This window comes from Ursus americanus, chromosome 13 (assembly GCF_024610735.1).
Source record: "Ursus americanus isolate L20-20 chromosome 13, mUrsAme1.1.p, whole genome shotgun sequence".
NCBI classification, from domain to species: domain Eukaryota; kingdom Metazoa; phylum Chordata; class Mammalia; order Carnivora; family Ursidae; genus Ursus; species Ursus americanus.
In genome coordinates this window covers 50106001-50349793 of record NC_142139.1, presented here as the reverse complement: position 1 = coordinate 50349793, position 243793 = coordinate 50106001, and the positions used below count along the sequence as shown (strand labels likewise).

Here is a 243793-nt window from a genome sequence, read left to right as displayed (position 1 = left end):
TAAATTCATTCATTCAGCAAGTATTTACCTATTCTAGTTCAAGCAGTGTGCTTGTTATCTTTTCTGCTTTGACGGTATAGGGAAAACCAGGAACAAATGTCTGAGGGGGAGGATGACCTGCCATTTTCATAAGTTATTTATCTAACAGTATGCCTTTTTAAATATCAGACGGGATAAACCAGTTTCTATTCTCTTTACTGTAATTTAAAGTTCAGTTTTTATAGCCATTTTGAAACAAAAAAAGGACACTTTCAAATGACTAAAGAGAAACTTCTTTAACCATAAAGCCATATTTTTATGAAGATTACTAAAGAAAAGCAAAACAGCACCAGTTAAAACACTGAAAATGAAATAATTACAACTTAAAGAAGTAAAATTATGAAAATAAATTTTATTTTTAATTTTCAATAATAAAAAAGCTGTAACATTTTAAATAAATAGTTATGATTTAGTTGATATCTAGTTAACCTCTTATAGCATTAATGTTTTGTTATTTCTTTTCTTGAAAATACTCAAATACCTTTGCATTGTATCCTTTAGAAAATAGCCTAAAAGATAACTGCATTTAACAAGTTCTACGAAGAACATTCTAACACATCCATGTCTTTCATGATACTTGGAATACTGAGTTACATGTCATTTAGCCTATCTCTTAGAAGAATAAGTAACACAAATAAGTAACACAATTGCAATAACCGATTCTCTAATCATTAACTGTATCCACAAATAAAACCTATTTTTAATGAGAAAACAAATATACAGAGTTAATCTGAAATCATTTATCCCCTTTATCAAAAGGTAACAGATTGAGTGTGGGAGGCCAACATCATGAAAACAGTCACTACTTTTTTACTTTACCATTTAACTCTGGCTTAAAGATAATAAAAATAATGTACAATCTATCACTGTATATTTATTCCCTATCACATTTTCCTTATTTTACAAGGAAAGAAAATAGGTGTGATGTTTAAGAGGAAGATTAGTGAACACTACTACTGAAAGCCAATTCTGCTATCCTCACTGCTCAAGAAGCAGCCATAGGACCCTTTCAGCAAACACGTTGCTATACGAGCCCCAGAATGTGAGATCAGGTGATCCACGGTAAACACGAGGAAAAAAAAAATCAAAACATTTTTGTCCTTATTCACATCACTCCCCCTGCCCGGGAAATTAAGATTAAATGGATCTTAGATTGTGCTTTTATTTCACTGTATCTATTTTAGCAACTTACATAAATGAAAAGCAACATTCATTTTTAAATGAAAATCATAACACTGTTTTTGAAACTGCAAATGGGATTCTCATCATGAAAGAAGCTACAGAGCAAATTCTTGTATCTAGACAGTTATTTACCATAATCAGGTCAAACAGAACTTGAAGCTCTCAAATTATTTACTTTCACTTCAAACAAAGGACAATTAGGCCACTGCTGTCATTTCCTCATCTGAATCACTTGATTCATCTTTTAGTGCCAGTTCCCCTAAATCTTTGTCTACAGCCGTAACAGTTTTCTTCTTAGACTTCTTGGGGACTGCATCATTAGCACAAATTTTTCTCATTTTAATGTTTGGCAATTTCTTCAGATCGAAATCCCATTCCCTAAATAAACAAAAGAGAGAGTACATAGAGAGGGATGCTGGGGTGCAAGATGGCGAAGCAGTCATAAAACTCTGAAAGCAGCAGAACAAAGCTTATGAATTTATTGCAGATTCAAATGCCCTAGAAACAAACAATATATGCACTAGGGAAAAAAAGCCCCAAGAAGTAAAGCTTGCTTTGTCCATACATTGCGCATCTTCTCATTAACCTACCACAGCAATAACTGCACAGAGATTCCCACACACCCCAAACTTCTAATGCAATATAAATGCAATACAGAAAAATACCAGGCAGAAGTGACAAGGAGGCGCTATGCCATTCGTTTATTCCCCCTAACCTGAATACTCCATCGGGCCATACAGTATCAAGAACCTCAAACTATATCATACCCGCAAATCTCCAAAGTGCAGTCAGAAACAATTTTTCTTTTCACGCTTGGTGGGAAGTCAAAGTTTCAGTAACCAAAAATATGTTATTGTTACAGAAGAAATCATCTTTCAACCACTGAACTAACTAGTTCTTGATGACTCTTCTCTAGTATCACTTCCCAGGAACCATCTTTTCCAAAAGAGGGTGCTGTGAACAGTTTAGGGATAGAACTCTGAGCCACTGAACCTATTGCTGTTTATCTTTTTAAAAAATACGAAATTGGGGAGGAATAGTGAGACCAAGTTCTTTTAAGTATTATATCAAGGTATTTTTAAAAGCACCATGTCACTATCATTTCAGTGCACATCAGGTGTTTCAAATAAACACAAATTAGGAGAAGTCTTACTTTGATAAAAAAGGTTAAAAGAAACCTCTGAGGTTTTTTTAGCTCTAATGTCTAAGTTCAAAAGGGAAGCAAGTTTATGTCTCATGTATCTTATATGCAGCCTCAAGGAATACTAGAGAGAGACAGACTTACCTAAAAGTTCTCAGATTACCTGCATTTACAATGTCTGGAATCTCTGGGAAAGAAAAAAATTATATCCATTAAGCAGTGTTCTTTAAATCACAACATTTTACAGTTTCCTTGTTTATTATCTCAGATACAATGAATAAGTGACAGACAGTAAGAAAATCCAAAGCAAAACAAAATTTTAAAGCACTGCTATAATGCTACATGAAAAGTAAGTTTTACAAGTATAAAGGGCTTAGTTTAAGAAGGTGATTTAAGAAGAATGCTATTAAATAATAAATTCTAGCATGGAATCTATAAAATGAAATAAAACTATTAATGAGATAAGCCCTGTCCTGTTAATCTATGAAAGGTACCTGGAAATTTCTAATGATCAACTCCCTAAAATAATATGCTAGATTTTTAAATATATTTTCTTGGTGAAAAGCACAAATTTTTTTTCAAGCATATACTTTACCCTGGTAAGGTAGAGTTTATCTGAGAAATTTAAGTATTCCTTAATATTTTTAAAAATCACATTATTCTAAATGTGAAAAAAAATTTAAACAAACTATAATCAGTAGATGCTCAAAGCAACTCAATAAAACTTAAATCCATTTTTAATAAAAAACTTAGGTATTTAACAGTTCCTCACCATGATTAAAAAATTTACCATAAACCAATATGCATGATCATAGTTATCAGTAAAACACAAATGGAATGTATAAAAAAGTGGAACATTGCTGCAAAAAATCTGGCCAATGCAATAAAGTATTAATTAAAATCCAGAATCTATGAATGAAAAAGATAAAATAAAAATGCTTGACACAACTGTATGCTGATTATGACAATAGTTTCAGAAATATGAATATGAAGAGGTCAAGTGTATAAAAGCTGTAAATTAAACACCATTTTTAAAAAGAGAAATCCTAATAAAACGAGTCAGAAATAGTTATACCACCATGAGGTGAGGAAGGCCAGATATCAGAATCCAGTTTTCACCGAACCTACAGAATTCGGTAACAATTTGTCTATGTTAAGAGGCACTTGCGAAGTTGTCAGAGATCACAACCCTTCCACCAGTCACACTCCCTGACTCTGGAAGAAGCACGGTGGCACAGCCGGAAGAACGCTGGATCTGAGTTTCTCTGCTGCCTCAATCACCAATACAAGCTTGACCTTGGCCATGTTCTGTTAATTCATCTGCCAGCTACATGGTGAACAGACTCTAGGAGAAAAGAGCAGTAGCACAGAGACCAACTGGGAGGCTGTTACAATGGTACAGGTGAAACAATGGTGGCTTGGACTAGGGAGGTGGTGGTAGTAGCAGTACAAGTTATCAGATGCAAAATACATTTTCTGATGAGCTAGATGGAACATGAAAGTGACTACGGGTTTCCAGCCTGAGCAACTGGGCAGGTGGTGACGCTGATGTCTGACGCACAGATCGCGTGGGAGCAAGTTTTATGAGAAAAGCTGGACTTTGCTTTGGGACAAGTCAGGTTTGAGATGCCTAGAAGACGTTCGAGTAGAGATTTTGAGAAACTCCAGTTTGATAATTCAAGTCTGGAGTTCTAGGGACAAGTCAGGGTCGAGAGATACAAATTTCAAAGTTATCACCATGTAAATGGTATTTAAAATCACAGACGGAATGAAATGAACTAGGAACTGGTGTAAGTAGAAAACAAGAAGCAGCCCAAGGATGGGAACCTTGGTCAATATTTAGTTTGTGAAGATGAGGAGGATTCAACTTAAGAAACTGAACTAAAACTAGGGAAGGGCTGGGTCTTCTTTACCAAATGAAAGTGTGACAAGAAAATGAAGTGATCGTCTGTATCAAATGCTGCAGAAAAGGTGACTGAGAACCAACGCCCAGTATAGCAACTGTTTACCTTAGCAACTTAAGAGGTCATCAGTGACCAGTACTTGTGGTTGGGTGATGGAGACAACAGCGAATTAAAGTGGGTTCCAGAGAGAACGCCACAGAGGAGATGGGAGATCTATGAGCATAAACAAATGTTACGTTCTTACAAGGTGCCTACTCAGTGAAAGCGACACAGAGAGCAGTGCTTGAAGCTTACCCCGAACCTCCTGTATTAGGTTGTGTCAGGCACCCTGATAAATGGAACCTCATGTAACTTTTAAACAACTGGGGAAGTAGCTATACCATTAATTTCAATTTTTAGATTGAAGAAAACAAAACCCGGTAGGGAAAGGGTTAAATAACTTGTCCTGTCATGCAGAAGTTCTAAGGGTTTGAATCACATCTATCCAGTGCTACAGCTATTTTCTGTTATTTTTTCAGTGAAGCAGCTCACTTCTTAGAAATGATGAAGAGGAACTGCCGACTACTTCAGGGTTGCTAGTGTTACTACAGTGTAAGTGCCTGACACAAAGCTTTTGATTGTCTAGACATCTGTATCAAAGACACCCTTCTCAAATAAAAATATTGCCAGCTCTATGACAAACTACTAGCAAAACAACTAGATAAGAAACCAGGCCACCCCCACCCATGAAAGTCCCCTTTTAGAAAGCTCTGGTAACCTAGTAAATCACCACTCAAGTGACCCCACTTTTCCCTTTTCATGCCCTAACTCTCAGTTATGTTTTTAATTCACCAATAGAGAGTGAACCTATGAAATCCCAGGCACCTCACCTTTAGATCCTAGTAACGGTAGAGCCCCAAATCCACACTCCCTTCCTCTCTCTACCCTCCACCTCCTTGTATGGCCCTGGGCATGCTATGGACCTTCTAGGCTTTGTGAGTGATACATTTTGTCTTTTTTTTTTCAAATTGCCCTGATGGTTGTTACTAGGCACATCCTGCAATCATAGTAAGAACCACAGGGCTGTGCCAGCCACAACACTGGCTCTGTTGGGAAAATACCTATGGGGGCTCAACGCAAGTACTAGTGGCCCAGGTGAGTGCCTCAGGCGTTTCTAGCTGATAGAACCACTACCAATAGGCTGGGACCAACACAACAGCTACCCACGAGATAGTTCCTTTAGGGTCCTATACTTCAGCGTTGTTATTATCAGAATTTAAAAACTCAATTTGCTATTAAATATTTCATTTATACTGTACTTGTCGGGCAAATCCATACACTATAAATGCCATAACATGGACCAAAAATGGAATGTGAATGAAGTAATATTCAGGACCATGGCAAACTTGAGAATATATGATCAAGTCTAAAAGGGACAGCTGTTATTCCACTGTAGCAGATTATGTTGCCAGACCATTTGAATTTCTTTTTAAAAAGCCAGAAATCTACATTTTTCATGTGAAATCACCAAGTTTTTCCCTAGACTGACAATTAACAAGCCAATCAAGTACCATTTGCAGGCCATGTTGCTTCTGGGTCCTCACCTGTTTGTGGGCTTTGCAAGCCTTAAGTACTCTAAGTGCTTTTTTTTTTCAGATAATGTTGGGAAACTAACAACATACTTGTCTTTCAAAATGGTAAGAAATGCTACAGTGCTAAGAATGAATGTTCGATTTCTAGTTTTTCAAGAATGACTGCAACAACTATAGCTTGGTCTACAAGAATTAGAACAATAAGAAGGGCACAGAACCTACTCTAAAGAAACACAGATGTAGTTAGAGATGGGCAAGTAACAACTCCACAATAAAGCAAGTCAGGAATGTTCCAGAAGGAAGAAGAAAACTTTACTATCAGGGTAGGAAGATATGATGTCACTATCACAAGTAACAGTTTGCAGAATGTAAGAAAAAAAAATGAATTAAAAAAATTATTTGATATACTCACAAAAGAAAGGAAATCAAAAGAAATTCAAACTAAATAAATAGAATAAATAAAAGTAAACCTTTGAAATGAATTACAAATCTGAAATGGCTATGTTATTTTAGAAATAAAAAAAGAAAATCACAGAGAACATACCAAGGCCGTATCCTTCATACAGTTGTCGTTCACGCTCCATTGTCTGCTTGATGACTGTCTCCCGGGAAGAATGTCGCCTTCCCTGCCTGTCTTTGATGCTGTTATGTAATTCAATCTGCTCTAGTTCACTGCTGAATCGATTTAAATACCTGAGAAATAAGAAAGCAACCTGAATTACAGGTCTATACACCTGGTTTACATTACTTCATTTAAAACAAACCCCAGGGGCGCCTGGGTGGCACAGCGGTTAAGCGTCTGCCTTTGGCTCAGGGCGTGATCCCGGCGTTCTGGGATCGAGCCCCACATCAGGCTCCTCCGCTATGAGCCTGCTTCTTCCTCTCCCACTCCCCCTGCTTGTGTTCTCTCTCTCGCTGGCTGTCTCTATCTCTGTTGAATAAATAAAATCTTAAAAAAAAAAAAACCCAAAAACCCAGTCTTTGCCTATCCTTGAAATTTTTATTCTTCTGAGTTCCTTGTGTCCTCAGACTTCAGACTGTCCCTGTATAACCCAACCATGTCCAAAATTTCAGAAACCAGATTGCCGCCTACTATTCAAGTATCTGTTAAACTCCAGATCCTCATATTCAACCACCTCCTGGACATCTCCCTTTGGATGTCCCATGGAGGCTTAACCCCTCAAAAGTGAACTTGTGCTCACACTGTCCCCACCCATCCCCCACCAAACCTGTTCCATCTCTTTGGCTCTCTACCTCAGGAAACAGTACAATCATCTACCCACTTGCTCAAGTGAACAATGTACATGTCCTCCTTGACTCCACTTTCTCCCTTTTATCTAAGTTTTCACTAAAGATTGAGACTTTCTACCTTCTTATATTTCTGCAATCTTCATTTCTCTTCACCATACTGCCACTAACCATGCAGAGGTCAGCATCATCTCTTACCTAGATTGCTTCATCAGCCTCTCAACAGTGTCCTGGCCAAAGCCATGCACCCTTAGGTCATCATCATCATTCTTACCACTGTGACATTTCTAGGGTTTAAATATGATCTCAGGTGCCTGTTGTAAAAAACTTCTTGTGGCTCTTAATGTCCTTTGAAAAGGTGCAAACTCTTACAGTGATGCTTGAGGTCTTTTGTGAGCTGTACCTGTCACAATGCCCTCCTTGAACCTATTATTTTGATTATATTTAATGTCTGAATGATCACTAAATATGTCACTCTTACCTCTGATACTGTTCTCTCTGCCTAAAGACTCTTCAACTAACTTACTTCAATCTGCTAACTTTTACTCTTCAGAAGTCAATTTAGATGATATTTCCATAGGAAGCTTCTCCTGATCCCAAGAAACTGGGTTAAGTAACACTCTGAGGCTCAGAAACATTACAAACCTACTAGAGGGGCTAAACCAGGGTGTGAATCTAAAGCCTTTTTGATAACAAAGCCTGTTTACTCCTCTATAAATGCAGAACAGAACTCTGTTTCTTGAAGAACCAGGTTGGAGAATTCCCTTTTCTGACCCTTTGCTTATAACAAGCCCAGTGTTTACCTTTCAATTAATTCACAAGCATCTTTCTTTGAATATACTACTTTTTGGGCATCCAGATGACTTTGAAACCACTGCAGTTTTTCACCTATAATGACAAATACAAAGAGAGGTTAACATCATAAATCATCACTTAAGCAATGAGTATTCATTATAATTTTCAACATCAATGTGTTTAAAATAGTATCAAAATTTATCTCAATGTTAAATATAAAGGCTTGCGTGGGCTCCAAGCTAATTAAACCAGTCTGTCAGAAATCAAGCTGTCACATTTTAATTTGGGGAAGAAACGGGTGGGAGAGATGCCTTTCACTATATATTTTTTTTTTTTTAAAGATTTTATTTATTTATTTGACAGAGAGAGAGACAGCCAGTGAGAAAGGGAACACAAGAAGGGGGAGTGGGAGAGGAAGAAGCAGGCTCCCAGCGGAGGAGCCTGATGTGGGGCTGAGCCGAAGGCAGACGCTTAACGACTGAGCCACCCAGGTGCCCCTCAATATATATTTCTTATCCGATAAGAATGCATAAATAAAAAAAAAAGAAAGAAAGAATACATTAATAGAACATGAAGTTCTAAGTATTTAAAAAGCAAAAGATAGAACACTTGTCTAAAATAATAAAATGAAAACTTGATTAGATTAATGGTGAAGATGGTCATTGCTGAACATTTATTTATTTATTTTTTTAAAAGATTTTATTTATTTATTCAACAGAGATAGAGACAGCCAGTGAGAGAGGGAACACAAGCAGGGGGAGTGGGAGAGAAAGAAGCAGGCTCATAACGAAAGAGCCTGATGTGGGGCTCGATCCCATAACGCCGGGATCATGCCCTGAGCCGAAGGCAGACGCTTAACCGCTGTGCCACCCAGGCGCCCCATTGCTGAACATTTAATAAGCAGCAGACTGTATGTTAAGAGTCTTACAATCCTATGAGGATTACTACATTATTATCCCTATTCACACATGAGAAGGGCTAAGTGGCCTGTCCAGGGCCTCACATCAGTAAATATATTAACCATGCAAGATCTGCCAGATACTGTGCAAAGAGTAAATCTGACCATCAGGGTCACTTTCAGTTAGATTTCTCCATATTACAGATCAAGAAATGGCCCTAACTCAGATATGGATAACCTACTTAGAAATACTATTCTATTATCTAAGAAAGCATCAGAGATCAGTGTTCAAGTAAAGCCTAAGATTAAAACAAAACAAAAAACAAACAACAAAAACAAAACAAAAACAAAAACAAAGCCTAAGAATCACTATTTTTTTTTTTTAAGATTTTATTTATTTATTTGAGAGAGGGCGAGAGAGACTGCATCAAGGGAGAGGGAAAAGCAGACTTCCCCGAGCAGAGAGCTTGACATGGAGCTTGGTCCAAGGACCTACGCCGAAGGCAGACACTTAACTGACTGAGCCACCCAGGCGCCCCTAAGAGTCACTATTTTGAAGTCAGGCTTATAAGTAAAAATTTACTAACAATAAATCTGCCCCCCCATAAGATCGTGACATTGAGATACAGACTGAGGATGCCATGTATCCACATCACTAAATATAAACTGCTGTTCCAAAATACTTAGGCCATAATCCTTCCTAATTCTAATGGTTAGGGAGCTAGAATTAAACTTCAGAGATAGACAGACAGACAGACAGATAGATATAGGTAGGTAAGGTATAAACTAGTTTCTAAAAAACTGAGCTAGATATTATTAACACTTTCTAAGAGTTAATGACTGATTTTACTTTGTTTTAATTAATTCTAGTAAAGAAAATGACCTAGAAGAATCAAAAGAAAAATAGGCACAGAGCAGAACTTCACTATAGTTTAGCCCGAGTGTCAAATGAGTAAATCTACTTACCAATAAGGTTGAGACGCAATGCCTTTTCATTCTTCAATCTTGGAAGAAAAGGTGCATTGACGTGTTAGAAAATTACAAAAACGAATTTTAAAAATCTGTCAAAAACAAACAAAAAAAACTGCCCACAGAACCTTAATTCAAGAATCATTCTTTTATACATATGAAATTAATTTTGTTAGTGCAGAAACACTGAACACCATGCTTTTCTTTTAAATTCCTGGAACAAAATGTTACTAGAAACTTTTCTTCAGCTCTTCAGTGACTAATGACTAAAGGACACCAATAGAACAAATCAGTTTTGAAAACACAAAAAAAGTCTGATTGGATTATGAATGTTCAGATGGGTGATACTTGTGCACAAAAGAGTAATGATACCTTCTAGAAGATGGAGTCGGCCACCAAGATCAAAATGCCTTAGTGTCACCTTTTAAACGTCAACAAGAATAAAACAGAATGTTTACTTTTCATAATTTGAAAAGAATTATAACAAAGAAAAAGAACTCATTTATTCTCAGAAGAGTCTAGGTAATATACGATTCCTATTATTGAATCATAGGATTATGATTATATGATTATGATAACAGAACCTATTCCCTTCTAAATATTAATTCAGAAGACACCTTCGGACAGCTAGTTTTTGCCACACTTTATGCTACTCACTAGAGATACGGCAATGAACAAAAAATCTACTGTCCCTGACTAACAAAGCAGACCAGATTTACCCTCTCACTTTAAACAACCAGAAAACTGGAGAAATAAAATGAAGCCTTTTTTAATAAAAAATTTCAGGCACAGAATGGGGGAAGATCTTCACAGTACAAATAACTAATAGAGGACTTGCATTCAGAATATACAGACACTTCTTACTACTTAAGAGACAACTTAATACCAAAAAGGGCAAAAGATTTTAACAGATTTCTCATCATATCAAAGACACAAAAATGACCAATAAGCACATAAAAAGATACTTAAACATCATTAGTTATCAAGATGTAAAAATAAAATTGAACTAAGATACTATTACACAACTAACAGAATGGCTAAAAACTTTTTCAAAAATTGATAATACAGCAAATTTGAGATGATATGGAAAGAATATAACTCTTATACACTGGTGGTAAAAATATAAAATGATGCTATCACTTTGGATAAAGCAATTTCTTACATACTTAAACGTGACACCTATCATATGACCAGCAATTCTTATAAACTTAATTTCATATAAACTCAATTTTCTTATATACTTTAACATAAAATCACCATATGACCCAAAAATTCCAGTTCTAGGAACTGAAAGAAAAATGAAAACAAATGTCCGAACAAATATTGTACATGAATGTTCATGACAGATTTATTCATAATAGCAGAGGCTGGCAATTTTTTTAGTAAATGGCCAGGGAGTAACGTGGTCAGTCTCTGTCACAACTACTCATTTCAACCATTGTAGCCTGAAAGCAGCCACAAACAATACAAAAGGAATGGGCATAGCTATCTGCTTCCCAATAAAACTTTTTAATAAAAACAGGGGGCTGGACTCTTCCTTGGCAGACCCCAATAATAGCCCAGTAGTGTAAAATAATCCAAAGGAACACCACAGGTAAATGAATGAACAAAGTGCATATCCATACGATGGAACACTACTCAGTAATAAGAAAGACAACTAATATAAGTTATAACATGGGCAAATTTCATAACCATTACGCTAAGTGAAAGAAGCTGGAACAAAAAATTATATATAATCATTTCATTTATATGAAACATTAGGAAAGACAAATCTCATCTATCAAATGAAGAGCAAATCAGGGGTTACCTGAGGCTAGGGGTGGAGGGTAAGGAATGACTGAGAAGATGCATGCACAAGGGAATCCTCTGCAAGGATAAAGATGGTACTACACACTAACTGTGGTGAGTAGACCAACATATTGTCAAAACCCCAAATCTGTACACTGAAAATACAGCTATTTTACTGAATGCTATTTATTCCTCAAAGTTGATTTTAAAAAATAGAGAATACCCATAACAAGGTAGAAAAACATTCCTTTCAATTAAGCTTAAAGAAAAGAATCTAGTTAGAAGTCAGGTTGCAATTATTTTGAATGAATTCAATGGGGTCCAAATGAGAATGGTTATCAGTTGGGACACAGAAAAGTAGAGAAACGAGATGAATTCTCTAAAGTAGTTATTTCCTAGATTTTTACCCATTATGCTTAGTTTCTTTCTGTTAATTTTCCATACTAAGTCATTTTCTTTTGGTATCTCGAGTTCCTTGTTGTATATCCTGCAGGACATACTGTACGTATGACAGTACATACCAACAAAATATTGCTATGCTGAGAAAACATAAAATAAAGCTAAACTAACACACAATGGCCATTTGCTGGGGCGTCTGGGTGGCTCAGATGATTGAGCGTCAGACTCTTGATTTTGGCTCAGGTCATGATATCAGAGTCATGGGATAGAGCCCCTCGAAGGGCTCTGTGTTTAGCAAGGAGCTTGCCTCCCCTATACTTCTCGCTCTGCTCCTCCTCCTGCTTGCGCGCACGTGCTCTCTCTCTCTCTCTCAAATAAATAAATCTTAAAAAAAAAATAGCCATTTGCTCTCTGTAAAAAGTGCATCCCTTGAAATGTACTTGTCTTCAAAACATACTAGTTTCTTTTAATATGAACAGAAGCAATAGTCCATGTAGTCCTAAATCAGAGCATTCAAATACTGAAGAAAAACATGTTTAATCTCTTATTCTGTTGCTATTCACTTCTGCAGTATCTTTAAGTAATCAGTCTATCAATAAGAGTCAACTTGATTAACCTAGCAGGTCTGGTTTTGTATTCCTGACCACTAGTCAAAGACACTACAACATAACAGATATCCGCTCCCTATCTCCCCACTACTTGCGTCTCTCCCTAATAAGGAACCTTAGGAAGTGGTACAAAGAATCCTCAGTTCTATGTGAAAGCACAGAAACTGGCTACCTTTGTTCCTTAAGAAACCACGTATCTTTGGTAGGCAGAGAGTTCACAAAAGGTGATAGTATCTAAAATGGTCCCCACTGATTCTTGTGTCTTGATCGTCATGACCCTGTGATCCTTGAGTGTGGCTGGCTAGATCTGGAGACTTCTAACAAGTAAAATAGCACAATAGCGATGGATGTCATTCTGAAATTAAGTTTCAAAGACTTTCTGTCCTGGCCACCCTCTCTTGTTCTATCTCGGAGCCTTTGTTCTGTCGGAACCAAGCTACCATGTCATGAGTAGCCTATGGAGAGGGTCATGTGGCAAGGAATTGATGCTTCCAGCCACAGGCAGCCATGACTTGAGCTCTGCCAACAGCCACGTGAGTAAGCTCGGAAGCAAAATCTCTCCCTATCAAGCGCTGAGATGAATGCAGGCCCAGTCAACATTTTAACTGTAGCTTTGTGAGAGACTCTGAGCCAGAACCATTCAGTTAAGTGGTGCTGGAATTCTTGACCAAAAAACTTTGTTTCAAACTGCTATGATGCCACAGAATTTCTTATGCAGCAGCAGGTAATTAGAGCAGTATTTGATAACTGCTATTCATTATTAAGAAGCCAAAGGCACCTGAAGTTCAAGTTAAGTACCGCTGGTACCTTTTCTATCACCTTGCACACAGCTGTTCCAAAAGTCTGAGTATCTTGTCATCAACCATCCCTCCAAAATATGCAACTCAGCATTTCTGTCTTGCTGGAAGTACTACTCTAGTGGAGGAAGATCAGCAGCATTTTAAGATGCTATTTGTGTTTGTGCCATTTAAATTAAATATGACTCATGGTCAAAGATGCTGCTACTCAAAAAACTGACATCTATGACAGACGTAAGCCTATTTCATAAAATACATAAGACACTACTAAAACTGCATACTTGTTTGCTTCTGGAGCCATAATGGTTACAACGACGACTTCTTTAAAATAAATGAGAAAAATCTGTTCAGAACACTGTCCAAGTAGAAAAAATTAAGTAATAACTTTCAACTCCGTACTATAAAAATGGAGCCTTGGCCAATAATGGGACCTCCTTAAAATAAGTTACACAGGAATTACCATGTTATTCAGTTTTATCCTTCCATAATTCTTTTGTAATGTTGATTCTGTAAAACAGTGCGTAAAATCCTGAAGATACCTGAAAACATACAAAGATTCTAGGTTCACTGGCACAAGTCCTTACGGTGAACCAAAGAATTTAGCCAAATTCTAAAGCGGTATTTCCTAAGATATTGCCATGTAATCCACTACTACTAGATGAGCTGATTTTTGAGTATCTCATAGACACAGAATTAAATTATCTTTAAACAAGCTACTCCCCCCCCCCATTTTCTTTTGACCCTCTCTAATTAGATTAAGAAGAAAACTTAGTTTAATGTTTACTTTACAAGTCTTCCAACCTTTGCCAAATCTTTTCACCAAGGATAAAGCAAGCATGCCTCAAGCTCAGACCATACAGGGAAGGCAACAGTATTTACAGATCAAATGTCTCCTTAAAAAAAAAAAGATATGTAAGGGAAATAGATGCTTAAAAAATATTAGGTAAATAACACCTAATAGGTCAGTGTTTGTCATAGTGTGGTCCCTGAACCAGTGGCAACAGCACCAACATTACCTGAAACTTGTTAGAAATGCAAAATTTTGACACTGCCCCAGACGTTCTGATGGAAAATTCTAGGGGAAGGAACAAACCATTTTCATATGCCCTACAGGTGTATCTCGTGTACACCAAAGTTTGTGAAATACTAGTAAAGACAGTAATAAAAACTGCAAAATTATAGAATAACCATGTCAAGACATAGCAAAATTCATGAAAGTGATACATAAATTACTTAAAGTTTGAAAATTACTGTTTTAAAGCAGTATTATCATCCTAATAACCTTTATGGAAAAAAAAAAGAAAGAAAGTTTGACTATACTATCATAGCACTCGTCTATTCTCTTCCAGAAAACTTCTAGCCAAATCATTGTGGAACAGCTAATCTTTACTAAATATGCCTTTAGGTCTTGGGTAAGGAATTAATATATAACAATGAACAGGCTGGTTTCTACCAGCTAGTATGGAAATGTAACTTCCATTTATTAAAATGGTAAGGCTATTTTAAAATAGCTAAAATGATGATTTTTGTCTTTATAACTTCATTTTATTTGTCTCTACAGCAGCTCCTGGGGACTCTCACAGGCCGAAGATGGAGGGGAGAATTGGCAAATTACAGTGTGGGCTGCAGACCAGAGAGGGGAGACTAAGGGACAAGAAGTGGAAAAGAAGAGGCATTATATACACATTTTGTATTCCTACGAAGAAAATTTTGCTACGAGTTCTTCACATCAAGAATACAAACCAACTTCCAAAATGGCATAAGGACCTACGAAATCCATAAAAACAAAGACAATACTAACAAAACTTGTCAAAATCAACTTTATCGGAAGTATGAAAATTAAACAAAGGCTTGCAATAATCCAAGGAGATTCTCAAGAAAAAAAGCCCAATCTCAATAAGAACAACAAACCTGTGATGCTGTAATGTGCCTGATCCATCATCCTCCTGTCAGCTCTGCAACAGTGCTGAAAACCAATGGACTAGCAACTCATGGTAGTTGTAAAAGCCATCTTCCTAACGGCCGCTAGAGAGATCAAATTTGGAGTTCCCCAAAACCTCCATCCCCAGAGAATTGCTACCATTTGACCTGACAGGCAGCATGCTAAGAAGCTTGAAGTTACTTTGTGTTTATATGATCTGACTCAGAGATCTCTCTATCGCAACAGTTCTATCCCCAAGTTGTTTCTTGAAAATAATTAGCAGCAATTATCTAACAGAGCAGCTGTCTCAGTGATATTACCAGTTGGGGGCTAACAAAAGGTGGACCAAAAAATTTTAAAGGAAAACTGGTGAATAGAAGGTCCACAGAGGACTTGAAAGCTAGTCCCAACACATTCCTGGGAATCTGGGATGCCATTTGCATATTCACTATGTTCATGCTAAGGAAAGCCCTGAGCAGGTCCTAATCTCTCACCTCTGGATAACCTTGAGGCTCTATGCAAACAAGAAATGAAGTCTAAGTAAACTGCATCCTAGTGTGTCGAAGGCATGCCGAATAGATTCACAGAGCCCCTCAGCAAAGGCTGAGAGAATCATTAGCTAAAGACTTTTAAAGAACTCTGTTGAAACATTAGCTGATTACCAACTGAGCAGAAACATCAATGGTCACACCGTCTAGGAAAGTCACAAAGCAAACAACGAGAGCAAACCTAACTGGGTACAGGGGCTGGAGGTGTCTATTTAACAGAGTTGTCACACTGTTTTATTGAAAATGTCCAGTTTTCAACCAAAAATGGTGAGACACACAATGAAAAAGGCAAGTATGGCCCATACTCGGGGATTAAAAATAGCATCCAATACCAACTTCCTAAGGAAGCCCAGACAGTTGGACCTACTCGGCAAGGACTGGAATTCACCCATAATAAACATACACAAAGAACTAAAGAAAACCGTATCTAAAAAATTCAAGGAAATTATGAGAAGAGTGTTTCACCAAATAAATAATATCAATAAAGACAGAAATTACAATGATGAGCCAACTAGAAATTCTAGAGTTGAAAGAAATAATAATAAAAATGAAAAATTTACTAAAGAGATTCAACAGCAGTTTTTTGCTGGCAGAAAAAAGAATCTACAACGTAAGCGCGAGTTTGTTGAAATGATCCAGTCTGAGCAACAAAAAGTGGAAAGGAAAGAAAGAAAAATGAAGAGTCTCAGACACCTGTGGGGCACTACTAAGAACACCAGCATAGGTATAATGGGAGTCACAGAAGGAGAGGAAAGGACAGAAAAGATAGATATTTGGAAAAATAATGGCTAAAAACGTCTCAATTTGATGAAAAACATTGAACTACACACACAAGAAGCTTAACAAACTCCATGCTGGATGAAATCCATGTAGGATAAACTCAGAGATGCACATCTACTAGACATACCAGTCAAACTATTCAAAGACAAAGAGCAACTTTAAGGTATCAAGAGAAAAGTGACTCATTGCGTTCAATTAGATAAACAGCTGAATTCTCATTAGAAGCCATGCAGGCCAGAAGGCTGAGGGATGACATATTTAAAGTGATGAAAGACAGACTCAACCAAGTATTATTCATGAATAGACAGACTGAACCAAGAATTCTATATTGTAAAGTTTCCCTCAAAAATGAAGGAGAAGGGGCGCCTGGGTGGCTCAGTTGTTAAGCGTCTGCCTTCGGCTCAGGGTGTGATCCCAGCATTGTGGGATCAAGCCCCGCATCAGGCTCCTCCGCTGGGAGCCTGCTTCTTCCTCTCTCACTCCCCCTGCTTGTGTTCCCTCTCTCACTGGCTGTCTCTCTCTCTGTCAAATAAATAAATAAAATCTTTAAAAAAAAAAAATGAAGGAGAAATTAAGACATTCTCAGATAAACAAAACTTAAGAGACTCTCTCACTTTCAGACCTGCCTTATAAGAAATACTAAACAGAGTCCTACAGGCTGAAATGAAAGGGCAGTAAATAGCATTTGAATCCACATGAAGAAATAAGGGGCACCAATAAAAAAAGATAATTACATAACCAAATTTAAAAACAGTATAAACGTTATTTTTGTGTGTATTCTCATAAGACAACTGCATAAAAACAATCATTGTAAAACTGTGTTTATGGGATTATAATGTGTAAAGATGTAATTTCCAGCAATGATAGTACAAAGGAGGGAGAATGGAGCCACAATGGAACAAATTTTTTGTATACTATTTAAATTAACTTGACATTAATCTGAAACAAGATTAAGATTTAGTTGTAATTTTCAGAGCAACAACAAAGAAAATAAAAAATATATAGTGATCTCTACTAAATGATTTCCACATTATTAAATCAAATTACTATATCAATTCTCAGTTCTCATATTGGGTATTAATCAATATTAATCAAGAGCAAATGACATAGCTTGATCACCACCTTCTCTTTGAGACACAATCTTCTTTTTTCCTCTTTCTCAGTCTCACTTGTTGGATCCTTTTTCCAACTTCTAAATGATGGAGGCCTCTGGGATCAATCCCTGGTTCCCTTCTCTTTTCTAGCTACATTTACTCATTAGATGATCTTATATAGTCTCATGACTTACAGTCCCATCTAGAAGCTGATGACTCCCAAATTTGTGTTGCATCCCTAATTGATCCTCTGGACACCAGACCCAACATATCCAACTACCCATTTTGTATCTCCTTTGATATATCTAATAGACTAATAAGTACTTTAACCTGTATGTCCAGTATATATCTACGTAGCTCCTTCCCTCACATGTTTTAGCTCTCTGCTCCAATATGAACTTCTTCAGATAAGCTACACATGACTATTCTATGTAAAATAAAACCACTCTATCACTCTCTATTCTATAATTCTTTTTCCTTTTTCTTCACTGCATTCATCACAACCTATTTAAGTGTATGCTTCTGCTTCAGGTAAGCTCTAGAAGAGCTGAATCCTTGTTCACTGTTTTACCTTCAGTGCATAGAACATACTTAACATTTATTAAAGAGAGAAGGGAATATTGATGAACGATAAATGTATTAATGGGCTTTACACCAATGCATAATACAAATGATAAAAAGATACTTACTTTTCCTTTTTTTCTTGTTTGTGGGCCTCTCTTGTAATTTGAGCTGCTTTTCTACTATATGGATGGATGACTTTTTTTTCCCGTCCTACAGTTTTTCCCTTTAGAGCTTTAGGCTAAAATGCAGGAAAATACATGGCATACATAATCAGATATGTAAGTGATTTCTGTTTAAAAAAACTTTCTTTAGAAATAAATTTAAAAAACAGTAATATAAGAAATACCACAAGCCAGAAACACTACTCTAAATCAGGACATAAGCCAGACCTGTTAAATGACTGGAACAGCATTTGTTTCCATTGTCATAATAGAAATGATATATTCGAGACTACCCTTCAGTGATATAAGAAAATAAAGAAAGGCATAGAAGGGGTCAATAAACCCAGCTCTTCAACTATTCCATCTTCAAAGTAGGTAAGAGAATGCAGGTAGTGAGAAGACAAAGTTAAAAAATTTGTGTTACAGTTAAAAAAGTTGGGGAGGTAGAAGTAAACATAGGATGCTCCTGGGAGCTTGACTGTAGAAGTTGCACATCGAATAGATGGGGCACTGAATCAAGCAAAATCAAAGTTGGGTTCAAAAAAAAATAGGAATAGAGGAAATAATACAAGCCATCTCAAAATTAGCACACCCAAAAAAGAAATTACTTTCCCATTCAAACCTTACGCCAGTTAACAGGTCACAATTCATTCAGTCCACTGAACTAGACATTTCAGTTAGTTCTTTATTCCTACATAATTCTGTATTTTATCATACCTGTTTTTATTTTGGAATTAGGTTTGGCTTCCTATAAGAGAAATCCAAAATAATAATGGTGTAACCTGATAAAATTCAGTTCTCTCATGTAAAAAGTAGGAGCTGGAGGCTCCGCTTCACAAAGTTCTTAGAGATCCAGGCTCCTTCCATCCACTGTCCTGAGGCTATAACCTCCAATATATATCTATATAGTTCAAGATGACTTAATACAAGTCTAAACTCCAGCCAGTGAGAAGTAGAAAAGAAAATCAAAAGGCATACCCCTTTCCTTTAAGAGTAAGATCTCAGAAGCTGGAGTCTTCTGTTTACATCCCATTGATCAAAATTCAATCAGCAGGTAATGTAAGGGAGAGTAGTAAATATAATTGTTATTCTCAGAAAAAAATACATTACAGAAGAAAAAGAGTCTATTTGGGGACAGCTGGCGGTCTTTACCTAATCCTCAAAAAGGCTCTCAGAATCTTCTCTTCCGAACTACTGTCATTGCCCTCATCCAGCATCATGAGTTTTCATGATTAGGATGGCCTTTAGATTCTCACTATTTCTTTTTTCATGGAAGTCGCAGAGCTTATTTTTCTACATTTATCTAGTAAAGTCCTTCTCCCCTGCTAACGAGCTCACAGTTAGGTCCCAAGTCCTTAATGTGGAAAACAATCTACCCCCAACCTACTTCTCCAGCATTATTTCTCATTCTTCAAAACATCCTTCATCCCATTCTTAGCAAACTTCTCCCTCATTTCCAGAACACACCATGCTGTTTCCTAACTTCTAGAGACTGCATTTGTTACCTCTGCCTGCAAAACTTTTTCCTTCCTTGTCTTTCATAAAATACAACTCAAAGTCACTTCCTGTGTAAAACTTTGGGCAGAATTAATTAAAATGACCACCAATTCCTCATTCACACATGTATTCATTCCTTCAACAAATATTTACTGCTCACTTCTTGATACACCTGGCCAAGATAACTGCCACCCTGAAACCCAGAATGGCACTGGAAGGTGGTTACAGGTACAGAAGAATAATGTGAAACCATCATACAACAGTACAGGCATGCTTTGTTTTACTGTGCGTCGCAGATATTGTGGGGGTCCTGTTTTGTTTGTTTACAAAGAAGGTTTGTGGCAACCCTGCATTGAGCAAGTCTATCGGCACCACTTTTCCATCAACATTTGCTGTAATTCTTGCAATATTTCAAACTTTATTATTATTACTATATTTGTTATGGCAGTCTGTGATCAGTGATATTTAATGTTACTCTTGTAATTGTTTGGGGGCACCATGAACTGTGCCTATATAAGCAAACTTCATCAATAAATGCTGTGCGTGTCCCTACTATTCTCACTGACCAGCCACTCTCCCATCTATCTCCCCCTCCTCAGCTCTATTTCCTGCGACAAAACAGTATATAAATTACACCAATTACTAACCTTACACTGGCTTCTAAGTGTTCAAGTGAAAGGAAGAGTCGTACATCTCCCACTTTAAATCAAAACCTAGAAACGATTAAGCCTGTTGAGGATGGCATGTCCAAAGCTGGGACAGGCCAAAAACTAGGCCTCTCTCTTGTGCCAGTTAGCCAAGCTGTGAAGGTAAAGGAAAAGTTCTTGAAGAAAATTTTAAGTGCTATTCCAGTGAACACAAGAATTTTAAGAAAGCAAAACATCCTAATGCTGATAAAGAGAAAGTTTTGAGTGGTCTGGATAGATTAAACCAACCACAACATACCCCTTAGCCAAAGCCTAATCCAGAGAAAGGCCCACCTCTCTTCAATTCTATGAAGGCCAAGAGAGGTGAGGAAGCTGCAGAAGAAATGTGAAGCTAGCAGAGGTTGGTTCATGAGGTTTAAGGAAAAAGGCAGTCTACACAACATAAAAGTGCAAAGTAAAGCACCAAAAGGATGCAGAAGTTGCAGCAAGTTATCCAGAAAAATCTAGCTAAGATAATTAATGAAGGTGACTACACTAACCAAGATTTTCAATGTACGCCAAGACACCCTCCTGCTGGAAGATGCCATCTAGGACTTTCACAGCTAGAAAGAAGTCAATGCCTGGCTTCAAAACCTCAAAAGACTTACTGACTCTCTTGTTAGGGGCTAATGCAGCTGGTAACTTTAAGCTGAAACCAGTGTTCAGTTACCATTCTCAAAATCCTAAGGCCGTTAAGAATTATGGGAGATCTACTCTTTTGTGCTCTATAAATGGAACCACAAAGTCTGGTTGATAGAACATCTGTTTATAACATGGTTTACTGAATATCTTAAGCCCAATGTTGAGACCTACTGTTAAGGAAAAAAAAGATTCACTTTAAAATATGACTGTTCATTGACAATGCACCTGGTCACCGAAGAGCTCTGACGGAGATAAACAATGAGACTAATGTTTTCATGCCTGTTAACACAACATCCATTTTGTAGCTCATGGATCAAGGAGATTTTGACATTCAAGTTTTATTAAAGAAATACATTTTATAAGGCTATAACTGCCATATAGAGCGATTCTTCTAATGAATGTGGGCAAAATAAATTCTTGAAAGCCTTCAGAAAAGGATTCACCATTCTAGATGCCATGAACAACATTCATGATTCATGGGAAGAGCCCAAAATACAATATGAATGGGAGTTTGGAAGAAGTTCATTCCAACCTTCATAAATGACTTCAAGGGTTTCAAGACTTCAATAGGAAGGAGCAAGGAACTGCAGATGTGGTAGACATAGGAAGAGAATAAAACCGGAAGTAGAGCCTCAAAATATGACTGAATTTTGCTACAATCTCATGATAAAACTTGAATGGATAAGGAGCTGCTTCTTACACATGAACAAAGAAAGTGGTTTCTTGAGATGGAATCTACTGTTGATGAAGATGCTGTAAAGACTGTTCAAATGATAGCAAAGGATTCATAATATGACATCAACATAGTTGATAAAGCAATGGCACAGCTTGGGATGACTGACTCCAACTCTGAAAGAAGTTCTACCGTGGGTAAAATGATATCAAACAGCATTGCATGTACAGAGAACTCGTTTGTGAAAGGAAGAGTCAACTGATGTGGGAAACCTCATTATTGTCTCATTTTAAGAAACTGTCACAGCCACCACAACCTTCAGCAACTTCTATCCTCATCAGTCAGCAGCATGATTGAGGCAAAAGCCTCCACCAGCAAAGAGTACACAACTTGCTGAAAACTCAGATTTTTAGCAATAAACTATTTTTTAAATTAAGATATCTACATTTACATTTTAAATTTACACTTTATTTTTTTTTAAGATTTCATTTATTTATTTGACAGAGAGAGAGAGACAGCCAGCGAGAGAGGGAACACAAGCAGGGCAAGTGGGAGAGGAAGAAGCAGGCTCCCAGCAGAGCATGGAGCCCGATGTGGGGCTCGATCCCAGGAGCCTGGGATCATGCCCTGAGCCGAAGGCAGAAGCTTAATCACTGAGCCACCCAGGCGCCCCTTAAATTTACACTTTAAATTAACATATTTACATATGTTTTTTAGACATATGCTATTGCACACTTAATGGTCTACATTATAGTGTAAATATAACTTTTCAAAATACTGGCAAACAAAACAGTCATTTGACTTGCTTTATTTTAATATTCGCTTTACTGGGGAAGTCTGGAACTAAACCCACAATATCTCTAAGATATGTCTGTATGTGCATTCCTTTGTGTTATTCTCTGCACATGTGGGGTGGGGGGGTACAAGAAAGAAAAGCATGATAAGGATTTTTTGTACATGAAGCTTACCTAGCAAACATGAATCAATGAAAACATTTCAGAACCCATGGTAGGCTGCCTCTAAGATGTCTCACAATGAATTCCACCTCTGGATATTCATGTCTAAGTGTAATCTCCTCCCCTAGAGTGTGGACCTAGTGACTGACTTTTAATGAATAACATTTGGCAAATGGAGGAACTACCAATTCTGAGATTAGGTTTTGTAAGGACTCTGGCTTCCATCTTGCCTACTCTCTTTTGCTCTCTCACTAGGCTCGCTCTGATAGAACCCAACAGTCATGTAGTAAGCTGTCCCATGGAGAGGCCTACCTAACAAACAAATGAGATAGGCCTCCAGCCTACAGCAGTGAAGAACTGAGGCCCTGAGTCCAGTCGTCTGTTAGGAGCTAAATCCTACAAAGAACCATGCGAGTGAGCTAGAAAGTGCATGCTTCCCATCTGTGCCTTGAGATGAAACCACAGCCTCAGATTATACCTCGATTGCAACCTTGTGAGAAATCTTAAAGCAGAGGATCCAGGTCGAGGTAAGCCACGCCTCATTTCTGACTCACAGAAACTGTGAGATAATTAATGCTGTTGTTTTAAGCCACTAAGCTTTGGGACAGGTTGTTACACAGAAAGAGAGAACTAACAAAGACAAAAATAAAAAAAAAATAATAAAGCAAAGTTGTACTCTTTGGAAAGATATCTTTATTCCACATACCGTAACAAATAAAATGCTTAAGAAACAAAAAAAAGGTCAAAGAACCCCAAGAAAATGAGATGCTTTCTGAGGCTGCTAAAACTTAACAGCTGAAGTTACAGAGGTGTAACACCTCTGTATTACATACATACACCTCTGTATATTCAGCAATATGTCCAAGTCTATAAAAAATTTCCTTTAAAGACTTAATAAAAACTTTCTTTAGAACAAGAAATAGTTTGATATCCTTGGAGTATGAAAATGTCCTCATAGCTTTAGAAGTCTCAGGTAAAGAACCTCCAAGACTTAGTACAAAGAAAAAGCAAAGAAACTGAACTTATATTCTGACTCAGCTGTAGTTATTCCTTATATTTTTTTATGAAAAGGTTGCCTCAAGGCAGGATATGAATATATAATAAGGCACAGAAAAATGCACAATATAACTTGCTAAATTTTAAAACATGTTTGTATTTTCAACATATTAAAATAAAAAAGAAATGCTTCAACAGGGAAAACTACAGTAAAACCCTATCAATTAAATGTTAATGTATTAAACAGTCTATTCAAGCTAAATATCTCTTAACTGAAAAGCAGTTAATTTCTATCAGCCAGGGTTTCTCCAAATTTATTTGTAGAGCATCTGATGATTCATGGAATAGTACAGAATGCAAACATAAAACAAAACTGGGGATGGGAGAAAGAGTTTCGGGTGTATGTGCTATAGAAGATTAATAGTTATGTTTTAACTTTGAAGATACAACAAAAATAGCATTTCTTTTCATAAACATAACTAAGGCACTGCTTTGAATAACTATGCTTACTTTGAAAAGTTTCTGGCACCACAAAAATATTCCAGTCAGAAGTTAGTTTTAAAAGTATCTCCTTCCTACAATCTTTAGCAATTACTTCAGAAAATTCATTCTAAACTATTCTTTGGATTTGTAATTGAGTAACAGAAGCAAACACATAAATAGTTTATTCAAATAACACAGAAACAAAAAGAGATATTTCAGGGGCAGTATGCTTCAAATATTCCTGCTAACATCATAAATAACAAAAAGGAACTTTTCTTAAAAGACCATCACGGTCATCATAGAATCCAGGGTCAACTAGAGAGAAAAAGGCCATTTAGAATACCCAGTGTAACTAGAAATCTAGAAAAAAAATCATTCCACCAAACACACTTAGGGTACATAAAGGTACACAAATACTTAAAAAAAAAATTATAAAACTAAAGCCATCCCTTTAATTGAGAAAACCTATAGTGTAATATTTTAAATGCCAAAATAATTTCAAAATATGATATACTAAGTCACTCAACACTAATAACATGACGAAAATGAGATGGATTAATTAAGAGAAGCTGCTTTTTTCTTTTTTTTGGCAGTGAATCTACCATGAAGAAATCCAGTGCATTTTCCTTGCTTTACAGATAAATACGACACCAATGACCAATCATTAGCTAGGGCTTCCAGTAGGAACTTAAGGGTTCTGCACTCCTATCTAAACCCCGCCCAATTCTCAACGACCATTTCAAATTCAACTTTACCTCCTCCTTGAAGCTATCCAAGAATAACCTTTTTGGACCTTAGAAACTTTCTCTTTTGGTAGCATTTGCCACGTAGCGCCTAATATTATGCTGCACTGACGAGTCATTTAACATTTACAAAGTCATTTACACTTGTGTTTTATCTTCTCAACAGCGGCTCCTTAAAGATTTTAAAATATGTCCCATCAGACTGAAAACAATACTCTGAAAGAAGTAAAAAAAAAAAAAAAAAAAAAAATGCCCCAAGTAAACATTTGCTGAACGCCCACTGTACATTAAACTACTGTGAATTAAAAATATTAAAAATGGCCTTTAAAAGCGTGAATTTGGGGCGCCTGGGTGGCTCAGTCATTAAGCATCTGCCTTGGGCTCAGGGCGTGATCCCGGTGTTCTGGGATTGAGCCCCACATCAGGCTCCTCCGCTGGGAGCCTGCTTCTCCCTCTCCCACTCCCCCTGCTTGTGTTCCCTCTCTCGCTGTCTCTCTCAAATAAATAAATAAAATCTTTATAAAAAAATAAATAAAAGCGTGAATTATCTAACAAAATAGCTCATATACACTGCTCTCCTTAAGAATATCTTAATAATTCTCTAATGTAGACTTCAATTTTATCTTTCATACAAAAATCTAACAAGCTCTTGGTTGTTATCAAAAAGACAGGTAATAAGTGGTAGAAAGGATGTGGAGAAAAAGAACACTTGTGCACTGTTGGTGGGAATGAAAATTGATACAGCCACTATGGAAAACAGCAGAGAGGTTCCTCAAGAAATTAAAAAAAGAACTACCATATGACCCAGCAGTCCCACTTCTGGAAACAAACTCACTATTTTGAAGAGGTATCTGCATCCCTGTTCACTGAAGACTTATTTATCATAGCCAGGACATGGAAACAACCTGAAGTGTCTTTCGACAAACGAATAAAGAAAATGTGTTATATATATACAATGGAATATCAATCAGCCATAAAAAAGGAAATCCCACCATTTGCAACAATATGGATGAAACCTGAAAGCGATTATGCTGAGAGGTAAGTCACACAGAAAAAGACAAATACTGCATGATCTTACATATATGTGGAATCTTAAAAAAAAAAATTATAGAAACAGGAAGTAGACTGGTGGTTGCCAGGGGCTGGGGTTGAGAAATGTTTCAAGGTGGTCAATGGGTACAAACTTCCAGTTATAAAATGAGTAAAGTTCTTGAGATCATACAAACAGCATGGTTACTATAGCTAACAATACCATATTGTACACTTGAAAGGTACTAGAAGAGTAAATCTTAAAATTGGTATCTATGTGATGTGACCTATTAACTAAGCTTATTGTGGTAGTCATTTCACAATATATATGTATATCAAATTATAACACTGTACATCTTAATAGTATTCTAAGTTAATTATATCTCAATGCAGCTGGGAAAAAAACAACCACCAAGATTTAGTAAGTTGATTTGTTTTAACAGCCTACATTTATAGGTGAGTCCAATAGCACAAAATTCTTGTCATTAAGGAATATGTAGGTAGTAACAGTTAATGCACACAGTAATATGTAAAGATAAATCGAGGAAGGATGATGGCACACTTTTAAATGTCTTACAATCTAACTAGGGAGAAAAATAAGCATGCTTAAACTTTATAATAGGTGTCTATAAAAAGGAATAGTGTCTTATGTTATAGTACACACCAAACTAAAAACTTTTAGTACACTAAAAAGGTTTCACAATGCAGAATAAAGAAGTGTTGGGTGGGATGAATTAGTTTGAAAAGACTGTTCATGTTAGTTGAATTAAGTTTGGATATAAGAAAAAGGTATGAATTTGTAGAGCTCCGGGAGAGGTTCGAAATAAGGAAAAAATAAATGAAGAAAGTAACAAAAATGGACAACTACAAGCTCTAAGCTCTACTGTTACCATTTACTACTATTGCTAAAGTTAATTACAACAACTAAACTACATTTACCGGGTGCCAGACATTGGGCTGAGTGGCTTACATTTAATTTTCACAACAATTCTATGAGACTTACAGGGATTAATTTCACCAAGATCAAAACTTAGCAAAGACAGTTGTCAAACTCAGTCCTCTGTAACTCCGTAACCCACATTCTAAACTGTACTGAAAGAAGTTCAGAGTAACTGATACAAAAAACTGGAAAACCTCCAGTGCCAAGTTGAGCTTAAGCTCAAGAAAGGGCACAGCACAGCCACAGGTGATGTACCAGAAAACTGAAAAGGGCAGCAAATGTGCCAGTGAAAACAGATTTTTATGCTACTTCTTTGATTGTTATGACAAGGCAATATCTTCCTACCATACAGCCTGATAAAGTGATATTCTGATAGTTAAGGACAACTACATTCAAACACCAACCAACCCCCAATCATATCTAACGTTTCAATGTTCCACTCTGAAATGGAAAGGCTATGAAAATTATCTTATAAAGGTTTGGAAATAGCACAAGTGCGGTGATAAGCGAACTAAATCTATACACATACAAACGTGTATGATCTAAAGCAAAAAGACCATATAGATGTGAAAGACAAAAATGACAGGCATACAACAAAAAGAAAAAGAAAAAACAGAGAGGACAAAAGACCTTGTGGCCCGAGTATCACAACTTTTTACCAGATTATAAACTTTTTACGTTGTTGTTTTTATTAAAAACTGGTTCAAAGTGAATATTTATAAAACATTGTCCTATTAATAATTATTCTAATAAACATCATAAAATTCTTTTAAAAAGCAGGAAGAAATAAACGTTTTGGAATACAACGTAAGTGGCAACTATAAAGAAAAGCAAGGGAATTATAAATACAAAATTCAAATACTGTTTACCTGAGCAGGGCTCCTGAAAGTTATACGTCCAAGGAAGGAAACACAGATCTTTCAAAAGTTTTATTTGTTAAACTGGATAATGGATAAACGAGAGTTCCTTACACAACTAATCATTATACCTCACTATGTTATGTAAACACTCTTTTGCGTCTAGTCAATTTTTAATAAAAACAACAGAATAGTTTGGGCGTCGTGGAGGGAATGCGGGGGGCGTGGAGGCGGGATTTGGGGAGCTAGTACGTCACTGGAGTGCGGCTATAGGACACAAGAAAGAAGAGACTGAGCCTAAGCAGTCTAGACCGGCAAGAGGTGGCACACCAGTATAGAGGCAACACTTTCCCAAGTTTTGCCGACCTCCTCCGCCCCATCCTCCCGCCCCCCACATACTTGGGAGTAGCAAGAAAACGTAAACGTTGAGTCCCCCCCCCCCCCCCCAGGGGCAGGGCGCTCTGTGAACACTTCAGAACCCCAAAGCTGAACTTTAAGGTCCGCACGCTGTACCCCCACCTGGGGGCTGCCCTGCCCTGCACCCCGCACCCGGGTGTACGGACCAGTAGAATCACTTAGCCCGGTCCCCTCTCCCAGTATCCCAAGACCGCCCCCTTTCCTCCAGCCTGCCGAGGGGAGACTTCCAGAGAACCAAGTGGGTTCAGGGGAGCGGGAGGGGGCCCACCATGGTGACGTCCTCACGGCCCTGCAGGACCTCAGCAGCCCAGACCCAGGAAACACCAACAACCGCAACAACTCAGAGGAAGAGTCCAGCCTAAACCCACGTGGTTGCCGGAGGAAACCGGGCGGACCCGACCGGAAAGGGAGGGGCGAGTACGCCTTTCTAAAATGTCCCCGGAAATCGACACCAAGTCTTTTTATCCCGTATTGGACTTTTTAGCCCTAGACCAGCCAGCAGCCTACCCTCTGGCTTGCTAAACACGGCGGGAGGGAGCCTGGGGCCGGAGGGTGAGCTTGGCCCAGCGCCCAGCGTGAGGCCTGGCATTTGAGCGGGGCTTGCCGATGCTAGACGCTCCTGGCTAGTGGCGTCCCAGGCCCGGGCACGGAGCTCCTGCATCATCTGTCCGATGCACAGCCACCAGCTGAACAGCATCTTCCGACGAGGCTCTCCTTTTGGAGGTTCCCGCCTCGCCGAGGCTGGCTACCTCCCCGTTAGACTGTTAGGTGATGGCCCATGTCCTAATATGGCAAAAGGCCCTCCGCTCACCTCGGTTGCCTTGAGCAAGGCTTTTCCCCCACTGAGTCTCAGTTTCTTCACCCATTAAGGGCCCTTCTACATATCCAAGGCCCCTTCCAACCTAGTTTTTCTGTTTTCTTCTCAGAATGCTTAAGAGTCTGTGTTTTACCTGTTATTTGTTAGGATTCCACAGACCTTATTTGCGTACAGTTAATTGTCTACTGTATGCCAGGCTTTAGGGATACTCCGAGTGTAAGTAAATAAGTAAATAAATACAATTATTATTATTATTATTATTTCAAATAGTGTACTCTGGAGAAAATAAAGATGGTGGGATAGGCAGAAAAGTTGTTTTACACGTGGTTGTCTCTGAGATCCTCTTGAAAATGAGAGTTGAGCAGAGACTGATACTAAAAAAAAAAAAATATTCAAGAAGCTTGTTAGAGCATGGTAAGGCAGACTTTATTCCCGGTGAGGGGGGCTTTGCCATGTGTATAAGGATCACTGCAAAGGGGTGTTGCAATGGGAGATACAGCTTGGGCAGGTGGGAATTTACAGCCAAGGAGCAGGGTGAGGGGTGGTGGATGGAAAATTACTGAGAGGAAACATGAGGAGGAGTAAGGACATTCTGGCTAACCCAACCTAACAAGATTCTTGGGATAGTCAGTCCACTGTGGTCAGACATCACCAGGAAGATGGTGGAGGATCAGGCACCTGATCAGATAAAGATTTCAAGGTTGACCAGATAACGGAGGACTGGAGACTCTACCTAGACTGTCTTTCTTCCTAAAATTGAACACTGCAAAGAACGGGAAATCCAAAATTCCAGGCCTAGATGAAAAAGAGTTTGGGGAGCCTGAGTAAAGTGTGGTCAAGGAGAAAATCTTGTCACTTGAATGAAAAGAGAAAAGTAGGTATGGGAAGAAGCCACAGGCAGGGTGAAGTTGAGTGTGCCCGGATAGGTATGTGCAGGTACATGTATTTAAGCAAATAGATCCATTAAAAAAAAATAGATGAAATGGTAACCAAGAATTTGTGACCAGAAGATCCATGAATCTAGGGGCAAGTCATTTTCATACAGTTTTTAAATGTGTGGAAGTGCATTCTGTGTGAATATACACGATGAAGATCACCCTTGCAATCTATGCTGTGGAGACATTAATCTATTGAGGACTGCAATTAATCCAAAACATTTACACTTTACTTCTATGCTCTAACCATTTCCTATGATACAACTTATACCCCACCTACCCCATTCCCCGAGTCAAGCCCAGTGCCAGTCAGCTTCCTGAGGGCTATGTTACTGCCAATCCAGTGAGCATTTAATTCTTATTCTGGCTGTTTCAGCTGTTGCTAATTGTTTCATTAATCACAAAATCTATACCTGCTCCTACCCCATTCCTAAATTTCAAATTGCCAACAACTCAACAAACCACATATCCTGAGATTTTTTTTCATTTTAATTTGGGTTTTGAAAATAAAAGACTTAATTTTTCCCCATTCAGACTTAATCCCTAAATAATATTGACTATGAGCAAGACATCTTGCTCAAAATACTCTGTAGCAGATGCTAAAGTGAGTTATACAAAGAAAGCTTACCAATAACAATGATGACTAACATTTGGTCATGATTTGATGTGATATACACCACTCTGATAAGCAGGATGAATCTCCCCCCTCTCCCCTCCAATACAACGCCCCCATGACCCAATAACCACTGTGGATAGTTTAGAGACATTTTTAAAGAAAATTTCCTGTGCTTTAACAAATACACTGAGAGATGTGTGTGTGTGTGTGTGTGTGTGTGTGTGTGTGTGTGTAGGGGTTAAGTAATGATTAATACTAGATATTGATAAAATAAGAACACTTGTACAATTTCTAGGGCAGTCACTAAAATAATAGAAACAAGATATGTAACTTTGAATAGGATAGAAACAAGTAGAGAAAATAAATGGAATGATTAAAAAAATACTCAGACAACTCAAAGCAAGGAAATAAGGGGAAAAAAAAGAAACATAAGATGATAGGAAAAGTAGAAAACAAAAATATGATGGTAGATTTAAATCCATATAACAATAATTATGTACTAGCTGTTCCCAATTAAAAAATAAATATTTCATATTGGATTTAAAACATACAACTGTGTCCTGTTTTTGAGAGATATATCTAAAATATAAGGAAACAGAACAATTAAAAATAAAAAATGGAAAGACATATACTAAGCAAATACTAACTGAAAGAGTGCTAATATAAATACATGAATGTTATGCAGAATAGAAAAAGTAGTTAGATGTCACTTCTTAATGATAAAATTTTCCATTTTAAATTTATATTTACCTAATACCGTAGCCCCAAGTATATAATGGAAAACCTGATAAAAATTCAAGGAGTAGTAGAAAAACAAATTGCCTTGTTGGGAAATTACCGTTCTTCAAAAATTAATTGAACAAGCTGATAAAATACGATTTGAAAAACTTGACCACGACATAATTTGAACTAATGGATTTGTTCAGAATACTGCTTCCAGTGCTTGTAAGGACACATATGTTTTCAAACATATATTAAATAGTTCTCAAAATGATCATATATTGGGCCAGAAAGGAAGTCTAAACAAATTCGAAAGGATTGAAATCCTACAGAATGCGTTCTCTCACAGTCATGCAATTAAACTAGAAATCAACAAGAAGATAGCTAGACAATTCCCATATATTTAGAAATTAAGGGTTATACTTCCAAATAAGTCATATGTTAAAGAAGAAATCATAATGGATATTAGAAAATATCTGGGGCTGAGAAAATAACAAAATACTGCATATCCGAGTTTGTGAGATACATCTGAAGCAGTAATTAGTTCTTTTAGTATATGTACTGGAGCCTAAGTATAAATACTAGAGAAGAAGAAAGGCTGAAAACTAAGAAGCGAGAAAAGGAACAAAGAAAGAAATTCAAAGCAGAAGTTAAAATAAAATAATGAGCAGAAATTATTGAAATAGAAAAAAATATATATGTAATTGAGATCAGGAAGATCAAAATTTGTTTCCTTTTAAAGAACAATAAAGTTGATACACTCCTGCAGGACCACTTTAAAAAATTAGAAAAGATACAATTAACCATATCAGAATTAAAGCAAGGTGACATTATCTCATATTATGTAAGCATAAAGGGAATTATGACCAAATAAACCTATTTTTTCTTAGGAAAAAATATAACCTATCAAAATGGATGCAGAGGAATAGAACACTTGAATAGTCCCATTATCATTTTAAAAAACAGTTACTCAAATATCTTCCCACATTAAAATTAGAGGCTCATTTTTTAGATTTTATAAATATTTACAAATAGGGATAGAACAGCACTTCTCTAATATGATAAAAATGTGCATGAGTAGTGGTGATAGTGGGCATCATTGTCTTATTGCTGACCTCCAGAGAAGGCTTTTGTTTGGATTTTGGAAAACCACTTCGACAATCTCTAAAAGGTTGAGATGTGTACATTGTCTAACCCAGCATTGTCATTCCCAAACATATACCTTAGGAACCCTGGCACATGTATCTCAGTATATATAAAGTATTTAAAGCAGTATTGGTCATAATAGCCCAAACTAGATTAAAAACCTAATTGTTCCTTAACAAAACCATAGAAAACTAATCTGTGGTGAATTCCACAAAGCAGTGAAAAAAGCAAACTATAGCTATGGTTAAACATGGATAGGGCACCTGGGCAGCTCAGTCATTAAGCGTCTGCCTTCGGCTCAGCGTGTAATCACGGCGTTCTGGGGTCGAGCCCCACATCGGGCTCCTCCGCTGGGAGCCTGCTTCTTCCTCTCCCACTCCCCCTGCTTGTGTTCCCTCTCTTGCTGGCTGTCTTTCTCTCTGTCAAATAAATAAAATAAAATCTCAAAAAAAAAAATAAACATGGATAAATTTCTAATCATAGTGTAAAAAATAGAAACGAAATGATGCATACAGTAAAATTCCATTTATAAAAAGTTCAAAAACAGACAAAATAAGCTACAGTACATTTTTCACAGATATTTTCATAAGTGGCCAGTGATGGTGGTGGTTATCTTGGTGTTTGCTTTATAATTTTTCTTTATGTGCTACATATGTTTTATGCACATTTATGTTTGTATGCTATACTTTCACTACAAGAGGTGTTAAAATTTTTTTAAATGCAAATGTATTACTCCATTGTCTCTTGAATCCAGTATTACTGATAAGAAGTCTCATGTTGATCTAATTTTTGTTCCTTGGTGAGTAGCTTACTTTTCTGTATGGAATCTTCTAATAATTTCTATTGCCTTTGTTCTTCAATTTCATTATAGTGTGTCAAAGTATTGATCTTTTCTTATATATATTGGGACTCTGTGGATCTTTCAATTTCCTTTTGGGATTTGTATTATACGGATTGATAATTCTATTCTCCAGATACTTTAACCCTTCTTTTATATTTTCTATCTCTTTAATTTCTGCTGCCCCTGGGTGAGTTCCTAATTTGATCTTCCAGCTTACTACTTTGTTCTTTGATATAATCATCCTGCTATATATTCCATCTATTGTCCTTTTCATTTCAACTCTTATTTTTAACATATATCATATATATTTATCTCATATATATCTCATTTGTTTTTAAAGTAATTTCTTATCCTTTTGCTTTGTTACCATATTCTTCCTCGACTCTATATATATTGTGTTCATTTAAAATTATTGGTTCATCAGTTCCAATAAGTGTGCTTTATTTGTCATGTGTTGTTCAATTTAATTATTTTTTTAACATTCTTTTCAAGCAGTCGTACTCCTCCGGTATGTCTTTTTCTTGAACTGTGACATCACATTTCACTGATGGAATCAGCTTTCTTGTCCTATAATTTGTATTGGGGAAGTGCTGAAAGTCATACTCTCACCTGTGTCCTCCTTGGAAAATTTGAAAACAAGGAGGGTCAAGTCTCAGAGGAGAGAGCTCCAGGGACAGCAGAACCTTTGCTACCAAGGAGCACAGGAAGCGCAAAGGTCCCAGGGCATCAACTCCACATTCCTGCACCTGTTTTCATCAGCGCCTGACTTTAGCTGGGCTCTGTCTTCTCTGCTACTGCCTCACGATACTGGGAGGCCAGTGATGTTCCACATTACTAAGGTGAAGTAAGAGAGACAGGAGCTAAAATTACACCCTCTCCAGATCCTCCCCCAGCTGCCACAGATGTCTTCCTCCCAGGCGACTGCTGTGTTCTCTGCCTGCCTCCCACCCCATCATTTGCTAGTTCCCATCCTCCTAGGGGTTTCTCACAGTTGTGATTTTACTTCCAACTGCCAATCCCTTCCTGTTTCTATCATTTTTCAGGGTTGATTTTGGAATAGCCTGTGCTACTTTATCATTTTATCCTCCTTATTTTTAGAAGTACTGATTATAGTTGTAAAATTAGCCTTTTGTTATACGTGATATAATTTTTCTCTTGACCTGTTTGTGACAATGTTTGCTGGGGAGAGATTATAAAATGTCTTTCAGTAGGGAGTTGTTATGTAAATGGTTTAAAGATGGCCCCTGTATACGGGCCTTTTTTGTTTTCCCCTTCATAGCAGGCTGGGACCTGGTAACTCAAAAGCCTGGTGGTACCAAACTCAAATTTTTATGCATCCAATTGTTTGAAATACAGTTCAAAAAAGGAGATTTTTTAAACCATTTGTAGCCTCCTTGCTTGGCATATGCAACCATCACCCAAAATCTGTTAGCCATAGGTAAGATAAACCCTGGGGCTGTACAGACCCCAAGCTACTCCTGCCTTTCAGAATTCTTGGACTTTGGGGTGCCTGGGTGGCGCAGTCGTTAAACGTCTGCCTTTGGCTCAGGGCGTGATCCCAGCGTTCTGGGATCGAGCTCCACATCAGGCTTCTCCTCTGGAAGCCTGCTTCTTCCTCTCCCACTACCCCTGTTTGTGTTCCCTCTCTCGCTGGCTGTCTCTCTCTGTCAAATTAATAAATAAAATCTTTAAAAAAAAAAAAAAGAATTCTTGGACTCCCCATAAGCTGGTGATTGACATCACCTAGACACATAGCCCTTTCTCCAAAACCTCTCCCTAATCCCCCTCTTCCCACACTGGGTAGTGACCTTCACCATTGCCTTTAGAAGATGTCATGAGCTGAAGGACTCCCCTCCCAGTGTGAATCTGTCAAGGCTCCTGCCAGATAAAGCTCTTTGTGTGCTACTATCATCTGGTCATATCCGTGAACTTGCTACAGCAGTTAAATATGTAATAAACATTTATTGCTGCTGTTTTAAAAAATGATTTAAATCTATATGTACTTATGTGGGAAAATGTTGTGTATATTATTCATGCATAGAAAATATCTGGAAGGATACACAATAAACTGTTAGTAGTTAATGAGATTAAGATTGAGGTTCGGGTTGCTCAGAAAATTTTTACTCTATTCTACTCTGTTTGAATTTTGAAAACAGTGTATTTTATAACTTTTTTCCAATTAAAAAAAGATCGAGAAAAGCTGAATTTGATGATTAAAGTGATCAAAGATGGTAGTGTCATTAGAGATGTGTTAATGCAAATGAAATAAAAGGGCTAGTCATCAAGTTTAGGCTACAAGTATGAGAATCCTAACCCCTAGTACCTCAGAATGTGACCATATTGGGAAATAGAGCCATTGAAGATGTAATTAGGTAAGATGAGGTCACTCCTGGAGAAGGGTGGGTCCCTAATTCAATATGACTCACCCCTGACAAAAAGATTAATTTGCACATGACGTGCACACAGGGAGGATGCCATGAGACTATGGGAATTATGCTGCTCCAATGCAATATGGGCCGAATTGTGCCCCCACCAAAAGGTATGTTAGAGTGCTAACTCCTACCTCAGAGTGTGATCTTATTTGGAGATAGTCTTTCCAGAAGTAATCAAGTTAAAACAAGATCATTAAGATGGGTCCTAGTCCAATACAACAGTATCTTTATAAAAAGGAGAAATTTGGACAGACATGTATAGAAGGAAGAGGATGTGAAGAGCCATAGGAAGGAGACAGCCATCTATCTACAAGCCAAGGAGAGAAGTCTGGAGTAGATCCTTCCCTCACTGCCCTCAGGGGAATCAACCCTACTCACACATTGATTTTGGACTTCTAGCCTCCGGAACTGCAAGATAGTAAATTTTTTGTTTAAGCCGTTCTGTTACAGTAGACCCATCAAACACTCATCAAAGCAGATCCACCGGCTTTTTCCACTTCTTGTTCTCAGTCTTGTCAAATAATTTCACTTCCTTACATTAAATTTAATGTTCAGTACCATATATATATATATATATATATATATATATATATATATATATATATATATATATATATATATATATATTATGGAGCTAACAATACAAAAAACTCCCTACTTAAGCCCTTTATCAACTGACTGATGCACCATTGCGATAGCCATATGTTCCCTACATTTATTTTTTCTCCAAGTCTATCTTTCCTAACACTATCAAAGCAGTTTTCTAAAGCACTACAATGATCAAGACATTCAGATGATGAAAATCTTTCCATTGTACCAGCCTTGACCCAAAAGCAAGAAAACAAAAGAAGACTAAGAAACAATCTGCTGGCTCTGTTTCAAGGTCTTTTCAAGAGCAGGCTTCTTGCTTTCTCCCTCACTGTTTCTCAGCATGAGTCTTTTCTTCCTGTCAGATTAGAAATTCTCTTTTCTGCTTTCATAAGTTTGTTCATTTCCTCTCTTCTTTACACTAACCAAAATTCTACCCATTCTACAAAGTATAGATTGAAGATTACCTCTTCGGTGACACCTTCCCTGGTTATTAGCTGAGAGTATTCTTTTGCCCTGTTTTATACTTGTCACCCATAAGCATCTACTATAAGTATGTGTGTGCCTACCTGTCTATTAGATTTAAGTCCGGTATCTGGAGGACAAGAACCATCTTTGATTCACCTATAGAACATTATTACATAAGCTTGTTATCTATCAGGTATGCAATAAAAAATGAATACATTGTTACTATATAGTGAACAAAATCTGTTTTGGTTCTTAAGCATAAAAAATACTGCTTCGAAGATGAACTGTTTTGAACTTGAAAACACTGTAAAGAAACATTATTACAAGATTGTGTACACAGCACAGCCAAAGTTAAATATTAATACCAGGTAGACATCGTGAATTGTCTACCAGTATTGGTTCTTCCATTTGTCTTAGTATTATAACCTCCTACCCTACGTTTTGACAGAGCAATGGCTATAAAGCTACATTTCCCAATATCCCTTAAAGTTGGGTAAGGCTAGCAAGTAAGTTTGCACCAATGGAATATGAGAAGCGAAATTTTTAATTTCTGGGTCACTTCCTATAAAATAAATTGATTGCTTTTCTTCTATCTTTTGTTGTTGTTGTTGTTGTTCTTTCCTATGGGGAGAGGAAGTGGACAGGACAATTTCCATCTTCAACTTTGCAGATGAGGCAATACCTGAAAGAATGACTGGATGAGACAGAAAGAAAGAACGTGGGACTCTATAAGACCCATTGATCAGAGCTGCCTGACAAGGTTAGACCTTCCACTTTCTTCTGAGCATTTATATGGTGGAGAAATGAACTTAAATCTTGCTTGAGCTGCTTCCTTTTTTGTGCAGTTATTTTGTAACCACAGCCATATAACTTGAAAAATATACTACAGTACAGTAATAAAAATTGAACATTTATTCTAAACAAAGATACTGAAATAACCTTCCTCAGACATCATTCTCAATAGTTATTTTGATTTATTTGATTGAATTTCAATAATGTATAATAGCCAGCGTTTATAATGATGACCATTAGTCATCAAAGAAAAGGTTAATACTTCATGTACCCTTTATAAGAAGAAAGGTAGATATATTTGATGTGTTTTAGAGAGTTTAATTTAAAGCCATTCAAATGCAAACTTTTTTTGTGGGTTTAACAGAGCAGTTCTAAGTCTCTCTGGAAAATTCCACTGACTATAACAAAGGGATTTTTTTGTAATAGTTCTTAACAATGAAGATTTTATTAGACTGAGCTTTGAGGGACGTATTTTTTAAATGACACCAAAATGGTTGGCAATAATTGGTATAGATAGGAATTTCAAACTCCAAAGTCTTTGGGGTCAGAGTGGTAATGTCACTATGTGAAAGACAATAGAGAACGGTGTAGTTTGGGTTGTAGTTATCTGGAGAGTATCTGCCCCATGTAAGGTATTAACAATCAAAACACATTCAAATACCTGTCAAGGCTATGATAGAGTAACTAGAATGAGACCCTCTAGCTGTAAACAACTAGAACACTAGACAAAACATACAAGGCAAACTATACAAGTTTTCATAGATTGGAAAACAGACAGCTAATAGGCTTAGCAGAGAAGAACTTCATTTTTTCCCCAGCTTTATTGAGATATAATTGACAAATAAAATTGGGTAAGTTTAAGTTAAGTGTAAATTATACAATGTAATAATTTAATACACTGTATATAATGTGAAATTATTAGCACAGTAAGATTAGTTAACCTATCTTTCACTGCACCTATATTTTTCTGTGTGGTGAAAACTTTTAAAATCTACTCTCTTGGGACACCTGGGTGTCTCAGATCATTAAGCGTCTGCCTTTGGCTCAGGTCATGATCCCAGGGTCCTGGGATCAAGCCCCTCGTTGCTTCTCCCTCTCCCCCTCCCTCTCCCTCTCCCTCTGCTGTTCCCTCTTCTTGTGCTCTCTCGCTCTCTCTGTCAAATAAATAAATGAATAAATAAAATATTTAAATAAAAATAAATAAATAAATAAAATCTACTCTCTTAGCAAGTTTCAATATAAAATGCAGTGTTTTGTTTTTAAGATTCTATTTATTTGCCAGAAAGAGAACAAAAGTACAAGCAAGCAAGGGGAGCTGCAGGCAGAGGGAGAAGCAGTCTTCCCGCTGAGCAAGGATCCCAGTGAGGGACTCAATCCCAGGACCCTGGGATCATGACCTGAGCGGAAGGCAGTTGTTTAACCGACTGAGCCACCCAGGTGCACCAAAACACAGTGTTGTTAACTATAATCACTATGCTGTATGATAAAGTCCCAAAATTTATTCATCTAAGAAGCACTTCATATTTACTTTCCTAAATGTTACTGCCTGCCCCCCCCCATAAGAACTCTTTAAACTATGGGAAAAGTATGATAGGCAAAAATAGTATCTGTCATAATTTTCAAAGCAATAATTCAAGAAAGTAGAGCACCAAGAATCTTTCCTGCCTTAACACAAGAATCTTACTCTCACTTGCTCCAGAGCCAACCTACTACACTAACCAAATTCAAACAACGGAAGAAAAAAGATGCAGTCAGCATGTTTGTCTTTCTTTTATATAATTCCATTTTAACAAAATTCAACAGTTCTGGTAGGATATAAGTGAAACTTCAATGTTTCTAACCTCTAAATAATAACTCACTCTCATGTAGCAAAAATGTGTGTTTTCACAAATCAGTGTAGCCCTCTTAAGTGATCAGTAATCTGTATGTGTGTCTTATTTTTCTCTACTATAGTCCAGTAGAAGTTGCACCAGTTTCTGCATTTACATTTTACTTCCACGGCTATTTTTATGAGCGATCCTGCTAGGTTTTATTTTCACTGGAAGTACACACTACCACAAATACTTTTCCATGCCCTGAGAGAAAAGTTGTGGTGGAAAATTTAAACAAAGACAAAACAATACATTTAATTTATTTTTAACAGACTTTAAATCCGGGGTCAAAATCAGCAGCCTGAAGATAGGTTTTTTGGTTTCTGTGGTATTTTTGTCCAACAAAATGTTCACAATTTTTTCAATTTTCGATGTCTTCAGGTGGGCTTATATTCTCCAGTTTGTCATAAACCACTCCAGTCCTCTTATTTTACACTTGACGTTCGTGTACTATTTCTGGTACCTCCTGGCCCATTAGGCACTTGAGTTTGCCAATCCCTACTTTGTGTGAATAAGCCAAAATTAATACATAATTTCTTCCTATTTTGCAGAAAACTTCCAAAATGACCTCTAAAATGAGCGATGGAACTTTTCCAAGATGACTAAATTTTTAACACATTGGCTTAAAATTTTTTGGCAGGCCTTTTGTCAGTAAGTAATAGCCTCTTCTCACTGGAGAAAATAGAATGTGGTATCATTTCTTTGATTTATTTGACTAAATTGTGTTCACAACCACATCGGGTGATTTTGCATAATCAAATTATGTATATTTTATATTTATATGGTTATTTTCAATTGAATATTTTAGAATATATTCAAAGGATTACATGCTTAAAGAAAATACTAATGATTTATATGTAACTTTCCAGACTTCCCTTTAAAAAAAAATCTCAGAACATTTTTAAATGTTTTACAGATAAATTTATAAAATATTATTTTTTTCTACATTGTATAAAAAATCCACACAGTCTCACTGAATGACAAGGGGAAATCCACTATTTAGGGTATTAAATCTCCAAGATGACAGTCTTTTCTTAACAAAATTGACCTACACTAATAACTTTCTATTTAATACTTTGGGAAATAGTTGTGCAATACTTTAAAAGAATGGAAAAATAGGGGAACTTGAAATGTTAAGTAGTTCCTAAATCTCCCATGCTTTTTTTCATGTGAACGCTGCCCCATAGATCATTTTTATGCTATGTTGTTTACCAATTATTTGGATTTATTAGAGCTCTCCACAGCCAAAATAATGGTGAGCTACCTTTGTTTATATTAACTGCTTTTCTGTCAGCCCCTAGCAGCATGCTATCATGATGCTGTGAATACTTTTTTCTCTACTTCCCATATTTACTCTCAGTCCTAATCAAATGTTTTTATTTTCTCTTCCTTTATTTGTCTAAAAAAGATAAACAAACATTAATTTGCAAAGAGCATGGGGAGCAATGAATCCAAGATGACCCTAAGGACTTTTCCAACTCCAACATTCCTTCAGCAAATCTTAAGATCTAGTTAATGTCATACCATGATGGTTTACTCTAATATGTATCCTTAAAAATTAAAATGGTAGAATTAGTTCAAATGGCAAATAATATTTAAAATATTTTTCTGAGATGGAATGTAAGAGAATATGAAAGGTAGCAAGAGCACACTGAGTTAGTTGTGTACAGCCTGATTGAATATTGAAATGATTTAGGAAGCTTTTAAAATTGGTGATAACTCTACCCATCACCCAGAAACTCTGATTTAATTTGTTCGAAATGCAGCCTGGACATGAGATTTTTAAAAAAATCCCCAGATGATTCTAAACTACAACCAATATTAAGAACCACCAGTCTTAAGTCTATCTGCAATTTATGTGTTCTTAACTTCGACTAAATATTAGAATCAACAGGTGCATTGAAAAACATGCAGCTTCCCTGACTCTACTCCCATAATTCAAATTACTCATTTTAGGGTGGAACCCACACATTATTTTGTTATCGTTGTTGTTCCCTATGTCATGATTTTGATGACAAGTCAGTGTTTAGTACTCTTGCTTAAAAATCAAGATGCTTACCATCGCAACATGAAAAAGAATATACTGTCGATTTTTTTTCTGATGACACGCAATGACCCTTATCTTCTAGAAGAGGTCGATGTCACACATTTAGTTTTATAACCAATGTAAGTAAATTAGTTTTGTATTAAAAATTACTCATAGTAACAGTTATAGTATTTCAGGGTCTACTGGGAAAATTGCAGTACTTACTAGATACTCTACCATTGAGTGGGTTTAGGTTTGTTCTTCCTGCAAGTTTTGGTCAAGTAAGGCATTTACTTCTGTCTGTGAGCCAGAGCCAGAATTCTCAGTTGCTCTGAGAAAGTCTTTGTTGGCATAGTGGTACCATATTGGTTAGATCGAAAGCGACTTTGGGTCATTTCTATTAACATTCAGCTCTAAAGCAGGGAAGAAGTCTTGGATATATGCTGACTGCATTAAAAGAAAAGTGCAACCTCATAAATAGCTTCCTATAATACATGGAACTAAGAATGACCCCTTTGGGATTTATAACATGAGGGAAGGTGTAAAGAAATTTAATTATTTTTAATTACGTTGAACATGCAAGTGACAAAATTGATATAAAAAAATCCATTCTATTGGGTGCGGAAGGACACGGCGGTGCGCGGCAGGAGAAGAGGCGCGCGGCAGGAGAAGAGGCGCGCGGCAGGAGAAGAGGCGCGCGGCAGGAGAAGAGGCGCGCGGCAGGAGAAGAGGCGCGCGGCAGGAGAAGAGGCGCGCGGCAGGAGAAGAGGCGCGCGGCAGGAGAAGAGGCGCGCGGCAGGAGAAGAGGCGCGCTGCGACCTCCGAGTCTCGCACTGGGTCCCGAGTGCCACAACGAAGCCTCTCGAGGCGCACCGGCCGTTGGCAGCGCTCGTTTCTTGGAGGAGGCTGGACCAGGGTGTGGTGGTCACACAACGGAACCGCGAAGGGGTGCCTCGGCGGGTTCTGCTCCGAGGAAACCAGCGAGAGAGCAATCATGGCAGACGACTCCAAGCCCGACGCGAACACCGTGCAGGTGCTGCGGGACGTGGCCAACCGCCTGCGAATCCATTCCATCAGGGCCACGTGTGCATCCAGCTCCGGCCACCCCACTTCGTGCTGCAGCGCCGCTGAGATCATGTCCGTGCTCTTCTTCCACACCATGAGGTATAAACGGACGGACCCGGAACACCCCGACAATGACCGATTCATCCTCTCCAAGGGCCATGCTGCTCCAGTCCTCTATGCTGCCTGGGCAGAGGTGGGCAACATCGGCGAATCCGACTTGCTGAGCTTGAGGAAAATTCACTGTGACTTGGAGGGACATCCCACCCCAAGGCTGCCATTTGTTGACGTGGCAACAGGATCACTTGGGCAAGGATTAGGTGCCGCGTGTGGAATGGCGTACACTGGCAAGTATTTTGACAAGGCCAGCTACCGGGTGTTCTGCCTCCTGGGGGATGGCGAATCCTCAGAAGGCTCTGTTTGGGAGGCTCTGGCCTTCGCTTCTCACTACAGTTTGGACAATCTGGTGGCCGTCTTCGACGTGAACCGCTTGGGACAAAGTGGAGTCACGCCTCTTGAGCACTGCACAGACATCTATCAGAATCGCTGTGAAGCCTTTGGGTGGAATACCTACTTGGTGGATGGCCATGATGTGGAGGCATTATGCCAAGCGTTTTGGCAAGCAGCTCAAGTGAAGAACAAGCCCACTGCCATCATTGCGAAGACCTTCAAGGGTCGAGGTATTCCAAATATTGAGAATGCAGAACATTGGCATGGAAAGCCGATGCCAAAAGACAGAGTGGATGCAATCATCAAATTAATTGAGAGTCAGATACAGGGCAACAGGAATCTCACACCAAAACCTCCCATTGAAGATTCACCTCAAATCAGCATCAGGAATATGAAAATGACCTGTCTGCCTGATTATGTAGTTGGAGACAGGATAGCTACTAGGAAAGCATATGGTTTGGCTTTGGCTAAACTGGGCCACGCAAATGAAAGAGTTATTGTCTTGGCTGGTGACACAAAGAACTCCACCTTTTCTGAGATATTCAATGAAGAACACCCTGACCGTTTTATTGAGTGTTTTATTGCTGAGCAAAACATGGTGAGTGTGGCACTAGGCTGTGCCACACGTGGTCGAACCATTGCTTTTGTTAGCACCTTCGCTGCCTTTTTGACCCGAGCATTCGATCAGATACGGATGGGAGCCATATCTCAAACCAATATCAATTTTATTGGTTCCCACTGTGGGGTATCCACTGGTGAAGATGGACCCTCCCAGGTGGCCCTGGAGGACCTAGCCATGTTCCGAAGCATTCCCAATTGTACTGTTTTCTATCCAAGTGATGCTATCTCAACAGAGTATGCTGTTTATCTGGCTGCCGATACCAAAGGAATGTGTTTCATTCGGACCAGCCAACCAGAAACTGCAGTTATTTATACCCCACAAGAAAATTTTGAGATTGGACAGGCCAAGGTCATCCGCCAGAGTGTCAATGACAAAGTCACAGTTATTGGAGCTGGAGTTACACTGCATGAAGCCTTAGCAGCTGCTGACAGTCTTTCTCAACAAGGTATTTCTATCCGTGTCATTGACCCATTTACCATTAAACCCCTGGATGCTGCCAACATCATCTCCAGTGCAAAAGCTACAGGTGGCCAGGTTATCACAGTGGAGGATCACTACCGGGAAGGTGGCATTGGCGAAGCTGTATGTGCGGCCGTCTCTGGGGAGCCTGACATCATTGTTCATCAGCTAGCAGTGTCAGAAGTGCCTCTGTGTGGGAAACCTAGTGAATTGCTGGATAAATCTGGAATCAGTGCCAGACACATCATAGCAGCTGTGAAAAATACTTTAATGAGCTAAAATAGCTGATTTCTTAGAGTTAGTCTGTTGTCTGGCTTTGATCTTAAAACACTGGCATCTTTCTATTATTACATTCATGGTTGTTACTAAACCAGCATTTATATCTATAGCATAGTGCTTTTTTTTTTTAAGCAACACCTTTCTTCATTCCTAATTCAAAATTTCAAGTTGACTACCTTTCCGTTAAACTGTCACTGTATATACAGATGTCACTCCCATTGTTTATTGAAAGTAAATTATAACATTTTCAGTCACAAAATAACAAACCAAACAACCACCTAATACAAAGTTTTCTGTAAGACTACAAATAACTGGATTGGGAATCAACATAGAGATAACAGTTTCTTAAATGTGCATAATTTCCTTTTAAGTTAAAAAAACGTGAATTTAATTGTATACTTCAATAGGCCAGGTTTTGAAGCAAGTTCGAGCTTTCATGTAATGGTGTCCTACCTGCAGCTTCCTGGATAATGTTTGACTGCAATTGCCTTGAAATTTCCTCTGATGTCTGCCTCATCTCTCCTCTGCAGTTTAGAAGCTGTAACGCAGCAGTAAATGCTCTTATGATGTACTGTACTGCTTGCGATGACTGTTCCATAAAGAGATGAAAGCATAACTAGTTCTAGTCCGCATGCTACACTGTTCTGTGAGTTTTCAGAAATCTTTCATTTTCTCAGTGACCAAAACATTGCTAATCTGATTATATTCATCTAAGGATACTAACATCGATGTAATAAAACGTTTAAAAACCAGCAGCTTTATTTAGTTTGTTCCATGGATGTGTGATTTCGTTTCTCCTTGATATTCTATCTAGACCATAAGCAGAAAGAGGCATGTCCCCCAACAGAAATCCTAGAAAAAGGTCTAGGCTGGAGGTAAATTAAATAGAAAAATGTGAGGGCTGAAAAGCCATCTCTTAATCAGACTCCTTCCTTTTAGCTGTGAGAGCATAAATTATTTGGCCGGAATACAAGGAAAAAAGTAACAGGCAAATTAAAGGTAGACCTGAGGTCCAAAACTAAATTTAAAATTACTCTGGTATATTAGGGGTACCTGGGTGGCTCAGTCAGTTAAGCATCCTACTCTTGATTTTGGATCAGGTCCAGATCTCAGGGTTGTGAGATCCAGCCCGGCCTCAGGGCTCCGCACTCAGCAGGAAGTCTGCTTGAGATCCTTTCCATCTCCCTCTGCACCCCACTCCCTCACACTTTCTCTCTCTCTAAAATAAGTAAATCTTTAAAATTACTCTGGTATATCAGGTAATTAGTTCTGTATTTCTATTTTCATTAAGTATCCTCATTAAGTTCTTTGGAGGCATAACCAATTTGTCTCCGGAATTGTTCTAGAAGGTATGGTAGAGACCCAAAAAAAAAACCACTAACCTGGGAATCAGAGAAACCAGGGCCTGCTCATTCTACTAGTACCTTTGTTCTTTGAGCTGCTTCTGGTTTCTTCTTTTGAAAACTGATCATGGTAATTGCTCTGTTTATTGCATAAGATATAAAAATTATTTTGTAAAAATAAAAACAGTTGCTATAGGATCACTGTAGAAATTTAAAAACTAGAAATAAGAGAAGAATTACCTCACTTATCTCACCGAAAAAAAAAAAAATCCGTTTAATTGTACATCTAGCACACGATCTATAACTGCAGGTCTTCCATACAGTCATTCCCATCTAGTAACATCCATCAAATATCACATCTATCTATGAGCAGGGTGCTACTGAGTAATAGTCTCCATCCTTAAATTTTTCAAAGCTTAGAGTTAATACTGATTCAGACACACAGTAAAACAAATTTACTAATACAAAATTACTTGTCCTAATTTGCACATACAGGGGAAGAGCTTCAGCTTTTGTGACTTAGACGTGACTGTCGGGTGCAAAATTATCTGTTTTCAACCATACATGCATAAATACACCTTTAGTAATGACAAGAGATCTTTTTTCTTTTTATGTTTTTTTTTTTTTATAATGACTAATGGGATCTCAGAGACCACCAGAAATATTTTTTGTAGGAAGGCAGGGAAGCCTTTATGAACTTTTCCTGTAAAGGTTCTGTCCCACGAAGCATCAATCAGTGGCTATCAGCTCTAGAGAGAAGATACAGGAGATGAAACTCCTTATCTCATGTCTACAGCTTTTCAGATAAGATGGAATCAAATCCAGTTTTGTTATTGAATGTTTTCTAGCTTTGGATTTGTCCAGAGATCTTTTAAATCTCCGTGGAAATCTTAGTAGACAATCATCCTAAATGATGCTCACCTTACTGACAAAGCTTGTGAAGATGGCAGTGTTGATTTGGACAAACACCATGATCATTGCTTTAACTCTGGTCTTCTACCCCTTGATTTGCCTCGAAAAAGGTCTTTTAGATTATCAAGAGAGCCCAATAACGCTCCAGGGACAGTTGGGACTGCCAGCAGCTGTGTTGTTTATGGGTGTGCCAGCAAACCTGGCCGGCAGCTATCCGAGAGTGACACTGTTCATTCAGATGGCTTTCAGGTCGTTCTCTGACCTCTATGACTCTTACAGATAGTAAAAGAAGAAATCGGGAGGTTAAATTTTTATTTTATTTTATTTAAATATATCAATGGCTCTTAAGCACCTGGGAGTTCAATTGAGGGTACTGTTTGGGGGAAAAAAATATTTTTTAAAGAAAAAGTGAAAGACTTAATGTTTCTGATTTTTAAGGTGTAATACGATAATATGAGAGGTACTGACTGATATTTAGTTATCCCCAAGTTTACTGATCTGTACCAGAATTACTACATTCTCCAGGGCCCAATCAGAGATGGTCCGGTTTGGGGGGCTGAGAAATATTGGTGGCCATTACTACCACGATATATAAAGGAGGTCCTGGAACATTATCATGATAGGAGGGAAGCTGTTTTAACAGTTGAAAATGAAGGACACCTGGGTGGCTCAGTCGGTTAAGCGTCTGACTCTTGGTTTTGGCTGAGGTCATGATCTCGGGGGTCATGAGATGGAGTTCCACATTGGGCACTCAGTGGGGAGTCTGCTTCTCCTCTCTCTCTTCCTCTACCCCTCCCCCCATTTGTGCACTCTCTCTCTCGAATAAATTTTTAAAAATAACTGAAAATGACTGAAAGTGTTATGAAATTAGTTAGAGACAACATTAAAGTTGCTTATATATAGTGGAAAGAGATAAAGGGAGTTTCAAAAGAATACAGATGATAGTTAATGAAAAAATAAAACCATTTTATGATTATATACACGAGTCAAGTCACCTCAATCAAACCAGTTATGAGAAGAAGAAACATAATTCTTAATATTTTTATATAAATTTAATATAATATCGAAATATTTTTGTATCAAACACATTAAATAAAAAGGATTTATAAGGAAATTAAAACAAAATTTTATTTTTGTTTTCCTCTATCCCTTTAAAAAATATTGAGTGCAGGTAAATTTACTGTCTCTCTGAGTGGAAAGTTGGGCAGATCCCATGACATCCCGGTTCACACTTAAGTAATAATCCTATAATTATTTTCTTTTCTTTTTAAAATTTAAATTCAATTTAATTAGCACATAGTATATTATTAGTTTCAAGAGTAGAATTTAGTGAGTCATCAGTTGCATGCAATACCCAGTACTCATTACATCACATGCCCTCCTTAATGCCCGTCACCCAATTACCCCATCCCCTCACCCATCTCCCCTCCAGCAACCCTCAGTTTGTCTCCTACAGTTAAGAGTCTCTTATGGTTTGTGTCCCTCTCTGTTTTCATCTGATTTTATTTTTTCTTACCTTACTATAGTTATTTTCAATCATAAAAATCCAATCCGGATTTAATGGATTAAAATATATTCATCTTAATTCAGTTTTTTTTTTTTTTTTTGCTTCACTTCACCCAAGGCTGTAGTTAGCAGATGCCCACCTTCAGGGAAGGGTGTGTTGTCTTTGGTTGGTTTCCTATACACTTTCCTCTCTCCCCACCTCTTCAACTTGCTAGCTAGAGTTTTAGTCCAGAAAAGAGGTGAGAGGAGATGTGGCTCTTACTTGGCTAGAAGGCTGTGTTTCCAGAGTTTGGAAAGTGGTTAAAGCTGATGCAGTTTTGTACATGTATCTTTATTTCACATGCGCAAGTATTCTGAAATTTAGACAACCTTATCACTATGTCATAAATTGAGATAAATGCAAGCTGTTAAGCCAAAATCTAACAAATACACATTTATTTGTAAGAAGGCAAAAAAGCGGTCATGCAATGTGTTATTATAAGTTTAATGAAGTCTCCCTCTTTATTGTTAAGCAGTTTTACAAGCCCTGTGGATAAATGTTTGCTCCAAGCTGGGCATGGGTAAGAGTGAAGTTCTAAATATTTAACAGCCAGCATGGCCTGGGCGCCTGCTGCTAAGAATGAATGCTGATCTAATCAGAAGATATCCTGCCAGGAGGACTATACTGAAAGTATACTGATTATCAGCTCTAGAACCGATTATACTCCAAAGGGAGAAATAGCCAGTCATTTACTTGGGTCAGAAGTACTCTGTGGAGTTGAAGACACAGGACCACATAGAGCTCTAGACCTGGAGTCTTATTCCTCCAAAAGATAGACTGCTAAGTTTTCCAGATTCTCATATCTCGCACCTTCAAAGGGAGAGCAATATGCATAAATTATCTAGTCAAACCCATTGTCATAAATATGATGTATTTCAGCAGTGAAAAATTATGTTTACAACCACATGTTATTAACAAACTCATTGTGGCATAGGTTACGGATTAGTGTGCCTCAAAAGCAAACTAAGCATCCCATGCATGCAGGTGAAAATAAATGGACACACATATGTGCAGACATATACATTCACATGTGTGTACAGCATACTATTGATACTAATACGTTTAAAAGAAAATTACTACATGAATGATAAACATTACTATATTCTTATTTCATGGATGAGAAAGCTAAAGAGCAGAGAGATTATGGGTCCATAACCTGCCCAAGGTCACATAGCTAGTATGTCACGGAGTCTGACTTTAAAGTTATGTATTTCATATAATTCTCACGATAATCTTGAAATATGTATTTTATTATTATCCCCATTCTCTCAGATGAGGAAACTTACTCTCCAGAAAGAGAATGTCACTGGTTTTGTTTCTAAAACTCGTTTCTAAACCTGATTATACCTCTTTATCTCATTTATGTTTGATTTTCCTCTCTGAATTATGTTTCTGATTTAAGTAGATATTTTATTCAATATAAATACTAATTTTATAAAAAATAAAATATAACAAATAGCAACTGTGTGATCGCATCTTTACCAGTGTGACCCATTTCTGGGGAGATATGAAAGAGATGGAAGGAAGCACAAATTTATTCTGCCAGCAAGGCCCGGGTCAAGCCAATACATGTATACCAGAGCTTTCCCATCGGTTCAGGAGACTGGATCATCTGTACATCTAAGAAACACTAACGTAAACTTCCCTTGGTACCTAGATGTTGCTAAGCTGATGTCTTTTTGTCTCTTGGCCTTATGGATATCTGACTCTTCAGAACTGGGGCTGCTGCTCTATTCTTATGGCATCACTGAAGTGTTAAAGCTCCATTTCTTTTTTAATTTTTTTAAATTCATATTTATTTTTTTATTATGTTCAGTTAGCCAGCATATAGTACATCATTAGTTTTTGATGCAGTGTTCAATGATTCGTTAGTTGTGTATAACACCTGTGCTCATCACAACACGTGCCCTCCTTAATACTCATCACCCAGTTACCCCATCCCCCCACCCCCCTCCCTTGTGCAACCCTCAATTTGTTTCCTGGAGTCCAGAGTCTCAAATGGTTTGTCTCCCTCTCTGATTTCTTCCCATTCAGTTTTCTCTCCCTTCCCCTGCGGTCCTCTGCGCTATTCCTTATGTTCCACATATGAGAGAAACGGTATGATAATTGTCTTTCTCGGCTTGATTATTTACTTAAAAGCTCCATTTCTGTACAAAGGTCTGACAGCAGAATAGAAAAATTCCCCTTGGCCCAAGTTAGGTATCCTTTGGAAATTACTGAGATATATAGTAATCTACTCCTAAAACTCTAAAAAGTATACTTTTATGTCAAATTTTCACCTGGGCTAAATACAACTCCCTGAACTATTCTGATAGCCTCTACTCTTTAGGTAAGAGATGGAAGCCAAATATGTAATAGAGATGAATTACATTACCTCAACCAGCTATACAAGTCAATTGGAAATACAGGGGTTTGGTTAATTGGTAGTTTTCCTTTCTGGACAATGCAAGGATGTTAGAATATTTCAACCCAGTCTCACATAAATGGTATTATTTTCATGTACTTTAAATCCTTTCATATGCGCTTTTATTTTAAAAACTAACAAACTGTTTTGATGTATATTAGCCAATCACAAAAGTGCACAATTCCTAGGCACACAGCTCAGTGAATTTCTACAAAGTGAAAACACTCGTCTAACTCATTCTTGCGTGAAGAATTATAGCAGAGCACTACCAAAGCCGCTTTCTTGCCCCCTCCCATGCATGGTTTCCTCCTTCCTCCTCCAAGTAACCACTATTTTAACTCCTAACTCCATAGATTACCTCCAGCTGTTGTTGCACTTTACATAAATGGAATATTACTGTGTGCACTATTTTGTATCTGCTTTCATTTACTGAACATTGTGCTTATGGAACTTTCCATGTTGTTACCTGTACTTGGCATTCATTAAATTTCTCTGCTGGATAGCATTCCAAATCATGACTATGACACGGTATATTTATCTATTTAAATTATTGATGAACACTGGGTTCGTTTTTAGTTTGGGGCTATTACAAATAGTGCCCCATGAACATTATTATACAGTATTTTGGTAAACACATGAATTTAATTTAGTTTTTAATTTCTTAGGACATTTATCAATTGCATGTTATAATGGCATCTCATACTTAAAGAAATAAAAGATAACTGGGCTTTAAACAATACACTATTTTTTTATAGCAGACAAAAGGAGTGTCCCTCCTTATTAAACTCCTATTTTAGGGCATATCAATTTGTACTCCTCACAAGAGGCATGCCATTAAAAAAACAAAAAAGATGAGTTTTTTTCCTTTTGCTTCCAAATTCTTATTCCTACATGATCACAGGCAAAGGTAAAGGTAAAAAATTAACATGTACAACACATCAGCACAACATACAGTTGAATTTTTTCCAAATGGCAAATTAAAATTACTGCCAGATGATGAGGAATTTAAAATTTAAACAACAATATATTTAATCTGGGAACTTTACTTTGTAACTCAAACCTAGTAAAATAGCTTTGAGGTGAAAAATCCTAATAATTTAAATTTATGATGTGATGTGGGAGTGTATACATATGCCCACACTATAAATTTGTGGGGTTTTTTCTCCTTCTCCTCTTCCAAGATCAATCACAAGAAAAACAGTAATTCATTTAAAAATTAGGAAATGAGCTAAGCTTTTTAGAAATTTTGACAGTATGTTTCCTTCATATGGTATTATAATAAATGCTCTATAAAACTATTAACTTAGGTAAGAATAAGTCTGTTTTGAGAACAGCATTTATCATTGCCCAAAATGGTTCAGAAAATGTTGTAGATAATAGGATATTTAGTTTGGACTATAGTGGATAATTTTGAAATATGTCCCCCTAATTTTATTTTATTTTTTTTTAAAGATTTTATTTATTTATTTGACAGAGATAGAGATAGCCAGCGAGAGAGGGAACACAAGCAGGGGGAGTGGGAGAGGAAGAAGCAGGCTCATAGCAGAGGAGCCTGACGTGGGGCTCGATCCCACAACGTGGGGATCACGCCCTGAGCCGAAGGCAGACGCTCAACCGCTGTGCCACCCAGGTGCCCCTGTTCCTAATTTTAAAAAGGCAAAGTAAAGGTTTCTCAACTTACTAAATTATTGGACTTTTTGCATAAGAATGTTATTCAAGTTTTCTACAGTGAGAACTTTGGGTTTACATTAAACATCTTTAAAGTACGTATTTTTTTTTTAACAGTACTGTCATGAGATGCATTTGTGAAATTATCCAGATTTAGAATAAACGAGAAACTTGAAAAGGTCTTGAACATTATTAATCCTTTCCCACATGAAAAGTACAGATATAAGCAGAATATTTACTAAGTAAAATGAAAATATTACCTGGTTTCCAAGGCGCACCATTAGTTATATCATCCCAAGTGGGATTTATTTGATGAATATCATTCAGCTCTCAGAACATTAGCTGTAACTCAGATAGAAAGAGGCAAATATTCACATAAGATGTTAGCCTGTGGTCAAGAAAGATATTTCAACTGAAATATGCCAGTCCTTGCATTTGAAATCACATAGACATCGCTCATGTGATATTTGGAAGATTTCTGTGTAGGTTTTTTAGACTGACACACAGTGCTTAATCCTTTAGAGGGTTAGGTAAACTCAGTTCTCTTTGGTTCAACAATGCTTCCTTTACACTGCATAAGCTTAATCTCCAGTTTCACTACCCAATGCCTGTCTTCCATTAAGACTTACTTTGTTGGTACCACATAAAGTAATTGTTATAAAAGGCCTCTAGATCACTAGGTTCAAATGTAATAGCTGCTTTCATTAATGTTCCAGGAGCAGGGGAATCCTCTCCAATAATTCTCAGGTTGATAAATTTAATTTTCTATCTATTCTCCACAAAAGGGCAGAAGATGAGTCCGAACGTTTGTTCAAAAATGCCCAAACATGTGTTCCACCAATGGGCAATTCTAGCAACTCCAACCATAAGTAGACCATGGGGAGAAGCAGCACATTGCAGTCCACAGGAATCTAGACGGGGACTGAGAAAAAAATATTCTTTCACTAGCAACAGGAGGCAAAGGCTCACAATTTCTGCTCCATGATGGTCTCACATTTTGTTCAGATGTGTTGTAATAAAACCTAAGCTTGACATCATGTCAGAAGTTCTGTGGCTCCATTCATCTCGAGAGGGTCCTAGAAAAAAAGGATTCACATTAATTTATTTTTATTGATTATATAAATCAGGGGTAACTGTTTTGTCATCTGGCTGTATATATATGTTCACCTTTATCACATACTGCCAAATATTTTTCCATAAACACTATTCTGTTTTTTTGTTTGCTAAATCTTGCAACCCTCTCCACAGTGATTATACTAATTTATACTCTCACATCAGAATATGAAAGTTCAGGTTACTTCCTGTTGTCTTCAACATTTGGTTTTGTTTATATTCTTTATTTTAGTCCTCTGGGAGTTTGTTGTTTAAGTGGTATTACATGATGGTTTTAATTTGCATCTCCTGAATGATGAATGAAGTTGACCGTCTTCATATGTTTATTGGTCCTGTGAAAGTACTTGTTCAAGATCTTTGCCTTTAGGTTGTTTGCGTTTAGCTTGTTGACTTTTATGCGTACTTTGTGTATTTTGTATACACACATTTATTGGTTATATGTATTTCATATATCTTCTCTCACTTTTTGGACTGCGATTTCACTCTATCAAGAGTTTCTTTGAATGAACAGAAGTGTTCATTTTAATGTAGTCCTATTTATCATTGTTTTCCCTCTCTAGTTAGTACTTTCTGTGTTATGTTTTAAAAATCTTTGCCTTCCCCAAGGTTATTGAAGATATTCTCTGTGTTTTCTTTTGCAAACTTTATATTTTTATCTTCCACATACAGATCCACAATTCATCTAGAAATGATTATTGTGTGTGTGAGGTTGGGGTCAAGATACAAGTTTTGACACGATTGTACAGCACTGTGAAAAAAAAAAAAGCCCTAAAATATCCTCCCCTCACTGCACTAGAGTGTTACCTTTCTCATATATCAGGTGACTATACACGCACAGGTTTGTTTCTGTTCCATTGGTCTGTTTATTCTTGTGCCCATGCTACATTGTCTTAATTATCATTGCTTTTTCATAAGTCCTAATATTTAGTAGTTAAATCCTTCATTTCCTTCGCTTTTTATTTTCAAGATCGCCTTGACTATTGTTGATCCTTTGGATTTCCATATACATTTTAGAAATAGATGGTCAATTTCCCAAAAATTCCATTGCATGTTGATGCACTTACATCCGGATTACATTTGCTTTTAATATTTCATTTAAAAATATGACATTATTAAAAGTCTTTTAGGAAGTTAAAAAAGATCTCAGTAATTTTAGCAATTTAGGTTCATAGGCTTCAAACTGAGGTAGATGGACCTTGCAGGGGTGGGTCTTGAAGACTTTGCAAGTGACAGGTAAGCCTGGGAAGATTTTAAGTGAATCTATTTCCAAATCCTAAAATCCATGTTTTTGTTCCTAACATTGATCTGCCTGAGAATACCTGTGTGATTTTTTTTCTAGTATCTTCTTTCATAATTGCCCCTCTTACCGTTTTTCAAAAGAAAGCCATACTTTCACCTAACATACTGTTGGATGTTAATGGGTGATAATCCATTGCCAGTTGTGAAATCTTCAGAATGCCAATATTTTGAACACTTCAAAATATTGGTTCTGGTAAAGTCTTCTTTAATGCAGTCATCATGAACCAGCAGTAGATCATTACGTGTTTCTTTGCCTTCCTGCTAGTTTTGGTAAGGGTAAAGCCTGGAATTAGAAAGTATGTTCTAATGTGTGTTTGTCTATGTTTAACCCATATGAGTATGTTCTGAATTCAAAATATAATTTGGATAGGAGTGGTGGTGATGATGACATTTTTGTTTAGCAAGTTCTTTCCTCCTGTCCCTCACCTATTGTAAAAGCATTGTTGCTTAGAGTTTCAGGAGAATAAAGCAAAGAACAACAGTAAGAAATACTGAAGACGGTAGCACTTTATTTCATTCAGTTCACCAGTCCTCATAAATCTCTATGCCTTATCCATCTATGAATTTTAGAAATGGAATATTTAAGATTTATGAAAAGCATTTGCAGTACCCTCACTAAAAAGAAAGACTCTCATTCATTTGTTTCTATAGCATGAAATTATACTTTGCATGATTTCAAGGCAAAGGAAGCTAAAGTTCCATGTTTGTTTCTGATAGACCAATAGATTATTTAATTTTTGTGCTATTTGTTTAGATTCATAAGAAACATGTTTTCCTTTACATGTAACCAGATTCCTGGGTAATGCACAACCATACATCACCACACATACATGATTTCATTTGGGTGGAAGACTTCTGCTTGTTGTCACTGATAGACTGTTTCTCTGCTTTTTTATCTTTGATGTTCCTGGTTATCTCTGATGGTGTATATTGCTACCTTAAACTTACTAGATTTAGATTAACCTAACTTTAGTATATTGTGCAGTTAACTGCATAAATGGTAAATTTAAAGACAATCATTAATATACCTGTTGTACCTTCCATTTACTTTTGGTCCAATACCTTCTCTTATTTTTGATGGTGATTTCCACAAATTACATACAAACCACTCTCTTAATGGCAGAACGTAGAAACGCAGGTCCAGGGCAAAATATTCCCCCTACTGCAATCTAGGACAATCTGGGGCATGGTGCCCTGAACTTCAGAGAACTCGCTTCATTAGTTAGAATTCATTTATTCCTTTCAGATTTGATATATCATTTCTAATTCCACTGGATATACTAACAATGTGATAGCAATTTTATTTTAAAAGGCAATATTAGTAATATGACACATTACATCTTTAAAATAATAAGAAAAAATTTTGATGTAACCTTAGATTTTCTGGGAGTATGTAAGGAAAAAATTTCAAGACTGCTGGTTTGGTTAATGGGGGCCCATTTGTGCCAGGAAGACATAACAAACTGCTTGCCTGAGGGATAAATGCAGTCCACAAAGATCATTTTTTTCCAGCTCCAGGTTGGAATAAATCTAAAATTTATTTTCTTAAAAATACTAACTCAGAAATGCTTTAAAATTCCAGGTTAACATACTTAAGATAACTCTATTGCAAAGAGGACCGGTTTAATAATTTTAGTTTAGTAATGAAAAAGACCCCTGTATCTTCTGATTCATCAATGTTAAATATTTAAAAAGCTTATATTTTGTTCTATTTGAGTTTGTTTTTTCTAAACTTAAATAAGTTTACTGAACAAAGAGGCTAACTTTACTCTTATGTAATGTTAACCATATCCAAAAACTAAATTTTATTCATCTTAATTGAATCATTATTGTGATAAGCTTTGTTTCAAGACTAATCATGTTTTGAGGTATGTCAGCTTGAAGATAATTTCCAAGATCTTTAGGAAACTTAAAACTTTGGACGAATATTGACAATCAGAGAGTAGACTCTGTGGACAGGCTTCTGAGCAGACATCATTTAGACAACATTCAGACTGTATCAGTGGACTGCATCAGGATATCTAGAAGTCAATTTTAGTTGAGAAGGATCCAGCAGGAAATAGTTAATGACCAAATGAACTGATGAAGGAAAAGTTATTGTGGTTACCTGTTTGGAATATTTTTTATTTTGTTTTTACATTCTATTTTTCTGGATATATAGGGAAGTGGTCCCTTAAGCTATCTAAACAATTTTATATATTCTACTTTCATAAATGAAAGTGAAACATTTAAAAAGAATATCTGATTCTTGTGGTCCCTTTTCTCCCAGAATTGAACAACTTTTACTAAATCTCTGTATTTTTCATGGTAAGTCATTTTGTGGTAATTATTTCATTAAGGAAACTGTCTTCCTTCTTACCAAGTTATAATTGGTTATATTGTGCAGCCAAAGCTCTGCCCTGAGGTGTCTTATTGGAGAATGGTAGCCATCAAATCAGTTGTGACAAGCCATTTCAAGAAGCAAATATTGAGGCACTTGTGGGGTTCATGCCTACAAAGTCCTCCCAGGAAAACTGGCCTGGTGTAGGTGGTAAGGAAGTTAAGGAAACTTAATAAACTCAGAGTCCTTGAGAAAAGGAGAATTCATCCCAGTTTCTAGATACCATGGTGAAAACTAGCAAAGAGTGTTTTTTAGACTTGGATTCCCGGCCCCAGGAAAACAAATATTAGAGGTCTCTTAAACACGTGGAACCTTCAGACTGTTGTCTCTCATCCAGTTTGCATGTAGCTCTTATCCTGATCTCTTTTCTACTTTCCTCTGCACATGCCACTACCCAAATACCTGAAATTATACAGTAAAGGCATGGTCTCTATAGTATGCATACTTTATTATGCAGGCATCACACTTTTAATTCCTGTGATAATGACTTCTCTTTGTTGACCACGAAAGTAGTTCACGGGTTTCCAGTCAAGACTGACTCTACAGGTTTTCTTTTGCTGGGTCTCACAAAGATCAGACCTTTCTACAGCACTGTTTCCCAATACAGTGTCATTACAGATTGACTAGCAGTACTCTTTTTTTTAAAAAAGATGTTATTTATTTATTTATTTATTTATTTATTTATTTGACAGAGAGAGAGAGAGACAGGCAGCGAGAGAGGGAACACAAGCAGGGGGGAGTGGGAGAGGAAGAAGCAGGCTCCCAGTGGAGCACGGAGCCCGATGTGGGGCTCAGTCCCAGGACCCTGGGATCACGCCCTGAGCCGAAGGAAGACGCTTAACGACTGAGCCACCCAGGTGCCCCTGACTGGCAGTGCTCTTGACCAAGCCTTTCTCTCCATTCTGCTTTCCAGGCATTTTCCCATAATTTTGACATTGTTTCCCCTTGTCAAGACTTTCTTGTAACCTTGTTTCTTTGCTTCCATCACTTCTCAAGATCTCTGGGACTCTCCTCCATTAACTATCCTTTCTTTTTCCTGAAATTTAAGAGAGCTGATGCACTGAGTAATGAGAGGAAGGTGGAGGCCAAATTATAGTAGGTAAGGAAGGAATTAATGGTGAGAAATTTAAGCCAGTGATATAAGACTTTTGAGAATTTTTACCACTAATATTACAGTGCTTTAAAAGATAACAGGTTTATGGGGTGCCTGGATGGTGCAGTCGGTGAAGCATCCAACTCTTGATCTCAGCTCAGGTCTTGATCTCAGGGTGGTAAGTCCAAACCCCATGTTGGGTTCCACGCTTGGTATGAAACTTACTTAAAACAAACAAGCAAATAAATAAATATATAAATAAATAAATAAACCAGATTTATGAGGTTTTTTTTTAAAGATTTTTTTTGTTTGAGAAAGAGAGAGAGAGAGAGAGAATGGGCGGGGGTAGGGGGCAGTTGCACAGAGGTAAAAGCAGACTCCCTGCACGGAGCTCAACTAGGGTCTCCATCCCAGGACCCAGAGATCATGACCTGAGCCAAAGGCAGACATTCAACTGACTGGCCCACCCAGGCACCCCCAGGTTTATGAGTTTTTAAGATAAGTGGAAACAGAAGTATAGGTCAGGCTTAGAAATCAATGGAAAAGGAACGCTATGAATTTTTAAGGATGAAGGCAGAAATATAGTAAGCCCAGATCACTGAGGGAAAGAGTGGCTTTGAATTAAGAGGAAAGAAAGGATGAAATTCATAGAAGATTTGAGGTAGTGAGGAGAGAAGTGATAATGACATTTGAATTTAAAGAAGAAAGCATAAGAGGGTAGGAGGTGGTATTCATCTCAGGTATTTAAGAGGCCAGGTTATTCACTCAAAGTCTGTGATATACTATATAGATTTGTTCATGAACTATAGAATTTACAAATCATAATTCTAAGAACTAAAAATGTCACCTATTCCCATAATATCAGTCATCTTCATTCAAGCCCTTTCTAGATTTACCCCTATTAGTATACCTTGAAATTCATTTCTTTCTTCATAAAACAAATGGATTATAGTTGTTGGTGCTGGCTTGCATTTACATTTCTCTTTAAAACTTCTATTTAGTTTATCCACATCCAATATTTGTAAAGGCTATTTTGTTACCATCCATGTATTCTGTGGAAGGGGGGACACTGCTCTAAGTACTGTCTTCATCCTGAAAACCTTCCACTGAAAGCTTTCCTTTCACTATCATCTTTTTGATCTTAAGTGCACTTTCCAAGCATTCATAAGACTGACTCACGTCATTTTCCATTTTTAAAAGAATTACTTGAATTAGATTTTATAATATATTTCCCAATCATTTAGAATTTCTGCTTCTTCTAGATCTGTGTCCTTCAACCTGGCTATATATTGTGGAATTGAAATATGAAATACATCAATTAATCAATAGACTTAGAAGTGTCTTTAACCCTGAGAGTACAATAGAAAGAGGCATTTTATGAACAGTGTTGATGCCTATTCTTAAGAATTTGGCTAAATGATACACTGATTTTTGTGCCCTCAATTCTCATGCTCTTCAGAGACTTTTGCTTTCCATTACTCTATATCCCTACTTAAGAATTTTTCTTTATCTTCATTTATGTCTGCATTCTGTAATCATTTAATGAATGTAGACTATGCAGAAGATACTCTGATAGGCTTTGGAGAAACAAATTTTTAAAAAGGGTTGGGACAATGATGGAGATTCCTCTTTTGTGGGAAAGATCGATCTATAAGTAATATTCACAAACACGGGCACATTTTACATTGAAACATATGAAATTGCCACTTTTGTGTGTCAAAATTATTCAAATATTAGCAGTTTCATGTCATTTAATCTAATACTATAACATGTTCTTACAACATGGCCGTAAGTATTGTGAAAAATGGCAGATGTTGGGTGTTAGGTTGTGAAGAGACTGGAAAAGGAAATACTAATACTGGATGAGGAGAAAAGAATATTCCATACAAAGGGAAAACCTTTTAGACTTGAAAGGTATCAAGTAACATGACATATTCTAGGAAGTTTAAGAAACCTGTTGTTGAGAGATCTTAAGTAGCCAGACTACCTGGGTTCAAATTCCACTCCATCACTGACTTGCTGTGAGCCCATAGACTATTAACTCCTCTGTGTCTCGGTTATTTCACCTGGACCAACTTCCTCTGCTTGTTGAAGAATTAAATGAGTTGAATGGATAAGGCTCTCAGAACAGTGTCCATCAAAAGGTAAACATTATGTCAGTGCCAGCTCTTATTGCTGAAGGATAAAGATTGAAGAGTCCTGAATTTTTTTAAAAAAATATTTTATTTATGTATTTGACAGAGAGAAAGCTCAAGCAGGGGGAACAGCAGAGGGAGAAGCAAGCCCCCTCACCTGAGCAGGGAGCCTGATGTGGGGGCTTGATCCCAACACCCTGGAATCATGACCTGAGCAGACATTTAACCGACTGAACCACCCAGGTGCCCCTGAAAGAGTCCTGAACTCCTAGACTTGCGTTTCTGAATAAGATGTGTCCCTCCCCTTTCTAGACCGTCCTCTCAGGAAGGGTCTAATGGCATCATCTCCTGACTCAACCTGCCGCAACTTTGCTCCATTGATTTTCTCTCTTTCCAGTGCCTTCAGTTCCTCCCTAAGTGTATCAAAACTCTCTTCTTCATGGAGGAGACCTCATACTGAATTCAGCCGGAGGTGAGCCAACACAATGTTCCACAATTTTCAAATCTCAGTGCTTTGCAGTGGCCACAGGCCCACCCACAGTGCAGAATTGCAAGCCCCCTGGAGCCATGTGTGTGACTCACTCTGTAGCCACAACATTTTACTCACCACACTGGCTTCAGATCATGTTGGGAATTTTTCAACATTGAAATTGGCCTTACATCATCATACAGCTTCAGTTTTTTAAAGTCTTTCTATTTTAGATTTTAAAATTACAAAAGATCACGCAAACTTATTTTAATGAGAAAAATGACATAGAGCTTTATCAGTAAAAAATTAATGATCTCTTACTTTCCAACCCATCTCCTATCTTATCCCCTGTATTAATGAAGGTTAACAGTTCCATCTGTGTATGTATATGTATATCCTACTATTCCTTTCAGCCTCTTCTCTTGGCCCAGACAAATGGCCTTTCCAGGATATTCCTTTTTTTGAAAGACAGGGCTCGATCTCACAACCCTGAGGTCATGACCTGGGCCAAAATCAAAGTCTGATGCTGAACTGACTGAGCCACCCAGGTCCTCCCCCACCCCCAAATATTCTTATTTGGGTATATAGCACATATAAATTTTTAAATTTTGTTTTGTTTAAAATGGAACCATTTTTTACCTACCTATTACACTCAAAAAAAAATTTTTTTCACTTACAGCATACTTTAAAATCTCTTCAGGTCAATGGATACAGACGTATTTTTTACATCTTCAAGGCATGGGTATAACATAAATTATTCAGTATTTCCCAGTCGGTAGACAGTCTGGTGCTACTATGCTATAAAAAGCAACAACAACACAGCTTTGTATATATACTTTTTTATGTAAGGATATTGTTTTATTTATTTCTGGAGATGAGATTAAAAAAAACCAATGGGGCTTTTGAGTCAAAGGTTGTATGTTTTTGTATAGCAATAGTTATTGACAGATTACTTTCCAAAACAATTTTAGCAAATTACCCTCTTGTTTTTCTGAAACACTGTCAGCAGGGAATGTTTTCACTCTTTTAATTTTTGCCAATCTGATGAGTTAAAGATAGCATCTTGCTAATGGTTTTATTTTGTGTTTTCCTTAGTACTAGAGACATTGAAGATCGTTTTATATGCTTGTTAATGTTTGAATTTCATCTTTTGTGAGTCATCTATTTATGTTTTTTGCTTCTCACTTCCTTCAACTATTTGTTTTATTAATTGAGAGTTCTTTGTATATTGGAAATATTAAACATATAAATAATTTTAAAAGACAATAGTGTCAAAAAATTCACAATGAATACAATAGTTAAAGTATTAGTAGCACCGGGCAATGACTATTGTTGAATGTGATAATGCAATAAAATATGTCTATTTGTTTCTTCGATGGCTTCTGGATGTGCCGTCTTATTTAAGAAGGTCTACCTTTCTCCACATTACCAAATCTATGGTTGTACAAATATTCTCCAAGATTATCTCCACTAATTTGATGGTTTCATTTTCATATCAGACCATAATTTAGATTTTTAGAAATGTTTAAGGTGGAATTTGAGCTTTGTTGCTTCCAACGTGTTAGAAAAATTATTGGCACTTGATTTTTCAAAGATTCCATATTTGCAGATTACACTCCTAAAGAGAGAGATCTGTCAAAACTGAGTTAAAGTCAGTAGCAGAAATTTGAGAACTGAGTTTTCTTTAATTCAATATATTTTTATTTCTGTAGTTCCTAAATTTGGGGATCCTTTACTTCACTCTTTGTGTCTAAACTTATTTCAAAAAAATTTTCTGTTATTTTGACTCGTATATGGGATCTGAAGTGAGACAAAGCAAATCTCACTTGTGACAGGTATTTATTTGACTTTAGTAATTCTTAGTTCCCTCGTTTTTACAATTACCTTAATGAAATCTGTAACACGGGGTTATTATAAGAATTAAATACAATAATGCATTTAAAGAAAAAATGATAAACTTTTAATAAATGTAGCTATGTAGCTATTATTAAAATCTATTAAAAGATGTTTTTCTTATTATCTGAGCTATACCTGTATGCCTGATTTAGGACCAAACAAAAGGAATTATTACAAGGATGACATATAATGAACTGAAGACTATTATTGTGCTTTAATATTAAAATGTCGCCTAATTTGTCTTTTGTCTTTGAAAATTTATTCCGAAAATAACACCATTGATTATATTTATTCATTTTATTTTAGTTCTGAAAGTTGTGGATTTTATACTACGGTTGACTGACTCCTTTGATGCTGAACATCATACCTAATTCTCATTTTGAACATGTCTTTATGACAGATGGGAGATACAACCATTACATGCTTTTAAGAAATATTTTCTTGATGATCATTCCCTCTTAAATTTCTGAGTAGTCTCTATAGCAGTCATCTGTAGATATTCTCAAACTTCCATAGAATTAGATTTTTCTAAATCCTGCAATGTCATTTGACTAGCGGCAAGAAGAACCTGGTTATGCTTTGATTTTTCTGCCTGAAAGTAACACATACCACCATATTCCTGTTTATTCTCCATCCCAATCACTTTAGCTAATGGATTTTTATTTCTTGTGGCTCTGCTGTTTCCTTCGTAGTTTGATCAAGTGGTCACATTCATTTTAACTACTGATTTTTCTTCCCAGAAGTGAAGCAACAGCTTAAAATTGGTATAGCAGATTAGAGTATATATCTTTTTAGAAGAAGCTTTTTGAAATCTTTAAGCAGGAAAAAATGTATGTCCCCCAAGTCTTGCATAAAAAGAATATAGTACGCAGATGGAATCTCACATGTATTCTAGATTGATTTTGTTTACTGGCAAAGAAAAAATTGAATGTGGCTTATTTCTGTTTCAATCAAGACTTTCCTAGGTGCAAATAAAAAAAAAATAGAATTCAAACTGGCTTGAGGTAAGGGGTAATTTATTGCTTCTCCTAATTGACAAATTCAGAGTTACAGCAAGCTCATGAATTGCTGGATTCAGCACCAAATGATCTGTCTTTCTGTCTCTTGGCTCCATGTAATTCTGTGATCGTTTTCTTTTCATGGAGGTTCTGCTGGGGTGGCGATCACAACGACCACCATGTTTATAGTCCACCAGTTTAGGTGCCAACACAAAAAGAAACATTTCTTTCTCAAGAATTAAAAGATCGAGGGCTGACTTTACTGACTAATTGGCCAGCTTGGATCAGGTAACAATTCTTTCCTTTATTTATTTTTTTTAAATTATGTTCAATTAGCCAACATACAGTAATTACTTCTGTGATTCTATGTGGCCAGGTTCCAATCCTCTGTGAAGTCTACAGGCAGGTTCCACTCCACCTCAAACATGTGGCCTGAGAGCACAGGGAAAGAGCTCTCCACGGACGTCCAAGGTGTCCTCACGATTTGTTCCGTATCTTTACCAACAGGCAGTGGGGCTAGTCCTTTTCATTTTAGCCGTTCTACTGGGTGTGAAATGCTATCTCATTCATGGCTTTATTTCGCACCCTTTTGTGTGTTTGTCAAGCAGTACGACATCTCTTGTGCTAAAGGGTCCAAATTTTTGGCTCTTGAAAATAAATTAGAATGTTCATCATTTTACTATTGATCTGTAGGCTTCTTTACATATTATGGGTACAAATCCCTTGTCACGTGTGTTATAAATATTTTCCCCCAGCCTGTGGCTTGTTTATTTATTTTATTAATGGTGTCTTTTGAGAAGCATATATTTTAAATTTTTTGGAATTTAATTAATTTTCAAGTTTTTGGTTAGCGCAATTTGTGAATTGTCCAAGAAATGTTCCTGATTTCAAGTTCTTAAGGATAGTCTGTTTGCTTCTAGAAGATTTGTGCTTCTTGGTTAAATGCTTATAGGTATATGGTCTATATCAAAATTACTTTTGTGTTTGGTGTGAGATAGGAGACAACTTTTTTTTTCTGCTTTGTTTTCTCCATGCAGATGTTTAACTGTAATATAGCAACCTTTGTTAAAAAGGCTTTCCTTTGTTCACTGAATGGGCTTGGCACTTTAGTTGCCAATCAATTGGCTGTATATGTGTGGGTCTATTTCTAGACTGTTCTGTTCGAGTGATCCCTTGTCTATTCATATGCCTGTACTACACTTCAGTCTTGAAATCAGGTAATGTAAGGACTCTGTGTTGTTCTCTTTTTTTCAAGACTGTTTCAGCATTTTAGATCCTTCAGGATTTTATAACATTTTTAAAAATGAACTTATCTGTTTCATTCAAAAATACTTGATGAAGTTTTAATAGGAATTATATTGAATCTATAAAATAACCTAGAGAGAAATACTTTTCATAGCAATCCATGAACTATTACAACTTTCAACTTACTGAGATCTTTTTAAGTTTCTCTCAAATGGGTCTTCTAGCATTTTTGTGTAGAGATCTTTTTATACGTTATATCAGATCAAGGATTTCCACCTTGGCATTATTGAAATTTTAGACCAGAGAAATCTTTGTTGTGGGGTGCTCTCCATGCACTGTAGAACGTTTAACAGCTTCCTGGACTCTATCCACTAGATGCCAGAAGTACCTTCGGTTGTGAAAACTGAAAATGTTTCCAAACATTTGCCAAATGTCCCCATAGGGACAAGACCTGTTCCAGTTGCAAACTATATGCTAGATTTAGTCTTAGGCATTTGATGTTTTTTGGATGCTATTGTAATTTATATAGATCTTTAAAATTTTTATTTGCAATTATTAATTGTACTATGTTTACCTTGTATTATGTATTGTTACTGTATTTACCTTGCTAAATTTACTAACAAGTTCTGATAAGATTTTTTTTTTTTTTTTTTTTTTTTTGGTAGGGGTGCCTGGGTGGCTTAGTCAGTTGAGCGTCTGCCTTTGGCTTTGGTCCTGATCTCAGGGTCCTGGGATCAAGCCCCGCTTCGGGCTCCCTGCTCAGCTGAGAGTCTGCTTCTCCCTCTTCCTCTGCCTCTCCCTCCATTTGTGCTCTCTCTCTCAAAAAAAAAATAAATAAAATCTTAAAAAAAGATATTTTTGGTAGATTCCAAAGGGTTTTCTATGTACACAATCATATTATTTTAGGACAAATGGGGTTTTCCTTCTTTTTCTAATATTTATATATTTTATTTGTTTTTCTAATCTGATTGCACAGGCTACAAACTCCAATATAGTGTTGAATAAAAGTGGTGAGAATGGGCAGCTAAGCATTTGTTCTGAATTATACCAGGCAAAGAAAGATCCAATGTTTTACCATTGCGTATGATGTTAGCAGCAGGTTTTTTTGCAGATGGCCTTTATCATATTAAAGATGTTCTTTTCATTTTAACATACTAAGACTTTTTGGTTTTTTTTTTAGTAACCTCTACACCTAATGTGGGGCTCAAACTCACAACCCCAAGATCAAGAGTTCCATGCTCTAACAACTGAGCCAGCCAGCTGCCCCTAAAGACATTCTTTCCAATTCCCAGTTCAATGACAGTTTTTTTAATGAACGGATGTGTAATTTTATCAAAATTCTTCTCCTGAGTCTATAGAGATTATCATTTTAAAATCTTCTGTTGTGTTAATGTGGATAGTTATATAGACTGATTTTCTAAGGCTAAACCAATCTTGTATTTTTGAGATAAACCCAACTTGGTGATGATGTCTTACACTTTTTCCATATTTCTGGATCCAATTTGCAAATACTTTTGAAGTTTTGCATCTATCTTCATTAGGGATATTATACTCTAATTTTTTAATAACATATGTGTCAGATTTTCATCATTATGTTTACATTGGCCTTACAAAACAAGTGGGGAAATATTTCCTCAACCACTGTTTACTGAAATGGTTTTTATAAGACTGATATTATTTATTCTCTCTGATAGTCATCGGTGAGGTTGTCTGGGCCTGAATTTTTTTGTAGGAAGGTTTTTAATTATGAATTCTATATCTTTAAATGGCAAAGGACTATTTTCTTATAATTGACATAGGACTATTTTCTAGGTTTTCCACTTTTTCTTGTGTTAATTGTGTTATTTTTTTGAAGGATTTGTCCATTTCATCAGACTTTTCAAATTTATTGACATTAAACTGTTCCCTTTCTATAATATATCCTTATCATCCTTTTAATGACTTTCAGATCCATAATTAGATCTCTTCTTTCATTTTTTTATATTCGTATGATCTCTTTTTTATTAATCAATCTTGCTAAAAGTATATAAATTTTATTAATATTTTTAAAGAACTAACTTTTAATTTGATTTTCCTATACTTTGTATTTTCCATTGCTCTCTTGCTCATCTTCTTTATTTTTTCTTATGTTTTATTTTTAACTTGCTCTTACTTTGTAGCTTCTTAAGGTGAAAGCTTAAATCATTGATTTTTTAGGTCATTTGCATTTTAAATGCAATGTTTTATAATCTTTTTAAAGTAAGTAAACTACATTATAGGAAATTTTGATAGCTTGTATTTTTAAATTTCCAAATTTTTGGTTTTTCAAATATGTCCTATTATTTATTTTAAACTTTTACATATTAGTAAAAAATATGTTTGGTTTTAATTCTTTACTCTTATGATATTTGAGATACTTTTAATAACCTACCATGTGATCTAACCAGCAGAACGTTGGATGTGCCCTTGGGAAGAATGTATTTTCTATCATCAGTGGGTGTAGCATTCTATAAATGTCAATTAGTTCAAATCTGTTGATAGTGTTATTCATATCTTCTATATCTTCATTGCCACAGTAGTCCACTTCCAGTTGATGACAGCATGTCATACAGAATCATTTTTAAACCATATTCCAATTATTTCCTCTCCAACAAAAATTTGTCATAGAAACTTCTCTGTGAAGGCTTACATGTGGGTTGAGGGAGGAGCAGGACCAGCAGAAGAGTGAGCATATTGTTTACGTAACTTCCTTGGGGTTTTAGGAGATACTCCAAATAAATATATTCAAGTTGAACATGGAACACTACTATGCATCATCTACATTTTATTTATTTATGTATTTTTTTGAAGATTTTATTTATTTATTCGACAGAGAGAGAGACAGCCAGCGAGAGAGGGAACACAAGCAGCGGGGGTGGGAGAGGAAAAAGCAGGCTCCTAGCGGAGGAGCCTGATGTGGGGCTCGATCCCATAACGCCGGGATCACGCCCTGAGCCGAAGGCAGACACTTAACTGCTGTGCCACCCAGGAGCCCCCATAATCTACATTTTAAACTGATACTCATAATTGCATCAAAAACTGGGGATGTACTGTATGGTGACTAATATAACAAAATAAAAATTATTAAAAAATAATAAAAATAAATAAATAAGCTGATCTCATAAAGCTCAGTTCATAATAAGTTTCTCAGTTCCTAATTTCTCTCAGTGTCCAGTGATCAGATGTTCAAACCAAGAATTGTGTCTCAAAAGGAGGACTGCTTTCCAAAATATGGCTTGTATTTGCTCCAGAAATCTGAGGTTTTGTTGTGATTTTCCTGTCAAAGCAGCCACAGTCTTCATAGAGCATTTAAACTTCATTGTGGCTGCTTGATTGTGGAGATAAAAATGGAAAAACTCCTTAAACTTCAGTCTCTATTTCCAGGAGAGTCTCTTCTCTTCTAGGTTTCGCCAAAAGCTGACACATCTTTAGATTATCAAGAAATATGATAAACATTGCATCCAAATACTGTAGTCTTTCCATAAAGATTACAAGATGCAGAAACATGTACCTCATCTGAAGTGAAATCATGATATGTGGAAGACCATTTTACCACCCCCTGCCTCAGGCACTTCAATGAAGTGACAGACCCCTGTATTTTCCAGGGATTTATGTTTCATCCTCTATCTCACCAAAGCATCTGGAATTTTTACATCTCTTCCTTTTCCAATTCAATTAGTATGATGTCAGCATTTAGTAAGATGTCCTGTGGACTGGTGAGATGATGCAAGTTCCTGTTTATTAAATGACAGTGATGAGTCAGAGTTGACAAAGTTCTGATGTAAAATTCTACAAGGTCCTGCTGTTCCTTCCAGGTAAGAGCAAATTGCTTCTAGAGTTCTCTCTTTCTTAGTTAAGAGAAAAAAATCATTTGTGAAGGTGTGATGGCCTCAGATGATATGCGCCAGTAAAGATAGCAACAGCAATTAGAGTATGACCTTTTTTCCAAAGATTTTATTTATTTATTTTAAAGAGAGATAAAGAGCATGAGTCGGGGTAGGGGCAGAGAGAGAGGGAGAGAGAATCCCAAATGGATTCCAGGGCCCGAAGGTAGGGAGGCCTGGGAACAAGGACAAATTAGAAATAGTCACCCAGACCTTCATACTAGTCTCGTGTCTCTATTCATCATTCAATCATTGTTCCATAATGGGTTAGCTTAATATCCTTTTGTGATAAAAATTCTTAGTAAGAAAAGAAATCAATTTCCTTAACTTTGTTAAAAGCATCTATGAAAAATTAGAGCAAACGTCATACTTTGTGTTAAAGCATTAAGTATTCCTATTAAGGGAGAAAAAAAATTAATGAAGATGTCTACTGAGAAAGCAAAGAGGCAGTCCTGAGAGCTCCCAGATGGTTGCTGACCTGGCACTCATGGCAGGGCTTTGCTGTTTTTTCCTTACTATCAACAATTTCACAGAACATCCACAACAGCCAAAGTCACTGTGAATGACTGTGATGGAGTGAGCAAAACCAAGACTATCCCTTAATCATTTCTGAGCACAGAAAAATGGAAGAACACTGAGCAAATCACAAAAATACGCAAGCACCTATCTCTGCACGCTCCATGAGCAACTGCTATTTTTTTAAATTGCAGCTTTAGTCCCACTTCATTCCACCTACCTCCTGGATAAAAATTGAGATAATCATAGAATTGTTCTCACTTTCTGACAACATCTAATCCAGAACAAAATGCACTTCCCTGGTTCCTCTCCAAAATCACTTAACACAAGTCCAAATCCTACAATAATCCCCTCATAATATCCAGACCTCAAGGGAGGTGCAGTCTTCTCTAGAACACCTGTATCTGTGGCTCTTCCTCCAAACTCCAGAGCACCCACTTAATTCCTGCCCGTTGAGTCACAGAGGTCAGGGGAAGGGCACACCTACTTGGTGTATATGAAGTTCCTGGTTTCCCTCTGTAATTTCTACTTTTGAAGTGTGGTGGCCAGGGAAGGTCACAGAAAAGGATGTGCTCTTTCTTGCTTTTACTCATGTTCTTTCTCTTTCTCTCTGATCGGAATACTCTCCCATTTGGTTTGACAAACAACTGACCTCCCCTCAAACTCAGTTCAGGAATTAACTCTTCAGTGAAAACTTCACTGATTCCTGCACTGACCTTACTTGGTCCCTCTTAGAATGCCCGCTGTTTTTATTAGGCATCCATCGACCTCAGATTAATACATCTATTTATTTACATATTTCTTCCTCCATAAGAGTACATAGAATCTTTTATTCTTTTGTCTCCATCACTCGACGTAATACCTGACACATAACGGAGTTTGCTTATACCAAGTCAAATACATTGGACTGAATTAATTTGAAGATAAACTGAGTGATCTAATAGAATAGACTTGGGATCAGAAGGCAGAAAACCCAGTTTTCTAGTTTCACCTATGCTAACCACATTCATTCGTACAGTCTCTTAATCTCTGTGCATTTTTGTTTCATAATGTGTAAAAATGAAGGTGTTGGTTTATTTCCAACATCACTTTCAGCATCAATACTCAATGATTCAGACTAATGTGCTTCATGCTCAACCTTTGTAGCCGAGTTTTGTCCTTTGTATAAAGGGCAATAATGCATTCCTAGAGACAGAAGATCAAAGTGATAATTGATAATAAGACTTTTACTCAAGCGCTAAGGGCTAACTAGGAAATGTGGCTATGAACACTCAAACATTTCCAAAGGCTATCAGATCTCTTACACCGAGTTAAAAACAAACAGAAGTATAATTTATCAAGCTTTTATCTAAGTAGAATTCGTACAGTGAACTTGGGATTTATTGAATTATCTTGAAAACAAAAAGGTTTACATCGATAGGCCAATTTGAAACCTACGATTTATTGAAATCGTTTCAAAGCCTATGCAAGATACAATTAACCTGTGTCATTAAAGGATAATTCTCCTCCCATATTTTGTATAAAAAAAAATCTTTAGTTGTCAGGAACCAGTTATCACAACAGTGTGATTTCAAATGAATTAAATAGCAACAATAGCTTTAACATTACGAAGATGATGTTTATAAATGATTGAATTGCCTTTGAATGATTTCAACAATGAGCTATGCTAACTCATAAAACAGGACCTTCTCATCACCAAAATTATGCTATTTTCTCAAGCTACTTTTATAAGACAAGTGATTTTACAGGTAGATGGGTAGAACACTATATTTTATCCAAAATAATCTAAAAATACAAATAATATGCAATTTTATCAGCCAATATAGATTTATAATATGTATATTGTAGTGATGAGGGCAAGGAATATGTCATTCCAAGGTGGTGTCTATGGCTTATATTAATTGTATAGCCTTATATGTATTGGTCAATGTACTCTGAAGAGTGACCAGGGCAATACAGGTCATGGACTTTGCCTTTAATAAGTTATTATTGCAATTCTGTGTGAACACAAATAAAGCATCAAAACACTGTGGAATTTTTCCAGCTAAAAAAATTGCTATAATTATATTCAAATGACTATCAAGGCCTTTAAAATTACTTTCTGTAAAAAAAATAAATAAATTGCCTTTGAGTAAAGAATGTTATTTGCGTAAATACAAGGTCTTAGATATATTCAGATTGAGATTTGAAAACAGATTATGATTCCCCAAATAACAGAAAACACGTCTACTCTTTTATTTTTTGGTAAGACATTAGAAATGTGCTGAAACCTTAAAAATGTGTACCAAAATATTTCCAGGAAAACAAAGCACTTGTTCTTAGTACTAGTCTATTTAACCAAGAACATGTTCCTATCTGAAAACATTGAAATCTCTTCTTCTAAGTCATAGGAAAATTGGAATGACTAGTGGAACAAGGGATCAACACCACCCTCAGGGGTTCATAATTTTTGATGCCATGATGTATTAGTTTCCTACTGCTGCTGTAACAAATTCCCACAAATGTAGTGACTTAAAACGACATATTTATCATCTTACATTTATGGTCAGAAGTCCACAATGAGGGGCCCCTGAGTGGATCAGTCAGTTAAGCATCTGCCTTCAGCTCAGGTCATGATCTCAGGGTCCTAGGATCCAGTCCTGGGTGGGGATCCCCTCAAGCAGGCAGTCTGTTTGAGGAGCCTCCCTCCCTCTCCCTTTGCCCCTCCCCCCACCCCTTGTGCATGTGTGCTCTCTCTCTTTCTCTCAAATAAATAATCTTAAAAAAAAAAAAAAGTCTACCATGAGTCTCTGAGCCAAAATCGAGGTGTCATGAGGCTACATTCCTTCTGAAGATCCAGAGAAGAACTGGTTTCCTTTGCCTGAAAGACTTCCTAAAGCTGCCTGGATTGCTGGATTCATGGTCCCTTCTCCCCATTCCAACCTTGGCTGCCATAATCACTTCTCTTTTTCCTGATTTCCACACTCTTGCGTTGCCTTTATAAGAACCCAGTGATTACATGAGGCTCACTTAGATGATTAATCCACGACAATCTCCCCATCTCAATACCCTTAATTTAATCATATCTGCAAAGGCCCTTTTGCCATATGAGGTAACATATTAACAGGTTCTGAAGATTAGGACATGGACATCTTTGAAGGGCTACGTTTTCTATCTTCTATACATAGACACTTTTGCAGTCTGGTGAAGTCTGTGGTTTCCTTCTTAGCATAATGTTTTTATTTTTTAAATTTTTTAAAAAAGATTTTATTTACTTATTTGTCAGAGAGCCAGAGAGAGCACAAGTATGGGGAGTGGCAGGCAGAGGGAAAAGCAGGCTCCCTGCTGAGCGAGGAGCCTGATGAGGAACTCAATTCTAGGACCCTGGGATCATGAGCTGAGCCGAAGGCAGACACATAACTGACTGAGCCACCCAGGCATCCCTAGAATAATGTTTCTAAATGCATAAAATAAAATACAGAAGATTACAGTGGAAAAATTATATTAAAATACAATAATTGAAATATTTAAAAATAAATGTGTGCTATAAAAATATGTGCACTTTTAAAATTTGACATTAAATCATAAATTGCAATGGCTAATAATAACCATAATAATTTCAAAATAGTGAACAATTGTTCAGTGCAACCACTGTTATGTGATATAAAAATATCTATGATTTCTGCGTACTGCTAACCGTGTGCTGGGTTTTTTAAATTTTATTTTGTTTTTCTATAATTAATAATTGAAGGAAGTGCTTCAATTAGAAGTTGAGGCAAAAATTATAATTTTTATTTCCACCTACAATCTTGGACTACAGGTTAAGAACCCTTGCTCTACACATATAGTGAAAAAGATTTATGACTTGTCAGTGTGTGTGTGTATGTGTGTGTGTGTGTGTCTGTGTGTGTGTGTGTGAGAGAGAGAGAGAGAGAGAAATTTCCATTGGCCAGTGTGAGCCAAAAAACTTGCTGTTATTCTATAATTCTTCAACTGTATTTTTTTCCGATTAATTGATTACTAACTGAAAAATAAAATAAACTAGATTATAGACATTCTTTAGCAGAAATCTATATTATAAGACTCATTCCACTCAGCATTTATATTTATAGACACATGACAAATTCTGTGTATTCAATTTTGTTGTATCATCTTGATTACTTTTAATATTTATTAAGCAATGGGCTTTCTATAGCCCATTGACTTGTATAGGAGCTCATGCTCAATTTATCATAATAAGAGGTGCATATCCAAGAACATGAAAACAAAATGCAGTTTGAATATGTTGTGGTTCCATCATTTGTGGGTTTTGTTAGTTAAATTTTTCTCTACATGTTCATATAATCAGTAAGCTCATACTTTTGCAGTCCAAAACAGAAGTCTTATGCTATAAAGAATATGGATGGCTGAAAGTTTACCTTCCAAAACAAATGTTTTATCCCCAAAGGACTGACCCGATAAAGTAGAAGTCTTTCATTTTTCACTTGACTTTATTATTCCTTAATAATCAATCTTCTATCAGCCCTAATAAGCAGCCATAATATATGTATGTATTAATTATACAGTTCCATACATGTACTGTACGTACACATCTAACAAATGAAAAATTGAAATAAGTCTTAATACTTCCAGTACCTGGAAACTCAAATATTTAGGCCAAAATAGTCTACTTTGATGCTCAAGTTACGGCTTAATATAGGGACACTGGAGGGTTGGATTTGTAGAGCTTTTAAAAGATTTTCATAGCCACACTATAAAAATAATCTGTGTGTTAATCTGTGTTCCACTTAGTCATGGAGCCTGCTTATATTTTGCTTATATTTATACTTTCTTATATTTACTTGCTTATCTATATACTTTCTAATCACTGATTCTGCTTATATTTTGATTATCTTTCTGGTTAACGGGATATTGGAGGCTAAGAGCAACTGTTCAACCAAGGAAGTAGATTCACAAGCATAACTGTCACATGGGAATGGATTTTGCATATCAAAGCCCTTCAACACTGTTAGAGCTTTACTGCATTTGTGGACATGGTGAGTAACTTGCAAAAAGAGAAATGTTCTGCAATAGTGATAGGAATACTGAGATGCAGCCCAGACAGAGTTCATATTGACTTGTTCTTACTGGAGCACCTGGATGGCTCAGTCTGTTAAGCGTCTGCCTTCTGCTCAGGTCATGATCCCGGATCCTGGGAGCTCCACACAGGGCTCTGCTCAGCAGGGAGTCTGCTTCCTCCTCTTCCTCTGCCCCTCCCCCCCACCTTGCGTGCTCTCTCTGGTGCTCTCTCTCTCTCAAATAAATAAACCAATCTTTAAAAAACATCACTTCACTCTCCTCTTTTCCTGTATTAGTCAGGGAGTCTGCATTCTCCCATTGTTAGTTGTTTCAAATTCCACAATTTGGGGGGTATCGGTGTTTGTGTGTGTGTGTGTGTGTGTGTGTGTGTGTGCCTGTACAATTTACATAAAAAAGAAAGCTGCCATAAGAACAAGTTCGAGAATATTTGAAAATGCTAATAAGACCTGCTGTGTGAGTGCTCTATTTTTACTTCACTGAAGATATTTCCTATAAAGAAAGGAATCTACATGTTTATTTTTATCTCTTTATTTTTGAGGAGACACACAACCTTCGTTAAATTATGTTAACATAGCTAAGGAATTCAAGATCTTAACAGTTGGGAAGATATGCTAGTTGGACACTAGATAATACGTTCCTTTGATGCAGTAATGAGATAAAGCCGAGTTACTCTGGGAGTTAAGTGACGTTTGCTAAGTGGAATGTTATGGTTATATTGGAGGAAGTAAGTACAACTTGAGAAATGTCTTTTTTAATTTGCCACTAAATATTAAAATTTTTGGCAACGATTTGCCAATGATATGCTCAAATGTAATTGCATATAATATAAAAATTGAGTAATATGATAAAGAGTTAGAAAATTACAAATCTGATAGTATATTTATTATTATTTGCTGCATTTAGTTTTCATTTATCAAATATCTATCAGAAAACCACTGCCGAACTGTCATTGTGCCGGCACGGGTAAGACAAAGACAAATGCTCCACACTTCTGCTCTGAAATCAAAGATTACTCAGAAGACCGCAAAAGAACCAAACAAAACCACGATCCCTCTGTAAAGTGGCAGAATGGATACGTGTATAAAGTGCTCTGGGATCAGAAAGTGAAACAGAGTTTTAATTTAAAAATATTTAGAAACTTTTCAAGACAGAATTGTATTTTATTTAAGCATATCGTTTTGGAAAAGCAAGATTGGAATTCTCTTTCACTGACTGAGCCTGTGCAAGATTTTTGCCTTTTTGAACCTCACTTGAAACACTGAGAATAGTAATAGCTCATACCTGTGAAGCACTTATTTTGTATCACGTATTACTTGTAGGTTAAAATTGTAATAATAATGTAATATATATTATGATATTAATCACATTACTTACATATTATCTTATTTAATCCATACAACAGTGCTATGAACTAAGTACTATTAATATTGTTCCCATTTTACAATGAAAGAGTAGCCTGGCCAAGTTCACAGTCAATATGTAGCAGAACGAGGATTCAGATCTAGTCCGTCTAAGGCTAAGCTCATAGCTGTGTACTCTGTAGTCTCTAGTGACCACGAGGATAATGTATCTATCTTAATTCAATGTTTGGACTTCACGAGCCATGCATGAATAAGTATTTTTCTAGGTGCCTATTTATATAGTTCCTTTCAATCTTTTCTCACCTCTTTCTACTGCCTTTTTCTCTCTCACAATTAGAGGAGTGCCACTTGGAGATCATCTATCTTACAAAATTTCTACATGCAAATCATCATAAAAGAGCTGTTCAGGAATTAGTAAGTTTCTCCTGAGACACTCTGAAGCAAGAAGGAGCTTGCGTGAAGACAGGCTTAAGTCAATAAAAGGTGAGCTCTGGAACATTGAGTTGACTTCCTACGTGCTTGCTCTCCACATCAGACACATACTGTCTGACTCCTAACAATGGATGAGCTTTCAAAGTAAGCTATTGGGGGTTTACAACACACGGCGCATTTTTATATTCTAGTGTATGTGACATTTTCCACAGAGATGTGCCTATAATGCCCTCGAATTGGGTTTTATTTACTACGCATTGCACTTAACCAGGCACATCCTGTTAAAAACATCCTGTAGATAAATATCTCCCTCCTGGCAAATGTTACCAGTCTGTTTACTCAGAGGTTCAGCTACCATGTTGACAAGGAGATTACACTGGGTCATTCACCTTTTTACATTTCCCCAGAGGTGTTCCCAGTTAATTAGGGGAGAAACAGAAAGGATCGCAGGCTAAGGCTCTAACTTCTTGCATCTCATAACACATAGAAATCTTCCAGTGTTACTGTTGAGACTGAATGAGATAATGCATATAATACGCTGACACATATAACGCACAATATTAGTCAGGGTTTTCCAGAGAGAGAGAGGCAGAGAGAGAAAGCTGATGAAGAATTAGCGACACAATTATGATGATGAGACATCCCACAATATGCTGTCTGCAAGCTGGAGACCCAGGGAAGATGGTGTAATTCGGTCCAAGTCCGAACACCTGAGAACCAGGAGAACCAGTGGTATAAGAACTTAGTCCAAGGGCAGGAGAAAGCCAGTGTGCCAGCCCGGGAGCCAGACAGAAGAGGTGAGTTCTCCTTTCCTCCACCTTTTGTTCTGTTCTGTTCCTCGACGATTGGTTGCTGCTCACCCACGCTGGAGAGGACAGTCTGCTTTACTGAGTCCACGGATTCAAATCCTGATGTCATCAGGAAACACCCTCACAGACACACTCAGAAATAATGTTTAATCTAATGTTTGGGCACTCTCAGTTCAGTGAAGTTGACACATAAAATTAACCATTACAGGGGTGCCTGGGTGGCTCAGGAAGTTGAGTGTCTGACTTTTGGTCTCAACTCAGTTCTTGATCTCTCGGTAGTGAATTTGAGCGCTGTGTTGGGCTCCGTGCTGGGCATGAAGCCTACCTAAAAAAAAAAATTCACTATTTCACGTCCACCCCTTGTCAACTTGGCACTCATATGCATCTTCTTAGTTCATTACACACATTTTCTTTCTCTATCCATTTTAATGTGTCTATCTTAGTGAAGAACTACTTAAGAAAATTGCTCACATACCACAAAATTTAAAAGACATAAAATGAGTATACGGCAAACATAAATTCCTCTCTTACCTCTCTCTACTCCAGCCAATAAATTCCCTTCTCTAGAGGCAACCGCTGCTACCAGTTTCATATTGTCTACGTGGTTTCGGGGGCTACTTCAAACATTTAAAAATATCTGGTTTTTAAAAAAATGGCGTTTAGTCTTTTTTTGGGGGGGTGGGGGGACGATTTACCAGAGAAGAGGAGGCTCAAACAGAGGGTGTATTCCTTTTGTCTCGGGAGTTATGAATAGGGATGGAAAGATGAGCACAGTCAGGAAGCCTGAGTTCTAGTCTTGTCTCTTTAATTTAGCTCTGGTTGGCTTTGGCCCGGTTATTGAAGCTCTCTGACTTAAAGTATACAACAAAAAGTTTAACTAAGTGATTATGTGTTTGGTGCTTCTTAACTGTACCATTTTATGATTCCTCATGTAACTCAACACATGTTAGTAATAGTGCCTGGGGTCTGCTCCAACAAGAAATTAACTTTAAGCAATTCAGATCAGTCATCATATTTTCTCTCTACCTAGTTGCTGAGGTTACAACCAAAAGGTTTTCACACCGGGAAAATCATGAGAACCTTGGAAAATGTGACCAGGTCTGATGAAATAGCGTTTCTTTTACTTTAGACGGGAGTGTTACCCTAAAGTCAGCTGTTCTGCTAAGACCCATACTTTTGGTGGAAATTAGGGTATTCTACATTGCGATATGTGTAAGAACTAGATGATTTAAGGCTATTGGACTGATAACTGCTGGAATAATTCCTTCCTGGACTTATTAGGCAATCTATTAAAAAATCCTTAACCTGATGTAGAGGGAGAAAGGGAAGTTTGATTTGATTTAATTTAATTTAGAAGTGTTGGCAATGCTTCATACCATACCCAGTAATACACAGAGAGGGAAATACTCTTTTATGTTCTGGAGGTGATAAAATTAAATTTAACCACAGGCTTACCAAGAATGTTTCTCAGCTTCCCACGGAGTTTGATCAAAAAAGATATGTGACTTCCAGGTAAGATGGCAAAGTAGTGTATGTTTGTTTAGCTCCCCTACCTGAACTTTAAGTAGAAGAAAAAAAGAACAAAACAAAACAACTGGAGAAGAAATTGTTTCCATACTGAAATTAGGGAACAGCCACATTTTCATACAAACATCTTAAATAATGTCTGCCTTCTACAAAAGAATTAGGACCAAATTGAGGAAAGAACTTTGAGATATACAAATCCCTAATTCCGAGTCCAGAGCAAAGTGCCAGGAATGAGGAAGCTTGGAAAGAAAAGACTGGTAAGCCAGCTATGAAGGCAGGAGGGTTGTGGGTATGACTTGGCCATGAACAAGACAGAGAACCTCTGCTTGGAATCTGTTTCTTCACTGAAGAACAGGTGCCATTGCCACGCTTGCCACGATACAGTCTAACTCCCCTTTCCAGCCTAGTCCCCACGACATTCGTGGCCCTCCTCAATCTCCAGTCAGCCTGACCATTCATCATCAGTGTGGACAATGCACAATCTGTGTAGCTTCATCTTTCTCATGCTGACCCCGCTGCTGGTATGAATTTCTTCCAGTAATAAGTACCCATTGCAGTCCTACCCAAACTTCACAGTCTACTATAAGCAACTTCCTTTATAACCCTTTCTTGATCCACTGACATTTTGTAGGACCCAAAACACTTTGCCTCTTAAGTGCTTCATGCTTTATTCTTTTATGGTATGTCATGTTCTTCCTCATAGCATAGTTTCTTTTGCTCATGATATGAATTTCTTAAGGTGAAAATCATGTGTTTTTGTATTGATTTATTCTTCGTATCTCCTAGCACGTTTTTTTTGCATAAAATAATCATTCTGTAATTGCTGGTGAATCTATATTTTCATTTTTAAAATTTGAGAATCTCATGAACAATAAAAGCCTTTAACTCCTGAAAGATATTTTTCTCTGGGCAGTGCAAATCTCGACATAATAAAGCATACCTTTCAAGGTCTTGGATTTCATCATTGTGAAGCAAATGAGTTCCTCAGTTCCCTTAGACTTCGCCTGCCCTCTAATATGGTAAATACAATCCTTAACCTTGAAAGTCTTATTACAGCTCAAATAGCTTGAAAATTCTCTCTCCAATATTCAATTATCTTACATAAATTGCTTTGCCTTTTCTAAGTCAATTGCTTATATATTATTGTATCATTTGGGCAATATTGCAGGCACAATGATTTCTCGTTCAAATATGTTTTTACAGTGTTATTTTTTCCTTTATTATCTTCTTTAATGTATTCTTTTACACATACAAGAGTATCTATAACATATATGCAGTTTGAAAGCATAGTAATTAGAGGAACAGACATGAATCTGTCACAGGGAACATTAACATCTCATTCTTCCTCAATCTGATTCCTCTGTCTCTCTCACATGAACTGGATTTTGTATTTATCATTTCCCTGCTTTTTTCTCTTAAACATTTTATTTAGAAATAATTTCAAATTACATAAAAGCTGCAAGGATAGTACAAAGAATACCCATATACTTATATATACTTACACTTATGTATGTACTTACACACACAAGTACGGTGGTCCCACCTTATCCACTGCATTGGTTTTTGAAGTTTCAGTTGCCTTGACTCAATAGTGGTCCAGAAGCAGAGGACCCTCTTTGAATGTATAGTCAGAAGGACAGTAGTAGTCTCCCACTATGTCACAGTGCCTATATCATTCACCTCATTTCATCTTATCACACGGGCATTTTATCATAGCACATCATCACAAGAAGAAGGTGAGTGGAGTACAATAAGGTATTTGGAGAAAGAGACCACATTCACATAACTTTTATTACAGTATAGTTATAATTACTCTATTTTATTATTAGCTATTATTGTTAATCTCTTACTGTGCCTAATTTATAAATTAAACTTTATCATTGTTATGTACTATTGGAAAAAAATATAGTATATATGGAGTTCGGTACTATCCACAGTTTCAGGCATCCACTGGGGGTCTTGGAATCTATCCCCATGGATAAGAGGGGACCATATATATAAGGGGGAAGGGAGGGAGAGGGAGAGAGAGAATATCTATTCTTTTCTCAGAATCTTTTGAGAGTAAGTTGCGCATATCATTGGTTTCCTTCACCTTTAAAGATTTCAGTGTGTTTTTTTTTCTTTCCTTTAAAGAATGTATTTATTTATTTGAGAGAGAGAGTGAGAAAGAGAGCACTAGCAAGGGGGAGGAGGGGCAGAGAGAGAGGGAGAAGCAGACTCCCCACTGAGCAGGGAGCCTGATGCAGGGCTTGATCCCAGGTCCCCCAGCTCATGACCTGAGTGGATTTGATTTGTGATTTTGATTTGTGATTCTTTATGTATGTTATTAATAATATATAATGATAGTATAAAATAATATATAATACAAATGCTTAGCTATTTTTACATAATTTCCTACTAGTTCAGTGATTTCCATGTGTATTTGCAATTTTGCACAATTGGCAAAATAAATGTGACTTAATGGAAGGAACACAGGGCCGAGAGTAAAAGAGCTACTGGCAACCACTCAGCTTTAAGAATTTCATCGAAGTCATCTGCTCTCTTGATTTTCAAGTTTCCTTTGTGGCATGAGGCATACCATTTAAACTTTTTGCCTCTTGGCTTCCTTCTTTTCTTTTTTTTCTCTTTTAGGTGGGGGTGTGAGATAGGAGAGTGGGAAGGCAGAGGGAAAGAGAGAGAGAGAATCTTAAGCAGACTCCGTGCCCAACACAGAACTAGACATAGGGCTCAATCTCACAATCCTGAGATCATGACCTGAGCCAAAATCAAGAGTCAGTCACTTAACTGACTGAATCACCCAGTTGTCCCCCTTGGCTTCCCTTTAAGAACTTTTTTCGTGGGGCACCTGGGTGGCACAGCGGTTAGTGTCTGCCTTCAGCTCAGGGCGTGATCCCGGCGTTATGGGATCGAGCCCCAGATCAGGCTCCTCCACTATGAGCCTGCTTCTTCCTCTCCCACTCCCCCTGCTTGTGTTCCCTCTCTCACTGGCTGTCTCTCTCTCTGTCGAATAAATAAATAAAATCTTTAAAAAAAAAAAAAAAAGAACTTTTTTTGTGAACCACAATCTTCTGGGAACTCTAGTGGCACTGTACGTACAACAATGCTCTGACTTAAGAATTATTTCCCACAGATGACAGAATGAAGAAACAAGATCAGAGAGGTCTGTCTGCATTCCAGAAGTCACAGTCCAAGAGATGTCAGAGCAGCATCTGAACTCAGATCTGATTGCAAAACAATGTTGTTTCGACCTGCTTATCAGATCTGAACCAGGCATGTCATTTTAGTGCTGAAGCATTCCACCATCTTGTCCCACCACGACTGTTAATTCTGGCCCTGATTGTCTCCACTCACCCTCTCCCTCCTATCTTCAGTCTTCTCACCTTCCCTACACCTACAATGCTTCTTCCTGCCACACGATTTTCCTCATGGCTTTCCTTTCCTCACCCTTCTTATCCATGTCCACATCGCCACATCTCGCCTGCCTTCATGGCCCATCTCCTCCCACCTCTTTTTCTGACTGTTCAGTGGTTTTTGGTTTTCCTGAATTCCTTGCACATCCACTACCTTTATCATCATTTTGGCTTTTTATTATATTTCCCCCTTAGACTTTACAAGGTCTCCATTTCTAAAAAAACTTCTCCATTGGGGCAACCTGGGTGGCTCAGTTGGTTAAGCAGCTGACTCCTGATTCTGGCTCAGGTCATGACCTTGGGTGGTGAGATGGTGCCCCAAGTCTGGCTCCGTGGTCAGCAGGCAGTCTGCTGGAGAAGTACACTCTCTCTCTTTAAAATAAATAAATAAATCTTGAACAAATAAATAAATACTTAAGTCTCCATTTTTCCCTATCTGTGAGTAACTTAATGGTACAAATTATATGATATGTCTTTTTACCATACTCCATCATTGTTTTTAGGCTGGGCACAAATAAAATAAAACCGTAATTCCTCCTGACTAAATTCCTTTTCAAAATTGATTTGCAAATTATTGGAAAAGTTAGAGACATGATACAAGCATATGTTAATATTATTTCCAAATTTTGGTTTTCATTTCTTTTTATCCAATAAGATTTTATGCAATAATTTGTCAGCTTTCAATTATCTTTCCAAAAGCACGGTCTTCATTGTTGACTATAGACCAATGAGAGTCTACCTATGCCCATTCAGAGTAAGCTTCTCAGTATTAATGACCAATACTGCCCATTCAGTAACCAAAATGTGCTAAACATTATAAATAATGTAATCTCATCAAACCCCAAAGAAATGGAAATTACTTCATCATTTTATACACACCATCTACAATCCCAAACAATTTATCAAGATAGCCACTACCTATAGTTACAGAAGCCAAATACCAAGGATATCAAGGATGTGTCCAAGTCTACTTCAATAAAGGCAGAAGTTATTATTGCAAACCATTACAGTCTGATTTCAAAACTGATGCCATACTTCCTTTACATTTTTACCATGCAATTTAAAAACTATAGACAAGGAACTTTAAACTTTAGACAAGGAAGCGTAGTCAATAAGTACTTTTTTCCGTATATAGTATACAGGAAGTCAGTAGCTGAGGTCAAATAATTTGCTTTTTTTGTTTACTTTTTGTAATATTTCTATTAAAGTTTTGTTTTTGTTTTAAAGATTTTATTTACTTGACACAGTGAGAGACAGAGAGAGAGAACAAGCAGGGGGAGCGAAAGGCCAAGGGAGAGGGAGAAGTAGGCTCCCCACAGAGCAGGGAGCCCGGTGTTGGGCTCAATCCCAGGACCCTGGCATCATGACCTGAGCCGCAGGCAGATACTTAACCGACTGAGCCACCCACGCACCCATCTGTTAAAGTTTTTGATGATGTTTTAAGTTAGGAGAAGTGACATAGGAAGGAAGACATTTAAAAAAAAAAGTGTTCATTCTTTTTTTTTTCCCCATGTTCATCCTTCATCAAACACTACTGGCATGCCCAAATTATTTTATTGCTAAGTATGATTATTTCATCTAACACAATAGAAAAATCTTGGCCTTTTTCTTATATTAGATCCTAATGCCAAATTCCTAAAATATGGATCACAGAATGGTTATTTCAAACTACACATTCATATTAGTCAATGTAGCCTATTTTGTAGGGTCCAAAGTATTGGTTAAACACACAGATGGAGGCTGAAGTAAATGGATAACAGTTGAGAAAATACGTTTTAATTTCAGTAAAAGGAACCTGAACTAAAAAATACAGATAGATTTAATTATTTTTAGAGAACTTCCCAGAAATAACTCATCCTGGGCAATGCTTGTGAGATAGTTCACTGATTAAATTAACAAGCCAGGAAGCCACAGATCCTGGAAACTAGAGAAGATAAAATATAATCTTGGAAACTCTAACCTGTTCACAAGATAGTGTTGTAGTGACAGAAATGTTAATAACTGATAAAGAATATTAAAAGGCAGTGTGGGAGTGGAAATTGATGTGTGACGAAGGAGAGGTGCTGTGATTCTAGACAGCTGGTCCAAGTTGTTCAGATATAACTATCTCTAAAATACAGAAAATCAATTTATGAGAGTACTAAGCTTGGCAGATGTGCCTTAGGAATATTTCACCTTGCAGGGTATAAAAATAAGCTCAATAAGCAACACTTCTCTATAAAATTTACCTCACAGAATCATCAGAAAGGATTAGCCTGTTAAGATAATTGACTCCAATTATTAGGCCAGAATAATATTAGCATCTCCTCCATTCACAATAAATAAATTGAAGTTCAGTTTATAAATCATAGTAATGTGATTCAGAATCTTGGAGTGAGTGCTTAAAATTGAGTTTTAGAAAATGAAAACATAGAGACCAGAGCCTGATCCATGGTGTCTTACCTGAAGCAGTCCCTACTATCACCCTCACACCAGAGGGTAGGCCCTAGTTAAAGAACTGAGTAATGAAGAGTGGGTTTTGATTATGTTTATCATGTCTGGGACCTGGAAAATGGTGTGTCTCTAAAGGAAAAAAAATCATAGGTATTGTTAAATCTCTTCCCTTTATGAGGAGAATGGAAAACAGAGCCCTAAAATTGTATAATTTTATGCCTGAAGGAAAAGAAGCAATGATGCTATGTTGATTTTGATTAAATGTTGTCTAACAGCATCTGCTATAATTGGTTTAAATCAGATTATACAGGGTGAATATATATGTGTGTGTGTGTATTGTGTGTGTGTGTGTATATATACATATACACATACATAAAATATTATTTGAATTTTGATTAATGGATATTAAAACACAGACACTTTTGTTCAGACTGCCACAGGACTCACTACAGAAAATTCTAAATTGTATGTCCCCTAAAAGAGTCTTCACTGACAAAGGAATATTTTAATGATGCATATTCTTAATCTTCTTTCATGGTTGTATTTCTTAAGTTACTCACATATGTCATGTTTTCTACACAGCTTCGTGGAAACCCAGCTACATATAGCCAACGGACTTTTGAGTTTCAATTGTTTTGAAGTGTACTTGACTTATAACATTGGCATTAAGACCTGCTGGTTTCATAATGACGATATTATATTTGGGTGTAAACTAGCATCGAAGGTAATGTTGACCTCAGCCAAAAATAGATGAAGGTGTAGGAGAATTTGCTTGCTAGTTGTAATGGTTTTGAATACAGCTGAATTGCCTTTGCCCATCAAAAACAAAGCAAAGCAAAGCAAAACAAAACATTTGATTAGGGAGTCTCCTCTTTACGGGACTTTTTGGGAAATTATAAATGCCTTGGGCTTCCCTTTATTCATATTTAAGCTTGCTGCCTCTTTTTGTTCCTTGTTTTACTCTGATCACTGATCTTATAACCTTTGTGAAATGAGCTATTCTGGTTTGATATCTACATCAATCAACCTCAGTTGAGAAACCATCTAGAGTAGGAGAAATCCATACAGTGTAATTCAGTTTCATGTGGTTCTTAGCTTAGGAATCCCCAGAAATTCAGGTTTATGCTAGAGTATGATAGATTCAAAACTTCTAAAGTAGACTCTGGAATACACTTAGCCTCAAGGAAAATACTAGAATAGAGCTAGGTTTTACACTAAGTCAAACCCAGAAACAGATGTCTTGACTCTATTCAAAACGAATGGGATCCTCTTGATTTGTTTTCAAAAGTATGTGGAAAGAAGACAAGACCATAATTATGGCAGCTGTTACAGCTCCTTAAAACTGTGCCATTTGTGTTTAAAATCAGATGGGCATTTGCTGTTTTATCAGAGGCAGTATCAGTCTACTAACCACAGGACATATTAATATTTTGAATGAAAACTTAATTTGAAGAACTATGTTCCTAACTATAACCATCCAATTAAATCCATGTAAACAAGAGCTAAATGGGATCAAATCTTTTAAGAACATATTCCTCTTAAGAACCTTTAAGCTTTCCCTTGGAATTTCCTCATCACAGTAAAGATGTGGTCTGCCGGAAAAAATCTTGACTGTAGGGGTAATAGACTTGTATAATAACACAGTCTTTTCTAATCATAATTTTTTTTAAGCCAACAAATGACATTGTTGTATTTATTCATTTTCTGTGTGGGGTAAGTAGAAACCAGAGAGATTAAGTGACTTGTCCAAGATTACAAAGTTTCTTGTGACAAAATCAGGATTTCACGTAAATTCTGACTCTACCTATTGCAACAAGCTGCCTCTTTGCATACTCGTAAATTGATTACAATGGAAACTGAGGATGGTAATGCTTCCAGTGATCTTAATCCTCCAATCTAAAAGCTACAATACCTAAGTCTCAGCATTAGTTCCTGATGAATGAATGAAAGATATGAGAAGATAGAACAAAAGGATATGAGTAATTTTACTTGCTGGACTCTGGAGACTGCTCTTGTTTCTCTGTAGAGAATATTTTTCTAAAAGTGACTTGAGTACTCATGTCTGTCAAATAAGGAAGAATGTCTGCTATCTGCATACTTCTGGATGAATACTGGCAAATACTTACTCAGTTGTTCTCAATCTCACGATTCTTTATTAATCTCTAAAAACCCCTGTCATTACAAAATATCATGTTTGTAATATGCTACAATTTCCAAGATGACAACTTTTTATATGTTAGCTATATTTTTGTCGGATGCTTATTCATCACCTTAATATTATAAGTAAAAATTTCTCCAAATCATAATCTAAAATGGATCTCACCTACTCCCTGCCTACTGGGCATTGATTCATGTGCACTTTAGTTTCATATAATTCTCCTTTCTTTTTTCAGAACTTACCTTATCAACTAGTACTAAAGTTCTTTATTAAGGTACTTATGTGTAATTTGTTGCTTAACAGATATTTGTCATGATCCAGTTAAAATCAGGGCAGTGCACCTGACCGTTTTAGAAGCATAAAGATGAATATGAAGCTATGGCTCCTACCTAGTTCAGAGGGTACCTGCTCTTACAATAGATATGTGGTTAAATAAATATATCACGGAACTTTGATTTGTCAAAGTCAATGTCTTCCAAACAAATGATACATGCATAAAATAGCATGTATCACAAGCAGTTAGAGGAGGTAGATCGTGTACAAAGGTAGTTAGAATTCATGAATTTGATAAGCAGTGCTCATACAGCATAAACTAAGTAACATGATGGCACAGAACAGTGGCAAATTAATTTCTTCATTAGGGACGTAAATGGGAATGTCTGGATGGGTAACCAAGTTCTGAGGGAAATTGGGTGTCTTATTTAAAGAGCTGTTGAGGTAAAGTTTTCAATATAAAGACCAGGTGGAATTGTCTTGGAAATATTTGAATTATGTTATGAAACCTAAGTTAGAAGTAGGAGTTGAAGTTAAAATTTCAGAGTGTTGTTGTACAAACAAAAATGAATGTGATATTAGATGTGGTTTCCATTGTAGATACTTGAAGAACCAAAGGTGTTATTTTACAATTCTAACATTACAATTCTAACATTTACAATTCTAAAAATGTAATTATTTTAGGTTTGAAGACAATTTTCCCATCATTTTTAAATTATGTTATTCTATTCTTCATTCAGAAGAGATGCTCTAAACAGCTAAGGGCTTAATGGTCCATTTTTGGCTTAGCAATACAGAGTTATCTTGGTGTCTTGCTAGTACATGTAATTGTCTGTAAAACAGTAACACCCAAGGAAAATTGGCGAAGTGATTGTGCTGAGTATTCTGCTTTCTGACAGTGGTATAGTGGGGAATTTAAAGGACAAACATTGAAGCGAAAGCCAAGTCCAAATCTGGGTTTCTGCAACTTGTGTTTTTAGAGTCTTGGACAGGTTATGTAACTTTCTCTGAGCCTCAGCTTCTCATCAGTAACACATGGATAATATCAACCTCAAATTTGGTGTGAAGATTAAATTAAATTGATATTGTAGTGAGTAACCAGTACTATGACCCTCACTCTTACTATTAATATTACTTAAGGAAAATTTGCCCATTTGGAATTGTTAGAATATCAAAATGGTGTTACTTGAGCCTTGTAAGGTGATCAGCAAATATTGGCCAGTAACTATATTTTGATGGGTGCGCATTAGAAAAATGGAGAACTCCAAATAGACAAAACTCCTAAATTTCACGGAAAATATATGGATACAGTTTAGAGAACTTATGGTTAAATTCCTTAAAGCTCTTAATTTGTTAAGTTGGTTTCTACTAAGCAAAAAATACAAGTATTATACACGCTTTTTGTTACCCCTAATTTGATTCAAAGCCAGGTAATTTGTGAAGATGTAGCATCTCCTTTTATAATTTAAGCTCCTAACAATTAGATTTCTTCTCAATGTATGATTATGACTATATGAGACATGCATGCACACACATGTCCCACACCAAGTCTGAGGTCAAAATTAGGACAGGTAAAGTTGCAATAACAAATAGACTCTTAGAACTCATTGGTTTAAGAAACAAGAAGATAATTTCTTTCTTCTAGAATAGTACAAAGCAGGTATCAAACGTCGGCAGGGTAGCTTTCCTTTATGCAGTTATTCATTGACCAGGTCGACAACTTCTCTGCCATTTTTGATATATTGCATCCAAGGTCATGATCGTTGCCATCCTAATCAGTCAAAAGGGGAAAGGAACATGGAGGAACATATGTTGGAGACATTATGAGTCATCTCTGAATGTGGCACAGGTGACCTTCAGTTATATTGCATCGGGTAGAACTCAACTCACATACCCAAACCTGACTACGGGAAGATGGAGCCTTGCTCTGTCCCAAGAAAAAGGATGCTGGATTTTAATGAACCACTAGCAACCTTTGCCACATTTTTCAATGTCAGAACAAATGTGTTTAGTCGAATAGCGTCTGTATTCACTAGTTACTTCTGGGAGATTTGTCAAAGGCATACAATTTGTTCTGCTTCAGTTTCTTGGACATGTCACCTCCTAGTTAAAAAAAGAGACACTATATCCATCTTGAAACTTGATGTAAGACCATTGGTAAATGGTAACAAGAGTAAGGACAAAAAGGCACACACGTCTATTAGTTTGAAAATTGGCCCCTAAGTGAAACCATTAATCCATGGCAATTTCATGTTCTGCTGGATCACCATGGTAATAGAAATGAATCAGCTTTTCATGGGACAAAATATGTACTTCAAAAATGTGATTCATATTGAGAATAATTTTCTTTAGTTTTCGTATTCATTTTTATAAAATGAATGCTCTCCTGATTTTAACCCCTTTTCTACAGTGTTGGTACTGTGTCTTTAGTAAATGGTGTTGCAATTATATCCAATAGATAGTGGATCAGCTCATTCCACTATTTATACTTGTGTTTGCTGAAAATCCATACAAAAGCTCCCCCGCCCCTTTTTAACCTGGATAAATTCAGATGTAGAAGCAAAAAAACTGATACATAAGAGAAAAACGTGAATTAATTTAGACCAAAATTTTCTAACAAATTCAGTGACTGTGGGGTTTGGACCTTGAATGTCACAAAAAATAACCTGACTTCTCTATTTTTAAGTGAAGTTTCAGATAAAAGTACTGATATTTTGTCAATTTGCTTTCTTGCTACTTTCTAAACTCCATCTGGGACTACACTTTGTTCTAAATCAGTTTTGCATGGTTAGTATGGATTAACCTGATATCCTTGACATTTAGTGATAAAATGTCTACAGAACATAGAGGGAGGCAGGTAGCAATAACTCTCTCAAGGTAACTCTACAGTGACATCACAATCTTTCTTTTTTTAAAGTAACAGTACAAAAGCATATTGCCAGTCCTTTAGCAACACATTTCAGCTTACTGAATTAATTACTTATACTTTTGTAAAATTTACTTTTGGACAGAAAGCAAATACTTTTATACAATTAATTACTTATACTTTTCTCAGTGTTAAAATTTCTGTGAGAGTAAAGACACCAAGACTACAATACTATCTATTTTAGATATGCAGTCAGTTTATTTAATTTTCTAATTTCTGTACCTTGAACTATGGATAAAGAGCCGATTTTGAGGTGTGTGTGTGTGTGTGTGTGTGTGTGTGTGTGTACACATATAAAGTCTAGAATTGGAGTATACAGGGCAGGAGTACAGAGTTTTATGGTTGAAATAGATGCAGTGTTCTACAGGCCAAAATAAAAAAAAAAATGGAATGATTGCGGCACTATTCATAACAGCCAAGCTGTGGAAACCACCATGAATGTCCACTGACAGATGAATGGATAAAGAAAATGTGGTAGATACACACAATGGAATATCATTTAGCCTTTTAAAAAGGAGGAAATTCTACACTATGTAAAACATGAATAAACCCTATGGACATTATGCTAAGTTCAAGAAGCCAGGCACAGAAGGACAAATATTAAGTGATTCCAGTTATTTAAGGTGTCAAACTCATAGAAACAAAGGATAGTATGGTGGTTGCCAAGGGCTGGGGAGAGGGAGAAATGGGGAGTTTCTAATAAACATGTATAAAATTGCAGTTATGCAAAATAAGTTCTAGAGATCTGAAGTACAGCACTATACTTAGAGCTAACATACTGTATGGTACACTTAAAAATCCATTAAGAGCATAGATCTCACATTAACTGTTCTTATCAAAGTACAAATTTGAATTTGAATCTGAGTACTATGGGACTGGAGGGTTTTAACCAAAGAGTGACATGATCTGATTGAGATTTTTAGAAGGTCCCTGTGGCTGCAGTATACAGTGTACTTCAGAGGGCAAAAGGGAGCAGGTTGATCAGTTAGGATACACTTACAGAACTCCTAATGAGACTTAATGGAGATGCCAGGGACTTAGGTCTTATCAATGGAGACACTAGGAAGCAGATGGATACGTGTGTTTCCTGAAAGATGACCAGAGATATTCAGGCAAATGGTAGTAAAGTAAAGCAGCATCTCTTCCTACCAGGAATAGAATATTTTACTATTTTTTTACTTGAAGTATAATTGACATCCAACATAATATTAGTTTTGGGTGTACAACATAATGATTTGATATTTGTATATATTGTGAAATGATCACTGCAGCAAGTCTAGTTAACATCCATCATCACACATAGTTATAGGCTTTTTTTTTTCTTGTGATGAGAATTTTATCACAGCAACTTTCAAATATGCAATACGGTATTATTAATTGTAGTTGTCATGCTGTACATCACATCTCCTAGACTGATTTATTTTATAACTGAAAGTTGGTATCTTTGACTCCCTTCACCCATTTCACCCATTCACTTTCCCCCAGCAATCACCAATCTGTTCCCTATATCTACGAGGTTATTTTTTCTTTTTTAGATTCCACATGTAAGTGAGATCGTACAGTATTTGTCTTTCTTAGCCTAACTTCTTTTGCTTAGCATAATGTCCTCAAGGTCCATCCAAATCATTGTAAATGGCAAGATTTCATTCTTTTTTATGGCTGAATAGTATTCTATTGTACATATATACAACACATATTCTTAATCCATTTATCTACCTATGGACACTTAGATTATTTCCAGATCTTGGCTACTGTTAATGCTTCAGTGAACATGGGGGTGATATATCTTTTTGAGTTAGTGTTTTTGTTTTCTTCAGATAAATACCCAGAAATGGAATTACTGGATCATATGGCAGTGCTATTTTTAATTTTTGAGGAACCTCCACACTGGTTTCCATCCTGGCTGCACCAATTTACATTCCCACCAGCAGTGTACAAGGGTTCCCTTTTCTCCACATCCTCTCCAACACTTGTTATTTCCTGTCTTTTTGATAATAGCCAAGGAATTGATCGTTTTAACTTCATATTTTAATCAAGAAACAATTTTCTTTTTAAATGTTCAGTGATTTCTCAAGTGCTAGAGGATATAAGCATGTCCATTTTGATTCCTGCCAAGAAGCACGGTCCTAAGTAATTAAAATGGCATTCCAAGCATCTAAAAACAAACCCAATGGCATAATGTGACAGAGGCTATTATTCTTTAGCTATATCCAGTTCTCTCCTTGAACACATGGGAGAAAACCATTTCCTAGTCACTTCAGTCACTCAGACCGTGGACTAATTCTAGCCAATGAAATCTGAGAGAAACGAAAGTGAGTTACTTTCAAGCTGAGCATGCAATTGTGGTCTTCAACCTTTACCCTCTCTCTTTTTCTGCAGAAGAGCCTTGGATGGCATGTCTTAAGATACCAGAGTTATCACAAGATGGAAAGATCCTGGATCCCCCAAAGTCTTTGTGCATGACTGAAAAAGAAACAGTATTGTTTTAAGCTACTGTAGCATAACCAAACATTAATTATATTGACTAATACGTATAGTCAGAAAAAAACAAACATAAAGATAATACGACATATTGACTTTTCAGGGTAAAACGGTGCCCTAGAATCTTTTCAACCATATTTGTTTTCTGCCTCCTCTGAAATAGGACCTTCATATACATAAAGACCTATGCTCACAACAAACCTTGAGTTGGGTATTACTAACCTCATTTTTTTATAGATGGGAACACTGTGACTTAGAGAGGTGCTGACTGACTCGTGTTTACACAGAGGCCAGAATCCAGCTTTCAAACTAAGCCCACTATCTTCACTTAGTCCACTTAGCTTGTTCTGAGAAAAAGAATTGAAGATTCTATCTACCTTTTATTACTTTTATGATTTTTCAGACAGGTAATTTGGTATCCAATTTCACATGAGAGACTATGAATTAATGTGTTGCTAGTTTTGATAATCCTTTATCTAAGAATTCAGATCACCTTTTGCAGGAGTATTTTCATTTAATAGCTTATTTTATCTGCCAATATTTTTCCAGGCTTAAGAATTTTCATCATTTTTCATACAGCAGTTATTGAGCTGGTTTGGTTTTTTGCTTTTCTTTTCTTTTCTTTCTTTCTTTTTTTTTTTTTCCTACCACATGTTCATTTCACGCCCTTCCAATATTTTGTGAAATCTATCTCCCTAAGTTGCATCATTCGGCTTCTTCCAGCATAACAGTACACAGCATTAAACTACAGGATTTTTCCTTCATGGTTTTTCAGCACTTGCTATACATCTCATGAAGCAGACAGTAGGGCTAAATATGACCTTTAAAGAAAACCAGCTTCAATGAGGTAGAATTGACATACAACAAGCTGTACATTTAAGTGCACCATTTGATAACTTTGACACACATATATACCCATGAAACCATCATCATATTGGATAAAAAACAATATATGGGTGGGGAAAGGAAAATGAAGAAATGTTGGCTAAAGGGTACAAGGCTTCAGCTATGCAAGATGAATAAGTTTTGGAGATCTAACATAAGGAATGTGACTATAGTTAGCAATACATTTGAGATCTGTATACTTGAGATTTGCCAAGAGGGTATATCTTAAGTATTCTTGCCACACACACACACACACACACACACACACACACACACACACACACAAATTGAAAGAAAAAGGTACTATGTGAAGTGATGGATATGCCAATTATTTTGATTGTGGTGATTATTTCATAATGTACATGTCTATCAAAACATCAAGTTGTACACCTTAAATATATACAATTTTTATTTGTCAATTATATCTCAATAAAGATGGAAAACAAACAAGCAAAAAACCAAATATCTCTGAAAAAACTTCCCGTGTCCCTTTGTAATTCCACTACCCTAGCTGCTTCTCAATAGTCAACCAAAACCAAATCTGTTTTCTATGACTATAAATTCATTTTAGTTTTCTAAAGTTTTATATAAATGGAATATGTATGTAGACTTCCTTCTTTCAGTTAGCATAATTAATTTAATATTACTTCATGTTATTATGTATATTGATAACTAATTGCTTTTAATGCTGAGTAGTAGTCCATTTTATGGCTATACCATAATTTGCTTAACCATTTATATGGTCATTGATATTTGGGTTATTTCAAGCTTTTGGCTGTAAGAAATAAAAATGCTATGAATACACATGTAAGTGTTTATACAGACATATTTTCCCTTTGCCTTAAATAGGTACATAGAGTGAAATGGTTAGATTACATGCTAGGTGTATGTTCAACCTTTTAAGAAGCTGACAAACTGTTTTCCAAAGTGTTTGTAGTATTTTACATTTCCATCCGGAAGATATGCAAGTCTAGTTCCTCCAAATCCTCACCAACACTTGGTATGGTCACTCATTCTGAGTTTAACCATTTTAGTAAATGTGCAGTGATACATGTCATGAGAGTTTTATTTCCCCAGTGCTAATGATGTCTAACATTTTTATGTGCTTATTTGCCCTCCGTATATCTCTCATGAAATGCCTGTTCAAATCTTCTGCCCATTTTTTAGTTGTGTCCTTTGTTTTCTTATTATTGAGTTTCAGAGTTATTGTGCACAATCTAGATACATATACTCAGATATACACTTTGCGAAAAATTATTTTCCAGTCTGGGCTTGTTATTTCATTTTCTACAGTATCTTTTGAAGAGAAGAAATTTTAAAATTTAATGAAGCCCTATTTATTAATTTGCTTTTTATGCATTGCACTTTTTTGGTGTTGTACCTAAGAAATATTTACCTAACTTGTGATCACAGATATTTTCTTCTAAAAGTTTTAGAACTTTAGATTTTAAATTTAGGTCTACAATCCATTTTCAATTATAAATATGGCATTTTCAATGTTTAAAATTATTAGCCATTCAAAGGCATGATATTTGGAAAATTTCACAGACATGATGAGACCTGTCTTAGGTCAGGTGTTCCAGGAAACAGACGACAATTCATATGTAGCAGATTTATTGGGGAGTGCTCTCAGAAACAACACCACAGAGGGTGGGACCGAGGCCAAAGAAATTAAACTGCAGTGCAGTGTCCATAAGGTCTTAATAAATCCCATAGGAAGTAATGATCCTTTAGATTTGTCTCTAGTTGAGGAAAGGGGGTGGGGATTTTGCACACTACATTACCTGACATTGAATGAGGGCTATCCTTGGGAAAGGGCATAAGCTTGGATAAGGCAAGGGTAATTTCTGAGGAGGGACTCGGCTGTGAGCCCTCAGCAGTTAATACCCCCAGGGGCTGGGGACTGAGTGCCTTGGACCTGAGGAGGGGATATCTGGGGAGAAGGTGTATCAAAAAGTCTACTACAATGTCAAATTCTTCTGTCCTCAATATGACAGTGCATAAAATGAACCAAATAGCTTTAGTAAGTTGCTTAGAGTTACTCTTGCTTGTGATAGAGATGAAGGCAGAGCTTATTTTTGAAAAGTTTGTTAAGAGGAAACTTATTATAAATTGAGAGAGGCTTTCGCATTAGTATAATGAAAATCCATCAAGGTAAGTTTTTAAAATTACTCTTCACTCCTAAGACAGTGATTTATGCTTGACAGAACCAATTTATTTAATTTTTAAGTGAAAATCTGTGCTACTGAAAATTATTAAGCTGTGTATCTTAGTGGGAAAATATGTATTCATAGCCTTTTAAGAGAATCTTTATTCAAGCCAAAGTGAGTTTGATTAAGGTTACAGAGAGACTCTCAGGTTGACAGTGATGGTTTCTAGAAGGAAGAAATCAGTGAGATAGACAAATTTAAAGAATGGCTAAATTAATCCAGCTAATTAAGGGTAGGATGGGGAAACAAATCCCTGTTGGTGAATATATTCAAAGCTGATGGTTGAACCTTGGAGACCCAATAAGCTACTTCCTGAGAGCAGATTTCAAAACTGGAAATAATACTCGTGTCTTTATCTAAGCTGAGCAAATGTTTGTATTAAATCGACTGTTAACAATTTGGCTATAAGAAATAGTCCTTATTTTCTGGGTTTAAAAATGATTTAAAAGTTAAATTTCCCCTACATAATTACTATTTGTGTTAAAACCTCAGAGACTAATTCTCAAAATTTTAAGTAGCATTAACTTGTGGCACTTTTAAAAAACACATATTTTTTATTCTTCCTCTATCCCCAATCCCCCAGCTTGTGGAGTGGGACCCAAGAATATACATTTTTAAAATAACTATTTCTTGAAGTTTCTGAGAAAGGCATTGTAAGTGAAGAAATACTGTCAAAAGACTATTGTTCTCAGAATTACAAGCTAATCATTAACTACAAATAACCATCATCTGCTTAGAGTTGAAATTAATAAAGCTTAGAGCTTAGGTAAAACACTTAACTTGAATCTTGAAAGTGTGCTTTAGAGTTACTTCAACTGCCAATCACAATAATTACCAAATCCAGTGTTTTGGTTGTGACAACATAAAATTAACATTTTTTTTTAAAGGTTTTTTTTTTTTTAATATTTTATTTTATTAATTTGACAGAGATAGAGACAGCCAGCGAGAGAGGGAACACAAGCAGGGGGAGTGGGAGAGGAAGAAGCAGGCTCATAGCAGAGGAGCCTGATGTGGGGCTCGATCCCATAACGCCGGGATCACGCCCTGAGCCAAAGGCAGACGCTTAACCGCTGTGCCACCCAGGCGCCCCAAAATTAACATTTTTTAAAAGAGAAATTCTTTCCTTGAAAAAATAATCCTCTCTCTCTCTCTCTCTCTCCATATATATGTATCTGTACATATACATTACCACCCCCTCCCAACCCAGGTATATTGTTCCTTCAGCCTCATTCTAGACTGTGCCTGAAGTTGGAGGAAATTTCACAGTGAGAACCTTATTTTCAGAGCATTAAAAGTGATCTATTTTTCCCTTCTCAAGACTGATTCTTCAGCTCCCTGCTGATGGTAAGACTGAGATCTTCTAAACTCCAGGTTACTGGCCAGATTAGTAAGAAGAAAACTGGAAAACTGACAAGAAAGGTTTCTACCAACGGAATCAAATTTGAATGGCTGTGAGAAAATGTGCTTTGATTCTATAAAACTCTCCTCTGTTCTCAGCTAGCAGCATTACGACTCACTGTGTAAAGTTGAGAGCAATCAAGTGTGCTACAAAATCTCACTCTTGAGCCCTAGCAAGGCCATTTCTCGTACTTAAAGTTGTTTTCATAATACCTCATACATGTTTTATGGAGGGGGGAGGGTATAAAAAGCAAATTTAACATTTGATAAAAATGTATTAGCATTGTTTGAAGCTTCACTTTGTTTTTGTTTTTTGTGTTTTTTGAAGCTTTACTCTGTTAGAAAATGATGATGTTTGCATTCTTTAGTATTTAGCAAGTGGCACAGAATGCCCTATCAGACTCATTAGTAAAAATTATATAAGGATGAAAATAATACAAGTGGCCAGATACACAGAGAGAGCAAATGAAATTATACAAATGGAATTCCAATAAAAGGAAATATCAGAGAGCTTACTCAAGATGTGAACACTCCAGAGCAGTATTTATAACTGAAGTAGAATAATATCATATAACAATGTCAAGTTAAAAATGAGTCATTCTTTCTTTATATAATGTGATATGAAGGAGGATTACTTTACTATATGGAATGGAAAACAGGCTTTTTTTCCTTTCAAAGGCTAAAACCCATAAAATTAGTTAACCAAGGGTCCAGCTGAATGTAAAAGAAATTGTTGCTAATGTTAAGTTTTAATTTTTTTCTTTTTTTAAAAGATTTATTTATTTTATTTTAGAGAGAGAGTGTGAACAGGAGGAGGGGCAAGGAGAGAGGGAGAGGGAGAAAGAAGCAGGCTCCCCACTGAGTAGGGAGCCCAAAGATGGGGCTCGATACCACAACTCTGAGATCATGACCTGAGCTAAAATCAAGAGTTGGCCGGCACTTAACTGACTCAGCCACCCAGGCACCCCTTGATTAAGTTTTTTAAAGAGAAATATCAAATATCAAAACTGTTGATTTAGAAATATAGAACATAAATGTTTATCAGTGATGTAATAAAAATATACTTAAAAATTTCCCAAGATGTACATGATATTAAATAGACTACCTTTTTTAATTTGTTTCATGCACAGTTGAAGATAATCAGAGATGACCCATATATTATAGGGAAAGGAGTGGTTCAGGCCAAGTTGCAAAAGAGTAGCTATAGAAAAATCTGGTGTTTAGACAAGGACAAGTATGTATGTATAATGTCTACAATGGGAACTACATTATGGCATTATAGGAAGTTGTCCACAATAACACTGTTAAGGTATATTAAAGAAAAAATATAGCAAACTAGAAAAACTATGTTTGACCAAATAAAAGCATTTCTATTTCAGAATTACTTCTATATAGCACAATAATATTATATATGTGTGTGTGTAAAGTATTTACTTTGCAAATGAATTTTTAAAATTAGATTGCAAACATTAAGATGTCCATCTATGCACAATTTTCATAATTAAGTCCTAACGGTTAACAACTCATGTAATGTCATTAGCTGCAATCAACCTTAAAATAGTGATTTTTGTGCTTCTTTTGTTTATCATGTGGTGAATAAGAAAGAGCAAAAAAAGAAGGGGATAAAGAGTTGAGAATTGATGGGAAAGCAGGACAGAAAGATGTCCTACTTCCTTTGACAGTTGGAATGAGTAAGGCATAAAACACAATGGCTCCCATTGTAACAATGGAAGACATCAGACAAGGACAAAAATCATAGTTAAAAAAAAATCTATGAGAGAATTTAGCTTCTGGAAATGTGGAGTAGCAGTGACTGGATTTACCTTCCCATCTGAAATGACTAAAAAAAATCATACAAATTATATGAAATGATGATATTCATGATCAGGGACATCAGTCAAAGGAGGATAGTGTCCCAGAGAGACAGAAACAAATGAGACGAGTCCAATACTTGTGCCAGCTTGCTGTCTTGAGAGAGTATCTGGGCTGAGTCCCAGTGAAAGTGAAGCCAGGTGGAATATGTAAGACTCCCTGAGTTGAGAAGACAGAGTTGGGAATTCATGGACCCCAAGGAGGCTAGAGTTTGTAGGACAGAGTATGGGGGAGGAGACAACTGCACAGGGAGTGAAGTATAGCACTGTGCAGATTCCCCTCTCCTTGACTATTCAGCACAGTACTGATCACTGCCTGTATACGAGGAAATCAGCCATGACTGGGGAAAAGGACATCAGAAGACTGGAGGATGTATAACACTCAGCATTCACATAGAGGTGGAAATGGCATCACCAGTCAGTTTAGTATCCTTCTAATTCATGGAACAGTGAGTAGATTATTCAGGAAGGTCTTGCCTCAATAGTGGGGAATAATTATCCCTCGATTAAATACTGCTCTGGGTCTCCCTAGTAGATAATAAAAGCAAGACCAAAACATGAAGAAAACTTCATCAGGACCCATTGTAAGTTACCCAAACATGGTGTAAAGAGAAAATGTTAAAGGCAGCCAGAGAAAAACAACATGCTACCTACAGAGAAACAAAGACAGGGATGAAAGCAGATTTGTCATCAGAAATTATGCCAGCAAGAAGACAATGGAGCAGCATTCTAAAGAACTAAAAGAAAAAAAATCCTGTCAATTTAGAATATTACACTCAAATATCTTTCAAAAATGAAAGTACAATTAAGATCTTTTCAGACATACAAAAATTAAAACAATCACCAGCAATAAGAAATGTTAAAGAAAATCTTTCAGGCAGAAAGAAAATGATATTAAGTGGAAATATGGATTTCCTGAAATGAATAAAGAACATAAAAAATGGTAACTTATAGAGATTTATCCTAAAAAAGCAATCAGAAATATTCAAACAGATTCACATATAAGGAGCACCACCATGGCATCATATTTTGAATATTAAAAAAAGGAAGAAACAATAAAATAACCTAAATGTCCAATGATAGATTAATCAGATAAATTAGGGAACTGTCATACAAAGTAATGTGTATGGCCATTAAAGATTTTGGGGGAAGTTTATTTCATGTTACAGAAAAATGTTCAGATTTATAAATGAAAAAGTTCATAAAGTAATTCTGCAGTACAATTCAAGTTCTTTTAAATTACAAATGTAAATTTATATACACTCAGAAAAAATTCTTATTTGTGATTTGTTTTACTGCATTTCAGTTATCACAATCTATTTTTATATAATAAATTGGGGTTTAAATAATTAAATCATTAAAAAATATATTTTTTAATTTAAAAATTGAGCTACTCTATGATTCAGCAATTGCACTACTGGGTATTTACTCCGGAGATACAGAGTCCAAGAAGTTTAGCTAACCCCATTCTTCTTGTCATATATCAAGCGCCCCCTGCCGTTCTAGTTTGCTATTACTCTGTCCCAGAGCACAACCCCCTGTGTGGTCCTGACTAGTAGTCTTTTTTCATTTTGAGGTGTAACAAAACATTCTGCCTTTTATCTATCCGAGTGTCATTGCGTCGTGTCACACCATCAGAAGAAACTTTAATTTTATAAAACAGAAATATTACAATTACAGGGAATACAGTGCATGCCTTTTCTAGATCCCCCTTTTACCTTTGTTCACTTTGCTTAGTACCTAAGACACTGACTGATATGGATAGCATCAAGGGAATCTCTTGCCTTCTGGCTTCTAGTTGAATTCAGCCAATGGCACACACTGCAAAAGACTAGATTTGAAGCAATTAAAGTCTGTTCCTTGAGGCTCTTTCCCTGTAGGGCTGCTGCAGGTTGGTAGTGTTCTTCCACTGAAGGCTCCTTTTGGGTAGCTCTGTTCGTAATGGCATGCTCCCATTTCTACTCCCTCTCCTTGCATCTTTAAGCCTATAGTTGATAACAGCTCTTTGTTATTGCTAACTGTGGGATGTGGTATTATCCCTAACTGATTCCTTTAAATCTTTTTCATGTCTTTGTAAAAACTCTACTTATTAAAATATCTTCATGTACCTTGTTTTAATCCACCATTCCTTTCCTTCCAAGAGTCTGTTACAATGATGCAGCAGGTGTGTAATTTAAATATGTATTAAGTGATTGAATATTTTTGTAATACTTGGCAAATAGAATTCCAGGTATTCTAAATTAAGTTTTCTGAAACTGTTTTTCTTGTTATTCTAACATTTCCATTGCTAAAAAGTGTTGCTTTTCAAATGGGGATTTTCTGGTGCACCTGGGTGGCTCAGTCGGTTGAGCATCTGACTCTTGGTTTTAGCTCAAGATATGATCTCAGAGTCATGATCTTAGGGTCGTGAGATTGAGCCCCCGCATTGGGCTCCGCACTTAGTAGAGAGTCTCCTTGAGTCCTTTCTCTCTCCCTCTGCCCCTTCCCGCCTGCACTTGCACTTTCATGCGCTCTCTCTCTTTCTCAAATAAATAAATACATACATACATATATACATACTTTTTAAAAATGAGGAATTTCTTTTGGAGATATACCTATTAATATTTCATAAAATGCTGTTAGCACACCTAACCAAAGAATTTGCACAAAAGGGCTCTAATTAATTTTCTGATGAGAGGTATACAATACTCCTCCCTCTTTGGCTTATTTTTTAATTTTTTTGGAGTTTAGTTGTTTTAAAAATACCTAAAGCTTTCTCTCTATTAAAATACAGAAACATAATAGCTACCACATATGGTAGCAGCTAGCTTTAGAATGATGATATTAAGTAATTTTCTCCATATTAATCCACCCAACAATGAAATAAGGTATTAGCATCTCCTTTTGCAAATGAGATTCATTGAAAAGAAATAAATGTATAAATTTCCAGTGATTAAGTAGTGGAAAACGATGCAAATATATTTCCATTTGATTCTAAAGCCTATGCTGTCGGTTTCAATTTTAAGAAAAATCTTTTGAATTTCCTTTCTGAATATGAAATTAACCCCTATTTCAAATATTGAAGTTCTTGGTAGATTTGTATCATCCCTAAGGTCTCTCCTTTTCACTAATTTCTTTTTTTTAATTGAAAATAAAAAAGAGAATGATATATTTAATAGAAAATATAAAAAAAAAACAATGAAATGTCCAAATTTGAACAACTGATTTTTATCAAATTGGTTCCCCAAGACTCATTGTTCAGGCTTCATTCTTTAGATAATTTAATTTTGGATGAAACTACCTATGATAAACAACTGTTTTAGTTTGTGATACTCATTTATTAATTGTTGATATTAGAGGCAGAAAAATTATTTTAAAAAGAATAATTTTAAAACACTAGTCTCAAACCAAATTTGTTAAAATTTACAATAGTCTATTTATCAAAATCAGGAAACGTGAAACTTTTTGCAGGTTCATCTGTTGGGGCAGTTGCTGATTCTGAAAGAGTTAAATGTCAGACAAGAGTCTGTCTTGCTTATGACTACTTAAGGTCCATAAATGTTTTGATTTACTTCCATATCCTTTTGTCCTCTTGTAAGGTCATGGATAGCTTGCCATCACCTACTCCTATGAATGGAAAAGAACCAATGATCAAATTCACCACTACAGCTCTTCCAGACACCAGTGGTTGATTTATTTTCCCCCAGAAGTAATGTCCCAGCTTAAGCTCCTTACCTGCTACATCGGATATAACTCTCTCAGAAAATGTATTGTTTCTACTTTTCATTAAAGTTTATATTGAATCAATCCTAGCCTCATACATGCTCTTACCTACTTCTGTCTGTTTAAGGACCCTTTTCTACTACATTTGAGACAGAAGCCTACGATGCAACCCATTTCCAACACTCTTAATTAATTAACTTCCAGTTGACCTTCTCACTAAGCAGAAAAGATAAATTAAGATAAATTCAGTCTCCTGAGTGACCTGAATAAAGCATGTAGTCATGCTAATTCAATATTCTCCTGAATTAGGCTGCATTTGTCTTCAGTAAAATTTGATGTAAGAGCAGTTCATGTCTAGAAGCATTGCTATAGTCACCATACACATACTGTATAATAGTTTTTGGAGTCGATGACAAAGTTTAGTATTTTTGCCAGCTTTATTGAAGAGATGAAGTAAGCTACTTAAAAATCGGTTGTGGATTTTAATTTCTGGATTTCACCATGTCCATATTTCCATTCGAGTTTTTAATAAGCTTAATTTGAAAATCGCCAAATCTGATTTCTCTTCTTTTTTATTAAAGATTAGCGATTTTTTCCTCACCAGATGATTATTATACTGTCAAGGAATAAAAATTAAGAAAAAATTTCGTTGCTGATCATGCGATGTCATAAATGCTGGATTTAGAAGAGCACATTTAGAAGAACAATCCAAGATTGATCATTTTATTAAATTAAAGTGGAGATTCCATTAGAATTTTCCCAAGATTGTATTCAGAGATATAAATATGCCAAGAAAGGGTAGAACTCATTAATATATGCTTTCCACATGTTAGGATAAACCTACATGCATAGTGTTTTCATTCATTTATTCATTCATAAAGATTCTATTATATGCCTGGCATTTTTTTCACAAAATATTTATTATATACCCAAATGTTTGGGTATGATGTGTATGTTGTCACCTTTTTTTCTTGCCAAGTATTCACTTGTGCATTTTAGGTTCTGAAATACCAGAATGTGAGAAAAATTTAATGGGTAAAGGTAATTTCCATCTTACTATATTGGTAGACTTTTCACCTTTCTAATTATATTAACCTAGACTATCTCATTCTCCTTATTCTATTCTTATCTTGTTTAAAGCAAGAAACAAACCTAGGGATTTGGGGGGGAAATGATAAAGCCACATTTTGAAGAGGCTTAAGCTGGATATATAGGCCAGGGTAGAGTACTGTTGAGCCTCATCTGCAAAGTTTCATCCCTTCGTCTCTTGACTTGGGCTCCTCCTGCAACCAGACTCTCGTCTACTGTAAGAGAATCAATCTTTAAGGGGTCACTCTGATTCTGAACCTAGTTATGGGCTTTCACGTCATGAAATCATCAGGGAATTTTTTTATCATCAGGAGATACTATTTATCCACATTAAAAATTGTTAAACATGTTTTTGAAATAATCTTAAAAGCTCCCTGTGATATAAACCTAAAAGTATCCCATGTGCTGAAATACTGAGAAAAATGGAGAAACCAAAACTTATTACCTAAGAGAGTAATCTATTAAAAAATACTATTTTATACTAACCCTGTGTGGGCTCCACTTACAGCAGAATTTGTCATAGAATATGAAAACATTTTTCTTAAACATCCCAGAGTAGACCTTCATCATTTTCCTTTAAAGTATGCTTGTGAAGACACTGTTTTACATAATATTTTCTCAGAATCTTTTTTATTTGCATATAATTTTAGTCTTTTAAATGAAACCACCAACTCTTTCATTTTAAAATGTACAACTCTGCAGCTCAAGCAGAAAAGAATTTCAAGAAACCATCCTTGGTTCACCTGATGTAAAGTTATAAGTGGTCAGGATGATGCATTCCTAGTTGTACGCTCCCTAGTAAACCTCTTTGCAACAAAACTAAGCTGAGTATTAAGTAAATGATATTAGAGTCAATCTATCTTCTGGGGCTGGGAAGAGGCGCGTCAGCAGTATTTTGCAAACTAATTTTATTGACTACACATTCATCACAGTTCAGGTATATTGCCCCTTGTTTTTCTAATGTTGCCCCCTTTCAACAGGCCCAGTTGCCTGGGCCTCACCCACCCAAACTAATGCTTGGTACCCTCCAAAGACCTCAGGGTCATTTCTGTGCCAGCCTGCCCCTCATGCTCTGCTTTGTGACTTGTGGATTCAGTCATGGGGGTTAGGGGCCACTGTTCAAGGCCCTGGTTGGCCAGTTTTTTCCCTATCTTTATTGAGGTCTAATTAACACATAACAGTGTGTAAGTTTAAGATGTACAACATGATTGATATACGTACCTATTGTACATACACACAACATGTATATTATGAAATATGCATATTGTGAAATAATCACCACGATAAAGTTAGTTAACACGTCCATCATTTTATATAGTTACCATTTGGTGTGTGTAGTGGGAGGGGCCTGTCAGACTTAGGAGGGATGGTGGTCACATATATTACAGGGGCCAAGAGCAGAGGGTAGGGTTGAACACTGTGTGCAAGAGGAAAGTCTGTGTGCAGATGGGGTCATTCAGCAGCTTTCTGCCAAATGGAGCAGGAATAATTCCAACAAGTAGGTGTAGAGTGGAGGGGAGAGGACTACATAGACTCAAGTTCTGGGGCTGAGTGTGGGCTGCAGAAAGACCAGGAATAAAGTGGACGAAAAAAATTGTAATAATATAATTCATAACATCTGAGTCAAAAGCTCTTGGATTTGAGGATGACTCAGTCTACAAGAACCAGGAGTGACAACTGTGACTGGCTATTACTGAATGCTAGCACCTTGAATATAACTAGTACAACCTGTTGATAAGACAAGACTAAATTTATTGCTGCTGCTAGAAAGAACACCAGCTCTACCAAGCATTGGAAGTATTTTGGAGTGAGGAAAAGCATATTAGTTTTCTAGGGTAACAAAGTACCACAAACTGGGAGACTTAACAACAGAAATGTATTGTCTCACAGTTCTGGAGATGAAGTCCGAGATCAAGGTGTCAGCAGGTGTCAAGCCTCCTCCCTGCTAGCTTCTGGTGGTTTGCTGGCAATCTCTGGAGTTTGTTGGTTGTAGACATAGCTCTCTAATCTTTGTTTTCTTGTTCATGTGGCATTCTCCTTGTGTGTATCTGTTTCTAAATTTCATCTTTTAAGAAGGGTACCCATCATCTTGGAGGAGAGCCTACCCTAATGACCTCATTTTAACTCGACTACCTCTGTAGTCGAGACCCATCTCCACATACAGTTAAATTCCAAGGTACTAGAGGTTACAAACTCAACATATGAATTTGGGTGCTGGGGACACACATTTCAACCCATAACAAAAAGTAATGTCAAAATTAATTCAGAATTTGGAGGTTTTACTTAAGTTGAATATTTCAAAGCAGAAGACTAGATTAGAATTGGGTAGGGTCATGATACATCAGTTCAGGATTGAAAGAAAGATTGAAACAAAGACCCTGAGGTGTGAGTGTTGATGCTTTCCATTGAAGAGTGGATGGATCTTTCAGGGTCTTTCTTGTATAAACAATCGAGCTCTTTAGTTGTGCAAGAAACTCCAGGAAAACTAAAGAAATACTAAGGAAGACAGTGAAGTAGCAAAGTTCTGTCATTGTAGGTGCTTGTGGGCCAGTAGTTTCAGTCCTCAGGTTCCATATCGGGGTAGGTGGTTTCATTTCTTATTCCAAAGACTAAACTTCTAGGGAAACAACTACCTCAGCACAAAGGGATTTTTTTTTTCTTTACTACTTAGCTTGGTAAAATGCTTGCATAACAGTAGATCTGATTAAAAATAACTCATTTAATTATAGAAGAGGATTATGTCAATTTTACTCCTCAAGAATTAATATGAAATCCATTAGGGTAGGCACAATCCGAAAACTCAAGCAAGGCCTTTTAAAGCTACTTCTACAGATTACTCTTTCTGAATGATTAATAGAGGTTTCCAGCTGTGTTTGTTAATCCTCATTAACCAAAAACCTTGAATTGCAGCTGTTGCCATATGCTAAACTCTGAAGCAAACTGCTTTATTGCATCACTTCGTGATTGATCAAATGCGTGCCTTTTTTCTCTGCTCAAATAATTAAATGGGAATGGGAAATCTGAATTTTCAGTGCTGGCCTTAAAGCAGCACTTCCCAAAATGTGTTCCACTAGTGTAGTCAGTTTCAGTATCTAAAAAAAAAAATCCTCCGTGACTCCTCACAGGCTCGAGCTTTGGTCTGTGGAGCGGTAGCATTAATGGTGATATTAAGTAGTTTATAAATTTTTCTGAAAGGTCAAGTAAATTGAGAGAAAATTAGATCAAAGAAAATGAGACAAACTTCTTGGTTGCAAGATATCTCAGACTTTTGAATACGCTAATGGGCTGTTGTGAACCTATAAAATATAGTATGCAGTCTCTAAAACTTTCCTTCCTCCCTGTTTTTTAAACAGAACACCCTATGAGCTGGGATTCAAGAGAATGAACGTTGGTGAACACTGTCACTTTTCTATCCTGTTTTGCATTTAAATATGTAACTCCTCATATTCTCCTAACCAAGACATCCATTAATGCAATTCAGATCTTTTGTAGAAAAATTAGACCAACTGGTATTCTTCTGAATGGGCACAAAGCACACCTCTTCAATACCAAAAAGAATAATTCATTATAGATTTTTCTTACCAGTCACGTACATTCTTCAAATGTCCGCTGATGTAATGTTCATTGCTTATTGTCCTTGTGTTTTTCATTTTCTGACTGTGCTCGAGACTCAAGTTTATAAGGTCTTCTGATTCTCTGAAGACATAGTTTCCATTGTTAGGAGTAATAATGAAAATAAAAATCTCCTTCCACTGCCCCCTCCCCCAATTCAGGAAACCTCTCCATAAAGGTAGAAGAGAAAGAAAATAATTTTATTATTGGATAAGCGTTAAACAAAAATGTGACACATATCATAGACAATCAGCTAAGAGATTACAAAGATGGAAAGTAGTACCACCCTTTTGTAGAGCCAAGCAGATACTAGACATTATATCCGTATTCTCAAAGTAAATAATAACTAGTCTTCAAGTAAGGGGACTGGACGGCACTATTTGTCATACATAGTTCATCCTAAATTCACTTTGTAATTGGGGTGACCATCTATGCTAGCTAATTGGCTTTATCCAAAGAAAAAGTCTCCTATCTTTATGATGGGAGGTAGTTTTAAAACTCAGAGCAAGGAGCTGAACTTTAGCAGCCTTGCATCCCATGGAAAGGAAGAGAGGGGGCTCTCTCTTCCTTGATGATTACATTTCAAGATGTTTCCTAGGTCCTTAAGAAAGATATTTCTGGGTCATAAACTGGAAGAGGCTTAGTTAGCTTTTTTTTTTTTTAAGATTTTATTTATTTATTTGTCAGAGAGAGAGAGAGAACACAAGCAGGGGGAGCAGCAAGCAGAGGGAGAAGCAGGCTCCCCACTGAGCAAGGAGCCTGATTGCAGGACTCAATTCCAGGACCCTGGGATCATGACCAGAGCCAAAGGCAGATGCTTAAACGACTGAGCCACCCAGGCGTCCCAAGGCTTATTTAGCTTTTAAAAGATTTACATCTTTTACAGAGAAAGAACTCACAGTTACCGATATTCTAAAGTAAATGCTTGAAGAAGGGGGAGGTCTTTTTCTGTATTTTCAACTGGGAACATTAAGCCTCTTATTTTTCATTTGTATTTACCCTTACACTCAGGAGATGACCTCATGTTTCTTACCATATAAATACGGTCTTTTAAATAGTATTTCTTGGCATTGAACAAAGGATACGGCTACACGCTTTTCTGAAGTATTTTTAAATTTGGAAAGCAAATTTTTTGTTGTTCTGTTATTGAAACAATCATGACCTTAGTTTGTCTACTACCTTGAAATTTGTGAAACACTTTTATGCTGATTATTTCAACTGACCTGACTACTCAGAGGCAGATATTGAGATATGCTTTTTTACTTAGGGTAAAAAGAAAACTACAAAATACAACGATTTTAATGTAACTAAGGTCACAAATGTAGGTGGCAACATGATGCCATGGAGGGAGCCCCAGCGAGAATCAGAGGCAGCTTTAAGGCCCAAAGACAAGCTCTGGGTTTGTTTGAAATTGACATGACAGGAAAAAGGAATCCTTCATATTTTGGATTATTTGAGAAGAAATGAGACTTAACCTATTGAGAAGAGCATGGGGCTTTTAGAGTGCAATGAATCTGAGTGCTCGTTCTGGTGTTTGGCCCTCATGAGCTCCTGCACGCTTTGGGAAGCCCCGCATTCCTCCTTGACTGTTGTAATGTGAACACAAAGATACTCTTTCTGGATTATTGTGAGAACTGAACGAAGTGTATGAATGAAGGGTCTGACTGCCTGACACAGAGTAAGTCCTCAATGAAGGATATTCTCTTTCTTTTTCTTTTCACAAATTCTAAGCAGTGGCACCGGCAGGACTAGACTTTGGATCTTCCCATCGCTCTCTTGTTCCAAAGGTACCTTCCTCTGTACATTGGTGCTAATCAAGAGAGTTCCAAAATTTAATACATTTGGCTAAACAAAGGCTTTCACTTATTTTAGTTTAACTTAATTTTTATTTTCAAAAATGAGCACACTATTCAGTGTATCTATTGCCTCCAAATTTTAGATTTTTCTGTTGCTGCTTCATGTGTATGCGCTTCGGCTGATATTTAACAGTTTAATCCAAGATGCCTTTTATTCTTCAGTTCTGGGAAAATATAAGCATTAAAAGGATTATCTAAGTAGAGCTCACTTATTTGGGTTCATGTTTTATTACGTGTGATGCAGGGTAAGGATATTTACTATGAAAAAGGACTTTACTCTGTATTAAATGAGTGAACCTGAGGTCTTGTGCTTTTTCTAGTTGCTGAGTAGTAGCTGGATGGTTGAGGCTGTTTTTATTATCCTTTCACTGGTGATTTGGTGCTTTGCTGCACTGATCCAGCCTTGTTTATCCATTTACGCAACCATCAACTGGCACAACTCATTTCCAGGCCTCTCAAACTATAGCACTGAGCCACAAAACTCATTAGGTGAAATATGTGACCTCCATCATCAAATCGCAATTGGAAATTGTTTTGTATGTAATCTTTTCCAAGGCTGCACATCCAAATACACATTCAAAATCAAGCAAAATAGACGTGACTGTTTCAGTAAAACCATGACAAGTGGTGTATCTCTGTAAATGTCAGAAGTCGAATTATGTGAATATATTTTAGCTAGAGAAAAAAAAAACATTGCTTTTGCTCCATTTTATGAAAGGTAAACAAAAAAAGTAAACAAAAAGAAATTATAGTTTCTCTCTCTCTCTGGAGTTTATTTATAGTCCTTTGACAGCAGGAAATGAGAAATAAACCGCATTCGAGCGGTGACCATGAAGATGAAAAATATTCACAGTGTGATACAAATGTGTGTTCGACTCCTAAGAAAGTATGAATAGAATATTATTTTCTAATAGACAATATTGTCTATTTAATTATATAATATTAAAAAATCAAGATCATTTTTCTCTACGTCATAGAAATAAATACATTTTTCTACTGTTCTCTAAATAAATATTAGTGGAACACTTGTGCAATGATAGCTGGGATTCTAACACATTTTTATGTTATTTAAATACTTTCTTCTTTTATATTATCTTTCTTATGGAACAAGGGTCTCAGCTGGGGCAGTGTTTACCACTGTGAATATAGTCATGACTTGAAATGTTTAGAGAGCTGTTGAAATCAGTCCTATCAGAATTGATTCTATGTACACAGGAGCTGAAGTGTTGCCTGGAAAAATAATTTAAATGATATGTCCTTCCACATTTCAGGCATATTCCGTTATGCCCACCAAAACAGTGGAATCGCCCAATGAAACTATTTTTTGCAGAAGGGCTGAGAAGCATTACTGGTGCTTAGTCACTAAAGAGGAATGTGAGTTCTGAGTTTGATGGCCAATATGTAAACCATGCCGGGACCATCCTCCCATGCATGATGAGTCCTATGAAGAGACTAGGCTATAATCTATACCAGCAGTCATAGTGCAAGACCATAAAACAAACAAACACTTCAAGCTGACACCATGCAAGGAATTCTTAAAAATTAATAGTAAAAACTACAATTGTTCTGTCATCTGTAAAAAATTTTTGTTAAAACATTAACCAGATTTTTTTCATCATTTGCTCTAAATGTGTTGGGAAATGAAAAATAGTAAAACTAATATTTATTTATTTATTTGATGCACCTTAATGTAAAACATCAGAAACATTGAGATTTAATGTATTTTATTTCTTTGGAAAAAACTTACCAAGAGTAGTTTGCTAGAAAGGAGGTGGGTGGGGGGATGAATGAAATAAATAGAAGGAATTAAGAGGTACAAACTTAGAGCTATAAAATCAATTAAATTAGAGATATGAAAAGTACAGCATAGGGAACATAGTCAATAATATTGTAATAACATTGTATGGTGACAGATGGTGACCACACTTATCGTGTTGAGTACTAAGTGATGCATAAAATTGTCAAGTCAATATGTTGTACACCTAAAACTAATATAACATTGTATGTTAATTAGACTTTAATAAGAAATTGTTTTAAATACATGGAAAAAAGTCATAAAAATAGTGGTTTGGAAAGTGCTTGCTGTCTTATTGGAAAACTTACTGTGTAATGACACAAAGTGTACATCTTTTCTATGCCTTTGTAAGTCTTCATACTTCCTTCCAAATTTGGATCAGCTCCCAAAATTTTATCCTTAGTGCTTCCAGTGTCATGAAATATCTCTGAGAGTTTCCTTAATGTGAAGTTTATTGCTAGTGTCACTTCCTCCGGGAATATTCCTCACAACCACTTTCCTCATTTATGTTGATGAGTTCACCTTGATAAGTCCAGCTGGCTACATATCTAGAGTCTCTCAAACAGCAGGAGTGTTAACATTCCCATAATTAGCTATTTCTTTTCTAAGTCCATTTAGGATTGGTTTGAACTTCACTTCCAGTGTTATCATTTTTTCCTTTCTTTGCTGTACTTGCATTTTCATTGGCCAATTTCCTCTTTCAGTTATCCACTTCTGTAAAATGTCAGGTGGGTTTGTCACTGGGAGACAGAGAGGCAATGCAGCTACATGCTCTGATGTCGGGGGCACGAAGCGAAAAACAAGGGTACAGTGACCAATCACAAGCAGACTTTGAAAGATGTGATGTGATCAGTAATCATGAGGCACCTCTGTTATTTACATAGTGATTTGCGGACTAAAGAACTAGCAATGACGTTTGGATTTTATACAATAACTCAAAGTTAATACACCGTGGTAATTAAAATTTGAACTGTGCTGTTGGAGAATTAGTATTACTTAACTAATCCATGATAAGTGCAAGAGAAGATTATCTGTACTGAAATATTTGCTTAACTTGCATAATCCTTTGGGGCCCGAGTGACACTACTTGGGGAACCATGTAGCAAAGAGAAATGCAAAGAACAGAACAGAGATTGTTCTTTATGCCTTGTGGTTAAGATTTAGCATCTCAAGTGCTCAGGGCAGTTTCTAGAAGAGAGACTCACCATGGTCAGCAAAGCAAGAGTTGTTTCATGTCTATAATTCATTAGGAAAAAAAAAGCTCCAGGAAAGCAGGAATCAGGTCAGTCTTATACTTTGTATCCCTAATGCCTACCAGAGTGTTTTCTATGTAGTAGACATTAAATAAATGTTTGTTGATAGAATGCAAGAATAAATTCATTAATAAATATCAATATGGCTAAATTTTGATAAAAAGACTGAAGCATTATAAGATTTTGAATTTAATAAAATGATACATCGTAGATTGTAAAATGATATATCATAGATTGGAAATGACATTTTTAGAAAGATTTGAGACAAAGATCTAAGGTTAAACTAAATGGTCAAGTAGCTTCAAAGCATCCCGCTGATTTAAGAAAGGAAATGATACGGTTCTTTCAAGATTTCATATTTAGAGTTTATTGCAAGACTTGTTTCTCTTTCCTCCTTACATCAAAGGAAGGAACTCTCAGCTCTAGAAAGCTGCTTGCATGTGCCTAGGCCATAGTAACATATGCCATGTCTTTAAATCAGGAGTTTCCCAATCCCTTTTCAGAATGGTCAAAAGAGTAAACTCAGAAAGGAGGAGGCTGGCAAAATGGAGGACAATACATAGAAGATGAAGCTAGGCCAGAATGGAAGCCATTATATCTGTCTAAGAATTTTCACCATCTCCTTAGTATGGAGAGCGTTAAACCAATGTCCACCCCACTGTGTATTGTTCAACATCCGATTGTGTTTTGTGAATTATATTATACATAGCATAGGATTCTCATTTCACAAGTACAGAGAGGGGGAGAAGTCCAAATAAATGGCTAGTGTAGTCAATACTGAATTGTGTCAACTGGGCCGAGTGATTAAATATCACCCTTTACAGAATGCTGCATTGGTGAGATTTATTTCTGCCTGGAAAAATGATATACTACCTTAGTAAAGATTGGTAATATTGACAAAAATATTTAATTTGAAATCGTTTTTGCTTAGAAACTTCCATATCTTAGTATTAATTTATGAAAAATGATATACATGGCTATTTTTAAATGTTCTATGGTTTTGTTTATCAGCATTGTTGAGTGGGAAGCATGTAAAATTTTTACGGGAAGTGCCGTCAGCCAATTATAGGGAAGGCACAGCCTGAGTCCTCCTGGTGGCAGCGTGTCTTCATTACAGGCAAAGCTAAGTGCTTGTTTTTGCAAACCCTAATTCATAAAGTAAAATCAATATCATGGTAAAACCCCTGTCAAAGGAAACTATGAAGTTTCATTATTTATTTTCTTTTGAAATTACACTGTAGAAAGGAAAAAGACATTCTTTTTTTAATTTATTTATTTGACAGAGAGAAAGACAGCCAGTGAGAGAGGGAACATAGCAGGGGGAGTGGGAGAGGAAGAAGCAGGCTCCCAGCGGAGGAGTCCGATGTGGAGCTCAATCCCAGGACTCTGGGATCACGCCCTGAGCCGAAGGCAGATGCTTAATGACTGAGCCACCCAGGCGCCCCAAGACATATTCTTTTAAAGACTCAAACAGTATCTTTATGCAATATTTATCTTTCAAATTTGCGTTCCTCAGGTCTGTTCATATTTAATAACACTTAAATGTTGTTTCATCACTTTTAAAATTCCTGGCCTTAAATGAAAACTTTTGGGAAAAGATTCATGTCAATAGGAAAAAAACAAAACAAAGATATTCTTTGGTTGTGATAAACATTGAACATTTCCAAAAAGCATCCTTTTCATATTTAAATTCTGTGAAAGAGTAGTGAAACACACAGTATTTTAAATTCGAATGAATCTTCCATGTTAAAAAAATAAGTATGTCTAGTCTTTTAGGCCATTTTTGTAAAATATCATAAACTCGTTTGTTGAGAAAAACATATGTAAGGATAAAATGCTAAAATTATGTTTGTTCATATAAAAAGAGTGATTAGGGAATACAAGTCGATGAATTGTTATAAATTTATTTTTTTCAGATTTATTTATTTGTGTAAGGGTAAAATGCTAAAATTATTTCTTCTCTGTCCCTGGGGAAAGGGACAGAGAGACAGAGGGAGAGAGCCTCTTCAAGCAGACTCCCTGCTGAGCACAGAGTCTGACATGGACCTGGATCCCAAGACCCTGAGATCATGACCTGAGCCAAAACCAAGTGTTGGGTGTTTTACCAACTGAGCCATCCAGGCGCCCCAATTGTTATAAATTTCTAATAGCCTCAAATAAAACTGAAATCATGTATTGTCCTATGTAATTTGTTATTTTGAACCAAAGTAAGGTAATCAGAGGAAGACATGAGGACAACAGCAAAGTATGGAAAATATGTGTGGCCTTCTGAGAAAAGACAGCGATTATGTAGATTACTAGTGATTGAGCGGCAATCAGAATAGTTCATGGTTGAGAAAAGCAAGAATCAACTGTCTATCAAAATAAGCAAATATAAGTTTTGTAAATTATTTTATTGTCCCCAAATAGAAAAACACAGTTGATTGTACCTCATTCTTTTTAGTTGTACAGACTGTTACTGCTTTGATCATTGTCAGTAGCGTCATTTTATAATAAAATGGAAATGCTGAAGGTTTACAAAAATGATTTACGTCTTAGTGATTTGCATTAAGCAAAACATGCCACTTGCTAAACAACCACATTTATGCTCTTTCACACATCACCCACTTATCATTCAGACAAAATACAGTATACTGAACAACAGCAGGTCTCTATCCAAATGCCAATTCTATCAAAGCTATTGAGCTATTATTCAGGAACCTTTGTATCATTTTTTTCCCTATCATTTCAATTTTTTGAAAAGATGAATACTAACAGGTAGACGTATGAAATTTGCCTCAAAGCTATTATCATGTCTAAGTGTAAAAGAACACTATTATTTGATGATTCCTCATTACTTGGATCTCAGTGTATCTGGCAAAAGCTTGAAAACCTCAGCTGTACTTTTTTCTCTGTGATTCTGCATTCTGTGTATTTCTATGCCAAGGCGAAATGCACAGCTGCTTATCTTTAAGAGCATCAATACAAGCCAACTGTCCATCTCTTTCCTGCTCAAGCTTTCTTGTCCAGTCCAGCAATCTGACCCACTAGTGGTGAGACAACTGCCCTTCTGCAGTGACTGGAAATGAATTCATTCAAATGCATCTAATGTGTGGCATTTTCAAAAAAAAAATAGAAAAAGTAATATATGTGCAATTATGAAAAGTAGTACATGCATATGGTTAATTAAAAAAAAAAAAAGATTTCAATAGCACCAGAGGATAAAAGATAAAGGAAAATGTTCTTTCCTAAGGTTCTTCCAAGTCTTACCAACCAATTGGGAGTCCTTGCAGAAATGATTCCAGGCATAAACAGAATTATCTCTGTATGTATGATAAGAGATTTCTTCCCATTGTTTCAAGTCTTGTAAAATCTGTATTGGTTTCCTATTGTTGTTGCAACAAATTACTGAAGACATAGTGGATTAAAGCAATGCATATTTATTATCCTATAGTTCTTGAGGTCATAAATCCAAAATGGATCGGCAAGGCTGTGTTCCTTGTGAAAGTTTAGAAGAGAAACCATTTCCTTGCCCTTTCCATCCCTTGCTTCTGGTCCCACATCGCTCTGATCTCTGCTTCTGTCAGCACATCTCCTTCTGTCTCTGACCCTTCTGCCTCCATCTCATAAGAATCCTGTGACTACATTGGGCCCACCTGCATAATCCAGGATAATCTGCCCATCTCAAGATTCTTGACATAATCATTTCGGCAAAGTCCCTCTTACCATGTAAAAGAATTTGTTCACAGGCTTCCGGAATAGGACAGAGACATCTTTGGACGGCCCTTATTCTCCTGCTATAATATCTCTCAGTAAAGTTTTTAAGCTGTTTTCAATCAGGTCCTGTACTGTTCTTGTTTAATTTATTTCTAATTATGTTATCTTTTGTTGTTGTTGTCGTTAATTATTATTTATAGTTAGATTCTCATTTAAGATGTGTTTTTTTGCTAACTGGAAAAATATGACTTTCTTCAACAGCAGGGCTCTCTAAAGAGCCTCAATTAAATGCAGGAAATGAGTTGTCCCCACTAAAAATTCCTCAAATCCAAAGACATATTTCCTGGAAATGTCTGTTACTACATCTTCATATTGCTCTATCAGCATTAATTGATCATTTCCTCCTGCTTGAAAAGTTTCTTTTTTTTTTTCCTGCTAAAAATCCCGTTCTCTCTTGGTTTTCCTATTTCACTAACTACTTTTTCTCAGTCTTTTATTATCTTACCACATCCCTTCTATATGTGTATCTATGGTTCTTACATTGCTGTATCTTCATCTTTAGTCTCATGGCTTTTTAGCACCGATGAGCAGAAAAGTCCTAAATTTACAGCTTCAACCCCTGTCTTTAATTTCAGATTTGAAAATTCAGCTGCTTTCTTAACACCTCTACATGAATGGCTAATTGGCATTTCAAAACTAAATGTCCAAATCAAAACTTCTGAATTTGTATACAACACCCCTACCAAACAATCCTCCCCTTCCCCACCCTTTCCCATCTCGATAAATGACATTGTCTTTTGCCCAGCTAATTGTGGAGACACACACACATACACACACACACACACACACACACACACACCTTGGAGAAATATTTGACTCCTCTTAAATCCCATCCAATTCAAAATCTGTACTGACGGCTCTGCTTTTGAAAAATATTCAGCGTCTTGTCACTTTCATCACCTCTATCATTAACATTCTAGTCCGAGACACTGTTGTCAATCAATTGAATCATTGCAATGTATTCTTGCTCCCTTACAACATCCAGCATGTTCTTTCCCAAATGTTTAACAGATCATATCACTTCTCTGTCCAAAAACTCTGGCTTCCAATTTTACTCAGACTAAAAATTTCCCACTCCTTGGAATTGGGGTATATTTGGTGTATTAACTCTGAAAGGATGAACAGCCTCCATCTGACACGGTTACAGAAGAAGTGGTGTTCTTGAAGAGGGCCATTTTCTTTCTTTTCTTGTTTTTTAAAGATTTTATTTATTTGAAAGAGAGAGTGAGAGAGAGAGAGCACAAGCATGGGGGGGGCGCTGCAGAGGGAGAGGGAGATGCAGATGCAGGCTCTGTTCTCTGATGAGCAGAGAGCCTGATGCGGGGCTCGATCCCAGGACCCTGAGATCATGACCTGAGCCGAAAGCAGATACTTAGCCAACTGAGCTACCCCGGCGCCCTGGAGAGGGACATATTCTAGATAGTAAAAGAAGCATTCTGTGTCGAGATTTAGGATGTAAATGAATATCTGTCAGGCAGAGTAGAAATGATAGGTCAAGGAAGACATTGGGAGCTTGTCCTTAGATTGTGACTAAGGATGTCAAGAATGCGAAATGTGGTAGAAGTAGCTATTAGGAGAGTCCATATTTAATTCAAGTGTAAGTTTAGACCAAAGGCCCACAGATTTAGATTCAGGCTGAAAGAATCAAGGCAAGGCTGTTTGCATGCCAAAAGAAAGTCCCGGGAACCGGCATATTCATGGTCATAGGACTGTAAAGAACCCAAGAAAGAAGGCAAAAATCAAGGGAACAGAACTGCTGCCACTTGATTCAACTGCCCTTTTCTATCTGCTGATTCTTTAGTCAATGCCAGCTGCTGGAAGGTCTGGGTTTCATTTTATTTGAAGGGGTCATTTCACTTCTAAGATCAACTATTTATTTTCTTTAACTTGTCATATCCATGACATTCTAAATTTCTTTCTTCCCATCAATTTTTCATTGTAGTTTTTTACATTTTAGAAGTAATTTTAGAAATTTAGAAGTTAAAGAGGACGCCAATAAATGGGGAAAAGAGACAACAGGACTTTCTTCCAGTTTGATGGTTTTTCAAGATAGCTATGGCCTCAGGAGGTTACAAGGCTGTAATGTTCTTTCCCATGGGAAAGTGTGTATTTTGGTCAATCCATAAGTTTTTAAGCCATTAGTACATTTGGGCAGTTGCATTTCTTGTAACTCACAGTCACAAAAAGATCAATTCCTGTGAATATCTTCAACCCTGACCCCTAGACAGGAAGTTTTCCAGGGCAAAATATTTTTTTCTGATGTGTGACACTGTTACATTTAAATATTCTGTAATACTATCTTCATACAGAGATTTCACTTCACTTGAACCCTTTTCTGACCTATCTTATTATAATCTTAAATGTATTGTAAAGAATCAACCAGTAAAACTTTCTATATAATAAATAATGCCTTAGGTCTATCAAGTGTTTTTCTGATGTACAAATCATTTTTACATATTCTCTCTTTGCTGTTCAGAAGAGCCTATAAACTACACCCAGATCACCACTGCCTGTTTACAAAGAAGAACTAAGGATCAGCAATGTTTCATAGCTTGCTAATAAGTACCAGTGATAGAACTAGCACCCAGATATTCTGATTCTTATTATTTTTTACACTATGTGATACAATGGCCATTAAATGGTTAGCCAGAAAAATCCATGAGAAGGTATAATTTAGGGTATAGACTATATTACATCGCAATTGTTACAGCCTTCATGTTTTTATCCAATGGGGATTCCTTTTCAATTCATACCCAATCAGAAAATTATTCTTTATGCCAAACTTTGATATAATGTAATGGAGAATAAAATGACTTCTCATGGCAGAAGTCACAGAGTCATAGCAGCTTGTAAACGGAGAGCTCACAGGTAAAACTATCCTACAGAGCAGAGTGAAGGAAATGAAAGCTTCGCAGACCAGACAATAGGTAATGACTCTCTATGTGAACTTTGTGGAGTTGTAGAAGGATCAGTCATTTTCTACAGAGAATTACACCTGATTTCTCCAGTGTTCTCTAGATCAAAGATTCTCAATAGAATAGTTTATATTGGCTGTCTCCAGTTCTCCCCTTAGTCTAGAATTAACTGACTGGCATTGTTGTTTTTTTGTTTGTTTGTTTTGTTCTTGTTTTTGTTTTTGTTTTTGTTTTTTAAGCTATTCTGCTGGTCTCCAAAGTATTAGAAGGGTCCTATAGCAACTCTCACTCCACCCAGTGCCGGTGATAATCCCTTGAACTTGCCTGCTGACTCTGCACATGCAGCCAGGGGCGGCAAGTAAAAACAGAGGGCATACCACGACACTGAATGTTTCTATAAATACCAACTGTATAGGGAGCACATTGACGGGCAGGTAACAGATATGATCCCTAGCCACGCTTGCAGCATGCATTATCTACATATCTTATAGGGGGATCTGGCAACTTCTCTGAAGTAGTCAAGAACGTCAAATCTTCATTTTCTTTATTTCCTGAGGCAAAGGAGAAATAAGTGTGTTATTTCTATAGCCGTAATGAATAGCAACTACCAGAGTCTCTGTTCAACTGGTATTTCGGGGCTTTCTAAAAAGAATAGCCTGTTAAATGAATTTGTCTTTCCATTGAGGCAAATACAGGGAGCAGTAGCAAATATTCTCCTACCAGAAAAACTAATATTTGCACTTTTGTCTCTAAAGATAATGTAGTTTTTCTTTCTTTTTTTTCCCCCTCTGTGTGTTTGGTGACCTAAAACCGTAATTGATTTTAGACCGAAGGTTTTTTAATGAGTGTTTTACAATGAGGCATTTATTGTGGAGAGCCATAGGCCCCAAATCTTCATGTCTCAGAATTAGTATTTACCATTTCTTTTATACTGGAGAATAGAGACAACAAAAGTACAAAGAAGTCAGACAAGTCAAGCTAAAAGCAGAATGAATACATGGAAAACTACAAGAGAGCATGAAAGAAGATGAGGAGATGAGCAAGAGGTGATTCAGCAACATAAAATCCACTGACCACAATAAAGCACATGACCTCACAGGGCAACTAAGTATTTGATAACAATCAGTTGTGAAAACATCCATCTTTTAGGGAAAAATTCCTGCTCCTTTCTTTCTTCCCAATCTCTCTGTATCTAAAGCCTTTCCCTCTTTCTGATTATGTTGTTTTCTTTCAATTTGATGACTTAACATTTTATTCTCAACATTTTATAACACTATATTTATAACTACATGCAATATATATTTTATTTTATATATATACATATATATTATTTTTATATATGTATATACACATATATACATGTATATATATACATATATATGTATATACACATATATAAAATATATATACACACATATATTCCCTTTTAAAGAGAATTTATCTCATTAATAGATTTTCATACGTTAAAGCATCTTTGCATCCTGGGGATAAAACTCATATGGTTATGGTGTATAATCCTTTTAATGTGTTGTTAAATTCAATTTTCTAGTATTTTGTTGAGAATTTTTACATTTTTATACACCAAGGATATTACCCTATAGTTTTCTTTTCTTGTAGTGTCCTTGTCTGGCTTTGGTATCAGGGTAATGCTGGGCTCATAAAATCAATTTGGAAGAAATTCTGAATTTTTTAAAGAGTTTGAGAAGGCTTGGTATTAATTCTTCAAATTCACCAGTGATGTCATCTAATCTTGGTTTTTTCTTTGTTGGTATGTTTTTGATTACTGATTCAATCTCCTTACTAGTTAACTACTAACTAGTTCTATTTCTGCATGATTTGGTCTAGTTAGGTCATATGTTTCTAGGAATTTATGCATCATTTCTAAGGTTGTGCAAGTTGTTGATGTATAATTGTTTATAGTAGTCCTTATGGTCCTTTTTATATTTGTGGCATCAGTTGTAATGTCTCTTCCTTCATTTCTGATTTTATTTGAGTCTACTCTCTTTGTTTCTAAGTCTAGTTAAAGGTTTTTACATTTTTTTCAATTTTTTCAAGAAATCAGCTTTGTTTTCTTGATTTTAAAAATTGTTTTTCTATTCTCAATTTTATCAAAATTTTGTCAAATGCCTGATCTGTATCTGTTAAGAAGATCATAAGATTTTTATCCCTCATTTTGTTACGGTCTTATATCACATTTATTGATTTGTAAATGATGAACCATTTTTGCAGGTGATAAATTCTACTTGTTCATGGTGGATGGTCCTTTTACTATGCTGTTGAATTCAGTTTGCTAGTGTTTTGTTGAGAATTGTTGCAATCTATGTTGCAACGGATATTGGCCTCTAGTTTTCTTTTCTTGTAGTGTCCTTGTCTGGTTTTGCTATCAGAATAAAGCTGGCCTCATAAAACGAGTTTGAAAGTGTTCCTTCCTCTTCAAATTTTTGAAACGTTTGAGAACAATTGGCATTAATTCTTTGAATGTTTGGCAGAATTCACCAGTGAAACCATCTGGTCCTGGGTTTTCCTTTGTTGGGATGTTTTTAATTACTGAATCAATGTTCAGATTTTCTATTTCTTCATGTTTCAGTCTTGGTAGGTTGTATGTTTCTAGGAATTTTCCCCTTTCTTCTAAGTTATTTAATTTGTTGGCATATAATTGTTCATAGTAGTTTTTAGGATTCTTACTATTTTTGTGTCATCATGTCATAATGCCTCCTCTTTCATTTCTGATATTTATTTGAATCTTCTCTCTTTTTTCCTTAGGGATTTTTTCAGTTCAGTTATTGTGTTATTCAGTTTCAACATTTCTATTTGATCCTTTGCATGTTTCTTATCTGTTGAAATTCTTACATTCTTCACCTTTTTTTCCTCCTGAATATTGAGTATCTTTATAGTGGTTATTTTGAATTCTCTGTAAAGCAATTGATATATCATTGTTTCATTAGGGTTAGTTACTGGAACTTTTTATCTTATTCCTTTGTTCAGGGCATGTTTCCCTGTTTCTTTCTTCATTTTCTTTCCTTCGTTTTCCTCTGTGTTAGTATCTGTGCAGTAGAAAAAACAGACACCTCTCCCAGTATTCACAGACTGGTCTTATTCAGGATATAGCTGTCTCTGATCAGTCTGGCAAGAGATTCAGGATGCCTCTCAAATCTTTTCTGTGTGTATGTCATCTCTGGACTGGTGCATATAAATTCCCAATTAGAGGGATTTTCTGGTTCCTCCCCCCTTCTCCCCCAAGAGTTTGTAATCTCTTACTTCCTTCTGTGTCTATCTGCTATATTCTGGGTCATCTAGATCAGCAGCACTCAGAAGTTCTTTTTCTGTTCTTACATGCCCCAGACATCTAGAGTATGCTGGGGACTGGAAAGGCTGAAGCCATTGCCTTGGGTTTTCACCCCAAAAATTTGAACATTGAGCATATGCTTCAGTCTCCTCTTTTCTTCCCCAGAGATAATTCAGAAGCTTGGAGTCTTGCTTAGGGAGGGGCTCCAATAGATGACTGCATGCTAGTCCAACCCACCTTTGTTCTCAGTGGTCCCCAGTCATCTAGAGTGTGCCTTGTTCCATCTGTGCTCTGAGACATGCAAGACACAAGAAGGTCCCTTGGGTAGCCCCTGGAAAAGATGGATGTTGAACATATGGCCCCACTCTCCTTTTCCAAGGAGAAGCTGGGACCTGGGGTCTTTAGAAACTTGCTGTGTGCTGAGCCAGGGAGAGGGGTGATGGTGAATGCTTGCTTGCTGGTCCAAACTGTCATCTTTGTTTTCGGTAGCTCTCAGGCATCTAGAGTGAACTGGATCCTGGCAATGATCTGAAACAGGCAAGACAGAAGCCGGTCCCTTGGGCAGAACTTGGAAAAGGAAGTTTTGATGCCTAGTCTAACACTTTTTCTCTCCATGGTGAAGCCAGGATTTAAGGCTTATCATCTGCTCATTCTACACTGAGCTGTGGGGAGGACCTATGGTAAGTGCTTGCACACTAGTCCAGATCACCATCTTTGTTCTCAGCAGCTCCCAGCCTTAGAGCTCCTGAGACTGAGATTCAGGTGAGATAGAAATGAGTTCCTTGGGAAGCCACCTGAGAAATCCAAATGTTGAATGTAATGTGCAGTCCTTTCCTTCTCTCTCCAGGGAGAAGATAGGAGCTGGGTGTTTCTTATGGCTTATGTGCCTGAGTGAAATTATGGTGAGAAGGTGTCTCAAGGTTTTGTTTGTTTCTTTGTTTTTACCAGCTCTGGTGTGGCTGGTTTCACACTTACCTGATGTTCAGGAGTCTCTGAACTGGTTTCTAGATTTCTCACAAAGGGAATTGGTGCAAGTATTGTTGAATTGGTGTGTCTGTGGAGGGGAAGAAAAGTCTAAGGCTTTCTATCCTGCCATCTTGCTAATGTCTTCTCCTCAAAATTAATTTTAAAATCCCTTCTTAATGGACATTTTGATTATTTATATTTTTTTATTACATACAAATTTTCATGAGTATCCTATAACTAATTTTGTGTAAATTCCTGATTATTGTCTACTAGAAAATTTATTGAATACAATTTCTGGGTCAAAAAGTACATTTTTAAGTGTTTTGAAATGTATTTTTAAATTACACTCCGGAAAGGGTGCATGAATTTATAGACCTTTGAGAAGTACATGAGAGTTATTAGACACTGTTTAAACCATCACTGTCTTTAAGGGATTAATAGGGTTAGACACAGAAGAGACACTAACGTATGAGAGAGGAAAAAAAACAACCTGAGTTGGAGGGAAGATGGGCAGTGAGTACCAAGTCGTACACTAATAAGACATGTAATTAGTCTCCACTATAGAGAACACAGGCCAGGGATACTCTTTATGAATTTATTGTGTTCTTGAATTCCTGTGAAAATCTTTTTCTCTTAACATTCCTACCTTGTAACATCATAATAATCAAAATGTAATTATCCAGGAAGCAAGGACATGAGCACTCACTCTTAATTTTTACTCTTAATAAATCAAACTCAGTATCTCTTTTATTCCTCTTTTTCTGATCTATTTCATCAGTACTGAAGCTATTTAGATAAGATGGTGGTTAAGAGTCCATTTAGCTTTTGGCCAAAAGTAATTTGCTGTTGGAATTTGGTGGAGATTTTGCTATAACATAATCCTTTCCTTAGTGTAGGGAAAATTGGACAATTATCACTTCGGGATGATTTATATGGAAAGCTACCAGAGAGCTGGTGCCTGCTAGCTTTGCAATAATACAGCTGTCACAAGGCCCAAAATGTCCCTTTCATCTAGTTGGAATTTTCTTTGTTTGTTTATCTTTTTCTTTCTCTTGGAAAGGTTGAAATCTTATGATAAAGAGAAAAAGAAAGGACTGGAAAGGAATGATATACAACATTGAGAAACGTTTCTGCCTTTTCATTAATAGCTCTTTTTAGTTTTTCTGATTTTTGGATACATGCTTGGTGCAGACGTGTGTATACATTTTTGGCTCCAGCCTTAATCTGGAAATTGCAGAACATCAAATAAAGGGAAAAAGTATTAATCCATGATTGGAAACCCTTCGCTGATGGAAAAACTCGTACATGTCTGGGACATAGTATCACATATGAAGCGCAGGAGTGAGGAGAACGTGATGTCTTTGTATTATTTGTGAGTGGGCCTGTGTGTAGCCCCTTATACGAGCTTCTGCTTTCTTTAATGATAATGAACAAAAGGAGGCAACGTGTAAACTGAGATTGCAACACCATCCTTTAATTTAAACTTCTTACTGGGTAGCATCTATAGTTTTATGAGTCCTCAGGCTATTTCTAATCATACTCAGCCTAAATATTTTGACAATTAATTTTTTTTTTTGTAAAAAGATAGCTCAAGCTAACCTGGTAGTTTCTTGCCAATCTACTCTTCCGAGAATAATTAGCTGCTCTTGCCACGGCACCATAGTACCTTTAGGAAGTACTTCTCACACCTTTATTTAAGACCTGGCGTTGTTTACTTTTCACCAGAAAACATAACATCGGCGAAGTGGCTAGGAATAATAAATCTTCCAGATGTTGGTTTTGCCTTATTACATTGCAAGATTCATCAATTCCCTCAAACCAGGTTGCTAGGGGACATGAGACCTCTTTCTTTAGAAACTCCCCTTAAGCTGGAAAGTCGAAGAAGTGAACTAAAGCCAGCAGGACTGTTTTTAGAAGCGTGAACACACAACAACAATTTGAAATGAAAGATGAAAGAACAACAAGAAAACTCTAATAGAGTAATAGGTGATGCTTTCTTTTTCCAAATAGACAAAAGCTTCCACACTGAACAAGAAGCCTTGTGGCAAACAACTGATTTATGTCCTGAACTTTTGAACTACATAGTTAATTTTCAGCTAATATATATTTAATTGAAATGTTAGACATATTAGTCATTTGTGGGTATGCACATTCCAAACCCTACCAATTTCCTCAAAAGAAAAATATTGAAAGCAATGTAATAAGGGTGAAAAACATTTATTTTATGAAACACTAAAATGAAGTTGATTTCTGGGAAAGTCATCTGTTAATAGTAAAGGAACTAAGAAACTATTTTTTTTAATGAAAAGTGCACATTTTCCAAGTCTAGTTTTTGTAAAAGTAATAGAATTCAATACATCTGTATCCTCTATGTTTCTTACAGAGAGAACCATCTATTAAGATGAATATGTTTATTCTACTATAAATAAACAAATAAACATGACATTGTCCATGTGAACATGAAAATTGGACTCTAAGTCAAAAATTTCCACATGACCATCTGTATTTAGAAATCATTGGAGAGAAAAAATCATGACTCTACAGAAACAAGCATTCAAAGTACTTACTTCTAGAAAGACCAGGAAGTAAATAATTTATATCTGTTTATTCACTTCCATTTTCAATGGACATTGGGGAAGCCTTGTTCTGGTATCTCTGTGCTCATATGGGATTAGCCAGCATGTTTTGATAGTGTAGTGCTTTTAAAGTCTCAGGTGATAATCACTGACATCCCCAGTCACCTCCAGGCTGCTGTCCTTCTCTTTAAAGCTGATAGGGCTCCTTGGTCTTTGAACCAGTCAGTGTGGCAGCAAACTATGAGCAATAATTAGAGTGATAGAAGGGCAGCTGATAAATGCTCTCAACTATGAGAGGAACAGAGAAATTTCAGAGCCCCTGGAATTGGTCAAAAATTCTAATAAAGGAAATGACTCTCTTGATGAAGAACTGTCAGCATCATCACATTGTAGCAAAGCAGAGGAATAAATAAGAAGATCCGAAGGAAACCAGTATAGCAATATTTCCTAGTTATCCACTCCAACCATGTCACCATTTCTCTTCTAAATAAGGGCTATTGCTAATACCACAAAAGTACTTTTACTGTTACTGAATTTCAAATTGAATATGAGCTTGGAGTCCACAAGACTCGGGTTTGGCACTGAGTAAGCTTCAAAGACACATCGTCCAGAAATCCAGAGGTAATAAGAAGGAAATACTAGCATTTACTGAAGTTCTTTAAAGAACAGTAAAGGCAATTAATCAATACCAACAATACCTTTCAGATTAATTTGTTTCTGGTCTGGGTGTATGTGTGTACATAGTGTATACTATATCTATTATAAATTATATATTATGTAAATTATATAAGTAATATATTGCATTTTATATACACACATACACACACACACGTATATGGTACTTTGGAACTTCTCAGATATTAAACTCCCTAAATGTTCATCTAAACACACGTACATGTTTTGTTTTGTTTTGTTTTTTAAGATTTTATTTATTTATTGAGAGGGAGAGAGAGAGCGTGGGGGAGGGACAGAGGGAGAGAGAGAGAGAATCTCAAGCAGACTCTGTGCTGAGGGCAGAGCCCCACACAGGGCTCAGCCTCACGACCCTGAGATCACGACCTGAGCCAAAATCAAGACTTAGAGGCTTAACTGAGCCACCCAAGTGTATGCCCCCCCGCCCCCACATGGTTTTGTCTCTCATTCTCCTTCTCCCTCTTTGTTGTGTAGGTCAGCTTAGCCTATTTGACTTTCATCTTCACTATTTCTTAGCTCTATTTATTCTATGGCTTCTACGCCACACACAAGAAATGGGCAAATACATAATATTACTTGAGGTAGAGATTAGGGCACACATTGTGAGTTACCAAAGATATGCTCTTTTGGGTGGGGAGTCTCTAAATTAAATTAACATGTATCATTTATCCTAGTTATGTAAAAATTATTATTTTAGCATATTAAATACAGTGCAACAGCTCAGTAGCATACTTGCCGTAATGCAAGTTTGGGTATTATGTGACTATGATTTGGCTCACATCATTTACCCAGTACCCATGGTCGAATGGAGAAGGGCTACCTGTGATCATTTGGGATGAGACGTCCTCCATTCAATGTGAGGTCATCTGTGTACACTAGACCTGTGTAGACTAGACCTTTTACCATTTTTACGTTTGTACGTTTGTACAATGTAGTCTACATGAAAAATAGCACTTTTTACTTCTCATTTCAGTAACATGACACACATTTTAAGAAATTGAATTTTGTGGAACACTTTTATATCGTTACCATAGGAGTTACCTTTATAATGGTTATGTAAATAATACATGCTTGTAATAAAGAAATCAAGTAGTACAGAAAGGCAATAGAAGAGAGTAAAAACTTCACCCTAGATCTTATCACCCAGATACATCTGGTATGGACACTGAACACTATTGCCTACTTCTCTCTATCAAATACATACGGCTTTGTATTTCAAATAATAAAAAGATTTTTTTAAAAGATTTTATTTATTTATGTGACAGAGAGACAGCCAGCGAGAGAGGGAACACAGCAGGGGGAGTGGGAGAGGAAGAAGCAGGCTCCTAGCGGAGAAGCCCGATGTGGGACTCGATCCCGGGACACCGGGATCACGCCCTGAGCCGAAGGCAGCCGCTTAACGACTGCGCTACCCAGGCGCCCCTCAAATAATAAAAAGATTTCTTAAGGAGCACTCTCACATATAAAAAAGAGTTACCTGAAACAGACATATCCTAGTGAGTCTCACTAGCCCACAATGTGATAAACTTCCATCACAGACCGTCATCCTAAGAAAGGCCATTCTTTCTGTGTGAGCATCCTGCAAAACATCTACAGTCACAGTCTGCTGCCCAGTTCGAGAAATCTTTTATGTTGTTAGTATAAAACTTAAAGAGCCCTTCCAGGTTTAATACCTTCTTACAAGAACTTCTTTTTTTTAAAGATTTTATTTTACTTATTTGAGAGAGAGAGAGTGCGGGCATGAGTGCGGAGGGTCAGGTGAGGGGGTAGTGGGAGAGGGAGAAGCAAGCTCTCCCCTGATCAGGGAACCCAAAGATGTAGGGCTCAATGCCAGGACCCTGAGATCATGACCCAAGCCAAAATCAAATGCTTAACCGACGGAGACACCCAGGTGCCCCAAAAGTACTTATACTTTTAACAGGCCTCAACTGAGCAATAATAGCAATCAAAATTCTCATTCCCAGGAATCACCATCCTGATGTTAAACTACAGCCCTTACAAAGCAGAGCTTGAGTTGGGCATCTTTGGCCTGGGCAGTAAACTCCCCAAATGTTCATCTAAACACACATGTAGAGGCACCTGAGTGGCTCAGTCAGTTCAGCATCTGCCTTCGGCTCAGGTCATGATCCCAGGGTTCTGGGATTGAGCCCTGAGTCAGGCTCTCCGCTCAGCGGGGAGCCTACTTCTCCCACTGCCTCTGCCTACAGCCCCCTCTGCTTGTGCTCTCTCTCTGTGTCAAATAAATAAATAAAATCTTTAAAAAATAAAATAAATAAAATAAACACACCTGTATGGTTTTCTCTCCATTTGTTCCAGCATATTCTTCCTGGCATGTGGAGTGGAGTTGAGTGGGATAGGGTAATCATAGATTATTCACCTCCTGCGTATAATCCTTAAAGAATTAATTATCACCTGTAGAGGCAATGGTGGATAAAGTCAGTTGTTTATTTAGACAAGGAGATGCCAGGTTTAAAAAAAGAAAGACAAGGGGCACCTGGGTGGCTCAGTGGGTTAAGCACCTGCCTGCCTTCGGCTCAGGTCATGATCCCAGGGTCCTGGGATGGAGGCCCATGTCTGCTTGTACTCTCTCTGTCAAATAAATAAATAAAAATCTTAAAAAAAAATAAAAAGGAAAAGAAAAAAAGAAAGGCAATATAGGATGGAACCAAGAGATAACAGTGACCTTGAACTCAGCCAACTAAGTCTTAAATCCTGGTTCCGCTACTTTCCAGCTGTTGACATGTGTAAATAATTGTTTTAACCTCAGTTTCTTCAGCTCTAAAATGAAGATAACACCACATAAAGTTGTAGTAATGATTAATAAGAGCAACGGCTGTTAAAATTTTTATAAATGTTAAACAATGTTAAACATGTTTAACAAATGTCAAAATTCCTAGTTCATCTTAATCTGCTTCTTAATCTCTGTCCCTTTCTTCAGATTTCCAGTTAATCCCATTATACTAGTAAGAAAATAATATGACATATCACCAGTGGGAAACTTAATCAGATTACCCAGATGATCAGGTAGGATCCAAAAAATTAAATTGTATCTCTGACCTCCCAGTCCATTTCTGGGCCCACAGCACATGTTTCCTTTAAGGACCAGTGATTCTCCTTTAGTCGCTCTTAAGAGTAAGCCCTCTTCTAATTCACTGGTTAAAAAAAAAAAAAAAAAAAAAAAAGTCTGCATTTAGTTTCACAGCATGAAAGACAAAGAAATCTTTTGTGGTTCTCTCCAATACTGAACCTAGCTGTTTCCTAGGACAATAATTCAATGTGTCTTAATGGGCAAAATTCATTCATGTGTGCCTATTCCTGTCCAGGTAATGAAGGTCCTAGATCATTAAGTAAGAGGCAGGGAAGCTTACTGGAGTCCAGAAAATAGGATTACCAGCAGGTTAAAGATGCTGAAGAGAAGAAAACGCAGGGGCTTTCCAATTTCCAACAAGTAACAGTCATTGTCTTGCTGGGTTTTGGTGAGTACACCTAGGTAGCCAGTTTTGAACAGGTTTTGTAGAAAGCCCAAGTAGTATTTTTGAGATGACAAACACATGAGATCTTGTTTCTATATAAGGGCTTAAAGACAAAAACAAAGGCAAAAGAAATGCATTTTGAGAAGATAAGTTTATCAATGAAAACTCAATCCACAGGCTAAAGAGTTTTGCAGAGACTCTGAAAAATTTCAGAAATTTTTTTATCCCATTCACAGCCCCCACTCATTATACTCATATATTCAGTTCTGACCTTTAGAAGTTTGGAATTGCGGAGTCGATCTTTAGCGGCAGTGGTGGTGGAGGTAGGAATGGTGGAGGAGGTAGGAATGGTGGTAATTGCAGTGGGGAGTAATTTTAACACTTCCTAGCTCAGGCACCCTGTTAGGGGCTTTCCATACCTTGGCTTAATCCTCACGGTGTTTAGCAGCACTGATAATTCAACAGCTGCCTTGGATTCCAGGCTTCTCATGTACAAAAGCTGTGCTGTTTCTTTTTCTTTCTTTCTTTCCTCTTTTTTTAGAGAGGGAGAGAAGTTGGGGAAGGGGCAGAGGAAGAGGGAGAGAGAGAGATTCTCAAGCAGGTTCCACCCCAACCCTTAACCCATCACAGGGCTCAATCTTAGGGCCCTGAGATCATGACCTGAGCTGAAATCAAGATCCTGAAGTTTAACTGACTGAGCCGCCCAGGTTCCCCTGTGCTGTTTCTTATATACACAATCTCCTTTAATGTTCAACTTTAATCCTATAGAGTTAGTATTATTTTTTACTGTGGGAACTTATTTTCAGAGGCGTTAACTCAAGTAACTTACCAGAGGTGTGAATGTTTTCTGTGTATTTATGTAGATAATAATTGGTGCAGCTGGTTTTTATCATATTATATTGCATTAATTCTGACATATTAATTAATTGCCATTAATAATAAATAGTTTTTATTTGGGACCTAGTCATTGTCTCAAACATTATACTAGATGCTTTATTTTCTTATCTTGATTAACACTGACATTTACCTGTATGATTACTCTTCTCCCTATTTAATAGATGAAGATATTGAGGTTTAGAGAAGTGGGTCCCTCAAGCTAAGGCTACACATGAATGAGTATGGTGAGATACTGATCCAGGCCTGTATTGGTCCAAAGTCTATGGTTTCCACTAACTTGGCTACTGAATCGACCCAGGGAAAAATAAGCAAACTAAAATAATAGTGACCGCATCATTTTTAGGTGTACTGATATCTAGTACCATAGTTAAAATAAGTGTGAGATTAATCTCTAAGACTGATTGAGATCAGTAAGCTGCACTGACATACAAAGAAAAAGAAAATACCAAAATGCTGACACTAACACTTTAACCTGGTTAGTAGTCTGAGTATGTTTGATATACCCCTCAAATTTCATCTCATAATTTAGGTGAAGGGAATAGGACATGAGTTGTATTTTATCAGAATGATACCTAGGACACTAGGATGTAACAACAGAAGTATCATGGCAAATTTTCACTTTTTCATCCAATTTTAAGTTTTGTACACCCAGCATAGAGTTTGCCATGTGCATAGAAATTAATTATGAATTCTTTCCCCCTGAGATTGGCAGCAAGATGAGGGTACTTGCAAACACTAGATCTATTAATATTATAGTGGAGGACTTAGTTAATAAGTGAAGGACAATTGGGGCGCCTGGGTGGCTCAGTCGTTAAGCGTCTGCCTTCGGCTCAGGGCGTGATCCCGGCGTTCTGGGATTGAGCCCCACATCAGGCTCCTCCGCTGGGAGCCTGCTTCTTCCTCTCCCACTCCCCCTGCTTGTGTTCCCTCTCTCGCTGGCTGTCTCTCTCTGTCAAATAAATAAATAAAAATCTTTAAAAAAAATAAGTGAAGGACAATAAACAAGATGTATGAAGATGGGAAAGAAAGAAAGAAAACTATCAATATTTGCAGATCACATAATGGTATCTGTAGGAAATCCAAAATAATTCACATATAAATCATTAGAATTTATACACAAAATTGAATGCTTACTGGTAAGAAAGTCAATATAAAAAGAAAATCTTTGTATACTAGCAATGAACACTTCAAAAATGAAATGTTCACAATGTTATAATTAACATTTAAAATCACATTGAAAAGCACCAAATACTTAGAAATAAATCTAAAAGATGTGCAAAACTGCTATTCTTTATTTATTTATTTATTTATTTATTTATTTATTTATTTATTTGACAGAGAGAGACAGCCAGCAAGAGAGGGAACACAGCAGAGGGAGTGGGAGAGGAAGAAGCAGGCTCCCAGCAGAGAAGCCCAATGTGGGGCTCGATCCCAGGACTCCTGGATCACGCCCTGAGCCAAAGGCAGACGCTTAACGACTGAGCCACCCATGCGCCCCAAAACTGCTATTCTGAAAACTATAGCATATAGCTGAGAAAATACAAAAATTACTCAAGTAAATATTTATGAATTTGAAAATTTAATACTGTAATGGTGTCAATTCTGACTAAAACTGATTTATAGATTGATTGCAATCCTATTCATTATTCAAAATGGCAAAATAAAATGTTATTATTGAATTCTAGTGTGGAAATTCTAAAATGTATTATAGAAGTGCAAAGGGGAGGGTCACCTGGGTGGCTCAGTCAGTTAAGCATCTACCTTTGGCTCAAGTCATGATCCCAGTGTCCTGCGATCAAGCCCTGCATCAGGCAACCTGCTCAGCGGGGAGCCTGTTTCTCCCTCTGCCCCTCCCTCCCGCTCATGGTCTCTCTCTCTCTCAAAAATAAATAAATAAAATCTTTAAAAAAAATGCAAAGGGGAAAGACTAATCAAGGAAAAGAACAAATCTGAAGAACTTATGTTCTAAACATCAATTCTTATCAGAGCTATGGGGAAAGCGTATAAGATCTTTGTGACCTTAAGGAAAAATTTCTCAGATTTTTCTCACAAAAAGTGATTTAACATAAAGGTGATTAATTGATTCAAATTAAGTAAATTAGGAACCTCTATTAAATAAAAGAGTGAAAAGACAAGCCAAAGTGAGAGAACAAAAAAGGTATATATTAATATAAGGAATATATAAAAAACAACCAATCAATAAATAAAGATAAGACAGCCACTATAAAAATGGAAAAAACTTGGGCAAGCTTTCACAAAGAAGCATATCCAAATAACTAATAAATATATTTTAAAATGTGCTACTTTATTAATCATCGGAGAAAGGTCAATTAAAAACCATAATGTGATATCACTATCCTTAGGAATAACTAAAATTTTTTTATTTTTATTTTTTAGATTATGGGTTTTTTTAAAGATTTATTTATTGATTTTTTGAAAGTGAGAGAGTGAACATGAGCGGGAAGGGCAGAGGAAGAGAGAGAGGAAGAATCTCAAACAGACTCTGTGCTGAGTGAGGAGCCCAATGCAGGCTCAGTGTCACTACCCTGAGATCATGACCTGAGCCAAAACCGAGAGTTGGGCGCTTAACCAACTGAGCCACCCAGGTGCCCCAGGAATGGCTAAAATTAAAAAATAAAAACATAAAAATAAAAAGCTTGACAATATCCCATGCAGACAAGGATCTGGAGCAAATAGAATGCTCCTACACCTCTGGGCTGATGGGAATGTACACGTGTATAATCACGTCTCTTCAGCAGTATCAGCTAAAGCTTATCATGTGTACAGCGTATGATCCAGCGACTCTATCCCTAGGTATACACTCAACCAAAATGTGTACAATATGTTCATCAGAAAACAAGTGTAAAAATGTTCATAGCAGCACTATTTGGAATAACTCAAACCAGAAACAACCCACATGTCCATCAATTCTAGAATGAATAAAGAAATTCCTCTATACTCATCGAATGGAATACAATGGTGATGAAAATAAATTATGTACACAGTGAAGTAAATGAATCTTACATATATAATGTGAGATGATGGAGGTAGACACACAAGAGTCATAGTATATGATTCTATTTATATAAAGATAAAAAACTGCTAAAATAAATTTATAATATTAGGAGCCAGAATAGTAATGACCTTACAAGACAGGACAGGTGTAGTGACTAGAACAAGGTAAGCTTCTGCACTCTGGAAACTTACTCCACCTTGATCTGAGCGGTGATTATGCGGATGTGCTCCTCTAGTGAAAATTAACTAAACACCCATGATTTGTGTATGAATGTTAGACTTCAGCAACAAAGAAGTCTATTTAAATAAACAGAATGAAGAGTTTAGTCCTTTAAGATGGAAAATCCCCTGGAACGTTCAACATAGAATAAACTAGATAAGATACATATACAACATTAGGTAAGGAGACGGTATAACCAGATACAGAAAAATTTTTATTGTAAGAAAAGAATACATTAACTCATTTGAATCTGTTTTTAAAAAATTGACATTTTTATAAAATGCTTTTGGGTGGTGCCTGGGTGGCTCAGTCAGTTGAGCATCTGCCTTCAGCTCAGGTCATGATCCCGGGGTCCTGGGATTGAGCCTCCGCATTATTGCATCATATCATCATCATCATCATCATCATCATCATCATCATCATCATCATCATCATTATCATCTGCTCCCTGCTCAGCAGGGAGTCTGCTTCTCCCTCTTCCGCTGCCTCTCCTCCCGCAGGTGCTCTCTATTTTGCACTCTCTCTCACTAATAAATCAATAAAATCCTTAAAAAAATGTTTTGGGGACAAAATCTGAATCATATGAGACCAGAAAAAAATATGAAAGTTTGTAAAAAAACCAGCCTCTTTAAGGATGCTTATTCTAGATGCATGTATGGTTGTATACAACCGAAAGGAGCACATTGTAGAAAATTATGGAAAGTATAATAACTAATTGATCAATACATTAATAATATAGTTTATATTACCATACAAATATTTTTATCTTCTAAATATTTTTCACAGTTCTTTTTGTCGAACATCATGTTTATTGAAACTAAAATAAAATTAAAATGAAACTAACATAAATGTGACAAGTCTAATGAAATGTTAGCAATCACGTTCGGCAATATTAGTATACCATGGTAATGCTGGGCTTGTCTTATGAGGAAATTAGGAAGTGGCCACAACTTTATACAGCTGTAAAGATTTTTTTCCAGATAATGTGAAATTTGGATCCTGCCACTGGGACTTTCTCACATGCCAGCTTTTTCTCTGGACTTAGTTTGGACCCCGGGGCAGGATGCACAGAGATCTGTGGAGCCTAAATTCCTGCTTTTGAGGAAAACTTTTTCATTTCACTGATAGAGTATAGTTCAACAACTACGCTGCGCTTTGAACAATTAAATTAGTGAATTCTCCTCAATCTAGGGGGAACAAGGGAGAATGGGAAGGAACTGGGGTGCAGGGTGCTTGGTGTGAGAAAAAGCGAAAACAAGCGCTCACTCTTTGTATTTATTTTACATACCCCGAGAGCTCAGAAGTGAATTCTTATTTCCAGTTGTCATACAATAAGCTGTAGAGGTGGGCTGGAGTCAGCCTGTACCGTCTCAGGAAAGCTTATTGTCTATTTGCCTGGGAATCTGCAGGTCAGTTGTTAAAAGACATCCATTAGTAAGAAATACATGAACATAATTAAATAAATCACATTAAAAACAAAGGTGTTAGATATTCCAAATTTATCGCTTTCTAACAACTTTACTATTTGTTCTTGAGGTTATTTACGTCTTTTGTGTTTGTACAGTGAAAACACCACGTAGTGGTGCGCCCTGTGCCTTCCTCCCGAGTCCACATTTAGTGAGGTCATGTTGACAGTCTGACACTGACCCGGTTCGTGGTGTTTACACTACCCAAATCACAGGCACTACAAACCAGGGCACTCCTACTCCCTTGCAGGGAGTCAACTGTTACATATTTACCAGCATATTCTGAAAGACTCTGTCAATGATTCAAGTGTTCTGAGCATAATTCTTGACAGTCCAATCATTGGCAACCAGTTTATAGACAACGTGACTATAAGTCATACATATATATACACGTAGACACCATGTATATACGTATCTGCTGTCCCAGCCTCATTATTAATGATGCCATCTTCTCATTACAAAGCGCTGCAGTGTAAAGAATAAAGTATGTGGTTACTCTCCTTACGGGAGAGCAGGGTTGCCCAACCTCAGCACTACTGATGTACTGGGCCGGATACTTCCTTGCTGTGGGGACTGTCCTGTGCTCTAAGGATGTTCAGCAGCACCCCTGGCCTTCATGCCCTAGAGGCCTACCCTTGTTATGACAACCAAAATGCCTCCAGGTATTTTTAAATAACCCAGGGGGGTGGGGGAGATTTCCCTCTTCTGAGAACCACTGTCATACATTGTAAGGGTTAAAACAATTCTAAAAAAACCCTGAATTTTCTCTGATGCCCAAAAAAAGAGATCTCCTTTTCTTTTCTTAGATCTTTTTCTTTAAAAATGTTGTTGCAAATTCTTTCTCTGTCACTTTAATTTGTAATGCTTAAAAAAAAAAAAAAACTAAGAAAGAAAACCCCTCTTGCCAATTTTACCACCCAGGAAAGTTTTCCAGAAAGGCCTCAGAGCCCACTCTTTGAATTGAAACCATCAAGGAGGATAGCGTCCTGTCTCCCGTCTCTGCCAGAGCTTACGCTGGGTTCGTGGCTCCAAGTACAGTGCCTGCTTGTAGAGGTACATGGCATTCTCTTTTCTGTTGGTTAAAGACAACTAGCCGACGCAGATGTCACACCAATATCGACTGAATTTAAGAACTATGCAGAGCAAAATGGTTCTGTCGAGTCCTCTCAGCTATGGGCAAGTTGTCATTTATCTTGAGATTGTGAAGGTAATGGCTTGCATCTGCCTGCCTGTTTTTATAAAAGGATGAGATTTCCTTTCATCTTCATCATCTGTAGCAAATTGCCTGTGATGGACATCGAATCTAGTTTAATGCTTATTCAGTAATAAAACCGCTAAATTCTTTTCTGCCTCGTAGAAAGGATTCGGTGGGTTGGCAAGAGATTCTATCTTTATTTTGCCCAATAAGAACAACATCGAGACTGAAGCAGAACGGAGAAACCTGAAGCAAACTAGGACAAAAGAGTGACGAAAATTGTGTCAACCACCAGAAAGAAACACAAGAAGCATATGGTCGTACGCATAACCTTTTCAAGAGCCAACTTCGTCTAATATTTTGGGAGGAAATGTTTTCTTTCCCTCACTCATATCTGCTCCCCAGTTAATACGTGCTGAAGATTGCTTCCCCTTATTATTTGTCTTCTCACCAGTGTTCTTTGTTCACGTAGCTTCTACTTTCTTTCTACAGGTGGAACTCCCCTGACATGGAGTATCATTTCACTTCATTTATTCCCTCTGTGAGCTCTTAAGCAAGACTATTGTTTTGTAGATTTTCCTCAGGAAATGAGGTGATAATGAGGAGGTGATAATGAGTGCAGCTGGCAATAAGAGACTGAGCATGGTGATCATTAGCCTCCAGAACCTCATTACCCTTGCCACAGGGACTGTCCCACTGGCCAATTTTTTCACTCATCATCTCTGGACTTACCACTTTGGACTTCCCATTTCTAGTGCAAGGGTAATAAAGGATGTCCCAAATACTGTTTTTTGTGGGTAAAGTTGGTCCCCAGAGTGTCTAAAAATACCATGTAGGTAGGCAGGTAGGAAACCTGGCCCCAATTATGAAAAAAATAAAGCAATTAGCAACATTACTAAGTAATGTTAACAGAGTGCAATTGAGAGATGCTAGATATCGCATTTGAGATTATCAGGTGAAATTGGGGTTGAGAAGAGGGGAGAGTCATAGCAAGTTGAATTTGGAGAAAGCAGGAAGGGAATAGAAGAGAATGATATATGGAGACTGAATGCACAAAGAACTTATAGTTATACAGAAAGAAGCAGACACATGGAAAATAGTTGAATCACCTCGGTTGGCAGAACCCTAGATTTAAGATTCATAGTGTCTTGTGATGAGACCCTCCTTCCCCCACCCCAGGGCTTCATGGAACTCTAAACTCCCAAAATATATTTAATTATTTGGGAAAACTTGCAATATGTCTGTTCATAGATTTGGTCTTACAACACTTATTTATCACCTGTTCTATGTCAGGCACTGTTAATAGACCGTGGATATACTGATGAATAATTTATACTGATATAATTTAGACAAATCTCTACCTTCATGGAGCTTATACTCTAAGGGAATGTTCTCAAGATTCCATAGCTCCAGGGGCGCCTGGGTGGCTCAGTCAGTTAAGTGTCTGCCTCTTGATTTCGGCTCAGGTCATGATCTCAGTGTCTTGAGATCAATCCCTGTGATGGACTCCATGATCAGTGGGGAGTCTTCTGGAAATTCTCTCTTTCCTTCTCCCTCTGCTTCTCCCACTGCTCACTCTCTCTCTCTAAAGTAAATAAAATCTAAAAAAAAAAAAAAAAAAAAGATTCCCTAGCTCCCTCTTGTTATATGTATCTTTACACCCAACCCCATATAGCTTAACATAACTGAGATTTTTTATAGCTAATAAACCTAATTAAAACATCAAACAAAAAAAGAAGTTGAAGAAAATAAATCTCCTTTTTGAAGATTTGGTCTCAAATCTCTATACCTTGCTGATGTTGGATGTCTTCTGGGTTTTACTTATAAGTTAAATCTTATGGTATCCATTTTTTATAGATCAAAATAGCTGCTGGTAATTTCATATGGTTAACCAATATATTTTTCTTTATACCTGAAGTTACTATAAGAAGAAACTTCCTCTTTAAAATTTTGTTAACATTGAAGTTGACTTTATATATATGTGTTTCCAGCTAAACAGTGAAATACTTGAATGAAAGTCAAAATTATCTGAGATAAAATAATTGTGAAAAGAAAGAGTATTCCTAGCATTGAAGAATAAGATGATGTGAATAAAAATTCACACTATGACATATAAATAAATTCAAATAACACTTTAAAATATAAATTTGATCTTAGGTTCCCAACAAAAAAATTACAAGGACAGTGAAAACTTAGAGCAGTGTAATAATCCAGTGGTTTCTATATATTAATGAAAACAAACATCTGGCTCTTTGGATATATGGTTTCCTCACACTTATAAGAAAATCAACTGGCATTAGACATTCTACTGCTCCCTATATTTAATGGCATTAATTATAAACTGTGGCTTTATAAATCCAAATGTGAGCAACTGAAATAGGTGGCACTGTTAAAAGTAAATCCAAGCATGTTTTTCCAGGTCCTGGAGAATTCTTCCTTCTCTTGGGCTTTCTGGTTGGTTCAAGGAAGTTCCAGCAACTATACCTGTTCATGATGTAGTTGACACTGATGCTTGGCGGGAACTGTGGTGTGGAAAAAGGCAGGGGCTTATTCTCGTGTTACTCTAGCCAGATAGCTAGGGTGGGGAGTCTGTTATTTAGCTTGCTCTTCCTGCCCTTGTCATCACACCAGAAAGGTGGGCTTACTGAGCGGAAAATGATCGTGAAAATTATTTGCGATAGGGGCGCCTGGGTGGCTCAGTCATTAAGCTTTTGCCTTCGGCTCAGGGTGTGATCCCAGGGTCCTGGGATCGAGCCCCCCTTGGGCTCCCTGCTCAGCGGGAAGCCTGCTTCTTCCTCTCCCACTCCCCCTGCTTGTGTTCCCTCTCTCACTGGCTATCTCTCTGTCAAATAAATAAATAAAATCTTAAAAAAATTATTTGCAATAACCAGAAAAGAGAAAATGATATGCTTCTGCAACACCTACTTTATCGAAAGCATAAATCAAAGGAAATACACAAAAGATTTTAAAAAGTAACAATACTTAAAAGCGTTAAGAATTAATCAATAATTATGTTTCATAATAAAATGAAATAAAAAGTGCCCAGGGGCCCCTGAGTGGCACAGTTGCTTAGGCACCTGCCTTCTGCTCAGGTCATGATCAGAGGGTCCTGGGATCGAGCCCCGTGTGTGGCTCCCTGCTCAGCGGGGATTCCGTTTCTCTCTCTGCCCCTCCCCCCACTCTTGCTCTCTTTCTCTCTCTCTTTCTCAAATAAAGACATAAAGTCTTTAATAGAAAAACATGTCTTAATCTTGTTATTGGAAACGGAGTAGAATGAGTATACTGCAGGTGAGTTGACTTTTTTCTTAGGTAGTTAAAATTTTCTGTAGCTACCTGAAAATGACATGGTGGAAATATCAGTGTCTGGTATTAACCACTGCAAACCTTTCATCATCCACCTAAGTAGTAAGAGGGCTTTTCTCTACCACTCCTTACTGTTACCTGGCATAGCGTACTCAAGTTAATAAACATTCCTACTTTATCAAGAGTCTAAGTAAGTGTGTTTTTAAAAACAGTAAGTTTTCCAAAGTGAAAAAGGGATAACGAAGTCAGGTGGACATTATCTTTGGATGACCTGTGTCTCTATGTCACCCTTCCCCCATCTCTATTACTTTTGATTACACATCAAATTACTGCAGCTTTTAAAATATTTGCAAATAGAATGAGAACATTCTAGCTATTTATGCATGCCTGAAGTGATCTGTCTTGTTGGAGGACAGGAAGCAAAGACACTTCGGTTTGGTAAAGTATAGACAGAGTAGACATATATTCCTTTAAGCATTTAGAAATGGAAGGGAGAGTCTAAATTCAAGCATCAGCTGTCTAAACCCTGAGATCATCAGTATGGTGTTACTGTTTCTGACAAAATCTCTTAGGAAAACAGAGTTAGATTCCATTTAAACCAAATCTTTTCATTATCATGTTCTAATAAGTCAAAGAAGGAAACGCTTTCTGGTAAGAATCCTATTCTTTAAGGAAAATCATCAAAATGAGGGCAGGGAGCAATCTGTCACAGCTTTAATCAGGGTGCACAATAGAACAGGAGAAAAAGGTGTAGGAAAAGTGTAACAGAAAACAATGAAACAAAAGATGCTTGGTTAACTCTAGGAGAAAAGAGGTGAGACGGATCAATTGGAGGAAGAGGACTTCAAATCAGTTATTATTGAGTGTGGGAAGCCTGAGTCAGTGGATTTGAATGGAGAAAAAAGCAAATAATCAAAAAGCACAAGATTATAGTGAGCAGCTTTGCCCCTTTCTCTCCTAACGCCTTGAATTGCCACCAAAACTCTTAGCTCAGCACTCTGTACATATACACAACAGAAGTATTTATAGATCTGCCAAAGCTACTGCTCAATGTGACATTTTATTTTATTTTATTTTATTTTATTCTATTTTATTTTATTTTATTTTATTTTATGGGAAAGAGGAGTATTATTTTTAATGAGCTTTAACAATATTCACTGTATCTCTAGAGAGATTTAGATTTTTTTTTTTACATCTAACACATATCTTAACTTACTTTAAAATAAGTTAGAGTAACTTTACAAATTCACAAATGAAAATTATACTTTTAATGGTAGGTAAATATTAACCTATAGATTAAGATGCAACTAAATATTTGTGAAGTCAATCATATACCAAAAAACAAAAACAAACAAACAAACAAACAAACAAAAACCCTGCTTTCATAACCTGATGTTTCAGATTATTTCAGTTTGCGCTTCATATGTTAAACTTTTTAATAAATATTTTTGCATTTTGATTCTAGAGATTCTATTTAGAGCACTTCACTCCAACGGTTTTTTCATGGATTTAGATAATCTTTATTTCCAATAAACCAAACACCAAATAAGCCCAACTATTTTCCATTTTAACAATGTTTTTGTTAGTTGTAGAGACATCTTAATTGGCTATATAAAATTTTAAATTAGATAATGCAACTTTTAAAGCTGTTAAATAGCATCTTGAGACAAATTTGCAGAACTTATGTTCATCCTTCTCACTAACTTCTGGTTTAATACAGTGTTCCTTATGCTTCTATGAAACAATAGCCCATGTGAAACAACTTGAGCAAAAGACTAAAAACAGTTACAAACTTTATAATGGTAAAAAGTACCACTGTGGTTTCGAGTTTTCAGCTGACTTACTGTGTTACCAGCATGCTCTTCTGGCTTACACCCCTACCATGATCTTTGACTCAGTATGCATGTAGGCTCTTTCAAAACTGTGCTGTTAAAAGAAAAGAGATTGATTACATAATAAATATTATTTTAATAAACACTTGAACAGCACCTGTTAGTATCTTTAATGATTTCAATGTCCCAAAACCCTTCCATGAATTCCATGAATGTCTATAGACCACAATAAGGATACACTGGGTCAAAGCAGTACCAGACAACCCTGTCTTTGAAGGTGAGGTTGCAAAGGAAACCATTCACGTAAAGTGCCTTCTGTGTGTTGTTGATGATGACGAAGATGATGATCAATGACTACTCTATCATGCTAAATACTAGCTTTGTGCTGTTAAGTGCTGTTTCAATTCAGTTTGTTTGAAGACATACTAGAGAGTGTGCCTCGTTTAGAGAATCAACTGGAGCGTGATCAACAATAATGCTGCTCTGTTCTGCCTTCTCGTCCTCCAGGGAAGACGCTGATCACCAGTCATTGCACCCCTCCCTCCAGAGACCAGAGGAGCCTTTACAAACCCTCCTACGTGGGGTCCAAGCAGCCAAGACTAATTTTGACTATGCCTGACAAAAGTGATTGCCATTCTTGAGGTCTTATCTAAGGATTAGGGAGTTTAAATGACAGTTTATTCACTGAACTAAAATCCAAGAAAAGGATGTGAAGTTTAGAGCTAGGAGAGAATTAGGACATTTAGAAGTGCGTGACACACCTACTATGACTCTTTTTAAATACATACATGTATACACAAGGGATAAAGAGATTATTCAAAGAAATTATTTACTAAGATATGGTTGATGGGGAGTAAGTAAGTAGTAGGTATATAGATTATATAACTTCAAGCCTTTATTCAAAACTCTGAAGTCAGGTGTGTTTAGAAAAAAATTAATATCAGGATATCATACCTTCTATTATTTACTACTTTCAGTATGGCCTGGAATAGCATTCTATAATAAAAAATATTAATATTTCTGCAACAAAATGCATTAATATATCTACGAAGGGTTATAAATAAATCTTACACGTAGCTTTGTGTAAGTTTAGATCCTATCAGGTCAGTAATTGTAGGTAAGAATTTGTTGACATGTATTTAGGATGGAATACTATGAATAAGAAGATTTTAATGTATGATGTGTAAGAAGAGTACAGTCATAATATGTTGGCATTCTTTTATCACAGATAAGATGAAATATGTTTTTGGTCTCTGCCCCTGTTCCTGACACAAAGCTACTAAAACCCTTGTAGTTTCCTGAGTGATCGCGTTGTTAAGAGGTTCTTACACGGAGCTCCTAAATCCCTTGGAATTACCTGGATGAGAGAAATGTCTTATGTTCTAATGAGGCAACTCTTGGTAGGCTCCTGGATAGCTTCAGGATAGGGGCTAGTCACCAGAAACAACACGCCATGATTATTAGAAGCTTGGAACTTTCAGAGGCCCCTGGGTGGCTCAATTGATTAAGTGGCAGACTCTTGATTTCGCTTAGGTGATGATCTCCCGGTTATGAGAACTTTGGGCTCCACAGGCTCCAGCCTCAGCACCTAGCCTGCCTGAGATTCTCTCTCTTCCTCTAACTGTGCTGCTCCCCCCCCACCACCACGCATACTCCCTCCCTCTTTTTAAAAAAAGAAAAAAGAAGCTTGGAATGTTCAGACTCACCTCCCATCCTCAGGGGAGGTGAGAGGGGCTAGGAATTGAGGGAATAATTGGTCATGCATGCATGAGGAAACCTCCATAAAAATCTCTCTTGGTTTGCAGAGTTTCTGCATTGGTGAATGCATTCACCTGTCGGGAGAGTGGCACACCCCAACTCCATGGGACAGAAGCTCCTAGGCTTGGGACCCTTCTAGACCTCTTCTCATGTACATCTTCATCTGGGTGTTTATCTGTATACTATATAATATCCTTTATAATAAACCAATAAATGTAAATAAAGAATTTCCCTGAGTTCTGTGAGCCATTATAGCAAATTATCAAACTTGAAGAGGGATTGTGGGAACCCCAAGTTTATAGTCAATTGGTTGACAGCATGAGATTTACAAGTGTCTGAAGTGGGAGCAGTTTTGTGGGATTGAGCCCTTGCCTGTGAGATCTGTGCTAATTCCAGGTAGTTAGTCAGAATTGAAATAAATTGTAGAACACCCAACTAATATCCCAAGAGTTGGAGAATTGGTGGTTGGTGTGAGGGAAAACCCCACACATTTGGTGTCAAAATGTTCTGTGGGTAGAGAAACAGTTTTCCTTAAATCACTATCCTCAAAAGCATTTCTGTGGTAAATTTAAGAGTCGTGCAGGACTCTGGCCACCTTACTCCATGAAAAAGTTACTTCTTAAATTATTTAGGTTCTATATTATACTATTTAGCTCTTGAAATTCAATGCCTAGTATACCTTCTGAGGGAAAGGAAGAGAGATTTGAAATCTATAGTTGAGAAACTCTCATTCTCTCAAATTTTCTCTTTATCATTTATGATTTAGAATGTGCATAATGGAGTTCCACATCTGATGTAGGTAAGTAGCTTCTATTGGACCTGATCTCCCCACAGATAACAATCATAAATACTAGGCTAGGAAAAAAATAATAATGACCCAGAACCAACTTGCAGAAGCTTCCACTGGCCAAAGATGAAACTATTTGAGCTTCTTTAATAATGACAATAAAGACAATGGATCCAAACCCTACAAATGTGTTTAAATCCATGAGCTGGTCACTTTCTGACGTCCAGAAAATACACAGATGATATTAAGCATTCATCTTCTCTTTCCTGAAAGAACTACTCGATTGAATAGCCAAATAATGGATAAAGGAGAGTATCTTTTCATTTATGTAGTTAATGTAAGAAATGTAAAAGAAATTATGGAATTAAAACGTACATACACACACATATGTGTGCTTCATGTTTTATTTGTGGATCTAGATAGATAGACAGATAGATGATGTATATTAAGCACTCGTGTTTGCTGGCATCATAGAAAAAGACAGAGGAACATAGTCTCTTCTCATAGCTAGAGTGATCCTTTTAAATGGAAGTCATATTTTATCCTATCTCTGGTCAAAATCCACAATAGCTCTCAATTTTCTGAAGAGTAAAAATCAACGTCCTTCCGAATGCCTGAAAGAACCTATGAGAGCTGTCCTTGAATTAGCTCCTTATCTAATTTCTCTCTCTTGACTGTATTCCTGCTACAGTGATTTCATTCCTGTTCTTTAACACTTGAAGTATGCTCCAACTTCAAGCCCTCTGCATTGGCTGTATTTTCTGCTTGGAGTGCTCCTTTTCCTTACTGCCACAGAGCTAACTCCTTGCCTTTTTCAAATCTTTGCACAAAAGTTATCTTCTCAATGAAGATTATGCATGCATCTCGTTAGAAATTACCTCCAACTCTCCTGCTTCTCCTGCCAAATGCTAACCCTTTCTGACTCTCCTCTTTATTATCCTAAGGCTCTTATCATTACTCATATTCAGTACTATATTGTTATGAGTTGAACTGCGCCCCCCATCTCCCACAAAAGACATGCTGAAATCCTAACCCCAGGACCTCAGAATGTGACCTTACTTGGAAATAGGGTCTTGCAAATGTTATTAGTTAAATTAGGATGAGGTCTTACTGGAATAGAGACAAGGGTGGGGGCTACTCCAACATGATTGGTGTCCTTATAAGGAAGAGGAAAACGTGAACATAGAGACACAGGGAAAACGATGAAGGCAAAGATGAGTTATGCACCTGCAAAAACCACCAAAGATCACTGGTTAACCCTGAAGCTAGGAAGGCAAGGAAGGATTCCTCTGTGAGTTTTCACTGGAGTGTTGCCCTGTGGACACATTGATTTCAGATTTTTAGCCTTCAGAACTGTCAGACAATAATTTCTGTTGTTTTAAGCCACCCAGCTTGTGGCACTTTGTTAAGGCTGCCTTAGGAAATGAATACATCTATCTGTATACTATGTAGTTACTGCCTAATTCAGTTTTTATTGTTCTTATTGCTTATTGCTTGTCCACCTCCTGCCACTGACTCCCCTCTTCCCATAAGGCAAACATAAAATAGCAGGGATCCTTCTCATTGCTATTTCGAAAGCACCTACAAGAGTTCCTGGCCCACAGCAGGCACTCGATACTATCCAAATGAAGTAATCCTTGTATACATTTCTTCATCATTTAATCATTTTAGTTGCTCTTTGTGCATTTCCCAGTTGTTGTTTTCATTTAGTGTTTTATTGCCCACAGTAACGGGCGACATAGCCAGCAGGAATAATTTAAATAAGCACCAAAACTCAATTTAACATCTCTTCTGAAATAAATATTTTACAATAATTGTTAAAAATAATGAGGTTGACTGCTTATAATTTCATCTCTATTTATTTCCCCTAGCCATGCTTTGTGAAGGAGCTATGGAACAATAATCAAGTCAGATACCAGAAGAGAATAGGGGAGTTAAGATAATCAGCTCTTGGACAATGGAGAGTTGATTGAGCATACATTGTTCAACTCCCTAACCAAGTCTCCATAGAAATGATCATTCATAACAAACTTCCAAAACCATTATCCCCCCGTCCCTCCTCCCACCACCCTTAATGACTTCTATCCTCCAATCTGTTTAGACTTCTCAACTTTCAATTATTAAGAACACCTAGCCCCTTCTGATTAGGGTAGAGAAATTGCTTCCTTTGAGTTCAATAGTTGAAAAGCTCCAAATTAGTTTATCCATTTTAAGTAAACTCATCTCTCAGCAAGCATAAAATCTGTGAAGTTTGACAGGTATTTTACATTAACTAATGTAAGTTACTGTACCAGGATAAACTACCCCTCTACATGTTTATATTTGCACTTACCAGGGAGTTCACTTCCACAGACACTAAAATTAAACCTTGAAAACTGACTGCCCCAGTGAAAGTGAAAATACCTATTGCTTTTAAAAATAAGAGGTCCTTCTTCAACTTAGACTTTTTTGGTCTTGGTCTGGAGTACAACAACAGTCTTGAAGCTAAGCACTGTGAGGGGCAAAGGTTTTAAATCACAAAAGCTTCCTCTTCCAAAAGCAAACCTTGATGTCCTGAACATAGTTCTACTGCAAGCCACAGTGAAGAAAAAAACGAAGATCTAGGGGACATTCTTGGTAGGGAGTACAGGCCCTTAGAATAAAAAGGAGAGAAAGAGAAAGAGAAAAGTAAAAGAGAAAAACAAGAGTGAACCAGTTCTTTCACTTTTTCTACCTGTTGTCCCAAAAACTTGGAGTGGACACTCATATAGACCAGACAGATCGGAGAAGCCGAAAGTAGAGGGGAATGTACTGAGTTCCATATTTAAAAATCTAGAAAGAGACTGAAAAACAGAACACTTTTGTAGCAATATAGGGTGAACACAACAGCAGATATGTCAGCATATAGTGTTTGGGCAGAGAAGGCCTCAGTACTCCCATGCTGCCTGCCTCAGATCTTAGTGATCGATGTGAGGAGTAGAATTTCATAAGCTCCTGCAGAGTTCTTGGTTGTGAATTTAAAGTTTCTCAATAGTTGCCAGACTTGGCAGGTACAAAACCAATAGAGCAGACAGTTTAGGCTCGGAATAAAATGGAGGACATGGCTGAGTCTCCATGCAACCACACAGTCAATGAAATGTCAGCAGGGGTGGACTGGGGCTGGACTCTCAGCTCCTGACCTTGCTGAGAACCGGCCATACATTATACAGGCAGACATAACATGGAGACCATGTTAGCAAGAGAATTACTCCTCAGCTGGGGTTCAGTGGGGCCAGCATAGGGCACCATGTTGACCAGCACCATTTCAGGTTTCCCCATGGTAGACAACATCAAGGAAAGGAGGAGGGTGTGTGAAGGAAAGCCCCCATAGAGATTCTGGATTTTCAATAGATTAGATAAGTACCAGAATTATCTATTTGCAAACCTAAAATGTTCCTTGTTTTGTTTTGTTTTGTTTTATTGCTTTTCTTTGTGGACAGGAAATAATACAAGGGAGGGTTAAACCAGTTATAGGAACTGAAGACAGCAATGCTGTTTTGTACATATGAGCCGTTTGTGAAAATATTAAACGGTTTTCAGGGACTCAGTTTTTCAAAAAGCTGTCTGAAATGAAAAAAATTTTAATTGAAAGATTTAGTAAGATAGCATATGAGACCTTGGTACTGAAATAGCACAAAGTCTATCAATAATTCTATATCTTGACCAAAAAAATTAACCTTTCTTTCCCCCTGTGGACACTTGAAGTATTTTTAAATTATTTAATATTTGAAAATACAGATACTTATTTATACTTCACATTTTAGATTATAAAAGATGCATATGAAAACAATTTTTCTTTGATAGTGTTAATGTGGTATAAGACTAGAAAAGATTTAAAACCTACTTTTATTTGGTAAATTAATTGTGTGTTACTATATAGTGGGGGCAAATGAACAATTTCACCAATTATCAATAACAGGAAATCAGCATTTTCCTGCCAAAACTGTACCCAATGCTTACAATTATAATCATGACTTGGGCGTACATCTGTCACTTGTTATGATTTGCTAAGCATACTGAATGTTTTCTGTATTTTCACAAGCTAACTATTAAGAAGCCTGTGAAGTAGAAATGAAGATAAATAGGTAATATATATTCCTCATATTTGAAATGAAATGATCCTCAGGAAAAATATTTTTGTTTATAATTTTGAACAAAAAAATACCGAGCTGGTTAGATACAACTTTTATTTTAAACAAAAATTACAATTCATTTGTTTAAGAGACAAGATGAAGTGAAAGTTAATATAACTACTTCTTCAAGTGAAATTACAGATTGCGTTGACACAGTCTTTATACAACTAAATGAATTCATCATACTATATATAATCACACATTGAAGTTATCTTCCACATATTATGAACTGACATTCAAATTCAGAACTCTGATACATAAATGAAATTTTACGTTACTAAAATTTGTTTATTATACATACAGAGTTATTGTGACTGTGTTTTAGATGATCCCAACATTTGTTCTTTCCTTGGTAAACATTCAGAATTATGACATGTGAAGACACTGTATAAGGGAAATTAAATCAGCTTTGATCCCATTATTAAGAAAACCATACAGAATAGGATTAAGGCAACAGGACATCATGCCTAACAAATGACAAATGCAATACACCAACTTGAAATGCCTGTTTGAAATAAGGTTATCATTAAAATCAGTTACCACATGGAAAAGGTGCAGCGGCATCCAGCTAACAGCAAACACTAATATCAATATGGTCAGTCTATAGAAAACGCTTCGAGATCTCTTTTTGATTCTCATGATAGAACGGTTTACTCTCATTTCATGAACATCTGAGTTTTCTTCAGGTTTCATCTCAAAGCAGGTGGGGACCCTTGGTATGAACTTACTGGATGAAGAGGGTTGACTTTTTACAGAACCAAAGTTTTCTGGAAGCATTCTTGAATGGTTCTCTTGAGGAGGTCTTGCTGGAGCAGGTAACACACATGCTGTCTTCTTGCTGTATCTTCTTCTGTGTTTTCTGATGAATGAATAGCTCCATTTATGGCTGCTGGAAAGTTTCACCTGAGGCCCACTCTTTTTGAATGGATGAAGAGTTAAGTTGATCATCTCATTTTCTTCTAGTTTGTTTTCTTTGTTGGACAACCCACAGCTTATACTCCTGCAGACACTGGTATGACTTACAGTGAGACACACCAAGGGCAGAATATACTGAACTAGCAATAAAGAGATAGTAAAAGCAATTCTGTATGAATCAGATGGCCACGACTCCACACATAAATACCTGCTGCTCAGCAATGCTGAGCCAAATGTTTCCTGAAGTTCCACCAGACTGTGAAACACTGGAAGGGGAGAGCAAATTGCAAAACCTAGTGTCCACACGGTAGCAATCAGGAAGTAGCCATGGTTTGCTGTTAAATTATTAGATATAGGATGTTTTATCATATGATACCTGACAATGGCAATTGATATTAGAATTAAAGTTGAAACCAGAACAGACACACATTGAAGAAAAGGCATAATATGACACATGACTTTGCCAAACATCCACTGATCCAGTAAGACAGAGGTCAGTGTGAAAGGGGAGCAAAAGAGCACAACCAAAATATCAGAGAAGGCCAAATTTCCTATAAGGAAGTTGACTGTCGTTTTCTGATTACGCTTTCTCATGAGAGCCATTAAAATAAGTAGATTGCCCATAAAACCAAGAAGACTTACAAATGTGTAAAGTCCAATCAGAAAATACTGCAAGTCATCCACACTGCTTTTATAGTCATCCCAGACTGGAAAATCAGAATTTCGAGTGGCAGCAGTATTGTTCTCAGTGGCAAGGGTTTTGTTGTAAAAATCCTGGAGTTCTAAATCCATATTAAAGCCCTGCTTGGAATAAAAAGACATTAGTTAACAACTTAAAAAAAATTACATGACTACTATAAATTAATCCACTGAGAGGGAAACTAAATTTAAAAATTTGTTCCCATACCTTATTAATCTCCTAAACAAAGTTCCACAAGGTCTTTAATTGGTTCCAAGTGCAGAGCAAATACCAGCCAATAACAATTACAGTAAGTCTAAGTCTATCATCATTTCTATGGTGTGTTAACTTGTGTTAAAACAGCAGACTTTGTTTTTTAGATTTACATAGACATAATGAAAGGGAAGGAAAAGGCAAATGTATATAAGAACTTTAAGATATCTAATTTACAATAGCGCATTACTATTAATTGTCTAGTCAATGTACTTATTCATGGTGTGGTCACATAATCCTATCTTAAACATTCATTCTTTTCCAACTTCAATCAAGGTCAAACTTAAAAGTCACCTATCCTGAAGTATTCCTTGGTCTAGACACTCAATTGGAATCGATGTCCTCTTTGGAGCCCCCATACTGCTCTGTTTATAGCCGTGTGATGCTATATGTCGCAATTTGCTTTGCAATATAATTAAAATACATAGCAGCCTACCTCATCTATTTGTAAGCAATGGAAAAACAGAAAACTGTCCTTTATTCTTCGTGGTATCTACCACAATACATGGCCCAGTAACTTCACCACTGTAGGTGCTAAATAAATATTTATGGAAAAATGAAAAATTCAAACAAATGTCTAGTATCTTAAATATTATCTAGCTCATGCATGTTCAAATGTAAGCTTTCAAGCATAGAAACACTATCCCAGGACTTAGGTCTATACAGTAGGCACTTACTATGTGTTTATCAAGCTGTACTGTTGACTATGTGTGCACAATACTAGATGGCAAAATCATTCCATAATCAATTCTTAGTCCTTTGAGATGTGCCAGATTATCATGAATCAAGATAGCCACTGACCAGCAGTCTGACAGTGTTTTTAAAACCAAAATTTACCTGTTTATTTTTTAATTTAAAAACTGAAAATAACTTTCAGCTTTAAAAGGAATGAATAAATTCATATTGTCTGAGGAAATCTTACATCTAAAGTTAAATGTAGAAGTAATACTAATATCATACCCCATAATAAGTTTTTTTTTCATTTCAAACAAAATTAACAATGCAATATTATTAATAGCACAATGGTATTTCTCATTTACTGCTACATATTGAGATTTGACAGGATTACAAAAAAGTAAGCACTACTATTTTTTAAACAAGAGTTTCCTATAGAATACTCAGGATAGCAATAGTTAATTAATTCTGATGAATATAGATGTTGTAATAGAGATCCTTATATAATGCAACTTTAAAAAGCATTTACACTACATATCAATTTATATTTATGTATGTATTTCTAGATCTACAGTTGGATAACTATGGTTAAAATTATAAAAATACATATATATTTAATTAATAGTGAATACTACTATCTTTAATTTATAAGAGACTTTTAGGTCCTGATCCAAAATATTTCAAAATAGAAAATCCTTTGTGTACATACATTCATTATCAGTAATTTTAACTTCAGGTTTATATACAGTAGGTCTCAGTAGGATGATACAGGCATCATTGTTCTATGAGAAAATTTGAAAGTTTAAGTTTTTCACAACTTCTACAACTGATTCTATGTTGATTAAATTACTTTCCAGGAACAAATTACATCCCTTTAAAGATAAACTAATTCATGAGCTCAGGGTCTTATTCATTCATTCTCAGACACTAGCCAACAATTTATATTGATATTGCCCCACGTTAAAAGGGGTAAGAGGTGCAAAAGTTACTCACATAATCTACTGAACCATCTTATTTTTCATATTACCAGTTAGTTAATGGCATCCCAGTAACTGCTCTGTATAGGTTCGTAAGCGTCTAATCAAAGTAGCTTTGGCTGGTTTTCCTGCCTAATTTCCTGGGTTCCATCTCCCTTGTTGAAATCCTATGTATACCGATAATGTGTACAGGTTATTTCTTACTGTGATCCTGCTCAGTTATTCTTCTTCTGACTCACTTTCTAGAGACAATCGGGTTTTTTTTTTTGCTGTAGATCAGTGGCTATTGAGTACCTTTTCTACGACCAAGGTTAAGGAAGGACAAAAGAGAAATTGGGTAGTTGATTCTACAGTGGCTTTGTGCTTTCTTGGGACACATGACTAGAGGATGACACTCTTTTAAAGTAAAATATTACTGTCCAAAATTTTCTGAAGGAAGAGGAAATGCAGTATAATTTGTGGTAAGAGAAACAATGTGGTTTTGAATCTAAAATTCAGATTGACTCCAATGTAGTGGTTGGTCTTCTCAATTAGACTCTAATGGACACAAAGGAAAATGTCTTAATTCTTTTCATGCTGGAAATGGTGCTTAATAGAGTTATGTTGTACATAGTGGATGCTAAGTAAACACTTGTGACTCATCATTTTAAAAGTTAATTTTTCCCAGCTTTAAAATAACAGAAATGAATCATCCGGAGAATATAAGAAAGTTCAGAATAGTGTATGACTGTGTGTATATTAGGTATATATTGTATATGTCTGTTTATGTACACATGTATATTGGAACCACTGAAATTAGACAGGTTTTCAAATGGCCCTAAAATGGAATAAGGTGATAAATCCATAGACAATGGGGATTGCTTAGCATTTTAAAATTTTAAATGAGATATTTTCAGTGATAAAGCAACATGAAACTAAAATAGCAAAAAATACTGACAACATTTGTTTTTAATTAAGTGTAAAAGAAGTACATCAGATTGTGGTGTGTCACTAAAAATTTTCTATGATAATACATGCACAGAAAATACTGAATTTATTAAATTATAAAAACCACCACCTTGTTACTAAGCAGATCAAGGAAATGTCATCCTGAGTATTCACTGGACACTGGAAAAACTGAGGCCAACACTTCTTTGCCTCCCTAAAAAAACACTACTTAAATACAATTTTAAAGGGGAGGCTCCTTTTATTAATGAATAGCCAAGACAGATTAGTTGTTCCCTCCTTTGCTCATTCAACTAGCATTTATTGAACAATTAATGTGTGAGGTGCTCTGGTAGGCTCTGGCATAAAGATAACAAATACAAGATACTATGTGAGTAATGTTCTGAGGAGTTAATTCAAGGTTACACAATGAGTAATTACAAGTGCCTGAGGTATAAAAGGCCCTAAATGGATGATGAATGAATGAATGAGTGAGTGAATGAATGAATGAATGTATGACATTCTCCTGATTGCCAGCGATGGATTTTTTTCACCACAGCGTGAACACTTAACATTGTTGCTGAATATCATAGATGTTTATTTGCACCCATTGATAGATTGATAAATTATCATTTTTTCTTATGTTTTTTCCCCTCTTCTAACATTCATTCACTCATTCAACATTCATTTATTCATTTTATTTTGGTGTGACTGTAATCAACCTTGTGCTGCTCTCCCTCTAGCCCCAGGCCAACACATCCCATCTACACGCAAACATACACATAATACCTAATGTACTCCGCACTACATGAACATTTTGTGAATCTTTGCTCCAATAACTTCTTACAACTGGAGATATTGCAAATGGGGCGGGAGGGAAGGAATGGAATGCTTAGCTGTTTCTTTAACATGCCATCTTGTAGTGTGGGGGCCAAAGGCAGGATACCCAAAGTGGGCCACACAATAGCAGGTAGATTATTTTGAGCTGAAAATAATCAAGACCCAAAAAACTCAGGTAGAAACTTTGACCTCCCCACTAACTGCCTAAAAAAATTTTAGATAGTGGACCTGTACCAGGAAAAGAGCTATTTATAGGGATTCCTCTTTGCCTAAGAAACATCTGCACAACAGGGTAACCTTCATTTTCCAAACATCTCGTCTCACCTTCCTGCTAATGGTTTTCCTCCCTTACCCCTCTCCTTAGCTCAGGATGACATATATACCTCATTTTGCCTGTCTTTGGAATTTCCATGTCTGTGTAGATTCCCTGTAGGTAGGAACTAAATTTGATTTTCTTCTGTTAATCTGTCTCATGGAAATTTAATTCTTAGTCCAACTAGAAGAACTTTGGACAAAGAAAAATGCCCTCCTTCCTGACAGTAGCCAGGGGATATTTCAAGCAGTAGGAAATGTTGTCCAATAAGATTTGTCTTTTTTTTTTAAATTGAAAATCAAAGGTAGAGAAACTACTTTAAAATGAAAGGGAAAAAAGCACAAAGGATTTCTTTTCTTAAATTTACCCCTTCACTTCCCTGAAAAGCATAATAAGCAAACCTATAATGAAATGTAGATCTGTTTAATAATTATCTGCTTTTCAACAAGTGTTATAATGAATACCGTACAATTTTATAAAACATGAATATTTTATACATAAGAGTAATGTAATATGTGTACTTTTCTTCATTTCAGAGTGCTAGAGAAATTATGAACTATAACCAGAAAGAATGTCTCAAAAATGAAATATTGTTTTAGAAGAAATTTGATATTGACTATGTGAAACCTTTGTTCTGTTTACTTATGACATTTTCTTCTTTTATATCTAGTTTTAGCTCCCACCATCAGAATTCCCAGGCTGCAACATCAAACTTTAATCCTCAGAGTAAAAAGTGAAAAAAGTAAAAGTTTTTTGTCAAACTGTGGTGACTTTTAAAAAGCAATGTCTTTGTAGACTTACTGTAATTTTCTGATATTGTAATTTTCTTATAAAAATTGATCTATAGCTGACACCAAGACAAATGAAATCTTCTGAATAGATCTTAGGTATGTTAAGTAGATAGTTTTAAAAAAGAATAATAAGAGGAACTACAGGGAACTCAAAGGATACTAAGAGACAGCTAATATAGTTAAAATAACTGTCCTTTGTTAGGATAATTTCCTGTCTTATGAAAATGCACATCTTTTCACAAAGAATGCCAATCACACACAAAAGAACAAAATACATGAATTTTTTCCCCTCTAGCTATGATAAAATATCAACTATTGCCTATTTTGCTATGATCCTGGAACAACGGCGAGGTTCCATGCTCTCAAATATTCCCATGATTTATTTTTAAAGCTAGAATCTGGCAAAATTTGAGTTGGAAAGATAAATACAGCTTTGCTCAGCTGACAAACACGCAGGCACGCGCCACCCTCTCTTAATTCTAACAGCAGAGTTTCTTTTCCCTTGAGAAATCTGAAATCTAAAATTGCATTCCGGCTCAAAATTCTGCTGAGAGCCTCAGGCTATTCCATGGTCTCGGCAAAGTCTTTCGACTTTAATCCAACACGCTGGTTCAGTTCCTTTAAAAGCTAAACTAAAGGTCTGTGAACTTGGGGATAAAAAAATTCCTTGTTTCTGGAATTCAAGGTGTATGGATGTATGGTACTGCTCGCATTTGTCCTAGGAGGCCACCTTGCAAACAGGAGCGCAAATCCGGGCGCGCGGCTGCCTCCGGGTCTGCGGCCAGCTGCGGGACTGCGCGGCAGGTGGACTGACCGAGTGGCGCCCGGTGGACCGCGCCCCGGGACCGCGCCAGAGCCCGCCTACGGGTGTGCACTAGCTGAGCACCCCGTGGGCTGCGGTTCCCCTGCCTTGGATGCCAGCCGGGCTGCCCCGGGGCTCGTCCCCCGGGGAAGCGCTAGGTCCCCGCAGAAACCCCTCCCGCTCGCTCCGGATCCAGCTCCAGCTCCAGCGCGGATTCCGGACACTCCTCCTAGATTCAGCCAGTGCCTGCCCCACCCCGGGTGAGTACTTGCCCCGCACGAAAGAATTCAGCTTCGTCCCTTCCCAGCTCTCCCTTCACGCCTAACAATTGCCTGTTCCTCCATCCCAAACCCCCCAGTTTTCCAGCCGCTCTACCTTTGGCTTCCCCACTCGCCCTCTCGCGAGTCCCGACTACCCCCGGGACCGGGGACCGGGGACAGGGGTGCGGCTCCCCGGCCCCGCGCGGACTCTCTGCCCCAGCCAGGAACGGCCTCGGCCCCTCCCTGCAGGCCCACCCTCGCGCGGAAGGGAGCGGCGGGGAGAGGCTGAATCCGGTACCTCGGGGCGCCCGGGCCGGTGCTGGTGCCTCGGCTCCCGGGAACTCGGTCGCTTCTGCGCCCGGGCGGCGGCGACTGCAGGGGGAGGACCTGGAGGTGGCGGTGGGGAAGAGGCGGGGGTAGGGAGGAAGGAGCGGGGAGCAGCGGGGGTTTTAGAGGCGCCTCGGGAACACGTGACTGCTCCCGGGACCCCGGAGACCCTGCTCTAGGGCGCCTGCTCCGCGACAGCCTCTCCCCAAGCCCGGGTTCGGGGCATCCCAGCCCCTACCTTGCTGTTTGGGGCCCCGGGGAGAAGCTGCAGCCCTCGAGATGGCACCCCGTCACTCTGGCCTCTGGTTCCCGGCCGAGGCCAAGTTAACTTGCCGAGCAGGAAGATTTTTGCCAGTTCTGTCCCCAGCCTGGTGAAGGGAACTCGGAGTCTTGAGCTGATGTGGGAGCGAGCGCAGGCGGACCTCTAAGAGCTTAGGCTACATGAGAAAAAGCTTCAAGGCCCAGGTTTTCTCTTTGTTTGAAAAAATAAAAACCAAAACAGAGCGCTGCTCTTTTCGCACCTTTTTGGAATGAGGAAGGGAGAAGTCTAAGCAGGGAGGTTGATCCGAGGGAGCGGGGGACACAAAGGGTCAGAGATTTGATGCACCTCGAAGAACAGGAAAAAGGATTTATTCCCATTGCTAAAGAGAAGTAGTTGTGGGCGTGGGCAAGCGGCGTGGAGCTGAGGAGAAGGTTGAAATGGAATTCACGTTTCCCAGGACTGTTGAGTAACAAACATAAAGAAGATTGGGGGGTAAAAAGAGTTGTCATAGGTTAAAAAAAAAAAAAAAAGACAACAATCAAAAAAGCACTACAAAATTTGGCCCTCTCTTTCTCCTGAACGTGATTTCTATCCCCAGTGTTTCCAAATCTGAATTGCAGGTTTGCCTTATTTTTGTTAGGTAGGTATTTTGTTAGGCAGGTATTTTAGGTTTCTCTGTGCTCTGTGTCTGTGTATATGTGTGTGTGTGTGTGTGTGTGTGTGTGTGTGTGTGTAGGAGGCAGGGAGTGGGGAGAGACAGAGAGAGAAAGAGACTGGAGAGATTGGGTAGAGGTCCAGATGTTTTTGACCATGGCCTTGCAGGCAAAAGATTGTATTTGTTGTGTATTTCAAAGCTGAAAACAATCATGGGACAATCATAGCATCAAGTGTTCAGTGATGAGTGTAATCCAATGGGACTGGCACTCTGAACTGGAGAGGACTGTATCCCTTGGTAGCAATGCAACTTGCAAATCTAGTTTCTGGGGGCAGCAAACCCTACCTGTTACCTCAGAAATGGACAAAATTTCTTGTGTCTCCTCTCTGCTGAATTTTAATATTTGATACTCAGGGAATCTGTAGAGACTGTCATTGTATTGGCTAAAGAGTCATCCAAGAGCTTTTAAATACCTCAAGTAAGTCCAGTTCCTACTTCATGTTTTTCTGTCTTATTTCTGGAATATTAGTACATTCTCCCCCAAATGCTTGACAGAAAAGGCAGTCTGAGCAGGCCCATTGGATCGTGCAGTCGGTGAGCTGAAGGATAATATGTCAAGAAGGGGTGACTGATAAGAAAACAAAGTTTGGTTCTTAGACTTTCTTCACTCCAACATCAGCATGATCAATCCACTCCACATTGCCACATAAATTTCTATTCTTCCATCCCTTGCACAGTTATAATATATACTTACTTCAAATACGCTTTGTTGTTAAAACAGCTTCCAAATGAACCCCATGTGACTATCTTCCAAAATACTCATCTATGCTACAAGCTTTTGTATGTTAAAAATACAAGATGGATTTTATTTCTTTTCCACAAATTTGTTTTTTCTTTTGATGATATCGACCCTTAGATTTAAGTGACTGTTATTATTAGAGTATTAAAAATAAAAGGCCAACATGTCATTGAGATGAAGATTTCGATTAACCCACCATTTTCTTCCACTGCACACACAAACATGCAAGCCTCAGAAAGCATTCTTTAAATACACACTTAATATACATGGAGTAAACGACTTATTTTTAAAAATCCTTCTTTTGAAGATTTGGTCCACTTGAAAATTCCAACAATATGCTACATAAAGAGGAAGATATGAAGATCAGTGTGCTTTTATCTTCAAATTTCCCGGGAGAGATTCAAGACTAATCATCATCACTCTTTGTAGAATATAATAAATGATTTTGTTCCTATTTTATGGAGTAAATTCAAGCACGTGGAGTACTACCTTTGGGAACACGAATAGTAATGTCCACCTCTGCTCTGTGTATTTCTCCTACTCACTATTTATAAAATGCTCATTTGGGAAATTAAGCTGGATTTTATGTGTGCTACAAAATTAAACCGGCTATTTTCCAGTTCTCATGGCTCTTCATCAGTTATGAAAGAAAGCATTTCTATAAAGGTGAAAGTTAAAACCACTCGGGACTCCTAAGACGAATTATTGAATAATAGGACATTCCAAACAATGCCTGGGGTAACATTTCTCTGAGGAACATGTCTGTTGTCTTTGACAAAGTTATTCCTGCATTTTAATAACAGTTTAACCATTTGTGAAGGACAGTTACTAAAGGGCATTGACATAATCTCAAATGATATGTGATATCGATATATTAGTTATAGGAATAGTGGTGATAAAGTAGAAAAAATAGTATTATCTTATTTGACGCATTTTTTTCAGTGAGGTTATTTGTTATATTCATTAAGAGTAAACATTTCTTTATCCACTGTTTCTATCATGGTAAATTTAAATCCTTAATTCTTAAAAGACGTGGTGAGGGCCATTTCCACGTATTATCAAAATATTTTTAGGATGTGCATTGCTGCATTGATTTCTTTGGAACTGTAATAGTTTGTGATATAATCAATATTTAGGACTTAAAACAAGGAACTAACATAATTGTGAAATACATGCAGTTTTTTTAAGAAACAAAGGCAATTAAAAAAAAGCTGACCCAAAGACTTGGGTGCATAGAGCCATTTTCCCAGAGAATTCAAAGATAATTTTGAGGTCCTAAGGGGGCAGGATAAACATATAATTGTCTTCTTCTGACAAGCACTTTGCTACTTTCTTTTTTATAATTTTTATTTTGTTATATTAGTCACCATGCAGTACATCCCCAGTTAGCACTTTGCTACTTAAGCAATACTTTATCTTTCCTTTTGATTCCCTAATAATTAAATCATTAACTATAACTCAGTGACTAATTGCCAGACAGATTGTACAGTTCTTTTTTCTTTCAATAAATTTTCCATGTTGAAAATACATGCACACATACGTGTTGTATGCATCTATATAGTTATGCAATCACATATCACAGATGTATTTGTATAATGGATACTTGTCCGAAGACCCGGATTTCATTCGGGTTTTATTCCAGATTAATGGTGTGGCTTTAGACAAAACACTTGACCTTTGTAGTTTTCACTTTCTTTGTAAAATGAAATGTTTTGACTGGTAGATATGGAACGTCCTTTAAGCTCTGACTACCTATGACTTTATGCCATTAACAAGCATGCATCATAGATATATGTGTAGAAAGAGAAACTTTCTGGATCTTGAGAAAAATTTGATGGTCGTAGAAATTGTTTCTCTCCATATTAGAAAAAAAGAAATACTGTTGATAGCTTTCCATTTTTATTGGCACATTCTCTTCCCTGCAGCTATAATAACTACATAATGATACTTGATTCATTCTTTTAAAAAGTTGTGGATGTCTTACATATCAACAGATGATTCTTCATCTAATTATATTATTTTAAAAATCACAGCACAAAAAATATAGAAGAAGAGAACGTAGATTCTTTTGGAGATATAATATTGCTATCATGTAAATCCATAGGTAGGCCATACATTCTTCCCTTTTGTAAATCAAAACAAAAAGTGGTGTTGTTGATAAGTATCCCCCAATATGCTTTTTAAAAATAAATTTTCATTTCTTAGCTAAGTTTTCATGGTTAGTATTTTAAATCTACTTATAAGTCTAAATATAGCTTTACTATATTTAAGTGGAAGTGAAAGAGAAATAGTTTATTTGTTTTTGATATGTTGGTTTGTTTTGAATAGTCTTTAAAAAGAATGTTTAGAGAACTGTTCAAAGCATAAGCCCAGAATAAAAAGTTGATGTGGTTAAATGATAGGCTCTTCAAAAAGGAATCTGTTACCGTATTCTTACTCTTTTCGTGCTCACAGGTAATTCAGCTTTTAAAAGTGGGTAGGTAGAAAAACTTATAAGACATTTTTCTGCTGGACATTATATGCATTTTTAAAGGCAGTAGGATTCATTTTTCAAGTTTATACTTACCAGGGAAAGCAGAATTAACACATAAAGAAAATTTTAAAAATGAGAAGAATCATCAAGAGAAGAATATAATAAGCATATATATGTATAAAGTATATGTAGAATTTACATATATGTAAATGCACACACACACACGTATTATGTGCATGTATAAAAGAGCAGTAATCCACCATAACTAAAATGCCCAAGACAGTTTTAAATGTTTCAGATGAACAAATGGGCTTGATTTATGATGTTCATAATTTATGTTATCCTACCTTATTCTTTGTTCTTCAATCCTTCAACAGAACTTTTTTCAATATCATGTGGTATAACAGATAGAATTCTAAGCTGTGAGTTCAAAGAAGTGAAAAAAGTAGTCACTGCCTTCCAGAGACCACAGTGTGGTTCTGTGCAAATAAACAATTAATTATATCTAGTGTATTAATTCTATGTTGGAAATAAACTTAGAGTGCTTCAGGAACATGAATAAGGCACATTCAGCCTATGGGGGCATTTGGAGAGATGGAGAGAATAAAAGAGGGCTTCATAGTTGAGAAGCTACTTGAATTGAGGTTTGAGGAATTGGTGAGAGTTGAATCCCCAGATGGCAGGGAAGGGTAAGTAAGAAGTGGGGAAATAGCATGAAGGTGAGAGTGGATGTAACAGAGAAGCGCAGATAGTTTGGTATGACTGAGTGTGTGGGAAGTGGAGAGGAAGACACTGAAAATATTGGTTAAAAGGACATTGTACTTGAAGGGTCTGGAAAGCAACTAGACTAAGCTGGGGAGGGATATACCTGGACCATTGTGAAAACCACTGAGGCAGAAGGTCCATTTAGCAGAGAAATAAGTAGAGTTCGATGGTGTGAAAAAACACATTTGAGAGATGTTTAAGGGGTAAAATCAATGGGAATGTGTGAGCAATTGCATTTGAGAGTGTGAGAGACAAACACAGGATAGTTTTTAGATTCTGGTTTGAGGGATGGAGATGATGACAAGACTGAGATTCCTGTCCACCAGCTGGGAAGCACATTTGCCAAGGAAGCCTGAGAGGGATCTGTCCTTTAGATAGAAATATAGGGTTGTGAGCATATAGGCATATAATTGGTGACAGAGGGTATGATTATGCATTAAGGTTTAAAAAAAAGGAGAAGATTAAGAATGAGATCTATGGTAAATTTGGGGATTTCAGGTCAATCAAGGAAATGAAAGGACCACGAAAGGCAGTAACACACAAGCTTTTTGGGAGTGGTCTTGGACAGTGTCGCGCGACAGGGGTAGGTTCTCCAGGCAAGAGATTTTCCAAAGACAACAGCATGGTGCTACCATCCAGAAGGGGAGATAGGACAGAGGACTCTTGGGGAGAGGGAGAAAATAGAGAGTAGGCTCACTTGTCTAGGTGATATCACTCAGTAGCTAAGTGGAGAGACTTGGTTCACAGAGCTCTAAAGGGCAACAGCAGTTTGGTGTCTTTCATGGCTACAGGATTTCTTTTATCTATGGTTGACAGATGATGGGTGCAGTTTGTCAGGGTATGAAAAGTAAATGGGCTCTAACTGGTTAAAAATATATTTATTTGGATTACATTTAAAGCAATTAGATGTGTGAGAATTTGAGTTTGGGGCTGTCTGGCTTTGGGCCACTTGTCCTAGCCTGCTGTGTGAAGGAGAAAACAATATGGGGGGGGCATTTAGGCTAATACACAGGTGCCATCTCGGGCCCATTTATATAGCATGAGCCACTTAAGAAGTAGAGGGAGACAGCTGATCTTGAGAGAGAAAACTGAGGAACATGCGGTAAGGAATGAGAAAAGCCTGAAGTGTGGAGTTCATGAAGTCAAAGGAAAAGAAAATTCCAAGAGCATAGGAAGGTCAAGAGAGTCAAACCAACATAAAGAATAAATATAATAATGTCTGAATTGTTTCCACTGGCTTTGATCATTGGTGTTATGGGCAGAGGTGGATTCAGGTGGGCCATATCTAAAGAGCAAATAAGGGGACAGTAAATGTTCAGTTTTGGAAAAGTTACCAGGAAAGAGAAGACAGCTACAGAAGCTTTGACGTGGGTGAGGGAGTTACAATGCAAGAGTGAGCAATTTTATTTTTGTTTTCATTTTAGTGTTGCGCCAAGAAAACTGAATTGTTGAATAAAAGGTGTTACAGTTATATTATTGTGTAACACGCTTCCCAAATTTAGTGGAGTAAAACAACAACTCGCTCATGGATTTTATGCTCATGGATTGAGTGGGAGAGCACAGTGGTGGTGGCTTGTCTCTGTCACACGGTGTTTGGGGCGTCAGCTGGGAAATCTGGACTAGGCTGACTCAAAGCCTGGGGGCTGAAACAGCTGGGGCAGAGGAGTCACTGCTGAAATGAGGAATGCAGAAGTGAGGGAGTAAATGTCCTATGGTTTTTACTTAATTCAGATGGAAGGAGGAGTCTAGAAACTGAGAGTTTCTCAGTAGAAGGTAGAAGACTGGGGGAGAAGGGTGACAATTTGAAAAACCTTCTCAAAGAAGAGAAACTGGAAGTCACTCAAGCCCAAGAATTTCTGGATAATATTTATGTCTCAGCTAAGGTTTTTTTGGTGTTTTTTTTTTAAGATTTTATTTATTAATTTGTCTGAGAGAGAGAGAGAGAGAGAACATAAGCAGGGGGAGTGGCAGGCAGAAGGAGAGGGAGAAGCAAGCTCCCTGCCAGGCAGGGAGCCCGATGTAGGGCTCGATCCCAGGACCCTGGGATGATGACCTGAGCTGAAGGCAGACACTTAACGGATTGAACCACCTAGGTGTCCCTCAGCTAAAGTTTTGGATAATCTGTGCCGTTCGGTTATTTTTACCTTTATGCTGCTATTCTAGTAGAGAATGGTAGCCAAGCAATTTCCTGGGTTCAGAAGAGTCCAATTGTACCCCAGCCCATCCTTGGATATTTATTCTCTTTCTAAGTTTATATGTATCTGGAGAAAGAAAAGCAATAGCTAGACTTTAAACAAAGGAATGAAGATGGGATACTTACCTAAGCAAAGTGATGCCTGGGAACACTTCATACCACCTTTGTGCCAGTTTGTGAAGTTGTTTATGTGGACATAAGGAGTCTTTTTTTTTTTTTTTCCTTTAGGAAAAATTGCCCTATCTCAGGGATGTGAAGTAGCTTTACATCATGGAACCAAGTCTGATCTACTGATGTTGGCTGCCTGTAGTGTTGTGTTGTGTTGTGTTGTGTTGTGTTGTGTTGTGTTGTGTTGTGAAAGGGTTTAATATTAAGGCTGAGATTTCGGGGTGGGGGTCATGGGAGGTGGAAGTGGGGCAAGATGAACTGTTGGAGGTATTTGTCATAGATGATGGCAGGTTTAGAGGTGCGTTCAAACTTGCCCTTCTCACCCGCTATTCCTACTCCATACCTTTGGAAAGAGATATGAAGGGAATAGTAATAATTCTAATCAAAAGCAATAATAGTAACAATGGCAAAGCTCTGTTCATTATACCATGTAATAAATACACAATGTGACACTTTTGTAAGATAACATTACACTTTGGTTGAATGTATAAAGGGTGTTGGACAAGGTGAGATCTGCAGGAGAATGTTTGGATATTTACTAAATAGTTTTAAGACCCTAGTCTTCTAGAGTCTTATTCTGAGAATTTTAAAACAAATGCTCTGAATTTGTAGTCTATGTAACGAAATGAGAACTTTCTTGAAGTGCATTCCCAGTTCAAATCAAGAACAAATCCATAAATATTACTTAGCTTCTCTGCACAAAGAAGGTAATTGAATTGTTTGCCTACATACTTGTGTACTAACATTTACACTAAATTGTTACTTCTTTCTGAGAGTTAATTCTCAAAGACAATTGAATTAAGTGATTGTATTGACCATTTGATTGTACTAACCAATTTAGTCAAAACTCTTTGCCTCCTATATTTCATTGGTTCTAAGATGAGGATTTTAAAAAATATTTTAGTACTCTAACTTTGAGATTCATTTACAATTGCTTGTGTGTCTTTGCATTACTGGAAGCATTTTCTTCCTTCGTGGTCCGTAAAATAATGTTGCAATCTATATTCTATGACATCATCAATTCAAATAAATGTAATAGGTAAGTTACAGAAAGTGGAAAAACTGGCACCTAATTAATGAACAGAATATGAACTTACTCACCAACGTGGTTCATACAAGTTTCACCCTGATGGAATTTTCTCCTACAATGTCATCCACTTTCTAGTTTTCACATGTAGTGTTAATGCCTATCAAGATTTTTCTGAGTCATAATTTATGACAACTTTCCTGTATCAAGACCTAATAGCATTTTAGAATCTTTAACCCTTGCAGCAGAAATTCATCAGGAGACCAATAAATTAGTTACAATGGATAAATTCCATCAGCAAGTATAGTGATACACTTTTATCTATGCAGTCATTGAATCATGCAATTTAAAGGGCCAGACCATTTTTTAGATGATAAAACTAAGGTCTGCAGAGATTTAATGAGTAGAGCCTATTCTTCTGTTTAAATGACAGAACAAAAGACTTACCCAAGAGAACATGAAAACATGTCATTAATTTAATTCTCCTATTCATGGTTTATAGGTCAGATGGCTAGGAAATACACAAAATGGAAAAAGTTCTCTCTCCCTAGCAAAGGTGAGGTTTTATCTAGTTTGAATCCCAGATAAGAAAGTATGCAACTGGCTGTTCATTTAAGAGTAGAAAAAGAAGTTATCTTTATTTCACACATATAGTCTCTTTAATACATCTTTTGAGGAATTCAGATTACTCTTTAACACATGTCTTCTTAGGAACTCGGATTACTTTATGTCAAACCTTCCATAAGATTACATTATAAGAGGATCTTATGTTGTATTTGGTTATTATACAATGCTGATTTTTTTTATTTTACACTTTTAAAAATGTTATTTATATTTTACACTTTGGAAGAGTACTTAATAAATGATATTCCTAGAGAATTATGTAACTTGCTACGTTGTTGAGCATTTCAAAACTTCTTTTTGTACCACAAAATTTGACATAGAAAAGTCTTTGAGACCAATGATCTTTCAAAGATTGGTATTTATATTAATATTTCAAGAATGCAGCTTTATAAATTTGCCTTATGGGGGACACTTTATAACAATTCAATTAATAAAGTGATAAAATACACTGGCCATAGTAGTTTGAGCATTATTATAGCATTCTTGGGAAATACAGAAAGTGTCTAACGAGTCCAGGTTATATTTTCAACTCCAAAAATCCTGTTGACATAGCAAAAATGCTTACATAAAAATGTATTCTTCAAAGAAAATTAGATGATTTCATTTGTAATTCTTGCAGCAGACTGAAAACAGCCAAACTGATATCAGAACGTTGGGGTAAACTTGCTTCTCGGAATGTGACTTGAGGGAATAGAGTAGACAAAAGGCGACAAGAAACCTAAAGAGTTATTGCTCTTTAAAAGAACTGAAATTCCTAAGTTAGGCTTTATATGTTCATCCTTGGTTAAAAAAAGAGAAAAGAATAAAAAAAGAAAATATATATGCCATTTTACTCTGTTTAGCCTGTAGTAGGATTTTGTAAAATGTATGCTCACATCTATTATTGTAGCTCATTATTAGATGACCATGATATTTTAATTCTTGATCACACACCCTTTTCAACTGTACAAAAATATGTCTAATGACAAATATTTTAGAAAGATTTCTGGGGGGAAAAAACAGAGATGTTTACATCACTATATAAATAAACCAGCTATGACTTATACTGAACTTTAAATAGTGTTTATTTTGCCTAATAGAGAAAGAAAGCATTTTTTAACAGTGTAAAGTTCAGGGCATTCCATTTTTCTTGGAATTTTGTTTTGTTTTTAGTTTGAAGACAGAATGCATTCATAGTTGTTATGTAATAAAACTTTTATGTGTATCCTAGGCAGTGTCCTATACCTTTATTAGGAACACTTTTTATTTTCTGGCAGCTTGATTTGGAAGAAGTTGTATTCATCCTCACCTGTAAATAATTTTTGCGTACATGTGTTTGTGAAATACACAACTTTGGTTTTTCAAAGTAGAACACAACTAAGTAAAACATCTAAGATCAGTGCATCAGTAATTATCCAGAATCACCGAGCACCATGATGGTTTTGCCACCGTCAATGTACTCTTCTGTACATTCCGTTCTTTTCTTCACAACGTTCAGTACAGCAGTAGACTAAGCACCGAGGAAATGGCACTGACTCTTTTTGACCACCAGGGAGATGTTCAGTTCATCGTGCTCCCCTAAAAAAAGCAGCGAGGCACTGGGAACAAACCTGACAGCATTTTCTCAGTGGAAAGAAAGAAGGAATACAGGGCCAGGCTTTCTCATCAGAGATTTGCTACTTTTTTTTTTTTTTTTTTGGTAAGGTTTTCTCTTTGTTCGCTTTTAAAATGGTGAAAAACCTTCTCGGCACTGGTGTGAGAAATATGCAAACGGAAATATACAAAAGAAAGCGAGAAACTTATTAGTGGCATTGTTGCGGTGAATTTCACATTTCCTATTCTTCTGCATTACAATCCCTTTCATTCTAGAGTTCGGCTGACGCTCCAACATTTCAGCCGGTTATAACTTCGGCCACAAGATGGCACTGACCTGCAAACAAAGGAAAACCGTGGCTCTGACTTTGTAAAAGCCTCGTAAAATTTTCTTGCCTTCCCGGGAGTTAAGGAGTGTGGGGATGAGTGCTTACTTTCCTCTGCACCGCGCGTATGTGTCTAACAATGTATGGATATGTTTAATTGCTTTTCTTTCCAGAATTCCTAGGCAACGCACCCCCGAGGTGTATATCAAGCTGAGGTGTCTGCGGGGGGAGCATCAGGCGCTACTCGCGGGGCGCCGTCACGTGATCCGGGGATGAGGTGGAGTTCGGCTTTAAGGGGGCGTCTCTTCCTATCTTCATCAATCTTTAGGATTTGAGCAGGAGAAATACCAACGGATCTTTTCTCCCCTCTCTGCTCCCTTCCATTACCATTCTTCCCGCTTTAATAAACGGGCGAGAAAGATGAATCCAACAGAGGGTAAGTTTCGAGTTTACACCTTTTAAGGGACTTTTTGGAAATCTCTCATTGACGGCGTGAGGGATGAGAGAGGAAGAAAAAACGTGCGAGTGCCCGAAATTGACTCTGCGAAACTGAGGTGGGGCATAGTCAAGCCTTTCAGTTGGGCTCCCGGTGCAGGCAGGTCGCAAGGTGCAGCAGAAGATCGGACAACTCCGGGACTCCTGCCTGTGGGTGTCGGCCGACGTTAGTAACCGGGAGTTGGTGGCATCCGCACACCCTGCTCCACCAGGGTTTCTGCACCGCGATATGAGTTCTCCCCTCCTGGGGTTCTCGTAAGGCCGTCTTCCCTTGACCTCGCTTATCTTTTGCGTTTTTCTGGAGCTGGCTGCCGGGGCGGCCGCGCTGGAGTTGGCGCGGAGGAAAGGGTCGCTGGGATGGTCTGGGCAACGGTGGGTTTGGTGGGTTTGACCAGTGGTCCACCTTAGTGCTCTTCGCGCCGCACGTGTCCCGCGGGAAGCCGGCGGAGGCTCGGGCTCGCCCGCGCGGCAGCGGACCCGGACGCACGCACGGTCCCCCGGACACTTGACGGTTCCCCGCGTCTGGGCTGGAATGGAGCCCCTCTCCCTCGGTGCTGACCCTTCCAGTCTGTCATTGCGCCCTGGTAGACACCCCGAGCCCTATTCTTTTATTTCCGAGTTTCATCGAGTTCTTCAGCTCCTTTTAGAACAGCGATGATGGACCCTGGCTGGATTAGGAGATTGGGCATAGACTGGAGGTACAGGTGGTTTAAGAGTGTTCCGTTGGTCTCCAGGTAGACTAGAGAGAGGCGAATGTTTTAAGAACTGGTGTTAGTCCACAGAGAACAGACTGAGTTTCGGCTCTGCTTCTTTTTTAATTTTGGTTGGTTTGGATGTTTTGTTTGCCAGTCTCATCATCACGGGTAGAGATGTTCCTTGATAGATGGGTGGCAAACGGGTGGGGGGGGGGCGGGAGAAGGTGGGCAGGCTAGGGATGAGGAAGATTTAGGACAATTCACCTAGTTACACAATATGAAAAGGTGGGTACATAACAATAGGAATTTTGATTTAACCATGCCATTTCATTCTTTGGTAACTGCAGGAGCACAGGAAAAACCTAGGGGAAGGCAAGAGGGAGTGTGTTTTGACATTTCTTTTCACTCCCCCCCCCCCCTCGAGCGCTCAGGTTTGCCATGCGTACCTGGATCCTGTGCAAAAGCCTAAGTCGCTAGGTGGCACCCAGGCAGGGTGGGCGTGCGGAGCTTGGGGCTCTTTCCCTGGACAGAAACCGAGGAGGAGTATCTGGCAGCCCCAAGACTCTAGAATGCTTCACTGGTAAAGAGAGCTGAAAGCTATCCAGCCCAGTTGCCCACCTATGACTAAATCGTGAGTGCTTTTTGGTGGGTGACTACAGCATTCCGAGTCTTCCCTTATCGTTTTAAGGCAGCTGTCTGTTGTACCAGGAGAGGAAAGAACAGGGAATTACGTAACTCACGTAGATAAACTAGCAGTAACTTTGGGAGGCTGTATGTAACAAGGCTGGCATTTCTTTTCCAAAACAAGTAAGGGTGAACAGCCAGTTCTGAGAATATGAAAAAATTTATCTGCTGCAGACTATGACCAGGAACGTGTATTTTCAGGTAGTAACATCACTCAGAACGGCAAGCAGTGAAAGGCCAGCATTCTCATTGGAAAGGAGAAGGAAATTTCCCTTTGGAAAGGGGCCAAGTTTCCAACTGGTGATGTATATAGTATCTCTATTTTGTCTCTAATTGCTCGTAACAGTTGTATTGAGGTTTAACAACCTTTAATTTTTGCAATGTCTGTAGCTTCATATCTTATTTTAAATATTGGGATAGTAAATATCAAATTATTTTCTTTTGCAAATATAATATATGCAAATTCTTTCCTGGTATTATTTTCTGACAACTATTCTTTCATGAAGTTATACTAAGATAGCCTGAAAATACACATTTTATCCAATGCAGAACTGTTTTACCAAACTAGAATGACTACCAAACATGCACTTAGAAAAGGAGGCTTTGCAAACAATTAAAAAGATAGTTTACATTCCCTGTATAGCTAAGTTAACATCTACTTAGTAGAAAGACTACTATTCCTTACCAGAGCATGTCCATCAAATATAATTTCAAAGGTATCAGAGTTGAATTTCAGTATTCACCTAAAACCATCTGTAAGAAACTGCCTTTGTAGCCCACACACTGTATTATGTATTGAATTTTGTCAAAATAAGTGAATGGATTTAAAATTTCTATTTTTCTCCCTTTCCATTGTAAACACCCCAGTCAGTGCCTCTGTTACCTCTAATCTGGATTATTGTATTAGCCTCTTAATGAATCTCCCTACTTCCCTTTCCTATCTTAAGTCTGTTGAAAACAACAGCTAGAATAATAATTTAAAACAAGCCAGCTAACTTCATGCCTTTACCAGAGACTCTCCAGGGATTCCTCATCTTTCTCAGAGAAAAAGTCAAACTGACCCGTGGAATAAGGTCTTATATAATCCGTTCCTCTTCTGCTTACCCTTTCTAATTAATTTTCTACTAGTCTGTCTCCTATTTTTTGCACTTCTCATTGCTGTTTAATACACCAGGTACAGTCCAGCCTTAAGGATTTTACATTTGTTCTTTCCACATGGGATGCCATCCCTGGCATATCTACATGGCTTCCTCACTCACCAGTTTCAAGTCTTAGTTCATATGCCATCCTTTCAGGCAAGCTGAGGCCTTCCTTAGCACCCAGTAATAAAGTGCAACTCCCAACAACCCCAGTTGCCCTTCTTTGCTTTATTTTTCTGTATAATACCTATCATCTGGCATACTGTCCCTTTTACCAATTTATTTTTTCTTGGCTTTCTTTGTCCACAAGACTAGAAACTCAATGAGAAGGTCACTATTATCTCCCCTAAAACCATGCCTGACACAAACTAAGTGTTCAGTAAATATTTATTGCATGAATGAATTTTCTTTCAGAAACAGTTCCTTTGTTTAAACACAAAAATGGAACATTTTCTCCTATATACCTGACCTATTAAAATGATTATTGTAATTAGCCTCCATCTTGCATGTAAAGGGACTATGACAGAATTCAGTTATTGATGTTAGGATTAATTCACATAAGAACCTACTATTCCAACCATGTGCCTACTATGTCAGTCAACACATTTTTGTTCTAAATCCAGTAAATGCAAGGCGCCATGAGGTATATACACTACCTACCTGAAAGAGATTTTATCGTAATTGGGAGGAGCCAGTTAAGGATTCAGGGGCGCTAAATGGTGCTTTGAAAGATGGGTAGCATTTGGATTGGTGATGAGCCAGAGCACCCAGCAAGAGCAATGGCGGAGACGGAGGTGAATGCAAAGCTCCAACAGGCTGGAGGGCACTCGGGGGCTGTGAAGAGACTGGCCCACCTGGAACAGAGCATTCACCATGGGGCTATTGGAGCAGGAAGTGAAAGGCAAAGGGAAGCAAAATGTAGAGGTCTTCAAGTGTCGGGCTGAGGAACGTACAGTGTCTTATCATCTGGTGGTGTGTAGTGGCAGGGAGCCATGAGAAGTCATAGGATAAAGAGGGCGCACTTTCCTCTCATGCTCGTTTTACTTTAAATAATGAAGAGAAACTCACAATTAACTAGTAAGTCATGTTGAATATCTTGAGAGCAATGTGAATATGAAGTATGATGAAAACATTTTCTTGAATTCTTCAGTGAGGAATTTGCAAAGAAATGTTAGATTATTCCTTACTTCTTCAAGGTTTGTTCTCAGACACTAAGAGACAGAAATTATTCTCTGCCCTTTGGCATTCTTGAGAGAGAAAGGGTGATGGCTACAGGAGTTGAGGAGCCATTATGTATTGGTTGTTGCGGGGGTGGGGGGGGGGGAGGGCCATGCTTCTAAAAATGTATACACTTGAAATCATTCCTAGTCTTAATTCCTCCATTCTCCCTAAATGTTAGAAACCTTTATTTTTATTCTTAAGTTTTATAAAGCCAAGTTGTGGTTTTATAATAAAAAACACCTCATATTCTAGAAAGCAAAAACACTCAAGGAAGGGTTCATTAGAGGTGCCACTTAAAAGGCAAATGTTCATTAAATTTCTTATCTCCTTTGAAATGGAAGTACATTTGCATGATTTTCTTTATTCTCACATAAAAAAGAAATAAATGCAATTCCCTTTCTTAACACAGGCACAATGGCCTGTTAATTAGCATAAGAAACCCTGAATCTCATATATTTATTTAGCAATCTGGAGGAAATCACATTTTTTTAAAAGGAGCTTTTAATCTCTAAAAAACCACTGTCTGTAATTTCTCTTGTTGGTAAGAAAAGAGTCTTCATTCGCAAAATGCTGTGAAAGATCAAAATTACCACAAAATGTAGGTCCCTGCATTGTATCAGTATACAGTCTAGGGGGGAGGGAGGATATTTGCATGTATAAAACCTTAGAAATCCTTTGAAAGCTTCTGACGTATTAATAAAATCCTAGCACTTTAAAGTTAGAAGGAGCTTCAGTTATATCCAGTTAAATCTCCTGCACAATGCAAGAACTCCCCAAAAGTCTTTCATGTAGCAGCTGCAAACTCTTGTGTATGGAGCACCCCATAGTTTTGCAGGCAGTTGATCTCATTCGATTAAACTTTTGTTCCTCATAATGATGTGAAATTTGTTTTGTTTTGTTTTTAATATACACTGTACTACACTTCCCTTGGTCCTATTTCTAACTTGTATAGTTAAGATATAATATTTTAAGCCCAGTTCCCTACGGCACATGCTACCCATTCAAATATGAGAAGACGTCTATACCATTCCTAGTCTTTTCTGGATTAAACGTCTTCTGTCCCTTCCATAGCCCTTCATATGACAAAGGTTTTTGATGTTTCACTGTATTGATCATCCCCTTTTGAACACAATTGTTCTAAATATCAGCTTTGAAGAGCAGTTCAGTATATGGTGGAGCTATTCGTACAACTTAATGAATTAGTTCATTTCTATAGTAGGAGGAAGAATTAGGGAAATTTTTGTAGTTGTTTTCCTTTGTTTCATAGCTTATGTGTTAATCTGTGCATTAAATTTTTTGTTACACACTCATATTTTTACAATGTTTCGGAATCTGTTGGCAGTGGTTTATGTAAGACTTTGGGCATGAGATTTACAGACACCTTACTAATTTACAGACTACTACATTTTGCTGGATCAAAATGTAGTAATTGCAAGTCCAATAAAAAATATTAGAAGAGTTTTTTTCAAAATGTTTGCACTGTTTCTGCTATTTTAAAAAGATGTTTATACAGATTACATTTTGTTTATTTATTTCAATGTCTTCACTTAAAACAGTACTGTGAGTCAGAATTCATTTTGACTGCCCTCAATAAAATTAGTAATGCCATTGGTCATTTTCTCTTTACAGATTGTTCAGTTCAAGGGAATGAAGAATTGAGAATAATTTTGATAAGTGGATTGCAATATGGAGAATTAAGAATAAGCTGAACATTTGATCTGCTTTGAAGAAACATATTTTCCATTTGTCTAGAGTAATCTATAACAACCCAACCAATCAAAATGAATTCAACATTATTTTCCCAAGTTGAAAATCATTCAATCTTCTGTAATTTTTCAGAGAATTCCCAGTTTTTGGCTTTTGAAAGTGATGATTGTCATCTGCCCTTGGCCATGATATTTACATTAGCTCTTGCTTATGGAGCTGTAATAATTCTCGGGGTCTCTGGAAACCTGGCCTTGATTATAATCATCTTGAAACAAAAGGAGATGAGAAATGTTACCAATATCCTGATCGTGAACCTTTCCTTCTCAGACTTGCTAGTTGCCATCATGTGTCTCCCCTTCACATTTGTCTACACATTAATGGACCACTGGGTTTTTGGTGAGGCAATGTGCAAATTGAATCCTTTTGTGCAATGTGTTTCAATCACCGTGTCCATTTTCTCTCTGGTTCTCATTGCTGTGGAGCGCCATCAGCTGATTATCAACCCACGAGGGTGGAGACCAAATAACAGACATGCTTACGTAGGTATTGGTGTCATTTGGGTTCTTGCTGTGGTTTCTTCTCTACCTTTCCTCATCTATCAAGTATTGACCGATGAGCCGTTCCAGAATGTAACACTTGACGCGTTCAAGGACAAATACGTGTGCTTTGATAAATTTCCATCGGACTCCCATAGGTTGTCTTACACAACTCTCCTCTTGATGCTGCAGTATTTTGGCCCACTCTGTTTCATATTTATTTGCTACTTCAAGGTAAGAGAACGTTTCCCCCTACCATTTCCATTTTAACCCGCTTTCCACAGAATTCCACATTAAATTAGTGGTTCTATTTGAACTTTTTTTGTGTGTCTCTCCGTAGATATATATACGCTTAAAAAGGAGAAACAGCATGATGGACAAGATGAGAGACAATAAATACAGGTCCAGTGAAACCAAAAGGATCAATGTCATGCTGTTGTCCATCGTGGTAGCGTTTGCAGTCTGCTGGCTGCCCCTTACCATCTTTAACACTGTGTTTGATTGGAATCACCAGATCATTGCGACGTGCAACCACAATCTCCTATTCCTGCTGTGCCACCTGACGGCAATGATATCCACTTGTGTCAACCCCATATTCTATGGATTCCTGAACAAAAATTTCCAGAGAGACTTGCAGTTCTTCTTTAACTTTTGTGATTTCCGGTCTCGGGATGATGACTACGAGACGATAGCCATGTCTACCATGCACACAGATGTTTCTAAGACTTCTTTGAAACAAGCAAGCCCAGTCGCATTTAAGAAAATCAACAATGATGATAATGAAAAAATCTGAAACTCCTGTAGCTTATGGTCCCAGATGACATCTGTCTAAACACAAGCACAACTTGCAACATCCTTTCAGTACCTGTTCCCCCAGGGAATGAGGTTGTAATCATGTAAGAAAGACCAAGATTTGCTTGTCTTGCTTTTTACTGCTTTTATTGTAGCTGTCATAATTACACTGGGACAAAATGTGTGGGCTTTGGAATCTTCTGGCCATAGGTTTTGACCAGAAATCCTTGAAGTGCTTTTTGTGAACTTCTGCATATAATACAAAGATTTTATATTCAATTTGTTGGAATGAAGTTTCTTTAAAGTATTACTATTGACTGACTTTAGAAGCACTACATCTGAAACTCATTAGGTCAGGCCATCCTGAGTTGATTGGATTAGATGGTCATTAGGTTGGGCAATCCTGATGTAATAATAGACATATTTCAGTCTGTTACAGAGGTGACAGCATGCAAAAGCAGCATTCAGGAAGTGGAGCTAAGCCTATGTCTTGCAGACCTAACAGTCTGAAGGCACCGAGGAGTGGTTTGCATTTTTTTTTAAATTTAAGACAGGATTTAATTTGCTCCTGATTATCACTTGAGATAAAAATGCATAAAAAATACTTCTCAGCTGTGAATATCATGGGGAATTGGGCCACCCACAAGAATTAAGTGGGAAAGCAGTTCTCTAACTTCAAAATTATTTTGGTACCTGACAACCAAAGGATTTCAGAGTAATTCATTTAATAAGCAAATTAATATTGCAGCAAATGGTTGAATTATATTCATCTGAATTGTTGGTCAAGATGTTTTCTATTCTTCACAGACTGTTCAGTGTTTGTCAGGCTTTCTAGCATAAATCTGTATGTGACTCAAAAGGCATTTCCAGCTTACAATATATAAAAACACAAAGTGTATTTTCCATACATCAGTGCCTACATAGTAACTCATTTTTAACTTTTTCAATGTCCATTCTTCAAAGAAGGACACCAAAGTATACTGTTAAAAGAATGTTCACCCTGGCTAGCAGGGCTAAGTACCTGAAAACTGAGGACACTTCATATAGCCCATATTAACTTGTATAAACTGTGTGCCTTGTGGAGTCATAAATAATGTACTTTATAGAGTACTAAGTCGTTGTGTCATGTTAATATATTTAATTTTATGTATTCTGTAATTGTGATTGAGCCTCAGAATCATTTGGAGGAAAGATATTTTAAAGAACAAGATATAACTTCAGTGTACTATAAAAGTATTAAATGTGTTTGATTTCAGAGGGCAGACATTTTCTTTATTAAAATCGTTTTTGCTTTTTCTGAGTAGTCTCTTTTATGTCTCTCTTCGGTTTCTTTCTTTCTTTCCTTCTTTCTTCCTTTCTTTCTTTCTTTCTTTCTTTCTTTCTTTCTTTCTTTCTTTCTCTTTCTCTCTCTTTCTTTCTTTTTCTTTCTTTCTCCTTCCTTCCTTCCTTCCTTCCTTCCTTCCTTCCTTCCTTCCTCCCTCCCTCCCTCCCTCCCTTCCTTCCTTCCTTCCTTCCTTCCTTCCTTCCTTCCTTCCTTCCTTCCTTTCTCTCTTTCTCTCTTTCTCTCTTTCTCTCTTTCTTTCTTTCTCTTATGGTTTCCCTCCCATGATGTTCCCACAACATCCTATTTCTGCTTATTAATGAAACATTTTCTACCCTGTGGTCTTCCTCCTCTGCTTCTTGAAGCTTCTTGGCTGCAGGGGCTATTTTACAGGACTCCATGCCCAGTGCATTTACCACAGTGCCAGGTACTTACAAGTTACTCAAAAAACATTTCTTAAACAAACAAATGAATAAACAATAACTAAATTTCCTGTTCTCATTTGTGATCATACAGACTTTGCTTCTTGAAATTTTGGGGGGCTCCTCCTCCTAAGTTCGTATTTACCAAGGAGATGTTTGCCCTTTTCATTATGTTATTTTCCCTTCTAAACTAAGCAAAAATGACATTTTTGATTTTAGAAACCTGCATGTTTAGTCCAGTAATTCAAACAAATATCAAACTTTTTACATGGTGAATGTTCATATGAATTCAAATCCTACCTAATAATGACTTTTTGTTAACTGAACAAAGAAAAAAAATTCTAAAACCAACTTTTAACATACATTGGAAAATATCATCATTGTTCCTTACCAAATCCTGGAATTTTAAACATTTTTCTGCTTCGGGGGACTAATGGGAAATTTTGTCTTTCTCCACTTAGGTGCTATGGAAACAAATTGCTACGTGAGAGCAGCCTTAATACGTAGGTGCTTCCTTGTCCGCACATCTGTTGAGATGGCCATTTCTAAGATTCTCATTCAGCTACGTAGGCCACTGATTCCTTAGATTTACATAAATAATGAACTGAATATAAAATTCTTTTTTATCAATAGATGTCAAAGAACTAATAGTGAAGCCTGTCAACAACAGATCCAGAGTTATTCAAGAAGAAGTAAATGTGCACACTAAATACCAACTAGGGAACTTCTGGGTTTTCTTAAACCCAAGAACAAAAACCAATCAACTGTTTTAGTCCAAGAGCATAATGATGATGTAGAGTAAAATGACAATAGCTAGAAGTTTTAAACACTTTGCATGTGCCAAGCACTACGTCAAATATTTCAATACCCATGAGAATGCGTGACTAATATGACCAACCTCACATAAGAGTAAACCGAAGCTCAAGTTACAAAATTTGAGCCCCACACTGAGTAACAGGGGGATTAAGCATCAAGCCAAGGTCTGTCCAGTGCTACTAAACTAAGCAGTGAGCTGAACCTAGGATAGAGTTTTAGAAATACTTTATTCCTCTCTCTTTCCAAGTTAAAATATTAGGGCATGATATCACCATTCAGCTTCTTTCTGATTTTGGCTGTAGAAAGAAATGAAGTGAAGAAAAGTTGAGAGAAAATGGCCATTAGGATTATATGTAACTGTAATTTCCTTCTGGACTAGAGAATTCTACTTGAAAATAGAATCTGACTATTCATATGAGTTTTATTTCTTTGCTGTTAGCTGCATATTTTCACCCCTTTTCTATTCCACAAAATTCTGCCTTTTGCAGAATGTCATAAAGAAGCATCCCTTGTTTTATTGCACTTTATTGTGTTTCGCAGACATGGTGTTTTTTTCATAAATCGAAGTTTTGTGGCAACCTTGTGTTGAGCAAGTCTGTTGGTACCATTTTCCCTACAGCGTTTGCTCATTTCATGTCTCTGGGTTGCATTTTGGTAATTCTCCCAATATTTCACACTGTGTCATTCTTATTAGATCTGTGCAGTGCTCCAACTTCTTCCAGGGAAAGCTGCTGTATTAGTGCTCATATGGATTCACTGGATATGCACAAAATATCCCCCAGAGACAAAGTCACCGATCTACAGACCTGTATTGATGTCAGGCTTTTCATTTACATCTTACACTTCTAAGGGAGATAGAAGAGAAAGGCTTGTTGATGAAATTGCCTCTTGGGAATGTTGCATTAAAATATATGTCTGACTCAAGGTCTGTTACCAGACGCTTTTATTTCTACATTAACTCATGATATTACGAATGAGTAAACTGATGCCCATAGGAATCTAAACCTAGAGTTATGTGATTGCAAAATCCATGGATTGTTCTTTTATACGTCTACACCAGCAAGCATTGGAATGAAACCATAAAGTTTAATTATTTTGTTTATTTTTCATGCAATCCATATTACTGGTTGAAAAGCGAGGAAAAGTAATCAAGCAAAATATTGTGATTTTCCCAAATGACAAAAAAAAAAAAAAGAGTGTGACTTCTTTTTCTTTCTTTCTTTTTTTAAAAATAAATTTTGCTAGTAGTTTTGGTCCCTTCTTTTTAATTTTCTTTTTTATCTTGAGCCTTAGTATTTTATGGCTTTTAAAAAAATTAGTGAAATGAATAAGCACCCATATCAAGCATTTTCTCTCATTCCATTAGTTGTGCTTTATTTATTTCCTTTTGAAACAATACTATTCACGCATTCCTTCTAGGTAATCTTAATAGACTTGCATGCAATGCTTATAATGATCTCCCTGGGCCTCAGCACTCTAATTTGCAAAATAAGGAAATTAGGCTAAATATCTGTATCTTATATAGATATATCTACACCTTATATATATACCTATATCTAGACTAAATAATTTATATCATATCTAAGATAGACATAAGCTCCAAAATTATGTGATTCCATTTAAGTAAATCTAGGAAAGAGTTAATAGAAAGGGGATACCTGGTTAGGGACTGTTTGTAGGTAAAATGTTCTACCTGTAGCAGATCTTCCCAGAGGAGGTATCCTGAAAAATTAGGAGAGACATGGTATAGCAAAGTAAGAGAGAAGCGTGTGCCATACATAAGGACAGACTGGGGGAAGATGCAGACGCTAAAACACATGACCAAAGGGAAACAAGTTGGGCTGGAACAGAATGTAAGACTGAGGGAGACTGGGGGAGTCGGGGGTATGGAGGAGCCAATGAGGAGCATGCACCTGAGTTTCCAAATGGACAGTATTTTTAAAGGTCATATAAAAGACATTTTGAAACTGGGAACAGAGCAAGATATTTAGAAATATATTTGGGTGGAATGAAGTTGGGGAGAAGAAAGCAAATTGTCCCCAACTACCAGACTGTATGCAAAGTGGAATTCAGATGCAATATGGCCTATGCCAAGCAGAGGAGCACAGAGGCCAGGAGATTGTGCGGAGGTTCAAGGAAATAGTGAAAATCAGTAGTTAGTAAGTATTAAAAGGAAGACAGTGATCTGTCTGTCCAATAAAAGGTTTGAAATTGCAAAACATTTAATTAGAAAATACTAATTCAAAATGACAAACAACAATAACAAAAGCAATAAAACGATCTCATTCTGAGTGCAGGAAAGGGGCCGTGGGGAAAGAAATGCTTTGTCATCAATGACTAGTAGTACACATTATTTCACAGAGGTTATTAGTCACCAAGTGAGAACTTAGAACCCCGCAACAAGCCGTAAGTTAAATAGTGCTGTTCTTTCACATAAGGAAGCTGCAGCTCGCAAAGATTACAACACCCCCCAAATCACAGTCATTTGCAAAAGCTGAATTTAATCCCACATCTGGGTGACTCCAAAAAGTGTCTGCTTAAACACTGCATGATTAAACTTCCCACTAGCAAGCAAATGGAAGTTTTAAAAGTTGTATACATGGCTTTCAGCTTGAGCACATCCATACAACTAGCCTTTTTTTTTCAAGGACATGTTATTTTCCTGTTTAAGTACTTTTTAAAAAATTATTTTAGAGAAAGAGACGGAGAGAGCAAGAGCAAGAGCAGGCAGAGGAGTGGAGGGAGAGGGACAAGCAGACTCCATTGCTAAGTGCAGAGCCCAACACAGGGCTTGATCCCATGACCCTGAGATCATGACCTGAACCGAAACCAAGAGTTAGACACTTAACCATCTGAGTCACCCAGGTAACTCTTAAGTACCTTTTTAAGGGAAAGATTGTACCTGAATATAAGTAAACAATGTATTAAAAATGTAAAAATCACATCTTGCATGAAATTATAATTTATAATTAAATAGCCACGATAATACTCTAAGTGCCTCAACATTACTAGAGTGCCTTCAAAGAAGTCACTCAAATGAGAAAAACAGGGTGAAAATAAAGTAAGCTAATATACTAGAAACTGTGGCTCTCAGCAAACGGTAGAATCAGTTCAGTTCTGTTCAACTAACGCATAATGAGTAATATATATAGTGCCCAGTTCTGTGGAAGATGCTGGCAATAAAACAGGATTGCCCTTACTCTTGACAGACATTAACCTCATGGAAGAGATGTACAGAAATGTGTCATTTTAACATGTAGCAGGTGGTGAAGGTAATCCAAAGTGTATATTTATACTTTTCTGGGAGGTACTTAACTCAGTTGGATTGAAGGAAGCTTCTTGAAGACATCTAAACCAAGCCTTCGAAGTGACTAAGAGCATTAGCTTCAGTTAAGGCCTGCTATCACATGACAGGAAGAATTGCAGAGACTCTTAGTCTGGCCAAGTCAAATAGCATACAACAAAATTATTAGAATTTTTTGCTTTTATCTTTGCCTATGTTATACATAATTCATACATTCAAAGCAAAAGTCATTTTTAAACGTTTAATAAGAACAAATGTTTTAGCTGAGAAAGGAGCTAGCATTAACCAAACATAAGTGTTAGTAAAATTTCAGCTCATGTTCATGTTGCTGGAATGATAATTAACATATTCAAGAATTATTCTTTTTAACTTGTTGGTTCCAAGTCCAATTGTTATAGGATGTTTCTTCCTTGAATACAGGTGTTGGCACATAAGCAGCACCTAGGACAGGTCAGGAGACTCAGAAGTTTGTTAAATTTATTTAGGTTGCTTAAGAAGATGTGGTTTTATTGTGGATATCTATGGTGTAAGTTAGAAATTTGAAAGTGACAGGTACATGTGACACACAAGTGTACTTTCATTTGCTTTAAGCAGAAATCTGTGTTTATTCAAACAATCAGCTTTAGGAACAAGAGCCATTTTATTAGGATGAAGAGGCTCTTGGGTACCTCTCTGGGTAGGTAAGCAGCTTATTATTTTTAACTATGCTGACTTCCTCCTAACTTTTGTTTGACAAGGCTACTCCATTCCAGTTTGCTGTTCAAGTCACTTTGGCTACTAAATAATAACCAAGTAAACTAAGTGGAGATCAAGTGGGCATAATCTACAAGTGAGTTGCACCAGGGAGACCCAGTAGCATGGTTGACTTGATACTAAGGCTGAAGACATATCCTTGCCTACTCCTTCCATTGCTATTTATGTTACCTGCCAAATGACCACACACACAAGAAGATGGTACACCAACAGGAGCACAAAAGACCATTTTCAGTGTCACTTAAAGCCTGCCACTAAATCTCCTAAAGTTTACATTCACACCTTGTATTAAGTAAATTCACTACCCCTTGTTGCATAGCCCTTCCTTAACCTGACAGCTCTTTAGCTGAAAATACCTCTATTTAAACAATGTTTTTCAGGTCATAAACCAGTTCTATATAATTTGCTTCTTTTAGATACTTTCAACAACTTTTTTTTTTTAAGATTTTATTTATTCATTTGAGAGAGAGAGAGAGCACAAGCAGGGGGAGAAGCAGAGGGAGAGGGAAAAGCAGACTCCCTGCTGAGCTAGGAGCCCGGCATGGGGCTCGATCCCAAGACTTGGATAATGACCTGAGCCGAAGGCAGACAGACACCCAACCATCTGAGCCACCTAGGCCCCTACAACTCTTGTACTAAATAATTATTAGCTCCACTTTACAGATCAGAAAACCAAGATTAAAAGAGAAAGAGAAATAAAATTTATTGATGCCTACAGGTCTTTAAAAACCCTTTTAGGTAGGTGTCTTCATTTTACGTTTGAGGAAACAGAAAGTTTATGTAACATTTTCAAGGTCATAAAGCCAGTAAGTGGTGGATCTGGAACTTGAAATCACCTTACCGACTCTTTGGAGTAATTATCAACATGAATGATGATTCGAATCACATATTTTTTCATCAAAGTATACATGCCTACCCTTTACCTCAGACTTCCTGGGACTAAGCAACCATAGGTAAATTTTGTAGGCTTCCATAAGTTACTCTGATGTGCACCCCTGGTTAAGATCCACTGCTTCCCCATTTGATTCTTTATTATACATTTTCTTCTCAAACTAGACTCAGATCAACAGAATCATTCATCATCTCTTAAAAATGACTTCTTGACTTCACTATGCTTAAACATCTTACATGGATTCCGACCATGCAGACCATTAATAATTGACCATTAATAATTATGAAACTTGACTAAGAAATACCTAGTTTTTACTATCCTGTAATATCCTCAATATGTTTTTATATTATAATTACCTAAACATTTTAACATACAAAATTATAACAATTCAGATAATATTGGTACAGAAATAGATAAACACATAAACAATGGTACAAAAGAGTCTGGGAACAGATATCCACATTTTATTAAATGAGGATATACCAATTCTTTATCAGTATCATTATTGTTGTTGCTATTGTTGTTGTTATTGAAGTTATAGAAGTTGTTATAGAAGTTTTTCTAAAGAGCAATGAGTGAGTCATGATCTCTCCATATAGTTACCTGTATGAAAAATGGCACCCTCCCCCCAAAAAAGAAATTGCACCCCTACCTCAGACCATACAACGAGCCACAGCTCCAGGTAGATTATAGACTTTTATGTAAAAGACAAAATTTTTCTTCTAAAGCTTTTAGAAGATACTATAGGGAACTACCTTCATAACCTTAGAGTTAAGGAAAGATTTCCTTCTTAAATGAGACCAAAAAAAAAAAGCATATTCAAGAAACAAATTAGTAAATTTGACTACATTAAAATAAGAACTTTTGTCCATTAAAAGACATAATTATAGTAGGGTGAAAATACAAGTCACAGAATAGAAAAAAATGTAAGTTTATACCAAAGTACTGGTATACAATTTGGAAAACCGGAAAAGAATAAAACTGAACCCCTATCTATGCCATACACAAAAAATCAACTGAAAATAGGTTAAAGACTTGACTATAAGACCTGAAATTGTAAAACTCCTAAAAGAAAATAAAGCGGTTATGATCCTTGACATTGGTCTTGACAATGATTTTTTGGATTTGACACCAAAAGCAAAGGTAACAAAAGCAAAGATAACGTGATGTGATGAGCACAGAGTGTTATATGCAACTGATAAATTATTGAAAACTACATCTGCAACTAATGACGTACTATATGTTGGCTAATTGAATTTAAATTAAAAAAAGCAAAGATAAACTAGTGGCACTGCATCAAACTAAAAAGCTTCTGCAGTTTCTGCATACAACAAAACGAAAAGGCAACCCATGGAATGGGAGGAAATATTTGCACACTATATACCTGATAAGGGGTAAAGGTTCAAAATACATAAGGAACTCATACAACTCAATACCATAAAAATAGTAACAAAAACCAAATAACCCAACTTAAAACTGGGCAAAGGACTTAAATACACATTTTTCCAAAGAAGGCATTCAGATGGCCAACAGGTACATGAGAAGGTGCTCAGTGTCACTAATCCTCAGAGAAATGTAAGTCAAAACCCCAATGAGCTATCACCTCACATTTATTAAAATGGTTGTTGTCAAAAAGCCAAGAGCAAACAATGAATCATGGAACACTACATCAAAAACTAATGATGTACTGTATGGTGACTAACATAACATAATAATAATAAAAAAAAAGACAAGAGATAACAAGCATTGGTGAAGATGTGGAGAAAAGGGAACCCTTGTTGTTAAGAATGAAAATTGGTGCAGCTACTGTGGAAAATAGTATGGATGTTCCTCAAAAAATTAAAAATAGAACTACCATCTGATCCAGCAATTCCACTTCTGAGTATACATCCAAAGGAAATGAGATAAGTATCTTGTACCTGCACTCCCATGTTCATTGAAGCATTATTCACAATAGCCAAAGTATGGAAACAACTTAAGCATTCACCCACAGATAAATGAATTTTTAAAATATGGTACACACACATACACACATATACACACGCAGGAATATTATTCAACCTTGAAAAAGAAGGAAATCCTGTCATTTGAAACTACATGGCTAAACCAGGAGGGCATTATATGCTAAGTGAAATAAGCCAGAGAAAGATAAATTCCTCATGGTATCACTCACATGGGGAATCTAAAAAAGAAAGTAGAATTCATAAAAGCAGAGAGTAGAAAAGTAATTGTTAGGAGTTTGGGGGGGTGGGGGAAATTCAGGAAGTGGTTAGTAAAAGGGCACACACTTTCAGTTATAAGATGAATTAAGTCTGAACAGCTAATGTGTAACATGGTGACTACAATTGATAACACTGTATCATATAATTAAAATTTGCTAAAAAGTAGAACTTACATGTTTTGACCGACCGACCTCCCCCATAAAAAGTGTAGGGAGGCCTGGGTGGCTCAATCGGTTAAAGTGGCTGACTTCATCTCAGCTCATGATCTCAGGGTCCTGGGATCGAGCTCTGAGTCAGGCTCACACTCAGCACACTCGGCAGGGAGTCTGCCTCTCCCTCTCCCTCTCCCTCTGCCCCTCCCCCTGCTCATGCTCTTTTTCTTCTCCCAAATGAATGAATAAAATATTTTTTAAAAAATATTTTTAAAAATCTTTTAAAATAAATATGTGAAGTGATGGATGTGTTAATTAATTCAATGGGGGAGTCTTTTCACAATGTATAATGTATCAAATCATCACATTGCACACTTTAAATATTAGGTATATTTATTTCTCAATTATAACTCAATAAAACTGGGGAGAACTCCAAAGTACTGGTACCCAGACTTTATAAAAAAAAATGCTATTAAGAAAAAAGGAAAAAAAAACTCAACAAAAAAATGGGCAAAATATTTGAACTTCACAAAAAAGGAAATTCAGATTGTTGCTAAATATATAAGAGGGGTTCAATGTCATTAGTAACCAGGAAAAGGTGAATTAAAACCACAATAAAATACCATTACTCACCCCTAAAATTGGCCAAAATACGAACAGTATGAGTTGCATACACTGCCGGTACAACCACTTTAGAAAACAATTTGGAATTATCTAGTAAAATTGAAAAAAATCATACTTTATCATCCTACAGCTTCAACCTTAGGATAGAGCTCATAAACTCTCTTGCCCATGTGGACCAGAATACTATATATGTAGAAGAATGTCTATAGCATCATTGCCCTTACTTATCCTGAAGTAGAAAGAAGCCAAATGTCCAAACAGAGTAGAAAGGATAATCATGGTATATTCATATCCTGCAAATATTTTACAACAACAAAACTAAGTAAACTCTGGTTCAATTCCAAATTTTTCACAGACAATATTAAATAAATGAAACGACTAAAATAATACATTTTGTATGATACCATTCATATGAAGTTCCAATAACCCCCAAATAAACACGTATTTGGGGAAACCATAGAGAAAACGTTACTGTAAAATCAGGGACATGGTCACCTCCAGCAGGACGGGAAAGAAATGGCATCTGGAGGAGACACACTGAGGTAGAGAACTCAAAAGGCAGCGGTTTTATTTCTCATTCTGGGCGTTCTCTTTATAATTACTCATTATGCTCTCCAATTAAGCTTTATGCAATTTTCTGTATGTGTGTCATATTTCACAATTTCAAAAAGCTCTAAAAAGCTTGCTTAAGCAGAAAACCTTGCATAAATACCATCAAATTTGAGCAGCACGAGAGTATGGGGTTAGGAATTAAAACAGGTAAATCGTATGAGTTTGGTTTACTGATGAAATGGTGTAAACATGTCTGATTGTTGGAACCCACCAAATGTGGGGGTCTTTTTTATTGTCATGTGGTAGGGAATAGCTGGTGATTCTGGAGCTGCTTTTTTCAATCACAATAAAACATTTCAGACAATAATCTCTAGAAATCAGAGAATGACAATACAGCTTGGCTGCTGGTGAAACTAACAATGAAGTGCCTGCAAGCAAAGCATGGTGAGTGAAATTTTAATTAATCAGCATGTTTATTTTAGTATGAATGTCACTCCCACCACTTCCTGTGTCCAGAGTCTATTATCCATATTTCTATGGGTGACACATCTTCCTGCCAAGGCCCTGCTCCCTTCTTTCTTTATTGTCTTGGGTATTCAGCAAAGCGTTGCTATTTAGCTCTGGCTGATTCTCACAAGAATCTGATAAAAGGGATAAACCAATGGATTCTTATTAAAATATAAAAAATAAAACCATGGGCAGCATAGCAACAGATTTGGTCATAAAACCAGGAGCACACTATGTCAGGACTAAAACATATTTACACTTTAAATGAGAACATTATGAACAAGCACAGAGAAAATATAGCTATCACAACAATGTAAATGGAAACCAGTCCTTATCTAATTTGACACTCACAGAATCCTTCACCCTTCACTATCCAGGGAAATTGAACTAAATCACAAATAGAGGTGTTCCATTTATCATTTAACATCTGTCAATTGCCTTACATATATTATCTTCTTTAATTCTCACAAAAATTCATAAAATAAGTGATATTATGCTCCCCATTCTATAGGGGAAAACACTGAGGCTAACGCAAACAGAGTATTTTGCACACAGCAAACCAGGGCTCATAAAAGAGTCAATCCCAGGAGCCTGATTCCAGAGGCCACACTGAAACCATTATGTGATATAAGATTACATATTCTCTCCCATCAGTGAAGGATCCCAAGAGACCCCATAGAACTTCCTGACACTTCTGGAAAGGCCTTGAATGCTCTTGTTTAATGATAATCACTAGAATAGTGCCCGGACAGCATCCTTAACAGCCTAAAGAAACGACGGCAGATTTTAGACGCACATAACTTTACTCCTAGAAACCTTACGCATGGAGAGTCTGGCATAACTGATAAAGGATCAAGAGCCATTTCTAGAAGTTTACGTCAATGAAAAGACTTTCAGTGATAAAGCCATCTAATAGCGTAATGTCTTATCTGAGATGTCTGCCTTGACCCTTCTAGACTATGTTCCCTCGTTTCTGGGTCACTGCGCTATTCACATTATACTGCCACTTGTTTTTATCTCTCTCCTCTCTACTGGATTTTGAGAACCAGTAAGGAAAGAACTTCAAATTCTTATATCCTCAGTACGTTGCACAGGATCTGGAATACAGCAAATGCAATAAATATTTCTAAAATCCAGGGTTAAGCAATAATGTAATAGGGCTTATATTTACTAAGCACCGCTATGAGTTAGGGGCTATAGGATGTGAATTTGTGTGTTATCTCACTATCCATCACAAGGATCTAATGAGCCAAAATACTGTGCTGGCCTTATCTTTAAGCATATAATTATAGGCTTAGGTTTAACTACAAATAACTTGATAACGGTGAAGCTAGAATCCAAATTCATGACTGCCTGATTCTGGAGACTTCCCTCTCAACACTGCTCTGTTCTCATGCCTCAAAATCAGTAACTTCTATTAGAAAGTCATATTTAATTAGTAGAATCTCTCTTGTTTTTGTCACTTCATGGTAATCTTCTCTGTTAATGTTAGTTGTATCAATATTCCCCTTAGAGTATCTTTATTTCCTAGATGGATGATTCCTTGAGAGTTAACCCCTTCGACTTCATTGAAACGCTCTCTTATGCTTGCATATGTGGAGAAATTCATTATGTTTGGTTTTTTCTGGAGTGCAGTCTGAAGAGCTGAGTAGTACAGCAAGTTTCTGCTAACTATGTATTAGATATTAAAATATAATGGCAGTGCGGTTGCAGAAAACACAAATTATTCCTCCGAAACAAAGTCCCTTCATTTTTAATGGTTCTGGTTGTCCTCATATATAATCCCTATCTATTTACGCATAGAAGGATACAAAGGAACCCTCTATTTCGAGGAAAGAAAAAAAAATGATTCCTTTTAACAATTTGGGAGGCTACAAGTATGAAACAGCCATTGTAGCTCGGGTTCCATCTAAGATTGGTTATTTTTGTTAAAGTTAGTTTTTTTATACAGTATGCTTTTGTCCTTTGTTTTTAATGAGAAATTTAAGGAGCATTACCAGAGCTATGGGAACAATTTTGCAGTTCAAGCAAGAGCTTGGGGAAAACATCAAACCATGTAGTTGAAATAGATATAAAAAAAGAAACCATTCTGGAATTTTTCCAAAACTTGGTCACAATATGGTAAAATTTTGAGAAATATAAACTGGTTCTCTCTAAAGTGATAAAATTCAAAATAAGCCTAAAGGCAATGCTCACCAAAAATTGCTTATCCATAGCAATTCATGGACTCTGAGGTTAAGTTATTCCTGTGAATAAAACCAATGAAATTACTGTCAAATGTTTAGGCCAAGGTTCAGTAACAGCTGCTGCTGTTTTTTTCTTCCATATTCCTTTTTACTTCCTGTTCAGTACATTGCATAAGAAAAATATAAGAAAATTAAGGACAGTTCTTAATTAGGAAGGACTGAATTGAGAAGGCAATTAAGAAGGCAGAAAATTAAACTGTTTACTCTGGGAGGGGGTAAATTACCCACAGTTGGGGATATTGAAGCAGAGAGTCAACAGCCACTGGGCAGGGTATAGTAGGATATTGACTAGGCCATTAGAACTCGTTTTCCAAATCTAAAGGTCTATAGTTGTTCATTTGTGTTACTGGCTTGTACTTACCTGTTGTGAGGTCATCCTACCTTGTCTTGACTTCATTTTTTAAGGGCAGGATTTACTCTCCATCCTTTGACTTCTGCTTGGCTGGAAATCATACCTCTGGGTCCAGGCGCATCTATGCCAGAAGGCAGTTTGAAATGAAGGAGGGGATAAAACTATTTCTGTGCTTGTTCTTAGAATTTGGTCCAGATTTCACCCACCCTGGTCCTCCCTCAGTCCTGACCCACCTATATAGCTATAAATATAGCTAGCAAGAAGTGGGTTGGGATTCAAACCAAGGACTGGCTCCAAATCTCCTGTTCTTGGTACACCACACATCATCCATTATCCTAGATTTTTGGCAACTGAGCAGGGGAAATTCAATTTGTTGCTGCTCATATCCTGGCACAGCTCACAGCCTGGCAGAGGCTTCCTAGCCTGGAGTGTGCGATGGTCAAGGCTGTGGCCAAGCCAGACTGTCACGGTGGAAAAGATTCATTGACCCATCACCCAAGTTATCATTGATGTCTCAAGTATATGAACTGTATCCTTTCAAAGAATGAAAACTATGTTCCTGCTGATAACATTCTATACTAGGGACTGTTGGCTACAGAATTGAATTTGCATGGCCTAGCTGAATTGGAGAAATCACAGAATTATTGAATTAAACATAGAAAGTGGTTTGTTAGGGGCACCTGGGTGGCATAGTCAGTTAAGCCTCCAACTCTTGGTTTCGGTTCAGATCATGATCTCAGGGTTATAGGATCGAGCCCAGTGATCGGCTCCCCCCCACCCCTCCCCACCCCCACCAGTGATCAGCTCTGCGAAGAGCTTGGAGTCTGCTTGAGTTTCTTTCTGCGACCACCCCACTCCTGCCCCTACGCATTCTCTCTCTAAACTAAACAAATCTGAAAAAGAAAAAGAAAAACAAAGTGTCTCAGAAGTCCTCGAATTTATAATTTGCATTGTAGAGATGGGGAAATGGAGGCTCAGCAAAGTCTACGTAAGCATAATCCAGCTGATGCTACTGTCAGGTTTAGAGCTCCAACCTGCCCTTCCTGCAACATAGTCCTTCCATATCACCTAGTGGAGGCAGCTGAGGGTCAGTAACCCTCTCTGTGTGTTGGAGGGAACTCAGGCACCGCTTTTTCCACCAGACTCAAGGACCAACAATGATAAATTGAGCTGATATTACACTTGTCAGAAGATCAGGGTGTACAGAGAAAATTACTCCAAACAATCCTAAAGCAGATAAGATGACAGCGCCGCTAGAAGAAAAGAAAATTGTAAAATTTAGAGTATGTAGAATTTGAAACACCAGTTCTGACTTCCGGCAGAAACATTCTCCATGACTAATTCGACCATTAAAAAAACGTTTTAACAGACTTTTCACATACTTCTTTTCTTGAAGCAACTTTACCTATAAAGATAGGATAAAATCTGGCTTTTGGACAAATAAGGATCTACTGTAGCTAATGCTGAGAATATCTTTAGCAGTGCTAAATATGGCAAGAAGAGCACACAGTAAGCCCCTTGTTCGAGAATAGGCTTTATCCTGTTAAACTGTCGACCCCAAGTGACAATTCCAGCCACAAGTATAGTTGGAAAGGCACATTAATTATGAAGAAATGAAGGATTTTTTCCTAAGGTTTAAAACAAACTCATGACATAGAACAATACACACACATTGTACTGATGTCAAATTTCTAATTTTGATATAGTATAATAATTATACAAGATGTAACCATTGGAGAAAACTTGATGAAAGGCATCTTCCAATGAATCTATAATTATTTCCAAATAAAAAGTTTTTTAAAAACACTAACTTTGGGGGGTGCCTGGGTAGTGCAGTAGTTAAGCATCTGCCTTCAGCTCAGGGCGTGATCCCAGCATTCTGGGTTCAAGCCCCACATCAGGCTCCTCCACTAAGAGCCTGCTTCTTCCTCTCCCACTCCCCCTGCTTGGGTTCCCTCTCTTGCTGGCTGTCTCTCTCTGTCAAATAAATAAATAAAATCTTTAGGAAAACAAAACAAAACAAAACACTAACTTTGGGGAAGTTAACTAATAAAAAATGCACACTCATCATTTCATGACCTATTAATATCGTAATCCATTGTCTTTTGCTTCTGTTGTTACGAGCTTATTTTTTGTTTCGCCTGTCAGGCACTATCAAAAATCCGAGGTAGACTCATTGCCAATATCAGCATTACAAGCAATTCACTAAACACCAAACGTATTTTTCCATTAATTCAGGACTTATTTGTAAATTTAGCTACCTAAACCTTCACATTGGCCCATCTTTTACTGTGCCTGATACTATTTATTGAAAAAAACTACAATAATCTCAAATTATAGAAAAAAAGTCTCTGTATTGGTTCACTTAAAGATTGTCAGTGCTTATATAATGCTTTTCGGTGCTATATGTTGTAACTAAATCTTGTTTCCATTGAGAGGGCAAAAGCCTGATTTAAGAAAATTTTAATATTATTAAATCTAAGTCCAAATAGATCATGATTCTGATGTCAAATCCATAATGTTCATTTATTTAAGGACATTGATTTGTGCTTCTCATGGAGCCTTGGAGTTGGAAAAGACCACAAGTGTCATCTGACCCCCACACCACACTTTATAGATGATGAACTGCAGGCTCAATAAGTTGAAATGATTTGCTTTCTATGGCCTCCAAACTTGGGGCATCTTTATCACTGGAAACCATTTGTGGCCAGATTTTGTTTGCCTGAATTAAAAATCACCTCCGCCACTTGGTCGCTATGTGACTTTGGACAAGTGATTTACTCTCTGAATGCCTTAGTTTCTCTATATGTAACATGAGGATACTGACAGTGTAGTGGTTGAGGTCTTTCTGAAGTGGCTTAATACTTTTAATTCTATATATGCTAGGTCTTAGCTGAGGTGATTTTATACTTGTAATTCTAGATATTCTTTTCTATTTAAAAAACCATTTATATCATATGGTACATTATGAATTCAAAATGGAATGTGTATATTACAAGATTCATTACCATAGCTGACATTGCTGTTTCCATATCTAAATCCACTCCTCTCCATCCAGACTCGAAGGCAAAGAGGATTCTGCTCCTCTCTGTTGAGGTCAGGTAGACCCTCAGGTCTTCTCAGAAACAATCTTCCCCTTGTTTCGGAGACAGTTTATAGCTTTTCCTGAGCATTTTGTCTTCTCCAAGAACTTTCAATCTCAAGGTTCTTGCCCAACCCAGAAGGCACAGGCTATACCAGCAGGAACTACGATGGCCTGGACGTGGCTCTCACTCGGACCTGTAGTCAGGCCCCAGCTGCTTCTCTCAGGTTTCATGTTAGTATTTGGACCAGAGTTGGGAGGAGGTCAGCAGAATCATCTTCAAGCCATCCTCTTCCTAGAATCTTTAGTGATTTTTGATGACGTCAGAAACTAAATTACTAATTGCTCAAATCCATTTCTCCTCAAGAAGACTGGAATTAATTGTTAATCATCCAGTTGTGTGGAAATTATCCTTAGTTCTTCTCTTTCTCTCATCTTCACTTCAAATCCATTTCTAAGGTCCGTTAATTTTACCTTCATAGATCAAGTCAACACTATGCACTTTCTCCATTGTTCCCACCGTATCTCTCTACTACTTCATTAGAGAGGTAGCCTTCTAATTAGTTTTCCTGATTCTTTGTTATTCCTGCACCTTCAGTTCACTCTCCACACAAGAGCCTACAAGGGCTTTTACATACAAATTGAATTATGCCTCACCTCTGCTCCCCACATGTAGCATAAAATTTAAAATTCTTATCATGGATTATGAAGCCCTAATTAATTGGTCCCTGCTTTTCTCTACAATCATATCTCGTGCAAGCCCTCCTCTCACTCACTATGCTTCAGTCACATAGACCTTAATTCAGTTTCTAGAACATTCAAGAGGTTTTCCTTTTCTCATCTGCAGGCTTTTGCTCATGCTTTTCCTTCGATCTAGAGTATTCTTCCCTAGGCTCTTCCTACAGCAGCTTTCCTCTCAATCTGAAGTTCTCAGTTCAGTGTCTCCTACTTGGGGTTCCTGATCATTGTCAATGCGTTTCCTTTCTGTTACTTTTTGACTAAACTCTTTGTTTATTTCTTTCATTGAATTTTACATTTTATAATTATTTATTTCATTGCCAATTTATTGTCTGTGTTTTGTCTGCCTATCTATACGTTCCATGATAGCCAGGACCATGTGTGCTTTGCTAATGATTTTATGCCAGGTACGAAGAACATGATTGATATCAATAAAAATTTATTAAATAGATAAATGTGGGTTAAAAAGGTATACAAGACATATCACAAACCCAAAGCACTGACTGCCTTAAAAGGAGATAAATTATATATATAAATGATTACAGTATAAATAAATATATACCAAACTCCATATGAAAGACAAACGTAATGTCATGGGGATATAGAGAACATGGAAAGGCCTAAGGGCCACATTAAAGAGTAGCTGATGTTTGAACTGAATCTTAAGCTTGATTGGCAGAGACCAGAAAGAAGGCATTAAAAGCAAAACAACTTGGATGGGGATGGAAAAGTTCTACTAGGTATACGCAAGAAATAAAGCAGGAAGGACAGTAGAATTTATAGGGAGAAAAGATGAACTGTGATCAAATCATAGAGAGATTTGAATAGTGGGTTGAGGGGTTTGTGCTTTGATCAGTAGTAGAGAGAAAACTATTTCAAATTTTAAACTGGTTAGTGACATATAACAGGAAGTGTTAATTCAATAGGAGAGGTTGGGAGAGGATAACATAGAGCAGGAGTGTTATAAAATTGCCTGGAAGGATGGTGATACCGGGAATGAAAAATAAAAGAAAGCAGAGGTCCCATTCTGGCCTCTTGAAATGGTAGAGTCCACGGAAGATCCTGTAAGGATGCCGAAGCCCTCAGCACATTATAGGTAAATATTTTAGTGCAGTAGTATTTTTCAAGAGAGAGAGAGTACTAAAAAAGAGAGAAGGAGACAGAGTCCTCAGCTTTTATCAGAAATCTCAATGGAGTCTCTAATCTCAAAATTTTAAGGAGGCTAGTTTTCTTGACCCTAGTTTTCTTTGCTGCGGCTACTCGGAAATGCTCATCCATGGCTTTACTCTTTCCTGCTTTGTCTGAATCATTTGATAGAGTGAAACACTCAACTAAAATTCGTTAGAGTTAAAAAAAACAAACAAACCAGCCTCATTGAACACACTTCTAGTGTATTTCAATTATATTCATTATTTTCTATTCAGAAGAGAGTATTTCTCTCCTCTCACTGATCTTAGCTTTTGAATCTAAGGCTAAGTATTCACATTCAGTGGATTAAATATATCTACTCACCCTTTTAACTAACCTCCGTCTGACCTTATTGAGATTTATAAATGTTGTTTCATACCTCTAACACTGTAGCAGGGCATATACAAATACTCCAGCCATACGCCAAGGTTATTTTTCTAATGCCAAGATCAATGGATCCAAATAGACCTATAAACAAAGAAGTGAAACACTTTGAATGTCTATCCTGGAGCTCTTAACTCTTTTTTTTTTTTAAGATTTTATTTATTTATTTGAGATAGAGATTGAAAGAGAGAGAGAGCATGAGCAGGGGGCAGAGGGAGAGGGAGAAACAGACTCCCCTCTGAGCGGGGAGCCCAACACAGGACTCCATCCCAGGACCCCGGGATCATGACCTGAGCTGAAGGCAGATGCTTCACTGACTGAGCCACCCAGGTGCCCCTGCAACTCTTAACTCATGTAGATTTTCAGGAATTCTCTATTTTCCACTAAAGGGATTGAATTAGTAATGGTATCTTGCCATGCTTTTTCTAGTTGTGAATATTAGCTACGAAACCCGTGACTGAAGAGATATTTCAGAAATGTTGGTATTGATCTGACCTTGTAGTACGTGCTCTGGAATGCCAGTCCGATGATTTATCCAGTAGGACGAAAGTACTCATTCCATTCAGCTGCTAGTGGCTGGTCGCTGACAGGTTTTGCCCCCACTAACGAGAACTTTTTCAGCCATGCCCTACCCATAGTACAAGGAGTCCAAAGGCCAAAGAACATGCCCACATGGAGTCCATGCTCCTCTTTCTATCCCACTCTCTGGATACTCAGGACCCTGGAAATCCCTGCCCAAACAGACTCAAGTTTGCTTCCTTAGTAGAAAGTGGTATAATTTCATAATTATTCCATCCATTTCTGTACTTTTGATGGAAAAGGTATGAAAGTCTCTAGCACTAAAAATATTTGGATTGTCATTGAGTATGCATTAGATAAAAGCCATCAGTTTTTAGGAGAAACTCATTTATTATACTGAGACCAGTGAGAAATTTCTCCTAAGGTCCTCTTAAAAAGGATATTGCATATTATAAGAAACAATAATTGCAATAGCATCCTTATAATAAGTTCAGCAATGAGCTCCATAAGATAGGTTCTCGCAGTGTTCCTCATTGTAGAACATAGCTGTAATACAAAGCACAAGTAGATAAGGGCGGTTTCCCAAACACTTTTAATCTTGTGGTACAGGTACATCTCTTTATTAGTCTGGTGCAAGGAAAAAGATTACCTAGAGTAATAAAGAAAATGTACATGCTTCAAGAATATTTCACAAATACTACTTTTAGGAATGATCTTCTAAAGGACTGCCTATTTTAAATGTCCTTAAAATTAAGCCAAATGTCCCACGTAAGTACAATTTTATAAAAAGTAGGAACAAACTAAGTCTGCAAAAATCTTGGAAGAAGTGAAAGGAAGGCTTTGTTTCTATTTGAGTCTTAACCACAAAGACTTAGATTTGCAAATAGAGTTGTTAAGTTTCATTACTTCTGAATGTCTCTAAATTCTTAAAAACCTAAAAACAGAAGTCCAGCTCCCTTTATTCCTGTCTCATTTCTTTCCTTAGGCCTACTGCAAAAGTCTCTACATGTACTCTTGGATTTCTTTCATTCATTGTCTAAGCTTCAGGCAGAGTGATCTCTTCAAAATCCGTATCTAACAGCATCAAAGCCCCGCCCAAAGCCTTCCAGTAGAACAACCCCTGCTCTGGTGTAAATTCGTGCTCTCCAGAACCCCGTCCTTTGCTACCTCACTCCTGTCACTGGCCATCCACGCCAGTTTTGCACACACAATTCCTTGGGTGCTCATTCCCATGGTTTCCTAAGTTTCTAATGCAGAATAATTAAATGAATGAATTTCTACCTTGAAACTTGAAATCTCCATTTCTTTTTCTTGATTCGCTTCTGAACCAAGAAACTGGAAATTTTAAGAAAAGATTTCTCTCCCTCTAGTCTAGAATAAAATAATTTTCTAATAATTAAGAAGTTTTGAGAGATGCACCAGCTTACAAGATTCATAGTGAAATGTTCCAGGCCTTAGAAGAACAAACAAAAATCACAAACCACCTAGTCTATACCCTGTTAGTACCCGGGCATGCGAAGAAGCAGGCACATTCATGAAGAAATAATCCTTTTTTTAAAGTATTTTATTTATTTATTAGAGAGAGGAGGAGGAGGAGGAGGAGGAGGAGGAGGAGGAGGAGCAGAGGGAGAAGGACAAGCAGACTCCATGCTGAGCATGGAGGCCGATGAGGAACTCTGTCCCATGACCCTGAGATCATGACCTGAGCTGAAATCAAAAGTCGGTTGCTTAACCAACTGAGCCACCCAAGTGCCCCATGAAGAGGTGCCTTCTCTTACCCAGTGTGAGGTTCTGAAACTCTGTGAGTGACTATCAGTAACCAGAATATCTATCCATTTATTGTGCAAAGAACAAGTGGTAATGATGAATGGTGGAAAGAGATGGAAATCAGTGTTTGGTCAGAAAGGTTACTGAATGAAAATGAAACTTAAGCATCTCCAAAGATACAATTATCTTTTACTTTAGTTTCGGACCCCCAGTTTATAAATTCATAATTGAGTTTCGTGTAAATGTGCCTTGAACATGTCTGCGTTCTTCTGCTGGAATGTTGCTACAGATATCCCCTCTAAGGAAACAGGTTTTATCTTTTTTTTTTAACATATTTTGAGATAATTGAGATTCACGTATAAAAAATAATACAGAGATGTCCCCCATAACCTTTATTCAATATCCCCCATCATAGTATCTGTCATAACTATTGCACAGCATCATAACCAGAAAATTGGAATTGCAAGAATCCATTGACTTTTTTCAGATTTTTACATGCAGTAAAAGTTTTACATGCATTTGTGTGTGTGTGTGCGTGTTTAGCTCTATATATCATTTCATTGTGTGTGTCGATTGGTGTGATGACCACCACAGCCAAGATACAGAATAGTTCCATCACACAGTACCTTTTATAACTTCACTTACTTGCTCCCACTCTCCCCTATCCCACCCATACCCCCTGGCAGCCACAATCTGTTCTCCATTTCTGTACATTTTTTTTTAATTTCAGGAATATTACATAAATGGAAGCCTACAGTATGTAACCATTTGAGATTAGGTTTTTTCACTCAGTATAATTTCCTGGAGATTCATCCAGGGAGTTTTGTGTACTAAATAGTTTATTCTTTTTTATTATAGAGTAGTATTTGCTAGAACGATGTATCACAGTTTCTTTAACCATTCACCTACTATAGGATGAATTGTTTCCTATTTTTGGTTAGTATAAATAAAGCTGCAGAACATTTGTATATAGGTTTTCCATGTAAACATAAATTTCTATTTCTTTGGAGTAAATGCCCAACAGTGCAATTGGTAGATTGCATGATAATTACACGTTTAGTTTTATATGAAATTGCCACACTGTTTTCCAGATCGGCTATGCCATATTACACTCATACCAGCATTGTATGAATGATCTAGTCTCTCTGAATCCTGACCCGCACTTGGTGTTGTCATTATTTTTTAGTATGGCTTTAATTTGCATTTTCCTAATGGCTAAAGAAGATGAACACATTTTCACATGCTTATTTGCCACTTGGATATCCTTAACTGTGAAATGTCTTTTCATGTCTTCACCCATTTTCTACTTGGATCATTTGTTTTTTATTATTGACTTTTGAGAGCTTGTTATGTATTTTAGATATTGGCCCTTTGTCAGATATGTGATCTGCAAATATTTTTTCCCAGTCTTAGCTTGTCTTTTCATCCTCTTAAGAAGGTATTTTGCACGAAGTTTTCAATTTTGTTGAGGTCCAATTTTTCTTTTATGGATTGTGCTTTTAATGACAAGTCTAAGAATGTTTCCCCTAGCATTTGAAGATTTTCTCCTTTTATTATCTAAAAAATTCATACTTTCATGTTTTAAATTTATGTCTGTGGTCTATTTTGAGTTAGTTTTTGTATAAAGTGTGAGGTTTCAGTCAATATCTTTTTCTTTTCTTATGAATGTATAATTGTTCCAGCACTGTTTTTCAAAAAGACTATTCTTCCTCCACTGAATTGCTTCATACCTTTTTCAAAAATTAGCGGAGCATATTAGTGTGGGTCCATTTATGGATTCTTTATTCTATCTTGTTGATTTAGATGTCTATCCCTTTTTTTTTTTAAAGATTTTATTTATTTATTTGACAGAGATAGAGACAGCCAGCGAGAGAGGGAACACAAGCAGGGGGAGTGGGAGAGGAAGAAGCAGGCTCATAGCGGAGGAGCCTGATGTGGGGCTCTATCCCGTAACACCAGGATCACGCCCTGAGCCGAAGGCAGACGCTTAACCGCTGTGCCACCCAGGCGCCCCTTAGATGTCTATTCCTTCACCAATACCACAATCTTGATTACCGTTGCTTTATAGTAAGCCTTAACATAAGGTATCGAGGTTCCTCCTACTTTATTCTTCTTTTTCAAGATTGAATTAGCTATGCTAGGCATGTACCGTTCAATGTAAGTTTGAGAATAAGCTCACCTATATTATTATAGATTTTCACTTGCTGAGGATATTTAAAAGTAATGGTTAAGTAAAATATCCCCTTTCTTCCTTTGTATAGTGTTTATTGTCAAATAGAAGATTATTGCAACTAAGTATAGCAATCATCTTCATTAAAACAAAACTTGTGCTAATATTACTATAGATCTGCCATTAAGAATAAAACATTCAGGACCATGTAAAATTTTGGTAGTGTCATATATATTTATGGTGCCGCTTGTCTGAGAAAAATTGGATACAGAAAAGACTTATCATGGAATCTTGTTTTGGCCCCATGTGCATACATCATCTTAGAAAAGCACAGAGAAACTTGGTAGAAGAACACGGTTCTCAAAATAAGTGGCTTTGTGACAGGAATGGTGTGGTCTGAGCTATCCTGCCTTTCTTCGACCTTGGATAAAGAACAAGCTCTCCAGTCCGTAGCTGAGATGAGATACTTTAGGTTTCCTGTTTTGTCATTGCCACAATACTGCTGTGTCCTCCACCCTGGAGAACAACTTGACAACTCTTTTTTTTTTTTTTTTTTTTTTAAGTCACATCACAAGTATATCTTTTTCAAACAATTTCTTTCCCTGGTTGCTTTTAATCCTGGTAGTGGATAAACCCTACTTAAAGCCTGTAGTAGATAATTTTCATGGTTTCCCCTCAGCCCATGGCCACACTTCCCTGAAAGCTGCCATGTTTTTATGTGACCCTCGTCTTCCCAAGCCTGGCCAGAGATGGATGGACCAGACCTGGATGCGTGACCCTAGCTCTTCCTAATCTTTCTTCCCCAGGAGTTTGGAATCTGATTCAGAGCATGTTAGTCACTCCGAGGGCATAACAACCCAGCAGCCAAGGCTGTCACCATGTGAAAGTCATCCTTAGCCAACACTCCTGGAATCCATTTAGACCAATTTTCTGTGAGCCTAAAGATGAATACTAACTTTGTATTTTACCAATGGAAAAATGCACTAGAACATAGGCGAAGCTAGGGGTATGTCTCTTATGTATCAATTTGCCTCTAAAGTAGAGGGATAAAAGAAAAAGATATCTGAACATGTGAACATGGAGAAGAATAAATTATTTCTGGCAAAAATACCCTAAGGATATATTTCCAAATCCATAAGTATGGGTGGTTTCCTGGAAGCAAAGTGTACTACATGGTTGGGTTTTCTTTTTTTTTTTTTTTTTGCTTTGCTTTTATGCTGTTTTCTCCAAAAGCTGTATCTAATTATTGTGCATCATTTAGGAAGTTGCGTTAGATAGACTGAAATACGTTTTAGTGTCCCCATGTTCTTACCCTTCCATATCCTCCACATTGTACCTTGCCATATTTACCTTTCTTATTTTCTTTAGTAAAACTTCAACCAGGAACGACTGCATCAAATGCATACTAGAAATGTATGCAGAAAAGAAACTGGTGTGAGAGGCTGCTTTGGTGCATTTTAATATACGTAATTTTCAACACAGTGCTTATTTTGAGAAAACTGTAAGACATAAAGCTTTAAAAAAGAACCGTTGACTGTTCAGAGGAAGGCATATAAATATCTAGAAAGTTAGAAGAAAGAATGAGGTCATTTTTATGGTCCAGATGCTGGATTGAGCATCACGTAGCAGGGCGTGATGCTTTTCCTGTTACCTCCTCACAGCTCTTCCTTCTTTCATTGAACACGAGATACACGGGGAGAGGTTCTTTCCCAGGGAAGGGGCCAGGCTTCTCTTGTTTTCGATTTGACACTTGTGACTCGGCGCCCTTTATTGTTTAAACCTCTCGTTCCCTGAAATTCCCCTTCCCTCTGATGCTGCAGGATCCTGCCCACATCCTCTCGTCTACGTGGGCAATTCACTCTCCAAGCTAATTTGCTCTGCTTCCGAATGCATCACAGGAAAGCCCAAGAACAAATATTGCCCTCAGTTTTTTCCAATTAAGACTTATTCATTGTGTTCGTTTCCATTTCCAGCTTTTACAAGCTCTCCCTCTTGTCCTTCACACAGTTGGTTTACTAAGACTTGGATTGCATCTTCATTCGTAGGAAAAACTGAAACTATTAGCTAGTTGATTACTGGAAACAATGCCAAACACCTAAATTTCTCCCAAACTAAATGTATTTTTAAAATACTGAATGTGCTTTTATTTTCCTTAGTGCTGGAAAAGATCTCCATTTCCCTAGAATTCAAATGTACGTAGCAAACCCCTTTGACCTTGTATCAAACCCCTTCTGAAATGAGCGCAATTTCTACGTACTTTGTGTACCAATAATGGGTTCAGTTGATACAGATATAAAACGAAACTTGAGACCACTCTTCCCCATTCTGGGTAAGCTTATGCCAGCAGAATAACAAAAACTATTGTTCATTTAAGATAATGAGAGATAATGTGTGTTGAACACTTTCTATATGCCAGGCTCTCTTTTAAAAGCTTAACCTGTAACATCTCATTTAATTCTAATGAGAATCCTGTGCTGTATGCTGTCCCCACGTTAGCCTCAATTCACAAGAGATCACTGAAACACAGAGAACTTATGTGAGTTGTTCAAGATTACACAGCTCAGGGCAGGCAGAACTGGGAGCAAAAAACAGTCTATCCAGAAAATATGCCTTTAAACTTTATCCCACACTGCCTTTTGGCAATGTAAGAAATGCATAGAATAATTGAAAGTCTCTCTTTTAATGAAATATTATGTTTAAATACAGCCAGTAGAGGATTCATTCTCAGCCACTGCCTTTGCATTTTTTACTTTAAAACTGTCTCTCATTGTGATCCCATTTACTTGGTTCTTACTCGTATTATAAAATGATAGTAAGGTGTTTCCTACTCAGTGGAACAGGAGTAGAGAAATGTTACGTCTTGATAACAGATGATTAAATACAGTGTATAAGATGATGTGTGTAAGATGCAAAAAGATCAATTACGGTTGACCCTTGAACGACACAAGTTTGAACTGTGTAGATTCATTTACATACGGAATTTTTACAGTACAGTAATATAAACGTATTTTCCTTTTGATTATCTTAATAACATTTTCCTTTTTCTGTCTGACTTTATTATAAGAACACAGTATGTAATACATATAACATACAAAGTAACTGTTAATCTACAGTTTACGTTATCGACAAGGTTTCCCGCAGTAGGCTATTACTAGTTAAGTTTTTGGAGAATCCAAAGTTATACACAGATTTTCAACTTCATGGGGGGGGAGTGGCCCCCCTTACCCCTACGTTGTTCAAGGTTCAATTGTATATGTCTCTTTCCATCCTAGACTTCTTTTCTTTAAATCTCCATTTCCAAATGCGTCTTTGATATCTCCACATGGATCTCTCACAAGCATTACAAATCTACTTTCTGTAACTCCTACCACCACACTCCACCTTGCTTACAAACGCAAATCTGCTTTTTCTTTTAGTTTTCGTTGTTTCAGTTCGTGAATCAGCCACTTACAAGAAAAAGCAAGAATTATCTTAATTTTCTTGCTCCTTTTCCCCAACATTATTTCTGAAATACTTTCTCTTCTTCTACCTCGGTGGAAAGCCTTACTTGAAACCCTGTCGTTCCCCAATTAGTCTTCTCAAATAGTGCCTTAGTTATCATTTCCATTCTACTTTCCAAACAGCTGGCAGATGAATTTCCTAACATGCAAATCCCATCATGCTCCTCATTCGCTTCCTTTCTCAGCAATTCCTCATACCTCTAGGACTAAGTAGGTTTTTCCTACCCTCCTTGGCTTCCCTCCTCAAATGTCCATACACACTTTTCAATTCAATTACATCAAAGCATACTCAGTTTCTCACTAAGCCAGATGTTCTATGACTTTGTTAAGTGTTCAATGACTGCATATATTGGTGCTTCCCAACCCCTACTTAATCACCTGGCCAACTTCTATTCTTCCTCCAGGAGAGATCAATCACTACCCCCTTTTGAAGTGTTTTCTCATTGAAATCCCACATCCACCAACTAAATTAGGTATTCTTTCCATGTGCTGCTATGTTACTGATGCTTTTCCATTTACTAGGTTTATAAATGATGGAATTTAATCATACTTGTTTCTAATCTTTTGTGTGTGTGTGTATCTCTTCAATGTGAAGCTTTTGAGGACAGAGACTATGTGTTCATCATCCTCCATATTTGAGCACCTTAAATTGTGCCTGATACGTGGTAAGTGCTCAATAAATGTTTGTTGAATTGAATTGAAATTTTGATACATGTCCTAAAATGGTGATTAACAAAGAGCAGAAATAGTGTTGGCTGCCCTGAACAATAACAAAAGTGAAACAACAGAACATTGAATAGAACAGAAAATAACTTTCAGAGCATGTTATGGCACTTTGCACAATAATCCAATTGCCTCCATATTTTTTATATATCTATGTTATTTTATAATACAAGCAATGCTCAAAGATTTCTGGTAATGGTACTTCAAGATTTTGAATCACCAAGATTCAATTATTTATGATATAGTTGATCTTTTATCACAAAAAATAGCCATATCACATCAACCTAAAAGTAAAAAATGGAATCATACTTATTATAAACTAGTTTCCTCTATTTTCTAAACTGCCCTGCAAAAACTCTAGACTTTTCACAAATTCCTCCTGAATAGTTCTTGGAGACCTTAGGCAGGTACCCAAGTATGCTAGGTAAACGAGTACCATTGACTATGTGTGGTACCTGCCATGCTTCTCCTCTGCTGATCCTGCTTGCCCAGGCTGTCTCTTCTATCTCTGCTAAGGTTGTTTGTTAATAGGTGTCTTTGTGTTAAGTAAGATGATATCTGTGCCAAGAGTCCTAATGGCCAAACCTCTCCTCTCCAAAGAGACTGCTTTTAAAGCCAGCTTGGATTACCCAATAGACAGGTTAAGTACATGCTTAGAGCACTAACAAAATATAGGCATCAGAAAAACTTGCCTAAAAAATTTATTGACTATTCAAAAATATTCATTGATTTAGTTTTATAGCAAAATCTTAACTTATTCAAATGTTCTTATATTTATTTAGCAGCTTAGAATTATTATTATTTTTGAACGTCCATGTGAGAGAAGTAGCGTAATCTTTTCAGTCTCAAAGCCTCTAGACATCTCATGGCAGCCCTCACTGACACGAATGTCTCCTGCTGGCCAGGCACTGCAGATGCCCACTGTGAAGGGTGCTTATGTCTGTGCCGCCAGCCCCATCTCATATTTGAAAATCAAATATATGCTTGACATTTTCCAGATTTTTTTTTCCTTTTTGGCCTATTTTTATTACAACTCCCTTCTCTAGTGCTCAGTGGTGAATTCATGGAGACTGAACTAAAGGACATTCTCACAACTGTATTCAGAAATACTCTTCTTTTCAGACTTTGGCCTATGCTCATAATGGTCTTTTCCTCTTGGAATAAGTTGCTTACGGTGGAGACTCTTGGTGCTTTCTATAGGTAGACTCTGGGTAGAACCCTGCCCCCGGCCCACTACCAACAGCACAGATAGGTTTAAAGCAAGGGTCACTAGAACTAGGTTCTATATAGGAAACCTGGTTCACTAAGATCTTTTTAATAATTTTTCAGTCACAGTTGAAAATAATATGTTTAATTTTCTCAAACTCTAGTAAACAGGACTATCCCTTATCCACACCATCTGATTAATTGAGATGTTACTGTATCATTTTGATCTCAGAATTTTAAAATAAACATTCAAGGACTTCTAACAGAATCAAAGAACACAAACCCTTCCAAAAAAATAAACATAACTTGTGTTAAAAATGATTAAAGAAGACAGTTTGGGTGATATAAAAAAATCTTTATTTAACACTTCATGAAGCAGGCAACCTCCATTCCAAGGGCCCCAAGAACTGCATAATAGGGCAGACAGCAGGGAGCTTTTACAGGATCAAGAAAAAAGAACAGGGAAAAGTAGAAAGTAGAAAATGAATAAGGAACAATGAAACAAGCATAGAGCCCCAAGGTTGGCTTGGCATTTCGGTATTGGCTTGGGGATTGGGGATTGGTTGACATACTGCATTTTTTATTGAGTGGAGCATTTACAGGGATGTGAAAGTTACCTAAGTTTCCATTTGCTCTCATGACACCCTGGGCAAGAGTGGCTCCATCTTGGGCCTAGAAACTTATTTCAACACTTGCTACATGTTTCCCCTGTCTGAAACATCCCTAAATAGTTCAGGGTTAAGTAGAACCTCAGGAAGTCCGTAGGTGAACACATAGTTTTCACCTAATCATTCCACATGCAATATTCAGGTGGCCTCACATCAGTTGTTTGGACAAGGAGTGGGCAAGGGGGAGAGGATTTCCTTCTAATCTGATCGCAGAACATCCCTGGGTTTCACTGAGTCTGTAGGAAAATCTCCCAAAATGAACTGTAATGATTTTTCTCAGTTAAAAGCAAAAGAGTGGCAATGACAGTAACAATGAGTGCCAAATTTGCTTTGATTCTGTTTTGCAGGCCATCTGCTCTTCCCTTTGTGCTCTGTATTGTAGCGTCTGTTGAGAGTGTTGAGTGAGACAACTGGAAATAAGCAAAATAGACTCTACTTTACTGAATCCTCAATTGCTACAACGCATAGTTTTGTTGTTTAAGAAGTCATCTTTAAATATAAAACTGAAATAAATACAGGAAATTCAAGTGATTTTGAGATATATGCTATATTAGCTCGACAGAAACAAACAAAAAATACAGTGAATTAAAAAAAAAGATAGTTTATTTCTCTATCATGTAATAGCCAGAGGTTATTTGTCCAGAACCAGCTGGGAGGCTCTGCAGGGACACATTTTGTTTGGTTCTTGTTTGATGTCTGCCAGGCCAAGGAGAAGTCATACCCAGATCTGACGGAGAAGACTAAATATCACCCAGAAATCCTAACTGCATACTGCATGGAAAAAACACAAGGGATTTTGAGTTGTCTTTTTTGGGGAAGTGGAAGAATTGTATTAATAGAAAGAAGAGAATGTGTGGGATTTGGAGGAGGAGGGAAGTACAGAGGGGCAGACTAAAGCCCTCTGTCTCCCTGTATTCTTTCTTTCCTTCTTACACTAGCAATAGAATTCCTCAACCTTGACCTGGGCACATGCATCCCTTCACATAGCTACACGCTATTCTCCCAGGCTCTCTTGCCAATGTCAGGCCAATGAGGTATGGAAGAACCTGAGGTATGCCATTTCCAGGTTATCTCTTCATGGATGCTTACTTTGCACTCTTCCTTTTCTTTTGCCTAGAAAATGGTGACAGCTGGAGAAATCTTGGAAAGTGTAGGTTGAAGACAAGAGGCATCCCCAGCCCTGGAATGCTCACCTTTGGAGTGTTCATTTATTTAAGCACCTGTGACAGCTTCTAAAACCTGGCATAAAGAAGTAGAGTCTATGTCTCCTCCCTTTGAAGGACTTGTGACTTCTGCTCCCAATGAATTATGGCAAAAGTGACACTATGTGACTTCCAAGGCTTGGCCAGAAGAGGCCATGTGATTTCCACTCAGTTTTTCTTAGAACTCCAGGCTCAGGATGTCTGTTGGAACCCAGCCGCCTTGCTGTATCAGGCCCAGGACTCGTGGAGAGGTCACATATAAGGGCCTGGTTGACAGTCGCAGCTAAGCCCAGCCTTCAAGTCCTTCCAGCCAACGTACAGAAATGTCAGTAAAGAACCCTGCAGACAATTCCTGCCCCTTGTCATTTGGATCACCCCCAGAACTTCCCGTCTTCCTGGCTGGGGCCCAGACATGTTAGAACAAAGCAAGCCATCCCTGCTCTGTCTTAGCTCAATCCCTAACTCATAGTATCTATGAGTGTAATTAAGTGCTCTAAATATTTTGGGATGTCCTTATTGAAGCCACTTAGCCTATACATTAAATTAAAGAATTCCAGATCAAAAATTATTTAAATAGTGTGTTAAATAAATTTTAAAAAAGACTATTTTAAGCACCTAACAAAATCCAGAATGCTAATTAGCTATGTCAGATAGAACCATTTACCTATACTTAAGCAACCACCAGATTAGGGGATTCTGACAAAAGCTGTTCAGATCTCTGGAGGAAAAATGGAGACTGCTCTGAAATTTGACCCTCTCATGTTATATCCTGGGCATTTGTCTGATTTGCTGGATTGATGTCATTCATACCTCTGTCTCCTTTTCCTAATAACTCGCTGCTCAGTGGTCTGAGGGTAGAATAGGTTTAAGTCTAGTTTATGATGTATTCCTACCTAATAAACTTCTGATTGAAAACTTTCCTGTTAACCTTTATATCTGGGCTGGTACATGTTTCTACAGTCATTAAATAATTAACCACTTGCCTCTGAATTTGCCTTTGAGTCTGAGGATACACACATACACACACACACACACACACACACACACTGATAGCCCTTGCTGTGACAAGGTCCACAACACCTATGTGTTCCAACTCCATAACTCAATAGTCTGTTTTTAGAGGGGGTGACTCTCATCTCTATTATTTTTCTACCTTTATCCCTAGTAGGATGAAAACATACACTACAAGTGATAGAGATAGATATAGACATAAATTACAATACTTTGTTGGGCCAAAGGCCACCACATTTGAGAGAAAGAAAAAGAGATTGTGGTTGATGAAACTAACCCCCAAGAGACCATGTACATCAAAAACCTTTTGTTGTCTTATATAGTTGAAATCCTAGTAAGTGATGGATCAAGGATGAACGATGCAACAGCCATACCTCTTCATAGTTGGAAATATAGCAAGGAATCAAAAACCAGCTTTAATTCTGTTCACTTCTACTTTTCTCTACTCACTTCTGCTTTATCAGCTCTTTTCTTCTGATGTTGCAGATGATAGGAAATTTCTGCAGGACAGGTTGAATTTATTTTAGCAGCTTATATAAACTATCTAAACCACATAAAATACTTTTCTCAAAATAAAGATTCTTGTGTTCGCTTTCTTGAAAGTACTCAGGGAGTCCAGGGCAGAGTGAGGTTCGAGGTGTGGATGCAAAGGCCAGAGACCCAGCTCTTCCTCCCGAATCCATCACTTGGCAACCCCAACCAAATCTCTGATTGGGAAGCCCAGGTTCCTCAAATGTAAAAGATGGGTTGTATTAAACTCTTTCTAAAGTGTCTTCCATTTTTAAGATTTTGCAAACATATTGATTTAAAGAATAGTAGTTAAGAGTGTGGGCTCTCAAGCCCTTAGCCTGGGCTTGAATCCCAATTCTCCCACTTACCATCTGTGTAACCTTGAGTGACTGAATTAACTTTTATGTATCTCAGCTATGTCATCTAAAACATGTGCAATTGATGGTCCCTACCTCATTCGGTTATGTGAGGATTAAATGAGGCAACATGTGTATAGTGAATTACATAGTTCCTGAGACATGGAGGGCTCAATGAGCATTTAAATCGTTGTGCATAAAAAATCCACCCATTATTTCATGTTCATGAGAGAGCTCAGAGACCCAAGACCACAAGACCAATAAGTTGTGGAGCAACATCCCAACCATGGCTATGGTTGACCACAAATACCCAGAAAGTGTGGCTTATTGAAAATTCTAGGAAATGGCTACATATAACATCTCCGAATCTTCAGAATATGTCATAGAGTTATTTGAAGACAGTATGTTTGAACTCCTGAGTTTGTTATTATTATGTTTGTCTACTTTTTTAGTGTCCCTTTCTGGCAAGCTTTATATTTTTCATTTTTCTTTGGCAGTGAAAGCCACTTGTTTTGTTTTGGGTTCCATTTCTATGAAACAGTCTGAATTTCCTAGTCCAACACTTTCTTCCAGGATTTTCCCAGGGGCACATAGAGGAGAAAAATACAATATGGGTCCTTATATTAGCCAGGCATCAGACATTAGAAATTTCCAAGTTAACCTTTTCTTTACTAGCAGGATAATATCTTTACCCTTTACTCATTTATTTTTACAACCTGGACAGGGGAGATACGCAGAAAGACAAGAACGCAAGTGATCCTGAGTCAGATGAAAGAGAAAGAAGAGAAGGCAGACTGAAGCCAAACCAGGGTAGCAAAGGTAAGTAAAACCCTATGGGTTCAAATAATACTCATCACCTGCCATTTCTGAGCTCCAAGTCCTGCAAGCAGGATCTATGCTCCTTACTAAGAGCAGTACACGCAAAAACAACCAGATCACGGTTGAAATTTTCAGCCCTATTTTCCCCTCTAAGAAACTGGGAGAGATACTAAGAATGTTCATTGCCTTCAGATATTATTTCAAATAACGGTGAAATGATCCCTTGCCCTTATCACTTTCTTTTATTTAAGAAATAGCGACTAAAAGCTAATGCTATGCCAAGTACTCAGCCTGACTTTTGGTAGGGGTTGCGGGAGCGCTAAGACACAGAATGTCCGGGTTGTGATGACAGACTCCTGGTGTGGTGGTGTCTGATGAAGACGCCGGGCATGTAATACTAGTAATAACAATAATGGGAATAGAACGCAGTGATCCCAGGAGTGGAAGAAAAGAGCTGTTTGCGCTGACCTGATTATAGAACAGCTCCTGATTGGTACGCTGCTGTGGGTGACTGACACCCCGTGAGTGGGTAAGAGAGCATTTTCTCTGTGTGGCATCTTCCGAATCAGTCAATGTTACAAAGACCTAACGAGGCTTCATAGCAGGGGTGGTGCTTTAAATCCATTCTCAGAAGTTTATCAGATGCTAAAGGACTTTTGATTGATAAACATAAAATCAAGTTACACTTCTTGAATATACACAGGCTGGGAGACGGGACCAATCTGCTCAGCCTAGGAATGAAGCCTGATAATTTGAATGCGACTAATAAGAATTTTGCCAAGAATCATAAAAAGTAAATGAAATAGGCTAATGGGACAGGCCTCGTGCACAAAGCCAAATATAAGCTCACGCAGCTGGGTTAGCCCTCGCTGAAATGCTTGAAGTAGGCACAATCTGACTTTGAAACCCTATAGTATGCTTCCAGCTCTTTCTGTTCCTGGCCTGGCAACCAAGGTGCCCTCTAGACCCCTATTCTCTCGCCACCCTTTTATCCTGTTGACAGCTAATTGCACAGAAATCCCCCTCTAAAGCATGAACCAAAAAGTGATTATACCTCACTCCACATTTCCAAAGGGCCCCTGAAGAGTACAGACCCCTGGAGCTTTAAGATGGGGGTATCTAACAGCCGGACTTCAGTTTGTGGTGGAGGCGTTATCTGGAGGCCACGGGATTTTCTGCCTGTTACTGCCCAGCACATCGGGAACAACTTATTCTGTCATCTCTGTCAGGTAGCCTCAGTGCGAACTGCTTTTGGGGACAGGGCTGTACAGTTGGAATCTCTTCAGCCTTCAACAGCGTTTCTCAAGATAAAGTCTTTTTTGATCTTTCTTAAAATGATGACAATCAAATTCTCGCCTTCTTTTGGATGAAGAGACCGAGAAGTAAATGTCAAGAACAAAATATCCTCACAGAGCCACATAGCAACAATATCAGTGTCTTTTCAAACTGGCCAAATCATTGAGCTGCAAAATAACTCATCATTGCTGTTGACTTTAGACTAGCTCGCTCTCCTTCTGGGTCCTCACCTTCTCTTCACTCCACTTCATTTTGGAAAGAACAAACAATTTTAAGATGCACTTCAAAGTGGACCTTTTAAATATTTATTGAAAGCATTGTCTCAGTCCTCTCAAAAGATAGTTCAAATTCTTAGCCAACTGCTTTCCATGTTTTTTTTTCCTCCCTGCACCAGGATGTATATTTAAAATAACTTTTATTTACAAAACCGTATCTTAGCAACAGTGGCACAGCACAAGAGTGTGTTATCTAAAGCAAACCAATTCTGGCCATAAACTATATAAGCGAAGCAGCTAAATGTGATTGGTATAGCTCTCCCGAGATACCATGAGCCTGAGGTGTTACATGAGATTAAAGGCATATTTTTCAGAGACCTGGGATGATCTATTATCCATGTTTAACTCAAGGGATGGACCGCACTTTTTATTCCTAGTTACAGAATCATAAAATTTTGGAGGGGAAAGGGGTATTGGAGGCTTCCTAGTCCAGTCCTGTGATGCTATAATGGGGTGAGGGGAAACAAGGGAAAAAAAGATAACTGACCTTCTTCAGAGCACACGGGTGGTTAGTAGCAGCACGGGGCCAAGAAATCAAGTTTCCTAACTTTTCATCTGGTAACTCCAGTAACTTGTGTGAGAACAGTGGTCTTGTCTTTATTGCACCTGAATCCATTTAAATGTTCTCTTTGAAAATGAACTTCTGAATGAATTGTTCCAACATGTATGTAGATTTGAAGAAGCTTCGTTTTTTGTGCAAAAAATAAAGAGATGATATTTTCATTTTACATAATTCACAGCCCACGGCTATTACCTTGGCAGAGATCTAAGCGATTGCTTGTGATCGATGACAAACTCTATTTGTTTGTGCGCATCCAAATTAAGAGAGACTCATCCAGTTCAGTGAGATGCTGTGACAAGGGCTGGTTCTGGAGTTGGACTCCCTCAGTATGAACACCAGCTCTACTTTCTAACTGCTAGTGTTACCTTAGGAAAGAGGCTGACACCCCTGTGCATCCGTGTCCCCCACTAAAAAATTGTAGATATGTTCATATTTGTAGGGGTCTTGAAATAATTAAATGAGGTCATTTATTCAAAATGCTTTAACAGCTCCTGGCAAATAGCACATAAATATCTCTTAGCTATTTGAATTTGTAATGGTAGGGAAGTTATTAGGAGGATGCCAATGGTAAGTTCTGACCATGTCTTTCTTCTTTTGGTCTGAGAACCTCTATTTAAATTCTAAGCAGTTAGCCTCATTATGAAGGATACTCTCAGTGGCTGTTCCAAAGCAAAGGGCAAAGTGTTTTCATTCATTTCCCCATATTTTGTTTTTTTGTTGTTTTGTTTTTTTAGTTCATCTGATATGCAATAGATGTATTTGCAAGATGGCTAGCCAGTTGTAATCTATGGCCTTGAAGCAAAGAGGAAAAAAAAAAAGACAAAATGCCTTTTCGTATGATTTAAGAACCTATGACTTCAATTCCATTAAGATGATGTTCAAAAAACTAAGTTGGCAGGTTTAAAAAAATTTTTGGACATTTACTTAATTGAAAATAAGTGAAAAAAGGAACTGAGGCCCTGAAAGGTTAAATCACTTATTTTACATTAAACAAACAGACAAACCCAGTTGTCAATTTTGCTGCATCAGTGTATTAAGAGGAATTTAAGAAAAGTCTGAATTTTCTGCTTTTTATTCAGGCGTGAAAGAAGCAGCCTCTTGAGATTTTCATATGGATTCGCAAGGCTGAAAATCAAATTCGCTCTACAAACTACTAGGCAATCTATAAGATGAACAAAAAGTTCAGAAAAGATAAGCAATCTTGATAATAGCATGAAGATATTCTTAGTACACCAAAGCATTATTGATAAATCATTAAAAGCTGTTGCATGAAAACTATTGGAGTATTTAAAAACTATCATAAATAATTAAAATGAATTTTTTACAGCTGTAATTGTAACACAGCTAATAAAACCAACGAGGAAAAAGTTTGCCTTGATTTTTGACTAGAACCAGCAGTTATGCACTCCTTAAAGTCTACATTGGTATTTAAGAGTAAAAGGAAAGACAATGTTTTCAAAAACATAAACTTAAGTGTTAGCTGGTGTCCATTAATACTGATAATTTGGGTCATATCCTTGATCTAATCAGTCCGTGATATTTGCATAGTTCATAACCATAAAACTTACATTAAAGTTGCATAAAGCATAAACATTTTTAAAGCGTTTTTAGCTTTATTTTTTATCTACTTACAAGGCAGTTTTGCCATATTACTCTTTAACAAAAGATGTAAATCAGAGTCAGATAAATTAGATTAACCACTCTGAAGAAACACAGCTGGTTAGTAAGGGAGCTGAACTCAGATTCCAGGTCTCCTGAATCCCAGACCGAGGGTTTTACTGATCAGCTCAAATCAAGGACATCGGATTTCCTTCTTTTTCTGCCCCAAGTTATCCTGAGGAATTTTGTGCTCCTGGTTAGAATGCCTAAACCTCTTCCAATTACTATAGCTCTTTCCTCAAGGGATGAACAAAAACTACCTTCAAAAATGTCACTGAGGATTTTTGCTAAAAACATTTTTCTGCCTCTGACGCTAGACTTTCTGAATCAGGAGTGGGACAGTTTAACAAGCTCCCCAGGTGATTCTTATACGCACTAACGAGAGCCACTAGCCAACAGGATAAAGTCCAATTTCAAAACAAGGCCCTCTTGCCTACATCTTTGAACTTCTAATTGCAATTCTGTCCATTGAGCTTTGTGATTCAGCAAAATCTTTCTACTTAGATCTCTCTGACCATACCTATCCACTCACACCTCTGGGCCTTTGTACTCATTCCCTCTGTCTGGAAAATTTTTTTCCCCACCCATCTCCACCTATTTAGCAAACTAATCATTCCCGAAACTAGGTCAGGCTGCTCCTTTTCTCAGTCTTTCCTTTATACCTAGAATCAAAAGCAATCACTTCTGCTACTCTTTCTAGGAGCATGTGTATTTGTTTGCTTGCATATTTGCAAACTGCTGCCCTTAGTTCCTAGCTATAAAGGAAATGAAAGTGTTCAGAACAAGTCTCCCCTGAATGTGCTATTTTGGCAGGTGGATGACTTGGAGCTGGAGACAATCAAGGCTCTGCAGGCTCAAGAGAAACTTTTGTTCCTCCCTTAACTACCTAGAAGAATCTAAACTGGGTGTCCTTCTCAGAATAAGAGCTATTATCAGAGAGATAAATTTTATCTGAATGACCCATCCGTATGGCAGGGCAAACATCTACTTACCAAACAGCTGCTCTTTTTCTAATTGCCCTGTGAATTGCCCTCCTCCTCTATGAAGCCCCAGGCTCCTATCCCATTGCTTAGCTCAGGCTGGCACAAACACCTTACTCAACCATTCTGTCTTTGAACATCTCATATATGTAGGGTTTGTAAATGTACAAAATTAAACTTTATTTTCTCCCATCAATCTGTTTTATGTCAATTTAATTATTAGACCAGTCAGAAGAACCTTTGAAGGACAGAGGAAAATTCCCCCCCAACAGAAACCGTAAATGTTTGATGAAAGAATAACAAAGTGCGTAGTGTTGTTTTAACTGTCACCATAATACTTCTCCAGATTGTTTGAGTTGTAACCACATACAGACTATTCAACTATGGAGTGCCAACAATTCCAGATGATACCATTGGTGTCCAAATGTAAACCATTACCTATGATATTCATCGTGCTAGATAGAATAAAAACATATTTCAAAATTCCCTTTAGGCAATGCTTATGCCAATTGGAATAATGTTCTAGATCTTCTTTCTTTCTTTTTTTCATCTTTTTAGGTCAAGTGCCTCTCAGAGTTAGAGACCGTTGCTTATAATACCAAAAAGCGGCTTCTATAGTTTCACTAACATTATACACAGATGAAAACATTTGGAAGTGCTGACTTCCTTCAAAGCCTTCATTTTTCTTTCTTCCTTTTGCTCTTACAGACCAAATAACTGTTTGCTGACCAGTATTATTTGTTTACAATTTAGTTCCTGTGGAATCTGATGTTGATTTACAGTTGCTGCTCTTTTAGGAAACCATGAAATTCCAGTAGACATTGGGTGCTTTATTTTGTATATTCCTCTTTTAGCCAGGGGCAATTCTACACCTCAAGACTCCTAATTTTGAATTTTGAATGTGATATATATATATACATAGATAATGGTCCCCAGAACCATTTATTACAAATAATCATTTTTTGGATACTGTAATCAGATAAATTAGATGGAGAGCAGAGAAAATTACAATAAAAAATATCAAGCAAAGTGATAAATAGGCTAAAGTCCTGAGAAAATATCCTTGAGTTAGATAAGCTTGAAGATGGCCTTGGGTATTATCAAAGATAAGTCAATGGTTCCTTTTGTAAGAGTATATTTTTTAAAATATGGTAGAGTTAAGACAGAACTAAATAAATATCATAATAAAAATGTAAACTAAGTGTCATAGGAACACTGGGGGGAGAGGAATAATGCTGACTTGGGGAATTAAGGAAGACTACAAGGAGTAAGAACCATTTCAGTTGATTTTTTTTAAATAGGAATATAAAAATATGGAAGAACAGAGAAGAGCAAAGTTAAAGAATTTTATTTTGGGGGCCATGTTTTGCCAATATTGTTCTATTTTGTTAAATGCTGGAGTTCAGTTTGTAGGATGAATTGCCTTAGAGTGGCCTGCAATGTTTGCAAAGCCCGTTGCTCTATTTATAACTTTACACAGAGTAGCAGCGGTTATGATGAAGTTAAGTTGATAAATATCATAAAATGTGAGTGAGTCTACAAGTGATCAGGGTAGAAGATCATGGTTACATTCAGCAATCCGCCTAATTATACATTGCTCACTTTCCCCACTTTATTTAAAAAAAACAAAAAAATAAACAAAACCCTCAACTTTCATTGTCTTAGGAAAAAACTAACATCGACTAGGCAACAAGTACAAGTAAATGTGTATGTAATTTATGCCTTTCAGGGCCATTTTTTTTTTTTTAATCTAGAAATAACCCTGCTGATTGAAATTTCTGCCCTGTGGGAACAAGGGCCTCTTGGATGGCCAGCAACTTTTCCTCCTCAGAGCACAGATTTGGAAGCCATCTTTCTAGAGTGGCATTGCTCTTTGCAGCTGTGTCCCTTCTCCTGCATAGTGTGCCTGCTGTTGCCCACACTGTTACATCAGCATGTCCCAGACTGCTGCATGCTCTGACTAGCTCTTCCCTACCAGCCATCAGCTACTATTGCTTCGGGTTGTCTTTTCGTTCCATTGGTGTAATTAAATGCCATCAATCACCCAAGTATTTCCAGGCTTTGTGGATCAGCTCTATTAGTTTTAGAACTGAGAACCTAGAGGAGTTCTTTGTAAGCATAAAAGAACTGTAGAGGAGGAAAACTTTTCCCTTCTTCCTTCTAGGTTTTTTGGCTGGGCTAATAACTGAATCGACATAAGGCAGATTAACAAAAGAAAAAAATTAATTGGTATGTACAGGAACCCCAAGGACATGAGGCTCTCCACCAGGCAGCGAAGGTTTATATGGGATCCCGAGCTAAGGACGAAGGGGTAAGAGATCTCTCTTCTGTTCTTACAAGGCCACTGAGCCTATTGGATTGGGAATCTACCTTTATGAACCTCATATAGCCTTAATTGTACCCTAAAAACCCCATTTCCAAATACAATGAAACTAAGGACTGTGGCTTTAACATTTGAATTTTGTGAGGACACAATTCAATCCACAGCAACAAGAAAACAATTTCTGAACATATTACTTTTGAAAAGAATGCATACAATTTACCCAACCAATATTTATTGAGCATCTCTTATGTCCTAAACAAAGTAAAGATCCCTGCCCCCATGAAATATACATTTGGCAGGCAATGTATTTTTCCTTTTTTAAAAATTAAAGTATAATTAACATACAATATTATATTAGTTTCAGGTGTACAACATAGTGATTCAACAATACTAAGTATTCCTTAGTGCTCATCAAGGTAAGTGTGCCCTTGATTTCCTTTATCTATTTCACCTCCTGCTCCCCTTGGCGGGTAATATTTTAAGAAGGATAATAGTAAACTGAATTATTTAATGCCAGGTGATATTTTTCATATCTCTTACTAAAGACTTGCTTTATAATACATAATTTTTAAAATATGAGCAAAATGGAAAAATTGGACAATTTGTAAAAAGTCAGATGTTACAAAAGTATCTTGCAAGACATGATGACAGGGTATAAAGAAAATCTGCTAAATACAAAAACTCATATCACAGGATTTCAATGAAATAAACTGGGTTTATGGAACCATGAGTTAGAAAAAGAAAAAGTTTTCCCTAGTGCAAAATTGAACAGTATTTTAGAAGTTTTTGTTTTGTTTTGTTTTGTTTTGTTTTGTTTTGTTTTTAGAGGAGGCACAAATAGTATTAGAAAGTCTTGGAAAGAAAAATAAATAACAATGAAATGTTATATTTGCAAATCAGTGAACCAGCCCAAGAATAACAGTGAAATAGCAAAGGAACATTTAAAGTATCCTTTATTAGGGATTAAAAACATTCAAAATGCTCATTTTATTATGCTGCAAATACTCTAAAAAGGCATTTAATTTTTTTCTTAGAAATAACAAATTTTTAAGAGATTTTCTTTAAAATCAAACTGCATCACTACTAGTCACATAAAACTTAACAAACAATAATTGACAACATGCATTTATATGTCATAATATTGTACCAAATATGTTTCTAGACACATTGGTTAAAGAAGAAGAAAATGACTAATTTTGTCAAGTGTGTTCTTAGGTAGTAATGTCATTTAAATTTGGAGAGTTCAACTGACAGCCAGTCAAATCTCTTTACTGAAAGAGCTCCTTCTTAGGCACAAGATCTGTCCCTGAGGATCTGGAGACTTAACTTGGCTCTGAAGACCCATAACACTAGGTAAAACCACTGGAAAAGAAAGAGGAAGGAAGGAAGGAAGGAAGGAAGGAAGGAAGGAAGGAAGGAAGGAAGGAAGGAAGGAAGGAAGGAAGAGAAGGAGGGAGGGAGGGAGGGAGGGAGGGAGGGAGAGAGAGGAAGTTCTGTTGGTCTGGTCTGTCTGTTTGGGACTGTGAGCTTCAAAATCTTGAATGAGAACACCATCCCAATATCAGGAATCCATCTAATGTGTATCAGGTACACCTTATAAAACCTTCACTATTAGTAGGGGACAGCATTTAAAATTAAAGTTCTTAGATGATACCGATGCATGTATACCGTGTCTAGTAGAAAACCAGCACTTGATTACAAGCTTGCAAAATAAAAACAGCTGTGAATTTCAAGATACCCAGGTTAGTGGCTGAAAACATGAAACAGAGATAACAATAGTTTCATCAGTTGAAGTGGTTCTTGGCTACTTTGCCTGTGATATGACAACCAATCCAATACTCCCTATCTCCAGTTTTTGACTTATTTTTTTCCTTGACTCTTGTCACCATCTACCATTTTAATTTTTTGTTTTATTTCTGTATTTGTTTATTTCTGTGATTAACTTGGAGACTTCTTGCCACTAGAATATAAATCCAATGAATTTTTTCCCTTATGTGTCCCTAGCACCTACAATAGCCTGTCATGTAAAAAGTACTCAATATCTTTTGACTCACTGAATAGATAATTGCAGAATAGGAAGTTAAAGGGCATGTAGTCTTTTATGTGTGTTGGAGGCCTGCTGAGAATGATTAAAACCACTTATTCCTTTGTTCAACAAATATTTACTAACTACATATTATGTCCCAGACACTGCACTCAGTTTGGATATGCAGTGTTGAACAAGGAGAGCCCCTGCCCTCAATAGACAGGTTTTCAAATGACTCTAAAAATAAGAATGCTTCAGTCCTGCAAAATCACTGTCTGCCCCCTAGGACTTTGGGCTACAAGTGACAGGTCTGTAACCTGCCTCCACCTGAGGCACAGGTGATTCAATTCCTGTAGTTAGTAAGGCAATATTTTCTACCATGAACGGCATGACAGGCTAAATGTATCCATGAACGGTGTAGGTACCTTTCTCTGGAAGACAAATTAAAATGTGAATAAAATCTTTGATACTTTAAAAACAAAGATTATCAGAAAGTGGAATGAAGACTTGGACTTGAACTGGCCTTGGACCACTACACCACTACATTTAGTTCTCAGATATTTCCAAAAATATAAGAACAGCTGTTCCTGGTGATTTCATCAGGTCCTTTGACTTCTTTGGGAAGGTCCAAGTTTCTGGAATCAAGTGAAGAAAACATACCTAATGGAAATCACAGTGGAGTGAAATAAAGAGCTCTGGTCTTGGAGTCAGAAGACTTAAGTTCCGATGTATATCTATTATTTACGGTGTGGCTTTCACATCTATTTCTTGGTTACCATGAGAGTAAAATAGCCATCATGCTTTACTGTACATGCATCATTTTTGAGTATTAAGTAAGATAATATTTATAAAAACACTTGTTAAGCTTCAAAATGCATGCAAAATATGCTTGTTAAACTTCAAAATCAGGGGCGCCTGGGTGGCACAGCGGTTAAGCGTCTGCCTTTGGCTCAGGGCGTGGTCCCGGCGTTATGGGATCGAGCCCCACATCAGGCTTTTCCACTATGAGCCTGCTTCTTCCTCTCCCACTCCCCCTGCTTGTGTTCCCTCTCTCGCTGGCTGTCTCTATCTCTGTCAAATAAATAAATAAAATCTTAAAAAAAAAACAACTTCAAAATCAATGCAAAATATAAGGATATAAGTAAGTGGCTTATGTAATGATGATCCACTTCATGCTTAAAGGAAACTAGGAAGCAAATTTTTCCCCCTCACCTTGCATGAATTCACAAAATTCTAGAGCTATACTCTTTAGACAAGTAAAACAATTTCTGTTTTCCTCTATGCGATTAACACCTCAAATTGATCACCGGCTTTCTTTTTATTCTATTTTAGGATTGCAGTACATAAAACAAACTCCCTAAGCCCTCTATTAATTTCTTCTTAAAAAATTCATATTAATAGTCCATGCAATTAACCAAATTAGTTTGTAGAAGTAGAGAAATAGAAATGTTGCCAGGCACGATACTCCTGCAAATCTTTCTCCTTGTTTTGAAACATCATCCTTTAAATAAACAATTGGAAACAACAAAGATTTTCAGCATTTTTGTGCAAAAAAAATTTCAGGTTGATGTATATAGTCCTTAGCATTATAATTTTGAATAATTGCACTTCAAATGTATTTTTCTTTGATGTCTCCACATGGGCAGATACCTTTACAAATTTAGATTTGCTTCCAAGCACTTGGGTAAAATAATATGCACAAATATTATTTTTTAAATTAGTTCTGCTATAATCCTGGACCTGCATAGCAAGAAGTGGGTATACATCTAAAGGAAAGGGAAGCAATTGTTTTTTAAAAAGAATAAGATAATTATTAACTCAGAGACTTAAAACTATCTTTAGAATTTATGGAATTCTTGATATATTGTTTGTAGAATTTCTTTACTTTGATAACTTAAGTTAGTAACGGTTAATGTTACAAAGTAGAAAAAGATAATTGAATCAATATTAACTCACTGATTAATTACTTCTTGGGAAGAAGGAGAGTCAAGCCTAGAATATCTTATTTGTTGCAATACAAGGTTGGGGAGGCAATATTTACTTGATATTCCTGGTTTACAGCAAAATAATTTATTTAGTATGGACCTCGTTTTTTGTTTTTGTTTTTGCTCTTTTTATAAAATATTCAGGATGTACTTTTGAAAGCAGTCCTCTATTTCTTCTTAGAAATAGAGATTTGACTTCTCAGTAGTTTTGATCATTCTCCTGTGTGACCCTACTCCCCCCTTCAACCCTCAAGAAAAAAAACAAAACCAAAAGACTCTCAACCCAGTTCTTCAGTTCAGAGAATAGCATAATTATCTACCAGCTACACAAATCAGAAAAGTCAAGACCCTTGGAGACACCCTGTATCTTTGTATTTATTCCATTTATTCAAGATTTATATAGCATTTATCATGTACCAGGCTCTCCTAAGCACTGTACAAAAATTAACTCACTTCATAGTCATAACAGCAGGTTAACCAAAAACCAAAGCATAGAGACAGTAAATATAAACCGTTCAAGGTTGCCAAACTAGTAAATGACAAGGTTGGAATTTGAACCCACGTCCTCTGGCTCCAGAGTCTGTGCACGTAAACATGACATCATTTGTGTCTCTAACTGTGATTAGATTTTATTACTTCCTCCTCCTAGATAGTTCTCAAATACTTTCTCCTTCTCCCTGTCATCATGCTAATTGAAACCACTGTGGGGGAAGAAGAATTTTCTCTGCCCTTCAAGGTCCTTCTAGCTGGACTTAGAATCAAATGGACATGAGACAGATTAACAGGAGAAAATCAAATTTAACAGCTTACGAATGGGGAATCTGCACAGACATGGAAATTCCAAAGACAGTCAGGCAACATGAAGCTTGTATGAGCTAAGGAGGGGTAGGTGTCTAAGGATATAAAGGGGAGAAAGACCATTAGCACAAAGGTGAAAGGGGATGGTTAGAAAACAAAGCTTGTTTTATTATGCAGGTAAGTTTCTTAGGTAGAGATGAATCTCTGTTAATAGCTCTCTTCCTGGTAGAGCAGGCAGTTGAGGTGGAGGTAAAGAGGTTTTCCTGAATCTGCTGGGCGTGGATTGCTTTTAACTCAAAATAATGTCATACCAAAGTAGCCCATCTTGGGATGGCTTTCCCTCGGCTCCTACACCACCTTCATGCTTCACGTGATCTTTAAATAACTTCTTTTTCCCCCAGGTCATTACCTATGACCAGATTGCATGATTTCTTAAAAACATAAATCTGATCATTTTAGTCCTTAGCATAAAACCTTTCAGTGGCTTTCCACTAATACTTTTTAAAAAATCAACTTTCTTTATACTGTCTACTTTGCAGCTTCCCTCCTCTTGTCTCCCTGTCGCTCTCTGTGTTCCAGATACATTAGTCTTCTAATTCTTCAAATGTCCCGTGCTCCCTCCCATTTCAAAGCCTCTCCATTTACCACTCCTTAGGCCAGGGTTTCTCAACCATGACACCATCAATATTTTGGACTGGATAGTTCTCTGTTGTGGAGGGCTTTTCTGTGTAATGTAAGATGTGCAGCAGCATTCCTGGCCTCTACTTAATAGATGCCAGTGGCAACCCCCAGTTTTCACAACCAGAAAAGTCTCCAGATGCTGCCAAATGGCCCTTGGGGGCAAGAGGGGGTATGAAAATCACTGCTATTGAAAATCATTGACTCTGACTTACATGTCCTGGCCCCCTCTTTTGGTTTATTCTTATTTACTCTGCAAAACTTAAGATTGCTTCCTCAGAAAAGCCTTCCCTGATTTCAGGCCAGATGTTGCAGCCTGGGTTCCCTGGGAAGCAGACACTGAGACTGCAATTAGTGTACTTTGTTATAAAGCGCTCTTGGGATAAACATTTATGGAAAGAAGCAGGATTGGGCAGAAGGAGACATTGGGCTGCAATGTTATTTCAGGAAAGGCCCCACTTGACCCTGCTGAAGCTGGGATGGTCCCTCTCAGTTGTCCTATGGAGTGAGGGAGCAGCAGCTTTTTACCTCCAAGATGACTAGTCATGGCCTGCAGGCTGTGCTGGGAAGGGGCATGACCTTGGCTTTGGCAATTGTCTTTAGTGGAGGCAATTTTGCTGAGAAGGTTGAGAACTGGGGGCTGTGTCTCAGCAGCAATTGCAACAACCCAGGGAAATAAGCCCTTGAGATCTGAAGAGGTATTTGGGCAGCACACCCACCCCTTGCACCACTCATGTCCACTTATTAATGGAAATTCTAGTGGCCTTTTTCTCAAAGTAAATTCAAAAGAGGAAGGTCAGTGAACAAGCCATAGTCCCTGCTGCTCCAAGACAATATTTATAGTCTCCTTTCTGTACAATTTATTAAAGATTCCCTCACCCAAATCTCTCGCCTCTGTTCATCTCAGTAGCTCTCACCTGTTGTGACATAGATTCTCATCCCTGAGGGGTCTTTACCCCTCCTGGGCAGTGGCTGCTGCTCTCTCCATCAAAACTGAACAAAAGACTAACAAGAAGGACATAAGTGAGTGACCACTGTGCCAATCATATTCCTCCCTACCTCCCTTGTGGAATCAGATCAAGATGTCTATGGGCAAATCAGAGTAGGCAACAATCCCAGAACTGGGTGGAATCTTTGTAGACTTGCTATGAACATGTGTTTTCCTATTCAGTGAATATGAATTCAGTGAATACTAGTGAGATTAAGATCCTTTCAGCTGCAACTAACAAAATACTTAATTAAACAAGGTTAAAGCAATGAATGTATGCATTATACTATTAGACAAGGAATGTGGGGGTTAGATAACCATCAAGTTGGTTACTTTAGTGGCTCCATGATTTCATGAAGAACTGAGGCTTTCTGTATTTCTCTTGGTTTTCATCCTTAGATTTGAACCTTCGTGGTTCCAAGATGGCTGCCAAAATGCCAGGCATTATCTCCCAAACAATCACAGCTGAGTAGGAAGGTTGGGTTCTCCTCATATACGTCTTTGTGTCTTAGCCCTTTAGGCAAGATTGGGTCACATACCCATGCCATAGCTGTCAGGGTACTTGGAAAAGTTAGTATCTGGTGATCTTAGTCTCCATAGTAGGGGGTGAACTGTGACAGCAGAGAGAGTGGGGGCTGGCTGAGTGGGAAACCAATAGATGCTGTCACAATATGCAGTGCACCTGACACATAGTAGGAGTTTCATAAATTTAGTTTACAAATTTCTCCTTATGTATGTTTTCTTCTCTCTCAATTGGTTTTCTAATTCTCTTTGTTTTTCTTTCTTTTTTGCTTCCCTCATTCTTCTCATTTTATTATGGTTTATTTTTCTGCCCATAAAACATATTATTAATCTTTTTAGCATAATCAGTTTTATGTCATTTATGTTTTTAAAAAACTGAATATTATATATTTCTCCACAAGAAAAAGAATATAAAATAAATTTGATTAAGTGACATTGATTAATTTTCTCTTTCATAACTTTCATATGCATAAAGCTCCTGTCTCTTGGTATAAGCATAAACAGTTGTGACTACGAGGAGAAAATGAAAGAACAGGGGCAGTACTGGAAGGGGAACTTGGGGTTTAAAAGGATGGTTTCCAGGGATCAGAATGAATGGGCTAGGGGCGCCTGGGTGGCACAGCGGTTGGGCGTCTGCCTTCAGCTCAGGGCGTGATCCCAGCGTTGTGGGATCGAGCCCCACATCAGGCTCCTCTGCTATGAGCCTGCTTCTTCCTCTCCCACTCCCCCTGCTTGTGTTCCCTCTCTCGCTGGCTGTCTCTCTCTCTGTTAAATAAAATCTTAAAAAAAAAAAAAAAAGAATGAATGGGCTGCAATCCCAGCTATTCCACTGTGTAATTTTAGGCAAGCTCCTCATACTGACTATCCCTCAATTCACTCATCTATAAAGTGAGAAAAATAAAAGTATGTACCTCATAGAATCTTTGTGAGAATTGAACGAGAAAATGCACATAATGTTCTTCAAAAAACACTCAGTAAGGAATCCTTTGTCTCAAAGATCCCAGGTAGTAAACTACAGGAAGAACAAAGCGTCTGGGTTCAAATTCAGACTCTCTAAATCCGGTGTCAGGGCTTATGTGCCAAAGTAGTTTCCAACTGATGAAAATCATGCCTTTTTACTTAACCTGTGTGGCTACATTTCATTGAAGAAGTTATCTTTTATTCTCATCCCTTATTCTTGCCTTTCCTCCCCTCCCCCCATGAGTGTTCTTTTAAATTCTATGAGAAAGAGTTCCAAATCTGTAAGTTTAAGTCTCAACTCTTGTGTGATATCTATATTCACATTGCCAGCCTCCTCCTGGAAGTCTCTGCTGGAACATCCCATCAGAACCTCAAAACACCACTGATTCACTCTGTGGATTTGGACATACAAATGACAAATAGGCTATCCCTGGGGTTCTCAGTGTCTGCAGTTAAGAAAAAAGGAGGGGGTGGGGGCGCCTGGGTGACACAGCGGTTGGGCGTCTGCCTTCGGCTTGGGGCGTGATCCCGGCGTTGTGGGATCGAGTCCCACATCGGGCTCCTCCGCTAGGAGCCTGCTTCTTCCTCTCCCACTCCCCCTGCTTGTGTTCCTTCTTTCGCTGGCTCTCTCTCTGTCAAATAAATAAAATCTTTAAAAAAAAAAAAAAAAGAAAGAAAAAAGGAGGGGGTGCCTGGGTGTCTCAGTTAGTTAAGCATCAGACTCTTGATTTTGGCTCGGGTCATGATCTTGAGGTCCACGCCTAGTGGGGAGTCTGCTTGAGATTCTCCCACCTTATCCCTCTGCCCTTCCCCCCACTTGCATGTGTGCAAGTCTCTCTTAGATAAATAAATCTTAAAATAAATAAATAAATTAAATAAAACTGGTTAGGAGAGGTAGGGGTGTGGGTAAAGGAAGTCACTGCTAAGACTTCATATGAACAGTTTCTTATTCCATGTCCAAACCAAAAATTATCTTCTCCTACAAACGGCTTCTATTCCTGTCTTTCCTATTTCAGATTTATAACATTGGTCTTGTGAAAATGGATTTAAAAATTAGGCATAATTTTGTCACTGTCATGTATAAAGTGCTTTGTTTATTTATTACCTGATGAAAACCATCCCACTTTAATCTGACCTTGACCTGAAGAAAACAATTCTGCCTTAGTCTGGCATCATCACCTGGAGAAAGAAATCCTGCCTTAGCCTGATTTTGACCTATCTTTTCAGTCTAGCCCCTACTATTCTACTTATTACAATCACATTCTGGCAGTTCATTAACATTATTTTATTACCCCCCAAATTTACTTCCTCTAATATAGACTTGGGAAATCCTACATGTGCTTCGAAATTTGGTTTCATTGACCTTTCCAGTGCCAATAACAGATAACTTTGTCTTCTTCTATTTCCTCAAGGTGCCCCTTTTAGAGCTCTTTACCACATAATATCTGGTTAATGTTAGAGCCATTCACTAGTTTTATTTTCCCCATTAGTTTGTAAGCTCCTTAAGGCAGCAGCTGTATTTGTTCACATAACTTAGAACTCACACTGTCTAAAAAATTTTTACTACTAACTTATGTAGTAAAAATGTAAATGCTGTGGAGTAGAATAATTTTAAAAATGCTTATGATGTTCAAATTTGCATGCAATTTTAACAAGTATTTAATGCACTTGGGTCAATGAGATGTTTCAAAATTGTATAAAGTTTAGGTGTTTTCTGGTGTTTCCCTTTCAAAGATTTTATTATTATGTATGTATTTTTGTTCAATTAAAATGTTGTCACTTTTGAAATTTACAACAGGGAAATAATATTGCCAGTTTTCATTTAACGGATAATAAATTTGTAAGACGTTTGGAGTTCTTTGAATTAAAATCTGTAGGAATGCTGAATATTGTTATCTCATATCATTAGCATTTTGTCTGGAAACTTCTCCCTCTATGCACATATGGGATTTTTATTTTTATGCATAAATTTGCATAGCTGCACTATCTTTCACAGACTATAGTCTTTAGACATTAATTTGACAAATATCATGATCAAATCATGTTTCAGTCTGGTTCAGTGAGTTTAAAACTTCTTAATGGAGATATTTCTATATCTACTCAGCCTTCAATAGTCTCTCTGTGTCTTTCTTTCTTGTCCAAAGAGACCCTTAATCAGTAATGACTATACATTGACATAGCAAACACATTCACTTTCAAAAATAATTTATGTGGTTTTATTCAGTATTTTCAGATAACTCCATGGCAGCATAAAATATTCAGGAACGAGTTTCCTCAGAAAGTGATCACCAACTGTACACAGGAGATCTTGGGCACTGACAAGTGAGTAAGTGTGCTGTGGCATTTCATAGCTTATTTATTTTCTTTAATCTCTGTATAACCTAAATGTCCCAGCTTTATCAGCCTACATGGAAAATGTCCTTACACCTACATTAACACTCCAATCCCTAAACTCTGTTAAATAACAATTCAACTGAACAAATTTTAAGGATTTAATTGGCTTTATTAAATGAATAATGAATCAGGCAGCATCCCATCTAACAAATAGAAGGCCACAGAAAGAAAGGTTTTCAAAGGCAGGACAAGGGAGTTATAAACAGAAAAAAAAGGATTGATTTGGGTGAGGTCACCTTCCTTTGGGGACAAAAGAAGTGGATTAGCTCTTCTTCCTTTGGGGAACAGAAAAAGCCATGTGACAGATTACCTTATTGGTGCTGACCAGAAAATTCCTGATGATTTGTTAAGACTGCATTTCTGGAGGAGGTCAAATTGTGATTAGATTAGATATGAAGCCCCAGTTTGGTGATTTCACCTAGCATAAGTAACTCCATCTAGCACCTGTAGTTTTGTTTTGTTTTATGTTTTAACAACTGTCATCTGCTTGACCACAAAGTCTCCCCTCCCCACCTTCCCGCAAGTATTTATGGGTACTGCTTGCTGGTTCTGAGGAGCTGGAACTCCCTCATCACCCTTGCCGAGGGAGAAAAATCCTATCTTCTGTCTTACATTTAGTGGGGTCCCCTAGCATGTTTGCATAAACGCTAGGGTCTTGTCACCAAGGGAAACAGCTCTTTCAAGTCCCACATGGTCGGTCCCCTTTTGTGCAAAATATGCAGATGCTATTAGAACTGGTACCTGCCTCTGAGCCTTACTCTCAACTATTGCTTTACTTCGATTCTGGAGCCATGTTTGAAGTGTGGATGATTGTGCCAGATAATACTCTCTTAGAGCAAATCCAGTGTCAGAAACCATAATCTTCTGTACACAATGACTGCTGCAAGGGCCTCTATTAAACTTCCGTTTGTCTAAATACCAGTAATAGGCAATGTCCAAGTCTTGCCCCTTGACAATCTTAAAAACATTTACTTATCAATGGATGCAAATAGATATCCAATAACTCCACTAGATAGAAGTACTTGGCTCCCAGATCTCACCCATTAATTTTGGATTTTATGATGAGAAATTTTATAATTGTAACTCGTATTAGAGGAGTGACTACTGATGTAAAAAAGAAAAGCATTCTCATGTAAAATGCTTCTAAAATTGCACCTGTCAGCATAAATTTTCCAAATCAGAGCCAGACTGCCCAGTTTCATATCCTCGCTCATCAACTTACTACTTGTATGGCCTTGGGCAAGCATGTTAGCTAGTTATCTCTTGCTGTGTAACAAATAACCAAAAAATTAGTAGCTTAAACAAACACATATATATAATCTCATAGTTTCTATGGGTGAGAACTCTGGGCATGGTTTAACTGGGTTCTCTGCCTCGGGGTGTTTCACAAGGCTGAAACTCAGGTGTCAGCCAGGGCTGGGTCTCACGTGACACTAGCCTGGGAAAAGATGCTCTTCAAAGCTCGCTTCATTATTAGTAGGATTTTCTTCCTCATAGGTTATTGGACTGAGGACATCAGTTTCTTGCTAGCTGTTAGCTGCAAGCCACTCTCAGTGCCTTGTCACATGGTCCTCTCCATATGGCAGCTTACTTCATCAAAGCCAGTGCAAGAATCAATACAGAGAGTGATAACAAGATAAAAGTTAGAATCTTATGTAACCTAATCACAGAAGTTATTTCTCAACACTTTTTCCATACTCTGTTGGTAAGAAGCAAGTCACAGTTCCTACCCACTTGTAGAAGGAGGTGGGGATAACAGGAAGCCATCTAAGAGTCTGTCTACCAAAATAAGTCACTTAACTTATTTGTGTATCTGTTTTTCCCCAATAAAGTGGGGAGGGAGTAGTGAAGATAGTAATAGTACCTATCTCATAGATTTGTGAAGATTAAATCAGCTGATCAGCTAATGTATGTTTAAATAATATAACTGTGTCAGGTACATAGTATATCCTAGATAAAAATTAATTATTTGGGGGCACCTGGGTGGCTCAGTCTGGTTAAGAGTCTGCCTTCAGCTCAGGACATGATCCCAGGGTCCTGGCATCGAGCCCTGCGACGGGCTCCCTGCTTAGTGGGGAGACTGCTTCTCCTTCTCCCTCTGCCCCTCCACGCTGCTCATGGTCTCTCTCTCTCCCTCTCTCTCTCAAGTAAATAAATAAAATCTTTTAAAAAATTTTTAAAAATTGATTTTTTGTTTTCTTACTCGTGTCATAAACTTGAATCAACCCAAATTTTGACCATACTCACAACCTCCTTTCTTTGACCATGCAGTTACTTTCATCATGTTTGCCTCTTTATTCAAATCTAATTTAGAAACATCTTATCCATCAAGGCCTACTCAAATAACACCTTTTCCAAGAATCATTTCTGAGTATCCATAGCTGTGTATCTGTTTCTTCTCCACTATAACAATTGTACTTCATTTACGGAAGTGGTAATTTTCTGTCTAATATTGCATTCATAATCATGTATGCCTCTGCCTACAAGATAATAAACTATTTGATGCCAGGGATTCTGTTGTTGATGATTGTATCCCTACAATGGCTAGACATTCAATAAAGATTGTTTGTATTGAACCAAAAATTAGACTTTGGCCTAAAATTTTGTTATTGATCAGATCAACCAAAGAAAATGTTAGAAAGAATCATGGGAACAGTGTAAGTTGAATAAGATATAAGGAATTAGCCTGATAATTGTCATAGGAAAAGATAAAATTTACTAAAACCAGCCTGTCAGGATAGATACTTTATTCCAAATCATATCGATTTGCTAAATTACTGTTCTTGCAAAGTTTCTATGGGGTACTGAATAACTCAAACTCCTTTACAAAAAGGAAGACTTGAATTCTCATTCCTCCCATAAAAGAAACTGTTATATTTCATGAAAAGCTTATAACAGGGGTAATTTGGACCAAAATCCCAAACTGGGACACACACAGACCTAACTCTGGATACTTATCCCAACTGTCTAGAAGCATCATGTAACCTCTCTCATCACTTCCTCCATATCTAACCACTCCGTGTTCACTTCCATGCCTTTGCCATAATACCTCCAGATTCAGAGTCCCAGGCAGAAGCATTCAATTGACAAAGCTCAGGTCTGTGGTTTCCTTACACTTCGGTACTGGAAGTAAGACTATGACTCCCATTTCTAGGATTTTTCTTAAATAGGAAAGAAGTTGGCTGCCAGGTGGACAAAAATCACCAAATATCCATTTTACCCTATTAATTTTGAATACAGTATTTTTGTACATGGTCACATATTCTTCATCTCTGTTATAATACTGCCCTTGAAATTTTAAAGATTAAAAATTTAATCCAGTCCTTTAAGTAGACTTATAATAAAAGAATAAATCAGTAATCAAAAATTTTCCACAAAAAAAAAAAAAAAAAAAAAAAAAAAAAAGCCCAGAAAAGCCCAAACGGCTTCACAGGTGAATTCTACCAAACATTTAAAGAAGAGTTAACACCAACCCTTTCCAAACTTAAAAAAAAAAAGAAAAGAAAGAAAGAGGAAGGATCACTTTACATTTCATTCTGTAAAGTCAGAATTATCTTGATATTAAAGATAGAAATGTGATGAGCACTGGATGTTATACACAACTAATGAATCATTGAACACTACATCAAAAACTAATGATGTACTACTATATGCTGGCTAACAGAACATAATAAAAAAAAAGATAGAAAAATACATTGTAAGAAAAGAAACTTATACACCAATATTCCTTATGAACATAGATGTAAACATACTTAACAAAATATGAGTAAATCAAGTCTAGCAACATTAAAAAGAATTAACACTGTGATTAAGTGAGATTTATCCCAGGAATGCAAGTTTTTTTAACATACAAAAATCAGTCAATGTAATACACCATAGTAATAGAATAAAGGACAAACACCACATGATTACGTCAAGAGATGCAGAAAAAGCACTTGACAGAATCCAACAACCTTTCATAATAAACTAGGAGTAGAAAGGAATGCCCTCAACCTTATAAAGAGCATCTATGAAAAACTCACAGCTAAAATCATACTTTATAGTGAAAGACTGAATCCCTTCATCCTAAGTCTGAGAAAAAGACAAGGATCTCTGCTCTCACTTCTTCTATTCAAGATTGTATTGGAGGTCAATTAGGCAAGAAAATGTAATAAAACCCATCTGGATTGGAAAGGAAAGAGTAAAACTTTGTCTATTTGCAGATGACATTACCTTTACATAGAAAATCCTAAGGTGTCCACTAAAAAATTATTAGGGCTAATAAATAGGTTCGGTAAGTTTGTATATAAAATCAATGTAGAAAAATCAAACAGATTTCTATATACTAGCAATGGCCAATCCAAAAATGAAATTAAGGAAATAATTCCATTTATAATAGTAACAAAGAATAAAGTACCTAGAAAAAAAATTAACAAAAGAAGTACAAACTAAGTGCAAACATTTAACTATAAACCATTGTTGAAATAAATTAAAAGAAGGCCCACACAGATGGAAAGACATCTCATGATCAGGGAACAGAAGACTTAATATTGTGAAGATGGCAATACCTCCTAAACTGATAATCAGATTTTAACACAATGTCTATCAAAATTCCTGCTGCACTTCTGCAGAATTGTAAAACTGATCCTAAAATACATATGGAAACCAATCAAGGGACACAGAATAACCAAAAAAATTTTTGAAAAGGAAACAAAGGTGGAGGACTCATGGTTCCAGATTTCAACATTTAATACAAAGCAAAAATAAACATGACAGTGTGGTACCGGTGTAAGGCTAGACATAGATCAATGGAATAAAAGTGAGCATCTTGAAATAAACATTAAGTTTATTGTCAATTAATTTTTTACAAAGCTGTCAAGATAATTCAATGGAGAAAGAAGAGTCTTTTCAATAAATTATGCTGGGATAATTGAGTATACACATGCAAAACAAAGAAGTTGGACTCTTACCTTAAATCAATTAAAAAATGGATCATAGATCTGAATATAAGGGCTGAAGCAACGAAACTCTAGAAGAAAACATGGGAGTAAATTTTTGTGAACTTGGATTAGACAATGGTTTCTTAGATATAACACCAAAAACACAAACAACAAAAGAGAACATAGGCAGAATGGATTTTATCAAGTTCAAAACCTTTTTAAAGGATACCAGTGAGAAAGTGAAAAGACACTCCTGGTATTAGAAAAAAATATTGGCAAATCATGTATCTGATAAGGAACTCATGTCTGAAATATATAAAATACACATACAACTCTAAAAAGACAAATAATTGAAAACATGTCTATACAAAAATTTGCACACAGATGTTTATAGAAGCCTTATTCATAACTGTCAAAATTTGGAAACAAATGAGATATACTTTAGTAGGCGAATGTATAAATGAACTGTGGTACATCCAGGTAATGGAATATAACTCAATGCTCGAAAGAAAGAAACAATGAAGCCATGAAAAGACATGGGAGAACCTTCAATGCATATTACTAAGTTAAAGAAGCCAATCTGAAAGGCTATATAGTGTATGGTTCCAACTATACGACATTCTGAAAAAGGCAGAACTGTGGAGACAGGGAAAAGAGAAGTGGTTGCCAGGGGTTGTGGGGGAGCATGGCTAAATAGGGGGAGCACAGAGGATTTTTAGGGCAGTGAAAATAATGGACACATGTCATTACACATTTATCCAAACTCATAGAAAGTGCAATACCAGGAGTGAACCCTATTGTGAACTATGGACTTTGGGTGATTATGATGTGCCAATGTAGGTCCATCAACTTTAACAACTGTACCATTCTGGTGGGAGATGTTGATACATGGGAAATGATGCATGTGTGGGAAGCAGGGGGTGTGTGAAAGATCTCTCTACCTTTCCCTCAATTTTACTGTGAACCTTTAATTACTCTTTTTTAAAAAGTCAATTAAAAGAAAGACAAATCAATTAAACATTGGCAAAGGAACTGAATAGGCATTTTTACAAAAACAATATATACACATGTTCAGTAAGCACACGAAAATATGCTCACCACTATTAATCATTAGAGAAATGCAAATCAAAACCACAGAGAGATACCATTCCACATCACTAGCATGGCTAAAATATAAAAGACAAACAATAACAAGTGTCAAGGATGTGGAAAATTGGAACTCTCATATATTGCTGGTAGAAATGTAAAAGGGTCTCCTGGGTGGCTCAGTCGGTTAAGCGTTCTACTCTTGGTTTTGGCTCGGGTCGTGATCTCAGGTCGTGAGAATGAGCCCCTCTTAGGACTCTGAGCTCAGTGCGGAATCTGCTTGAGTTTCTCTCTTCTTCTCCCTCTCCCCCTTCCCCCTGTGTGTTTCCTCTTTCTAAAATAAATAAATAAATCTTAAAAAAAAAAAAAAAAAGAACTCTAAAAGACTGGCGACTTCGAAAAATAAAGGTTTCTCAAAATGTTAAGCATAGAGTTACCATAAGATCCAGCAAGATCCATTCCTAGGTATATGCCAAGAAAATGGGAACATATGCCCACACAAAAACGGATACACAATGTTCATGGTAACATTATTCCTAATAGCCACCTGGTGGAAACAACCCCAATGTCCGTCAGTTAAAGACTGGATAAACAAAATATGGTATATCCATACATGGAATATTATGTGTGAATAAAGGAATCATTTGGCAATAAAAAGAAATGGAGTACTGATATGCTACATGGTACAATAAAGCTGTAACTTTAAAGACAATTTAACTGTAGAATGTAGCCTAGACCTAGAGAGAAAGGGAAACATATCTATGTTAACATTTCCTTTCTGCTTTAATACTCTACGCTTTTTAACTTTCAAGCTGCAGTACGTTTATCCATTGAAGATTATTTCCACCCCTGTTTGTCCAAGTAATTTTAAAATAATTAGTTTAATTCTTTCTTTTAATTCTGTTGTTTCAAAACTAGTCGTGCCTGTCAAACTTGTCAAACCATCACCAAATACATGTGTAAGCAGATTGAAATATATTGACTTTAGCAAAAAGTGCAACAGATTCCTATTCATTACTGGAACCACAATTCTGTTAAACTTAAAGGTATATTAACCAAAATGTAACTTATGTAAAGTAGAATACAATCATTCTGAATTTCAGAATAAACCATTTGCTTTGCCAAGAGTAAGAGAAAAACAATAGCAATAACAAAAACAATAGAAATTGTTTAACCCCCACCTCAAGTTAGATTATTTTCTTCCTTTGAAAATAACTAGTCTTTTTTAAAAATGAGCTCCTAGATGTTTCTAAACTTGAAAAATAGTCATGGACAGTTTGTTTCAAATATCATGCAACTCTGCTAGTCTATCCAGTAATGATCCATTTATTCGTTAGCCACCTGGGAACTGTGGGTGGTGGGGGTTGTCCAACTATCTTTTGATTATGTCCTTGGAAAGGAGTAGCAGGTGCCATGCCAATGTTCCTTTGGGATTCTCTTTATGCCAAATTGATCGTGTTTTGAATCCCTGTCAGTCTCATCCTTTAATACAGATGAATTCAACCCAGAGTCATTAAATAATACAGTGACATATAAGAGTAGGTTTACTGTAGTGTTCACAAAACCATGCCCAGAACAGGAAAAATGTGTATCAGAGGGTGGCAAGCTCTAGTTTTCCTTGTTCTCTTCTAAACTGCACATCATATCTATACAATTGAGCCACAAGCAGCAAAGTGGTTGTACTCCTCCTCTCCCAGGGTTCTAGGAATTCCCCAAATGAATCAGGTTGATGAAATATTTAGCTGTAAAATTACAATGTAGGACTCAACAATATAGCCCCATTTACTTTTTAAAGAAACCTGTCTGGTTAATCACAAGTCTATGTATCTCACATTGATTAATTTAATTAGCTACTTTTTAAATGTCATTTTTCTACCCAGAGAACTTTGAATTAAGTTTAGCCTTAAAAAGCTAAACCAGGGGCGCCTGGGTGGCACAGCGGTTAAGCGTCTGCCTTCGGCTCAGGGCGTGATCCCGTCGTTCTGGGATCGAGCCCCACATCAGGCTCCTCCGCTATGAGCCTGTTTCTTCCTCTCCCACTCCCCCTGCTTGTGTTCCCTCTCTCGCTGGCTGTCTCTATCTCTGTTAAATAAATAAATAAAATCTTAAAATAAATAAATAAATAAATAAATAAATAAATAAATAAATAAATAATAAAAAGCTAAACCAAATGGAATAATGAAATCAATTACCCTATCAGAATTTTTAAAAATGTCTTTGAGATCTTTTAAACTTTATTTATGCAATCATAGAATAAGATTGACAGTATTTATATTGAAATATATATGTAATTTAATTCTGAGTTAAGAATAAAGCAGATGAGTAAGGGAAAATATTTTTCTTCCTACAGGAGGTATATTAAAAAATTAAATGTAAGTTTATTTTCTTTTTTTAACTTATTTTTAAAGATTTTATTCATTTGACAAAGACAGAGAGCGTGTGCATGAGTGGGGGGAGTAGCAGGCATAGGGAGAGGGAGAAGGAAGGGGAGGGAGAGGGAGAAGGAGGTTCCCCATCCCAGGACCCCAGCATCATGACCTAAGCTGAAGGCAAACACTTAACCAACTGAGCCACCCAGGAGCCCCTATAAATTTATTTTCAAACTTTGTAGTAGGCTAACATCTAGAGCAAAGCTTAGGAGAACTTGATACTCTAAATTAAAAACAATAGTTCAGTCTCTCACTAATTAAATCCAGAATCATTTGTCAAGTGCCTGTATGTCAGATCCTATTCATAGGTAACTTCGGATTATTAACTGTATGACCCACTTAATAATATTGATAAAATTAATATTAGAGTGTTCCTTTATGGCAGGCACTGTCTACCGCTATTCTTATTTTACAGATAATGAAACTGAAACACAGAGAGGCTAAGTCACTTGCCCAAGGCCACACAGCCTGAAATGCAAACCTGTGATTCTAATGGCGGCAGCCTGGCTCTGAAGACCTCATGAGGCCATTCTGGCTGCTCTGTCTTTCAACTAAACCTGATGCTGCATTTTCCTCCTCCCTCCCTCTCTTTAGCGAGGGCAACATACAGCACTTCGGCTTTACAAGTTTTTTTCATTTCTTCCTAGTTTTGGACTTTTCTCTTCTATTTTTCTTCTCAACCCTGTTGTTGGCTGAAGCATCCCTATTTTCATGTCATGTTGATATCAGATACATCGCAGAACCCTAATCCTGGATGACGCCTTCATTATCTGATCTTGTTTTTTTTTCATTTTTCATGAGACTCTTGAGGCTCCAAAATGGTAATAAGCTTATGCATTTGGCAGATGTGTCTGAGTCATCAGTGACCGGACTAGTTTGAGCAACTAGCTAAAGATACTCATCTTGGTATTTGTTCATCCTGACAGTTTTTAGCCTTGGTGTGTAGAGCAATTCATATGTCAGGCAGTCATAGTTTCAGTCAGTATTCTTTAGTGATGTCTCCAGAAAACCATCAATTTCCCAGGGGTTGTGATCATATTAGTCACACATGTCAGACTAAGTCACGCTTCTTTTCTAAAATAAAAAGCAGGAGATACTGTAATCCCCAAGGCAAGCATCCTTCAACAACAAAAAAAGATTTTCAGAGACTTGGTGAAACTGAGTTCTATCAAAAAGTAGGCAATGTTTTATACTGTGAAACTTGTTCATCTTAATCAATGGAGAACAAATATGTTCTCCATTTAAATGTGAAAAATAACAATAGCTATTACATTAAGAACCATAATAATTTAAAAATTCTTTTTAAAAATCATAATGATTATTAAAAATAATACTGCCATAAATTTACAAATAGTTAATAAATATTTTTTTGTTTCCTTCCTCATTTTTATCCTTTTCTTTTTTTGGAAATAGAAATGTATATATTTTAAAATATATTATTTAACCTATTCTGAGACATTATTTTTTTTTTAGATTCTATTTATTCATTTGAGAGAGAGAGAGAGAGCGTGAGAGCACAAGCACTGAGAGCTTCAGGCAGAGGGAGAGGGAGATGCGGGCTCCTCCATTGAGCAGAGAACCCGATGTGGAGCTGGATCCCAAAACCCTGGGATCATGACCTGAGCAGAAGGTAGATGCTTAACCGACTGAGCCACCCAGGCGCCCCTTTTTCTGAAACATTATTAATTAACATTATTAATATCATGCATTTTTTATGGCAGGAGATAAAGAAGGCACATCTGTTTGTCATATTAACCCTACAATAACACGGGAGAGCAGGAGGACTCTGGGGCATTCATAAATGTTTGGTGATCCACACAAGGTCAGTCTGCTAGGAAGTAGCAAAGCCAGGTAGAAAACACAATTCCCCAGTCTCTTAAGTTGGTGCACTTTCAATCCCTTGGTCTGTCCCTAAACGTGAGAGGAAAGAGAGAAGTCATAGGTAATCCCTGTTATTTCTTTGCTGTCGAAGCAGTGGCTCAAAGACTTGGGTATATGAGAACTACCAAAATTCTCAATACTTCGTTTTAAAGTCAGGGTTGGGGCCAAAGAATCTGCATTTTGATAGTCATAGCTGTTGATTCAATTGCCCATTCAAAGGCCAAAACTTAAAAATTCAATTGTGTTCTAATTCTATCATAATTTTTTTAATTTTCAGTAGGTAATTTTTTAAAAGATTTATCTATTTATTTGGGGCAGGGAGGGGCAGAGGGAAAGGGGGAGAGAGAGAACCCCAAGCAGACTCCTCACTGAGCGCAGAGTCCTACTCAGCCTCCATCACACCATCCTGAGATCATGACCTGAGCCGAAATCAAGAGTCAGACATTTGACCGACTGAGCCACCCACGCGCCCCTCAGTAAGCAAATTATAGGAGGCATTAGATAAAGAATATGGTGGGCAAACGAAGTATGAGCAGTGAATTCAAGGGCTGCTGAGGAGCTAGAGTGAGAAGAGTCATTTCATTGTGAAGAGTACATTTTGGATATAAGTGTCTCTCTATAAACAATGTTTTCTGTTCTTACTACAACTGTTTTTTTCTTTTTCTTTTTTTAACTTTCGAAACTGGGCTGCAAATTTGAAAGCTGGTTTCTTCATTGCATTTTCTATCCCTACATAAACCCCAACATTTGGAAGAGATGTCTGTTACGTGTCATTTTTGACACTTCTAATCTTTGTCCCTGAAGGAAATTGGCGATGAAAAGAATAAAACAGCAATTTCTAAAATCCAATAATCGAATTGAGTTTAACTTCTGTCTTAGAAACAGGCAAGCCATTTTCAGAATTCTTCTCAAGCCATTCATTTTCTTAATATTTGTTTCAAATTTTCCTTTGTTGGAAGATTTTTTCCTAGCTATATAATTAATGATTTTGAGATGTTTTCTGGTTTACCTCTAAAAAGTGGTCATCTTTGAAATGTGGGTATTAAGTTTATACCTTACTGTGATTACATCAGAAGCAGATTTAGAGTTTTATTCGATATTGTAATTACTTCTTTTTAGATTTGGTACTCTTTGGTTAAATTATAAAACTTGAAATTGAGAGTGTGGTTTTAAACTGTAATTTCTGTGTATACAAAACGTTGTTACCGACTTGTCACTTCACTGAAATCTGCTATAATTGACTTACCATTTTTCAGAAATGATCAGGCTGGTTTTTTTTTTTAAGATTTTATTTATTTGTTTTGATAGAGAGAGTGCACAAGCAGGGGGGAGGGGCAGAGAGAGAGAGGGAGCAGCAGACTCCCCGCTGAGCAGGGAGCCCAATGCGGGCTGAGCCCAGGACCCTGAGCCGAAAGCAGACATTTAACTGACTGAGCCACCCAGGCGCCTGGATCAGGCTGTTTTTAACACTTACAGACAATAAGCTCCTCAAGTTAAGCGTCTGTGTCTGATGTATCTGTGTGATCTCCCTCCTCAGCACATTGAATACATAGAGGTTGTTAGTAAATATCTCTGTAATTATTTTGTGTTGTAAGAGTTTTGACGACACACAGAGCAGCAGTCAGATTCTGAATCTTCCACTTACTCATTTTCTCACTTTAGACAAATTAGTCAACCTCCTGTTTTCTTCATCTGTGAAGTAGGAATAAAAAAAGTACTGCCCTCACAGAGTTAGATTGAGAATTGAATGTAAAGCATTTTACATGGTGCTCAAACCATACTAAGTGCTCAGTTGAAGTTAGTTATTTTTGATGACCACACGCACATTATGGCAAATATTAGGCAGAACTCAAATATGCACGTAGAGGAGACTGGATGAAAAAAGTTATATATATGTGGAATGTGACATACAATGGAACATTATACCATGAGGAAAAGGGATAAGGAAGTACTGGAGGTACTGATATGGAACTCATTACAAGAAATGGTCATGGAAATGGAAACACTATGGAAAACGGTATAGAAGATGCTCAAAAAATCAAAAATAGAACTACCATATGATCCATTGATTCCACTTTTGGGAATATATCCAAAGGTAACAAAAACACTAACTTGAAAGGATAACTGCACTCCCATCTTCATAACAGCATTACATACAATAACTGAGACAAGGAAACAACCTAAGGGTCCATTGATGGATGAATGGAGAAAGAAGTTGTGGTGTGTATATTTAATGTAATATTCAGCCATAAAAAATGAGAAAATCCTGCTATTTGCAACATGGATAGAACTTGGAGACATTATAAAAGTTAAACAAATCAGGCAGTAAAAGATAAATACCGTATGATTTCATTTATATGTGGAATCTAAAAAAACCAAAACCCCCAAAACTAAAGTCATAGAAAAGAGGGATTAAACTTGTGGTTATCAGAGGTGGAAGAGGGAAGGAGAATTAGAGAAAAGTGGTCAAAAAGCAAACTTCCAGTTATAAGACAGATAAACACTAGGAATGTAATGTCCAACATGAAGGCTATAGCTAACACTGCTATGTCATATACAGTTGTTAAAAGAGTAAATTTTAAGAGCTCTCATCACAAAGAGAAATTTTTTTCCTTTCTTCTTTTCTTCTTTCTTCTTTTTTTTATTTTATTGTATCTACATGAGAAAATGTATAATCATTTCATAATATGCATAAATCAAACCATCAAGCTATAGGACACCTTAAACTTATGCAGTGACATCTGTCAGTTATTTCTCAATAAAATTGGAAAAACATATTGTTATCTAAAAAATAAAATGTAGTGCAGAATGGGCCTATATGCCACCATGTGCAAAAAGGAAAGGGAGGGGGAATTATATATATCTCAGTGTGGTGGAGAGATCACAGATGAATCAGATACAAACTCTCATCTTAAGGAGTTAATTGTCTCCAAGTGTTAAAAACAGCTTGATCATTTCTGAGTAACAGGGAAAAAATATACACACATATATAATTTGTACATATTTGCTTTGTGTATGCATAAAATATTTCTGCAAAGGTAGAAAAGAAAATGATGCCGTATATTGCTTAGGGGGAGGAGAATAGGGGTCTTGGAGACAAAAGTAGGAGGGTGATTTTTCTCTGTGTTCACTTCAGCATTTTTTGAATTTTGAATCAAAAGAATACATTATTTATTCAAAATCTTAATAAATGTAATTAAACTTGTTTGGAATGCCAAACTGGGGAGAGCATTTAAACCCAGACTGTAATGAAAAAATGATAATGATCACTAAGAAAAATTATTTTATCATTCATGCAAAAAAACACTCAATGATTGTAGACAATGGTCTCTTGGGGGGAAAAACTGTTAATATACTTCTGTGGAAACTGTAATAAGCAAAACAAAAAATGTTTTCCTTTTATATTTATAGGTTTTATTTTAGGTTATAGGTTTTATTTTTTCCTGTTGGTCCCACAGCGAAAATTTCTGCATCTTTTCATGTAATGAGCATCTTTGCTAATGCCATATATCTTATCTTTATTGTAGTATCCTTAAATAATTTATTATATTTAAGTGAATGTCATAACTAAAGTTGACAAAAGCTGCCCAAGCATACGAATTTTTTCCTGAAACATCTACATTCCTTCTGCACCATATAATTATAAATTACATGATTTTTATGGTATCTATGAATAAGGAATAAGTTATTATAGAGTCCAGTGTCAGAGTCCACTTAGAAATCACCATTTTATGTTCTCTTTGATATGGATTGTGCACCTACAAGTGGTTGTTTAGAGATCATTTCAGGACTATATTACTTAATGATTTTTGAAAGATAAGTCAGCTTTTGTTTTTATTTAAGAAGAGTAAGCAACCATGACTTTATACTTGAGGCTTGTTAGAGAAATGCAAATGGCATCTTTCTGTTTGATCTAGAAGAAAAATCCCAACAAGAAAATACTGCATCTTTCTTGTGACCAAGAATAATCTTATAGTATATTCCTTATATGTTAGGATTGAGAAGTGGTGTTGCTTGTCAAAGTGAATGGGAAAAATAGGGTCAATACAATTAATGAAGTGTTCATTCATTACAGATGCCTGTGGGGGGGGAGGAAGCTGCCTTTCATACACACTAAAGACTTCATACTTATCTTTAAAACAAATAGAATGTGTTAAATTAATTATGTGGAAAACACTTGTTCCGAGAAGCAGTTTAATCAGTTCTGTTTTGATTTAACTCTAAAAGCATTACGGGGCAGGGAAAGACTTTTAAACAAGATTCAAGTACACTCCAAAGGGCAAGTACTTTTACATTTGACTCTCTCAAATTAACAAATTTCTGTATTAAAAAGGGTGCCAAAACCAAAATTGAGTTATAAAAATATGTTAATTCATATAAAGCTCTTAGAACTATGTGTAGCAAATTGTAGGAGCTCAATATATGTTAATATTATCGGTATCTTTTTGTAATGGAATCAGAAATATAAACCCAGAGGAAGGGTAAATCATATTTTTCTTCAAGTATATTTAACTGAACTATACATGCAGAAAAGTATACAAATCCCAAGCACAGCTCGATGATTTTCCACAAGATGAGCACACCGCCCAGATCAAGAACTAGAGCACTGTCAGATTCCAGAAGCCCCTTCATACCCCTGTTGTTACCTGCCCCTCGCTTCCCAGATGTAGCTCGGATCTTTAATTTTTTTTTTAAGATTTTATTTATTCATTTGAGAGAGAGAGAACACAAGCAGGGGGAGAAGGAGAGGGAGAGGGAGACTCCCCGCTGAGCTGGGAGCCCGACATGGGGCTCGATCCCAGGACCTGAAGATCATGACCTGAGCCAAACGCAGACACTTAACCATCTGAGCCACCCAGGCGCCCCGGAGGTAGGACACCATGGTTCAGTTTCGCCCCGTTTTGAATTCCATATGAATTGAATCATACAGTATATATTTACATTAGTTTTGTACTCTGTGTAGATTTTACCACAAACTTAGTGGCTTAAAACAACACAAATTTAGGGGCGCCTGGGTGGCACAGCGGTTAAGCATCTGCCTTCAGCTCAGGGCGTGATCCCGGCGTTATGGGATCGAGCCCCACATTGGGCTCTTCTGCTATGAGCCTGCTTCTTCCTCTCCCACTCCCCCTGCTTGTGTTCCCTCTCTCGCCGGCTGTCTCTATCTCTGTCAAATAAATAAATAAAATCTTTAAAAAAAAAAAAAACACAAATTTATTATCTCACAGTTTCCATGGGTTAGGAGTCCCACATCACGTGGCTGGATTCTCTGTTCAGGGTCTCACGTGACTGAAATCTGTCTGGATTCATAGGTTCTGAAGCTGACCTACATCAAGAATAAAGAAGTGGCCCAGGAGCCCACAGAGCTTTGCCAGAAATAATGGCATTGATTTTAGGTCAAATCTATTATAGGGTACAGCGGTATTTTTTAGACCAATATTAGAGCAGCCTTTTTATAGGCCACAAAATGTGTATTTATATATGTGTAGGAAAAATTCTGAAAGACTTTGAAATTGACCAAAAATGTGTTCCTCTAGCATACCCTTTCAGGCTCTCTCACTCGCTCATTGTCTTTGCACTGTTTTTACAACCCTGCAAGTGGTAAGTGATAACAATGCCAAGATTCTTCCTCACAGAAGTACAGATTCATTGTGTTCAGTGTGGAATTATTACTTGAGGATAGACTCGTAGCTCATCTATTTGTAAACTTATTTCAGCATTCCTTACTTGCCTATGTATGTGTGTTTCTTTACTTTTTTAAGTTTTTATTTAAATTCCAATTAACATACAGTGTGATATTCGTTTCAGGGGTACAATACAGTGATTCAGTACTTCCATATGTCACCCAGTGTTCATCACAAGTACACTCCTTAATCCCCATCGCCTATCTCACCCATCCCCCCCTCTGGTAACCACCAGTTTGTTCTCTACAGGTAAGAGTCTCTTTCTTGGTTTGCCTTCCTCTCTCTTTTTTCCCCTTTGCTTCTTTGTTTATTTGTTTGTTTGTTTAATTCTACATGGATGTGTGGTTCTTTAAATTTTCTTTTGAAACTGGTTTTAACATCTTACTGATTTCATCATCAGTTTAGTTAAATAACATCTTCCACCTGTGTTCATTTTGTATTTGCAGGAGAGTCATGCAAATAGATTTTTAAAAATCTATTCTTAAACGTAACTTAATACTTTGATTACTGTGTATCATATAAATGTCTATTTATAGAAGCTAGAACAAATTTACTCTAAGTGGATTCAAAGATTCACGAGTATTTCAACTTTAAGATACATTTTTAAAATTTATTTTGAGTTCTTCATCAGGAATGAAGTGGACCTTTATGTTACTTTTCCAATGGCCTGCAGAGTGTGTTTTATAGGCTCCGTCTATAATTTGGTAACAATGTACATTTAATGGTATTCTAAATCATTTTAATAATTTCCCATGACTCTTCTGGTAAAACCCTACAGCCCTAACTGGCCTCACACTTTGTCTTCTGGAAGTTCTCCACACTCTAGAAATACTGGTCTCTTCAGTCTCTCAAACACAACATGTATATTCCTGAACTCCAAATCTTCACCCATGCTATTGGTTTTGCCCAGAAATCCTTTCTCCACCACCTACAAGGCTCCTTTCTACTCCTTCCCATCTTCCTTCCTTTCCCATTCCTTCCCTTTCTTTCTCATCTTCCTATCAGCCCCACTTCTCCCAAAGCTTTATTCATTCTTATTCAACCTTTAGATTTCAACTCAAGTTTCTCTCCCTCAGGCAAGTTTTCCTGATTTCACCCCCAGAACAAATCAGAATCCTCTGTCGCACACTCTCAGCTCCAGATTTTCTTCTTTTTTATGTATTCAACTTTTTGGATAATTTAGTTAACTTTTAAATTAAGGTCCAGGTCTGTTTGGCTCACCTGTGTAACTGCAACTTCTTGGAATTTTACATGTACTTTTAACATATTAAGTGTACTCAATAAATACTTAAACACATTGGCATCTTACTACTTTTCTTTGCCATGAGGTCAAACATGTGAAATTGTCACTCTTCAACTGTTTTTACATATTATTAATGATAATTTCTAAAGTTTCAACCAAGTAACAAGATCTTTCTAGACATATTTATTTTAGAGAGGGTGCAAATGAATCTTGGAAGTGATATCTTGTATGAGCATTGTTCAGCACTGATTAAAACTTATCTGGATATTCAATTTCTTTCCCTTACTGTAGTGTGGAATGACTTAAGAAAAAGTTCAAAAACCTCTTTGTGTCTTATCTTTGTCATTTATAACATGAATATATAAGTAAGGTAGTTGTAAGGATTAAATAAATTAATACAGTGAAAGTAGTGAATGTATTTAAACTGGGATTAGTTCAGAGTAATATTAGCTCTTTTTTAAAAAAATAATTTTTGATCTGATTTCATAAGAAATTTATGTTTTTAAAAAATCCCTATCATCTAAAAGCCAGTAAATATTCAGAATTGTTAGAGTTGTCAGTGACAGCCGTGTAAGTGGCCAGTCAATGTAGATCCTTTGTTTTGGAGGAAACAAACATGACAATATTCCAATAAACACTGATAACTGGTTATTTCAGTAGCGACATTTTTTCCACATGACAGGAGGAGAAGGGAAATAAATTAACATTGTGTTGTAATTTATCAATCTGGTCAGGAAAGCATAAACACACCACCCCTCCTGCAGCCATACTCTATGGAATCTAGATGGTCTTGGATTAGTTTAGTTTCCCTATGATATCTTCTAAACATATTTGAATGGTGGTCATGAGGAATCCAAGAATAAGCCTCCCAAACTGAAAGCATTTCCCTAAATGCTAAATGCTTCCCAGACCATTAAAAATGCTAGCTGAGTCTTGACAAATAAAGGATCTACAATTATATAAATTTGGAAAGACTATTTCTCTTCTTGATG

At 37.1% G+C, this 243793-nt stretch overlaps 4 protein-coding genes and 1 pseudogene across 10 annotated transcripts; 2 read left to right on the top strand and 3 right to left on the bottom strand.

The window, feature by feature from the left end:
- Positions 1-371: 371 nt before the first annotated feature.
- On the bottom strand, positions 372-29023 carry TMA16 (translation machinery associated 16 homolog). The gene is made up of 8 exons (XM_087866411.1): positions 28834-29023; positions 25919-25956; positions 18372-18484; positions 9745-9782; positions 7889-7973; positions 6382-6530; positions 2507-2549; positions 372-1599 (listed from the first exon to the last, which is right to left on the bottom strand). Exons 1-8 carry the CDS (start codon positions 29021-29023, stop codon positions 1419-1421), a joined length of 837 nt encoding a protein of 278 aa, XP_087722537.1. The 3' UTR covers positions 372-1418.
- Positions 29024-42572: 13549 nt separating this feature from the next.
- TKTL2 (transketolase like 2) lies at positions 42573-44450 on the top strand. 2 transcript variants are annotated; one of them, XM_045798621.2, is made up of 2 exons: positions 42573-42796; positions 42911-44450. In XM_045798621.2, the coding sequence occupies exons 1-2, from the start codon at positions 42573-42575 to the stop codon at positions 44448-44450; spliced, it is 1764 nt and encodes a 587-aa protein (XP_045654577.2). The 2 variants fall into 2 exon arrangements, with proteins under 2 accessions (XP_045654577.2, XP_087722483.1); XM_087866357.1 differs by having other exon boundaries at positions 42573-44450.
- An 8454-nt stretch (positions 44451-52904) lies between these two features.
- LOC123793038 (uncharacterized protein C3orf38-like) lies at positions 52905-127006 on the bottom strand (annotated as a pseudogene).
- A 21236-nt stretch (positions 127007-148242) lies between these two features.
- On the bottom strand, positions 148243-156587 carry NPY5R (neuropeptide Y receptor Y5). 3 transcript variants are annotated; one of them, XM_045798622.2, is made up of 2 exons: positions 156495-156587; positions 148243-149913 (listed from the first exon to the last, which is right to left on the bottom strand). In XM_045798622.2, exon 2 carries the CDS (start codon positions 149902-149904, stop codon positions 148564-148566), a length of 1341 nt encoding a protein of 446 aa, XP_045654578.2. In that variant the 5' UTR covers positions 149905-149913; positions 156495-156587; the 3' UTR covers positions 148243-148563. The 3 variants fall into 3 exon arrangements, with proteins under 3 accessions (XP_045654578.2, XP_087722686.1, XP_087722687.1); XM_087866560.1 differs by lacking the exon at positions 156495-156587 and adding an exon at positions 156212-156372; XM_087866561.1 differs by lacking the exon at positions 156495-156587 and adding an exon at positions 155945-156055.
- On the top strand, positions 155498-175404 carry NPY1R (neuropeptide Y receptor Y1). 4 transcript variants are annotated; one of them, XM_087866562.1, is made up of 4 exons: positions 155498-155646; positions 168914-169012; positions 172702-173549; positions 173656-175404. In XM_087866562.1, the coding sequence occupies exons 3-4, from the start codon at positions 172854-172856 to the stop codon at positions 174106-174108; spliced, it is 1149 nt and encodes a 382-aa protein (XP_087722688.1). In that variant the 5' UTR covers positions 155498-155646; positions 168914-169012; positions 172702-172853; the 3' UTR covers positions 174109-175404. The 4 variants fall into 4 exon arrangements, with proteins under 4 accessions (XP_087722688.1, XP_045654661.1, XP_087722689.1 ...); XM_045798705.2 differs by lacking the exon at positions 155498-155646 and adding an exon at positions 166600-167274; XM_087866563.1 differs by lacking the exons at positions 155498-155646; positions 168914-169012 and adding an exon at positions 166600-167274.
- Positions 175405-243793: the final 68389 nt, after the last annotated feature.

What these genes read in the sequence shown, in the direction of transcription:
- TMA16 (XM_087866411.1), bottom strand. Translation starts at nt 29,023, where the DNA reads ATGCTGTTCAGCTGGTGGCTGTGCATCGGACAGATGATGCAGGAGCTC. An exon ending in ATTGCGTCTCAACCTTATTG is followed by an intron (nt 7,974 to 9,744) that starts GTAAGTAGATTT and finishes TTGTCATTATAG; the next exon opens with GTGAAAAACTGCAGTGGTTT. An exon ending in GGTAATCTGAGAACTTTTAG is followed by an intron (nt 1,600 to 2,506) that starts GTAAGTCTGTCT and finishes TTGTTTATTTAG; the next exon opens with GGAATGGGATTTCGATCTGA.
- TKTL2 (XM_087866357.1), top strand. Translation starts at nt 42,573, where the DNA reads ATGGCAGACGACTCCAAGCCCGACGCGAACACCGTGCAGGTGCTGCGG.
- NPY1R (XM_087866562.1), top strand. Translation starts at nt 172,854, where the DNA reads ATGAATTCAACATTATTTTCCCAAGTTGAAAATCATTCAATCTTCTGT. An exon ending in TATTTATTTGCTACTTCAAG is followed by an intron (nt 173,550 to 173,655) that starts GTAAGAGAACGT and finishes GTCTCTCCGTAG; the next exon opens with ATATATATACGCTTAAAAAG.
- NPY5R (XM_045798622.2), bottom strand. Translation starts at nt 149,904, where the DNA reads ATGGATTTAGAACTCCAGGATTTTTACAACAAAACCCTTGCCACTGAG.